The sequence below is a fragment of the Carcharodon carcharias genome, chromosome 4 (genome assembly GCF_017639515.1).
Source record: "Carcharodon carcharias isolate sCarCar2 chromosome 4, sCarCar2.pri, whole genome shotgun sequence".
NCBI classification, from domain to species: domain Eukaryota; kingdom Metazoa; phylum Chordata; class Chondrichthyes; order Lamniformes; family Lamnidae; genus Carcharodon; species Carcharodon carcharias.
Window position 1 is genome coordinate 190,187,639 of NC_054470.1, and position 288,358 is coordinate 190,475,996.

The window sequence follows — 288,358 nt, forward strand, 5'->3', positions numbered from 1 at the left end:
AAATGACTTCCTTAACCTGTTCAAATTTTTGAGATACTTTGCCTTCCCAGGGTAATCAGCACCCTTTCCCCCTGCAGTATAAATTGTGATAGGTTGAAAGTTGACATTCTTGCATTTGTCCTGATGAGTGCATGACAAGCAGGTTAGGCAATTTGTGTCTCATTTCAGCAATATTCAAGTTCTGTACTACCAAGTCTGTTACTTCTCCATGCCTTTTCAAATGTTACCATTTACTGTACATGTCCTCTCTTACAATCATCCTCTTGTATGTTCTTAAGAAATGCAAGCTTATAAAAGATATTTGGATTTTGAGAGAAAAAGGCAAGTCAGACATTCACCTTTCTGCCATACTACTGTATTCCATCTTTCAAAAAGAAAGACATGATTTTTTAATATTACTTAACAATATGTTAAAAAAGTAGCCAGTTTAGGCTTCAGTGTTAATACAATTATACACTCTATAACAGGTCGATAGTGTGAGCATTGTTCTTTTGAATTCATTCTGCAAGTATTCTTACACAAGCTGGCTACAAGTCAGAAATCAAACACAATATAGCGTAACCTTGTACACTTTAAACAGTGAATTTGTGAAGGAGTACTGGAGACAACTGGGTTTTCACTGCCCAGTTCTGTATGAGCATTCCCCCCTTCATTCAAACCATCTTGTTGAGGGAATGCTGGAGCAAAGAAGAGTAAAAATCGATGAAGTCCATTCCCTTGTCAGTAGTCGGACTGTATGTACAGTGCTGAATGCAAGACATGAATAAAAAGTCACGGCGGACTGATGCAAAGGAGGGAACAATCAGACTGACCTTCACCCAAGCAGAAGCTTGGGCAGAACACTAGGGAAGAAGAGTCAGAGACGGAAGGTTGTTTGAGTTCCACCCGAGCAGGTTATGACTACTGTTGAACAAGTCCCACTCACAGACTACAAACACACAAGCAAACAAAAAAAATAAATCAGGTAAGGAGAAAGTGATTAACAGCCGGCCAACTTGTTTTCCAAAAACCGCAAGGAAGTCCTAGGGGCCAAGGCGCCCTGCACCCATCCCAGTGCAGAACCACACACAGCAGTGGGGGAGACGGGATGGTGAGGGTAGGGGAAGGATGACGGGGAGAGAAAGGCAAGGCAGTTCCAGAACAGTCTGGTGAGCTCTCAGCACAGCAGAGTACTGTATATCCAAGTGAGAATATTCAGTGGAGTCACAAGTTGGTTCCTGTATGGAACGTTGCATCTGATCAGTGAGCAGCAAAGGTGGTTTTCTTCAGGCTGAAGTTAGACCAGTTGATGGAGAGTCTCTGTCTGTTTTGCCGGGCTGAATCTAAACAGAACCTGGGAAGGAAATAGAGAACTCAGTGAGTTAAAAAACAGAAAATTCTGGAAGCACTCAGTAGGTCTGGCAGCATCTGTGAAGAGAGAAATGGGAATTAACGTTTCAGTTCGTTACCTTTCATTGAAGAATGTAATGAGTGCAAGGCAAACCTAGAGACATCTGATGAACAACTGGTTAATTAAATAGAAGTCATTAGAACTGCTTGCTGTGAATCAACCATTTAAAAGCCTGTCCATGTGATCAGCCTCCACAGCTTTGCATCACGCTCTCCTCCTCTCCCCGGACTCTTAGCTGGGCTACCATCCACGAGCGACCATCACACTCTCCATTCCCTCACACGTGGGATAATGGTATCTTAGTGAGCCTTGACCCTGAGTGCTGACAGGCAATTCAAGAAGGGAAGAATGGAACCTCAGATCCAAGCTCAATCTTGACCCTGATCTGCAACTTTTCATGTGGAACCATGGAACTGTTATCAGGAGCGTGTCCATTACTCAATTTCCTGCTCGAAACCCAGGGATAATAATTAGTACTCACATTAAGTATGGGTTTGTTTTCTTTTAATGGAACCAACAGAAGTTGATAGCACAGGGGGCCTTTCCATTCACTACATTTTTGCCAACTCTTTGCAAGGGCAATCCAAAATTGATCCATGTTCTCACTTCATGGCTCAGTGTTCTCCTCCAGTTTATATGTTTAATCTATTCTTCCTTTGAAAGATGGAATGGTCTTTGCCTCAACTACTCCCTGTGGCAAAGCACTGAATGTTCTAGCATTCCACTATGTGAATTAACTGCTTTGAAACTCTAAGTCTCAATCGCAATTTGGGAACATATGAGCATAGGAGCAGAAGTAGGCCATTCAGCCCTTCGAGCCTGCTCTACTATTCAATAAGATCATGGTTGATCTGTTCATGTTTCGAATTCCGCATTCCCATCTAGCCCCAATAACCTTTGATTCCCTTGCCTAACAAGAATGTATCTACCCCTATCTATCCTTAAAAATATTCAATAGCCTCGCTTCCACCACCTTCTGAGGCAGAGAGTTCCAAAGTCGCACAATCCTCAGAAAAAAATTCTCTTCATCACTGTTTTAAAAGGGCAACCCATAATTTTAAAACAGTGCCCCTAATTCTGGGCTCACCCACAAGAGGAAACATCTTTCCCACGTCCAACTTGTCAATACCATTCAGGATCTTATATACTTCAATCAAGTCACCCCTCACTCTTCTGAACTCCAGTGGAAACAGTAAAACCCAGAACAAACTCAGATCGGGCAGCATTTGTGTAAAGATAAACAGAGTTAACGTTTTGAGCGAAATGTTATTTTTTTTGTTCATTCATTCATGGGACGTGGGCTTTAGTGGCTGGGCCATCATTTATTGCCATCCCTAGTTGCCCTTGAGAAGGCGATGGTGAGCTGCCTTCTTGAACCGCTGCAGACCATGTGGTGTGCGTACACCCAAGGTGAAGGAATGGCGATATATTTCCAAGTCAGGATGGTGAGTGACTTGGAGGGGAACTTCGAGGTGGTGGCATTCCCATCTATCTACTGCCCTTGTCCTTCTAGATGGTAGTGGTTGTGGGTTTGGAAGGTGTTGCCTAAGGAGCCTTGAACTCCTGCAGTGCATCTTGTAGATGGTACACACTGCTGCTACAGTGCGTCGGTGGTGGGGGGAGTGAATGTTTGTGGATATGGTGCCAATATAGTGGGCTGCTTTGTCCTATATCATGTCAAGCTTCTTGAGTGTTGTGGGAGCTGCACTCATCCAGGCAAGTAGGCACTATTCCATCACACTCGTGACTTGTGCCTTGTAGATGGTGTACAGGCTTTGGGGAGTCAGGAGGTAGGTTTCTGGTCAATGGTAACCCCCAGGATGTTGATAGTGGAGGATTCAGTGAAGGTAATGTCATTGAACATCAAGGGGCGATGACTGGATTCTCTCTTGTTGGAGATGATCATGGCCTGACATTTGTGTGGTGCAGATGTTACTTGCCACTTGTCCAGGTCTTGCTGCATTTGGGCACAGGCTGCTTCAGTATCTGAGGAGTCACAAATGGTGAACATTGTGCAACCATCAGCAAACAACCCCACTTCTGACTTTATTTTGGAAGGAAGGTCATTGATGAAGCAGCTGAAGATGGTTGGGCTGAGGGCACTACCCTGAGCTACTCCTGCAATGATGTCCTGGAGCTGAGCTGACTGACCTCCAACAACCATGGCCATCTTCCTTTGTGCTAGATATGACTCCAATCAGCAGAGAGTTTTCCCCTTGATTCCCACTGACTCCAATTTTGCTAGGGCTCCTTGATGCCACACTCAGTCACATGCAACCTTGATGTCAAGGGCAGTTATTTTCACTTCACCTCGGGTGCTCTTTTGTCCATGTTTGAACTAAGGCTGTAATGAGGTCAGGAGCTGAGTGGCCCTGGTGGAACCCAAACTGGGCGTCAGTGAGCAGGTTTTTGCTAAGCAAGTGCTGCTTGATAGCACTGTTGATGACCCCTTGCATTACTTTACTAATGATCGAGAGTAGACTGATGGGGCGGTAATTGGCCGGGTTGGATTTGTCCTGCTTTCCATGTACAGGACATACCCGGGTAATTTTCCACACAGCCAGGTAGATGCCAGTGTTGTAGCTGTACTGGAACAGCTTGGCTAGGAGTGCGGCAAGTTCTGGAGCACAAGTCTTCAGTACTATTGCTGGAATATTGTCAGGAACAATAGCCTTTGCAGCATCCAGTGCCTTCAGCCGTTTCTTGCCATCACATGGAGTGAATCGAATTGGCTGAAGACTGGCATCTGAGACGGAGACCTCCAGAGGAGGCCGAGATGGATCATTCACTCAGCACTTCTGGCTGAAGATTGTAGCAAATGCTTCAGCTTTATTTTCTGCATTGATGTGCTGGGCTCCTCCAACATTGAGAATGGGGATGTTTGTGGAGCCTCCTCCTCCAGTGAGTTGTTTAATTGTCCACCGCCATTCATGACTGGGTGTGGCAGGACTGCAGAGCTTAGATCTGATCCGTTGGCTGTGTGATCACTTAGTCCCGTCTATCACTTTCTGCTTATGCTGTTTGGCACACAAGTAGTTGTGTGTTATCACTTCACCAGGTTGACACCTCATTCTTAGGTATGCCTGGTGCTGCTCCTGGCATGCCCTCCTGCATGCCAGGGTTAATCCCCTGGTTTGATGTTAAGAGTCGAGTGGGGGATATGCCAAGCCATGAGGTTACAGATTGTGTTCGAGTACAATTCTACTGCTGCTGATAGCCCACAGCCATCATGGATTGCCAGTCTTGAGTTGCTAGATCTGTTCGAAATCTATCCCATTTAGCACGGTGGTAGTGCCACACGACACGATGGAGGGTATCTTCAATGTGAAGGCGGGACTTCATCTCCACAGCGACTGTGCAATGGTCACTCTTACCGATACTGTCATGGACAGATGCATCTGCGGCAGTAGGTTGGTTAGGATGATGTCAAATATGTTTTTCCCTCGTTGGTTCCCTCACCACCTTCCGCAGACCCAGTCTAGCAGCTGTGTCATTTAGGACTCAGCCAGCTCGGTCAGTAGTGGTGCTACCAAGCCATTCTTGGTGGTGGACATTGAGGACCCCGGGCCAGAGTTCATTTTGTGCCCTTGCCACCCTCAGTGCTTCCTCCAAGTGGTAATCAACATGGAGGAGCATTGATTCATCAGCTGAGGGAGGGTGGTATGTGGTAATCAGCAGGAAGTTTCCTTGTCCGTGTTTGACCTAATGCCATGAGACTTTATGTGGTCCAGAGTCGATGTTGAGGACTCCCAAGGCAACACCCTCCCAACTGTATACCACTGTGCTGCCACCTCTGTCAGATCTGTCCTGCCGGTGGGACAAGACATACCCAGGGATGGTGATGATGGTGTCTAGGACATTATCTGTAAGGTATGATTCCGTGAGGATGACTATGTCAAGTTGTTGCTTGACTAGTCTGTGAGACAGCTCTCCCAATTTTGGCACTAGCCCCCAGATGTTAGTAAGGAAGACTTTGCATGGTCGACAGGGCTGGGTTTACCATTGTTGCTTCCAGTGCCTAGGTTGATGCTGGGTGGTCCGTCCAGTTTCATTACTTTTTTGTGACTTTGTAGTAGTTTGTTATCACTGAGTGGCTTGCTAGGGCATTTAAGAGTCAACCACATTACTGTGGGTCTGGAGTCACATGTAGGCCAGATCAGCTAAGGACGACAGGTTTCCTTTCCTAAGGGACATTAGTGAACCAGGTGGGGTTTTACAACAATCGACAATGGTTTCATGGTCAACATTAGGCTTTTAATTCCAGATTTTTATTGAAATCAAATTCCACCATCTGCCATGGCAGGATTCGCAACCAAGACCATTACCCTGGGTCACTGGATCACTAATTCAGCGATAATACCACTACACCATCACCTCTACATGTACCTGCATTCTGCTTTTCTTTCCACAGATGCTGCTAGGCCTGCTGAATCTTTCCAGCATTTTCTGTTTTTATTTCAGATTTCCAGCATTTGCAGTATTTTGCTTTCATCCAGTGGAAACAAGCCCAGTCTGTCCAACCTTTCTTCGTAAGACAACCCACTCATTCCAGGTATCAATTTAATAAACCTCCTCTGAGCCGCCTCCAATGCACTTACATCCTTCCTTAAATAAGGAGACCAAACTTGCACACAATATTTGAGATATGGTAGCACCAATCCCTGTATAATATAACATCCTTATTTTTATGTTCAACTCCTCTCATAATAAAGGTAGCATTCCATTAGCCTTAATTGCTTGTTGCACCTGCATACTAACTTTTTGTGATTCATGCACCAGACACCTAGATCCCTCTGCACCTCTGAATTCTGCTGCCGCTACTTTCTTTTTTTATTCCTCCTGCTAAAGTGAACTTCACATTTTCCCACATCATACTCCATCTGCCAGATTTTTGCCCACTCACTCAACCTGCAACCTCCTTTTGTCCTCTTCACAACATACTTTCCTACCTTTCTTTGTGTCAACTGTAAATTTAGCTACCATGCCTTCACTCCCCTTATCTAAGTCATTGATATAAATTGTAAAAAAAAAAGTTCAGGCCCCAGCACAGACCCCTATGGGACTCCACTCGTCACATCATGCTAATCAAAAAAAGACCCATTAATGCATACTCTGTTTTCTGCCAACCAAACAATCTTCTATCCATGCTAATATGTTACCTCCTATATCATGGGCGGTTATTTTCCGCAATAACCTTTAGAACAAAGAACAAAGAAAAATACTGCACAGGAACAGGCCCTTTGGCCCTCCAAGCCTGCACCGATCACAAGCCTGCGCCGATCACATTGCCTGTCAAACTAAAACACTTTGCACTTCTAGGGTCCATATCCCTCTATTCCCATCCTATTCATGTATTTGTCAAGCTGCCTCTTAAACACCACTATTGTGTTTAACCTGCATCCATCACCTCCTCTGGCAGCGAATTCCAGACACTCACTACCCTCTGCATAAAAAACTTTCCCCGCACATCTCCTCTATAGTTTTCTCCTCTCACCTTAAATCTATGTCCCCTCGTAATTGACTCCCACCCTGCGAAAAAGCTTGACTATCTACTCTGTCCATGCCACTCATAATTTTGTAAACTTCTATCAAGTCACCCCTCAATCTCCGTTGCTCTAATGAGAACAATCCGAGTTTCTCCAACTTCTCCTCATAGCTAATAACCTCCAGACCAGGCAGCATCCTGGTAAACCTCCTCTGCACCCTCTCCAACGCCTCCATATCCTTCTAGTAATGCGGTGACCAGAATTGCACGCGATATTCCAAGTGTGGTCTAACCAAGGTTCTATACGGCTGCAGCATGACTTCCCAGCTTTTATACTCAATACCCCTGCCGATGAAGGCAAGCATGCCATTTGCCTTCTCCACCTGCGTTGCCACTTTCAGTGACCTGTGGACCTGTACACCCAGGTCCCTCTGCCCTTCAGTGCACTTAAGGGTTCTGCCATTTACTGTGGTACCTTATCAAATGCCTTCTGGAGATCCAAGTACAACATATCCATTGGCTCCCCTTTATCCACAGTGCATGTTACTCCCTCAAAGAACTCCAATAAATTGGTTAAATATAATTTTCCTTTCGCAAAACCATGCTGATTCTTCCTGATTACCTTGTGTTTCTCTAAGTGCCCAGCTATAACCTCCTTAATGATCAACTCTAACACCTTCCCCACGACAGATGTCAAGCTATCGTTTTCTGTCTCCCACCAATCTTGAATAGAGGGGTTATATTTGCTACTTTCCAGTCTGATCTGATAATCATTTGTCACAGAGTTGGCCACCAACTGCTTTTCCCTTTCAATTAATAAATGCCTTTCTGAATTTTAAACACGTCAATTAAGTTCTTCTCGAAGCCGTCTGCATCAGTGGAAATTGTCTCAAAATCTCAAATCTCTTCTAGTTTCTCATCCCTGAAATCGCCCATGAATCAACACGGTTTCCATCCTACTGCTTTCATGCCCTTTCTATAATGGTGTGCCCAGAACAGTGCTCTGTGGCCTACATATGTTCTTGTACAAACTTATTCTATTCTGTAACTGGGGAGTCAAATAAAATTGGATAGCACTTGCAGAGTTAACACAGGCATGACAGGCCAAATGGCATCCTCCATACTGTAAGATCTATTGATCTTACATGATTGTGAAGAGCTTTTCCCTCTAGCCCATTTCCTCTTCACCCAATTTGGATGCATCATGTCCTTGTTGACGTACAAGGTAATTGTCGAATGGGTCTCTCCCTAACCTCTGATTCATTTGGTTAATCTTTGGATTCAAATCAATCCATTTTTACAACAAAAATGTTCTAATTCACAATTAAACAAGGTGCCATTTGCTTATGCTTGTTCTTGCATTCAGTGACCTTAACAAGATGTGAGCCAGCAAGTGACCAGAGCTGTTTCTGCTTGAAATGAACAGAGCATTTACGACGCAACAACCAGCAACTTTAACACTGAAGCTGATGCAATTTTATTAATTTATGGAATGTAGATGCTGCTGCAGGGTCAGCATTTATTACCCATCCCATATTGCCCTGGAGAAGGTGGCAATGAGCTGTTTCCTTGAACTGCTCCAGTCCATGTGGTGAAGGTACACCCAGGGTGTTGTTTGTTAGGGAGTTGAACCCCGTGATGATAAGTTGGTTATTGACGGCCTAACAATCATTACTTTTAGGCTGCTGTTAGTGTCTGCCCATTTATAACCTGAACGTTTTAAGTGAAGGGGACGATACATCAATCCCCTAAATAATAAAGTGGCAGATTATCAGTTTAGAAACCACAGGGTCCACTTTCCAATTGAATCAGTTATTTAAATAGCTTGACACCAGTGTTAAAATAACACAGGCTGCAAAATTTAGGCTCATACCTAGATTTAGCACATTGTTGAAACACTAACAGATTTAGTGCACAGGTCTTTGCAGAATCATAGAATAGTTACAGCATGGGAGCAGGCCATTCGGCCTATTATCTGTGTTGGCTCTCTACAAGAGCAACTTAATTAGTCTCACTCCCCTGTCTTTTCCCTGTAGCCCTCCAAATTTTCTTCTTCAAGTGTTCATCTAGTTCAGTTTTGAAAGCCCAAATTGAACATGCCTCCACCACACTCTCAGGCAGCACATTTCAGGTCCCAACACTCACTGCATAGAAGAATTTTTCCTCACATTGCTATTGGTTCTTTTGCCAATCACCTTAAATCTGTGGTGTCCTCTGGCTTTCAATCCTTCTGCAAATGGGAACTGTTTCTCTTTGTCTGCTCTGCCCAGGTCCCTCATGATTTTGAAACCAATCTGCGTTTTTGGGATTAATTGGTAAATGACTGCTTGACACAGTCTTGCAATTCAAACTATTCAATGTGCGTCCTTCATTTGTTAAACCCCATTTGAAACAGAGTTGACAGACTTTGATTCAGGCTTTATCCTTTATCTGTTTTGAGTTAGCTCTTAGAAACAATGGCAGTAGAGATATTACCTTTTAGAACAGAGATGAGGAGAAAATTCTTTAGCCAGAGAGTGGTGAATCTATGGAATTCATTGCCACAGAAAACTGTGGAGGCCAGGTCATTGAGTGTATTTAAGACCGAGCTAGATAGGTTCTTGATTGGTAAGGGGACCAAAGATTACGGGGAGAAGGCAGGAGAATGGGGTTGAGAAACTTATCAGCCATGATTGAGTGGCGGAGCAGACTTGATGGGTCGAATGACCTAATTTCTGCTCCTATGTCTTATTACAATTAGCCATTGTCATTCTAGAGTCAGACAATCAGTGTAGTAGAGGAGGCAGTCATGCGGTTGTTTTATTAAAAAGCTTCCTGTTCCTCCTTATGTAGTGATCTGTGCAGGTTGGCATGCAAGCCTGTGAATGCTGGAAGATGATGCCATGTTCAAATAGCCCATGAAAAGTCTTAGACAAGGCTGGCAAATATGAGGTTACAGTCATGTGCATAGCAATATCACCACTGTTAAATAAGACCACCAAAATTCACATTACCTCTTGAAATATTCCACTTCACGCTCGGTCTCATCCATCTCCACACTGTCCAAATCGATGTCTTTAGGTAGGAACACATCATCTATTTTTTAAAAAAAGTATAAATTGCTCATGAACTGATTCATTCCGATGGAAATTCTAGATTTCTTTCAGGAAGTATGTTTTGGGTTACAGTATGTGAATAATTTGAGACACCGTATGTGACATAAGGTGAGGAACAGGTGACTTTGGGCTTAGGGTTACCAAATCTCTCCACCGCAGGAGCTTTTCCTCGCTTTGCATTCCTAGATCTGTTGCAAACTAATTGGGAGAGATCGAATGCTATTATTAATTAACTACTCCAATATCGCTGTACCATGCAATAACCAGGCTGGTTAGATCAACCTTGATCTTTTTTCATTTAGCAATGTTGCTCCATTTACAAGCAAATATAGCTTATATAAACCGCAGCACATTATTGGCTTATAAATATTACATTGTATTGACTGGACAGGTAGGACCATCTTTTTCTGAGCTCAGTTTCTTCAGCTTGTGGTAGAGTAGCCTATTGTAGAAAACATCATTTCTGTCTAGAATAGTTTCATAAAGAGACTTAACAACTGTATTTAAATCAGTGATCAATCACCAAGGTAATGCCTCAATATAATCCTTTACGGAAAAGTATGCCTATACCCAACAAAAGGCTCTGAGCTATTACTCTTGTTTTTTTATTCATTCATGGATGCGAGCACTGCTGGCAAGGCCAACATTTACTGCCCATCGCTAATTGCCCTTGAGAAGGTGGTGGAGCCACCTTTTTGAATTGCTGCAGTCCATCTGGTGCAGGTACAACCAGAGTGTCGTTAGGGAGGGAGTTCCAGGATTTTGACCCAGCGACAGTGAGAGAAGAGCAATATAGTTTCAATATAGGATGGTGTGTGAATTAGGGGTTATGGGGTGCAGACAGTAAAGTGGAGCTCAGGCTGCAACTAGATCAGCCATGACCTTATTGAATGGTGGACCAGGTTTGAAGGGCCGAATGGCCTACTCCTGCTCCTAAGTAAGTCCCGCGTCCTATGTGGATTGAAAAGGAATGTGCAGGTGGTGGCATTCCCACTTGTCTACTGCCCTTGTTTTTCGAGGTGGGAGAGGACTAGGGTTTGAAAGGTGCTGTCCAAGGAGCCTTGATGAGTTGCAGCAGTGCATTTTGTAGATGCTACATACTGCTACCACTGTGTTTGTTTGTGGAGAGGGTGAATGTTTAGTGTGGGATGTCCATTAAGCAGGCTGCTGTGTCTTGGAAGGTGCTGAGCTTCTTGAGTGCTGTTGCGAATGAAAACGAACAGGGTGAAACCTGGAAGCATTTTTTCACACAAGAGGGCAGCAGAAACGAGGAAATTACTCCCAGAAGGCAGAGAATGCTGGACCAATTGAACTTAAGAACATAAGAAATAGGAGTAGGCAAACGCCCCCTAGAGTTTCCTCCGCTCTTCAATAAGATCCTCGGTGATCCAATCTTGACCTCAACTCCACTTTTCTGTCTGTTCTCCATAACCCTCGACTCCCCCACGGTTCAACAATCTGTCTATTTCCGTCTTGGAATACATTCAATGACTTAGCCTCCACAGCTCTCTGGATAGAGGATTCCAAAGATTCACAATCCTCAGAATAAACTTCTCATTATCTCCCTCTGAAATGGGCATCGCCTTTTCGAAAAACTTATCCCCTAGTTCTAGATGAAAGCAAAATTCTGCAGACGCTGGAAATCTGAAATAAAAACAGAAAATGCTAAAAAAAAAAACTCAGGTCTGGCAGCATCTAAGAGAGAAACAGATGCACAGAATCCACGCTCCACAGATGCTGCCAGATGCTGAGTTTTCCAGCATTTTCTGTTTTTATTTTATCCTTTAGTTCCCTCACGAGTTTTCAGGATTGAGATGAATAGGTTTTTGTTAGATGAGGGTGCCAATGGAGTTAAGATGCAGATCAGTCATGGTCTGAACTAAGATGGAGCACAGGCTCATGGGACAGAATTGTTGACTGCTGTTCCTTTGATCCTAGACCAATATTCATGCACACCACAATCATTCATTATAACCACTGGGACACTAAAAACCACTGCCAGCATATCGCTGTAAAACTCCTTTCTCAAACTGGGTAACTAACTTGGGCTTCCAGGATGGATCATCTTCCAAACCCGTGGTCACTACCAACTAGAAGGACAAGGGCAACAGATACATGGGAACACCACCAACTGCAAGTTTCCCTATAAGTCACACACCATTCTGATTTGGAACTATACTGCTGTTCCTTCAGGATGAAATTACTGCAGTTTATTGGAACAAGGGCACTAAAACTCAGTAACTTTCCCACTATGCCATATAATCGTACTCTGAATAACTCCACAATGGCCTTAATAATCTCAATAATGATTACCAAGTGTGCGCAAACACATTCCTCATGAAGATACAGCCAAACCTTGACTTGCGTACCTGACATCTGCACTTCTCAGACTGTGGAGTCCTGGAACTCCCTCCCTAACAGCACTGTGGGTACCTACACCATGCAGACTGCAGCGGTTCAAGGTGGCGGCTCACCACCACCTTCTCAAGGGAAATTCCAGGGAGAGCAATAAAAATGCTGGCCTTCCCAGTAAAGATTACATCCCATGAAAGAAAAAGGATGAATCCACTCAGCTGCAATGCAACAACTGCCCAACTCTTCCCCGAGGCTCAATGAGCAGCAATTACTTGGGTTTGGAAGCAGAGGGTGGCGGGTGCCTGCCCAGACATACCCAATGGGTAGTCTGTATCACTGAAGAGGAAGGTGTCAAAAGGAAAGGAATAAACTATTAACTTCCAAGCAGCTTCTTCAATATCAGGACTACATAGCAAAACAGAGATGGCTAAGATCAACAATTTAAGAATACTGCTGAGTTCCAATGAATACCTACTAATAGTTGAAGAATTAATTATGTAAATTCGTGAATCAGAAATCATACTGTCAGGTAGACCGAGAGGCATTGAGATCAGAGTGATGAAGCAACACTAAAAAAAAATGGAGATATTTTCCATCTAGAGACCGTTGTAAAGGAGACAAAAGTGCCAAAAGAAAATTAAGATTAATTATAAGGGGTTAATTTTAAAACCACAGAACAAGTACTCAAATAAACAGATGAGGGTAAAAGATAAAGGCTTTTGTCAAAGATAAAGACCAGCTCAGCCACACAAACTAGGAAAGACCCAAGCTAGATCTCCAAATTGGTCTGTGTTTCTGGATTAGGCATGGATTATTTAGCCAGTAGTCTTGCTTCTGGACATTAAACATCAACCCTTGAGAAGTGCAGATGTCAGCAATGTAAGTTAAGGTTTGGCTATGTCTTTATGATGAGTGGAAGAGTGAAGGAAGTGTTTGCACACACTTGGTGATCATTATTGGGGCAGAATATTAAGGCCATTGTGGAGTTATTTAGAGTATGATTAGATGTCAGTGGGAAAGCTAATGAGTTTCAGTGCCTTTGTTCTAATAAATTTTAAAATGATAAAAGGCTCTGCAGTAATTTCATCTAGTTAGTCTCAGAGCTCCCTCTCCTGGTGGAAACTTACTGCAGATTGACAATCTACACAGTTCCAAAAATTGTTCATTATTATATGCAGGTTAAGGGCTCAAGTCTTTGGGAGCCTCATGCAAGAGTAAGGGGTACCACAGGAGCATGAAAGGGAGCAGGGGCGCAAAAAGCAGGAGGGAATGTAAAAACATAGGAGCAAAAGACAGAGTGTGAGGTAGTGAGCGAGAGAGAGAGAGCAAAAGAGACAATTTTGACACCCCACCAGGATAACAGTGGGATTTTGTTAAAATTTGTTTTTGAGGTTTTGCAATGCTGGCAGGGCGTTTTCCTACCTATCCCAGATGTCTCAAGATGACATTGATGGGTCACCTTCTTGGCCTGTTGCACTCCTATGAATTTTGTATCTAATTTCCAACTACCAGACTTTAGAATTGAGAGCCAACCTCGTGGTGTTAACTAAGCTGCTTCCCTGCCCCAATACTAGAACCAAAGTTTAGAACCAGGTTTAGTAAATTCAAACTTGACACGCTTGCTAGGTTTTGGTCTGTCAACCACTGGGTTCCAGTACCAAAGCCACTGTTATTGCATTTGAATCAGAGATATTAGGACTGGAAAATCCATCATTACCCAGCACTAACACATTTTGGGCACAAAGTGAGAAAAATATTTTTATTCAGGAATTTCCCTTTTGGCCAATGTTTTTATACGTCGCTTTGCCAGGAGAATTACATAGCTGCATGCATGCATATGTGAGAGTAAGAAGTTTTTAGTCAGGATAAACGTGGTACAGTCTTTTCCTGCCTGTCAATTTTCGTACGCTTTGTAAAAGTCCCTCAGCTGCAGGTGAGTTTGAAAGTGATCAAAAGACATCAACCTGCATTTCAGCAGACATTTTTGAGTACTTTCAGACAGGCAGGTTGAATGGCATTGCCAACTACTGATTCAATGTATCTACAATGTGTTGAACAAAAATAATTCTTTTAGCTGCCCCGGGGAAAGTCAATGAATGGGGACCACTTGTGTGACTGAGTAACGTTAGTGGCATGACCAATGTGGTCCAAGTGCTCCTTATCATTATATGAAAAATAGCATAGGAACATAGGGCTTAGGAGCAGGTGTAGGCCATTCGGCCCTACTCCACCATTCGATAAGATCATGGCTGATTGTGGCTTCAACTCCACCCTCCTGCCCATCTCCCATAATCCTTGACTCTGTCTGTTAAAAATCTATCTAACTCTGCCTTGAATAAATTCAACGACCCAGCCTCCACTGCTTTCTGGGGAAGAGAATTCCACAGACTAACAGCCCTCTGAAAGAAAAAATTTCTACTCAGTCTCAGAAAGGAGGCCTCTTATTCTTAAAATGAGACCCCTAGTTCTTGTCTCTCCCATAAGTGGAAACATCCTCTCAGTGTCCACTCTGTCAAGTACCCTTAGGGTCTTATATGTTACAATAATATCACCTCTCATTCTTCTGAACTCCAACGGGTATAGGCCCAACCTGTCCAATCTTTCTTAATAAAATAACCCCTGCATCCCAGGAACGAGTCAAGCAACCCTTCTCTGAACTACTTCTAATGGAATTATATCCTTTTTGAAATAGAAACTGGACACAGTACTCCAGATGTGGTCTCACCAAGGCCCTGCACAGCTGCAGTAAAGCTTCCCTACTTTTATATTCCACTCCCCTTGCAATAAATGCCAACATTCCATTTGCCTTCCTAATCACTTGCTGTACCTGCATGCTAGCTTTTTGTGATTCATGTACCAGGTCACCAGATCCCTCTGTGCTACTGAGTTCTGCAATCTCTCTCCATTTAAACAGTATACTGTTTTTCTGTTCTGCCTACAAAGTTCATATTTTCTCTATGTGCCAAATTTTTGCCCACTCACTTAACCTCATTTTGCAGACTCTCTACCTCCCCTTCACAACTTACTTTCCTATCTATCTTGGTATCATCGACAAATATAGCTATCATACATTTGGTCCCTTCATCCAAGTCATTGATACAGATTGTGTCATGCCAAGAAGGCATGAAGAAAAAAATCTAAAGAAAACTGTTTCTCTTCCATATTCTCTGGTTTAAATTATTTTTTAAAAATATGGACTATTGCTGATAAAATGGCTGCAGCTAGTCACATGCAGGTGGTTCTGGAAGATTCTATGCCATTCCAATGTGACTCGTATTATGTGAACATTCCAGCCAAGCCAACACAAAGGGCCAGTAGACGAGACGTCCGCAACTGACAAAGGCAGGGCTATTTGTGACTCATCTCCAACACTGTGCTAATGGTTCTACAGTTACCTGCCCAAGGTACAATGGGTTTTAACAAGTCTCCTTAAAGTACATCATTAGCTGAATGCATTGACCCTAATCCACCCTGTCATGTGACTGAGGCTTGAACTGTTTGAATTGCTTTTATTAGACGGCCTTTGAATTCTGTCTTCAGTCGCTGTTTAATCTCAGAAGAGAAACAGAACTCCAGGTTAGCAGCCTGCCATCTTCCATCAACCAACCAACAGCAGAACCAGAGCTCTGTTCAGGTTTAAATTGCCTGGCCCTCATCTACACTGTTTCTATGAGAACTTCTGTGCCAGTGCCGACTACAAGACTAATTCATCTCTATGTGGTTTGTCCATCGTGGAAGTCATCACTACTGGAAAAGTTGATCACCTAGTATCAGCTTCAACCTAATCTTTCTGAAGGAATACACCACTGGACTTTAGATTCTGGATTCTAGACTAACATGAAACAATAATTCTTATTTTGTCTGTGGTCCTTGCGCTGTAACTCTTTCTTTCCCTTATCCTCTTTTATTGTGTGAAAGTACTGGGGTTATGTAGCAACACACCTTCCCCGTGTTTTGACAGTGTGTAAAATAAACTAACCCTCTTATTTTATTCTCTCTCAAGTTGGCTGTTGGCTTATTAATAGAGGATTGAATCACTCCAAAACTGAGGGGTTGGGAAAATACGCCACCATTTATAAAAGGGGAAATAAAAAAAAATCAAACCATCTTTCTCTTTATGGACAGGTGGTGAGGGAAGAAATCAAGGTTGTTTGAAATTAAACCCCCTCCTGTCCATAACAATTGTAAATAGTTGAGGCCCCAGCACTGATCGCTGTGGCACTCCACTAGTTAGGGCTTGTCAACCCAAAAAAGCCCCATTTATCCCTGCTTCCTGTTAGCTAACTGATCCTTTATCCATGCTAATACTTTACCACTTACACCATATGTTCTTATCCCATGTAGTAATCTTTGACGTTGCATCTTACAAAAGCCTTTTGAAACTTACCAATAGAGTTGTTCAACTTGTCGCCTTTCTTCTTTTTGTTTTTCTTGGTCTTTCCTTTGGGCTGGGGCGATTCTGCAGTGTTTTTGTTAACTTGTTGCTGATCATTAGAAGGGGCAGATTCGCACACTACCGGCACTTTGTCTTCCTTCACATGGTTGAGCTTCTTCCCGTTGCCATTAACTCCCTTCTTCTCTTCCTTTCTCTGCTCCGTCACCATTTGGCATTCGGACAGCTTTGGTTTGGGTGCCCCCAATTCTGCCTGACACTTGGCTGAACTTTTCTGGTGCACCTCGCAGGGTCTGAAACCCTCAGCTGGCTTCAAAGGCCGTTCAGTACTCTGTTTAACCACCTGTGATTTTAACTTCTGCTTGCTGTTTACTTCATTGTGGACCAGTGTGGGATCTGGGCTGATGTTGGCCTCTGGTTGCTTGGCCTTTGCCTCCCGCTGAGATGGAGCCTGGGGCAGTCTGGGGTCTTTCCCGTTAGCTGGTACTGGCTGTGTCGTACTAGGTTCTGGCATCGCTCTCTGCTCCTCTTTGTTGTTTGCTTGCGTGGGTGGAGAGTTGGTAGGTTTTGCTACAGTGTCTGGTTGCTGGGATTTGCTGTTATCATTTACTAGATCCACAGCAGTTTCCTTTAGCCGTGCATTTTGTAGAAAGCACTCGCTTTTTTGGGACTCTTTCGTTCTCTCTTTTTTCTTTTTCTTGGCAGATCTGATTTGCTGCAGCTCTTGAAGCCGTTGCAGCTCCTGTTTTAGCCGCTCTTCCTCCTCCCGCCGCCTCTGTTCCTCCAGAAGTTGCAACTGTTCTCTCTCACGGGCTTCAGCCTCAAGTCGAGCCTTCTCTTCCTGCTGGAGGAAAACAGCAGTAAGTTTATTGAGCTAAAGCTTTTGTCGCTATTATAAAAGGTGTGCTACTCACCTAGTTGTAGTCCTTAAGGTCTTCAAATACGTTTCCCACCCAGCTAACAGAGGTGAAGAATTGGGGTCTAATTCTCAAGTTAAGTCTATAGAAAATGACTTACTGAGGCAAGCACGCTCAGAGACCTGATAAGTTAACTCTGTTTCTCTCTCCCCAGATGTTGCCTGGCCTGGTCAGTATTTCCAGCATTTTTTGCTTTTTATCACAGAAACCAGCAATGCCACAAACTTTGTTTTCCATTTGATGTTTGCTTTGCTAACTGTTCTCTAGTATGCCCTGCCAGCTTCAAAGGTCTAAGCACATGAACCCCCAGATCACCTTTTAGAATTGTGCCATTTAGTTTATATGCCCTCTCCCTATTTCTTCTGTTAAATGATGAACCCAATGTCCCTAAAAATTTCTGTTTCTAGAATTCAAAATCCATTTGGAGTTCTCAACCTCCTTGCTACATAAACCACTTCTCAAAACCCACAGGCCTAAAAACAAAAATGTTTAAATCTGACGCACAGTGGCAGCAGGGTGTACCATCCACAAGATGCAATGCAGGAACTCATCAAGGCACCACAGACAGCACCTTCCAAACCCATGACCACTAACATCATGAAGGACAAGGGCAGCAGATACATGGGGAACACCACCACCTGGAAATTCCCCTCCAAACCACTCACCACCCTGACTTGGAAATATATTCACTGTCGCTGGTTCAAAATTGTGGAGCTCCCTCCCCAACAGCACTGTGGATGTATCTGCACCATATGGACAGTGGTGGTCCAAGATGGCAGCTCACCACCACCTTCTCAAGGACAATTCGGAATGGGCAATAAATGCTGCCCTAGCCAGTGATGCCCACATCTCATGAATGAACAAAAAAAAAAGATTCAACCTATTGTGCCGGCTTACAAGAATAATCCAAAATTAGAATCACTGCCCCCACACTCTTCTGAAAGCCCTGTATCTGTAGGGATATGCTAGGCCATGGGATTATTGATAGTGGCTGAATACAAGTCTGCTGTTGTTGATGGCCTCTATTTGGAGCTGTGGGCCCAGTTTTGAGCTGCTGGATCGGTTCTGAATCTTTCCTATTTAGCAAGGTGGTAGTGCCATGCAACTTGATGCAGGGTATTCTCAATGTGAACATGGGACTTCATCTCCACAAGAATGTATGGTGGTCACTCCTACCTATATTATCATAGATAGATGCGTCTGCAATGAGTAGATTGGTGAGGATCAGGTCTAGTAGATTTTCCCCTTGTTGATTCCCTCCACCTGCCGCAGGGCCAGTCTGACAGATATGTCCTTCAGAATTCAGCCGGCACAGTCAGTTGTGATGCTACCAAGCCACATTTGGTGATAGACACTGAAGTCCCCAACCCAGAATACAATCTGTGCCCTTGCCACCCTCAGGGCTTCCTATTTATTTAGGAATGAACAGCATCTACATAAAAGAAGCTGGATTAACACATGTTAAGAAGGGAGTTTGAGGATTATGAAGATATTAACATCTTACTTTCATGGCTGAATCTGGAAAAATAATTTACTGCACCCAAAAGAGGTGATATCAAGGTGGCGTGGGAAGGAGGTTTTTGATATTTGGCCTGAGGATGGAATAATATTGAAGAGTTGAATGGTCAATTCTTTCTCTAGATTCTGAAGTATCTGTATCATAATGGGGACAAGCACAATAGCCCGTATTCCAAATCTGATTCATATGACAATTAATATTTATCTAAACAAACAAGTGAAACGTGACCATTTATTGCTGTGTATCTGAACACCAAAAGCAACCATGTTACCCATCTGCATCATAACCTTCAAATTAATTCAGTACAGTGTAAACTGACTGTACAGGAGGGGTTCTCTCCAACCTGTAGTGTGGAGAAATCTCTTACCTTTCGCTGCTTGTGCCGTGCTCGTTTAGCTGCCCTCGAACTGCTGACTGGTTTAGATTCTGTGCTATTTATAAACTGTAATAGGTCTTCTACTTTTCTATGATCTACTATCTGCTCTTTCTCGAGGATCTGGTCTGCTTTCTTTGGCTGCTCTTCTTTTCGTTTTGTGAGCCGTAAACGTAGCTTCTCCCGCATTTCTGCATAGTTTCTACTCGTTGGTGCAGCAGGTGGCTGAAAGACATGGGCAATAACAGTCAATTGCAGGCCACCTTTGTTATTGGCTCAAATTAACAGAAGTAAACAAAGTTAATCCAGCAAGTTTAAACCACTTTGCAGTTGAAAATCACAGCATTAAAACAATCTGGCAATAAAACTTTATTGCTTTTGCAGCTGCTAGCAAAACGAACCATATTATCAATACTGCTGTGTCAAAGATCGCACCTGTCAATGCAACAAACAGCAGATGCACAACTCTTAACAAAAACAGAATTACCTGGAAAAACTCAGCAGGTCTGGCAGCATTGGTGGAGAAGAACAAAATTGACGTTTCGAGTACTCATGACCCTTCAACAGAACCATAGACTATGTCATGCAAATTACTACCAGCCACCTGTTCGTACATATTGTGTTCGAACTTATGAACAAAGCATGGCTTAAAAAACTGTGCAGTTAAAAGGAGGTAGAAAAATGGCTTTTGGAAGCAGGATGTAAATTTGTTGCCTGGTTTTATTCTCTCCCAATTTAGCCGAACTCATTTGGGGTGATGTTAAAGATGTTGCATTGGCATTGGAGCTGCCTGCTCCCTCACCAACCTCCTCCAACCCTTCAGCAAAGTTAGGAAAGTTCAAAACTCCCACTCGACCTCTATCTGGTAATCTCTCTAGTGTGCATACATGTGGTTGCAATGAACACAACAGCTCATGCTCAATTACAATGGCTTTGACAGTTGAATCACTGCTGGTAAAGGCCACAAATGAGTAATGGCCTCTTGGTGAGGCACCACAGGAGTGCCTGTGGAACTAACCCCAGCAAGTAGTCACCACCACCTTCAGGGGAAAGTGACGAGTTGGGAAAAAAATTAAAAATAAAATAAAACCCTGCATCACAAGGACATTTTATACAATAACTGTTTTCCTCAAAACAACTAAAGTACAGGAAGTATTCAGCTGTAAACTAACCCATGGCCAACTTGTCCTAACCTCTGCTTCCATTAACTTTACAAATATCTAAATACTGATGAGAATCTGGAGCATTGAGATTAAATACACACAACCGCACTTTTCATCAAGCAAAAGTTCCATTCTTTTGTTGGTTTGTGGAAATCGGACAAGTGATACAGTCTGTAATGTTTTACTGCCTCAAGTGAAACCGTGAAGGCTTTCAGCCTGCAATGTCAATTTTCTTTGTTGCACTCTTTTTGTTAAAGAAACAGAAAATTCCAAGGGCAGGATCACCACACTGGCTCTCAGCTGTGAAGGAACAAAATTCCTCCCAGTCGTTGCAATGAAGCCAGCACAGAAACCGCACTGTATCGTTTGCATGCCTTTTAAAACCGCTTCACCTTTGGTGGACCTCTGACAACTTAGTTGATTAAGAGAGTGAGTAGTTGAGCAATCTGGAGCAGGAAGTCTCCGAGCTCAATTTCTGCTAAGTGCCAAGTTAGCTGACTGCAAAAGGGATGATGGCATGAGTCCTAAATTGACCTCTGTGCCTTAGGGAGCAGAAAACTGGTCACTTCTGATCTGCCGTCTACACAATGCGCCTGTGAGAGACAATCTGTGAACTACCAGCTGATATCACGGTTCCTTGGGGCCTCCAGAATGTTGTCAAATTCTACAGTTCTTAACAGTACCCATGTAAAAAAAAAAGTAACGTACACATAGACAAAATGAGGACTAAGTACACTGTGCATATTCTTAGTCCTCAAAAGAATGAGTTACGTTTCCTTCACAAAAACAATTACCTGGAAAAACTCAGCAGGTCTGGCAGCATCGGTGAAGAAGAAAAGAGTTGACGTTTCGAGTCTTCAACGTCAACTCTTTTCTTCTCCACTGATGCTGCCAGACCTGCTGAGTTTTCCAGGTAATTCTGTTTTTGTTTTGGATTTCCAGCATTAACAGTTTTTTGTTTTTTACATTTCCTTCATATTGATTCCACCCAAAAATAAGACATATTAATCAGAGCTTAATTGCTACATTATAATTCTTTAATTTGATATAATTAGCCAATCCCAAATACTTGTGAAAAAACTTGCATTTTTAAACACAACATAAATTATGGATTAAATAAACTGTGTTACAAATATCCAAATACTAATTAGAAAGATTCCAGAGAAGAGAGAGAGATTGAACACACACAACTGCACATTTTCACCATCACAAGCTAACACAAACAACACCACGAATTAATACACATGCACCATGGGATTTTTAACGTTAATGGATAGAACCTCCATATGATCCCAAATATTGCACCTGCAGCAGGGAAGCATTTTGACAGTTGTGCCTAGTCCCAGAATGGACGTGAACTCACAAACCTCTGACACTGAGTTGGAAGGGCATTTGTATTCAGCATTGTTTCTTCTTCTGGTTTTCAGGTTCAGCTGCCAGACGTAGCCAGCATGATCCTCAACAACCCAAACTACTTTGACCATTCCCTTGCTCAAGTGAGGCTCCGAGATCAATCTGCAATTGTCACTTTGTTCCATCCAATGAAGTGGATAGAGATACAGAGCTCAGAACAAATTGATGTAGGATTTACAGCACAGGTCTACACAAACCTTCCCCACCTTATATTAAGAATGTTTAAATAAAACTGATAATATACTATATGCACAATATTAATATTAGCAACTCTCACCAAAATTTAGAATAGGGAAGTCATCTGATCACACTAAGAAATAAAGTTATGCTTGCTACTGTTGGTGTAAACGCAGACCTTTTTTTTTAAAGGGGGAAGGGGAGGAGTGGGGGGTGGCGTCACTCATTGGCTTCCTGAATAACGAGCACTACTCCAATATAAAGACTGAGTAGGCTTTTCTCCAGAAAAGTGAGATGACATAACAAATCTTTAAAAGTTGTCTCCACTGGCAGGGAAGTCCAAAACTAGCGGCCACAAATATAATACAGTCACTATTAAATCCAATGAGAAATCATAGGAAACTTTATTCAGGATAGTTAGAATACAGAACTTGCTACCACGCAAAATAGTTGAGGGGAATAGCACAGATGTAATTTAGAGGAAGCTAGATATGTACATGAGGGTGATAGAAATGGAAGGGTATATTGATAGAGGTAGATGAGGTAAAACGGAAGGTGGTTTATTTGGAGCATGAATACCAAAAAGACCTAACGGGCTGAATGGCCTGTTTCTGTGCTGTAAATACTATGTAATTCCATGGACAAGGAGATGGATAGGGAAATGTTCCAAGCCTCTGGAAATTCTGCAGACACAGTTCATGTTTGATATATCTCTCAGGGTTCTTCAAAATCACTAGCAGACAATGTCAGGCCTTAAGTAACATGCCAGACTTGGTTTAGATGTATATATTCTAGGCACAGTGCTTGGAGTATGATGAGGTAAATTTCTGTCTTCACTGCCCAGGTGGCAATCTGGAGGACTGTCACATAGGAGCAGGAATAAGCCAAAGGAGCTTATGAGCTGTTCCACAATTCCATAAGATCATGGCTGATCTGATTGTGGTCTCAAGTGTACTTTCCTGACTGCACCCCCATAACCCTTGACTGTGTCTATCAAAAGTCTATCTAATTCAGCCTTCAATATATTCAATAACTCAGTCTCCACTGTTTTCTGGGAAGAGAATTCCACAGCCTACTGACCCTCAGAGAAATAATTTCTCCTCACCTCCATCTTAAAAGAGCGACCTCTTGTCCTGAAACTGTGTCCTCTCGTTCTCGTCTCTCCCACAAGAGGAAATATCTTCCCGGTATCCACCCTGTCAAGCCCTCTCAGGATCTTATATGTTTCAGTACAATCACCTCTCATGGATTCAGGTCCAACATGCCCAACGTTTCTTCATAAGATAAGCCCTTCATCCCAGGAATGAATCGAGTGAAGCTTCTCTGAACTGCTTCTAATGCAATTATATTCTTTTTCAAATAAGGAGACCAAACTTGGACACAGTACTCCAGATGTGGTCTCACCAAGGCCCTGCACAGCTGCAGCAAAACTTCCTTACTTTTATATTCCATTCCCCTTACAATAAATGCCAACATTCCATTTGCCGCCTTAATCACTTGCTGTACCTGCACACTAACTTTTTGTGATTCATGCACCAGGATACCCAGTTCCTCTTCTACCATGAGTTCTGCAATCTCTCTATTTAAACAGTATACTGCTTTCCTTTTCTTTCTTCGAGGCAAGGCACTTTCCCACATTATGTTCCACCTGCCAAATTTTTGCCCACTCACTTAGCCTATCAATAACCCTTTGTAGACTCTTCAGCTCCTCTTGACAACTTACTTTCCTACCTACTTTGGTGTGATTAACAAATTTAGCTACCATACATTCAGTCCCTTCATCCAATTCATTGATATAGACTGTAAACAGTTGAGGCCCCAGCACGGATCCCTTTGGCATTCCACTCGTTACAGCTTGCGAACCCAAAAAAGACCCACTTATCCCTATTCTCTGCTTCCTGTTAGCTACCAATCCTTTATTCACACTCGTATATTACCACAAACACCATGAGCTCTTATCTTGTGCAGTAATGTTTGAAGTGGTACCTCATCAATTGCCTTCTGGAAATCCAAGTCCACCACTTCTACAGGTTCCCCCTTTGTCCATCTTACTTGTTACTTCCTCAAAGAACTTATACACGATTTCTCTTTCACAAAATCTTGTCGACTCTTCATGATGCCATAACGATTTTTTAAGTAATCTCCTATAAGCTCCTTAATAATGGATTCTGGTGATTTCTCTATGACAGATGTTAGGCAAACTGGCCTACTGTTTCCTGCTTTCTGTCTCCCTCCTTTCTAGTTGCTATTTTCCAATCCGCTGGGACTCCGCCAGAATCTAGGGAATTTTGGAAGATTATAACCAATACCTCTACTTTGTCTGCAGACACTTTTTTTTTGAGACCCAAGGTCCTGGGGCTTGTCAGCCTTTAGTTACTTTTTCCCTGGTGATGGTGATTGTTCTAAATTCCTTCCTCCCTTTCTCCTCTTGATTTTCAAGTATCTTTGGGAAGTTTTCTAAGTCCTTTATAGTGAAGACAGGCACAAAATACCTGGTCAACGCTTCTGCCATGTCGTTTTCCATTATTAATTCCCCAGTCTCCTGCTCGAGAGGACCCACGCTCACTTTCGTTATTCTTTCCCTTTTTAAATTCTTGTAAAAGCTTACTGTTTTATATTCTAGCTAGTTTTTTCTCAATCTAATTCTTCCTCTTCATTTTTTTACGTCATTCTTTGCTGGTTCTTAAAATCTGTCTAATTGTCTGACCTGCCACAAATCTTTGCCCAGAATTGTACAGTCTTTCTTTCAATTTGATCCAATCCTTTACTACTTTATTTAGACATGGATGATGCATCCTTCTCAAAGAGCCTTTCTTTTTCACTGTGATAAGTCTTTGTTGAGAGTTATTAAATATCTCCTTAAAAGTCTACTACTGGATTTCTACTGTCCTAACTTTTAATCTAGATTCCCAGTTCACTTTAGCTGGCTCTTATTTCATACCCTTTTTACCTTTATTCAACTTAAAAGCACTAGTCTTAGACCCACACTTCTCATCTTCAAACTGAATGTGAAAATCTATCACGTTATGATCACTGTCATCTAGAGGCTCTTTACTGCAAAGTTATTGATTAATCTTGTCTCATTACACATTACTAGGTCTAGAATAGTCTGCTCCTTGCACATTACTCCAATGTACGGCTCTAAGAAATTGTCCCGAATACGCTCCATGAACTTTTCCAGGCTACCTTCGCCAATTTGATTTGCTGAATCTACATGTAGATTAAAGTCATCCATGATTATTGCAGCACCTTTCGTACACACCCTATTTATTTCTTCCCGTATACTCTATCGTACAGTTAGGGGGCATATAAACCAATCCCGCAAGTGAACTCTCATCTTTCCTACTTATCATCTCTACCCAAATGGATTATATGTCTACTCATTAGAGCTAAGGTCATCTCTCACTACTGTACAGTCAACCTTAATTAACAGAGCTACCCCATTGCATTTTCCTAGCTTTCTATCTTCCAAAATGTCAAACACCCTTTAATACTCAGCTCCCAGCCTTGGTCACCTTGCAACACTGGCACAGGTGGAGATCTGAAGCAACTCAGTTAAGAACGCAACACCTTTCTGGACCGGAATCTGAAAGACTGGGTTTCCTGCCTGTTGCTGAATTCGATGAAATAAAAAAAATTGACCAATGAAGAGGCGATTTGTTCTGCCAGGTTACGACCGAGGCAGTGATGTGGAAGATTTAACGCGAATTCACAGAACGTGCAGCACAGAAAGAAGTCATTTGACACGACTGGGCCATTCATGTGCCTAAGCTCCAGAAGCCTCCTTTCACCCCTCTACATGTCACCCTATCTGCATATCCTTCTATGCCTTTCTTCCTCGTGCTTATCTAGTTTCCCCTTAAAGACATTAATGCTATCATTCAACAATTCCTTGTAGAATCAAATTCCACATTCTAACGCACTCTGAGTAAAGAAATTTCTTCCGAATTTATCAGATTAATGGCTTTCTTATATTTATGGTTCCTGGTATTGGACTCCCCAACAAGTGAAAACATTTTCTCTACTCTTACATCTGAGTTAGTCATTGACTGCTTCAGCACTGCAGTTCACTCTTAAGTGATATGAGACAGTGCACCTTTAATTCTCAAGGGGCAATAGCAATCCTGTGGGATAATTCGCATTGTGGGGCAATGTACAGCATCATGATGCTACTGGTCCTCTGAAAGGTTGAGGCGCAGGTATGCATGTATGTGGAATATAATCGGAAGCAAAAGCAGTTGCTCTAGTTGAAGTGCTAGACCGCGACCACCACCCCACCCTGACCCCTGCAATAGCAAGAATCACTCACCCCACCGTGCCCGAAGAATTCACAGTAGCAGCAGTCACAATACTTTCCTTCCTTCTGATTGGTTGACGTTGAGGTACTAGAACTATGTTCTGAACAGCTGTCTTCGTCTTGACTCTCTTCACCATCAAACTGCTGATGGTCATACACATTGCTACTCTCACACGGGTGTCCCTCGCAGTCTGGGTCACTACAAAAGCATCAAACAAGCAGTTACTCCAGAGTTAAACTTGATGCACGAGAATAGGAAGGGAAAGGAATACAAAAGTATGGATTCATCCCTAAGGAGTTCTCATTCCTACTTATCAAGAGACACTATTTTCCTGAGGAGCTTGCTTCCGAAGGTTCAATTACTGATTCCTATTCCATGAATTACAATTTCTCATCAATCATAGCTCTCTCTCACTTGCTCCAACCTTTAGCTTTCTCGATTCTATTGTTTGCTGTTCAATGATACCTTTTGCTGCCCTGTAAAGCAATTGGGAGACTTTTCTCTGTACGTAGATGTTGTAGTTAACTCCAGTCCGACTGCATTTATATAGCAACTTAGGTGTCTCAGAAATTTCTTTGTGCACAAGGAATTATGTAGGCAAATGTGGTAACTAATTAAAGCACAGCACAATCTCACAGAGCCATAATTGATGGTGGTGCTTGGTAAGAGAGGAACATTGGCTAGGGTATCAGGAGAACTTGATTCAAATGAAGTCAGAGGATTGTTCACCATTCACCTGAACCAACTGAACAGGCAGAAGCGACCTCAAGTTCACATCTCAGCCGAAGGACAGTGTCGCCAACAATACAGTACTTCTCGGTAGTGCACGGCAGCACCAGTCTATAATATTTACTCAGATGGCTGACTTACCAATATTGGGCATCAGGGCTTAAATGATGACCAAATTTTCTAGGTAAGCTAGTGGAATAGAATCAGGACCAGTTCTACTTCCAGCCTGTGTTTATCAGTGGCTACAACACAGAATGGTCAACATTGGGAAACATTTTCACACCATTGTGACTCAGCTGCAGTCATTCCAAAATATTCACCATGAAATATATATAAATCTTGGATTCATTTTGTTCCAGACTTGCTTCACATGACATATTAAACAGAAACACTTGCCTGAAACCATAAATAATCTGAACAGTCGCAGACACTGGTCATGTACTCACCTGCAGACACTGGCTGAAGCACTCACTGAACCTTCTGTAGTAGCTGCAGGGGGTGCAGTTGAAGTTGGACAGAGCCCAGAATGGGGATCAACAAAACCTGGGGCGGTTGAAGCTGTCTTTGGAAAAGGCGAAGTCACAAGGTTAGGCATGTGAGGTGCAGAGGCAGGGGACAGCGGCGTGGGTGTGAGAGATGGAAGAGATGTTAAACCTGTGGGGCTGTTCCTAGGTGCAACTGGTGTTGGATGTCTGTGGTCTTCTTTACCTAAATTGTGGAATACTTCACCTGTGCCAAAAGCAAAACGCATAAGGAAGTCAACGGATGGGTCACCACCATCGGAAATGTAAACACCAGTGTATTACAGCTTTGAGTCAACATATTTCTTCAATTATGGAAACACTTAAAAAATAGAAAACATTACAAAATAACTGAACAAATTTTATGTCAGTAAAACTAAAGCTTCGCATTAGCTTTCCATATTAAGTTTGCAATTTTTCTAAGTGACACCAAGCCTGCATCGCAACTTTTTAGACTATCTGCTATATGCATCAGGCAATGGTCACTCGGTTTAAAATGTTAGACGGATTTAATAGAATAGATACCGATAAACAATTCCCTATTGTTAAGAGTGAGAACAAGAGGACCTAAGTCCCCATCTTAAGTTGCCTCATTCAACTTCATTTCACTTTAGTGTCACATGTATCATAGGGCCGGTATACACACTTGGCATTGGGACTTTCACTTCAGCGCCATTTTGCACTAGGGTCAATGGAGTGGCCTTATCCGCTCCAAGATTGTTCCGCTCACCGCTTCACTGTCCGGCCCTCTCCAGCTCGTCACTTCCCTGCCAGACCCCCTCCCGCTCACCGCTTCCCTGCCTGATCCCCTCCCGCTCGCCACAGGAAAACTGAGTTGAGTTGCAATTAGCCATGTTCAAACTGAATGGCAGAGCAAGCCCAAAGGGCAGAATGGCTTACTCCTGTTTCTAATGTGATTCAGCTCTACTTTCCACAATAGGATATTTCTCGCCAAGGCTTTGCCAGGCCAAACGCAATGCATAGACCAGTGTTCAATATTTGATTTGAGTCTCCTGCCTACTAGCTGAAGAAGGGAACGTACCGTGGCAGCCACCGAAAAATTTACCATCCAAAAAATTTACTCCCAGCTTCAGGTACGCGACAATGGGAAACTATAAAGATGACGAGGGACTTGGGGAAGTTGGAGACAAAGGAACAAATTAAAAGTTGTTGACTTTGTCCTCGCACCAGATTCCCCCTTGCAACACATATTGTAATGGATAAATTTTAAAAACTTTTGCTGTTGAAATTGCCCCATAATCCTTACTAGCTCGGTTGTTATTACATTTTTCTCGGCACTAATGCATCTTTTGTCTATTGTTCAACACGACCACCACTTTGCTCAATTGACAACAAATCACTGACCAAATGTAACCAATTCTCAGGCCCCGTGAATAAGAATTGAATCAAATGAATATGCAAGTGCTTGTGGTTTAGTTTCTTGTAGGTGGCAACTGTTGATTATCTAATAAAGCTTGCTTTTTTTTCTTAAAAGGTTTGCGCTACTAACTTTTAAAGGCTATATCAGTTTGAAGTGCAGAAAAAGTGTTCATTTTTCTTTATCAATGTCTACAGTAGTCAAGTCTATAGGTGGCAAAGGTACATTCAAGGAACATGTGAGGAGTAGGCCATTCGGCCACTCGAGCCTGTTCCATCATTTAACTAAATCATGGCTGATCTACCTCAATGCCATTTTCCCCACACTATCTCCATAACCCTTGATGTCTTTACTAACTAGAAATCTATCGATCTCTGACTTGAACATGCTCAAAACTGAGCCTCCAGAGCCTTCTGAGGTAGAGAATTCCAAAGATTCGCCACCCTCTAAGTGAAGAAATTCCTCATCTCAGTCCTAAATGGCTTAGCCCTTATTCTGAGGGTTTTAATGACAGTGGGCGCAAGGGTCAAACAGAATCCAAATGTTGTGACGCACAGGCAAAATACTGCAAATGCTGGAAATCTGAAATAAGAACAGAACATGCTGCAAATACTCAGCAGGTCTGGCAGCATCTTTAGAGAGAGAGAAACAGCGTTCATATTTCATATCTGTGACTCTTCATCAGGTATTGTGAATGGTTAAACCAGAGTAGATCGATGGCAAGGGAGTGGAGTTGGTGGCAGATGCCAAAATTATGATTTCAGTAAAATCCTGGCGACAGCACGGATTTGCTGAATGGAACTGAAACAATGTTCACAGATTCTATTTCCATTCAGCAACTGTGAACTTAACAGGAAATACAATTTATATTGAGCTGCAGTACTAAACCAAATTTGATGCACCCTGACTGTAACAATGATAAATTAGTGAGAAAGCGTCTCCCAAGATACTGCAGCTTAATAATTAGGATGCCACTGAGTTGAAGCTTAATTTTTACAATGCATGCAGCCTGTGATGTCAGGTGTCAAGCTGTCTTCTCTCAAACATACAACAAATTTTGTTCCACTCACAGGGAAGCAGCCAGCCAGATCAACCTTCCCCACAAATGGAAAAAAATATTCATAAAAAGGCTGCGCACTCACATTGAGCGCTAGCTGTAACCCTTGCCAAGCAAGCCTCATATTGGTTACTCCAGAGTGCACATTACAAAGGCCAAACACCATGTCACTCAACAACAACAAAAAAAAGTCTTTAGCAATGCCTGGATGTTCCAAAACATTTTACTTCTGGGGTATAGCCACTCAAACAACATAGGAAACGTGGTAGCCAGATTACGCATAGCAAGCTCCCACAAACAACAACTAAAATAATAGCTAGACCTTTTTCTTAAATAGAAGGGATACTGGTTGACGGAGAAATACTGGTTAGAACGTCGCGGAGATATGCCCTGCTCTTTGGTATGGGCCGTTTTACACCCTCCCGAGAGGGCAGGCAGGCCCTTGGTTTAATGCAAGAACTAAAAGACAGCATTTCTGATAGCACAACAGTTAGTGGTGCACTCACTAGGTCATCTTTGATTGCGTTCAAGTCTCTGGAGTGGGGCTTGAACCCAAAACGTTCTGATACAGAGCCACAGCTGACAACCTGGTGGTGTAATGGTTAAGTCACTGGGCTAATAATCCAGAGGCCCAGGCTATCTTCTGGGGGCATGGGTTCAAATCCCATCAAGGCAGCCCGTGGAATTTTAATTCAATTAATAAAATCTGGAATTGAAAGCTAGTCTCAGTAATGGCGATCATGAAACTATAATTGAATGTGGTAAAAACCCAATGGTTCACTAATGTCCTTTAGTGAAGAAAATCTGCCATCCTTATCTGATTTGGCCTACACATGACTCCAGGCCCACAGCAATGTTGTTGACTCTCAACTGCCCTCTGAAAGGGTTCAAGGGCGATCAGGGATGGGCAACAAATGCTGGTCTTGCCAGGGACACCCACATCCTATGAAAGAATACATTTAAAAAATGCTGCACATGATACAAAGGGTAAATAGTGTGCCTTTCAACATATCTAATTGTCTAGTCTTGACAAGGCTGCATTATTGTAGCTCACTTTACAGGCCCTTTGCAGTGAATCAATTCATTCAGCTTCTGAGTAACTAAGCTATACTACAGTCAAAGGAGGGCAGCACTGGACTTAACTATAGAGGCTCCAGTTGTCAAAATTAATATGATGAGTAACCATTTGGGAAAGGCACTGGTGGTTTGCCGAGCACTTCTGGAAATGGAACCCTAGCAAGTGATCAACACTTCAAGAAAGGAGGGAACTAGGAACAAATAAAAGGGAAAATAAAAGGCAATCTATACTAGACAAGATAAAAAATCATTAAAAATTAAATCTTGGATCCAGTATGGGCGTAATGGGACAAATGGCCTCCTTCTGTGCTGTAATGACTGATTATTTAACTCTAAAAACATTGGAACATACACTGGATAAAGAAAACCTGTATAACTTCAACATGTCGAACGATCTAACTCCACCTGAAGTTAAACTACAGAAAGTGGGCTGGCTTTACCTAGTGATGTAGGCCTTTTGGATGAAACCTTAAACTGATTGGAGCTAGATTGCACAGTAGTGGCTGTTGATGAGACAGAGGAGGTGGCTGAGGAGGTTGCCATGATGACTTTGTTTGTTTCCACCGAGGGAGGGGGGTTGTAGAGACATTTTTTCCTAGATGCGGGCTTTTTCTCCTTTGTATCCGTGACAGTGGTGTCTGTGCTGGTTGTGGGAGGAAGTGCTTCAGGCCTAATCTCTGGGAGTGGTGACCCCAACATATCACCTGTGAAACAATGACAAATATAGATGGTAAACATTGCAAACCCTCTCCGCACATGCTTTGGTCATATTAATATTACTTTGCAGTTTTTTAAAAAGATATCTATTCATTTTATTTTTCTCTAGTGATGGGACAGACACCTAACAGGCTGATAAAGGTGTAGGCTGGAATCCAGGACAATTGCTTTTCCCACATAATATTCATTTTCTGGAAAAATGAATATTTATATATGGGTACAGTGGAGTCTTTTGAGAATGATTCGACAAGTTCCCTGGGAGCAATGGTAATAGGTTGTACGAGAGTGTTAAATGGGTTAATTAAATTTGCCTGATGAGGTATCACAGTTAACCATGGTCTTGTGCAGCTTGCCTGGTTGACTTGTAGAATTGGTGAAGAAGTTATCAACGTTTCCTCCCAGCCACACACTGCTGTTTTTATTGTTGATTCTCCCATCTCCACTGAGGGCAGTGCATGAGGCCACACCACCTTTGGTGGCTAGAATCACCACTGATGAGATGAACCCTCTTTTCATAATCTGTCACTATTTGTGGTGAATACAAGCAGAAGGAAAGTTGACCAAATTCCATACAGCAAGGGTTCTGGAAAACATACACTCATCACCCCTTTTGTCTAAACCCATCTTGTAGATTTTGCTGTCGGGTAAAGAAACATTTCACTTCAGGCATTTAGTCAGCAGCAAGTGCTCCCAGATCAGGAATAGCAGAGCTAGATACAGAGTAAGCCTTCCCAGGTCAGGAATAACAAAGTTAGATGCAGATTACATCTCGGCCTCAGACAAGCACCCAACTGCTGCAAGACTGCCACCAGCTTCCATTTCCCATACCAGTCGTCTTGGGTCCCCCCCTCTCTCTCTTACTAAGGTTGTTATTTTAGTGCTAAAGTTTTGTGCTGTAGGCAAATGCCTATAGGAGTTAGACAGAGACTTCATAAACTCAGCACGCATATGATCCTTATAGTTCGGGGACTTTCACCCATCAGCCAGGGCTGGATTTAAATACAGGGCCAAGAGAATAAAGGACAGTGTCTGACGCACTGCCCCCATCCAGTTGCCTATAATATTTAAAAAGGAAAAAGATATATTAAATTTCTAGTGTGAAGGTATCAGACACAGTGTACAGAAATTTCAAAATATGTGCATTATATTCAAAATTACACTAATAATCAGTCAAGCAGCAGCAATTCACAGGACCGTGCTGAAGGGTTTCTTTTTAAGTGCACTGAAATGCAAAGAGCTGCTCCTTACCAGATAATGTTTCAGGTAGGAAAGCAGCAGGGTTCCATGGCTTGTCCCCGTTTATTAATTCTGATCCCCAGAGACTTGCCAATTTGTGGGACGTAAGGAGCGGGTTATTCCAGTCAGTACTACCAAAACAACTTGGATAGATGTGGTCCTGGAGGGAAGCATTGAACACCTGATGTTTGCTTGTATGATTGGGAGGCGGGGTTGATGGAAGAGCCTGCAAAGCAAAGCAAAATTACAGTTATAATTATTCACTCCACAAATAATTATCATGTGAATGGCACACCGCTCTCTAACTTGCATGTTGAAGCTTCTTGCAAGTTGGATGTCAGGATTTGAACAGTTAACCGTCTAGTTATTGGGCTGAAAAATTAGTGATGGCTACAAGACTTCATTCTCACCAGTTTCAGAAGATATCAAAAGGTGTTACAATTTATTCTGGGCTTCATAGCGGAGAGGCAAGACTGGTATAAATGATAATGGTTCTGATCAAACACATTCTGTAGTATTTTTTCTAAAGAGAAAACACATACCTTATAAAGAGAGAAAAAATGTTCATACAACGTCTTGTCGTAACTTTCAGCTGCACACAGTTGGTGGTACTCTCCATTCAAGTCACATGGTTCCTCCTTCAAGTTCCACTCCAGGGCTTGAGCACAAAAATCAAAGTTGGCACTCCAGTGTAGTACTGAGCGAGTGCTGCACTATCAGAGATGCTGTCTTTCAGACGAGACGTTATATCGGGGCCCCATGTGCCTGCTTGGGTAGATGTAAAAGATCCCATGGCACTCTTTTGAAGAGGATAAGAGGAGTTATTCCTAGTGTGCTGACCAATATTTGTCCTTCAATCAACATCACAAACATGGATTTTTTGGTCAACCTCACTGCACTTGGAGGTTTACGACATTTCTGAAAACAATGTGTAGCCACAATTGGAATGTAAGAAATGTGGCAGCCAGCTGTGCGCAAACTGGCTGCCACATTTCTTACATTGCAACAGTGGTTACATTTTCTTTTCTATCATAAATGCCGTAAGCCTCAGCAAGTGTAGTGAACTTCTCTGAAGTGCAGTCAGTTATGAAAGCAAGTGAAAAAGTCACTTTATGCACATCAAGAGAGCAACGAGATGACTGAACAGTTAATCTGATTTGCATGTTGAGGGAAGGTTGCTGGCCAGGACACTTGTGGAACACTTTGCTCTTTAAATGACGCAGAGGGCTCTTTAATATTCACTGGAACAGGCATGAGGGTCTGAGCTGCTGCAAGCATCTGCATCTTTGACAATGCAGCACTTGTTCAAAACTGCACTGGAGTATCAACCTCAACTTACAAATTTTTACTATTTCTTGGCTGTCGCTGGCAGGAGCACATCTAATTGCCATTCCTAGTTACCCCAAGAAGGTGTCTGTGGGCCTTCTCCTGCAACCGCTGTGCTTCTCCCAATATTGTTCCTACCATATTAGGTCATTCAGCCCCTTCAGTTTATTCTGCCATTCAATGAGATCATGGCTAATCCGTATCTGAACGACATCTACCCAATGTGGCTCCATATCCTTTTATAAATTGGCAAGTAAAAACCTATTGATATAAGATTTAAAATCATTAGCTGTTATAATCTTCCAAAATTCCTTAGATTCTGGAAGGGCCTCAATGGATTGGAGAATATCTAATGTAATGCCCTTATTCAAGAAAGGCAGGAGAAAAAGGAAATTAAAGGCCAATTAGCCTAACATCAGTCATAGGGAAATTGCTAGAATCCATTATAAAGGAGATTATAGCAGAATACGTAGAAATTTATAATTTGATCAGGCAGAGTCAACATGGATTTGTGAAAGGGAAATCGTGTTTAACTAATTTATTTGAGTTTTTTGAGGAAGTAACAAGTAAGGAGGATAAAGGGAGACCTGTAGATGTGGTGTACTTGGATTTCCAGAAGCTATTTGATAAAGTGTCACATCAAAGGTTACTACACAAGATAAGATTACATGGTGTAAGGGTAACATATTATCAAGGATAAAGGACCGGTTAGCTGACAGCAGGAATAATGGGTCTTTTTCAGGTTGGCAAGCTGCAGCAAGTAGAGTGCCACAGGAATCAGTGCCGAGCCCTCAATTATTTCTAATCTATATCAGTGACTTGGATGAAGGGACCAAACGTATGGTAGCTAAATTTGCTGATGACACCAAGATAGGTAGGAAAGTATAAAAACAAAAAACTGCGGATGCTGGAAATCCAAAACAAAAACAGAATTACCTGGAAAAACTCAGCAGGTCTGGCAGCATCAAGCACCAGTTCTGTGGAAGGGTCATGAGGACTCGAAACGTCAACTCTTTTCTTCTCCGCCGATGCTGCCAGACCTGCTGAGTTTTTCCAGCTAATTCTGTTTTTGTTTAGGTAGGAAAGTAAGCTGTCAAGAGGAGGGAGAGTCAGCAAAGGGATATAGACAGGTTAAGTGAGTGGGCAAACATTTGCCGCATTATGTGGGAAAACGTAAACTTGTCCACTTTGGCAGGAAGAATAGAATAGCTGTATACTATTTAAACGGAAAGACCTTGCTGAACTTGGTGGTACAGAAGGATCTGGGTGTCCAGGTACATGAATCACAAAAAGTTAACATATGGGTACGGCAGACGGAATGTTGACATTTATTGCAAGGGGAATGGAATATAAGATTCGGGAAGTTTTATTGCAGCTGTACAGGGCCTTGGTGAGACCACAAATGGAATACTGTGTACTGTTTTGGTCTCCTTATTTGAAAAAAAATATAATTGTTTTGGAAGTAGTTCAGAGAAGGTTCACTTGACTCATTCCTAGGATAAAGGGCCTATCTTATGAAGAAAGGTTGAACAGGTTGGGCTGGAGTTTAGAAGAATGAGAGTTGATCTCAGTGAAACATAAAACATCCTGAGGGGACCTGGTAGGGTAATACTGGAGGATGTTCCTACTTGTGGGAGAGACTGGAGCTAGGGGGTACAATTTAAGAATAAGAGGTCAACCATTTTAAGAGGGAGAGGAGAATTTTTTTCTCTCAGCAGGTTGTTGATATGTGGAATTCTCTTCCTCAGAATGCAGTGGAGGCTGGGTCATTGAATATATTTAAGGTAGAGTTGGACAGATTTTCGGTAGACAAGGGAGTCAAGGGTTACAGGAGGCAGACGGCAAAGTGGAGTTGAGACTACAACCAGATCAGTCATGATCTTATTGAATGGCAGAGCAAGCTCAAAGGGTTGAATGCCTTATTTCAGCTCTGAAGTCCTACATTCTTGGGCTACCTTTTTGTGGGAGTGTTCTACACTTGTACCAACATTTGCGAAAAAGTGTTTCCTAACTTCTCTCCTGAGTGCTCTAGCTCTGATTTTAAGGTTGCGGCCCCTTATCCTGAACTCCCACCATCAGCAGGAAAAGTTTCTACATCTACCCAATGAATTTATTTGAAAATCCTAAAACTTCAAACAAATCACCCTTTAGCTTTCTAAATTCCAAGATATACAAGCCTAGTTTAAATACTCTCCTCATAATCCAACCCTTGGAGCCCTGCTGCCATGATTCCATGATTATCACCCAATAGGAATTCACATTTTATACAGATAAATATCTAACATTCGGATAATTGTTCCCTCAGTCTAATAAACAATCAACAAACTCAGTTTAAGATGAATTTTTTTCAAGAGAGAGAGGATGACAAAGAACTAAGAGCAACAGTAAAAGTAAATGTGCACAGTCCATTAATAGACTTCTCTTGAAAACAAGTCCATCGGGACAGCCAGTAGTCAGCCACATATTTAATAGGGAATTTCAGCTGCTTGTCAAAACATTGTTAGCAATAGCGTCGCCACTTCCTAGGTATTAAGCGGAAAGTGAGAATCCTAAATATGATACACATCAAATATGTAAGCTGTTGTGTGCACAAATTTCAAATACTTTTCAAGATAAAGTCTTTCAGGAAGGTGCTTATGCATAAGCTAAGTAAACATGGAAAGGAAACGCTGTCCTTTCCAAGCAGGGAAAGCCTTACCTTGTTGTGCGTGAACGGTGGAGTTGTTGCGTAAAGGGTTGGATGGAGGAGTGGCCGAGGCAGGTGAGGGATGGTGTGCAGTGGTAAATGTCCATGGATGTGGGGATAGAGGTGAAGAGCGGGATGGGAAGGCTTCTCTGTGGGTAAAAACTGGTGGCCGCTGGGGAGACGCCCGGCCGCAAGTGCAGATGTGTTCAGGCCAGAGCCTTCTTGCTTGCAGACATGGCATTCACAAACATTCTGAACCTGGTCAGCCTTTGGAAAAAGAATAAACATCTTTAGCAGTTTTATCTGATATCAAATGCTCTTCTAAGATATGCATTGGATTAGAGTGGCTCCACAATTGAAAGAACACCATGCCCGAAGCGGGTGAGGCAGCCAACAGCACATGGAGTGATCATGAACTGCCTGGTTACAATAGTGCAGCATCAGGCCATACAAAACAGCCTAGTAGCTCTGCCATACACCCGAGGTGCAGCAGGGTTTTACTTGCACAAGTATGGCATACTGCATCCAGCCAATACTTGCAAGGCAAGTGATTCAACATAGGATCCACAATCTCATGGTAAATCCTGCAACTCTCTGTACCTACTGTACGAGGTGCAATCTGGTGCCAGAGGGCCAGAATTTTGCACAACAAGGTACAGAGGAAAGGAAATACTGATCTCCGAGTGGACGTCAGAAACAACACGATGTATTTATCTTTTTAATTTTTTTCTCTCCCAGACTTTTACACTGGTTGATATAATTATTTTCCTTAAAATGGCACAATGACTCCACTGACATTATTGTAGAAATTTGCAGCATCAAGATGTTTAACTAGTGGTAGTCGTTGAAGGGTTCTTTATCACGGAGGGCACCTTCCCAGGGTCAGGGAATGCCATTGGGTCGGAATGGCCTCATGCTACTGACAGTGAACATGAATACTACTTTGAAGGACAGAATCTATACTGTTGCTAACTTCCGCTATTTCATGATGTGATGTTTACCCATGAACAAAAAACAATATCTTTGCAATTCATTCCATTGTCATTAAATTATTTGGGGAGACTGCTTCAAAATTGATACAACTGCACAACTTTATCCCTAGTTCCCAATTTAACAGCCTCCAAATGATCCAATGCTCATAAGAAATAAATGCCCACTTTCTTAGTTTTAACTACATAAATGCTTTCTGAAGTAATTATTCTGAGAAAAGGATCAAGAATTTATCATAGCACCTACTGCTTGTACTTTTATAGTATCTTTAGCATAATGAAGCATCACAGGATGAAAATTTTAAAATCACAAATGTCAGATCAGGAGCTAGTATAGGTTAGCATGTGCAGGGATGATGGACGAACGGGCTTTGTGCAAGTTAGGATATGGTCGGCAAAGTTTAGATGAACAAGAGTTTGTGAAATGGCGAGGTCAGCCATGGAACAGTTACGCCTAGATAAAGGCATGGATGAGGCAGTGAACAGCCTGACTAGCTATAGCTAGCATGTAGGTGGAAAATGATGAGTGCAATGATGGGAATTATACTTGGGGCTAGGACAGGAGGTCGGGGGGTGTGGGGTGGCATTGGGAATGGAAGATAGTGAGGGGTTTGAAAGACGATAGCATTAATTAAAATTGACCAATTTGAGTCAAAAATGCTCACCAGCTTTTTGGAACAGCTAATATTTGAAGATTAATGATGACTATATGGGATGAGAACAAATGATTCAATTGACTGATTCAGACACTCTCTCTTAACCATAAATCCTTCTTTTACTTAGAATGACAGAATTTAATAGCACTTGGATCTTTTGCAGCTATGAGGGATCGCTTCGCTCAAAGAGCTTCCATTTCTTCCTGCTCCTCTGCTGTTTTTCTATATCTTTCTAAATTTTTTGGTTTCAAATATTTATCCTCCCCTCTTTTAAAAGCTATTATGAAAACTGCTTCTATTAATGTTTCTGACAAGGAATTCCATATCCCCAAAACACTGCGCAGCAATGAAAAATAATCTCCGAACCATCTTCTGGGTTTTTTTTGGTAGTGATTTGAAGTTTGTGTCTCTCTTAATACTAATTTATCAACCAAAATCATTTTCCCCACACTTACCTTATTAAACCCTTCATATGAAATCCTCCATCAGATCTCCTCTTAATATTAGCATAAAAGCAAAACACTGCAGATGCTGGAAATCTGAAATAAACACAAAGTGCTGGAAAAACTCAGCAGGTCTGGCAGCAATTGTGGAGAGAGAAACAGAGTTAAGGCTGAGTCCAATATGGCTCTTCTTCAAAAAGTCATATTCGACTCGAAACATTAACTCTGTTTCTCTCTCCATAGGCGCTACCAGACTCGCTGAGTTTTTCTAGCACTCTCTGTTTTTACTCCTCCTAATATTTGCTGTTTTCATGAAACAGCCCCAATTTGCCAAGTAGTTCCAAATAACTATCAGGCTCTTCATGCCTGATATCACTGTCATGATTCTCTTCTGCATCTTCTCCCTTGGCTTGACATTCTTCTTAAAAGGTGTGCAAAATCGAGCACAATTTTAACTGCAGTTTAACCAATCATTTGTGTATGTTTCCATTAACTTGGCTACTCAATATCCCTCATTAAAAATGGCTACAATTCAGCATGCTTTTTGTTTCTCAAGAAACAGCTTTATCAACTTACCTACCTCTCAATACTTTATTTATAAATCTAAGCCCAATGACCTCCCTCCTCTTACAATAAGGACAATTGAGATAAATATAATTTATAATTATCCAAATCAAGAACGCACAGTTGCTACCACACTGAAGTGGTCAGTTGCAAAAGTAATGGGCTCGGTTGACTAAGCTATTGTATGAAAAGCTAAAGTGAGAGGTAAAAATCTGCTGCGTGGCTAAAAAAGCACCTCTTCAAAATTCTGTTTGCAGGTCATTAAACCTATTAACTGTCTCATCAAGTTAAGCACAATTTTCCTTGACTCCTAACTCTCATCTTGCTTGCTCCTCAGAGTTTTGTTCAGTCCTACAAAGAATCTAATTTCCAGTTAGCCATAGAAAATTACAGAACAGAAGGAAGCCATTCAGCTTGCTGTATCTATGCCCATCCTCCAACCATATACCTTCATCTTCCATCTGCTTCAAAAGACTCATTTGCTTTTCCCTTAAAAGATGCTCCAATCTCCCCCACAACATGTGGCAACCACCCCTTGCTTCCACAGCCATCTATATACAGGGCCACTAACCCAAATCTCTCTCCTTAATTTCTCAGTGACAATTTTAAATTGATGACATTGTCACTGACACATTGCCCACAGGAAATAGTCTTTCCCTGCTTACTCCATCATCTTACGTAATTGCATAAAAACACAAGAAACAGGAGCCTACTCCACCATTGATCAAGATCACTGTTGATCATCCAGCTCAACTCCACTTCCCTGTCCCATCCTCATATCACTTAATTCTCTGTGTCTAAAAAGCTATTGCTCTGTCGTAAATATATTTAACAGCTAGGTGTCCACAGCTCTGAGTTGGAGAATTCCAAAATCCACATCTAACTGTCATCATAACTAGTTTCTTAACCCTTGCAGTGACCAAAGATGAGTCGCTACCTTAACACCAAGATGACTGACTTTATTTCCACAAACTTTTATCATTTTTTATTTCACATTTCAAACTATATATTTTTTCCTCTTTTTGTTAATGCAATGAATACCTGCTGACTGGGATATGATGGCGGTGGACTGTCCCTCCTCACTTCCTCCTTTCTAGCTGCTCTCTTCCCAGGCATTTCCTCCGTATGAGATGCAGGGGGTTCACTGCTGCTCTCTCCATCATCACCATCTTCATCATCAACTTCTGAAGAGCTACTACTGGTGCTGCTTACCTGGGGAGACTAGAGCACAAATTCAAAAAAGGGGGCATTAAGGAACAAGCAAGTTAACTTGTCTTTATACAGCATCTTTCATGACCTCAGGATGTCCCAAAGCATTCCATAATCACTGAAGTAGTTTTGCTGTAATCTAGGAAACATGGCAGCCAACTTACGCACAGTGAACTCTCACAAACAATAATGAGATAAACAGATGGATAATTAGCTCCAAGTGGTTCAATCCCAACTCCAGTGATGCAGAAGAAAAACCAGAAATTGTACCAGAGCCTGGGCATGCCAGGCCCTGACCCCAAGACAGAGCCAACGTGGCAGTGGGAAAAAGACACATGCTGTTTGGAGTAAAATCTCCAATTGTCCCTGACTTCAAAGCCTATGCAACACTGAGCAGGGCTTAATGAGGCATGTCAGCTTGAGGGACAAAGGAGCTAAATTAGGTACACTCCTGGAACCAAGCACTAGAATTAACAATCATCTTTCCTCATCCAAATATGAAGTGAAAAGAAATGAGTGAAGAGTAACATAACACAAGGAAAATGAGCAAAAACAAGAAAAATCTCTGATTCATTGGTTGTCGCCAATGGTTTTATTGCATTTTTAAAAACATAGTTTAGATGAAAACTGGAGGAAACAGAAAGAGGGATCATAAAAACAGTAGGTAACAAATGGCCGGTTCCAAACCAAAAAGTCTTGATGAGCACAGAACAAGGCCTGTGCAGTTACAGGCTTTCACTTATTCAATGCATAGAGGGCTACACAAAATCAATTACTTGTATAGGAAAAATAAATGTGAAGGGAAAAGCTCCATAAAAATTGAAGCCAAGTAGCCTGACCACAACAATGGAGGCAGAAACACGAAGGTCACTCAAATTCTCCTGGTGGAACATTTAATGTAACACAGGGACAGGCTGCATTTCACAATCCCAACTTTTATTTCTTTATGTTCACATACCTCATCCTTTAATGCCATGTTTTCACCCCCACCATTGAGTTCTCCATGGATACCATTCATGTTGGCTACAACTTCTGCATCATCATAGCTGTTGAGTGGGTATATGTCAGCAAATTTAGCTGATAAAGGGGTGACATCTTCATCATCGCTGCCACTGAGAAGAAAAATAAAACAACCATGTGATGTGGTTAGGCAGAAAGGTGTTTAATAAGATCCCATGGTACTAAGAACATAAGAAATAGGAACAGGAGTAGGCCATTCAGCCCTTTGAGCCTGCTCCACCATTAAGATCATGGCTGATCTCGTGTCTCAATTTCCACATTCCCATCTAACCCCAATAACCTTTGATTCCCTTGCCTAACAAGAATCTATCTACCTCTGCCTTAAAAATATTCAATGACCCCGCCTCCACCATCTTCTGAGGCAGAGTGTTCCAAAGTCACGTAATCCTCAGAAAAATTTCTCCTCATCTCTGTCCTAAAAGGGCGGCCCCTAATTTTAATACAGTGTCCCCTAGTTCTGGACTCACCCACAAGAGGAAACATCCTTTCGACATTTACCTTGTCAAGGCCATTGAGGATCTTGTATACTTCAATCAAATCACACCTCACTCTTCTAAATTCCAGTGGAAACAAGCCCAGTCTGTCCAACCTAGCCTCATAAGACAACTCACTCATTCCAGATATCAATCTAGTAAACCTCCTCTGAGCCGCCTCCAACACATTTACACCCATCCTTAAATAATGAGACCATAACTACACTGAGGATTCAAGGTGCGGTCTCACCAATGCCTTGTATAACTGAAGCATAACTTCCTTACTTTTATGTTCAATCCCTCTCGTAATAAAGGATAACATTCCATCAGCCTTCTTAATTACTGCCTGAGCCTGCATACTAACTTTTTGTGACTCATGTACTAGAACACCTTGATCCCTCTGCACCTCAGAATTATGCAGCCGTTCTCCATTTAAGTAATACTCTGCTTTTTTGTTCTTCCTGCCAAAGTGAACAACTTCACATTTTCCCACATTAAACTTAATTTGCCAGATTGCCCACTCACTCAACCTAGCTATATCCATCTACATCCTCATGTCCTCATCACAACATACTTTCCTACCAATCTTTGTGTCATCTGCAAATTTTGCCACCGTGTCTTCACTCCCCTCATCTAAGTCATTAATGTAAATCGTAAAAAGTTGAGGCCCCAGTACAGACCCCTTTGGGACTCCACTCGTCACATCCTGCCAATCAGAAGACGACCCATTTATGCATACTCTCTGCTTTCTGCCAACCAGCCAATCTTCTATCCATGCTAATTCGTTACCCCCTATGCTATGTGCTTTTATTTTCCGTAATAATCTTTGATGTGGCGCCTTAACAAATGCCTTCTGGAAATCCAAGTACAGTACGTCTACAGGCTCCCCTTTATCCACTGCAAGTTACTCCTTCAAAGAACTGCAATAAATTGGTTAAACATGATTTTCCTTTCACAAAACCATGCTGACTCTTTCTGATTGCCTTGAGCACTTCTAAGTGCTCAGCTATAACCTCCTTAATGATCGATTCTAACAACTTCCCCACAACAGACATCAAGCTAACTGGCCTATAGTTTCCTATTTTCCAACACCCTTCCTTCTAGAGAAAGAATAGTAAATGAGTTTTCCCCAGTGTCCTGTCCAATATTTAAACCTTCCAGTAATATCTTTAGAACAGATCATCTTATCATTCATCTCAGTGCTCTTGGAATATGACTAGTAATGCAAATTGGTTGCAGCATTTCCTACATTGCAGCAATGTCGACACTTCATATGTGCTCGATTAAACAATGGCATGGACTAGTTGGGCCGACTGCCTGTTTTGGGCCGTATATCCTATGAAGCACGTAAGAATGCTGTGATGGTGCTACATAAATTCAACTTCTTTCTAGCTGAACAGGCAGATAGGGCAATGGTTTAACAGCTCATATGCAGGAACAGTATTTCAGGTAGTGCAGCACTCCCTCAGTCAGGCACTGGGGTCCAATCAACTTGAGCTCAGGTCCTGTGTATGCCTCAAAGCCACACCCTTTGGACCCAGAGATGATAATCCAATAGTAAGTGAGTTAAGCAGCACAAGGATACACAAGAAGGTTTCTGAAACAAAAACAGAAAATGCTGGAAAATGCCTAGCAGCATATGTTGAGAAAGAAACAGAGTTAAAGCTTTGAGTCCTATGACCCTTCTTCAGACCTGAAGAGGAGTGGAAATGTGACAAAATTTATTCTGTCTAAGGGGCTGGGGCAAGTGGAGCTGGATAGAAGGGCAGCGATAGGTGGGGGCAAAGGAGGGATTGACAAAGATGTCTTGAACTAAAAGACAAAAGGAGTGTTAAAAGTAGTAGCTAGTGCTAAAAAAGGTGCTGATACTGGCATAAAGGTGAATAAGCAGAATGTGATAATAGCAGAACAAGGGCAGCATGTGTGAAAGAACAACACGGAACAAGTAGCAGATGGCCCTGAAGGGGATGGGGTGGGTGGAGGGGGCAGTGGTGGGGGGGAAAAAAGGATGGAGAATGGGATAGAAGGAGGGGGTTAAAAAAAAGGGATAAAACAATGGAAAAATTAATAAAAATAAATGGATAAAAAACAAAAATGAATGTAGAAAAAAGGGGATTAAAAAAAGGGAGTGAGGGTGGAGGAGAGTATTAATGGTCTGAAGTTGTTGAACTCAATGTTAAGTCCAGGAGGCTGTAAAGTGCCTAATTGGAAGGTGAGGGGTTGTTCCTCCAGTTTGCGTTGAGCTTCACTGGAACATTGCAGCAGGCCAAGGACGGACATGTGGGCATGAGAGCAGGGTGGTGTGTTGAAATGGCAAGCGACAGGAAGGTCTGGGTCATGTTTGCGGACAGACCGGAGGTGTTCTGCAAAGCGGACACCCAGTCTGCATTCGGCCTGCCTGATGTAGAGGAGACCGCACTGGGAGCAGTGGATGCAATAGACCAAATAAAAGGAGGTGCAAGTGAAGCACTGCAGTGTTTGGGCCCTTGGATGATGAGGAGGGAGGAGGTAAAAGGGTAGGTGTTGCACCTTCTACAATTGCATGGGAAGGTACCATGGAAAGGGGATGAGGTGTTCAGGTGATGGAGGAATGGGCCAGGGTGTCCCGGAGGGAACGGGTGAAGGGTATATGTGTTTGGTGGTGGCATCATGCTGGAGTTGGCAGAAATGGTGGAGGATGATCCTTTGAATGCAGAGGCTGGTGGGGTGAAAAGTGAGGACAAGGAGGACCCTATCATGGCTCTCGGAGGGAGGGGAAGGTGTGAGGGCAGAAGCACAGGAGATGGTTGGATGTGCCTGAGGGCCCTGTCAACCAACAACAGCGGTGGGGGTGACCTCTGTTAAGGAAGAAGGAAGACATGTCAGAGAAACTGTTTTTGAAGGTAGCATCATCAGAACAGATGCGACAGTGGCAAAGGAACTGAGAGAATGGGATGGAGTCCTTACAGGAAGCGGGGTGTGATGAGCTGTAATCGAGGTAGCTGCGGGAGTTGGTGGGCTTGTAATGAATATTGGAGGACAGTCTATCACCAAAAATGGAGAGAGGTCAAAGATGAGATGGGGAGGGAAGGGAAGTGTCAGTGATGGACCATGCGAAGGTGATAGAGGAGCAGAAATTGAAATCAAAATTGATAAATTTTTCCAGGTCCAGACGAGAGCATGAAGCAACTCCTAAACTGTCATCGATGTACCAAAAAAAGAGTTGGGGGAGCAAGCCTGAGTATGACTGGAACAAGGATGTTCCACATACCCCACAAAGAGACAGGTATAACTGGGGCCCATGCGGGTACCCATAGCCACACCTTTTATTTGGAGGACGTGAGACAAGCTTAAGGAGAAATCGTTCAGTGAGAGAATAAGTTCAGCCAGACAGAGGAGAGTGGTGGTGGATGGTGATTGGGCCTCTGTTCAAGGAAGAAGCAGATAGCCCTCAAACCATCCTGGTGCTGTTGGAGGTATTGGGGGATTAGACGTCCATGGTGAAGAGGCGGTTAGGGCCAGGAAACTGGAAATTGTTGATACGACATGGGGCATCAGAGGAATCACGGATGTAGGTGGGAAGAGACTGGACAAGGGGAGGAAGAACGGAGTCAAGATAGGAAGAAATGAGTTCCGCGGGACCGAAACAGGCTGACACGATCGGTCTGCCGAGACAGTCCTGTTTGTGGATTTTGGAAAGGAGGTAGAGGCAGGCTGTCTGAGGTTGGGTGACTATGAAGTTGCAAGCTGTGGAGGGAAGATCTCCAGGGGAGATGAGGTTAAGTGACAATCCTGGAAACAATAGCTTGATGTTCAGTGGTGGGGTCATGCTCGGGGTGAAGTGTCTGAGAGTCTCAGCCTCTACGAAGTAGAAGTCAGTGCGCCAGACACCACAGCACCACCCTTGTAGGCAGGTTTGATAACAGAGCTGGACCTAAGAGAACGTAGTGTAGCAAGCTCAGAAGGGGACAGGTTATAGTGGGTGAGAAGGGCAGAGAAATTGAGATGGCCAATGTCATGCCAACAGTTCTCAATGAAAAGATTGAAAGCAGGTAAGAGGCCAGAGGCAGGGGTCTAGGCGAAGGGAGGAGACTGGAGGCAGGTGAAAGGATCCGTGGAACTGGCGGGGGGAAGGACTCCTGCCTAAAGAAGTGAGCACAAAGACGAAAGCAGCAGAAGAAGAGTTCAGCATTGTGCTGAGCCTGAAATTCATTGAGGTGAGGGTATGAAACTGAGTCTTTTGCTGAGTACAGAATGTTCATCATCAGAGAGGGAAAGGTCAGAGGGTATGGTGAATACACGGCAAGGGCTAGGATTAGAAGACGGGATTGGAAGGGGTGGAGGGTCCTGGATGGGCGTTAGTATCAATAAGTTGTTGGAGCTTGCATTCCTTAGCACCTGAAAGAAAGAGTAAAGATTTCTTGTTATGGTGTCGGATGAGGCAAAGAATAAAATGAAACTGGGGACAAGGACAGCTTTGAGATAGGATGAGTTGGTGCTGCTGGAGAGAGAGGTCGAGTGTGTTAATATGGCAGTGCATGGCACTGAGTGTAGATCTCAGGATGCGGTGAGAACAGCAGTCCAAGGAACATTGTATATTCCGGAGATGCCTGCAATTCTGGGCGGATTCGAAACATATGGGGTTGGACTTCAGTTGGAATCCACGTGGGGGGAAGTCGGAGATGGAGACAGTCCCTGAGGAAGGAAATATGGTTGTGAAGGTGAGTTTTGGTAAACTCTTTGTCAAATACCAGGAGAGAAATGGAAAGCAATGAAGGTGGACAGGGCAAAAGAGGCAAACAGAAATCCTGTCAGAGAGAAAAGCAGTTCTTCTTCAAAGGCGGCATTCCTGGAAGAGGCAGCGAATTAAAAAGCAAAATACTGCAGATGCTGCAAATCTGAAACAAAAACAGAAAATTCTGAAAACACTCAGCAGGTCTAGCAGCATCTGTGGAGAGAGAAACAGAGTTAACGTTTTGAGTCCGTATGACTCTTCTTCTTATGACCCTTCTTCAAAAAGTTTTCTACCTGGTGTTTGTCTGACTCAGTTTTGATATTTAATGACTGGGTCAGATAATATGTTTATACAGCAAAGGGTCTGTTAAGAATATTGTCTCCCCCGCTCTGTCCACCCTCCAAACAGTTGAAACAACATATTAAAAACATCACAAATAATGCTGAGAAGTCAGGCACTTACAAGGTGGGGGCTGAGTTGCTATCAGCCAGAATAAGCCGTGGGTGTTGCTGAATGGTGATTGGTGAACTCGAGCCAGATCCTGAGCTTGCAGATGACATGCTAGGCGGGCGTATCTCCGAGAGGTAGTCTGGAGCAGATTCTACTTGCAATGGTAATGTGTTAATAGAAAGGTCGTCAGGAATAGGTGAATCCATGATGCCACATGTGAGTATATGAGAGAGGCTACAGTCATCACAGGTACACCTGCAAAAAGGTGAAAGCAAAGCTGAAGCACCTGAATGAGCCCTTTGTGTAATGAACAATATCACAGGGGATTGGGTGGTGGCGAGAGTTAAGAGTGCTCTCTTTTTACATCTGGTATCTGGGCATGTACTTGGCTCCAATTTGTGGAATGAATGGCTCCTTTCTCTCTCCAGGATTGAAGAGAGGCATGCCAAATTCATTTTATTTAAAAATCACTCCCATCTGGGGAGGCAAGAAATTTATTCTGGTCAGGTGAGGACATCAGCACTGGGGAATGAAAACTATTTCTCCAAGGGCTCCCATAAAGGCTCAGTTACCTAAAATAGCGAGCTGCATAAACAATGAAAGCCGGAAGCTCATTCCAAGGGAAATCGATGGGATTGGACGCAATGCTGGTTTTACACCATTTACCAAATTTTACTCTCCACTGAAGTCAGCTGGATTAGCAGTATTCTACCTGATCTTATGGGTTTCCCACTTAGCGAGTTAGGTTAAAATTACCATCTTAATTTCTGCTAAATTAAATGACCTTGCTAGCAGGGGGCACTACAATTGAGCTCAGTATTCTAAGCTGGAGAATTGGATACATTCTGATTGCTATCCAGCAACACTGATGAAGGTATGTAGTTGCTTGGGTGTCAAGTTGAGGAGCAGATCAATCTGGGTTATTGTGCCCTTCAAGGTTGAAAGGTCTGTTAGCACTCACCATCAAAGTTCACAAGTGAAGAATGGCACTTGAGCAAGATACCAGGCATCAACTGTACCCAGCAAGGAGCCAACACCACCAGGAAGGGAAAGCACTGACATGATAAGGGATAAAATTTAGAAGCTAGAGGACTGAAAACAGATCCACAAATACTTGACTGAATAAACAGACCGATACTATAAATAGCAAGTGCATGAGATACAAATAATGCAGCACAGAATGAGGGATTATATACGGTAACACAGGGGAACGTCACCTGAACAAGACATTTGTACCTGATGTGTGAGAAAATTCCTGGGTTAAACTTCCCTATCTCCATTGTGGGAACCATAATGGATACATGATATGGACTGCAGCAGTCCAGGGCGGCGACTCACCACCAGCTTATCAGAAATTAGGGATAGTCACTAAGTGCTGGCTTAGCCAGCAACGCCCACATCCCATGAAAGAAATTTTTAAAAATGGGGAGAAGACAAAAGAAAAAAATTAGCCCTCTTAAGTTAATTTAATATCTAACACATTGAAATACATTGAAATCCTTGACGATGGCCCATTTCAGGTGCATGTTCTCGGGACACTTACCTGCGTCTATAGTTACAGTTGGGACAATCAGGCATACTCAATCGCGATGACAGCATATGCCTCATTGTGTCTGTGAAATTATTCTCCCCGGTTAGTGCTTTCTTGCTGTTTGTAAGCTGAGAAAGAAAATGGTGAATCTTAGTACATAGAATCTGAACATAAATAAAATATCATAAAACCAGGAAATGTCAGGAAAAAGGAGGGCTATTACTACATTAATATTTTCACGAAGGAGGAGGTAAGGAATTATCCTCTTTTATCTCCAAGATCTTGGTCGCAAATCCAGCACAAGAGATGGAATGAAAATTCTCTCTCTGCTGGTACTGTGGAGGCCAATATGAAGTCATATTGAAGTCTTAATCCTAAACTGGTAAGTTAAAACTGACCAAACTTCAGACAGTGATCAATAATGGCATAAGGCTGGAAAAAAAAATGGGAAAAAAATGCCTCGCTGGGAGGCCAAAGGCTGTTCTTTGGACTTAGGAATATGGCTGAAGGATACTACTGTTTGCAGTGGAGTGGAGGTAATGGCAAATACCTGGCCTGGGAGTGGTGTTGGCTATGGGTGCCTGAAATGGAAAGCATTCCAGTCCCAACTCACCTTTGAGAGCACAAAAACGTAAGAACTTGGAAGTACCGTCATTATGTCCTCAAGATGGCTACAAGCACTTTACATCCAGTTCATCTAACTGCCTTTTGAATAACCAGTGATTTTCTCCATTATTTTCACTACAAACATTTAGTGCTCTATGAATGAAGTTTTCTAAACTTACTTTTCCCTAATTTCTATCTGACCTCTGATTTTACTTTAGAAATACAGGAATTCAGCCCATCAAATCTGTGCCCTGATTATCCATCCTTGGTCACTGAAGCTTCTCTTTATTTACTCTATCTAACCCCTCTTTGCATGTTTTGAATTAATGCCTGGCTTTACCCTACCTACTTACGCTGCTGGCCTTTTCCAAGGGTGGAATTTTATGTTCCGTGGGCATGGGCGCGCCCAACCCAAACAGATGTAAAATCACGCTCACACAAGATGACATCAGGCGAGCGCCCCTACATCATCATGCACTTGCGCGATACTTCGCTCGGCGGGTGCACACCGCAGTCGGAAGAGCGCCCACTGACAATTAAGCAGGCAATTAAGCCCATTAACAGCACAATTACAAGCGATTTTTTGTGACCAGTCCAACCTTATGATTGGCGGTCAGGCCAGGTGGCCTTTATTTGACATTTTTGATGAAACCTCATCCAAGGGCGGGATGAAATCTCTGTTAGGATAGAAAATAAAAAGAAATATCTGGGGATAGCATTTTTATGAGTTACGCTTTCAGGTGCTTGATTGTGCTGCAAGGACAATTTTTGCAGCATTTTTGTGCTTTCTTTTATTATTTGGAGGTCTGCAGCTCCCTGAGGCAGCTGTCTACCTTCAGGGAGCTCATTGGAAGCACTCACCAGCACCAGTGGTGATATCAGTGCCCGCTGTTTTCTGTTCCCACCCCAGCAGCGCCGAGCTTTTCAGCGTGTTAACACTGGCTGGCTGTTAATTGACCAGCCAGCGTGAAATCATGGCTGAGGGCCAATTGTGGACGCGGGGCCATTTCCCAACTGCTCCCGGGCCTGCCAATCATGTGGGCCCGACGAGCACAAAATTCAGGCCTGTCACTGTTAAAGCCCATGTTTGAACACTTAGTAAACATGGAGCGCCTCTAAACTTTCTCATTGCTCATCTTCTGGGATCAGTTTTGTTCCTTCCCATTTCCTTCCTACCTGCAAGTAGATCATGTTTTGTGGTCAGCTGACCATCACAAAGGATATTGTTCTAAATGATCAATGCATTAAACAGTGAAGCATGAACCTGATAGAATAGTGTAAGCCTAACATAACCAAGGTAGCCATGTCTAGCTGAAGGAAATTTTCCAACAACTTTTTTTTTTACTGTTGGCCGTGGTTCAATGGGTAGAATTCTAGTGTTTGTCAGCAAGTCATGGCTCAAGTCCAGACACTGAGGAACAAGATCTAGGGTGACATTCCAGTGCAGAACTGAGGGACTGCTGCACTGTCAGAGGTGCCAGCGTTCAGCTGAAACATTAAACCAAGGCACTGCCCATCCCCTCAGGCGAATGCAAATATCCAATGACATGGTTTTTATCAGTAGTGGTTATCCCCAGGTCCTGGCTAACATAGGTCTGTCAACCAACACCACTAAAACAGATGATCTGGTAACAATTATACTGCTGTTTATGGGAATTCGCTGTGTGCAAACTGGCTGTTGCATTTCCAACTGTTATTACATTTCAAAACTGTTTTGGTGTATCCTGATGTCATAAAAGGTGCATTATAAATGCAGGTTCACAATGCCTGTAATCTTTTAACATGTGTTGTCTAATTCTTTTCACTCAGAGTTGCTGATTTATCTGTTAACTCAATTTTTATTCTGAAAGGTACATGATGTTTTAATCAAGTCACTTAATTTGAATCACTGGCTAATCTGAATTTTTCTAGCATAATCTATTATCCCAAATACCCTTCCTCTCACTTCATATTACATCCTTTTTAAATATGAATGAATTGCTTTGTTCTCCATTATCTCACTTTTTCTCTAAACTGAGGAGGGAGCACCAAGCTTCTTCTGCTGCCTTCATCTTTGTGCTCACTTCTTTGGGCAGGAGTCTCCCCCCTTTCCATGGATCCTTTCACCTGCCTCCAGTCTTCTCCCTCCACCTAGACCCTTCCCTCTGGTCTCTTGTCTGCTCTCAATCTTTTCATTGAGAACTGTCGGCATGACATCGGCCATCTCAATTTCTCTGCCCTTCTCACCCACTATAACCTGTCTCCTTCTGAGCTTGCTGCACTCTGTTCTCCTAGGTCCAACCATCAAGCAGCTGCAGGTTATGATTGAGCCATCTCTGATGGTGAACTAATGATTGGGGCAGACTGATTGAGGAACTGATATACCCATGTTGGACTGAAAGGCCTCCTCTTATGCTGTAACATTTCCTGACTTTACATCAGGGACCTCTGCACTTAATACATTTTCCATAATACGAACATACAAATTCCGCTCGGCCTCTCAAGCCTGCTACGCTATTCAATAAGTTCACGGCTGATCGAATTTTAACCTCATATTTGTGCTTACCTCCAATAATCTTTCACCCCCTTGCTTATCAAGAATCTATTTCCCTCTGCCTTAAGGATATTCAAAGACTCTGCCTCAACCACCTTTTGGGGGAGAATTCCAAAATCTCTCAACCGTGAGAAAATATATTTCCTTTTCTCTGTCCTAAATGGGCAACCCCTTATTTTGAAAATTCTACAACAAGAGGAAATATTCTTTTCACATTCACCCTGTCAAGACCCCTAAGGATCTTATGTTTCAATCAAGAGGCTTCTTACTCTTCCAAACTCCAGCAGATACAAGCCTAACCTATCCAACCTTTCCTCATAAGATAACCCGCCCATCCCAGGTATTAGTCTAGTAAACCTTCTCTGAATTGCTTCTAATGCATTTATATCTTTCTTTGAATAAGGAGACCAATACTGTACACAGTACTCCACATGTAGTCTCGCCAATACCCCGTATAACTGAAGGATAATCTCCCTACTTTTGTATTCAATTCCCTTGCAATAAACGATAACCTTCTATTAGCTTTGCTAATTACTTGCTGCACCTGCATACTAACCTTTTGCGATTCATGCACTAGGAGACCCAGATCCCTCTGCATCTCAGAGCTCTGAAATCTCTCATTGTTTAGATAATATACCTCTTTTTTTATTCACCCTGCCAAAATGGACAACATTACATTTTCCTACATTATACTCCATTTGCCAGATCTTTGCCCACTCATCTAACCTATGAGGGGAGGTGGTGGCGTAGTGGTATTTTCAGTGGGCTAGTATCCAGAAACCCAGGGTAATGCTGGGGGGCCGGGGTTCGAACGCCACCATGGCAGATGGTGGAACTTGAATTCAGTAAACAAGTCCGGAATTAAAAGTCAAATGATGTCGATTATTGTCCTTTAGGGAAGGAAACCTGTCATTCTAACCTGTCTGGCCTATTTGTGATTCCAGATCCACAGCAATGCGGTTGACTCAAACACCCTCTCAAATGGCCTAGCAAGCCACTTAGTTTCTCAAGGGAAATTAGGAACAGGCAACAAATGCTGGCCTAGCCAGTGTGCCCCCATCCCATGAATGAATAAATAAAAACTATCAATAACCTTTTGTAGCCTCCTTATGTCCTCTTCACAACTTACTTTTATACCTTTGTGTCATTGGGAGATTTAGCAACCATACCATTGGTTCCTTCATCATTTATACAAATTGCAAAAAGTTGAGACCCCAGCACTGATATCTATAGCACACCACTTGTCAAATCATGCCAGCCAGAAAATGAGTCATTTATGCCTACTGTTTGTTAGCTAGTCAATATTCTATCCATGCCAATATGTTACACCCCACACGAGTTTTTATTTTCTGCAATAACCTTTGATGAGGCACCTTATCAAATGCCTTCTGAAAATCTAAGTACAGCATATCCACCGGTTCCCCTTTATCCATAGCACCTGTTACTTCTTCAAAGAACTCCAATGAATTGTTTAAACATGATTTCTCTTCCACAAAGCCATGTTGTCTCTGCCTGATTACTTTGAATTTATCTAAGTGCCCTGTTATAACGTGTTTAATAAATAGCTTTTGACATCTTCCCAATAAGCTAACTGGCCTAGTTTCCTGCTTTCTGTCTCCTTCCCTTTTTGAATAAAGGAATTACCTTAGCTATTTTTCAATCTAATGGAACCTTCCCCGGATCAAGTGAATTTTGGAAAATTAAGACCAATGCATCAACTATCTCACTAGCCATTTCTTTTAAGGCCCTAGGATGAAATCTTTCAGGACCTGGGAACTTGTCAACCTGCAGTTCCAACAATTTGCTAAGTACCACTTCCTTGGTGACTGTAATTTTCTTGAGTTCCTCCCTCCCTTCCAATTTCTGATTTACAGCTATTTCTAGGATGTTACTTGTACCCTCTATAGTGAAGACTGATGCAAAATGCCTATTCAATTCATCTACCATCTTCTTATTTTCCATTATTAATTCCCCAGACTCATTTTCTATATGACCAACAATCACTTTGGTAATTCTTTCTTAAATATCTACAGAAATGCTTCCTGTCTGCCTTTATATTTCTAGTTAGTTTTCTCTCACACTCTAACTTTTCCCTCCTTATTAGTCTTTGTCATTCTTTGCTGTTTTTTATATTCTGCCCAATCTTCTGACCTGCCACCCATCTTGACATAATTATATGCTTTTTCCTTTTTCAAGGTAACCACAGATGATGGATCCTCCCCTTGGAATGTTTCTTCCTTGTTGGAATGCATCTATTCTGTGTTTTCTGAAATATCTCCTTAAGTGTCTGCCATTGGATCTCAATTGACCCATCCTTTAACCTATATTGCCAGTTCACTTTCGCTACCTCTGTTTTCATGCCCTCGTAATTGCCCTTATTTAAGTTTAAAATATTAATGTTAGACTCTTAGTCTTCACTCCCTCAAGCTGAATGTAAAATTCACTCATATTATGAGCATTGCTACCTAAGGGCACCTTCACTAAGAGGTCATTAATTAATTCTATCTCATTACACAATACCAGGCCCAGTGCAGCCTGCTTCCTGGTTGGCTCCAGAATGTGCTGATCCAAGAAATTATCCCTAAAGCATTCTATCAATTCGGCATCTATGTTACCTTTTCCCATCTGGTTGTTCCAGTTTATATGTAGACTAAAATCCCTCAGGACAATCACTGTACTTTTCTGACAAGCACTCTAGTTCTTCTTTGATACCCAGTTCTACTGTGTAATTACTGTTAGGGGGCCTGTACACCACTCCCACAAGCAACTTCTTGCTTTTATCATTCCTCATCTCTACCCAAACCACTTTAATATCTTCATTTCCTACACTGGGGCCATCCCTCTCTTTTGTGTTAATTTTGTCTTTAATTAAGAGAGCCACCCCTCCCCCTTTTCCTAACTTCCTAAAAGGTACATACCCTTCCATGTTCCCGTCCCAATCTATCCCATCCTGTAGCCATGTCTCTGTAATGGGTTTTAGATTGTGCTTATTTATCTCTATTTGCACTATTAATTCATTTGTTTTGTTTTGAATGCTATGTGCATTCAGATACAGGGCCTTAAGCTTTGGTCTATTATTATTTATGTGACCTCCAGCCTTATCTATTGGTTTACTCTTCGACTTGTACTCTCTGTCCCTTCCTGTTATGGTCTGTTTATCATTTCCCAAATTTATATCTTCCTGCCTTACCTTGTCTCTACTCTTTAATTTACACCTTCCCACATTTGATCCCTTGCCCCCATGATTTAGTTTAAAACCCTTCCTACTTCCCTAGTTACGCGATTCACAACAGCGTTCCAGCATGGTTCAGATGCAGACCGTTCCAACAGTGCAGCCCCCACTTTCCCCAATGCTGGTGCCAGAGCCCTGCCAACCGGAACCCACTTCTCCCATACTAGTCTTCATCTCTCTAATTTTATTTGCCCTATGCTAATTTGCATGTGGCTCGGTTACAATCCGGAGATGATTACCTTTGAGGCTCTGCTTCTTAATTTGGGACCTAGCTCATACTGATTATACAGAACCTCTTTCCTTGTCCTACCTATGTCACTGGTATGTACATGGGCCACAACGACTGGATCCTCCCCCTTCCCACTGCAAGTTCCTCCCTAGCCCTGAACAGATGTCCCAAACCCTCTGATGTAGCAGCACTCCTTCACTGGTTCACTAAAGAGGCAGACTCAGCTATAGGTGCTCAAGTCCTGGTGTGGAGCTTGAATCCACAATCTCCTTACTATGAGGTGACCAAGCCAAGCTAACAGTCAATTTTTTATTCTAAGCACTTTGATATGCATCACCCTTATTTAAATTCGCTCTCTAAAGGATTTACAATGAGTTTTCTTGTTGGAGCTTCTAGTACTTTAATGGTTATCACATTGAATAATTCTTAAGCTGAAATCAGTGGATCCATTTCACTATTAACTGAGCATGGCTGTGAATTTAATATTCACAGGGAAGCGCTTCTTCTGTCCACCTCTGATGCATCCTCCCTGAATGAAGAAATGAACTGAACTGACATTAACTCCTGGGAGACCATTGCCTTGGACTAAACCAGATGGTGGCAGGTCTGTGGGAAGGATCCCAGCATTTTGAGACCCAACATTGACAAAATGAAGAGAAAAAGCGAAATCGGCAAAAAGAACATGCCATGACCCGAACTGATAATACATGATTAGACATCCCACATGACAACAAGTGTCTTACATAAAGTCTGCAGATCCCAAATCAGCCTCATCAGCCATCTTCGGGTCCATGGAAGACAACCACCCTCACTAGCGAGGGCTAGCAAATAAATAATAGTGATTCATAGGAACAGGAGTAGGCTATTCAGTTCCTTAAACTTGTTCCATCAATGGAGGAGATCATGCTTGACCTTTATCTTAACTCCATTTACCCACCGCGATTGCATAACCCTCAAAACCTTTGTTTAACAAGAATCTATTAATCTCATTTTTTAAATATTCAAACTTCTTTAGGGTGAGTTCCAGGTTTCCACTATCCTTTGTGTGACGAAGTGCTTCATGACATCACTCCTAAATGGTCAAGCTCTAATTTTGAGGTTATGTCCCCTTTGTTCTGGGCTCTTTAACCAAGTCAAGAAGTTCATTTCACATTATTTGCACACACGATAGCAGAGATTGCCATTTTACCTGCTCTTCTAACAACCGACGCTGTTTGAAGAACTCCCAGTCCTCCTTCAGCATGCGTTGCTTAGTCTTCATTGCCATCTAACAAGGACGGAAAATGCTATTCAAAATGGATCCAATAATTGCAGCACAGCTCTGTTCACTGATTTTTTTTTTTAAAGTTAAAAAGTGTTGGTATACCAACCTTGAGGTGATGTCTTGGCTCAGCAGAGGTTTTGTCGCCACTGAGTTAGAAAAACGTGGGCTCAAAACCCACCCCAGAGACTTGAGCACATAGTCCAGATTGATAAATCAGAGGTGCATTCTTTTGAACTGCTATCTTTTGAATGAGGCTTTAGACCAAGGATGAAAAGATCCCATGGCACTATTCAAGGAACAGCAGGGAACTTACCCTCAGCTAACCCTTTAAAGGCAGATCGCCTGGTCACTTATCTTCTACAATATGTGGGACTTTGCTGTGCACTGCTTAACTGGCACATTTGCTTATATTATAACAGCGACACTTCACAAGTATTTAATTCGTTGTGAAGTGCTCTGGTGTGGCCCCAGATGAAGGGTATACAATAATATAAGTTGTTGAACTTTCTCTGCTTTAAAGTTTTTAAGAAAGAACTTTTTAAGTTCTTTCTCTGCTTTAAAAGAATCTTATAAATGTCACTATAATGTCACCTCCAGTTGTAAGCCTTTTGGAAATGATGAAAATGGAAATGACTTTTGGACCATTGCACTATTATCCTTCACAAAGGGTACTGAAAGCAATTTTAACACAATAGGTGTCAAATACTGTACTGAAGTAAATCAGAATAAAATGAGGGCCTTTAATTAATTGTGTTTTATGGGAATTATTTTTAAGAGTTAACAGTGGGAGTTATGGAAATAACAACTGGTCTTAAAAAAGAAAAATGCTCAAAAACTGTGTCGAAATGAAAAATAAAATAGCTTCAATTTTTAAAAAAATCTTGGGATGTGGGTGTCACTGGAAAGTCTAGCAGTCTATTGCCCAATACTAGTCACCCTTAGTCTGAAGCAACTGCATGGCTTGCCAAGCGACTTGTTACTTGAAGAAGTCATACGGACTTGAAACGTTAACTCTGATTTTCTCTCCACAGATGCTGAGTTTTTCCAGCATTTTCTGTTTTTGTTTCAGATTTCCAGCATCAGCAGTATTTTGCTTTTAGACTTGTTACGAATGTTGGGCTTTACAAAACAGTTATGCTTTTAAATGTCTCCTTCAATTTATGTGAACACAATGTTCTGGAAGGCTGGCAGAAGGGAGGGGTGGGGTGGTATGGCGAGAGATGGTGATCATACTAAATTTCTGCCTGAATGCAAGTCCATTTGATCTGGGTTGTCTTGGAGCAAGAAATCCAAACTGAAACCTACTGAAAATCAGTTGACAGTTTTCACACCTTGACACTAAGAGGGACAGTTCCTTTTTGGAGACAGAGACACAGGCAGGGAGAAACAAACTGTTGTGCGGAAAAGCTCCAGTTTTTGCTGTGAAGAGCAGGGTGAACTGTTTTTGTGTGAACTAAACAGAATGCTTGTAAAAATTGGTTTTCTGCTTGAAAGATAGGGGACAGGACTGACTAGGCTTGTGGAGATTTAAGGAACAAGTCGCCAAGGTGGGCCCTGCTAGTGAAAGTTGGTGCCTGAATACTCCGGCTGAGCGGAGCAATTTTCGAAGGACATCTGAAGGTTCCACCTGGTGGGACAGAGAGAAGTGAGCTTGCTGGAAGCTGGGAGTACCTTAGGAACTTAATCTTATATTGCTACCCACCTGCTAGAAGCGCAGCGCACAGAAAAATAAGTTGAAATTGAGTTAATTAGTTAATGCATAAATATTAGTTTGGCTTATGAGTTGTCTGTTAGGTAAGGTTTGATCTATGCTGATTTTAGTTGGCTTATTACAGTAAATGTCTGAAAACATGAAATCTTGTCCTTCAGTGATTCCTGTCGGTCAAGAGGAAATTCATCTCTTTTTTAAGAAGTTATTGTTTTCTACGAGGACTGTAACAAATTTCAGAGGGTGGTTCAGAGTTAATCACATTGAATGGGACTGGAAAAAGGTATGGAACAGGTGGAGTAAGGATGACAGGCTTACATCCATAAAATAGTACTAGTGAATCAGTTTTTTTTTTAATGATAATCAGAGTCATGGACTTCAAGCTCCCTAGTCGTTTTTGCCGATGCCAGCTTTTTATTTTCACTTTTTTTTTTGCAATAATTTCCAATTCTCAAACCTGAATAAATCATATGATGGCTGCCCTTGCCACCACTGCTTCCTAACCATCCAATTCTTCCAGGGAGGAAGTGTGAGAAGAGGTGTTGAGAAAGAGAGAGATGGACAGTCAGAAGGATATTGGCTGGCAAGGAGATTTAATGGGTGTCATTCTGTGTTGGCTGGTCAGACAAGACGACATTGGGTTTAGTTAGATGGTACAAAGAGACTGGAGATGGCAAAGTAGGGCAGAGGGCTATTCTTTACAAAAAAAGCATAAAAATAAAATTGGAGCAAAGAGGGTTTCCAAGTGAATGAAAGAATCACAAAATGATGGTCACCAATCTTAAGTAGCTAAAGATGGTGACAGCATTGGATACATGGTTTCAGAATTTGAAGCGCCTTCCAAAATCAGAGAGGGAATGGTATATGGAGGTTAATTGTAACCTGTTGTCAGAATGTTCAAGGCCAGAACCTTGGTCCACAACTACAGAAGTTAAACCGTCAGCAAAAGAAAATTAATCAGATACCACTGTGTGGAGTTTTAAAGATTGGATATAGCAACAACTTGCATTTAGAGTGTCTTAAATGCAGTAAAACATCCAAAGGTGTTTCACAGGAACATAATCACACAAAAATTGACACTACATTGGCTTCTGGTCAAGCAACGTCTTGATTTTAAATTCTTGAACTTGCTTACAAAGCCCTCCAGGGTCTCACCCCCTCCCTTCCTATCTCTGAAATCTCTTCCAGCTCCTCAATCCTCCGAGATATCGGCGCTCCTCCAATTCTGGCCTATTATGCATCCCTGATTTTAATTGTTCCACCAATGGTGGCCTTGCCTTCAGTTCTCTGGGTCCTAGACTCTGGAATACCCTCCGAACACCTCTTGCTTTCCTCCCTTTAGGAGGTTCCTTAAAATTCACCTCTTTGACCAAGCTTTTGGACATCTGACCAAATATCTCCTTATGCAGGTCAGAGTCATTCTTTGTTTTAAAATGCTCTTCTGTTGTCCCTTGGACATTTTATTATTTTAAAGGTCCAATTTAAGTTATCTGCTAACATTCCAGTCTTTACAATAGCAGATGTTACTTCCTAATTGGTTTAGTTAGTTGAGGCATGAAGTGACAATACTGTACAGATCCCTGGTCTGAGCTGGGACCTTTGGGGGGTGGTGGGGGTGCGCAGTGGTGATGTGGGGGTTAATAAATTGACCCAGAAGCTCTGGAAATTACTAGATTTTAAAAGAAAATTCTAAATAGATGTGAAGAACCTCTGATGCATCCTAATTCTTGAAATTATATTAATTCTTTTTTATTGGATGGCTAATTTTGAGAAGGCAGTGCGACAGTGTGCTCCCTCACTTGCACTTCCTCCCAGCACCATTTTCCCATCTAGACTGGAATAGAGCTTAGTGCAGTTCAAAAAGTTAAAGGATTTTGGGCCGTTTGCATCACAAACCCTAGCTGATGGCAAACGGGCTGTACATTTGTTGCTGCCTGCAGTGTTACTTTGTGCTTTGAAATGGCTCATTTAAAAATGAAGTCATAAGAAACAGCTGTGGCAGCTGCAACAAAAAATTGGACAAGCCAACTCAGTCAATCCTCACTGTGAAGGTAGTAAGGTCCTTGGTTTGATAGTCAAACTAGTCAGTCAGCACTTTTTCAAATACTTTCTGGAAAACAAATTGCAGTCTAAAACTTCCATCAATAAATCATCTTAACATACATGACGATGTGTACGTATTTTTAGGACAGAAACGTTTTGGCAATATTGAAGATGTAAACTTGAAGTTGCAAAGTGATTTTAATAAAAGAATGCCTCACCTGTTCATCCACGTAGTCATCTATTCGCTTTTGACACTCCAGCCACTCTGCAGCAACTCTACTCATCTCCTGGTCCATCTGTAGGTACCGCTGTAGTAACGTACTATACATATCCTCACTGTATGAGTCATGGGATGCCGTACCCAACCTTAAAAAAAATCAATCAGTATTAATGCAAATATTTAAGATAAACAAATGAGAATATAGGCTGTGTGGCCCATTGTTCCACCACATGGTGCAATCAAATGCACTGCCTTCCCCAACTACTGGTAATTTTAATTACCGTGTGGGAGGATAAAAATAACAGAGGGAAAACCTTGAGTAACCAATTTCAGGAAAATTACTGCATTATACAGCAGTTAGAGGAAAGCATTCACTCGAACTGAAAAAAATTTAAAATTAAAAGAAATTGCTGGGCAACAAGGAAAGAGAAGGCGAATTGGACAGCTCTTTCAAGGAGCAGGTATAGGCTTGATGGGCTCAATGAGCACTCTATGGCTCTATGAAGGGTGAGAATGAGGTAACCAGTTATAAACAGGCAATGCTTTTGTTCACAAGTATGATGCAAGCTAAAAGCGAAGAACTAATGGCTGAATTCTGTTTGCAGGGTTACACCAAACGACAGGTCACCATCTCTCTTATATTTCTGTAAGTGACAAGGAGGATGCAATCATCTAATCAATGATTAAGGTACAGAAATAAATTCCTTAAATTGTGCTTTTATTATTCAGAAAAGTCTTCAACTCAAAGGTGCAATCTTTTAGCAAAATACCCAGCGCTTCTACATCATGAACCAGGGAGAGGGGTGAAATGTCAGTGCACTAACTTTGTTCTGATAGTGTAAACCTTTGATAACACCATTCAATATAAAATCCCCAATACGCTGGTAATTCCGACTCCTAGGGGGTGGCTAATTTTGCAGTTTTACAGAAAGTACAGTTCACCAGATTTTGTTGGAATCTGATTCTTGACTGAGATTATAATGAGTATTTATGACTAGAATACATGCATTCATGGGCTCCTGAGCCACACCAGGTGATGCTTATCATAGTTGACCACTGTGGAACATAGCGTCTTACTACCACATGTATTTACAATTGTAAGGGCTAATAGAGGCACTAACATATCCAAATGCTCAAATTATGCCCATCGTTTAAGCATTTGTTTTTCATTTCAGCTCTCAACCATCCCTTCCTCTTTTCACAGTATCACAGAATCACATCGCAGAAGTGGCCCTTCGGCCCATCGAGTCTGCACCAACATGTGAGAAACACCTGACCTATCTAATCCCATTTACCAGCACTTGGCCCATAGCCTTGAATGTTATGACGTGCCAAGTGCTCATCCAGGTACTTTTGAAGGCTGTAGCCCCTTGCTGGGGTGCAGCTTTATTGTTAATTCGACTTCATCGCCATTTGTCTATCTAGCATCTCAGCTATTGTTCAAATGTTGGCAAGCTATTTGACCACAGGGGGCATAACATTAATCCTATTTTCACTTATTGTTAACATGTGATCAGATTTCCAATGCACATCACTGAGTAGAGGTTAGCAGAAGGAACCCATCTCCCTAATCCATCAAACCAGCTGCAAAACTCCTGCCCTATGAGGCTGAGATCAGAATACAGGGTTAATTAGTAGAGTTTTACAGCAGGAAAGACACCCTTTGGTCTATCATCTTCAAACTCTGGTTTTAAGTAAATCCTTCATAGAGCCAAACGGTTTGTGAATGACAAATCTCCACACACTCAATTTTCTGGCAGATGAAAACCAAGAACATAACACAAGTTGAAGAAAGCAGGTCACTCATGATGCTTCTTGCCGGTCAATTTATAAATGTATGTCAATAATTCTTGCAAGAAGCGTGGCCAGTGTCTTAGGTAGTGTCTGAAAAGCATCAGCATGAAGCGGAAAAAAATTCTAGTACAGTCTCTAGTGTGGAGGGTTGCACGCTATGGATATGAGAGTTGACTCTGAAGATAATGAGAGGACGATAACAGCTTTTGAAATGTGGGTATGGCAGAGGATGCTCATAATCAGCTGGATGGACAGAAGGAAAAATGAGTGGGTTAGATGAAGAGTAGAAATTCAGGAATCAAAGGGGTTGCTAAGTACAGTTAGAGAAAGATAGCCAAGCACAGGCATTGGAAACAAAGACCTGAAAGCTTAGATCTGGCAATGCCTGAAGGAGATATTGAAGGTAAAAATGGAAGAGAGAGAAGAAAAATTAGATAGGTGCATAATATTGAGACATGGATGAGGGAGGTTTGCTGGCCCCACTAAGGCTATGGTGACAATGAACCAACATCAATAATTAATTCATTCATCAAAACTCCAAAGCTAATTCATGTAATATTTCCATGGGCAAAAATGAGTGTTGGCATTCAATCATTCTGCACCATAGTATGGTCTGGCTCATGCATTGTTCATGACCTAAGTTCTGTAGATTTACACTTGACTGGCCTTCCAAAATCTAAGGATGCCCCAAAACCTTTTACAGCCAATGAAGTACTTTCTCAAGTTGACTTCTGTTGTAAAGTAGGAATCATGGCATCCAAATTACATATCGCAAGTTCTCACAATCAGCAATGTGATAATGACCAGATGACCTGTTTTTAAGTTACTGGTTCAGGGATAAGTGTTGGCTACGAGACCAGGGAGAACTCTTGCTCTTCAAAATAAGGCCACGAGATCCTTCACGTCCACCTGAGGGGGCAGGCACCTTATCTGAAAAACGATAGTGCAGCGCTTCCTCAGTACTGCTCTGAATTTGTGCGCATGCATGTGTATTCTAGCTTGATAAGCAGTATTCTATTAACATTGACATGGAGTAAGTGGAGTGTAAAGTTAACCTGGTTGGCTCTATAGCATCTTTCACTGGTTGCTTTTGTAGTGATAATGGTCATTCCTGTTTCCCCTGGAACCACCCTCTGCAGAAGTGTACAATGCAGGACAAATAGTGTGTCAGAGAAACCAATCAGGTACCGACCACAATCAATAACAGGCCAATAACCATAGCACAAAAAGGCACGGCTTACATTCAAAATTCCAAGTAACGCAGAAAAATAAAACTTGCACCAACATTGACTCTAATACAGAACTGTACTTGGAGAAAAGACATTCATTGGAGCATTGTGGTTAAAAATTTGGAAAAACTCATGCTGAGGTTTTTTTTGGTTGGGAGCAACAGTCACAGAACAATAAATTATATTGATGATGCTTTTGTCCAACCCCAAAAATTAACTGCAGAATTTTTTTTTGCAATTTTGAAATCTAAGAATTCTTTTTGGATCAGGAAATGCCCACTGGACCTTAATAAACTGTAAAACAAAAACAGAATTACCTGGAAAAACTCAGCAGGTCTGGCAGCATCGGCAGAGAAGAAAAGAGTTGACGTTTCGAGTCCTCATGACCCTTCGACAGAACTGTCACTTTTTAAATACAACAAATTCCCACTCATCTTCTCAATCCTCATCTCTCCAGAAATCTAGCCAATCATTTCTTAAACCTGCTTATATTATTTCAATGGTCTGCACTGGTTCAACAGTCGAGATGAATTAAATCTAGAGCTAGAAAAGGCCATTTGACTTACCTCGCTTCAAGAATCCAAGCACATTTATTTCACAATTGTTTTCCTCCCTACTTGCCCCACCAAACCACCTGCTGGGTCTCTACACCAAATTCCTTCTCCCATCTCCCTTTAAACAAATACTAGCAGAGAGATCCATATCTCGGCAGTCAGTACCTCTTTGGGACATTATCACTCTTCGTGTTTACTGGAATTTGAATCCTACATCACTGCTCTTTAAACTGTGGCACTGGATAGGATAATGGGTTGGCATTTGCGACCCAGATAGTAATCTGGCCAAGCATGATGGAACAACATAAAAGAAATGCATTTCCACAGCAACTTTCATAACCTTAACATGACCTAAAGTGCTTTACAGCCAATGAACGAAGTTTATTTGAAGTATAGTCACTATTGTGATGGAGGTAATGAGAGAACCAATTTGCACACAAGGGCTCACAAACACCAATGCAATAATGACCAGAGAATCTTTTCTTCTAAACTTACTGGTTGAGAATAAATATTGGTTGGGATACAGGAAGTACTATCCTGCTCCTCTTCTAAAGAGTGCCATAGGATCTTTTACATCCACCTGAGGGGGCAGACAAGCTCTCAGCTTCAGAAAAATTTATAACACTAAAGTCCATGTTGCCTCTTTGAAAGGACTTCTTGTTCACAATTCTGTAAGTTCCTCATCCTCAAACACTTGCTCAACTCCCTTTTAAAATCTTAGAGTTAGCTTTGCCAACTTTTTCAGGCAGAGGGTTCCAGATCCCACCTACTCTGAGTGGAAAATTTTGTACGAATCTCCCTCTAGATCCTTTACTGATGACTTGCAATCTGACCTCTAGTTATTGACCACCGAGCCAGAGGAAGTAATTATTCTATATCAAAGCCTTGCAGCACCTTGAAAAGGTCATTTAGGTTACCCCTTAACTGTCTCAGTTTCAAGGAGAACCTCTCCTTAAAACTGAAGTCCTTCATCCTTGGTAACATCATCTGCATCCTAAGGCCTTTACAACTTTCCTCAAATGTGATGCCTATAATTATTCACAATACTCCATCTGAGGTCCAACCAGTGAATTATAAGTTTAGCATGATCCATTGGCTTTTATATTCTATTCCTCCACTTACACATCCAAGTAATCTACATACATTTTTAACCACCTTTACCAACTTGCCCTGCCATCTTGAAGGATTTGTATATTGACACCATCACTGCTAATCTACACTTTTCAAAATTCTGTCATTCATAATATACTGCCTTTCCACATTAGTCCTCCCAAAGTGCATCACTTCACATAACTTTCACTTATATCTATCTTTAATGTAATGCAAAACAAAAAAATTGATATTAAGTTCTGAAAGCCTGCCCACAATCTATTAGGGACAGATATCTCAGAGGATTATTGAACTGGATAAGATTACAGAGATAATGAGGGGCAAGGCCATGCAGTGATTTGAAAACATGGATGAGAATTTTTAAAACCAAGGCATTGTTTAACTGGGAACCAATGTAGGTCAGTGAGGGCAGGGGTGATGGATGAACAGAACTTTGAGAGAGTGTTAGGCTGCAGGCAGCAGAGTTTTGAACGACCACAAGATTATGAAGGGTAGAATATGGTGGGGCTGGCTAGGAGTGTGTTGGAATAGTCAAGTCTACAAACTCATCTCAGCATAAAATATGACACCAAGATTGTGAACAGTCTTGTTCACCCTCAAGAGGGATGTCGTTGGTGTCTAGGGAACGCAGTTAGTAGGGGGAACTGAAGACAAAGGCTTCAGTTTTCCCAATAGTTAGTTGGAGGGAATTTCTACTCACCCAGTCCAGAATGTTGGACAAGCAGCCTGACAAGTGAGAGGTCGAGAGAGATTGTGCTGAGATAGAATTGAGTGTAGGCAATGTACATGTGGAAACTGATGTGTTGTCAGATGATGTGGCTGAGGGAAAGCATGTAGATGAGGTGGCGGCGGCCAAGGGTATATCCTTGGGGGACACCAGAAGTAATGATGCAGGAGTCAGAAGAGAAGCCATTTCAAGTGATTTTGTGACTATGCTCGTAAAGATAAAAACGGAACCAGGTGAGGGCAGTCCCACCCAATTGGCCCATAATGAAGCACTGGTGGAGGATGGTGTGGTCAACTGGCTACAGGCAGGTCAAAAAGGAAAGAGGTGATAGTTGGTCTTTGTTACATTTATATGAGATGTCTTTGTGATTTTGGTAAGTGCCTTTTTGGCACTATGGCAGGAAAAAGCAAACATGATGATTAGAGGGATTAAAACATGGCGTTCTGGGAAAGATGGGCGAGGATTTGATAGGTAACAGTCATTGAACTCTAGAATGCATCCCATCTCGACCAGATGATTTACCAACTTTCAGTACTGCTAATCTTGCACCTGCATGTTTAACATTTAACTTGAAAGAAGGTAGCTCTAGCAGTGCAGCAGTCCCTCAGTACTGCACTGAAGTGCAGCCTAGGTTATGTGCTCAAATCCCAGAAATATGTTCTGTTGGCCATCGGGGTGTGATGTTTAAGGAGGGGAGCTACAACTCAATTTAGAGTGGATGCTGGTCAACTGAAATAAGGTAGGGCAGAGATAAAAAAATAGCAAAGATAAGAAGTCACTTGTGGGAGTAGTTTATTGGTCCCCTAACAATAACAACCTTGTAGGGTGGGGTATACTGGGAGAAATAATGGCGGCTTGTGAGAAAGGTAAGGCAATTATCATGGGCGATTTTAATTTACATTTAGATTGGACCAATCAGATTGGCAAAGGTAGCTTGGAAGGTAAGTTCATAGAGTATTTTGGGACAATTTCTTAGAACGACACAATCTAGAGCCAACCAGAGAGCAGGCTATTCCAGACCTGGTAAAGTGCAATGACACGGGATTAATTAATGACCTCATAGTCAAGGAGCACCATAATATGATTGTATTTCACATTCAGTTTGAGGGCAGGAAGAGTAGGTCTAAGACTAGTGTTTAAATTTAAATAAAGGCAATTACAAGGTTATGAAGACAGAGCTGGCTAAAGCGAACTGGGAAATTAGGTTGAGGGTAGGTCAATAGAGATGCAGTGGCAGGCAAGTGAGATATTTCATAACACTCAACAAAGATACATTCCAGTGAGAAAAAAAGACTCTAGGGGAAGAACATATCATTTATTGCTGACTAAGGAAATTAAAGATAGTGTTAAATTGAAAGAAGCATACAATTCCGTGAAGATTAATGGCAAGTAGATTGGCCAGAATAAAAAAAACAGCAAAGAGTGGCAAAAAATGAGAGAGAAATTAGAATGAGAGAGAAAGCCAGCTAGAAACATGAAACCAATAGTAAGTTTCAACAGGTATTTAAAAAGGAAAGAAATAAAGTGAACATGGATCCTCGAGTGTGTGTCTGGGGAATTAATGGGAAATAAGGAAATGGTGGATGCAATGAACGGTTATCATGTCCGACATGGGTTAAAATCCCACCACGAAAGCTGGTGGAAATTAAATTCAATTAATAAAAGCTTGAACTGAAAGTGACCACGACAACCATTATCAATTGTTGTAAAAACCCATCTGGTTCATTAAATCCCTTCAGGGATGTAAATTTGCTGTCCTTACCCAGTCTGGCCTACATGTGACTCCAGACCCACAGCAATGTGGTTGACTTTTAACTGCCCTCTGAAATTGCCTAGCAAGCCACTCAGTTCAAGTGCAATCATGGATGGGCAACAGTCAGATGCCATGAAAAAAATAAAGAATAAAAAGGAGAAAGAAAAGACAGAAAGCAGGAAACTAGAGGCTAGTTAACCTAACATTTATCATAGGGAAAATCCCTATGGAGGTGGTTATAGCAGGGCACTTAGAAAATCTTTATGCAATCAGACAGAGTCAACATGGTTTTGTGAAAGGGATATTGTCTTTAACTTATTAGAGTTCTTTGAGTAAGCAACATGGATAATCTGCAGATGTGTTGTACTTGGATTTCCAAAAGGCATTTGATAAGGTGTCATATCAAAGGTTACTATGCAAATAAGAGTTCATGGTGTTGGGGGGTGACATACCAGCATGGATAGAGGATTGGTTACTAACAGGAAGAAGAGTAGAGATAAAATAGGTCATTTTCAGGTTGCCAAGATATAACCAATGGAGTGCCTTGGAACAACGAAGGTTGAGAGGGGACCTAATAGTGGTGTATTAGATTATGAGGAGCATAGATAGGTTGGATAGGAAGGCACTTTTTCCATTAGTAGAGGGGTCAATAACCAGGGAGCATAGATTTAAGAAAAGAGGTAGAAGGCTAAGAAGGGAGTTGAGGAAAAAATTTTTCACCCAGGAGCTGGTGGGAGTCTGGCACTCACTGTCTGAAAGGGTGATTGAGTCAGAAACTCTCAGAACATTTAAAAAGTATTTAGATATTCACTTGCAAGGCCATGGGCCAAACGCTGGAAAATGGGATTAGCATGGTCAGATCTTTTTGACCGGTGCGGACACGATGGGCCGAATAGCCTCCATATGTGCTGTAGACATCTATGAGTCCATGAGTCTTATCGAATGGCGGAGCAGGCTCAAGCGGCCGAATGGCCTACTCCTGCTCTTAATTCATATACAACTGCACAAAACTCCCATAACGTAGCACAATAATTACTCCATACATAACCAGCTTGTTCTAAGAGGCCACAAGCATGGCTAGTATCAAAGCAGCAGACAAAATCCTCAAGAGGTTAGTTAACCAGATGCTTTACATTCCATACAATCCAATAATGGCTAGCAAGGAGACTGGATGCCAAAAAAAGCACTTCTCACTTCAGCAATGTTGCAGAACACAAATCTCGAAGTTATATGATTCCCTTACAGTTTTTGTCTAACAAAGCATAAAACCCAAAGCACTCTAGTTATAGAGGAGCTTACCGGAGCTGTGCTACTAGTGATGGTAAGCTACTCTGCAGAAGTGGCTCAGAGAACACCAAGTTTTCAAAAAGGTGTTTGTTATGAAGTTCCCACGTCACCTGGAATTTCTTCAAATGTTCACTTTCCTGTAAGAGAAATCAAGGAAGACATTTATTGCCTGCACAATTGGAACAGGTTTTCAGCATGCGACAGATGTGATGGTGCAGAGAATTAGACAACATCTTACTGAAGCCAGGTTCAAATCCAGCTCTATTGAAAATCCACGGGCTGGAAGGGTTCGACAGATTCAATTCCAGTTTGCATTAAAAAAAAAAAATGCCCCGAATTCTCTACAGCTAAGAACGGAAGGCCAGGTGGCGGTGTTGCCTGCCCAGTGCCAGGGTTCAGGACATCTGCTCTGGGCTGGAGAGGAACTTGCAGTGGGAGGGGGAAGATCCAGTGGCTGTGGTCCACGTAGGTACCAGTGACATAGGTAGAAGTAGGAAAAAAGCTCTGCATAGGAGTATGAGCAGCTAGGGGCCAAATTAAAAAGTAGAACCTCAAAGCAATAATCTCTGGATTATTACCTGAGTCATGAGCAAACTGGCATAGGGTAAATCATATTAGACAGTTAAATGCCTGACTCAAAGATTGGTATGGGAGAAATGGGTTTTGCTTCACGGGGCACTATTGGGGAAAGTGGGAACTGTACTGTTGGGACAGGCTTCACCTGAACTGTGCTGGAACAAGTGTCCTGGTGAGTCATATAACTAGAGTGGTAGTGAGGGCTTCACACTAAATAGTTGGGGCAAGGGATCAAGATTGGAGAGATGTGATAAATTAAAGAGAGAAGGCAAGGCAAGAGAAGCAAAGTAGGAATAAGGGAAATGATCAGCATCAGGAAGGGGCAGAGTATGCAAACCTTACCAGCAGGTAAGGCTAGAGGTTACAAAAATAATAAAAAGACAGAACTAAAGGTTCTCTATCTGAATGCACTTAGCATCCCTTCACTGTCGCTGTGTCAAAATCCAGGAATACCCCCCCCGCCCCGTAACAGCAGAGTGGGTGCACCTGCACCACATGGACTGCAGTGGTTCAAGGTGGCAGCTCACCACCACCTTCTCAAGGGTAATTAGGTATGGGCAATAGATGCCGGCCTAGCCAGCAATGCCCACGTCCTGTGAAAGAATTTTTAAACAATTCATAACAAAACAGATGAATTGAAAACACAAATAGAAATAAAAATGTATAATCTGATAGCCATTACAAAGACTGGGACCTAAATATTCAAGGGTACATGATAGTTAGAAAGACAGGAAGCTAGGGAAAGGTGCAGGAGTAGCTCTGATAATTAAGGATGACATTGGTACAATAGAGAAAGATGACCTTAATTCTGGAGATCTAAACGTGGAATCAGTTTGGGTAAAGATGAGAAATAGTCAAGCTAAGAATTCACTTGTGGGAATGGTTTATATGCCCCCTAATAGTAGCCACACTAGAGAACGGGGTATACAGGAAGAAATAATGGGAGCTCATATCAAAGGTACCTTGCACCTAGCTAGGAGACACCAAGCAATGTGTTCATATTACTAATAAAATTGGTGGAATGAAAGATTTATTGTTAGAAGTTAAAATTAAAAACCTAGTAATACAATGGAAAATTTACATTCAAAAGGAAAGTTAGATATAAACCAAGAGGAGTCTGCGTGTGAGAGTCAGAGGCATTTAACATCTAACCATCCTCTAAGCCTACAACTGTCTGCAAAGGAACCAAATTGAAAGGAACCTAATTTTGAATTTGTACGGTCAAATGTACTTTGCCTGGTGTCTGTTTAAAGTCTATGGGTTATTGTTGCCTTGGTGAAGATTTACTTGGGAGTGGTTAATTTTGGGATTTGTTTAAAAGTTATTATGATAGTAATTTGTAGACATGTGTATGTGTTTAATTTCTTGCTAAATTAATAAATGGTTAATTTAGCTTTATGTAAAAAGCCTCTTGAGGATTGGTGGTCTTATTACTGAATTCAGAGCTGCATCTCAACCATACTAAATGAAAAAAGAGGTTATGGCAGTTGTTCAAATTAACCTCTGGGATTTAAACAACTCAGCTTTTAATAACTGCTGTGTCATAACAATAATCATGAGTGATTTTAATCTACAAATAGATTGGACAATTTAGATTGGCAAAGGTAGCCTGGATGATGAGTTCATAGAGCATTTTTGGTACAGTTGCTTAGAGCAGCATGTTTTAGCACCAACCAGAGAGAAGGCTATATTAGATCTGGTAATGTGCAAAGAACGGCAATTGTGAGAGCATGAAGACAGAGCTGGCTAAAGTGAACTGGGAAATCAGGTTAAGGCTTAGATCAGTAGAGATGCAGTGGCAGGCATTGGAGTATAATGTGGGAAAATGTGAAGCTGTTCAGCTTGGCAGGAAGAATAAAAAAGCAGGGTATTACTTAAACGGAGAATGACTGTAGAATTCCTATGTGCAAAGGGATCGAGGTGTTCTTGTGCATGAGTCACAAAACATTAGGATGCAGGTACATCAAGTAATTAAGACTAATGGAATGCTATCCTTTATTCCAAGAGGAGTTGAACATAAAAGTAAGGACATTATGCTTCAGTTATATAGGCATTGGTGAGGCCACATCTCGAGTACTGCGTGCAGTTTTGGTTTCCTTATTTAAGGATGTAAATGCGTTGGAGGCGGTTCAGGGGAGGTTTACTAGAGCAGGTTGTCATATGCGGAAGGGTTGGGCAGGCTGGGCTTGGTTCCACTGGAGTTTAGAGGAATGAAAGGTGACTTGATTGAAGATCCTGAACGGCCTTGGCAAGGTAGATGCCGAAAGGATGTTTCCTCTTGTGGGTGAGTCCAGAACTAGGGCCACTGTTTTAAGGGTCGCCCTTTTAGGAGAGATGAGGAGAATTTTTTTCTCTCAGAGGGGTTATGTGGCTTTGGAACTCTCTGCCTCAGGTGGTGGTGGAGGCAGGGTCATTGAAAATATTTAAGACAGAGGTAGATAGATTATTGTTAAACAAGGGAATCAAAGGTTATCGGGGATGGATGGGAATGTGGAATGTGAAATGCAAATAGATCAGCCATGATCCTATTGAATGGTGGAGCAGGCTCGAGGGGCAGAATAGCCGACTTCTGCTCCTATTTTGTATGTTAGTATGTATATTTAAAGCGATTTGTCAGAATACTCAGAAAAGATACTTTCCTGTGAGAATGAAAGACTTTAAGGAACTGCATAGCATCCGTAGCTAACTAAAGAAATTAAAGATAATATCAAATTGAAAGAAAAAGCGTATAATTCTGCAAAGATGAGTGGCAGGTCAGAAGACTGGACAGAATATAAAGAACAGCAAAGAATGGCTAAAAGATTAATAAGGAAGGAGAAAATAGAGTACGAGAGAAAGATAGCTAGCAATATAAAAACAGAGTTTCTATCGGTATTTAAAAAGGAAGTAGAATGAGCACTAGTCCTTTAGAGAGTGAGAATGGGGACATTATAATGGAAAATAAGGAAGGACATTATAATGGAAAATAAGGGAATGGCAGATGAATTGAACAGATTTGTCTTCACTGTAGAGGATACAAATAACACCTCAGAAATAACTATGAATCAGCAGGTGACAGGGAGGGAGGAATTTAAAGCAATTATAATCTCCAGAGAGAGGGTACTAAGAAAATTATTGGAACTAAAAGCTGACAAGCCCCCAGGTCCTGATGGATTTCTTACTAGTATCTTAAAAGATGTAGCTGCTGAGATAGTAAACACACTGGTTTTAATTTTCCAAAATTCCCTCGATTCTGGAAAGGTTCCAGCAGATTGGAAAATAGCAAAGGTGGCTCCTCTATTCTGGAAAGGAGGGAAACAGAAAGCAGGAAACTACAGGCCAGTTAGCTTACCAACTGTCATAGGGAAATTGCTGGAATCCATTGTGAATGAGGTAAATGGAATGTTGTCATTCATTGCAAGGGGAATGGAATATAAGATCCTGAGGGGACTTGACAGGGTGGATGCCAAAAGAATGCTTCCCCTTGTAGGGGAGACTAGAACTAAGGGACAGAGTTTAGAAATAAGGGATCTCCAACTTAAGACAGAGAGCAGAAGAAATTTTTTCTCTCATAGGGTCATGAATTATTGGAACTCTCTTCCCCAGAGAGCGATGGGGGCCGGGTCAATGAATGTTTTTAAGGGAGAGGTAGATAGATTCTTGACTAACAAGTGTCAAAGGATATGAGAGGTACGTGGAATGTGGATTTGAGGCCACAATCAGATCAGCCATAATTTTATTGAATGGCAGAGCATGCTTGAGGGGCCGAATGGCCTACCCCTGCTCCTAATTCATATGTTTGTTCGCATGTTTACTTGGGAAGGCAAATGAGAAAGTTGCAAGTACGAGGTCCTAGATTTTGAAAACTGGGGCACAAACCAAAAAGCAACAAGATACTGCTGAACCTGCACCAATCATCAACTGAGTTGTGGTTAAAATATTTTGCGTGCCCGACTTTAGGAAGGATATTAAGGCCGCAGAAGAGATTCACTTAGATGATACCAAGGATAAGTTTTAATTTCAAGTAAAGACAAGAACAACTGGAACCTCTTTCACTGGAATAGAAAAGCTTACAAATATGAGATGTTCAGAATTATAAAGGGTTTTAATCAAGTAGATGGAGATAAATCATTCCTACTTTTCAAGAAGTTAACTAAAGGGATCAGTGAATTCTTTTGAGCAGAGTGTTGTTAGGACATAGAATGTCTTACCCGAAACATAGGTGGAATCAGAATGCATAACAGTTTTAAAAGGAGCAGTTTTAAAAATATCTGAAAAAGAAAAAATGGGGAAAGGGCAGGGAAAATGAGAGTAAAGAGATAAGCTTAGATCTCTGGTCAGCATGATTGCTGGGCACATGGCTGTTGCGGCAAAATTTTATCCTCGACCTGACAATACTGCCCATTTCTTCTGGGGTAGGGGGTTGTCGGGTGATCAAGGGGAGGGTTTGGTGGGGTTGATTGGTAGTTGGGGGAAGCCAGTTGTGGAGTTACCCAGCTGTTGAGCCAGGTATTAAACTGCCTAACATTTCCTGGGTAAGTATCCAGCTAAGTATCATGTATCTAGCCTAAACCTCCGCCCTAAGCTCAGGGTCGGAGACATTCACAGGGTCCTGGGCAGCAGGAAATCAACCCATCGGAAGTTTAAACTTCCCCAGCAATTCCCACGTATGTCTATGCATCAGGATTTGCCTTTCCCGACAAACCTCCCATCTCCAATGATCCAGAGGCAGGAAGATTTGGACCAGAGTTCTTTTCAGAGAGCTGATGCAAGTGTATGGTCTCCTCCTATGTTGAAAAATCCTATGATTATGTGAAGAAGCCCCATTTCACACCTGGATGACCACAAACCACTTAAATATTTGGGTCGAATTCTGCATTTTTGACTTAGTATGAAAGAGGACACACAATATTTTAGCATTAAACACTTTTTAGGGATAAATGTTGTCTTTGAGCTGGGTTTTGGGGTGAGGAGGGAGGCGAGTTTAGTCACGATGTTCTGGCCAGCACAAGTCTGGCCTGCAGGCTTGATGGACCGAATGGTCCTTTCCTGCTGGTCAGTGTTTGTACATGTCACATGGAGAACACAGCTTTACACTTGCATGCAGCATTATGGTAATTACTTATTTTTGAAACTTACCAGTGTAATGAGGAAGGTGCTGATTGTGCGAGCAGCTTGACAGAGGGCGCTATATTCCTCCAATAGGAGCGAGATGAACTGATGGGCCTGTGGCGGGCCCTGGGCCACAGTTGTGACTTTGGATCCCAGTGACAGATGTCGGAGCAAGCGTACCTTCATTTCAAGAACATATTCCCTGGCCTGCTGCTCTAAGCGTTGGTATAACTGGTAGGGGTCTCGTTCACATAACCTATGGCCAAGGAAAAAAGAGCACATTAATCATCTATTACAAATCTTGATTGTTCACATGAAAAAAAAACTAAATTAGAAACATAGAAAATAGGAGGAGGAGGTCATTTGTCCCTTCATGCCTGCTCTGTTATCCAATATAATCATGGCTCATCCTCTATCTCAATGCCATACTCCCTCCCCATACCCCTTGAAGCCTTTAGAGACCAGAAATCTATCAATTTCCTTCTTAAATATATTTAGAGACTTGGCCTCCACAGCCTTCTGTGGTAGAGAATTCCACAGCTTCACCACCCTCTGAGTGAAGAGGTTTCTCCTCATCTCAGTACTAAATGGGAGACTTATAAAGAAGGCCAATGCACATGGGATACAGGGTCATTTGATAAGGTGGATTCAAAATTGGCTTAGATGTAGGAGACAGAGGGTGATGACAGAAGGATGCTTTAGTGACTGGAAGCCAGTGTCCAATGGTGTACCACAGGAATCTGTGCTCGGTCCCCTACTATTTGTCATTTATATAAACGACATGGATGACTATGTGGGGGGTAGGATTAGTAAGTTTGCGGATGACACAAAGATTGGCTGGGTGGTTAACAATAAGGTTGAGTGTCTTGGGCTACAGGAAGATATAGACGGGATGGTCAAATGGGCAGATAAGTGACAGATGGAACTTAACCCTGAAAAGTGTAAGGTGTTACACTTTGGAAGGAGTAATTTGATAAGGAAGTATTCAATGAACGGCATGACACTAGGAAGTTCTGAGGAACAAAGGGACCTTGGCGTGTGTGTCTGTAGATCTCTGAAGGCAGAGGGGCATGTTAGTGGGGTGGTGAAAAAGGCATATGGGACACTTGCCTTTATCAATTGAGGCATAACTTACAAAAGTAGGGAGGTCATGTTGGAGTTGTATAGAACTTTGGTGAGGCCACAGCTGGAGAACTGTGTGCAGTTCTGGTCGCCACATTATAGGAAGGATGTGATTGCACTGGAGGGGATGCGGAGTAGATTCACCAGGATGTTGCCTGGGATTAAACATTTAAGTTAAGAGAGGTTGGATAGATTTGGGTTGTTTTCGTTGGAGCAGAGAAGACTGAGGGGTGACCTGATCGAGCTGTACAAGATTATGAGGGGCATGGACAGGGTGGATGAGAAGCAGCTGTTCCCCTTAGTTGAAGGGTCAGCCACAAGGGGACATAAGTTCAAGGTGAGGGGCAGAAGGTTTAGGGGGGATGTGAGGAAAATCTTTTTTTTTACCAGAGGGTGATGACGGTCTGGACTGCACTGCCTGGGAGGGTGGTGGAGGCAGGCTGCTTCACATCCTCTTAAAAAGTACCTGGATGAGCACTTGGCATGCCATAACATTCATGGCTATGGGCCAAGTGCTGGTAAAAGAGATTAGGTAAGTAGGTCAGGTGTTTCTCACGTGTCGGTGCAGACTTGATGGGCCGGAGGGCCTCTTCCTGCACTGTGGGATTCTGCTAAATGGCCTACCCATATCCTGAGACAGTGACCCCTTGCTGTACAAAAAATGCACCAAGTACACCCAACATCAAGAATCAAGTGCTGGGGTCAGGGAGAACAGTGTTAGCCTCGAGACATATTGCAAATTAATTCATTATACACATGTGGGACTAAGTTTTATTTCATCAGAGACTGCTAATGCAAGATGCCTTTTGTGGCATGCGTAATTTTATTTTCTATTGTATTTTGTATCATTTATCGAGGTTGACAGAGCTGTGTGATAAATAAATAGGGATTAATAGAATTAATTGTGCAAATGGAGAGCAGCAGGAACAGACATCCAACATCATGCCCATGCCAGGAAGGGACACACCCACAGAAGAAACAGTGGTCTTACGATTAAACAAGTATTGCCACAAGATTCTCTGTTTATTGACTTGTGACCAGTGTATCTAGGTTGATAACCAAATGAGCATTACGTAAAGTAGAAACCTTGCAGTAGTAGAAAAATAAGTTTTTGCCTTTTCTGCTCTTTGGATTCTTTTCTCTAAATCTTTACAGGCAACTGGTCTATGCTTGGTTCACATTCGTGAAAAAACGCCCTTTCATAACATTTAGAAACATTGAGCAGCATTTTGAGATGTACACAGGTAAAGTTGGGGGAGTGCACCCAAATTGCAAAAGTCTTGATTTGCCCTTAATGTAGAATAGTGTCAATGGAGTTAAATTCCACAACTCCTCCTCAGATTGGAAAACCAGTCAGGGAGGAACTGGAATTTCTTTATCTTTTCATGGGATATGGGTATTGCTGGCAAGGTCAGCATTTCTTACCCCTCCCCAATTGGTCTTGACAAGTTGGTGGTGAGTCACCCTCCAGAACTGCTGCAGTCCACCTGGCACCCACAGTGCTATAAGGAAGTGAGTTTGGAAGGATGTCAAGGCTGAAGAAAAAATCACTGAGATGACACTGAGGATAAGATTTAATTATGAGGAGGGAAAAGAGCAACTGGAGTTTAAGAGGATGATGAGCATGCCACTGTTGCTCTGGGGCACAAGCCATTCTTGGACAAAGCTGCACAGCCTAATAGCAGGTTGATTTGCAAACTGTAATATAGCAAGATATTTCCTGGGAGCTACATGAGCTGTGCCCTTTCATTCAACATTGGGCCAACTTTCCATGACTTCTCTAATTTTAAATGAATTTATGGGGAGGCAGTGGTATTGTCATTGGGCTAGTGATCTAGACACCCAGGGTAACGCTCTGGGGACCTAGGTTCTAACCCCACCACGGCAGAAGGCGGAATTTGAATTTAAAAAAAATCTGTAATTAAAAGTCTAATAACATTGTCAATTGTTGTAAAAACCCATCTGGTTCACTCATGTCCTTTCGGGGAGGAAATCTGCTGCCCTTACCTGGTCTGGCCTATTTGTAACTCCAGACCCATAGCAATGTGGTTGACTCTTAAATGGCTGAGCAAGCCACTAACGAGCTGCTACAAAGTCACAAAAAAGGAATGAAACCAGACGAACCACTCAACATCGATCAAGACACGGGAAATGGCAACAGCAAAGTCAGCCCAGTCGATCCTGCAAAATCCTCCTTACTGACATCTCTGGTTAGTGCCAAAATTGGGAGAGCTGGCTCAGCAACAGCCTGGCATAGTCATCCTCAAGGAATCATACCTTACAGATAATCTCCCAGACACCACCATCACCATCCCTGGGTATGTCCTGTCCCATCAGCAGGACAGGCACAGCAGAGATGGCGGCACAGTGGTATACAGTCAGGAGGGAGTTGCCCTGGGAGTCCTCAACATTGAGTCCAGACCCCATGAAGTCTCATGGCATCAGGTCAAACATCGGCAAGGAAGCCTCCTGCTGATTACCACATACTGCCCTCTCTCAGCTGATAATCAGTGCTCCACCATGTTGAACAATGCTTAGAGGAAGCACTGAGGATAGCAAGGCGAAGAATGTACTCTGGGTGGGAGACTTCAATGTCCATCACCAACAGTGGCTCGGTAGCATCACTACTGACCGAGCTGGCCGAGTCCTAAAGGACACAGCTGGTAGACTGGGTCTGTGGCAGGTGGTGAGAGAAACAACAAGAGGGAAAAACATACTTGACCTCATCCTCACCAGCCTGCCTGCCGCAGATGCATCTGTCCACAACAGTATTGGTAGGAGTGACCATCGCACAGTCGTGGAGATGAAGTCCCGGCTTCACATTGAGGATACCCTCCATCGTATAGTGTGCATGACCACCGTGCTAAATGGGATAGAGTTCGAACATATCTAGCAATTCAAGACTGGGCATCCAAGAGACGCTGTGAGCCATCAGCAGCAGCAGAATTGTACTCGAACACAATTTGTAACCCCACGGCCTGGCACATCCCACACTCTACCATTACCATCAACCATCAAGCCAGGGGATCAAGCCTAGTTCAATGAAGAGTGCAGGAGGGCATGCCAGGAGCAGCACTAGGCATACCTAAAAATGAGGTGCAACCTGACGAAGCTATAACACAGAACCATCTGGGTGCCAAACAGCATAAGCAGCAAGTGATAGACGGTGCTAAGCAATCCCACAACCAACAGATCAGATGTAAGCTCTGCAAGTCCTGTCACATCCAGTCGTAAATGGTGGTGGACAATTTAAAAACTCAATGGAGGAGGCTGCTCCACAAATGTCACCATCCTTAATGATTGAGGGGCCCAGCACATCAGTGCAAAAGATAAGACTGAAACATTTGCTACAATCTTCAGCCAGAAGTGCCGAGTGCATGATCCATCTCGGCCTTCTCTGGAGGTCCCCAGCATCACAGATGCCAGTCTTCAGTCAATTCGATTCACTCCACGTGATATCAAGAAATGGGTGTAGACACTGGATACTGCAAATTCTGTGGGCCCTGACAATATTCCGGCAATAGTACTGAAGACTTGCACTTCTGAACTTGCCGCACCTCTAGCCAAGCTGTTCTACAGCAGCTACAACACTGGCATCCACCTGGCTATGTGGAAAATTGCCTAGGTACGTCCTGTGCACAAAAAGCAGGAAAAATCCAACCTGAACAATTACCGCCCCATCAGTCCACTTTCAATCATCAGTAAAGTAATGGAAGGGGCCATCAACAGTGCCAGCAAGCAGCACTTGCTTAGCAATAACCTGCTCACAGACGCCCAGTTTGGGCTCCGCCAAGGGCACTCAGCTCCAGACCTCATTACAGCCTTGGTTCAAATATGGACAGAAGAGCTGAACTCCCGAGGTGAGGTGAGAGAGTGACTGCCCTTGACATCAAGGCAGCATTTGACAGAGTGTGGCATCAAGGAGCCCTAGCAAAACTGGAGTCAATGGGAATCAGGGGGAAAATTCTCTGCTGGTTGGAGACATACCTAGCACAAAGTAAGATGATTGTGGTTGTTTGAGGTCAGTCATCTCAGCTCCAGGACATCACTGCATAAGTTCCTCAGGGTAGTGTCCTTGGTCCAACCATCTTCAGCTGCTTCATCAATGACCTTCCTTCCATCATAAGGTCAGAAGTGGGGATGTTCGCTGATGATTGCACAATTATGTTCAGCACCATTCGCAACTCCTCAGATACCAAAGCAGTCTATGTCCAAATGCAGCAAGACCTGGATAATATCTAGGCTTGGGCTGACAAGTGGCAAGTAACAGTCGCACCACACAAGTGTCAGGCAATAACCATCTCCAACAAGAGAGAATCTAGCCATCGCCCCTTGATGTTCAAGGGCATTACCATCACTGAATCCCCCAATATCAACATCTTGGAGGCTACCATTGACCAGAAACTGAACTGGACTAGCAATATAAATACTGTGGCTATAAGGGAAGGTCAGAGGCTAGGAATAGCAATGAGTAACCCACCTTATGACTCCTCAAAGCCAGTCCACCATCTACATGGCACATGTCGGGAGTGTGATGGAATACTCTCCACTTGCCTGGATGAATGCAGCTCCTACAACACTGAAGAACTTGTACCGTCCAGGACAAAGCAGCCCGCTCGATTGGCACCACATCCACAAGCATTCACTCCTTCCACCACCAACACACAGCAGCAGCAGTGTGTATCATCTACAAGATGCACTGCAGGAACTCACCAAGGCTCCTTCGACAGCACCTTCCAAACCTATGACCACTACCATCTAGAAGGACAAGGTCAGCAGATAGATGGGAACATCATCAGCTTGGAGTTCCTCTCCAAGTCACTCACATCCTGGCTTGGAAATATATCACCGTTCCTTCACTGTTGCTGGGTCAAAATCATGGAACTCCTTTCGTAACAGCACTGTGGGTGCACCCACACCACATGGACTGCAGCGATTCAAGGCGGCAGCTCACCACCACTTTCTCAAGGGCAACTAGGGATGGGCAATAAATGCTGGTCCAGCCAGCGAAACCCAGATCCCATGAACAAATTTTTTTAAAAGTGCTTCCATTGTTACTTGCCCTAACACCTCACCCCTCATTGCCTCAATGATTCACCTCCTGTGCCACATGTAAACATCTTCAATCTCTTGTTATGTGAAACTAAGTGAGAGGCAACATATTTTGGTCAGAAGAATAAGGAGACACAATACAGGCTACATGATTTAATTTTAAAAGTGGTGGCAAGAACAGACACACCTAGGGGTGTTTATACACAAATCTTTGAAGTTGGCAGAACAGTTTCACAAGTATAGAGGCTTCTGGGCTTCATAAATACAGGCAGAGAGTACAAAAGCCAGGAAAGTTAGGCTAAACCTAGTTAGGCTAAACCTATCTAAGTCACTAGTTCATCCCAGCTGGAGTGTTTTACTAAGGACATGAAGGTTTTGGAGAAGGGATAGGAGAGATTTAATAAAATGGTTCTAGAAATGAGGGATTATGATTGGATGGACTGGAGAAACTACGGCTATTCTCCTTAGAGCAGAAAAGGCGAAGGGGATATTTGATAGAAAAGAACCTGGGGAAGCATAAGGAAAAAAGATTTTATGGGTAAGAGGGGTTAGAATTTGGAATGCATTGCCTGATAGGGTAGTTGAAACAGATTAAATAGCAGCTTTGAAAAGGGAATTGGATAATTACTTTCAGGAGAACAAGCTGCAAGGATGTGCAGAAAGACCCAGTGATTGGGACTAAATGGATTGCAATTCCAAAGAGCCAGCACAAACTCAATGGGCCAAATAGCTTCCTTCAGTGCTGTACTGTACTGTCGGTTAGCTCAGTTGGCTGGCTGGCTGGTTTGTGATGCAGTGACATCAATAGTGCAGGTTCAATTCCCATTCCAGCTAAGGTCACCAATGAAGGCTCCGCCTTCTCAACCTCACCGCCCTGGCTGAGGTGTGGTGACCCTCACGTTAAACTCACCACCAGTTGTCTCTCTCTCTCTCTGATGAGGGGGCAGGCTATGGTCCTCTGGGACTACGGCAACTTATATTCATTCATTCATTTGTAGCGTGTGCTGTACGGCAGATGCATGGGAATACCACCACCTGGAAGTTCCCCTCCAAGCCACACACCATCCTGACTTGGAAATATATCGCTGTTCCTTCACTGTCACTGGGTCAAGATCTTGGAACTCCCTTCCTAACAGCACTGTGGGTGTATTTACGCCACATGGACTGCAACGGTTCAAGAAGGCAGCTCACCACCGCCTTCTCAGAAGCAATTAAGGATAGGTAATAAATGCTGGCCTAGCAGAGATGCCCATTAACTGTAAAAGAAAAAAACTATTCTATGTCCCCCATTTGAGATGATTTTCTTCTCTGAGGGTTGTTAGTCTATGGAATTCTCTTCTACAGAGAGCAGTAGAAGCTAGGTCATTGAATATATTCAGGGCTGAGTTAGATCGATTTTTGATTGACAAAGGAGTCAAGGGTTACGGGGGCAGAGAAGGTGGATTTGAGGCCACAAGATCAGCCATGATCTTATCAAATGGCAGAGCAGGCTCAAAGGGATGAATGGCCTACCCTCGCTCCTAATTCTTTTGTTCTTATGTTTTGTGTTCTCTAATTGGCTCATGTTAATGACTTTCAGCAATTTAACTACTTCCGGTTTTCCGCTTGGCAAAGAAATCTATAGGTGTGCGTTTGCATTTGCCTTGTTCCTTTTAAAGTGCAGTGCATAGTTAATTTCTTGCGGTTCTGTCCAAGGTTCCACACCCGAGATGTTAAATCATCTATTCTCTGCTGTGGTTACTGACTTGCTGAGTATTTCACAGCAATTCTTAATTTTTGTTTCAAAGTTAGAGATGTTCAAAATTGAGGGGTTTTGATTGATTAAATAGGGAGAAACTGTTTAGTAATCAGGCAACACAGATATTAAAAGTCAGCTGCGAGATAAGGAGATATTTTTCTATGCAGCGAGTTATGATGATTTGTTAGGTACTACCCGAAGTGGTGATGGAAGCAGATTCAATCATAGCTTCTGAAAGGGAATAGAATATGCACTGAAAGGAAAAAATATAAAGGTTATAGATAATGGGCAGGAATTGTCTGCCTAATTAGCAGCTCGTTCAAAGAGCAGGTGCATTGTGCTGAATGGCCTCCTTCTGTGCTGTACATTAAGATTTCAGTATTAGCGATAATTTGCTTTGCCTTTCCTGACAGGTTTCACACGACTGGTTCAGTACATTTTATTCTTGAAATGACCTTTCAAGAATGCAACGCATAAACTTATTAAGACATTATATAATTTTCCCTTGTGCACAAGTACAGTTAAATTCTTTTGCTCTTCCAGCTCAGAACTTTTTTTGTCAAGAACACATCTGCAGGAGCAAAAGAACGCAATTCTTTCACTTGTATCCCATGTCCAACCTAGAATAATAATAGGACTCAAGTTTTTACTCGTTACCCTCCTGGTTCAGCTGAGTTATACAGAGCATGCAGGGCCCTGTGCTTATCACAGGTGCAGCAGTAATAGACAGTGCTATCATTGGCCTGAGCATCTATGCATTAGCTGGAGGCAAGGGGTGGGGGGAGCAGAAGGAAGAATTTGAGAGGAGAAGAAATAGCTCTCCCTTTGCCACTACACCAAGCTGAGTGAGGGCCAATGAGGCACATTTCTACAAAACAGGAAGCATTTATATAGTGTATTTCATGTATTAAAACAACACCTAAAGGCGCTTCACAGGAGCATTATAGAACAAAATTTGACATCAATCCACATATGATGATATTAGGGCACATAACTAAAAGCTTCATCAAAGGGGTACGTTTTAAGGGTCATCTTAAAAGAGAAGTGGAGAAATTTAGGGAAGGGATTCCTGAATTGAGGGCCTTGGAGCTGAAGGCATGGTTGCTAACAGCATTGGGATGCACAACAGGAGCACAGATATTGGAGGGTTCTATCCCCTTTTCACGTACATATGAAATAATCTCACCATAAACATGCCTGTGGTGTGAACTCAAATCACATATCCATAGATAAATAAATGTATACATATATCTCATTGATGTTGGCGGGATTTTGCTGTATGTAAACTAGATCCCGTGTCTCCTTACAACTCGATGGTGAGCACACTTCAAAATACTTCAATGGCTGAGAGCACTTTGGAACAAGGCGAGAGCACGAAATGTGCTATTGAACAACTTATATTTAAATAGCACCTTTAACGTAATGGAATGTCCCAAGGTGTGTCACAGGAGCATTATAAAACAAAGACAGGCACCAACCTACATAGGGCATGTTAGGTCAGATGATCAAAAGCTTGGTCAAGGTGGTAGAGGGAAGGAATTTCGGAGCTTGAGGCCGAGGCAACTGAAAGCACGGCCAACAATAAATCGTGCAGCGATCATAATTGGGAACACACAAGAGGTCAGAATTAGAGCAGCACAGATATCTTGGAGGATTGTGGAGCCGGAGACTAGAGTGTTAGGAAAGGCAAACCCATGGAGGGATTTCAAAACATGGATAATAAAATCAAGACGTTGCTTGACTTGGAGCCCATGTAGGTCAGTGAGCACAAGGATGATAGGGGAATCGGACTTGCTGCAAGTTAAAACACAGATTTAAATTCTTCCTGTAATTTTTCCTCAGAGCTAAGCCTTCAAGTCTGACAATTTGCTATTTTCACTTTAATTTTAATCATTTTTCAAAAAGTATTCTGTATGGTTGCTTAGGAATTACAAATTTTGAATTGGATCAAGCCACCAGCTCCGAGAAAATGAAAAGGAAACATATCCTGCTCTGCTCACTAAAGAGGTCCCTTCCAACTACTGCAAGACATCACATTCGAGTCTATGGCACAACACATTTGGTTTAATTTAACCTGCAGAGAATGATCGACATGCAGTTGGGTTTCTGAAGACAGCAGCACTGCACTAAAGACAGAGGCCTGTCTGGGCTGAAGTGATGCAGCCATTTCACAACACTAACTTTTTTGAGGAGTGTGGGGAAGAAGGGAAACAACTAAATGGTTACAGAATGACTGTTACTGGAGGTATACATATTCAGGCCAGGATTGTGCTCAGCTGTGCCCCAAAAGTCTAATTGCGTCTAACCTCAAGTCAAGGGCATGAAAAATTTGCAGGGCTATAGGGAAAAAGTGGGGGAATGGCAGTAATTGGCCATCTCTTTCCAAGAGTTGGCATAAGTACAATGGGCCAAATGACCTCCTTTTGCCCTGTATGATTCCAGGATATTTTCAGTTAATTTTCCGTTATTTTAAATCAACTTGCAGAGTAACTATTGACAGAGAATTTTCATTGAATGCTACAGGTCAACTGCATGTTGAAGGCTGCTGACTCATTAAGTACTTGAAAACTGGAGAATGCAACATGCATCACTTCACATATAAAGAACAGAAAGCAGATATAGTCAAAACTCCAGTGACTTTGCTTACATTCCCTGTGGCAAAGTTCAGTTTAAACATAGAGATTTCCACAAGCATATTTAATAAATTATAAATCATTTACCTGTCTACCAGTTCTTTCATTCCCTCTTTATCTGGCACCAGCGATTGGTCCTGGTCATCAGCCAACGGTGTCCCAGCTTGTCGATAAATACATCGAACCATGTAACGTACCTCTGACCAATAATGCTGAAGCTGTTGAGATTCTCGCTCGTTCTCTGCCGATATTTCTCTGCAAAGAATTTAAGTCATTCAATAACTATTAATTCAATCCTTGAAGAAAAGCTGCCGAATTTCAAATAGCCATTTTCTTGAAATGAACCAACTGGTTCCTGCTTACAAAACGATGCTTACCTGTGGGTTAAACTTCCTGTGTGTGATGTCTCTTTAAGGCAGTTTTAGGCAAGCTCTAGAAAGCAAGTACTAGAGCACACATCAGCTGCCTCAGGGTTTCAATAGGTCCTCCTTACTCAACCAGCTCCCATTTTCAGCTCCTCTGAGCTCTGCTGCACGTATGGACTGAGGCTTCTTGGCTTTCGAAGGGCTGCTGCCCAGGTTGGGAGAATGATATCAAGACAACAAAAGTTTCATTCTTTTTAATTCATTCACGGGATTTGGGCTTCGCTGGCTGGGCCAGCATTTATTGCCCATCCCTAGATGCCCTTGAGGTGGTGGTGGTGGTGGTGGTGATGGTGAGCTGCCTTCTTGAAACACTACAGTCCATGAGGTGTAGGTACACCCACAGTGCTCTTAGGAAAGAAGTCCCAGGATTTTGGCCCAGCAACAGTGAAGGAACGAAGATATATTTCCAGGTGAGGATGGTGAGTGATTTGGAGGGGAACTTCCAGGTGGTGGTGTTCTCATTTATCTGCTGCCGTTGTCCTTCCAGGGGTAGTGGTTATGGGCTTGGAAAGTGCTGTCATAGGAACTTTGGTGAATTCCTGCAGTGCATCTTGTAGATGGTACACACTGCTGCTACTGTGTGTCGGTGGTGGAGGGAGTGAATGTTTGTGGATGTGGTGCCAATCAAGCGGGCTGCTTTGTCCTGGACGGTGTCAAGTTTCTTGTGTTGTAGGAGCTGCACTCATCCAGGGAAGTGGGGAGTATTCCATCACACTACTGACTTGTGCCCTGTAGATGATGGACAGACTTTGAGGAGTCAGGAGGTGAGTTACCTGTCACACTATTCCTAGCCTCTGACCTGCTCTTGTAGCCACAGTATTTATATGGCTAGTCCATTTCAGATCCTGGTCAATGGTAACACCCAGGATGTTGATAGTGGGGGAATAGTGGGGGATGGTAATGCGATAGTTGGATTCTTTCTTGTTGGAGATGGTCATTGCCTGGCACTTGTGAGGCGCAAATGTTACTTGCCATTTGTCAGCTTAAGCCTGAATATTGTCCAGGTATTGCTGCATTTGGACATGGACTATTTCAGTATTTGAGTCACCGTGAATGGTGAACAGTGTGCAATCATCAGTGAACATCCCCACTTCTGACCTTATGATGGAAGGAAGGTCATTGATGAAACAGCTGAAGATGGTTGGGCCAAGGACATTACCCTGAGGAACTCCTGGAGCTGAAAGGACGGACCTCCAACAACCACAATCATCTTCCTTTGTGCTAGGTATGTCTCTAAACAGTGGAGTTTTTTCCCCCCGATTCCCATTGACTCCAGTTTTGCTAGGGCTCCTTGATGCCACACTCTGTCAAATGCTGCCTTGATGTCAAGGGCAGTCACTCTCACCTCAGGAGTTCAGCATTTGTCCACGTTTGAACCAAGGCTGTACTGAGGTGACGGGCAGTGGTTCTGGCAGAACCCAAAATGGGTGTCAGTGAGGATATCGCTAAGCAAATGCCGCTTGATATCACAGTTGATGACCCCTTCCATTACTTTACTGCTGATCGAGAGTAGATTGATGGGGCAGTAATTGGCCAGGTTGGATTTGTCCTGCTTTTTGTGTACAGGACATACCTGGGCAATTTTCCACATAGTAGGGTAGATGCCAGTGTTGTAGCTGCCCTGGAACAGCTTGGCTAAGAGCATGGCAAGTTCTGGAGTACAAGTCTTCAGTACTATTGCCGGAATATTGTCAGGGCCGATAGCCTTTGCAGTATCCAGGGCCTTCAGCCGTTTCTTGATATCATGTGCAGTGAATCGAATTGACTGAAGGCTGGCATCTGGGATGCTGGTGACCTCTAGAGGAGGCCGAAATGGATCATCCATTTGGCAATCCTGGCTGAAGATTGTTGCAAATGCTTCAGCCTTATCTTTTGCACTGATGTACTGGTCTCCCCCTTCAATGAGGATGGGGTTATTTGTGGAGCTGCCTCCTCCAGTGAGTTTTTTAATTGTCTATCACCATTCATGACTGGATGTGGCAGGACTGTAGAGGTTAGACCTGATCCATTGGTTGTGGGATCACTTAGCCCTGACTATCACTTGCTGCTTATGCTGTTGGCACACAAGTAGTCCAGTGTTATTGCTTCACCAGGTTGACACCTCATTTTTAGGTATGCCTGGTGCTGCTTCTGGCATGCCCTCCTGCACTCTTCATTGAACCAGGGTTAATCCCATGGCTTGACGGTAATGGTAGAATGAGGGATATGTCAAACAGCATAAGCAAGTGATAGACAGGGTTAAGCGATCCCACAACCAATGGATCAGGTCTTAGCTCTATTGAAGGGTCATGAGGACTCGAAACGTCAACTCTTTTCTTCTCCGCCGATGCTGCCAGACCTGCTGAGTTTTTCCAGGTAATTCTGTTTTTGTTTTAGCTCTGCAGTCCTGCCACATCCAATCATGAATGGTAGTAGACAATTAAAAAACTCACTGAAGGAGGCGGCTCCACGAATAACCCCATCCTCAATGAAGGGGGAGACCAGTACATCAGTGCAAAAGATAAGGCTGAAGCATTTGCAACAATCTTCAGCCAGGATTGCCAAGTGGATGATCGATCTCAGCCTCCTCTAGAGGTCCCCAGCATCACAGATGCCAGCCTGCAGTCAATTCGATTCACTCCACGTGATATCAAGAAACGGCTGAAGGCACTGGATACTGCAAAGGCTATGGGCCCGGACAATATTCCGGCAATAGTACTGAAGACTTGTCCTCCAGAACTTGCCGTGCCCTTAGCCAAGCTGTTCCAGGGCAGCTACAAAACTAGCATCTACCCTATGTGGAAAATTGCCCAGGTATGTCCTGTACACAAAAAGCAGGACAAATCCAACCTGGCCAATTATTGCCTCATCAATCTACTCTTGGTCATCAGTAGAGTATTGGAAGGGGTCATCAACAGTGCTATCAAGCGGCATTTGCTTAGCGATAACCTCACTGACACCCAGTTTGTGTTCCGCCAGGGCCACTCCCCCTGACCTCATTACAGCCTCAAACATGGACAAATGCTGAACTCCTGAGGTGAGAGTGACTGCCCTTGACATCAAGCCAACATTTGACAGAGTATGGCATCAAGGGATTACCGATTGTGTTTGAGTACAATTCTGCTACTGCTACTGATGGCCCACAGCGCCTTATGGGTGCCCAGTCAGGAGTTGCTAGATATGTTCGAAATCTACCCCATTTAGCATGGTCATAGTGCCACACAAGGTGGAGGGTGCCCTCAACGTGAAGGCTGCTCTTTGTCTCCACAATGATTGTGTGGTGGTCACTCCAATCTAAACTATCATGGACAGATGCATCTGCGGCAGATTGGCTGATGAGAATGTTTTTCCATCTTGTTGGCTCCCTCGCCACCTGCCGCAGACCCAGTCTAGCAGCTACGCCATTTAGGACTCGGCCAGCTCTGTCAGTGGTGGGGCTGCCGTGCCACTCTTGGTAATGGACATTGAAGTCCCCCACCCAGAGTACATTCTGGACCCCCGCCACCCTCAGTGCTTCCTCCAAGTGTTTTTCAACATGGAGGAGCACTAATTCATCAGCTGAGAGAGGGCGGTATGTGGTCATCAGGAGGATTCCTTCCCTATGTTTGACCTGATGCCATGAGGCTTCATGGGGTCCAGAGTCGATGTAGAGGACTCCCAGGGAAACTCCCTCCTGACTGTATACCACTGTGCCGCCATCTCTGCTGTGCCTGTCCTGCTGATGGGACAGGACATACCCAGGGCTGGTGATGGTGGTGTCTGGGTTATTGTCTCTAAGGTATGATTCCATGAGGATGACTATGTCAGGCTGTTGCTTGACTAATCTGTGAGACAGCTCTACCAATTTTGGCACTAGCCCCCAAATGTTAGTAAGGAGGACTTTGCAAGGCTGACAGGGCTGAGATTGCCATTATCGTTGCCAGTGCCTAGGTCGATGCCAAGTGGTCCGTCCGGTTTCATGCCTTTTTTGTGACTTTGTCGCAGTTTGTTACGGCTGAGTGGCTTGCTCGGCCATGCCAGAGGGCGTTTAAGAGTAAACCACTTTGCTGAGGGTCTGGAGGCCAGGCCAGGTAAGGGTGACATATCTCCTCTAAAGGACATTAGTGAAGCAGATGGGTTTTTACAAAAGTCAACAATGGTTCCATAGTCATCGTTAGACTTTTAATTCCAGATTTATATTGAATTCAAATTCCACCATCTGCCACGGCCGGATTCGAGCCTGGGTCCCCTGGGTCTCTGGATTACTAGTCCAGCAACAATACTACAATGCCATCGTCTCCCCCTAATTACTTGCTGAGTTCAAACTCCTCCGCACAGCAATCCCACCACAAACCAGCATCCACCAAAGATGCTGAATCCTTGAGAAAGTGTGCCTATCTAATCTAGTGCATGCATATTCAGGGGTACCAAACAACTCGGATGATTTTCACATGCAATGTACATGTCTGGTAGCGCTGCAAAGCCTCAAGCCCAACCCAGACATACAATAAACTGACAGCTATATACTTCAGCTCTGCTACAACAGACCAAGTTAGAATCCCGTATCCTGGCTTGAGCACTTGAGGTGGGATAGCACAGCCATGCAACGAGTACACAATTTTCACTACAACTCTCAATGGGATGAGAGGCTTTATAGTTAAGAGGAGAATCCAAACAAATTATAAATCTTATAAATTTCATAAGGTTAAGAGGAAATCTAAGACTTTGAAGTAAACCATATAGGGTAGAACAGTTTGCTTGATTGGCACCCTTACCACTTGCTTCAATATCCACCATGCTCCATCATCAGTGGTTTGTGGTTGCAACCTGCAGGATGCATTGCAGCATATCCCTCTTCAATAATCTCTACCTCAGAGGACAAGGGTAGCAATGGTGTGGGAACACAATGACTGTCAAGTTGGTCTTTCAACAATGGACTATGCTGATATATTTATGTTCTTGCATTTGTTGCTGGGTTACTATTCTGGAATTTACCATCCTACACTATCGTGGGCATCCCTCAAGGATGGTAGCATAGTTACCGTCTCAGAGGTAACCTCAGGAGGGCCAATAAGTCTGAACTATTAACTATGGTACAAGAATGTTTTTTGGAACATGATATGGCTCACTGGCAGAAACTTGCATCTAGATCTGGTTTAGGCTCTGTCAATTAATCAGCAAATCCTTCATCATATATAAGAGTATTAGAAATCTGGAGGCAAGTGACCAATATGATTAAATCATAGGTATTATGGCCACTAACACTAGTGAGGGCCAAGGCAGAAATATAATATTCCACGCAAATTTCAAATGAAATTAGGTCCGAATAAAACAATATTCAACATTGAAAGATAGGTTGGTTCAGGAAAAATTGGGAACCTTTAAAACTTTAATTATAAATTATGCAAGATGGCAATAAAGAAAAATAAGCTAGCTCAACAAGCAGCAGAGAGAGGGGAATCAAAATAGAAATAAGAAAACAATGTGTACAATGTAGGCAAGGAAAATGAAGGATTATAGAAAACATAACAGGTTAAAAATGGTAATAGAGTTGCTAACGGGATACTGGAGAGCAACACAGAAAAAGATAATACACTTTATAGATATAATTATATAAAGGATTGGTTGTGGGACGAATTTAACCTCAAAGATAAAAGTAGCAGAGAAGCTGAAAATGAACAGCAAATTATCCCATGTTTATTTTGTAGAAATATTCAATAGAATGAAAAATACTGATTTATTGCTCAAGTACCATGGTGCATTGAACATCAGAGAGGATTTTTAATTTAGTGTGGAGAAGGTATTCAACAAATGGACAGATGACTAACACATTCTCTGAGAGGTAAAGCCTATAGTTTAGGATATCAAATGAGAACATGATATGTGCATCTCTGACTGAAATCACAAAACAGACATTGACTATTGCTGTGGCTCTGCATTTAGTATTTAATTAAAAGTGACAATAAATGAAATTTACCCGAGGTCCAATACAACACTAGATTGGAAAAGAAATAGTATTTGTTTCAAGATTTTAGGCCAAATTGCTATAATGGAACACAAAAAAGAAAGCTGGATGGCTTCTTCAAACTTGGTGACATATGCCAATAAAAAAAAAGAAAATGCTTGAAGTACTCAGCAGGTTAGGCGGCATCTGTGGATGCATTAACACCGTTAATGTTTCAGTACTGATGGAAGGTCACAGGCCTGTGATGTTAACTCTTTTTCTTCCCCTCCATAGATGTTGCGTAACCTGAATATTTTCTGCTTTGATTTCAGAATTCCAGCATCTGAAGTACTCTACTTTTTGAGCAGTGAACTATGCCACCTTTATTTAGAAGCGTTATCAGATCGACAGGCCTTTCTGAAGCATTTCTCCTCTCCCGCCGCACCCCTCCCCCACAACCTCAACGAGTTTTCTCCTTTCCTTGTGTTCTGAAGCCTGCTTGCAAGGATATTATTCCTCACATGCTGCTGTGTTCCAGTGTCTTGCTCAGGTGGATATCTTACACATGAGATTATTTGATGACTGTCAGGGTGTGAAAGTTTTTGTCCAGAATTATGAAGAACACTTACCTGCGTTCATTGCATGCTTCACAGTTGCAAGCTATTTCTGAAGGTGCAGGGGTGTTTACATCTGTAGTGGGTACAGACGGTGTTCCGACAGCCAGTCTTCCACCTATTGATTCCTGGGGTGCCCCATTATTCGCCATTGGCATATGCAGTAAGAAGTCCTGGTTCTTTAGTCATGCAGCACAGAGAAACAGAAATAAAATTGAATCAGTTATGCTCAACAATTGAAAAAACGCCTCACAGTTGCAGCTATATACAACAGTAATCCACAAACCCAGCCAAACCTAGCTCAGTATTCGCAATAGTTCTAGGTTTAAACTTAATTTCCAGGATTTAAATCACCATCTAGGCCAAAACTCCAGTGCAGGGCTGATGGAGCACTGCATTGTTGCAGGCTCTATCCTTTGGATGAGGTATGAAATCATTGCTGCCAGCAGTTCTGGTGGTTCAGGTGTACATTAAAGGATGCACGGTAAAATAAGAATAAATGGGGCATTTTCGGGTTAACAGGTGATAAATAAAGTGCTTGGGCATCAGCTATTTACAATCCATAAAAATTACCTAGACGAAGGGGGCAAGTGCAATATATCCAAATTCACTGATGGTACAAAGCTAGGTGAAAAAGTAAGCAGAGGAGGATACAAATAAATTGCAAAAGGCTAAGTGAGTAGACATGAAGGTGAGATCTTATGTGAGGAAATGTGAAATTACCTATTTTGCTAGGAAGAATTGAAAAGCAAACTTGAAAAGTTGAGAGATGAGTAAATGTTGGTGTAGAGGGATTTGGGCATCTAAGTACACAAATCATAGAGTTAATGAAAGGTACAGTAAACAATTAGAACGTTAAATGGAAAGCTATCCTTTAATTGCAAGGGGGTTGGAGTTTAATAGCAATAAAATCTTGCTGTAATTATATATTGCGCTGTGGGACCACACCTGGAGTACTGTGTACAGTTCGGTCTCCTTACCGAAGGAAGGATACACTTGCTCTATAGGTGGTGCAAAGAAAGTTCACTGGACTGAACCCTGATGTGAGGATTATTCTACAAGGAGAGAATGGAGTTGAATGGGACTATATTTCCTGGAATTTAGAAGGGTGAGAGGTGATCTCATTGTAGCATATAAAATTCTAAAAGGCTTGAAAGTTACACCTGGCAGCAAAGTCCAGAACCAGGGGTCATAATCTGAGATTAAGGGGTCAGCAATTTAGGACTAAGATCACAAGAAATTTCTTCACTCATTAGGTTGAAAACATTTGTGAATATCCCAGGGAGCCATGGATGCTCACCTGCTGAGTATATTCAAGACTGAGATAAATAGATTTTTGGGCACAGAGATAAGAAAGATATGGGGATAGGGCAGGGAAGTGGAGTTGAAGGTAGATCAGCATGATTTAACTGAATGGCTGATCAAGGGGCAAAAGGCCGACGCCTGCTTCTATTGCCTAAGTTCTTAAAAGTTTGAGTCAGTGCAAAAATTGAGTTATTCAAAACATAACAGGGGCTTAGGGTGACCCCCAGACTGAAACAGCCCAATACTGGGACCAGGAAGCAAACCAAGTTGGGAGGAGCTGTGGCAAAGTGGAGGCGGGGGGGGGTGGTTGAAAGTGGGAGATGGAGGCGCTTATAGGATGGGGTGGATTTAAATGAATACCACATTGATCATACAAGTTATCATGGGCACACATCAGCATGCAAAACGCCATGTGATCCTATTAACTGGCAAACAGGATCAGATCATACCTTCAAAAACTGATTCAGCATTGGTTTCAGCTGCTGTAGCAAGCAAATCCTAGACATCAACAAAATCGGAAACAGACAGGTTCTTCATATAAATATATAAGCAGAGTTCATGTAGTTAACAAAAATAAAAGGCAAAAATTCACCAGTGGTAAAGGCAGTGCCACTTCAGTCAGATTGCAGCAAAATACTCACGAGTTGTTGGAAAATGTTCCATATTCTGGCATGAAACATCGAAAGAGGGAATGCTATATAACCAAAAATTCTATGTGCCTTACAACTTCCTTGGCTATTAAAAGCGCAGTGGAAGAGGCACACTGCAAGGTACATTAATGGGCAGGTCTCAGGATAGGACTGGACTGCTTTAATGGGAACCCTGAGCATTGTTTTGTCGGATTTGCCATGTTTGACTAAATCTTTCACTATTACAAAATTACTGAAACAGACAAGATGCCAAACCTGAACAGACAGTTGTTCACAACCTGCTTTCACTCATAACAAAATGCACCATGGGAAAACAGATGGGAGAGAGTCTCAATAGGGCATCCTCCCCTCATCTGTGATGGCAACACACAGTGTGTCATAAAAGATTAGAAATCAGACCACAAATTATGAAAGTGATTTCTGCATCAATTTCTTCAGTTAATAGAATTGCTTACATCTGCAAGTTGTGTCTGCAACCTAAGTAAAAGGAAAAACTGCTAATCTAGAGCACTTTCCATGACCTCAGGACGTCCTAAAGCACTTTATAGCCAAATAGATACTTTTTTTGAAGTGTAATCACAGTTGTAATAGGGGAAACATGGCAGCCAGTTTGCACACAGAAAGCTCCCACACACAATGAGATAAATGAACAGACCATCTGTTTTAGTCATGTTGGTTAGGTGACAAATATTGGCCAGGGCACCAGGAAAAACTTGCCTATTCCATTTTTCAGTGTGTTAAGGGATCTTTTATGTCCAGCTGAGAGGGGAGACAGGGCCTCAGTTTAACACTAAGATAAAAGCAAAATACTGTGGATGCTGGAAATTAAACAAAAACAAAAATTGCCGGAAAAACTCAGCAGGTCTGACAGCGTCTGTGGAGAGAAAGACAGAGTTAACGTTTCGAGTCCATATGACTCTTTTTGCCTCGGTTTAACATCTCATTGAAAAGACAAAACGTAAGATAAACTGAAGTAACCTTTTCAACACATTTTTTTATACTTGAACAACTTAGTGGTTCCATCAAAAGTAGAGCATCCAGAATAGTGTAGAAATCACTGCCTACAATTATTTCACACCCATGCTCTCATAAACATCAAAACATCTGCAGCAGGAAGGGTAGTGGAATAGGCTGTGAAATGTAGCTGCACAAAAGTTTTAGTGAAAGCAAGGCAATAAAAGAAAATGAATTCTACAGTCAGTCAGGATCATTTGTAGAAACTGATGTGGAACAGCCAAATCCATCGGTGCAGCCTCCTCCTCCAGTTAATTATTTAATTATCCAACGCATGGCTGGATGTGGCATATGATCTGCTGAATCGCTTAGCTCTGTCTATTGCATGCTGCTTCTGCTGTTTGGCATACAAGTAGTCCTGTGTTGGAGCTTCATCAGGTTGACTCCTCATTTTTAGGTATGCCTGGTGCTGCTCATGGCATGCCCTCCTGCACTGTTCAGTGAACCAGGGCTGATCTCCTGCTTGGTGGTAATGGTAGATTGAAGGATGTGCCAGGCCATGAGGTCTCAGATTGTGGTTGAATACAATCCTGCTGCTGCTGAAGGCCCATAGACACCTCATGTACACCCAGTTTTAAGCTGTTAGATCAGTTCCAAATCTATTCCTTTTAGCATGGTGGTAGTGCCACAAAACTTGTTGGAGGGTGTGCTCAATGTGAAGTGAAATGGTAAGTGACAAGTAACATTCATGCCACACAAGACCCAGGCAACGACTATCTTGAACAGTAAAGATTTTAACCATCTTGCCTCGATTTTCCACCCCATTGCCATCGCTAAATTCTTCATCAATATCCTGTGGGCTATCGCAAACCACAAATTTAACTGGACCAGTCATACAAATATTGTGGCTATAAGAGCAGGTCAGAGGATGGCAATTCTGTGGTGAGTAACTCACTTTCTAACTCCCCAAAGCCATCCACCATCTACAAGGCACAAGTCAGGAGTGTGATGGAATGCTCTCCAGTTGCCTGGATGAGTGCAGCTTCAACAACACTCAAGAAGCTCAAAACCATCCAGGACAAAGCAGCCCACTTCATTTATCACCTTAAATATTCAATCCCTCCACCACCAGCACATTGTGGCATTAGTGTGTATCATATACAAAATGCACTGGAGGAAACAGCAAAACATAATTTAAGAGTACCTTCCAAACCTATGGCCTCTACCACCTGGAAGGGCAAGGGCAGCAGATGCATAGGAAAAGCACCATCTGCAAGGTCCCCTCCAAGCCACACACTATCATAACTTTGGAAATATATCACCGTTTCTTCATTGTTAGAGAGTCAAAATCCTAGAGCTCCCTTCCTAACAGCTCTGTGGCTACACTTACACCAAATGCACTGCAGCGGTTCAAGGCAGTGCTTCAGCACCACCTTCTCAAGGGCAATTAGGGATGGGCAACAAATGCTGGCCTTGTCAGCGACGCTCACATTCCATGAAAGAATTAAAATATAAATGTTATGGCACGGTTGTTTTGTCACACAGAAGATGCAATTTAGTCATAGTTAGATGCTTTGACTGGTCCTCCATTAAATTGGAACATAAGTTGAAGGAAGTTCACCGTGCAAAATCTGGTCATACTATCCCTGACCTTAATAGAGGTCGATGGGTTACTGAAAGAAAAAACGTTCCCTCACCTTGAGTAAGCAAAAAACCTTTTTTTAAAAATGTAAGTTATTTTCAAAGACCACATAAATACAGCAAAATCAGCAGAAATAACAAAATAAAGATGGATTTAACGGGTTATAAACTGTTATGACGTGGCAGATGTGCGCCAGGCAGATCGAAGGGATCCGTGAGGTAAACTCGATCCCGCTATCACAGTGGTTTTGCAACTCGTATTTATTTCGAGATGCATGCCCTGAATTCAGTAGTAATAAGTCCACCAAGACTTGAGGTGTTTTTTTAAAAAAACTAAATTAAATATTTACAAACATAGGTCTACAAATTACTACTACTATAACTCCTAAAACCCCCAATTAATCTGGCTTCCAGTTACACCCCCATTAAGGCAAAGTAAAAAAAAAACAGATTTTAAACAGATCCAGGCAGGTCAACACAATACCCTGATGAGCAGAATTCAAAGTGGCTTTTCCCAGCTTCGGTTTCTGTAGATAGTAGGCTTAATGTACAAATACTGGAAGCTTCTCACACTTCTGTTAGATCTTGCAATGCCTTCCCTGACATATAGCCTCATTCTCCTTTATACATGTTTCTCCCTTTTAATGTAAATTCCATTGTTCCCATACACATTTAGAACTTTACCTTTCTCATAATATAAAAGTTTTCAATGTGCTAATATTGTCAGTAACCCTTGGGAAAAATTAACATATTGCTTGGCCTAGCTTCTCTGGCTAGATGTAAACATCCTACCGTCTCTTTGAAATTGAAACTGCCCTGATTTATCTAAAAAATGGAAATTCCCCATCCCTTACATTCTAAGACTTCAGCCATGTTTATGTATTTAGCATTTCAAACCTGGCTTCTTTTGATGAATCAAAGCCTCCAGGTCAGCTGTCTCCAATTCAATTAAATCCACCCCCCCCACACACACACAAACTATCCAAACCCCACTATTATCTTACTTGTACAAAAAATCACAATAATATTATGAGTATTATGCTTTTGTTACATAAACATGTATGATTAAAAATCTATTTAATAAAACCCATTTCATTCCACCAACAGGCAGAACAGCAGCCTTAATATTTAGAGCAATTTATTGTGATGGAAAATCTATCCTAACAACCTAGCTCATCTAGAAGTGAAGCACAAGGGTACTGTCCCTTAAAATGCAAACAGAAAGTCTTTACCAAGAAGCTTAGCCAACCAATTTGCACTACTCAAGGAAACAACCCAACGGACCTAATGTAACATGAGGGACACCTGCAGCAAAGTGAGACTTAAACCTGATGTCCAACACTAACATTCATTCCAAAACTCCTGCCAAGAGAAAGATCAGGAGTAAAAATTATTCATTAGAAATGAATAATATCACATTGGAATGTTAATGCTTCATGGTAACAATCAAGGACTGAAACAAGTAACAGGATCTAAACTTAAGATAACTAGAGGCAGAATCTCCAAACAGCCAAGAAAAATTATACACACAGCACTGCAGACATCAGCAAGGCAGGAACTAGCATAATCCCAGAGCTGTCAACTTCAAGAATTCTGTAGCCTCTCAGCTGTGCAGTGGAGGTGTCACACACTTGAAAGGGTTTGTAGTCTCTCAAGTATACAACTAAAGAATCTTTCAACATTTATTTTCACCTTTATTTTTCAGCCTAAAACACATCAGTAAATATATCAGCATCAAATTCGTATGCCCAAGAACGGTACCTTGCATATGAGATTACTTGCTGATTACTGTGTTTCAAGCTCTCCTGCCCACTTCACATAGGATATACAGCACAGAAAAGATTACTGGAGCCAACCAGTCCAGGCCCGTGTTTATGCTCCATTCGAGCCTCCTCCCATCTTTTCTCATCTAACTCTATCACCGTAGCCATCTACACCCTTCTCCCTCATGTGCTTGTCTAGTTTCCCCTTAAATGCATCTATAATATTCACTTCAGCCACTCTCTGTGGTACTGAGTTCCACATTCTCACCACTCTTTGGGTAAAGAAGTTTCCCATTCTTATAGTATTTTTTCCATGTTCCTTTGCCTGCTCTCCCCACCCCTCTTGAATGTGCTAACCGGACTGTAGTTCCACGAGCTTGCTGGTATCTTACTCAAGTGGCTAATTGTTCACGAGTGGGCTCAGACAGCAAGCCTTAGCAGGTCTTCACAAATTCAAGTGCAGAAAGGGGTGCCATTCGGCCAACTTCACTTTTGCATTCATAGCGACCTACAGTCCCAACATTCAATCACTGGGAAAGGAACAGAATCACAGCCTGAACATGACCATGAATTCCAGTCATAAATATACAGGTTATTTCCATTAATACGGATTTCATTTTATAATAGATTGTAGAACTCAATGATAATATACAATTTGATAAAGGTTTAAATATGAACTATCATGGAAAGTTTATATGGCCCAAAGTTAAATCTTCACATAAATTTTAAGGGAATCTGTCCTACTGAGGAACACACAATATCATGCAAGGGAAACAAAATTCTCTTCCAGACATTTTTCTTAGCAGGTACTTCAGGAATCCAATCTATAATTTTGCATATACCTTGATCATTCCAGCACTTCGCAACGGGCACTATTACCTTGGGATCTGTGCATTGCATTGGTGCAATTAATCATACAGCCCATAGATTTTCTGTTCACAAGGACATTTATAAGCCAAATTCTTTACAGCCGGTGCTGATTATAGTACATAATGCCCATCTGTTGTAGAAAGAAGTGGCAATTTTGCTGTGCTGTGAAGTGTGCTTGAAAGCAAATCCAACTACCAAACAATAGATTTGATTCTGAGCCTCGCAGGAGCCGGACCAGGTGGTGCAGCAAGTTAATAGATTTTCTTTCCAACCTTAGAATAATAGTTCAGACACAGCATAGACTAATTGGATAAAAGCTTCTTCCTTTTCCCAACTGCAAGGGTCCTTGCCTCAAGCAAGCTCAAGCAGTATCAATGCACTTCTTGGTTTGCAATAAACTGGTAATCTCACTTGTGAGATACCCAAAAGGTGGCTGGTAAGAAGTGGAAAGATTCCCATTGCATCAGTGGGGGTTGCTCATCTGAGTCTGGAATTAACAAATCTTGTTGGAACAGAACACATGAAGCCTTACTCGACATTTGGTCTGCGAGTGATGAAGTTGTTGAGTTGAGCATAAAGAAGTTTCAATGCTTTAAAATACTTGAAGAATCATCACAAATTACGTCTGAAACCTTATCGCTGTAACTAGGTCAGTTTGCTTAATACTCAAGGTAAAAGCCAGTTACATAACATCAGGAAAAAAAAATCAAAAAACTACTATTGGGAAAATGTTGGGAGTCTATTATAAAGGATGTAATAGCAGAGCATTTAGAAATACATAATATAATCAAGCAGAGTCAGCATGGCTTCATGAAAGGCAAATCATGCTTGACAAATTTATTAGAATTCTTTGAGGAGGTAACAAGCAGGATAGATAAAGGGGAACCAGTAGATGTAATATATTTGCATTTCCAAAAGCTCGATAAGGTACCACTACTTAATAAGAACCCATGGTATTGGGGGGTAATATATTAGCATGGATAGAGGATTGGCTAACTAATAGAAGTTAGAGAGTTGGAATAAGGGGGGCATTTTCGGGGTGGCAACCTGTAACTAGTGGAGTGTCACAGGAATCAGTGTTGGGGCCTCAATTATTTACAATATATATTAATGACTTAAATAAGGGAAGTGAATGCGCTATCACCAAGTTTGCTGGTGACCCAAAAATAGGTGGGAAACAAGTGGTGAGGATGACAAGGTGTCTACAGAAGGATATAGGCAAGTTAAGTGAGTGGGTAAAAACTTGGCAGATGGAATATAATGTGGGAAAATGTGAGCTTATGCACTTTGGCAGGAAGGATGGGAGAGCTGAATATTATCCAAATGGAGAAAGACTGCAGAAAGCTGCAGCACAGAGGGATTTGGGTGTCCTTGTGCATGAATCCCAAAAAGCTAACATACAAGTTCAACAGGTAATGGGGAAAGCAAATGGAATGTTGGCCTTTATTTCAAAGGGAATGGAGTATAAAAATAGGGAAGCCTTGCTAAAACTATACAAGGCACTAGTTCGACCACACCTAGAATACTGTGAACAATTTTGGTCCCCTTATCTGAGGAAAGGTATACGGGCAATGCAGGCAGCCCAGAGAAGGTTTACTAGGTTGACCCCGGGTATGGAGGGATTTTTTTTATGAGGAGAGGTTAAATTGGGTTGGGCCTGTACTCATTGGGGTTTAGAAGAATGAGAGGAGGTCATATTGAAACATATAAGATTCTTAGAGGGCTTGCCAGGGTAGAAGCTGAGGGGTTGTTTCCCCTTGTGGGAGAGTCTAGGACCAGAGGGCATAATCTCATAGTTAATGGATGCTCATTTAAAACAGAGAAAAGGAGGAATTTCTTCTCTCAGAGGGTAGTAAATCTGTGGAATTCTTTACCACAGAGAGCTGTAGAGGCTGGGTCATTAAGTATATTCAAAGTTGAGATCAATAGATTTTTTTAATCAGTAAGGGAATCAAGAGTTATGGGGACAAGGCAGAAAAACGGAGTTGAGGGTTATCAGATCAGCCATGATCTCATTGAATGGCGGAGCAGACTCAATGGGCAGAATGGCCTACTTCAGCTCCTGCATCTCATGTCTTACCCAACTGCAGATGAGTCAATCATAACTTTCCAAGGCTCTCTAGATTCAGGAATTCTGTCTTTGGATTGGTATTTGCAAATATCAACTTTTTAAAAATTCATTCATGGGATGTGGGCTTCGCTGGTTAGGGCAGCATTTATTGCCTAACCCTATTTGCCCTTGGGAAGGTGGTGGTGAGCTGCCTTCTTGAACTGCTGCAGTCCATGTGGTGTAGGTACACCCACAGTGTTGTTCAGAAGAGAGTGCCAGGATTTTGACAGTGAAGGAATGGCAATATATTTCCAAGTCAGGATGGCGAGTGGCTTGGAGGGGAACTTGAAGGTGGTGATGTTCCCATGTGTCTGCTACCCTTGTCCTTCTAAGTGGCAGCTGTTGCGGGTTTGGAAGTTGCTGTCTAAGGGGACTTAGTGAGTTCCTGCAGTGCATCTTGTAGGTGGTGCACACTGCTGCCACAGTGCATCAGTGGTGGAGGGAGTGAATGTTTGTAGATGGGATGCCAATCAAGCGGGCTGCTTTGTCCTGGATGGTGTCAAGCTCCTCGAGTGTTGTTGGAGCTGCACTCATCCAGGCAAGTAGAGAGCATTCCATCACACTCCTGATTTGTGCCTTGTAGATGGTGAACAGGCTTTGCGGAGTCAGAAGGTGAGTTACTCGTCACAGGATTTGTTTAAAAAAAGAGGCAGAAACCAGGGAACGACAGACCCGTCAGTTTAACATAAGTTATGAGGAATCTACTGGAATCCATCAAAGGGGACAAAGTGACTGGGCACTTGGACAAGTATGAGCCAATCAAATAGAGTTAGCATGGGTTTGGGTAGGGTATGTATGTCATGGCTGACTAATCGCATCATTTTTTTTTTAAGGGTCATCCACCTTGGATCCAAGGAAAGCAAATTGGAATATTTTCTTCCTGTCTGAGACTGGGAATTCTAGAGCAGCAAAAGAATTTGGGTGTTCCGTATACACAAATCATGCACAGGTACAAAAATAAAAGGCTAATTGTTGGCCTTCATTTCAAGGGGGCTGGAATACACTGGGGTAAAGCACTGCTTCAGCTGCACAAAGCCTTAAGTCAGACCCAATTCTGGATTAATGTATTCAGTTTTTGGTACTGCACCTCATGAAAAATATACTGGCCTCAGAATGGGTACAGCACTAATTCACCTGAATAATGAGAGGGCTTAAAGAGTTACCATCTGAGAGTCTAGTCTGTATTCCTTGTGTTTTGAAGGTTGAAGAGTAATCGAAACTAGGTGTTTAAAATGCTAGAGGCTTGATAGAGTAGATAAGGCAAATCTGTTTCTACAGGTGACAGGATCCAGAACAAGGGGACACAAACTTAAAATCAGAGCTAGGCCTTTTAGGAACAAAATTAAAAAAGCATCTTCTCACACAAAGGGTAGTGGAAATCTGGGAGCCTCTCCCCAAAAAGCTGAGGATTTTGAGTCAATCCAAATTTTCAGGACTGGCATGGATAGAATTTTGTTCGGCAAAGCTTCAAGCAACATACAACAAAGATGGGCATGTAGAGTTGAAGTATATACCATATCCTAATTGCCACAAGAATCTTGAGGAGGCTAATGGCTTACCCATACTTCCATGTGGCCCACTGAATTCATTTCAATGTTTTAGGTTTGTAAAATCTTGATGACTTAATTTCTGGAGGCATTTACTTCAGCAGTGACTCCAACGTCATTAGCTGTTTATTGTTCTGAAATATTTAAATGTACACTGGAAACATATATGTCTGAGATCACTAATATAAGTAACAAGCTGGTTAATGCATTTGGATTAAATTCCTTAAATTACTATTTTAACAATTAGTATTCATTAATATCACACTGCACAGTTACAAAGCAGAGAGAAAAACAAATTTTCTCACTTTATACACTTAACTATGGCTTCATTAAGTTTGTCTAACATTTTACTTCAAGCTCAGCGTGTGAAACTTAGTGGGGAGGAGATGGCAATTTGGTGGAGTTGGGCCATGGGGCAGGGTGGTTAAAAATAAAGGGGAAAACTGGAAACAAACAAGTTCCAAAGCACATACATTCAGAATTTTGTTTTTTTTTAAATCCAAGTGCCAGGCTGATCTTATGGAAGACAGAATATTAAAATTGTCCCTACTCACCACCAGAGATTGCTCTAGAGAAACTTGCCGATCATCTTTTTCAACTGTTCGCCTGCAATCTGGACACACCCAGAGTGGAAGGTGCAACATGCTGTTCGTTTTTGGAGATGTAGAAAGTGCCATTTTGTTTGGGTTTGTAATCCCACTCTCTGAGAGTGAAGAGTCTTTGCGTTCGCTTCGACACAGAAGACATCGTTCTCCTGTTGAGTATGGTGCTCTCTGACCCAGACCAAAAGTGAAAGGTGTCTAAATAGAACAAAACAGGGGGTGAATTCACCATCTGGAGGCACAACAAAAATAATCATTTCTTTAAATATCTACATTTTCATACATCATCTGTTTCATTATTCCCCAAATGATGGAATAAATCATTTTCAATTTTATTTGAGGTTCCAGGATTTTCTGATACTCTGAGATGGCGTTTTGCAATTTTGTCCACTTTTCTGAGAGAAACATAATTCAGTCAATGGTATTATACCTCACATTTAACTCTCAGATCTAGAATGTAGGCATAGCATAATCTAAAGACTGATGGTAATATATATTGCAGCTTGCTTGGACCCTTGTGCAGAATTCTTAAGGCTTGCATAGCTCTGCAACAGATTAGCTAATTGTTCTTAGAGCCATACAACACAACCAGTTTATCTGATTTTAGTCAGCAGGATTTTCAAGATTGCTGCCAAAACCTCATTTTCCCCTCTTCTGTCCCTCATGAAGTGACGCAGCGAGCTTTCCAAATATCCAAACCCAACAAGTATCCTGCTGAATATTAACACAGAATCCAGAGCTCCACTTGCTGGAACTGTCTGGAACATGGCTTTAACGATGCACCTTCTGACAGTGAGATCGTAATGCTGTCATTAAGACAGAGGCTCACTTTGAGAAATACAAATCACCTTCTCCCCAAAAGGGTACTAGAGTTACTTGATGGGGACAGTACAAATGAATTAATGAGACAACTGAATGGAAGAACAGATTGAAAGTTTATAGTGAGAAGGTAGCTTAGGTGGGATTGCCTTTTCAAAATAAGTCAGCAGTGGGCGACTGGTCTTCTCATGTCTCGCTTTAATCTAGATACTCCCACTCCAGTGGCATGGAGGAAGTGCTTGGCATTGCATGGCAGAGATTGGGAACTTGTTCAATGGAAAAAAGAGAAAGATCCACATGAAACCAATGCAAAGTGGCTCCAATATACTATGCCATGGCACGTACATGGGGAACTATCAAATAATTAAGAAAATCAATCCTTCCACATGTAAATTGACTTCTGTTCTAAAACAGCCTTCACACAAAAACTGAAAGGAACACTCGGGACTACTGTAAATATGTAGGTCAACTGGAGCACAGCTTGAACGAAGTAACTATTGTCTTGGAACTGCTTCATCAATACTAAACTGGATCAAAGCAATCAAGTTCTTCCAAGGAGTTTCGTGGCAGGCGGCGTTAAAAGAAGCCATTCGTCTATCAGACAAAATGGCTCCAGGCCTCCAGCTGCCAAAATAAATGTAAGCAAGGTGGCCACCTCAAATCTATAACAATTTTCATTCGCAAATCTAAATGTTTCAAATGGGTCAGACTGCTGAACACGCTGGAGCATTGTTTAGGGTCACATCTACTAATAACATGCAAAATGAATGAAGGCCATGAAGGATCAAATAGGGAAAGATTATTTCTACTGCTCAATGAATTGCTAACATGAGGCATAATCTCAAGATCTGTACTAGAAAGTTTGAACGGGGATGTCAGAAGGAACACATCTTCAGATATAGGCTTACCAGGTCAAGTGGCATTCAAAGTTAAATCAATTGTGGGACAAGAAGCAAGTGATTCGAATGCTGCATGAACAATGGAGAGGTCCTGCATTCATGCCCCACCAATGAGAAGTTGTGATAAACTGGTAACTTTGGGGCTAAAATCAGATTGATAAACATGAAAGCTTCCAGACAATAAAACTCCAACATCATCACTATTGTCCTTCAAGGAGGGCAGCCTTCCACCCTCACCTGGTCTGGCTTATACGAACCTTATACTAGTGCCCAGGCTGTATCTCTGTTGTCTGATATTGGACAAATATTTTTTAGTAACATAGAAAAACAAATACAAGTTCCTGTTGCTGATGAATAATGAGGTTCAAACAACATGAGCTTATATTTATATAGCATCTTTAATGTAATAAAACATCCCAAGGTGCTTCACTGGAGCATTAAAAAGAAAACTCTGGCACCCTGTTACCTGGGCTTGGTCAAAAAAGTGGATTTTAAAGAATATCTTAAAAGAGAGATAGACCTAGAGGGAGGGTTTAGTCGGGAATTCCAGAGCTTCAGGTCCATGCAGCTGAAGGCATAGCCACCAATGATAGAGGTAAAATTGGGGATGCTCAAGAGGCCAGAATTAGAGGAACACAGGTATCTTGGAGAATTGTGGGGCTGGAGGAGATTTCAGAGAGAGGTAGGAGTTAATGCCATGAGGGACTTGAAAACAGGGATAAGAATTTTAAAATCAAGGCAATGCAATTAAACATGCAATGAAATGTAGAAAATGAAAAAGAAATTATGACAACTCTGGTTTGAGATGAAAGCACTGTTAAGTGGGCAAGCTTGTGTCTATACAAAGAGCAGCCATGGCTGCAGAATTCAGAGTGAGATTTTAAATAGAGTAAAAACAAGGGGAAAAAACCTGTGGCCCTACATGGTGGAATGTTTTTAGTGAGTCTGTGACCTTGGGTGGCCTTTGCCTGTTGTAATACAGTATACCAGTATTCATTTTCATTCTGAAACACTGAGGGAACAAAAAGTAAAAGGAAGAAATGTGTTTTTTTTTAAATGGGTGCTCATATTATGTCAAAAACTGTTAAAATTTTATCATATAAATAATTCAAGTCATGACAGAAGTATTGTTTAGATTTTCAGGCTTCCCAAGTAAATGTAGGCAAGGAAAATTCTTGTGGGAGTATCAAGGAAACTAAGTGCATATTTTGAGTTTCTGAATGGCATAATGAATAGCTTGTATGTTCTGATAGTGCACTGTGTTTTGGTAGTTGTGTCTGAAAACCTCAAAGTCATGGCTCAGCCTCCTCTTCTAAGCATCCAACAGAGTGAGGAATTCAATAAAGCCCAATAACGAGATGAAATTTTTATACTGTGTCCATTTCAACTGTTAAAGAACACCCTGCAGTGAAACTGTAGGTTTTCCCCTTACAACTTGAATGATGTCTGGAAAAATCATTTTAAGGTGTACAGCACCAGAGGCGCAGATAGACATCTAAGGTGATAAACTGACAGCAAACCGATGGAGCATAGTGTACATTATACAAGTACACATACTCAATTTCCCATGCACAGTGTATCATTAGAGACTGAGAAAGGGAAAAACGAAGGCAGAATGCACCACTTCGTGGACAGCATGAACAAACAACATATGAGCTTTAACAACTGTAGAAAATTACTAATTGTAAATTTCAAATTTGTTTTTCTACAAAATTTACTTTGGAATAATAAATTTCAGTGGCATTAAAATGCAGTTGTTTCAAGCTGAAAGAGTTTGCAAAATATGATTATCTGGAACAAAATAGATACCGTGGCTACAGACGTTTGCCTGGGATGAAAGCTATCCAGGTCTGTGCTGTTGTATTGTTCAGTTGGACTTTCTTCGACAATGTGCAGTCTTGCAAGCATAAACCAAATTGTCTGTGTGTGGGCCTCTCCTGAGGAACTTAAGTGCAGCCTTGGCAAACAGTGTAGCTGAGCTAACTGAGTACAGACTTGAGGTTTGGTGAGAAGGGGAGTTTTAATTGTTAATTTTATCCTTAAATTTTGCTGTAAAATATAATCTGGTCTGTAATTAGCAGTAACTGGAAAATACTGTAAGCAGGCTAAGTTCTTTCTTTCTTACGGTTTAGACAGGATAAACTTACTCTTAGCTGTAGGAGCCGAGTAGTTAATTAGATAACTGATTGAATCTGGTTACGGTAGCCAAGTTCAGTTTACTATAAATTCAGGGTTCTTTAGTGCAACTTTAATAAACAGAGTGCAGCTGAGCTAACTGAGTGAAGGCTTGGAGTTTGGTGAGAGGGGGAGTTGAGAAAGGACATGTTTGCTTTCTTTTTCTATCTTTCTCACTCCATAGGAACTTGGTGCTTGCCCTAATACAGGGAAAGGAGCTAGCTGTTTGGTGAGTATCTGGTAAATGGGCAAGTTCTATTCTATCCTTAAGGTTTAAAATAGTACACAAATCGGTGGTAAAGCTAATAAAAATATAATAAAAACAATATAAGTGATTAATATAACTAAGTAGTTATTTAAAACACATTAAGGATGGCAAGAGAGGCGATGTGTCATGGCTGAAGCTTGTGGGAGCTCCAGGGTAACATTTGTGATCCAGGGCAAAAACATCTGCACGAAGCGTTTGCGGCTTGAGGAACTTCGGCTCAGAGTCAGAGCTGGAGACTGAGCTGCAGACTCTGCGACACATCAGGGAGGGGGAAAGTTACCTGGATGCTTTATACCAGAAGGCAGTCACACCACTTAGGATATGGTCTTTTGATTTGGTCAGTGTACAGGAACAGGAGGGTGTGACTGAGTAAGGAAGTTAAGGGGGCCCAGAGGGCAAGAGTGCAGGAGTGTGAGCCTCTGCATCATCCAATAAGTTTGAGGGGTGCAAAATAGAATGCAGAGATAGTAGGGGGCAGTATAGTGAGGGGGGTTGACACTGTTTTCTGTAGCAAAGAGAGAGTGTCCAGGAGGCTGTGTTGCCTGCTCTGTTTGGGACATCTGCTCAGGGCTAGAGAGGAACTTGCAGTGCAAGCGGGGAGGATCCAGTGGTCTTGGTCCATGTAGGTACCAACGACATAGGGAGGATGAGGAAGGAGGCTCTGCATAGTCAGTATAAAGAGCTAGGCACCAAATTAAGAAGCAGAACCTCAAAAGGTAATAATTTCTGGATTACTACCTAAGCCATGTGCAAATTGGCATAGGACAAATAAGATTAGAGAAATGAATGCATGGCTCAAAGACTGGTGTGGGAGAAGTGGTTTCCAGTTTGTGGAGAACTGGCACCAGTATTGGGGAATGTGGGATCTGTACTGCTTGAACGGTCTACACCTGAACTGTGCTGGGGCTAGTGTCCTCACGAGCCACATAACTAGGGAAGTAGAGAGGGTTTAAACCCAATAGTGGGGGCAAAGAATTAAATTTGGGAAGATGCAGTAAATCAAAGAGTAGAGACAAGGCAAGAGAGAAAGGTATTAATATGGGAAAAGATAAACAGACCATGAGAGGAAGGGACAAAGAGTACAATTCTAAGAATTAATCCGCAGATAAGAATAGACGCTACAAAAATAATAAAAGGACAAAACTAAAGGCTCTGTATCTAAACACAAGTAGCATTCAAAACAAAACAGATAAACTGATAGCGCAAATAGAAATGAATAAGTACAATCTGATACAAAAACAGAATTACCTGGAAAAACTCAGCAGGTCTGGCAGCATCGACGGAAAAGAAAAGAGTTGACGTTTCGAGTCCTCATGACCCTTCAACAGAACAGTTCTGCTGAAGGGTCATGGGGACTCGAAATGTCAACTCTTTTCTTCTCCGCCGATGCTGCCAGACCTGCTGAGTTTTTCCAGGTAATTCTGTTTTCCTTTTGGATTTCCAGCATCTGCAGTTTTTTGTTTTTATCTCTAAGTACAATCTGATAGCCATTATAGAGGCTAGGGTGACATAGATTGGGACCTGACGTTTAGAACGGACAGGAAGTTAGGAAAATGTGGAGGGATGGCTCTTTTAATTAATGATGGTATTAGCACATTTGAGAGGATGACCTAATTTCAGGAAACCAGGATGTAGAAGTGGTTTGGGCTGAGATGAGGAATGATAAAGGCAAGAAGTCACTTGTAAGAGTGGTGTATAGATCCCCTAATTGTAACTATGCGGTAGGACAGAGTATAAAAGAGATAATGGGAGCTTGTCTGAAAGGTACAGCAATCATCACTGGGGATTTTAATCTACATCTTGACTGGTAAAAAATCAGATGGGCAAAGGTAACGTAGATGAGTTCATCGAAAATTTTCAGGATAGTCTCTTGGAACAGCACATTCTGGAGCCAACCTGAGAGCAGGATATACTAGACCTGGTATTGAGCAACAAGATAGGATTAATTGATAACCTTCTAGTGAAAGCACCCCTAGGAGGCAGCAATCATAATATGATTGAATTTTACATTCATTTTGAGGGAGAAACGAATGCATCCAAGACTAGTATTTGAAACTTAAATAAGGGCAGTTGTGAGGACATGAAAGCGGAACTCCCTAAAGTAAAGTAAAACAAAGTGAAGGGATAGGTCAATAGAGATTCAGTGGCAGACATTTAAAGGGGTATTTCAAAATACACAGAACATATACATTCCAATGAGGAAGAAAAATTCTAAGGGGAGGGCCCACCATCCGTGGTTAACTAAAAAAGTTAAAAGACAGTATCAAACTTAAAGAAAAAGCAGATAATTACCCAATGATGAGTGGCAGGTCAGAAAATTGGAGGGGATATAAAGAACAGCAAAGAATGACAAGAAGATTAATGAGGAGGGAAAAATTAAATTACGAGAGAAAGCTAGTTGGTAATATAAAGATGGATAGTAAGAGTTTCTATAGATAGTTAAATAAGAAGAGGGTCATCAAAGTGAGCATTGGTCCTTTAGAGTACACGCCTGGGGAATTAATAATGTAAAGTAGGGAGATGGCGGATGAATTAATCATGTATTTTGCTTCAGTCTTCACTATAGAGGACACAAGTAAAATGCCGGAAATAGCTGTAAATCAGGAAATGGAAGGGAGGGAGGAATTCTGGAAAATCACCTGGAAAATGTTATTGAGCAGGTTGTTGGGGCTGCAGGCTGACAAATCTCCAGGTCTGGATTGACTTTACCACCCAATATAAATTGTAAAAAGTTGAGACCCCAATACTGCTTCCTGTGGCACACCGCTTGTCACATCCTGCCAACCAGAAAAAAACTCACTCATGCCACCTCTGCTTTCTGTTAGCTAGCCACTCTTCTATCCATGCTAATTTGCTACCCCCTTGAAAGAAGAGGCTAGTGAGATAGTTGATGCATTGGTTTTAATTTTCCAAAATTCCCTAGATTTGGGGAAGGTTCCAATAGGTTGGAAAATAGCAAATGTAACTCCTTTATTCAAAAAGGGAGGGAGACAGAACACAGGAAAGAAACTACATGCCAGTTAGGCTAACATCTGTCATAGGGAAAATGTTAGAAGCTATTATTAAAGATGTTCGAAAAATTCAACGTAATCAGGTAGAGTCAACATGGTTTTGTGAAAGGGAAATCATGTTTAACCAATTCATTGGAGTTCTTTGAAAGAGTCACATGTTGTGGATAAAGGGGAACCAGTGGATATATTGTATATAAATTCCCACAAGGCATTTGATAAGATGCCATATCAAAGGTTACTGCAGAAAATAGAAGCTCATGGTGTAGGGGGTAGCATATTAGCATGGATAGAAGAGTGGCAAGCTAACAGAAAGCAGAGGTGGCATGAGTGGGTTTTATTCCGGTTGGCTGGATGTGATGAGCGGTGTGCCACAGGGAGCAGTATTGGGGTCTCAACTTTTTATGATTTATATAAAATGACTTGGATGAAGGGACCAAAGGTATAGCTGCTAAATTTGCTGATGACAGACAGATAGATAGGAAAGTAAATTGTAAAGAGGACGTAAGGAGGCTACTAAGTGACATAGAAAGGTTAAGTGAGTGGGCAAAGATCTGGCAAACGTGAAATTGTTCATTTTGGCAGGAGGAATAAAAAAGCTTATTATCTGAATGGTGAAAGATTGCAGAGGGATCTGGGTGTCCTAGTGCATGAATCATAGAAGGTTAATATGCAGGCAATTAGGAAGGCTAATAGAATGTTATCATTTATTGTGAGGGGATTGATTACCAAAGTATGAAGGTTATGTTTCAGTTGTACTGGGCACTGGTGAGACCACATCTAGAGTACGGTGCAACAGCACTAGTCTCCTCATTTAAGGAAAGGCTTAAAGGCATTAGCAGTTCAGAGAAGGTTTCCTAGGCTAATACCAGGAATGGGGGGGCTTGTCCTATGAGGAAAGGTTGGACGGGTAAGGCTTGTACTACTGGAATTTAGAAAAGTAAGAGGTGACTTGATTGTAACCTTTAAGATCCTGAGAGACCTTGACAGAACAGATGTAGATTAGGATGTTTAAAAATAAGGGGTAGCTCATTTAAGACAGGTGAGAAGAAATTTCTTCTCTCAGAGGGTAGAGTCTCTTTGGAACTCTCCCTCTCAAAAGGTGCTGAAAAGAGATTTGGAATATTTTTAAGGTAGAACTAGACAGATTCTTTATTAACAATGGGGTGAAATGTGGGGGTAGGCAGGAATGTGGGGTTGAGGTTACAATTAGATCGACCATGATCTTATTGAATGGTGAAGCAGGCTCGAGCGGTCAAGTAGCCTACTCCTGCTTCTGGTTGGTATGTTCGTATAGAAAAACATGTTAGGTATAAGGTCAGACAATAGATTTAGCTCTCCAGTCTCTCGACATTTTTAAAATTCATTTACTGGATGTGGATGTTACTGGCTCCACCAGTATTTATTGCCCATCCCTAACTGCCCTTGAGGTGGGTGGTGGTGAGCTGCCTTCTTGAACCGTTGTAGTCCCTGTGATGTAGGTACACCCACAGTGCTTATAGGGAGGGAGTTCCAGGATTTTGACCCAGTGACAGTCAAGGAATGGCAATATATTTCCAAGTCAGGAAGGTGGGTGGCTTGGAGGGGAACTTCCAGATGGTGGTGTTCCGATATATCTGCTGACCTTATCCTTCTAGGTGGTAGTGGTCGTGGGTTTGGAAGGTGCTGTCTAAGGAGTCTTGGTGAGTTTCTGCAGTGCATCATGTAGATGGTACACACTGCTGCTACTGTGCATCTTGTGGAAGGGGTGCCAATTAAGTGGGCTTTGCCACCACCGAACAGTGGCAGCAGTGTGTACCACTTACAAGTGTCATGAAACTATCATATTTTTCATACCATTATTGTGGGGCATTGTAAAGCTAGCTTGTATGTGTATGTGTGGCCATGTGAGATCTGAAAGGTACACCTTGTGAAACAGACTTGGGGAAAAGCCTCCAGGCACTTTACAGAAGTCTGCTGTTCCAGTAACCAAAGTTGTGCAAAAAGCCTTTGGAATTTCATTGACAAGTGGGTGCTTGTGGCAACCTTACAGGGTTGTCTCCCAAGTTTAAAATCTATTTTGGACTGTTGCTTTAAAGTGGGTGTTTAGTTGGGGGTCAAGTTGATTAACTGTAATCTTGTGTATGTGTTGAATTTTTTTTTGTTAATAAACATTTTAATTTAATTTTTAAAATCTCAAAAGGTGTGAGTGGACGCATTACTTCTGAATTCAGTACACAAACCTTCTCGTAATAAATACAAATTGCAAACCCGTTGTGATGGCGTGGCTAAGTTTCCCTTCTGGATTTGGTCAGCCTGGCAAATAGCACCTCCCGTATCATAACAAAATTGGGGGCTTTCTGCGGGATTTTTGAAATTCTTTGATTGGCATGGAGGTGGTGAATCTTGAGGCTATGAGTGCAAGAAGAACATTGAACTCAGGAGTTAGTTTGAGGGATTTCGAAGTGGTTAGACTGCAAATATGGCTTTAACTATTGCCAAGACTTTTCTGGGAGTAGAAGGGACAGATAGTAAGTCCCAAGCTAAAGACAGACCCCAAAATCGAGGTGAGTGGAAGAGGGTAACGTCCAAAAAAGACTTTCTAGTCAAAGGTAGGATGGGAACCTGGAAAAGATCCTGTTAATGAAGTTAAAAGTGAGGGGCGGAGAGAAAGGCTTCAAGCTTCAGATTTGAAGAGACAAAGATGCAGAAAGCAGATTCAAAGCGAAAACAGCTTGCAAGAGGCAAGAAGGTCTAAAGAGACAACTGAAGATCTGTAACTCTTTGCTATGGGCATGTGGAGCAGTGGTATTGTTGACAGCTGAGTCAGTGAAAGAGAGCGCGTGGAAGGCAGCTTGAATGCACATGACGACACAGGGAAGAGGAATATCGGAGGCAGAGTTCGAAACCCTGGAGGTGAACCCTTGGGGAAGGCGTCTGAGGCAGAATTGGTTTGGGAGAATATCCCAAGATGAGCTCTTGGAGATTGGAAACCCTCATGTGAAAGACAGAGTTCAGTGAGACAGGTTGGCTTATGGTGTGACAAGCATCTGGGGGGAGTTGAGGAGATAGCATCTGCTTGAGGCAGCATCTGTCACTTAGTTTCATAGTGTGGCTTGTCCGACCACAGAGTGCCTATTGGTACATGGACTGTGCACTTACTGTGGACATTAGATTATATAACTTACATACAATGTTATCCTTACAAATCTGTGTATATCTGTAAAGGTATAGTTATGGGTGAAGTATTGTAATATAGTTCATCTTTTCTTGTTTAATAAATGTTTTATTCTTTTGTCAGAAGTTCATCAGCTAACTCCTGTGACTCTGTTCAGTAGCTACTCTCTGCATATACCTAAACAAGCAAATAAAAGTTAGGATCTGGGATCAGGCTTGTCCAGGGGTAACCTCAGCTAGGATCATAATGTCTTAGAAAAGTAATTCTTTTGGAAGAATTTAAAAATTCAATTCCTTCAGTAGTTAGAACTCATGTGGAAGAACAGAGGATTAAAACGGTAGGGCAAGCAGCAGAGATAGACAATCCAAATGATATGGGGTAGTGTTATTTGTTGTGCAGACAGAGTATTACAGGAAAGAGTGCTAACAAGTGGAATTCATGGAGATGCTAAACATAGTCAATTCTGGAAGGTAAATTTAAAAAGTAAGTTGTAAACAGGTGAGGCGATCATTGGAGTAGTGGAAAAATTGCCCATTGCAGGTCAATTTATCTAAAGTAATGATATAGCTGGGTCAGAGATGTTGGTGATGCCTACTGTAGTCAAGCGGCCTGTGGTGGTGCAATCAACAGAGATGTTGCAAGAACAATATCCTGGATTTTTCCAGATTGTGTGGTAATGAGGTCACAAGTTCACAGGTTGAAACAGGAAGAGGAGAAATCTAAAAGGCAAAGAAAAGACACTGATATTCAGTTAGCTGGATCTGTCTTTAAAAAGATTATGAAAGAAGAGATGGTTGAAGAGAATGAGATGGAAGTGTTTGGTTCAGTTAAATTAGTAGAGTTAAAGCAGAAGGATTCATAAATAAGTTATATCAGCGAGCTTATTCGGAAGTAGAGGCAGAATGTATTCCAGAATGTTAATGCCTTAAAGGTAATGTGTTAATGAGGAAGTAGAGGCCATCTCATGTCCCAGAGGAGAAATGGACGTTAGTACATCAGAAAGTTATACCGTCTGGATACAGAAATGAAATATTGAGAGTAGCTCGTGAAATTCCAATTTTTGCTGCAATTTTTGTCCAAATTCCAATTTTTGTTACCAGTGTTAGGTGAACCATTAAAGGCAAGGTTTAGTGGGCCTTACAGGATTGAAAAGAAACTGAGTGAAGTAAATTGTTTAATAAATACTCCAGATAGAAGAAAGAAGCAGAGGGTGTGTCACTTAAATACCAACGCACAGTAGCAGCAGTGTGTACCATCTACAAGATGCACTGCAGGAATTCACCAAGATTCCTCGGACAGCACCTTCCAAACCCATGACCACTGCCATCTAGAAGGATAAGGGCAGCGGATGGATGACAACACAGCCACCTGGAAGTTCCCCTCCAAGTCACTCACTATCCTGACTTAGAAATATATCACCGTTCCCTCACTGTCACTGGGTCAAAATCCTGGAACTCCTTTCCTAACTGCACTGTGGGTGTACCTACACAGCATGGGCTGCAACAGTTCAGGGAGGAAGCTCACCACCACCTTCTCAAGGGCAACTAGGAGTGGACAATAAAATGCTGGCCCAGCCAGCGAAGCCCACATCCCATGAATGAATTTTAAAAAAACTTTGACAGGAAAGATAACCAAATGGAATAATAAGTTGTGGTAGATAAGGAGACATATAGGAATTAGGAAAACTAAGGCGAAAATACAAAAACAGTTTTTTTTGGTCTGGACTGCATAAAGATATACACAAATTATGTTGATCATGTCACACTTCAGGGATAGGAAAACCTCAAGCAGAGATTAAACCGGCACCTTAAATTCCAATTCAAGCATATGAGGAACCAGAGTCCTGACTGATTGTGTAGGGCCCCTCTCCAAAACTAAAAGTGGAAATCAGTGCTTGCTCATGGATGTTGCTACAAGGTTTCCGGGAGCGATATCTTTATGGAATAATACAGCAAAGAGAATTGAAGACAAGTTAACCAAATTATTTTTTTTAAACAAGATATGCATTACCGAAAGGAATAGTCGGATCAGGGTTCGAATTTCATGTCACAGCTGTTTAAGGAAATAATGAACAGCCTCATGATAAAACAGTAAGTCATCAGCTTATCATCCTGAATCACCAGGTGCTTTAGAGAGACGGCATCATAAGACCATAAGACATAGGAGCAGAAATTAGGCCATTTGGCCCATCGAGTCTGCTCTGCCATTCAATCATGGCTAATAAGTTTCTCAACCCCATTCTCCCGCATTCTCCCCGTAACCTTTGATCCCCTTACCAATCAAGAACCTATCTATCTCCGTCTTAAGTACACTCAATGACCTGGCCTCCACAGCCTTATGTGGCAATAAATTCCATGGATTCACCACTTTCTGGCTCAAGAAGTTTCTCCTCATCTCTGTTCTAAAAGGTCTTCCCTTTACTCTGACGCTGTGCCCTCGGGTCCTAGTCTCTCCTACTAATGGAAACATCTTCCCCACGTCCACTCTATCCAGGCCTTTCAGTATTCTGTAAGTTTCAATCAGATCTCCCCTTATCCTTCTAAACTCCATCGAGTGTTGACCCAGAGTCCTCAAACGTTCCTCATATGTTATTAAGCCTTTCATTCCTGGGATCGTTATCGTGAACCTCCTCTGGACCCTCTCCAGGGCCAGAACATCCTTCCTGAGATACGGGGCCCAAAATTGCTCACAATATTCTAAATGTGGTTTGACCAGAGCCTTTTCAAGACTCAGCAGCTTTTACATTCTAGTCCTCTCAAAATAAATGCCAACACTGCATTTGCCTTCCTAACTACCGACTCAACTTGCAAGTTAACCTTAAGAGAATCCTGGACTAGGACTCCCAAGTCCCTTTGCACTCCAGATTTCTGAATTCTCTCCCTATTTAGAAAATAGTCTATGCCTCTATTCTTCCTACCAAAGTGCATGACCTCACACTTCCCCACATTGTATTCCATCTGTCACTTCTTTGCCCATTCTCCTGAACTGTCCAAAACCTTCTGCAACCTCCCTGCCTCCTCAATACTACCTGTCCCTCCACCTATCTTTGTATCATCTGCAAACTTAGCCAGGATGCCCTCAGTTCCTTCATCTAGACCATTAATGTATAAAGTGAAAAGTTGTGGTCCCAACACTGACCATTGCGGTACTGCACGAGTCACCAGCCGCCATCCTGAGAAGGACCCCCTTATCCCCACTCTCTGCCTCCTGCCAGACAGCCAATCTTCTATCCATGCTAGCACCCTGCCTCTGACACCATGGGCTCTTATCTTACTGAGCAGCCTCCTGTGCGGCACCTTGTCAAAGGCCTTCTGGAAGTCCAAGTAGATAACATCCATTGGCTCTCCTTTGTCTAACCAACTCGTTACCTCCTCAAAGAATTCTAACAGATTTGTCAGGCATGACCTCCCCTTGATGAAACCATGCTGACTTTGCCTGATTTTACCATGCACTTCCAAGTATTCTGAAATCTCATCCTTAATAATGGACTCTAAAATCTTACCAACGACCAAGGTCAGGCTAATCGGCCTGTAATTTCCCATCTTTTGCCTCATTCCCTTCTCAAGCAGGGGGGTTACAATAGCAATTTTCCAGTCCTCTGGGACCTTCCCTGACACCAGTGATTCCTGAAAGATCACCACTAATGCCTCCACTTTCTCTTCAGCTATCTCCTTCAGAACTCTGGGGTGTAATCCATCTGGCCCAGGTCATTTATTCACCTTCAGACCTTTCAGTATTCCTAGCACCTTCTCCTTGGTAATGGCCACCATACTCACCTCTGCCCCCTGACTCTCTTGAAATTTGGGGATGGTACTCGTGTCTTCCACCGTGAAGACTGACGCAAAGTACCTATTCAGTTCCTCCGCCATTTCTTTGTTCCCCACTACTACTTCTCCAATGTCATTTTCCAGTGGCCCAATGTCCACTTTTGCCTCTCTCTTACCCTTTATATATCTAAAAAAACTCTTGCAATCTTATTTTATATTACTGGCTAGTTTACCCTCATATTTAATCTTCTCCCTCCTTATTTCTTTTTTAGTTGTCCTCTGTTGGTCTTTGTAGGCTTCCCAATCCCTTGGTTTCCCACTGCTCTTCGTCGCAATGTATGCTTTCTCTTTAGCTTTTATGCTGCCCCTGACTTCCCTTGTCAGCCATGGTTGCCTCGTCCTCCCTTTAGTATGCTTCTTCTTTCTAAGGATCAATTTTTGCTGTGTCTCCCAAATTACTCCCAGAAACTCCTGCCATTGCTGTTCCACTGTCTTTCCTGCTAGGCTCATCACCCAGTCAATTCTGGCCAGCTCCTCCCTCACGCCTCTGTAGTTTCCTTTATTCAACTGTAATACCGTTACATCTGATTCCAGCTTTTTCCTTTCAAATTGCAGGGTAAATTCTATCATATTATGGTCACTTCCTCCTAAGGATTCTTTCACCTTAAGCTCCCTTATCACATCTGCCTCATTACACATCACTAAATCTAGAATTGCCTGTACCCTAGTGGGCTCCACCACAAGCTGCTCCAAAAAGCCATCTCGTAGACATTCCACAAATTCCTTTTCTTGGGGTCCACTACCAACCTGATTTTCCCAGTCTACCTGCAAATTGAAATCCCCCCATGATCACTGTAACCTTGCCTCTCTTACGCGCCTTTTCCATCTCCTGGTGTATCTTGTGCCCCACATCCTGACTACTGTTCGGAGGCCTGTACATAACTCCCATTATGGTTTTTTTACCTTTGCGGTTCCTCAACTCTACCCACACAGATTCTACATTATCTGACCCTATGTCGTTTCTTGCTATTAATTTAATTTCATTTCTTACGAACAAAGCAACCCCACCCCCTCTGCCAACCTGCCTATCTTTTCGATAGGATGTATATCCTTAGATATTTAGCTCCCAGTCCTGATCCCTTTGCAACCATATCTCCGTGATGCCCACCACATCATACCTGCCGATTTCAATGTGCGCCACAAGCTCATTTACCTTATTTTGTATACGGCATGCATTCAGATACAACACCTTCAGTCCTGTATTTCCCCTCCCCTTTCCCATTGTCGTCCCTTTATCTGATGTGCTGGAAGTTAGATTCCTAGCCATTTCCAAACACTGTGTCCTATTTTGTGTTCTGGAGACTTTAATAGCCTCTCCTGGGCTCTCCTTTCTTTTCAGTTTTTTCATAATTTTACATGAAGTTGAATCCCCCCCCACCCACACATGCTAACCTGCTGCTCTGTTTCCCATTAGTCATACTTCTTGGAGTTTTACCCTTCCCTTCCCCCCACTTTCTAGTTTAAAGTCCCGTTGACCACCCTATTTACCCTTTTCGCTAGAACACTGGTCCCAGATTGGTTCAGGTGGAGACCGTCCCAACGGTACAGATCCCTCCTGTTTTTGCATCAAACTTTAAAAACCATGATGAGGGCTTATAGTCAAGACTATCCACAGGACTGGGATCGGGGGATTCAATTCTCGTTATTTGCTATTAGGGATGTTCCGAATGAATCAACAGGATTTAGTCCTTTTGAATTAGTCTATGGTCATGAAGTAAGGGGACTACTTAAGTTGATTCAGAAGAAGTTAGTGGGTCAGAATTCAGAAACTACTCTCCTGGATTATGTGATAAACTTCAGAGCAAGATTGAACAGAGCATGTGGCTTAGCTAAGGAACAAGTGATGAAGGCAAAGACAGATAAGACAGCCAAAGCTCATGCTTTTGTTGCTGGGGAAAAGGTGTTAGTTTTGTTACCAGTGTTAGGTGAACCATTAAAGGAAAGGTTTAGTGGGCCTTACAGGATTAAAAAGAAACTGAGTGAAGTAAATTATTTAATAAATACTCCAGATAGAAGCAGAGGGTGTGTCATGTAAATATGCTTAAAAAGTACTTTGACAGGGAAGATAACCAAAAGGAGATATTTGTGGTAGAAATGAAGGATTCTAAAATTGACTTTCCTCTAATCAAACTGGACTATGAGGGGGTACTTAAAAATTTAAATGTAATATTGAGTTACCTTCCAGACAAGTGTCAAAGTGATTTGGAAAAGCTATTGTAACCACACAAGGCAATTTGTGGGAATAAGCTGGGGAAGACAAATTTAGCTACACATGATGCATGTGTGGGTGATTCAGTTTCAAAAAGGCAACATCCTTATAGATTAAATCCAGTAAAATTATCTGAAGTACAGAAAGAAATCAAATTCATGCTTCAGAATGACTTCATAGTGCCTAGTTCCGGTAATTGGAGTTCACCTACTGTGATGGTGCCGAAGCCAGATGGAACACAAAGACTATGTGTGGATCACCGAAAAGCAAACAGTGATTAAAGTGGATTCATATCTTATTCCAGAATTGGATGATTGTATTGAGAAAGTGAGAATGGCAAACTGAAGCACTACTAAATAAGATTGTCTAGTCAAGGTAGCAGAAGCATACGAACATACATACAAACACGTGAATTAGAAGCAGGAGTAGGCCATTTGGCACCTCACGCCTGCTCTACCATTCAATAAGATCATGGCTGACCTGACTGTGGCCTCAACTCCACATTCCCGCCTACTCTTCAGTATCCCTTGATTCCTTTGTTAGTCAAGAATCTATCTACCTCTGCCTTAAAAATACTCCATGACCCTGCCTCCACTACTGTCTGGGGAAGAGAGTTCCAAAGTTTCACGAGCCTCAGAAAATAATTCTCCTCATCCCCATCTTAAAGGGGAGACCCCTTATTTTTAAACTGTGTCCCCTAGTTCTCGTCTCTCCCGCAACGGAAAACATCCTTTCAGCATCCACCCTGTCAATCCCCTCAGGATCTTGTATTTCAATAAGATCGCCTCTCATTCTTCTAAACTCAGTGGATACAGGCCCAGCCTGTCCAACCTTTAACACCCACCCCCCCAACCCCCAATCCCAGGTATCAGTCAAGTCAATCTCCTCTGAGCTGCTTCTGATGTAATTCTGTCCTTTCTTAAATTAGGAGACCAAAACTGTATATAGTAGTCCAGATAAAAGCAAAATACTGCGGATGCTGGAAGTCTGAAACAAAGACAGAAAACGCTAGAAAAACTCAGCAGGTCTAGCAGCATCTGTGCAGAGAGAAACAGAGTTAATGTTTCAAGTCCGTATGATCCTTCGTCAGAGCTTCTTCATAATACTCCAGATGTGGTCTCACCAACACCCTTTATAACTATAGCAAAACTTCCCTACTTGTATCTTCCATTCCCCTGGCAAAAAACAACATCCATTTGCCTTCCTAATCACTTGATGCAGCTGCATACTAACTTTTTGTGATTAATGTACCAGGACACACAGGTCCCTCTGTAACTCAGCTCTGCAATCTCTCTCCAATTAAATAATATATTACTTTTCTATTCTTCCTAACAAAGTGGACAAGTTCACATTTTCCAAAATTAAACTCCATCTGCCAAACTTTAGCCCACTCACTGAACCTATCTACATCCCTTTGCAGGCTCCTTATGACCTCTTAACTTACTTTCCCACCTATCTTTGTGTAATCAGCAAATTTAGCAATCTGATCCTGTCATCCATGTCATTGATATAAACTGTAAATAATTGAGGCCCTAGCACTGATCCCTATGGCACTCCATTTGTCACAACTTGCCAGCCCAAAAATGACCCATTTATGCCTACTCTCTGCCTCCTGTTATTTAACCATTCCTCTATCCATGCAATATGTTACTCCATACACCAGGATTTCTTATTTTGCTTAGTAACCTTTGATATGGCACCTTGTCAAATGCCTTCTAGATATCTAGGCACAGGACATCCACAGGTCCCCCTTTATCCATGTTTCTTGTTACTTCCTCAAAGAACTCCAATAAATTAATCAAACATGATTTCCCTTTCACAAAACCATGTTAACTCTGCCTGATTGCACTGAGATTGTCTAAGTCCCCCGCCATAACCTCCTTAATAGATTCCAGCTTTTCTCCTATGACAGATTTAAGCTAACTGGCCTGTAGTTTCTTGCTTTCTGTCTCCCTCCTTTCTTGAACAGAGGAGTCACCTTTACTATTTTCCAATCTCTTGGGACCTTTCCAGAATAGAGGAAATTTTGGAAAATTAAAACCAGTGTACTCATTACTTCAGCAGCCACTTCTTTTAAGACCTTAGGGTAAAGTCAGTCAAGGGGTGGGGGCTTGTCAGCTTTTAGTTCTAATAATTTTCACAGTACCCTTTCCCTGGTGATTGGAGTTGTCCCTCCCTTTCACCTCCTGATTCACATTTATTTCTGGGATGTTATTTGAATCCTCTACAGTGAAGACAGACAAACAAAATATCTGTTCTGTTCATCTGCCATTTCCTTATTTTCCATTATTAATTGTCCATTCTCATTCTCTAGAGGACCAACACTAGCTTTAGTTACTCTTTTCTTTTTTAAATACCTATATAAACTCTTACTGTTTTTATATTTCTAGCTAGCTTTCTCTTGTACTCTAATTTCTCCTTCCTTATGAATAATTTTTTAGTTTTTTTTTGCTGTTTTCTATATTCTGTCCAATTTTCTGATCTGCAACTCATCCTTGTGGTACTATACACTTTCTCTTTCAATTTGATACTATCTTTAACTTCCTTAGTTAGCCACAGATGGTGTCCTTCCCTTACAGTCTTTCTTTCTCACTGGAATGTGTTTTTTCTGAGTACTCTGAATTATCTCCTTAAACGTCTGCCACTGCATCTCTACTGACCTATCGTTTAACCTAATTTCCCAGCTCACTTCAGCCAGTTGTGTCCATGTCCTCATAATTGCTGTTATTTAAGTTCAAAACACTCGTTTTACATCTGTGCCTCCTTCCCTCAAACTAAACATGAAATTCATATGATCACTGCTATCTAGAGATGCCTTCACTATGAGGTCATTAATCAATCCCATTTCATTGCACATTACCAGATCTAGTATCGCCTGCTCTCTGGTTGGCTCTCGAATGTGCTGCTCTAAGAAAGTGTCCCAAAAACATTATGAACTTATCATCCAGGCTACCTTTGCCAATCTGATTTGTTCAATCTATATGTATTATTTCTTCCTGTATACCCAGTCCTGCCGTGTGGTTCCTTTTAGGGGGCCTATAAACCACTCCCACAAGTGACTCTTACCTTGATTATTTCTCATCTCTATCCAAACTGATTCTACATCTTGATGTCCAGAACTAAAGTCAGCTCTCTCTCTATTGTACCAATGTCATCCTTAATTAGCAGAGCTTCCCCTCCACCATTTCTAGCTTCCTGTCTTTCCTAAATGTTATGTGCCCTTAAGTATTCAGGTCCTAGTCTATGTCATCTTGCAACCATGTCTCTGTAATAGCCATCAGGTCACAAGTATTTATTTCTATTTGCGGTGTCAATTCATCTGATTTGTTACGAATGCTACATGCATTCAGATACAGAGGCTTTAGTCCTGTCTTTTCACTATTTATAACCTCCAGCCTTATGTGGTGTACTCACTAGGTTTGTACACCCTGTCCCATCCTGCCACACTCTAATCATCATTTCCCTTATTCCTAACTTGCTCTCTTGCCTTGTCTTCTCTATTTAATTTATCACATCTTCCCAAACTTGATTCCTTGCCCCCAATATGTAGTTTAAAACCTTCTCTACTGCCCTAGTTATATGACTTACCAGAAGCACTTGCTCCAGCCAGTTCAGGTGAAGACTATGCTGACAGCACAGCTCACTCTTTTCCCAGTGCTGGTGCCAGTACCCATTTCTCCCATTCCAATCCCTGAGCCACGCATTTAACTATCTAATCTTCATTACCCTATGTCCATTTGCTCGTGGGTCAGGTAGTAATTTAGAGGTTATTGCTTTGAGGTTCTGCTTTTTAATTTAGCCCCTAGCTGCTTGTACTCCCTCAGCAGAACCTCTTTCCTAGTTATACAAATGTCATTGGTACCTACGTGGACCACAACCTATCCTATTACAAGTTCCTCTCCAGCCCAGAGAAGACGTCCTGATCCCTCGCACCGGGCAGGCAAAACAGCTGGCTCGACTGTCGCTCTTGACTGCAGAGAGCTCCATCTAGCCTGCTGACTGTGCCGTCCCCTACTGCCGCTACATTCTTATTCCAGATGAGAAGTATCTGCAACCTGGAATGAACACAGTGAAATACATTTCTAATGGACCATGGCAAGCCGGAAATACAGTAAACTCATGAGCAATCTTAAAGGAAGCTTGAAGCAAGGTTGAAAGTGTGTACAAATTTGGACCCAATCTGATGATACTCAAGTTATTTAGGAAGGAGGCAAACAATCTTCTCTGTTCTTCTTGGCGAGAGCAGGCAGGAAAACAAACAAAACATGATCCTGAAACAGGTGTAGATACCAAAATCCCCAAGAATAAAAACAAAATGTGACTGACCGTGAAATGTAAAATAAGTCCTCATGGCAAGTTATAGGATCACAAAATAGCTATTGGTAACTTGAATGAGGGTCTTAACTTATAGGGTACAAAATAATACCAGGTTACAACAACTGCTTGCACGTCCCAGCCATAGGGCTTGAAGGAGGATCACCCTGAAGGCTTCACTGCACAATCCATTTAGAGCTACAATTAGCATAAAATTATTTCCTTGTAGCATAACTGAGCACAAAATGCAGCTCAACTTCCCAACTGCAAGATATGATACTTGTCACATCAATTGTAATTTACAGACTTCCAAAATATTACGGTGAAAGGGATAACATAAATGATTGACGTAACTCAAATTACCATGAACAAAAGAATGGCACTGCCTCCCTCTTGAACTTAAATTATCAGCAAATCTTGTGGCTAATCAAGAGCACTGTTTGTACAACTGATGTCAATTCCAATGATTTTTATCTGAAATAGTATGATGCCAATGATCCATGCTGACCTGATTTGCCCTGTTTAATTGATGTCTATTATAATGTGGATGAGCAGCCAAGGACAGCTCTTCAGCAACTTTATAAAACCCTACAAAATCCTTCCAGATGGAGTCTTGTTTCTCCCGCAACATCGCCCCCCCCCCACCCCATCCCCCATATATACAAGTCAATCAGAGCAATAAATTGGCCATGATCTGTAAGTAAGCAAACTACACATTAACAGCTGGTGACTAAGGTAAAGAGCTTGAAATCTGGACGAAGCAATGTGTACCATCTGATCATGCACATGGAAAACAAGCTGATTCCAGGTACTGCCAGGTTGCTGTCACAGTGTTTACACCCCCTGAGTGAGTTTAGTGAAGACATGCCCAGACAGAACAATATAACCCATTAACCACTCAGTACAATTAAAGCACTGATTTTGGAGCAACTTTTTTTTGTCTACTTCATCCAACCATCTATTTGGCAAACTACATTTGCGATAAGTCGTCTATAATGTAGCGTATAGTTCTGGGCTTTGGCAACACTTATGGACTGGTGAAGTAATGTTATTAATATGCAGAATCTGACAGAAACAAGAAAAGTGAGCCAAAGCTGGACATGGAATACAAGAGCCTGGAAACTTTTTGGATCCTGTTTTTTGGATTGTTTACAAGATAATTTTGTTATCTATGAAAATATCCTCCAGGGAGATGGAGAAGAAATCACTAAGAAGTCACTCAATTTCTTTCACAAATTAACATTTGGGAAACTGTATCTGAGGCATGACATGTGGCTCGTGCAGAATGCTTGGGACAACAGGGTGACTTTTGACATATTGCTCCCAAAGCTCTCAGCCACTGAGGCTTTCTTTCCTCATGTATAGGTGCATTGTAGGCTGATTGATTGCTATGATTAATCAACAACCCTATTATCATTGTTTCACCTGACTACCAGGATGGTAGAAGACAAAGAAAAAAACAAAAAAACTGCGGATGCTGGAAATCCAAAACAAAAACAGAATTACCTGGAAAAACTCAGCAGGTCTGGCAGCATCGGCGGAGAAGAAAAGAGTTGACGTTTCGAGTCCTCATGACCCTTCGACAGAACTTGAGTTCGAGTCCAGGAAAGAGCTGAAATATAAGCTGGTTTAAGGTGTGTGTGTGGGGGGCGGAGAGATAGAGAGACAGAGAGGTGGAGGGGGTTGGTGTGGTTGTAGCGACAAACAAGCAGTGATAGAAGCAGATCATCAAAAGATGTCAACAACAATAGTACAATAGAACACATAGGTGTTAAAGTTAAAGTTGGTGATATTATCTAAACGAATGTGCTAATTAAGAATGGATGGTAGGGCACTCAAGGTATAGCTCTAGTGGGTTTTTTTTTTTATTTTATATAATGGAAATAGGTGGGAAAAGGATGCCAGACCTGCTGAGTTTTTCCAGGTAATTCTGTTTTTGTTTTGGATTTCCAGCATCCGCAGTTTTTTTGTTTTTTTCTCTGTGTTTAATTGACTGCCACTGCTCTTCAAGAAATGCCTACCTCCTTGAAGAAGTTCTGTTCCTCTCTGCGACAAGATTTCCGGATTTCTCTGTTGCCTTGTTCACCTTCATTGCTTTCCATTTCTCTCCTAGTGTTTGACAAGGTGTTTACTAAAACCCGCTTTCACAGCCATATCTCCTTTCTCAGTGACTGTCTCCGTCTCCGACTTACCCCACATGGATTTCAACTGAAATTCCACCCCTCATGTTTCGAACCCACCCAGGATTACAGGTATCTCCGGGACATAAAACGTTTCTCGGACTGCTGTTCCCGTCACATTCTGAAATCCACTCTCAGTGCCATGCGCCGCCATATGAACACACTCGACCTCTCCCTCCAGCAGCACCGCCGTACCCTTTTTCAAAGCTGCGCGTGCCCCCAGTTTCATTTTATCCTTCGGCTCATCCGACGCCTCAACAAGAAACTTTTTCTCTTTCTCTCAAGTGCTAAGGAACGCAAGCTCCAACAACTCATCGACACCAACACCCATCTAGGACCCTCCACCCCTGCCTGTCCCTCCGTCCCCACCCCATCTTCCAATCCCAGCCCCAGCCGTGTATTCACTATACCCCCTGACCTTCCCCTCTCCGATGCTGAACGTTCAGTGCTCAGCAAAGGACTTAGTTTCATACCCTTACGCCCTCACCTCAATGAATTTCGGGCTCGGCATGATACTGAACTCTTCTTCCGCCGTCTTCGTCTCCGGGCTCACTTCTTTGGGCAGGAGTCCTCTCCCAGTTCAACGGATCCTTTTACCCATCTTCAATATTCTCCCTCCACCTGGACCCCTCCCTCTGGATTCTTACCTTCTCTCGATCTTTTCATTGAGAACTGTCGGCGCGACATTAGTCGTCTCAATTTCTCTGCTCCTCTCACCCATTCTAACCTGTCTCTCTCTGAACTTACTGCACTCCATTCTCTCAGGTCCAACCCTGACATTGTCATCAAACCCGCTGACAAGGGTGGTGCTGTTGTTGTCTGGCGCACTGACCTCTACCACGCGGAGGCTGAGCGTCAACTCGCAGACACTTCCTCCTACCTCTCCCTGGACCATGACCCCACCACTGAACATCAAGCCACTGTTTCCAGGACTGTCACTGACCTCATCTCCTCTGGGGATCTCCCTCCCACAGCTTCCAACCTGATAGTTGCCCAACCTCGGACGGCCCGCTTCTATCTCCTACCCAAAATCCACAAACAGAACTGCCCCGGTAGACCGATCGTCTCAGCTTGCTCCTGCCCCACAGAACTCATTTCTCGTTATCTTGACTCCCTTCTCTCTCCCCTTGTCCAGTCCCTTCCCACCTACATCCGTGATTCCTCTGACACCTTACGTCACATCAACAATTTCCAGTTCCCTGGCCCCTACCGCTTCCTCTTCACCATGGACGTCCAATCCCTCTACACCTCCATCCCCCACCAGGATGGTCTGAGGGCCCTTAGCTTCTTCCTCGAACAGAGGCCCGAACAATCCCCATCCACCACTACTCTCCTCCGTCTGGCTGAACTTGTTCTCACGCTGAACAATTTCTCCTTCAACTCCTCTCACTTTCTCCAAATAAAAGGTGTGGCTATGGGTACCCGCATGGGCCCCAGCTATGCCTGTCTCTTTATGGGGTATGTGGAACATTCCTTGTTGCAGTCCTACTCCGGCCCCCTTCCACAACTCTTTCTCCGGTACATCGATGATTACTTTGGTGCTGCTTCATGCTCTCGTCAGGACTTGGAAAAATTTATTAATTTTGCTTCCAATCTCCACCCCTCCATCATTTTCACGTGGTCCATCTCTGACACTTCCCTTCCCTTCCTTGACCTCTCTGTCTCAATCTCTGGTGATAGACTGTCCACCAATATCCATTACAAACCCACCGACACCCACAGCTATCTCGACTACAGCTCCTCACACCCCACTTCCTGTAAGGACTCCATCCCATTCTCTCAGTTCCTTCGCCTCCGTCGCATCTGTTCCGATGATGCTACATTCAAAAACAGTTCCTCTGACATGTCCTCCTTCTTCCTTAACCGAGGTTTTCCACCCACGGTCGTTGACAGGGCCCTCAACCGTGTCCGGCCCATCTCCCGCGCATCCGCCCTCACGCCTTCTCCTCCCTCCCAGAAACATGATAGGGTCCCCCTTGTCCTCACTTATCACCCCACCAGCCTCCGCATTCAAAGGATCATCCTCCGCCATTTCCGCCAACTCCAGCATGATGCCACTACCAAACACATCTTCCCTTCACCCGCCTTATCGGCATTCCGTAGGGATCGCTCCTTCCGGGACACCCTGGTCCACTCCTCCATCACCCCCTACTCCTCAACCCCCTCCTATGGCACAACCCCTTGCCCACGCAAAAGATGCAACACCTGCCCCTTCACTTCCTCTCTCCTCACCGTCCAAGGACCCAAACACTCCTTTCAAGTGAAGCAGCATTTCACTTGCATTTCCCCCAACTTAGTCTACTGCATTCGTTGCTCCCAATGTGGTCTCCTCTACATTGGAGAGACCAAACGTAAACTGGGCGACCGCTTTGCAGAACACCTGCGGTCTGTCCGCAAGAATGACCCAAACCTCCCTGTCGCTTGCCATTTTAACACTCCACCCTGCTCTCTTGCCCACATGTCTGTCCTTGGCTTGCTGCATTGTTCCAGTGAAGCCCAACGCAAACTGGAGGAACAACACCTCATCTTCCGACTAGGGACTTTACAGCCTTCCGGACTGAATATTGAATTCAACAACTTTAGGTCGTGAGTCCCCTCCCCCATCCCCACCCCCTTTCTGTTTCCCCCCTTTTTTTTTCCCAATAAATTATAAAGATTTTCCTTTTCCCACCTATTTCCATTATATAAAATAAAAAAAAACCCACTAGAGCTATACCTTGAGTGCCCTACCATCCATTCTTAATTAGCACATTCGTTTAGATAATATCACCAACTTTAACTTTAACACCTATGTGTTCTATTGTACTATTGTTGTTGACATCTTTTGATGATCTGCTTCTATCACTGCTTGTTTGTCGCTACAACCACACCAACCCCCTCCACCTCTCTGTCTCTCTTTCTCTCCGCCCCCCACACACACACCTTAAACCAGCTTATATTTCAGCTCTTTCCTGGACTCGAACTCAAGTTCTGTCGAAGGGTCATGAGGACTCGAAACGTCAACTCTTTTCTTCTCCGCCGATGCTGCCAGACCTGCTGAGTTTTTCCAGGTAATTCTGTTTTTGTTTTGGTAGAAGACAAACTTGATGGACCGTGGCTTTCTTTGTCTGAAAATTCCTTTATGTTCCCATGAACGTTCATCAAATCTCAAGTGACAGCTTTTGGCTGAAGCTGCAAAGGTTATAGTCTGTTTGGGAGTGACGGCTTTTCCTGTGCATGAAGATTGTGAAGATTTCATTTTTAAATTAAGGAAGTTCAGAGAAGGGCCAAGGTCTGTTGTGTGACAATTACATTAAAGATAGTGGGTAAAGGACGATACATGGTAAATCAGTCATGAATAGGCATCTCCAATCTTGGGTTTTAATGGTTCAAGACCCGGTACTGGCAGAGGAGATTGTTGGTTGTATGGCTATATTAGTCCCAGCAGACTGTACACCGCTGGCCACATGACAACTCCGTCATCTTTTGGAAATCAAATTCTTGCACAGTAGTGCAGTGGCCATGATATTGGGAAAGCAATCCAAAATTCATGAGTTCAAATCCCATTCATGTTTTCCAGCCATGTACTGTGGGTGACTTAACGCATACTGCTCAGTTGTACAAATAATTTCAATGTTTTAAAAGCTACGTCTCAGAACCATGAAGGGTGGACAATAAATGTGGTCCTGCTACCCTTATCCTCAGAATTCAAAATAACAAGAATCCTCAGAATCCCATCTTATCCATTAACTGTTGCATAATTTATAAAAGCAAAAGATGAAATACACAGCTGGTCCTACCTGAGGGACCTCTGTGAACTCTGATCCCACAGACCCATCTGACAGCTGTGTGCCATTTATGGAAACCTAAAAAAAAAACAAAATTTTGATACACATGAATATAATAAAACATTAGAAAGCTAACCAGAAATCGAAAAGGAGAATACATGGATGCCAGCAAACTCAAATAAAAACAGAAAATGCTGTAACCACTCAGGAGGTTATAGTAGCATTTTTGGAGAGAGAAACAGAGTTAACGTTTCAGGTCTGTGACCTCTCATCAGATGGGCGTTAACTGTGTCTGAGTTGGCGCTCATCTGGTGAAAGGTCACAGACCTGAAATGTTAACACTGTTTCTCTCTCCACAGATGCTACCTTAACGTGCTGAGTATTTCCAGCATTTTCTGTTTTATTTCCAGAAAGTTAACCATGTTAATCACTAGCGGTCTACATGCCAATGAGTAAACTTGCTGTCGGCTGATTTTATCAGAACTAATTCTTTGAAGATTCTCAAACTAACTCCACTGCTCCACTCTCCTCCTCATAGTCCTGCATCTTCCTCTGCTTCAAACATGGATCCAAATTCTAGATGATTAGGCATCTCCAATCTTGGGTTTTAATGGTTCAAGACCCAGTACTGGCAGAGGAGATTGTTGGTATATATAATCCCAGTAGACTGTACACAGCTGGCCACATGACAACTCCATCATCTTTTGGAAATCAAATTCTTGCACAGTAGTGCAGTGGCCATGATATCGGGAAAGCAATCCAAAATTCATGAGTTCAAATCCCATTCATATTTTCCAGCCATGTACTGTGGGTGACTTAACGCATACTGCTCAGTTGGACAAATAATCTCAATGAAGACATCAAATTCTGGATGATCTGCCTCATCCATTTCCTGTGGAAAGTAATCTCTGCTAACCTCTCTCACTATGACCATTTTTAATTGATTGTGCCTAGTCACCAAATCCATAACCAGAAGAAATAGCCTTGCCCGATTCACTGCCAAATTCCTTCAGAACTGTGAAAAACCAGTAATAAATCTCCTTATAGCCTCTTTGCTCAGTAGAAATAGTCCTCTAGAAGAAAAAAAGTCTCTCCTCATTCTTATAGTTTGTCACCGGCATCATCCTTACTGATTAACAGTAACCCAATATCAGTCCATCTGCCTTAAGCTTGGACATTGGCCAAGAACATCCTCCATGCCGTGCCTCCCCCATTCCTCCAGCACCACCACTCCAACAGAAACGCAGTGGAAACAACTGAAACTTAGGTCCTGTCTATCTGATGTAAAAGATGGCAGTGCACTTTTCAACCAAACACCAGGACATTCTTGCAGGTGTTCTGGTCAATATTCCATTCAGCCTTAATTTTCTGGCTATACAATTGCAAGCTGTTATTATTTAAAAATATCTGAAGCACCCTCATGGTTTTCAAATTGGAGGCTTTGAGCTCAGTGCTCCAAGCTGCATTCAACAAGAGGATGTGCAGGTGAAAGGACTGACGTAAGTGCACTACCTCGTCCACTGGTATTCACTTTTGTCATTGGGATTTCAGAAAATACAATGGTCATGGTAGATATTCAGAGTGACAATCAGCGAGCAATACAACTACAGATTTTATCCCTTCAAACCTTAGCCTGTCCCTGAAAGAAGTACCTCCAGGTGCATTAACACTGCTGTCAACTACTGGTTCCAGATCGCTTGGTGCTTGTGCCAATAGCAAGATGTGCGATATTACGCATATCACAGAATATACTGCCACAACACCACATTTTAATTCTTCTCATATCATTATGCTAAGCAAGCCAAGTGACAATGCTGGTACTTGGCACAGTGCCCTCTATTTTAAGTAATTAAGAATCGTCCACTGAAGCATACATGCATTTTAAACTTACACTACAGACACAATGTATTAAGCATTAAGGGCTATTTGCAATGCAAATGACAAGTAGGAGCAGTTTGATTGTGAAACGCATGCCAGAAGGGGCATGGGGATGAACTGGATAATCTCAATTAAAATTTCCATTTGGGAACCTTTTACTGCAGGTTCAGTAATCAGGATGCCCTGGGCTTATTAAAGCTAAGCAAATAATGACACAGCTTTAATAAAAACAGAAAATGGTGGAAAAGCTCTGCAGGTCTGATAGATCTGTGGAGAGCGAAACAGAGTTTACATTTCGAGTCTGTATGACCCTTCTTCAGAGTTAAATAACAGCTTTTATTGGAGAGAGAGAGAGAGAGAGAGAGAGAGAGAGAGAGGAGGTGGTGTGTTTTTGGAAGCAGCTTATCCAATTCCCTACTAACCTAGTGTCAGCAGCCTTCGTATAATTATGACAAGGCTTGTGTCTTTTGTGCGGAATCACCATCACATCAATTCCCAATTTTTCTTAAGGTGCACCAGCAGTGACACACGGTTAAGTCCTTATGTTAAGTCATCTTAGAGAGACAGCACACATGTGGCAAGCTCTTCTGTGACCTATGCACGTTTTTTTTTAAATCTGTTACAGTATTCTACTATTTGAAAAATAATTAAGTCTCTGGTTGGGATGGATTACCGCCTACTCTCAGCAATTGACAATGCAAATCAAACAGCTAATTTCAGGCTCCAAGCACTTGTCTTTTCTTTGGAGCGTTCATGAATTTTCTTATGCCAATTCAATGCTTTGTCCTTTGCGGAAATACCAAAACAAATCATTTCCAAAACTGTACTCCACTCCTAGACAAAAGGTTATTTGAGGTTTCTGAACAGAGCTAGTTGAACTGTTTTGCCCACTTCCATTGAAGCTTTCTGAAGTTTCACCATGTTACTTTCAGTTTCTGGTTACGAGCATTGTAACAATGACAATACACCAGTCAATCCAGTTTCACATATAAGGAACAACTAAAGGACTTCCTTTCATTTCTATCAATGTGCAATTGAATAGGCCGACAGAAAGAGTCTAAATCTGATGTTGTAGCTATAACAGAGATCTGGCTCAAAAAAGGGCAGGACTGCGTATTATATATTCCTGGTTACAAGCTATTCAGGAAAGACAGGAAAAGAAGAAAAGGGGAGCGATGGCAGTATTGAACAAGGAGAACGCTGCACTGAAGAGAGGATGTCCCAAAGGGGTTAAGGACGGAACCTATTTGGTTAGAACTAAGGAACAAGAAAAGGTGCAATTACATTGTTCAGTTTAGTCTATAGGTCACCAATTAATGGGAAAGATGCAGAGGAATAAAGTGCAAGGAAATTACTGAGAGGTGCAAGAATTATGGAGTAGTGATAATAGGACACCTTTAATTATTCAAATATAGACTGGGATACTAGTAGTGTAAGGGCAGAGAAGGCAAGAGTTCTTACAATGTGCTCGGGAAAATTTTCTACAGCAGTATGTTTCAAGTCCAACGAGAATGGAGGCACTGCTAGAATAGGTTCTTGGGAATGAGGTGGGCCAAGTGGATCAAGTGTCAGCAGAATACTTAGGGGACATTGATCATTGTAACATAAGGTTTAGGTGGGTTTTGGAAAAGGACAAAAAGTACAAAGTAAGAATAATGAACTGGACGAAAGCCAACTTCGAAGGGGTAAAAATAAAGTGCTGGAAAAACTCAGCCACTCTGGCAGCATCTGTGGCAAGGGAAACAGAGTTAACGTTTCAAGTCCAATGTGGCTCTTCTTCAGAGCTAAAGAGATGCAGCAATGTGATGGGTTTTATGCTGTTGAAAAAGGGAGGGGAGCAGGTGGAGAACAAGTGAACAAAATATACAAACAGGGGCAGGAGTAGGCCAATCAGCCCCTCGAACCTGCTCCACCGTTCATAAGGTCATGGCTGATCTGATTGTGACCTCAACTCCAAATTCCCACCTACCCCCGATATCCTTTGGCTCCCTTATTAGCGAAGAACCTATCTACCTCTGCCTTAAAAATGACCCTGCCTCCACTGTTTTCTGGGGAGGAGAGTTCCAATGGCTCTCAACACTCAGAAAAAAAAAATTCTCATTTCTATCTTAAATGGGGGGGGTGCCCTTATTTTTTAAACTGTCTCTCTTAATTCTAGTCTCTCCCACAAGGGGAGACATCATTTCAGCATTCATGGAAAGTTGTGTCTGTGGACTGAGCGAAGATGTTCCGCAAAGCAATAGCCCAGTCTGTGCTTGGTCTCCCCAATGTAGAAGGCACAGCATGTGAGCAGTGAATACAGTAGACTAAATTGAAAAAAGTACAAGTAAACCGCTGCTTCACCTAAAGGAATGGTTGGGGCCTTGGACAGTGAGGAGGTAAAGGGGCTTCCAAAAGACATCTGATAAAGTGCCCCACAACAGACTTGTGAGCAAAGTTAGAGCTTATGGAATAAAAGAGACAGCAGCAACATGGATACAAAATTGTCTGAGTGACAAGACACTAGTAGTGGTTAATGGATGTTTTTCAGACTACAGGAAGGTTTGACGTGGAGTTTCCGAGGGGTCCGTTTTCGAACCCCTGATATTCCTGATATATAGTAATCACCAAGGCCTTGATGTACAGGACATAATTTCAAAAACTGATGATACAAAACTTGGAAGTAATCTGAACAGTGAAGAGGTTAGTACAAAATTTTAAATGGATAGACTGGCTGGTGGAATGGGTGGACAAGTGGCAGATGAAATTTAATGCAGAGAAGTGTGAAGTAATTTGTTTTGGTCGGAAGAACTGGAGAGAATATAAAATAAAGGGTACATTTCTAAAGGGAGTGCAGCATGAGGGGGACCTGGGTGTATATGCACATAAGTAATTGAAGGTGGCAGGAAAGGTTGAGACAGTGGTAACTAAAGCATACAGTAAAGTGTGGTGGAGACGGATTCAAATCAAGGCATTCAAGCGGGAACTGTATTATCTGAAAAGGACGAATGTGCAGGGCGACGACAAGAAGGCAAGGAAGTGGCAGCACAAACCCAACAGTCCAAATGACTGCCTCCTGTTCTGTAACCATCTGAGATTCAATAAAATATACCATTTGTGTTGTGAAGGAAAAGAAAAAAAATCATTCGGGGTAATATACTGGTATAGATGGAGAATTGGTTAATAGGCAGAAAACAGTAGGAATAAACAGGTCATTCTCAGCATGACAGGCTGTTACTCATAAAGTACCGCAAGGATCAGTGCTGGGGCCACAGCCTTATTGTGAGGAGGATGCAAGGAGGCTTCAAGGGGACTGAAACAGGCTAAGTGAATGGACAAGAACATGGCAGATGGAATATAATGTGAATAAGTACGAAGTTCCCCACTTTGGTAGAAAAACAGAAAGCCAGATTATTTCTTAACTGGTGAGATGTTGGGAAGTGCAAGTGTCCAAAGGAACCTGGGTGTCCTTGTTCATAAGACACCAAATACTAGCATGCAGCCGTAGCAAGCAATTAGGGAGGCAAATGGTATGTTAGCCTTCATTGCAAAGGAATTTTGAGTACAGGAGTAAAGATGTCTGCCTGCAATTGATACAGCCTTGGTGAGACCGCACCTGGAGTATTGTGTACAGTTGTATTCTCCTTACTTAAGCAAGGATATATTGCCATAGAGGAAGTACGAAGGAGGTTCACCAGACTAATCCCTGGGATGGCAAGATTGTCTTATGAGGAGAGATTGAGGAGACTGGACCTGTGTTCTCTAAAGTTTTGAAGAATGAGAGGTGAGCTCATTGGAACTTACAAGATTTTTACAGGGTGCGACAGGGTAGATGCAAATAGGATGTTTCCCTTGGCTGGTGAGTCTAGGACCAGGCGACACCGTCTCAAAATAAGGGGCAGGCCATTAGGACTGAGATGAAGAGGAATTTTTTCACTCAGAGGATGATGAAGCTTTGGAATTCTCTACCCCAGAGGGCTGTGGAAGCTCAGGTAAAGAGATCTACAACACAGATAAAAGCCCTTTGGCCCATCGAATCTGTGCCGGTCAAACAAGTACCGAACCAGTCTAATCCCATTTTCCAGCACGAGGCCCATAGCCTTGTATGCCATGGCATTGCAAGTGCACATCCAAATACTCCTTAAACGTTATGAGCGTTTCTGCCTCCACCACCCTTTCAGGCAGTGAGTTCCAGATTCCTACCACCCTCTGGGTGAAAAAATTCTTCCTCACATCCCCTCTAAACCTTCTGCCCCTTACCTTAAATCTATGTCCACTGGTTATTGATCCCTCCATCAAGGGGAAAAATTCCTTTCTGTCTACCCTATCTATGCCCCTCAATTTTATACACCTCATTCATGTCCCCCCTCAATCTCCTTTGCTCCAGGGAAAATAACCCCAGTGTATCCAATCCCTCCTCATAACTAAAACTCTCCAGCCCAGGCAACATCTTGGTAAATCTCCTCTGCACTCTCTCTAGCGCAATCACATCCTTCCTATAATGCAGATTCCAGAACTGCACGCAATACTGTAGCTGTGGCCTAATCAGTATTTTATACAGTTCCAACATAACCTCGCTGCTCTTGTATTCTATGCCTCAGCTAATAAAGGCAAGTATCCCATCTGCCTTCTTCACCACCTTATCTACCTGTCCTGCTATCTTAAGGGTCCGGTGGACATGCACACCAAGGTCCCTCTGATCCTCGGTACTTCCCAGGGTCTTACCATTCGTCGTGTATTCCTGTGCCTTGTTTGTTCTGCAGTCATTGAGTGTGTCCATGACAGAAATCAATATATTTCTGAATACTAATGACATCAAGGGATATGGGGCTAATGAGAAAAATGGTGCTGATTACGTGATCAGTCATGATCAAACTGAATGGTGGAGCAGGCTCGACAGGCCGAATGGCCTGCTCCTGCTCCTATGTTACTAAAACTTATGCAAACCTGCTGGGGGCACCTACTGGAGTGGTCCACATCAGTCTATCACAGTACTAAAATAAATTACTTATGCAGAAATAAACCAAGTTACAATATAGAAACATGCCATTTGGCCACAAGCTCATCCTCCAAGCAAGGAATATGCTTGGAATGTCATTGGAACATAGGGTGTAGCAGGAGCAGGCCATGCAGCCTTTTGAGCTTGCTCTGTCATTCAGTAAGATCATGGCTGATCTGGTTGTGGTCTCACCTCCACTTTCCTGCCTACCCCACACCCCACCATAACCCTTGACTTCCTTGCCTATCAAAAATCTGTCTAACTCTGCCTTGAATAAATCACGCATATAGTAGTCTGGATAGACGGGTGATGTTTAGACGGGTGATGGAACAGTCTGAGAATGCTTCTGCATTACTGAGTTATGTACCTTGTCAACCACCTCCTTAGTATGTATTATCATAGGAAAACTTTCATGCAACACCATTCCCCAGCCTGAAAATACAAAACAAGGTAGGTTTATTTGACTTTTAAACGTCTACCAGCATTACTTTATAGTGCGCTGCACAACTCTGGGACTCCACTCACACAGTCTCTCTAGATGTGGGGTGTTTGTTGAGTTGGAATTGTGGCCTTTCTTGCTTTCTCTCACAGAAAGCAAGGAACAAATACTGGGCAATGTGGGCACCCCAGCTTCCATTCACCAAGTGAAAGGTCCCTATTTAAATACGAGTTAAAGAAATGAACCAGTACGAGAGGATATATTTAACGTAAAGGAAGAATGTGACAAAATACAAGTCATGAAAAAAACTTGCAGAGTGGGCATGTACAAATGGAGTTTGTTTACAAAAACAGTCAATAACTGACTGGGGAAAAAAGTGCTTCAGAGCCAAAGAAATGAAAGATGCTATTTAAATGAAAAATTATTTTATTTATGACCAGAAGACCCATCAAGCAGTGAGTGACTTGCTTTGAAGCCAGTTTATTTTTAAGAGACCATATTTAAATATCAGGACCGTCACAAATGTAAGAGGAAATCTCAAGATTTCAAAATAGTATGAAAGGGTTTATACTAGACATGAACATTATATCATGATTCCAAATTGTGGGACTGCCGACTGTACCGCAGCAATTCAACATAAACTATAGGGGTTTTCGCTGTTTGAAACGAATCATGATAAAATGAAAACAGGAAGCTGCTGTTCAACATGCAAAAAATAAATACTTCGTATCAGGGACCAGGACAATCCTTTGTATACGTATATAAAACATTTCTTATCAAAGCCAATTTACTCAGCTCCTCTCCTGTGACTAAGTAGTCATTACTCATGCAGGAGACCAGACAGTATAAGCATACTGTTCAAAGACTCAAAACAAATCAACAGAACCCAATCCTGCCCTAAATTGACACCTGCATTTTCCCCAACAGGGATCAGTGGGTAATAATCAGGAGCGAGAACTCTGATTTTACCCTATTCTAGCCTAAGGATTCTCAAGACTTGTGGCGCCATTAGAAATTGAGGTCAATTAACTCAACAGATTGATGGTCTAAGCTGGAAGCTTCATATTCTTTATGACTTGGCACCACAGTAGATTGGCTCACTGAACCTATCATACAACTCTGAGCTAAATAATGTTAAGAAAATACACTATTCATTTCTGCTCAATTTCCACCCTTACGTTGCTGCACAAAAGCTCTCTAAATACAAAGTTTCCCTTCACTTTCTCTCAGATTACAGATGAGGGGGGGGGAAAAAAATCACAGTAACCTCATTCGACTTGGCTACAGAGGTCAGGAAGGCCGCAGCGCGATCCCGTGGTCTATGCTACATTTTCTGACCTCAGACAGCCTTCAAGCTTCTGGATTGCATTGTAGGCCACCTCTCTTTGGAAAGCACAGCAGCCAACCGGCCCACGTAGAGGCAAGCACCGAAATTTAGTTCGGTAGGTTTCAATGTCGACCTTGCAATTTTCAACATGCCAAGTGGAAGACCAGAAGATCCCCCAAGCACCAATGACAGTATGAAGTGCCAGTTCTGCAGACATCGATGCCAATGCCATGTCGAACTCTTCACGAGAGGAGGCACAAGAAGCAAAACCATTTACAGCTTGGTCTTACTTGAACAACAATGCTGATTTCAGCCACAGCAAAGCACGTGCTGTTAACAAGTTGAATCCATGCCTTAAAGTCAGGAAAGGGAACAAACTCTGTGCTCAGTGCTAACAGATCTTCCATGGCAATGGTCATGGGGACTTGGAGGACATGCTGTGTTATAACAAGGGTATACGCTGGACGAGGCAATGGACATCGTATTATCAAGGCCACCAACTTATAGCAACAAAACATGAATTGGGTTTTTATTCCACAGCATTTTGGAACTGAAAATGGTACTTTAGATGATTTTTCATGAAAACAGTAAACATGCAGCCTTGATTATTATTACCACACCTATTTCACTTTGACACAAAGAACAACAGCACACCCTGCCCAGTCGACCCTATAAAGTCCTCCTTAATAACATCTGGGTGCGTGGGTCAAAATTGGGAGAGCTGTCCCACAGGCTAGTCAAGCAACAGCCTAACATAAGTCATACTCAATAAGCCATATCCTCCTGCCAATGTCCCAGACTCATCCATCACCGTCCCTGGGTATGCTCTGAACTATCAGTAGTACAGATCCACCAGTGGTGGTGCAACAGTGGGATACATTATGGAGGGAGATGCCCTGGGAGTACTCAAAATGATTCTGGCCCCACGACATCTCGGCACCAGGCCAAACATGGGCAAGGAAAGCTCCTGATTATCACCTATAACCTTCCCTCAGCTGATTAATCAGTGCTCCTCAATTTTGAACACCACTTGGAAGCATGGAGGGCAGCAAGGGAACAGAACATACTCTGGGTGGACAACTTCAATGTCCATCACCAAGAATGGCTCAGTAGCACCCCCACTGAGCGAGCTGGCCAAGTCCTGAAAGATACTTCTGCCAGACTGGGCCTGCAGCAGTTAGTGAGAGAATCAACAAAAGGGAAAAACCTAAAACAAAAATAAAAATACCTGTAAAAACTCAGCAGGTCTGACAGCATCTGAGGAGAGGAATACAGTTAATGTTTCGAGTCCTTCAACAGAACTAAGTAAAAATAGAAGAGAGGTGAAAAACCTACTTGACCTCACTCTCACCAATCCACCTGTGGCAGATGTATTTGTCTACGGTAGTGTTGGTAGGAGCAAACACTGCACAGTCCCTGTAGAGATGAAGTCCATCTTCATACTGAGGATATTGTCAATCATGTTGTGTGGCACAATCACTGTGCTAAATGAGATAGATTCAGGACAGATCCAGCAGCTCAAAACTAGATATCCATGAGGCTCTGTAGGCCATCAGCAGAATTGTATAAAACCACAATCTGTAACTTCATGGTCCAGCATATAGCTCATTTCACTGTGATCACCAAGCCCAGCGATCAGCCCTGGTTCAACAAAGAGTGCAGGAGGGCATGCCAAAAGCAGCACCAGGCAAATCTCAAAATGAGGTGTCGACATAGTGAAGCTACAGCACAGGAGGCATGGAGTAGAAAAATGGAGTAGAATGAGCTAAGCAATCTCACAGCCAACGGATCAGAGTAATGCTCTGCAGTCCTGCCACATCAAGTTGCGAATAGTGGTGGACAATTAAACAACTAGCCGGAGGCAGCGGCTCCACAAATAATCCCATCCTCAACAATGCTGGGGAATCCAGCATTTCAATCCAGCCAATAACCGACCCATCAGTCTGTTCCCGGTCAACAAAGTATGGGCTCATAAGTGGCAAAAAATATTGGCATCATGCAAGCAGCAGGCAATGACAATTTCCAGTGAGAGAGAATTTAACCTTCTGCCCTTGACATTCAACAGCATGACTATCCAACTATCAACATTCCGAGGGCCACCACTGGCTGGAAACTGAACTGAGGTTACAAAAGCAGGTCAAAGGCTGGGAATTCTGCACCGAGTAACTCACCCTCTGTACTCCCCAAAGCCAGTCCACCATCTACAAGGCACGTCAAGAGTGAGATGGAATACTCTCCATTTTCCTGGATGAGTGCAGCTCCAACGACACAAAAAACTTGATACGATCCAAGACAAAATAGACTGCTTGATCAGCACCCCATCCACCGCCTTAAATGTTTACTGTTACATCACTGGTGCACAGTGACAGCAGAATGTACGATATACAAGATGCACTGTAGTAACTTGCCAAGGCGCCTTTGACAGTATCTTCCAAACTTGAGAACCTTTGCCACCTAGGAGAACAAGGGCAGCAAACCCATGGGAATACCACCACCTGCAAGCTCTCCTTGAAGCCACATGCCATCCTGACTTGGAACTATATCGCTATTCCTTCACTTTGGGTCAAAATCCTGGAACTTACTAACAGCACTTAACAGTTCAAGGTGTCCTTCTCAAGGGCAATTAGTGATATGCAACAAATGCTGCCCTTGCTAGCAACACTCACATCCATGAAAGATAAAATGTTAATAAATTTATGAATATAATGTTCATTTCCAAACTTAACTCTTGGATGTAGTGGAAGATGGCAAGAAGCCATCTGGCTAAGAGCAGGCATAAAAGTTAAACTAGATAGGAAGGGGTTAGGTGATACACAGGATTTGCTTGCAGTGAAGGCTCTTTCATTTCAAGTCCTAGGTGGAAGGTGCTGGGAGGTGTGAGACAGTGCTGGGTTTAATCATAAGCATATCGATGAAGTCAGGATGATAGAAATAAAGACTTTGGGTTTGGGGAGCTGCAAGCAGGCATAAGTCTCATAATAAAAGCAGAAAATGCTGGAAAAACTCAGCAGGTCTGGCAGCATCTGTGGAGAGAGAAACAAGAGTTAATGTTTCAAGTCCACATAAATCTTCTTCAAAGCTAAAGTAGAAGAAATGTGATGGATATTAAACTGTTTAAGAGAGGGTGGAGCAAATTAGAAGGTCAGGGATAGGTGGGAGCTCAGGAGAGATTGACAAAGACGTCATGGACACAAGACAAAGGGAGTGTTAATGGTAGTGTTAAAAGTTAAAGATGATGCTGCTGGTGGCATAAAGTTAAGAAAGCAGAATGTGTTAATAGCAGAACAAGGGTCAGTCTTGTGAAAGCACAACATAGAAACAAGTGACAGTGGTGGGTGGGGGGGTGGTGAGAAAGGATTAAAAAGAGGATTTTAAAAAAGTATTTAAGAACAGGACTGTCCTGGTAGGCCCATTGTGTCAGTCTGTTCCTGCCCCATGGAATTCATTTCTTCCTATCTTGACTCCATTCTCTCTCCCCTGCCCCTTGTCCAGTCTCTTCCCAGCTACATGCACAATTCCTCTGATGCCCTACGTTATTATAACAATTTCCAGTTTCCTGACCCTAACCATCTCCTCTTCACGATGGATGTCCAGTCACTCTACACGTCCAACCCCCCACCAGAACGGTCTGAGGGCTCTCTGCTTCTTCCTTGAACAGAGGCCCGAACAATCCCCATCCATCACCGCTCTCCTCCGCCTGACTAAAGTTGTTTGCTCACTGTATAATTTCTCCTTTTACTTGTCTCACTGCCTCCAAATAAAAGGTGTAGCTTTGGGTACCCGCTTGGGCCCCAGTTTTTTCCATCTTTTTGTGGGGTATGTAAAACATTCCTTGTTCCAGTCATACAAATTAGGAGTAGGTCACTCGGCCCCTCCAGCCTGCTCCGCCATTTAATAAGATCATGGCTGATCTGAATGTAACCTCAGCTCCACATTCCTGCCTACTCCCGACAACCTTTCACCCTCTTGTAAATCAAGGATCTATCCACTCTGCCTTAAACACATTCAAAGGCTCTGCTTCCACAGACTTTTGAGGAAGAGAGTTCCAAATACTCTCAACCCTCTTGAAAGAAAAAATTTCGCCTCATCTGTCTTAAATGAGTAACCCCGTATTTTTAAACAGTGACCCCTAGTTCTAGATTATCCCGCAAGAGGAAACATCTTCTGCACATCCACCCTGTCAGGGCCCTCAGGATCTTAAAGGTTTCAATTAAGTCACATTTTTCTCTTTAAATTCCACTGGATACAAGCCTAGTCTGTCCAGCCTTTCCTCATAAGACAACCTGCCCATTCCCCCCGTTCCTGGTAATAAACTTTCTCTGAACTGCTTCTAGCGCACTTAGATCATTCTTTAAATCAGGAAACCAGTACTGTATACAATACTCCAGATGTGGTCTCACCAATACCCTGTACAACTGCAGCACAACCTCCATACTTTTGTAGTCAATTCCCCTCACAATAAATGCTAGCATTCTATTAGCTTTCCTAATTACCTGTTGTACCTGCATACTAACCTTTTGTGACTCATGCACTCGGACACCCAGATCCCTCTGAATCTTGGAGCTCTGCAATCTCTCACCATTTAGATAATAAGCTTCTTTTTTATTCTCCCTGCCCCTTTGCACAACTCTTTCCTCGGTACATTGATGACTGTATTGGTGCCACTTCACGTTCTCATCTGAACCTGGAAAACACTATCGATTTTGCTTCCAATTTCTAACCCCTCTCTCACCTTCACATGGTCCATCTCTGACACTTCCCTTCCCTTCCTCTCTGTCTCCATTTTTGTCTACCAATATTCATTACAAACCTCCCACAGCTATCTCGACTACAGTTCCTCATTCCCTGCTTCCTGTGAGAATGCCACCCCATTCTCCCAGTTCCTCCACCTGATCCGTTCTGATGATGCTACCTTCCAAAAAGGTGCTTCTGACATCTTCATTAACTGAGAGTGCCCCCTACTGTGGTTGACAGGCCCCTCAAACGTGTCCGACCCATATCCCACACCTCTGCCCTCCCCCTTTCCCATCTCTCCCAGAACCATGATAGGGTCCCCCTAAGTCCTCATTTTTCACCCCGCATTCAAAGGATCATCCTCTGCCATTTCCGCCAACTCCAGCATGATGCCACCACCAAGCACATCTTCCTCTCACCCCCGTTAGCATTACGTAAGGGCCATTCTCTCATTGGCACCCTGGTTCACTCCTCCATCACCCCAAACTCCTCAACCCCTTCCCACACAATCACAAAAGGTGCAACATCTGCCCCTTTACCTTCCTCCCTCCTCATCATCCCAAGGCCCCAAACACTCCTTTCAGGTGAGGCAGCGTTTCACTTGCGCCTCCTTCAATTTGGTCCACTGTAATCACTGTTCCCAATGTGGTCTCTTCTACAATGGAGAGACTAAACACAGACTGGGTGACCACTTTGCGGAACACCTTTGCTCAGTCCACAAGCATGACCCAGACCACCTTCCTGTAGCTTGCCATTTCAACACACCATCCTGCTCTCATGCCCATGTCAGTCCTTGTTCTAGTGTAGCCCAACACAAACTGAAGGAACAGCACCTCATCTTCTGATTCGCACATAACAGCCTTCTGAACATAACATTGAGTTCAGCAACTTAAGACATGAACACACTCCTCCAATTTTTTAATCCAATTCCTTTATTTTTACTTTCATTTGTTTATATATAACTTTTTTCATTTTTTTTTAAATCCTTTTTTTCCCAGCTCGCCCCGCCCCCACAGCAGGGCCATCTGTCATTTGCTTCTATGTTGTGCTTTCACAGAGCGCTGACCCTTGTTCTGCTATCTTACCTTTATGCCATTATCAACACTTTCTTTAGTCATTAACACTCCCTTTGTCTTGTGTCCATGACATCTTTGTCAATCTCTCCTGAGCTCCCACCTATCCCTGACCTTCTACTTTGCTTCACCCCCTCTTAAGCAGTATAATATCCATCACATTTCTACTTCTCTTTAGCTCTGAAGAGTCATACGGATTCAAAACATTAACTCTTTCTCTCTCCATAGATGCTGCCAGACCTGTTGAGCTTTTCAAGCATTTTCTGTTTAATTCCTGATTTCCAGCATCTGCAGTATTTTGCTTTTATCATAGTAAGTCTTGTCCTCAGTAACCCAGAGTGTTATTTCAAATCTCATCATGGCTGTTTTACGAATTGAAGTTTTTAAAAACATATCTGGAAACTAAGATAGTATCAGTGAAAGTGACCATGAAGCTGGTGAACTAAATTTCAACTTCTTCACTAATGTCTTTAGAGAAGGAAACCTGAGCTTTCAACCTCATTCACTCTGTCACGAAAGGCCACCTATTTCCACCTCCAACACCGCCTGACTTAAACACTGTTTTTGCTCATCTGCTGCTGAAACCCTCATTCACGCCTTCTTTACCTCTCAACAAGTCCAATGCACTCCTGGATGGTCCCACATTTTTACCCTCCATATATGTGAGTACATCAAAAACTCTGCTGCCCGTGTCCTGTTTCCCTATCACCTGTGTCTGCTGACTTACGTTGGTTTCCGGTAAAGCAACATCTTGATTTTAAAGTTCTCATCCATTTACAAATCTCTCCATGGTCTCGCCCCTCCCTTTCTCTAATCTTCTCCGGCTCTATAACCCTGAGCTATCTGCACTCCCCGACTTCTGGCAACTTGAGCATCCTCGATTTTAACTGCTCCATTAGTGTTGTACCTTCAGCTCCCCAGGCCCTAAGCTCTAGAATACCCTTTCTGAACCTCTCCACCTCTATCTCATTTTCTTCCTTCAAGAGGGCCCTTAAAAGCTCTTTGACCAAGCTTTTGGTCATATGACCTCATACCCACTTAGGTGGTTCAGTGCCATGTTTTGATTTATAATGCTCCTGTGAAGTGCCTTGGGATGTTTCATTACATTGAAGAGGCTATATAAATTTAAGTTGCTGTCCTTTTTACCATCGCGTCTCTGTCTGGACTACACGTCACTTCAGTCTCATTTCAACCTGGGACTCAAATATCTGAACAAGCTACTCAGTTACATCAAACCACTACAACGAACCACATGGTCAGCAACAGTTCACGAAAAAGACCTTCTCAGCAAAACTAGTGATGAACAATAAAGGCCAACTTCACCAGCAAAGCCAACATCCCATGAATGAATTTTAGAAAGTGGCAGGAAAGCATGAACATGGAGGGCAGGTGAAATCAAAGTCAATAATAAATAAAGATGAGACTATAGGAAAGGAATTCTTGTCCTTGGGGCAAGAAGTGGTCAGAGGTCAGTAAGATTGGTAAGAAGAAATGTACATTCAGGATTAAGTAGCAAAAGCTGGTCAGTGAGCATAAGGACATAGGTGCTCAAGCCAGGGGCAGCAGAGAGGGGAAAACTATGAAAAGCAAGACGACAAAGGCAATCAGTCTGCAGTAGACAACAGGAACTTTGAGTTTTCCATCTGGTTTCTAATTTGGAGAATGCCCTGCAGTTTAAGAATCACAGACAGTGCTTTAGCTTGCATTCCAATAAGCTGCATCATCTATAAAATGGTAACTGGGGGAGATAGTGCCATTGTGGTATTGTCACTGGACTGCTATTCCAGAGGCCCAGGGTAATGCTCTGGGGGCCGGGGTTCGAATCCCATCATGGCAGATGGTGAAATTTGAATTCAATAAAAAATCAGGAATTGAAAGTCTAATGATGACCATGAAATCATTGTTGATTCACCTGGTTCACTAATGCCCTTTAGGAAATATACATGTGACTCCAGAACCACAGCAATGTGGTTGACTCTTAAAACACCCTCTGAACAAGAGCAGTTAGGGATGGGCAATAAATGCTGGCCTAGCCAGTGATGCCTACATCCCATGAACGGATAAAAATAAGTTCAGGCTCATGGTAAGTTGGTGCTTAAATAAACACATTCTACCACACATCTATAAGATATTTCAGAGCACTAGACTGTTAAAGTGCTCTGCCCGACGAGGGGGAATCTCATGCCTGATTGCCATCTGCTAAGTTGGTGTTGGGGACATTGACAGGTCAGAGACCTCATGGACCGCCTTCAGGTCATGCTCATCAGCAGCTTCCTGAAATACTGCAGTCTTGTTCTCCCACCACAGATTCTTGATCTCACATCTCATACCATTAAGCAGCATGTGTTTGCTTAATGGTATCTAGCTCTTCTTGTATGGGGGAAGACGGTGTAGTGGTTAAGTCACTGGACTAGTAACCCAGATGCTCAGGTTGCTCATTCTACCACGGCAGCTGGTGGGCTTTAAATTCTCAGGAACAATAAATGCAGCAGCCATTTTGTGCCAGCAATATCCCAGGACTTGCAATGAGAGGAATTAGCAACTGTTCTGATATTGCTGGTGCCATTTGAAGAAGGGAGAATGACCAAGATATAGAAGTCAATGCACTTTTCATTGAATAACAATGGCATGGCATCTTACAGAATGAATCTAGACAGACAGGTACTTAAATAGTTGAGCTTTGACTGCACCATGGATTATCTTGAATACTGATAATGTGACAAAGCGCAGATGAATCCCAGCATCTTAATTTCAAAACAAATGTGCTGTAATTTATTTTAACAGTGGATGCGTAAGGAAACAATTTCTACTGTAGTTACTCTTTAAAAGACAAACATTTCTGGGGTAATGTTACAATGAGAATCAGCTCAGAAAAGTTGACCATGAACAAATTAATGTTGAATCATATCAATTCAAGATTAATTCATTCCCACAGCTATTTCTTTTACAAATCCACAGAAAAGTATGCAGTTTGAGAAGTCAAAACCATAGCAACACTATGCGACAATTTAGAATGAGCTAATTAACAGAGGTTCGGAATTCATACACCTTGACAAGCAAATGAACATTTTTAATTCAATTTACGTCATCTCTCCCACCTCGTCTTGAAAGCTTTACACATAGTATTCATACTGCAATATAGCACTGTATTTATGTAAGCGAAGACCAAGTGTCAGCTACTGACAAAGATTACAGAAAGAATTCAGAGTACTTGCCAATACCCACAGCTAAAGGCTGAGGGCACTATTTCACAGTCTGAAAGCTGCTATAACCAGCACAACCATTTCATTGGTGCAGGCTTAAAAACTGAAGTCAGTAAGGGTTTTGTTACACCCTCAAGTCTATTTTCAACAAACTGCAATCAACCTCACTCATACTTTATCACTGAGCAATAATTTACCTTACCACCTGTAGATGTCACAGCCTATAGCTGGGGGTGGGTGGGGTGTCCAAACGACACCTTTCTGGGTAAGCTCAACCTCTGAACTCACTCAATCTGAAGACCAAACCACTCAGTCCTGGTTATTATTATTTCTTATTCATTAATTGGTTGTAATTTTGTAGGCCACATAATTTGAAAAGGGCTGCCTATCAACACTGGTCTCTCATTATTACTTGTAAGTGGCGATTATTCAACAACACAAAATATATTTAAAAACAAAAAAACTGCAGATGCTGGAAATCCAAAACAAAAACAGAATTACCTAGAAAAACATCAGCAGGTCTGGCAGCATCGGCGGAGAAGAAAAGAGTTGACGTTTCGAGTCCTCATGACCCTTCGACAGAACTTTTATATTTCCTTAGTCTCTAGCACTGTACCACATGCATAATCCCAATCATGCGATATCATAGAGCCAGCTGGTTGAGTTTGAAAACAAGTAGAATAAACTAGGCCCCAAGTAAATGTGTGATCACCGGGTATGGTAAATCAGTCAGTGTCAGGTGAAGTACGTCACTGCTCAACTTGATGTCATCTACATGTCATTACAGGTACTGTACATACAACCAGAAGTCCAGGTGTTCAAACATAGCTGCAGTTATAAAAGCAACCTTACACACTGGGTCAAGATCCTGAAACTCCCTCCCTAACAGCACTGTGGTTGTACGTACACCACATGGACTGCAGCGGTTTAAGGAGGCAGCTCACCAACAACTTCTCAAGTGCAACTAAGGATGGACAACAAATGCTGGCCCAGCCAACGATGCCCACATCCAGTGAATGAGTAAAAAAGTGTCTCCACAGAAAGAGACATCTGGAATTAATAGACAGCAAAGTCAAAGTCATTTATGGCACAGAGACCATTCAGCCCCATATGTTCATGCTGGCTCTCTGCCGAGCAAACCAGTCGCATTCCCCGTTCTAACACTGTAATCCTGTAAGTTTATTTCCTTCAAATTCCCATCCAATTTCCTTTTGAAATCATTGATTGTCTCTGCTTCTACCACATCTTTGGGCAGTGAGTTCCAGATCATTACCAGATCACTACATAAAAAGGCTCTTCCTCACATCCTCCTGCATCTCTTGCCCAAAACCTTAAATCTGTGTCCCATAATCCTTGCATCATCAGCTGATGGGAAGTTTTCCCTGGTATACCTTATCCAAACCTGTCACAAACTTATACACCACATCAAATTTCCCCTTCATCTCCTTTGCTCCAAGGAGAATAGCCCCAGCTTCTTCCATCTAACCTTGTCGCTAAATTTCCCTATCCATGGAACCAGTCTGGGGAATCTTCTCTGCAACCTCTCAAGGACTTTCATCCTTCCTAAAGTCTGACAACAGAACCAGACAATTTTAATTGTGGCCCAACCAGAAATTTATGAAGGTTCAGCATCACTTCCCCTTCTTTTATACTCAACACCTGTTTATGAAGCCCAAGATCTCAGCTGTTTTGCTAACCATTCTCTCAATGTGTCTTGCCACCTTCAAAGATCTACTCACATGCACATCCAGGTTCCTCTGTCCCCTGCACATTGTTTAGAAATGTGCTATTAAGTGTATATTGCCTCTCTTCATCTCTTTTGCCAAATTGCATCACCTCACACTTTTCTCAAATTCCATCTGCCATTTGTCTACCCATTCTGCTAGCCTATGTCCTGTTGCAGTGAATTTCTATTATCCACATTGTTTGTCACTCCAAGTCTGGTATCATCAGCAATTAAACATTTTTGAGCAGGTTTTAAAAGTCATGGAGAAAAGTTGCAAGATGGAGGAGAGATTTAAGGAGGCAGCAGGGAAGAGGTTGCTTTCACCAATGTAGGAGTTAAGAGAAGGGATGGATATACGAACAAGACATAGGATTGGTGAAGGATACAGAGGGATGTTGGGAATGGCTCTGAAATTGACACCTGGTGAGAGCATTTTGAACTCAACGTGTTAGACCTTTGTAACTGTAAATGGAATAGCAGCCCCTAGTTTTGTTCCCTCAAGTCCCAGAGCAGAGGGACTTGAGCATTATCTGTTGTCCAGCTGCTTTTGCCATAGATCACCAGATCTGACTGCAGCACATGCATGACAGAGCCTCACTCTCCTCTGCTGAGGGTTCCAAAACTGTCCACTATTCCAAGTATATTCTGCAGCTTGAAGATAATTCCCAATTTCTTCTCTCCATGACCATTCATTTTCTTAAAACCACTCTCCTCTGCCCTTCCACACTCACTAGCAACATGAGGAACTCTTAGATTACTTCCTCAGAAAGATTAAGCCCATCTCCCGCTGTGGGAGAAGAGAAGAAAGGAGAAAAGGCAGGGCAGGAAGCACACGCAAAGACAGAAGAGCAAAGAATAACAAAATTAAGAATTTTTGATGTTTAAATAACTATTTCATAAATGGAGCAGGCAAGTGCTCCCTACTATATGTATAGTATTTTGCTGCCTTTCATAGATTGGTTATTCTACTTCAATATATTCCGTGGCCAAGGCAAAAGCTTAATGCAAAGTTTGGACCAAACCACATTGTCCAGTACTTTGTCCTGTTCTGGGTGCCGCACTTTTGGAAGGATTGAAGGCATTAGAGAGGGTGCAGAAAGGATTCACAAAAATGATTCTAGGGATGAGGAACTTCAATTACGAAGACAGATTGGACAAGTTAGGTCTGTTTTCCTTAAAAGGGGGTTGACAGAAGATTTGATAAAGTATTCAAAACCATGAGGGGTCTGGACAGAGTAGATAGGGAAAGGTTGTTCTGACTTGTGAAAGGATCGAGAACGAAAGGGCACAGATTTAGGGTAATTTGCAAATGAAGCAGAAGTGATACGTGAAGAGATTAAGGCTTGGAATGCACTGCCTGAGAGTGTGGTGGAGGCAGATTCAATTGAGGCATTCAAAAGGGAATCAGATTGTTATCTGAAAAGAAAGAATGTGCAGGGTTCCGGGGAGAAGGCAGGGGAAATGGTACTATTTGAGTTGCTTATTCGGAGAGCCAATGCAAACATGATGGGTTAAGTGGCCTCCTTCTGCGCCATGTGATTTTGTCCAAACTCATCAGGTAACTGACTGTTGTCCATTTGAAAGTAAGCATAGTGATGTTACAGTTCAAGTAAAGGACTATTTGTCCCAGTTACATCAGAAACCAGGAAACAGACATTTGCCACTCAAAGGTCAGGAGTTCCCAAAACAGATGCTTATTATAAAATCAATCTTTTCACATTCGGATTGGTTCCATGCTCTACTGTTACGGCACAGGAAATCTGATATCCAGATTTACGGTCCCATTTGTAGGAAAGGAGTATCATTCACAGATGCATGACTTTCACAATGCAGTTTGTGAAATGGTGCTCTTGAGGGAAGGAGTGAGCCTTGGAAGACAAGTGTAGCTGTTATACAGTTGGAAAAACTCCTCAGAGATATCTGTACCACTTACCCACCTACGCAACAGGACATTCCACACTGAGCTAAAAGCTCCAATCCAACCGTTTAACATTTATTTTGATTGCATCCTCCTGCCATGTCACTGGCATCATTGCTGTTGGACGTTGTTCAAAAGTGTCTTGAACAGGCTGTCCTGCCAACTTTCCCTCAATGTGGATAGGTGCTGAACCTCCACTTAATGCCTCGTTCAGGCATTCTAAGGCCCAGCATTTAAACTATTCCAAGCCGATTATGTTAAGCCATAAATAAATTATTCAAGACAGACATTTATGGCATCAATTAAGCACTGGCTGAAAACTGCTTTCAAAATACTGTAGAATATAAAACGAAACAGTGAGGGTGAACTATCTTTTGCTTAACTACTCTACAAATTTATTCAATCAAGTGTAAGCTTTCAGAGAATTCTGATTTGACTTTTGATTCTTATTAAATGAAAGCATCAATTTGCTTTCTAGCTCTGGACACCTGTGATTGCTCTCCCTCCCCATTAGGCTGCTCTATCAATATTCTCCTACATCCTGGAACAAAGGGCACTACTCCAACCCATCCTGAATGTTGCTCAGTATGCCTATGTGCACTTGGGACTGACAGCGCTGAAGCATCATTCAATGTTGGTCCAGAGCCATGCCTGTTTCCTATGCCACTGCTTTGAGATGCCCTTGATCAATGACATCAACAGAGCAACAAGGAGGAGTAAGAATTAGTGATAATTATATATTTTCCTGGGAGTTTCTTCTATTTAAAAGCAGGAATTAATTTCAACAAATACTGCCTCCTTTGATTTTGCTTTGCTCTTTACGGATGATATTTCAACACACTATAGACTTTTATTCTTTACTTGTTCAAGACATACGTAGATGGCTGCTGTTTACTGGTCTCCAAACATTTAGCAATGCTACAAGCCAGACATGATGACAAAGGACTAAGTTCAGGTCACTCTGACCCAAACATAAGCCATAGCACAACTCAAAAGGCTGCTTCATTCAGTTCAAATGCATGTTAGCCAACTGCTCTGAATTTGCAAATATCCTAGTGACATTGGTAGATTATCAGGTGCAGTTTCTTTAGTCCAACTCCTATGATGAGCCAGACAACTCTAAAGGACGAGTGACTTCAGTTTTCTGATCTTTCAAGTAACCCAATGTTACTTCCCCAAAAGCAACATACTGTGGGAAAAAACAAAATGCTGGATATACTCAGCATGTCTGACAACATCTGAGGAGAAGGAAACAAGAGTTAATCTTTCGTCAGGACAAATATACCTAACCTACTGCAAATATGCTTTATTAACCACTTTCAAAACTTGCCATGCCACTATCAGCAATTTGTGCACATACACCCCCCAGATCTACTGTTCCTGCATCCCTTTGAGAATTGTCTCCTTCATACTGCCTTTCCTCATTCTTCCTACCAAAATTCAGGCGAGATGGTGGCGTATTGGTAAGGTCGCTGGTCTGGTAATCCAGGCTAATGCCCTGAAGTGGGTTATGGGTTGAAGTTTCACCACAGCAGCTGGTGCAATTTAAATTCAAATAATTAACAAATTCAATTAAATAATAAAAAGTCTGGAATTGAAAGCTGGTCTCAGTGATGTTGCCGTCAAATCGTCAGTTGTCAACAGGAAAAAAAAACCCTATCTGGTTAAATCATGTCCATTTGGGAATGAAACCTATCGTTCTTACCCAGTCTAGCCTACATATGACTCCAGACCCACACAATGTGGTTAACTCTTAACTACTCTTAAGGGCAATTAGGGATGGGCAACAATTGCTGACCTTGGAGGTGATGTCCACATTCATGAAAGAATAAATTTAAAAATCTATCAGTTCACACTTCTTGGCGTTAAATTTCAGCTGCCACATCTCCACCCATTCCAAATTCAAAGCAGAAAACGCTAAAGCACTCCTGTTGATCACGCTGAAAGGGTACTTCTCTTATATGACAATGGGCAGGAGTCAGCAACCTTAATAACAAGAGGAACCATTTCTTAAATTTAGTCAAAGACAGGGTCTCTTATGAGCTGTTACTTAAATGCCTGAAATGAAAAACAAGACAGACATATTTCAAAACATTTTAAACATCTTTACAGAATTGTTAATGAGACTTTCTCACAAGTATAATGTTAATAAATGTTTAAAAAAGTAAAACAAACCATTTAATGACCAACAAAATGGGTTTGATTGATCAAGGTCAGGAGCTGTTTGAGTTCTCAAGGCTGCAGACTCCTGGACTAAGGTGAACCATATTGCAAGGCAGGAGAAAAGGCATCAGTATGAACCGTACCCTGGCACTAATCTAGGGTTGCTAAATCTCGTAGATTGTCCTGGAGTATCTTGGTTTAGAAAATTGATCTCTTGGGTACTACTGCCAGCAACCCAAGAAAAGTGGTTGCAGTGCCATCTGGGACAAGCACTGCTGGCGCACAAGCTAAAAACCCTTACTGTTTGTAGCAACATACCTGGAACCTGCTAGGATCACTTACTTCACACATCAACCCACACCCCCGCCTCCAAATGAGTTTTTCTCTGCTAGTCAGCATGATCACCATCACAAGAAATATTTTTTATCTTCTGCATTGCTCTCATTGAATGGAGGTGTCCCCTACGCAGGCTGACCTGTGCAGCAGAATTCACCTTATCTTTATTTGGAGTTCAGTGCTCAGGTGTAGCTGAGACTTGTGGCTTCAAGAGGGGAGAGGTGGGGGAGTGTCCTGGTTGACAGCAATACTTATTCCTGAACATTTTTGCAACCTCAGTGATTTTCAAGATCCTGTTCTTACTCCAATATGTTTTGCTTTCCTAAACTTCAAGACACTAAGGTTTTGTGGCTCACTCTCACTCCACATTCCAGAAGTCACACGATGAAGTACATCCAACCAGAACTGATAACCCAGTGAAAATGTGTCACTTTAAATAAATGAAGCTATTACTAATATCAGCAAACAGTGCAATTTAGATGCTGAAGCAGAATTCAGAATTCCTGCTCACTGGCGGATCAAGACTCAGCTTTTCTTTAATTTTTGAGGGAGATAGGCCTACGAGGTGAGGGGAAAGGAAAAAATGTGAAGGCACTTTGGCTCATTTACTTCCACCTTCCTAAGAGGAAAATTGGAAGTTAAAAAAACGGCTAGGCGCAATAAATCCAGCAATTAGCCTTCAAGTCATTCCTGCAGCAGTTAAAAGCAGCTTATGCAACTACCTCAAGTAGAACTTTCCATAGCTTTCAGGTTCCACAGCATTGGTTCAAAAAGTTTCTCTTAATTGGATAAGGGAGGGTGATAACTGCAACACATAGGGTGGATTTCACATTAAGGGTCAAATTCACCAGATTCAATATCTCTATTCACTTAGTGAATCAGCTTCAATGTTACTTTGCAATGCCATTGTAGTCACTAGATTTTGAGGGACACTAATAATCCACAGCAAACTATGGCCTTGTGCCAAGACATTTCAGTGCTGTATAACTGCACCTCATGTGAATCTCTTAATGCGTTGCCATAAATTACTCACACGTTTAGTGAAAGACCTTTAAGTGCTGGTAATTTACGCTGATGCTGTAACACTCAAACCATTGACAAAAATGCATAGAGGAAATCCAATTGTGGTGCTGAACGTTTTAAAATCTGTGGAAATAGTACCAAGATTTCCCACACCCAGCAATGCTGTAAAAATACTTTCCCAAATTTTAATGAAAGGTTCAGAGCAGGACTATTTGTACAGCTCTGTAACAGTGTTCAAGGTTCAGGCCTTTCAGCACTTTCATCATCAATTAGCGCAAAGTTCCTCAATTCAGCTCAGAATGTACTTCAAAGTCAAACCACAGATCAGGTTTGCCAACTTAAGCAGTCGCGCAACAAGTCATTTATCACCTGCTCAGTTTATGTAGTGTACCCCTGTCATCCTTGGATCCCAGGTTCACCTTTAAACTCTTTTTTTTTTAAAAAAGAGGCCAATTTAAAAGGTGGGAAATAAATGCCATTATTTTTAATTATCTACAGAACTGTCAGCACAAACTGTTCTGATAAACTTTCACTGACATGAAATGTTACCTCTGTATCTCTCTCCACAGATGCTACCTGACCTGCAACTTCTTTTTTCAGATTATCTGTATCGCAATGCTTTGCTTTTGACAACAGAAACAATTTGATTTCAATAATGTAATCTATGTATTCTCTAATAGCGTTCCATATACAAAATAGCTGATTAATTGACAAGTTATTGATTATTTTTGTTTAAATTGAGAAACTTAGGTAAATGACAGCACTGGAGGTTGAGGGGAGCACAAGGGAAGAGGGGTTGGGTCAAGTAGCAATTAGATGATACCAAGTATTAGTTTTTAAGGACCCGTTGAGAGTAGGAGGAAGGGTGCACAGTCATATAAGGCAAAGTCCTGGCACAGAACAAATTATACTATCTAGATTTCAAATAGTCATTTGGTAGTACAGAAGTTGAGCGCTGCTGAAAAGAGACATTTAAGCTTTTCGCCTTACTCATCAGGACACTCGTAAGAGTCTTGATTTCAACACTATAAGTAAGTAGGTTGCAAGGTGATGTGTCTGCAAATCAATCGATGGTTAAGAATGGAATGTTTAGAGGTCGCTGGTTCTAAAATAGAGTGTAAGATGTAGAAAAGATGAAAGCTAGCAGTAACAGGCAGGCAGCAAGACTTTTCATTAGTTTCTCATGTTATGCCTAACAGCTTTCGCTGCTATTTAGCCTCAGCCAGGTTGGCAGTAGCTACCCTGAATGGAGATGGTGACATAACAGCAATAGACTCCTGTACCTCTTCATTAGCCAATGCCCCCTGCTGAAAAACTGCAGGATCAGGCTAGGCTGGAATGCATTTCATGGTCAAATAGCTCGTGACTCTGACTGCCTGGGTTCACAACACGAACAACAGCCATTTGGGTAAAGTGTCACGTTGCTGCTGACACACCGTGCCATGGGTTGCCATCGAAGGAAAATGGAAGGGGAGAACAATGAGAAAATACTTTTTTAAAAAATATTGAGGGAGATTTGATGATTCTGTGAAGTATTTCTGAAATCAGTATCCATTGACATATCATTTCTGTAACTTGATTTCAGGAAAAGGCATGTGTCAAATCACTTAAAAGATAGTCACAATATAGCGACATGCTTATAAATGTGGGTGTTAAATAAAAGGTCTGCCTCTGAAGAGGCAGTACAATATTGGAGATGCAATAGTTTATTTGTGTCTTTGTTCAGACACCTGAAATCACAGACTGTGCTTCACGCTTAATTGTTGAGACATGAAGCATTTGTCACAGAAAACAGTGTAATTAGTGCATTACTTTGAACGGTTAAGTCATAATATTTCCAAAAACTGCCCCATTTATTTTCCAATGGGTGAGGTAAAGAATAAAAGACACTCAAATTTGAAGAGCTGAAAGAAGATTTCACCTGTTTTTATTTCAAGTAATCTAAACAGATTTTTAGTCAAGATAATTGTGATATTACTTATATATTCATATTTCCATCCACCTATTCTCCCACATCTTGCTGTTTCTGTGAATTCTAATTTGGCCAAAATGGCTCATGTCATTTCAAGACATGCTTTCAATAGTCTTCCTCCACTGCCATCACCTCTCCACAGAAAATTAGACAAATACAGGATGCCAAGTTTTAATTCTGCCTTTTACCAAGCAGGCTGCCTAGGAAATGGAAGGTCCACCTCCAATATAATAATTTAAGTGACAAGATTGCTGCAACTTAAATCCACCACCTGGATGTAAAATGAGTGTTAAATGACATTACTGCTGATGTCACAGGCTCCTCTGGGAACAGCTTCAGCCAGTCTTCCCAGCCCAACCAAAATACAGCATTGCACACAACGAAACCATCTGGCACTAAAAGCACTGCCACTTAGAAAGATTCAGTTAATTTTATCTTTACAATACAGCAAATGAAGCTTATTGTGAACAAATTAGCAGGCCCAGGATATCACTTGTTAGTCCGGGTCGACAGTGCGCAGTTTTGACATGCAGCATGGCCTTGTTCCCAGCCAGAGAATGGTGCACAGCAAGGGAGCTAGGCAGCACATTAGCAGGGGAAGGAAGGAGTGGGGGCAGAGTCTAGGAACAGAGAACAGCTGGAGAAGAAAGAAAGCGAAGGGATCTGGGACAAAATAGAAGGCGGCGGCTAGGAATGAGCACACACTTAGGTGATGGGGCTGAGGAAACTGCACCCACAATAAAAGGTGGGGAGGGGGTATCAGAGAGGAGAGCAACATTTTGAAGATCAAACCTTCAGAGAAGATGGAATTTACCCATTTAAATTTGTTGGGAAGGCAGGTGTTCTGAAATCACACTGGCAATCAAAAAACTGTGACGATTTCTTTTGTTTGTTCAGACAGAAAATTGGGATGAGTCTGATAAGCACCAGAATTTGTTTACAATTGGCAGAAATTAGCCAGCCATAGGACAAAACTTAACAGGGTGGCTGAAGCCAACAGCAGCAGTGACCAGGGGTCAACCATAGAAATTTTAGCACTGATACACTAGGCATTCTCTTTACCTATACAAGCCATCAGGTCGATGGAATGAAACCAGTTCGATCTACAGCTCAAAACAGAACAGTCTTGAATTTCATGGCAATTGCTGGAGCCTTGATTCCAATTATATCTATTCATAAATACATATTTTAAACATAAGCCAATGCATTTTGTGGCTTTATGGGTCAAAGTAAGTAGTTACTATACTGGGCTGAGCCAGCAACGCAGAGATGGCTAATTTTGAAAAAAAAAAACTGATAATTTGTGGCTGGCACCAGAAAATGATCATAGTGTAAAAAACCCATCTAGTTTACTGATCTAGTTCCCTTTAGAGAAGGGAATGTACCAGCCCTATACTGGTCCACAGATGACTCCAGTCCCAAATTACGTAATTGGTAAGGTTTCAGGGTTAATTCGGGCTTCACATCTAGCCCATTAATACAGGCCTGTGACACAACTTTCACAGACCAACCCACACAGATCTGCTCCACAGACAATGGTCATGAAAGATATTGAGTTGAACGTATTTTCAAAAACGGGGAAAATTTACTGTTGTGGAATCTGCCTTGGATGGTAATCCAGAGAAACTCACCACAATACCAGACCATTTCTACCTCAATCACTTCTGCAATGCCAAGGGGCTAAAATTCACTAGTCAGGTACAACAAAAAGAAAAAAAATACATATATTATGGGGATATTGTGGAATACTTTATGTCAATTGTTGACAATGTGGTAAACAAGGTTATCTAATTCAAAGATCTCTAATCTTTAACCAAATACATCTTCTAAAATTGAGTCTCTAAAGTTCCTTCCAGATGGACATCAAAACACAAACTTCAGTGATGGGTTTCATGAGTGCACTAGTCATCTCTCAATTCTGTCAAAAGGTGAAGAGTAAAAATGATTTAATAAATTAAACTTCATTAGCAGCGCAATTCATTAATTTTACACTTGCTTTTTTGATTACCAAAAATACGTGCATTGCTTTCAGGGCGTCATCAACTGAACTCAGATGGAATTTGCATAAACAAGTTGTATCCCTGCATCAAAAGGGTAAATGGAAATCTATCTAAAACAATATGCAATGCATATGAACTAATAGTTAGGATAGCTTCCTATGGCATTAAACTATGTCTCCCTTCCAATTTTCAATCCTAGCATGATTGATCCAACTGTCGGACAAGTAATTTGGTGAACAAAATTTCTGCTTGCCACATGATTTGGTGCTCCTAGTACACAAAGTTGTGCATTAAAAGTGTGAACAACTTCAAATCAGGTGTCACACCAAATCTGAAACAGCCAGAGCCCGAAAGGTAGTTGTTGGATGTGCAGTTATAAAGACAGCAGGAAAGCATTCTATTCCTCATTAATCAGAGAGGGTGATCAACATCTAATTGTAAAAGAAAGGTTTTAAAGGAATGAGATGTGGAGGAAAGGAATTCCAGAGCATGGATCCTGGACAACTAGAATCCAGGCATGTCCCAGGTTTGATCCCTACTTTGTGCTGAGTTAGCATATTTCAGGCCGAACACAGGCGTGCTTTAGTTGGCCTCTGCATCTCTGGGTTTGATAAGACCATAAGATCATAAGACATAGGAGCAGAAATTAGGCCATTCGGCCCATCGAGTCTGCTCCACCATTCAATCATGGCTGATAGGTTTCTCAACTCCATTCTCCCGCCTTCTCCCTGTAACCTTTGATCCCCTTACCAATCAAGAACCTATCTATCTCCGTCTTAAATATACTCAATTACCTGGCCTCCACAGCCTTCTGTGGCAATGAATTCCATAGATTCACCACTCTCTGGCTAAAGAAGTTTCTCCTCATCTCTGTTCTAAAAGGTCTTCCCATTACTCTGACGCTGTGCCCTCGGATCCTAATCTCCCCTACTAATGGAAACATCTTCCCCACGTCCACTCTCTCCAGGCCTTTCAGTATTCTGTAAGTTTCAATCAGATCCCCCCTCATCCTTCTAAACTCCATCGAGTAAAGACCCAGTGTCCTCAAACGTTCCTCATATGTTAAGCCTTTCATTCCTGGGATCATTCTTGTGAACCTCCTCGGGGCCCTCTTCAGGGCCAGAACATCCTTCCTGAGATACGGGGCCCAAAGTTGCTCACAATATTCTAAATGTGGTCTGACCAGAGCCTTATAAAGCCTCAGCAGCACATCCCTGCTTTTATATTCTGGTCCTCTCGAAATAAATGCCAACATTGCATTTGCTTTCCTAACTACCGACTCAACCTGCAAGTTAATCTTAAGAGAATCCTGGACTAGGATTCCCAAGTCCCTTTGCATTCCAGATTTCTGAATTCTCTCCCCATTTAGAAAATAGTCTATGCCTCTATTCTTCCAACCAAAGTGCATGACCTCACACTTCCCCACATTGTATTCCATCTCCCACTTCTTTGTCTATTCTCCTAACCTGTCCCCAAATTCTTCTGCAGCCTCCCTGCCTCCTCAATACTACCTGTCCCTCCACCTATCTTTGTATCATTTGCAAACTTAACCAGAATGCCCTCAGTTCCTTCATCGAGATCATTAATGTATATAGTGAAAAGTTGTGGTCCCAACACTGACCCCTGAGGAACTCCACTAGTCACCGGCGGCCATCCTAAGAAGGACCCCCTTATCCTCACTCTCTGCCTCCTGCCAGACAGCCAATCTTCTATCCATGCTCGTATCTTGCCTCTAACCCCATGGGCTCTTATCTTACTGAGCAGCCTCCTGTGCGGCACCTTGTCAAAGGCCTTCTGGAAGTCCAAGTAGATAACATCCATTAGCTCTCCTTTGTCTAACCTACTTGTTACCTCCTAAGGTAGAGAAATAAAAAAAAGACTGGATTCTTTGCTGGAAGGGAGAGGCGAGCAGATGGTGAATGGGAACAGGAGTGGGCTCAGCTTTGATATTGCCCAAATGATTGAATATCCTGCCGACACTGAACGCACATCCTTGCACATTGAAAAAAATTCATGTTCGGTGGAGGTGGTGCAGTGATCAATTTCACCAACTTACATCAACAGGGAGTCAACACCTTCGAGAGGGGAGAAATTAGCAGAAAAAAGAGAAAGGGGAAAAAAAGCAAGTGTGAGACTCAGCCATCTGTTCTATTCTTCAGCACAGGAAGGTGTTAGGAATACATACGTCTGGGAACATATAAAGCAGGATCACAAAAAAAAATTCAGCAGGGATAAGAGTCAATTAAATCCCCTTTATTTCTGCAGATTTCAATTTCCCTTGCTCTTTGCAAAACAGAATTTTATTTAAAAGCAAAGATGATTCAAGTAAAGCTATGGTTTAACAAGTTTAAAGAATACTGTAGCACTTATTCTTTAGATTCTAATTCTGGCCTAAATTCCTAGAAAGCCTGCTTTATAAAGAATAGTGCCTTTATTAAAAATTATTTGAATATACATGTGTTCCCTGCCCACCCAGCTCCATTCTCCTCCCCTCTTGGAAGTGCAGTATGGTACTGTATCTTACTCCACCCCCATTCCCCTCTCCTCTTGAAAGTGCAGTATGGTACTGTATCTTACTCCACTCTCGGAAATAGCAACACAAGTCGAATCAAGCTAGCCCCTGCGCCTATCAGCCTAAGTGGCTTTATATTTGCTGTTCTTTATAAATCTTCCAAACTATCAGGTAGAAAAATCTACAGCAGCCAAGTTAAAAACTGTACAGAGAGAATATTTGCGTTTTATAATGCGATGCAGGCACCACAAAGGGTTAGCAGCATAGAGAGCAGTGCTTCTATTTCAGAAATTTCACACAAATGGGAAAGTGGCCTCAATCAGGGCTGGCACTGGACACACCATATCTTTCTGAGCACTGCATGATTCAAAATGGCAGCTCTTATGATACAGCAGCATTGTTACTCAATGGAGGTCAATTTACAAACCATGTGCAAACTTACTATTCGACAGATAGTAAAATAAGATTCCAATATCTTCAATCCCAAACTTGCCTGATTGGTAAGGTTTGATTTTGAGTTGCAAGTTTCTTAGGCAAAATTCTCACAAATAGTATGGTTCACTAGATAAACAGCACTGACTGGTCTAGTACTGACCTACACAGATGAGGAATGCCCAACATTCAGTCCCTAATCTACAAAGTGTAAACGCTGAGCTGGGTAACAGTGATGTAATAAATGGCCACACACCCTACACTAACAGGGGCATGGGAAAAATCAAGTGTTTCTGCTCTGAACAATCTATGTGGTTCCTGTTGCAGCTAACACATCTGTTGGGTCATTGAAGAACAGGGACCTGAATGAGGACTGGGAGCATGGCTCAGACTTGTGCAGCTGTCCCCTGGATGAGTCATAAAAGCAAAATACCGCAGATGCTGGAGATCTGAAATGAAAACAAAGTGCTGGAAAAGCTCAGCAGGTCTGGCAGCACCTGTGGAGAGAGAAACAGAGACTCTCAAAACATTAACTGCTTCTCTCTCCACAATTGGCTCCAGGCCTGCTGAATTTTTTTCCAGCACTTTCTGTTTTCATCCCTGGATGACTCGGCAAGTTTGGAGGGGAAAGAGGGCAACATTTTATTTCTCCTCAGTTGCTGCCACTCAAATACACTCATTTCCTCAGAAGCAACAGTGTAGTTCCAATCCTATGAGCAGTTTCTGTTTTAAATAAACTGAGCTTGCATCCTAAAAATCGCCCAATAAGATGATCAAGTTCTGCATTAGCAAGGCAATTTCACATTTTATTTCTGGTTTCACATCCTAAAAGATAACTGCGCTAACTGTGTGAAAACACAAGATCAAAATCATATACTCGCCAGCAGCAACCATGTGCAAAATTAGTTTTGAAACAGCAAAGATTTCCAACGGTGTCTATTTCACACTGACTATTACAAATATTCATTCAAAAATATAATCATCACACCTGGAACTGGTCTTCAGTTGTATTTTACATACCTTTAAACAGTAACAATTGCATCATTAAATAAACTTCAAATTAAATATCTAAGATCTACAGTATGTGGAGACAAGAGCAGGCTGAAGTTAGAACATCACTTACACTGAAAATGCCAGGTATAGCTCTGATCAGATCATCTCACCTCAGTTATCAAGTTAGGCTTAAAGAGTTGGGACTCAACTAGATGGAGAAGTGTAGACAAATAGATTTTCTGATTGAGGTTTGAAAGACAATGAAGGGAACTGATTACTTTCCAATTAAATAGGTTGGGGAGAACCAGGGTTCCAAATTAAAATTGTATAAGGCCACACTAGTTAAGATGACAGGTGGTGGTTCTTTTCCTGGGACTTAATGGATCTCCAGATCAGACTGCCATCTCATGCTATGGACATTTACACACTGAATTCCTTTAAGTGAGAGCTAAATCCGTTTTTGGATGGAGCAGACATCTCCTCGTACAAAATATAAGTACTTCAGGGACAGAAGGATCTCCTGGACTAGTTTAGATTGCCTCGATGGGCGATGAGAATTACCCAGATTTTTCTTTCCCCCAAACTGACCTAGGTTTTAATCTGGATTTTCAGATCTCCCAGGAAATCACCTGGTCTTGGATGGGGTGGGGAGTAATTGCATTGGAATGCACCTGTCCATCATTGTTTCTCCATAACCCACAATTTTTATACATGCACACTTCATTTTAAATCATCCATCTCAACTTAATTGATATTTAAGCAGTGTAATAATGATTTATTCATGCTCATGTGGACAATTTTAAATTAGAGACTGTAAGGCTCTGGCACTAGACAAACACTGCACAACATTTAACCTATTTTTGACTATGGTAATCTTAGGTTACAAACTAATACAGTCTTATCTTAGCTTGTTGGCATGGTTCCATATCTTCAAAAGTGAACATTCTTCTTCATTTCTTAAATTACAAGTGAGATAAACATTTGATCTCAAGGAAAAGGATTTAGGAAAAAAAACACACATTCTTGGGTAAGTGTCCATAATAAGCCCACCCCTTGTGTTATACAACTCAACATACATAGCCAAAGCAAGGCTTTGTTTTTCATAACACCAGTCACTATCAAAATGTCTTGTCAGTACAGAAACATCAAACTTACTCTCAGGATTCAGAGGAAACTCCAAATCTTCTCAAAATATTTCCACAGGTGAGGCTATAAGGACAGCTCAAAAGTGCCCCATAATCATGATTGCCTGAAGCAGCTCATGTTAGTACTCTGAATATTCACTGAAATTAAGAGCCAAGAAAACAGTTGTGATTCAGAGATTCCATGTGTGCAAGCATAGTTTGCTTTACAAGGTTACAATAAATGGGTTATAAAGCTGGTGGAGGAAGGTCCATGCAAATTAGGTGTACCCACATTGCTGGATGGGCCAGGAGGGCTGCCATGGCCTGATGAAAGATGGCCAGCAATATTTCAGTGCTTATGCTTCAGCGCTGAGGCACCCCCCCATCCTGGGGTAAATGAGAAGCCACCTCCTAAGCTAATTCAGCAGCAGTTGTGTTACTTCTTTTAGCTGCTGACTTCAGGCTGCCATTGGCAGCAGTGATGTAATATAAAACGGAGTAAAGTGCAATATTAACCAACCACCGAAAGCTGTTGGACCAGTTATTACATGACATAAAACTTCAAATTCTGAACTTATATAACAGGTTTTTCAGCTCAGACAGCAGCAATATACTCAGAACTAGGTCAGCATCAGCGAAGAGATCGGAAAAGTTAATCTTTCAGGTCCTGAATGTACTTCAAAACACATTGGGTCTCCACCTGAAATATGAACTTTGTCTGGTCTCTTCTCAGGCTGTTCAACGTGCATTGCATTTCCAGAAATCTTTGTTTTTGTTTCCGATTTTGCAGTATTTCCCTTAATTTCCAGGCCAGAGGATTATGAATTTGAGCCTGACACCAGAACTTGAGCCAAGTTGGCAATATTCAGTGGCTGTCTTTCTTGTCCGAAAATGAACATAAGGAGCAAACAATTCAGCCCCCCAAGCCTGTTCCACCAGTCAGTTAGATCATGGCTGATCTGTATCTTAGTCCCATTTACTTGCAGTAAACGACAGGAGGGATGTTATGCTTAAAAATGAGTTAAACAGGCGAAAGGAGCTTCCTTATCTGTGTCAATCTTCCAAGTCTAATTATCGCATCATTTCACTCTTTTATGTTTTAACGCCATCACAAAACAGAATTAAGTACATAAAATAGAACAAGCTCAGTGCCTCAAACCCTTTCTGAAATATATAAAGTTGATATACATTTCAAATAATAAAAAAGTTAAGAGGCATCAATTCTCAGGATGGTGGGTATGTTGAAACAGTTCGTAGCATTCGTACCTTGTCATGCACCATTTATTCTCTAGGCCTTGCAGACAGTTTTGGATTTTATTATTTTCTTATTCCATGTAAGCCAAGTAAATCACAATGCATCAGATGACATCAGTAAGTCATTCAACACAATTAGAGAAAAAAAAAATGGCTCACTCAGAACAAACCATGAACATCACTTCTCTGCGACTAGGGCCATGGAATCCTGTCTGTCATTTTCTACATTACTGCAACCATGGACATGGTACACCACAACAGCCTCTTCCAACACCTCTCAACTGCTATAATAAAAGCAAAATACTGCGGGTGCTAGAAATCTGAATCAAAAACAGAAAATGCTGGAAAAACTCAGCATATCTAACAGCATCTGTGGAGAGAAAAACAGAGTTAACGTTTTGAGTCCATATGACTCTTCTTCAGAGCCTCCTCTCAACTGCTGTCCAGCTTAGTGGGACTAATCGTTTTTGACTTCAACCGCAGCCAGGACATCGCCACAATTAACATCTCTTCTCTCTCTTGAAATCTCACCTTCAGAGTTTCTCAAGAACAAAACCTTGGGCCCCACCTCTGACTCATGTGTGCTGCACCTTGGAATATCATCCAAAAACATAGTTAATATTTCAGCACCATCAGTTGATGAAATAACACAGACTTGAAATGTTAACTCTACTCCAATTACACAAACCTTATCAGATCTTCTGAGTATTTCTACCATTTTCTATCTTTATTTTAGATTTTCAATATCCACAGTATTTTGCTTTTGTATCCAAAGACAGTCATGAATACTGACACCACCTAGCTCTTCCTCTATACCTCTCCTGCTGTTTCTAGGTTGTCAGACTCCTCCACCAAAATTCAATTTTGGATGAGCCACAATTTCCTCTAGTTAAACGTTGACAAGACCAAAGCAATTGTTACTGGCACCACCTACCACAAACTCCATAACCTAGCCATCGATTTTATAGCTGGCCTCAGCCACTGGCTCAGGCTTAACTGGGCTGTTTGCAATCTCAGTGTATTATTGGACCCCAAAGTTGAGTTACCATTCCTCCATACCCCCTCCTTTACAAGACTACCTGCTTCCAACTCCATTTTGTCACCAATGACCACCCGAGCCTTGCCCCACCTGCTGCCAAAACAACTCATTTGTGACTTTGCCACTTCCAGCATCAACCAGTCCAATCGTGACCTAGCTCCCCCTACCATCCTACAACCTCTAAACTCCAACTGAGCCAAAAATCTACAGCCCATTCCTTATTCCACACCAAGTCTGGTTCAGAGTTCAGGCCTTGCTGACCAACACTGAATCCCAGTTCCACATCACTGCAGTTTTACCATGCCTTTATGAAGTGCCTTTTAACTTTTTTTGCATGAAAGGCTATAAATGCAAAAGTGTCTGTTTGAATGGTGCTGCACAGCTGGCTGCCACTAGAGGTCCTCTGGAATTACACAAAACACCACAGCACAACTTGTGGAATAGCACAATGCAATCTACAGTAATTTACCCAGGTCAAGCAGACTTTATACACTCCAATAGTTTGCACAAGCTAAGCTGGCTAGCCAATCAGCTTTCCGAACAATTACAATACAAAAATGGCTGTTCCTTCAATATGACTCTGATCTCCCCTCCCCAACTAAATAAGCAGCCTGATGTTAGAAACACAATGGGCAAGATCTTAGAACAGTACAATTCCAATTGACTATCAGTTTCCAAGTGTAAATTCCTTGCTTTACTCTAAATTTATGTATTTTTCATCCACAAATTATCCAAAGAGTTAAGCAGAAGCATGTTAAAATCTAATTTTTGGCAGAAATTTCTTTATATTGCTTTGAATGTACACGTTTGTTTCTCAGAGCGATCCAACAACTTGATTTGCAAATATAAAAACAAAAAAACTGCGGATGCTGGAAATCCAAAACAAAAACAGAATTACCTGGAAAAACTCAGCAGGTCTGGCAGCATCGGCGGAGAAGAAAAGAGTTGACGTTTCGATTCCTCATGACCCTTCGACAGAACTTGCGTTCGAGTCCAAGAAAGAGTTGAAATATAAGCTGGTTTAAGGTGTGTGTGTGGGGGGCGGAGAGATAGAGAGACAAAGAGGAGGAGGGGGGGGTGGGGGTGTGTGGTTGTAGGGACAAACAAGCAGTGATAGAAGCAGATCATCAAAAGATGTCAACGACAATAGTACAATAGAACACATAGGTGTTAAAATTAAAGTTGGTGATATTATCTAAACGAATGTGCTAATTAAGAATGGATGGTAGGGCACTCAAGGTATAGCTCTAGTGGGGTTTTTTGATATATATAATGGAAATAGGTGGGAAAAGGAAAATCTTTATAATTTATTGGAAAAAAAAGGGAAGGGGGAAACAGAAAGGGGGTGGGGATGGGGGAGGGAGCTTACGACCTAAAGTTGTTGAATTCAATATTCAGTCCAGAAGGCTGTAAAGTCCCGTCGGAAGACGAGGTGTTGTTCCTCCAGTTTGCGTTGGGCTTCACTGGAACAATGCAGCAAGCCAAGGACAGACATGTGGGCAAGAGAGCAGGGTGGAGTGTTGAAATGGCAAGCGACAGGGAGGTTTGGGTCATTCTTGCAGACAGACCGCAGGTGTTCTGCAAAGCGGTCGCCAGTTTACGTTTGGTCTCTCCAATGTAGAGGAGACCACATTGGGAGCAACGGATGCAGTAGACTAAGTTGGGGGAAATGCAAGTGAAATGCTGCTTCACTTGAAAGGAGTGTTTGGGTCCTTGGACGGTGAGGAGAGAGGAAGTGAAGGGGCAGGTGTTGCATTTTTTGCTTGGGCATGGGGTGGTGCCATAGGAGGGGGTTGAGGAGTAGGGGGTGATGGAGGAGTGGACCAGGGTGTCCCGGAGGGAGCGATCCCTACGGAATGCCGATAAGGGGGGTGAAGGGAAGATGTGTTTGGTGGTGGCATCATGCTGGAGTTGGCGGAAATGGCGGAGGATGATCCTTTGAATGCGGAGGCTGGTGGGGTGATAAGTGAGGACAAGGGGGACCCTATCATGTTTCTGGGAGGGAGGAGAAGGCGTGAGGGCGGATGCGCGGGAGATGGGCCGGACACGGTTGAGGGCCCTGTCAACGACCGTGGGTGGAAAACCTCGGTTAAGGAAGAAGGAGGACATGTCAGAGGAACTGTTTTTGAATGTAGCATCATCGGAACAGATGCGACGGAGGCGAAGGAATTGAGAGAATGGGATGGAGTCCTTACAGGAAGCAGGGTGTGAGGAGCTGTAGTCGAGATAGCTGTGGGAGTCGGTGGGTTTGTAATGGATATTGGTGGACAGTCTATCACCAGAGATTGAGACAGAGAGGTCAAGGAAGGGAAGGGAAGTGTCAGAGATGGACCACGTGAAAATGATGGAGGGGTGGAGATTGGAAGCAAAATTAATAAATTTTTCCAAGTCCTGACGAGAGCATGAAGCGGCACCGAAGTAATCATCGATGTACCGGAGAAAGAGTTGTGGAAGGGGGCCCTTCTCTGGTGATAGACTGTCCACCAATATCCATTACAAACCCACCGACTCCCACAGCTATCTCGACTACAGCTCCTCACACCCTGCTTCCTGTAAGGATTCCATCCCATTCTCTCAATTCCTTCGCCTCCGTCGCATCTGTTCCGATGATGCTACATTCAAAAACAGTTCCTCTGACATGTCCTCCTTCTTCCTTAACCGAGGTTTTCCACCCACGGTCGTTGATAGGGCCCTCAACCGTGTCCGGCCCATCTCCCGCGCATCCGCCCTCACGCCTTCTCCTCCCTCCCAGAAACATGATAGGGTCCCCCTTGTCCTCACTTATCACCCCACCAGCCTCCGCATTCAAAGGATCATCCTCCGCCATTTCCGCCAACTCCAGCATGATGCCACCACCAAACACATCTTCCCTTCACCCCCCTTATCGGTATTCCGTAGGGATCGCTCCCTCCGGGACACCCTGGTCCACTCCTCCATCACCCCCTACTCCTCAACCCCCTCCTATGGCACCACCCCATGCCCACGCAAAAAATGCAACACCTGCCCCTTCACTTCCTCTCTCCTCACCGTCCAAGGACCCAAACACTCCTTTCAAGTGAAGCAGCATTTCACTTGCATTTCCCCCAACTTAGTCTACTGCATCCGTTGCTCCCAATGTGGTCTCCTCTACATTGGAGAGACCAAACGTAAACTGGGTGACCGCTTTGCAGAACACCTGCGGTCTGTCCGCAAGAATGACCCAAACCTCCCTGTCGCTTGCCATTTCAACACTCCACCCTGCTCTCTTGCCCACATGTCTGTCCTTGGCTTGCTGCATTGTTCCAGTGAAGCCCAACGCAAACTGGAGGAACAACACCTCATCTTCCGACTAGGGACTTTACAGCCTTCTGGACTGAATATTGAATTCAACAACTTTAGGTCGTAAGCTCCCTCCCCCATCCCCACCCCCTTTCTGTTTCCCCCTTCCCTTTTTTTTTCTAATAAATTATAAAGATTTTCCTTTTCCCACCTATTTCCATTATATATAAAAAAAACCCACTAGAGCTATACCTTGAGTGCCCTACTATCCATTCTTAATTAGCACATTCGTTTAGATATCACCAACTTTAATTTTAACACCTATGTGTTCTATTGTACTATTGTCGTTGACATCTTTTGATGATCTGCTTCTATCACTGCTTGTTTGTCCCTACAACCACACACCCCCAACCCCCTCCACCTCTTTGTCTCTCTATCTCTCCGCCCCCCACACACACACCTTAAACCAGCTTATATTTCAACTCTTTCTTGGACTCGAACGCAAGTTCTGTCGAAGGGTCATGAGGACTCGAAACGTCAACTCTTTTCTTCTCCGCCGATGGTGCCAGACCTGCTGAGTTTTTCCAGGTAATTCTGTTTTAACTTGATTTGCAAGTTGGGTATCCATGCCAAAGTCAGTCACTTTTACGAACACCATATATAACACAAGGGCTGAACATGAGATTTTAGCCTTTCAGTTTAATCTGCTCAGAGTTGAGCTTATAAACAAAATGTTATAAAAGCCATCACCGAATGAAAAAAATTCTAGTAATAAACAGTTTTTAAAAATTATTACAATTATTTTGTTTAAATGAATATTTAATGGACTGTGTATTTTAAAGCAAGCTATTACAAAAGATAACAAAAATGCACTGCAGAGTACAGGAACGTTTCAAAGGGATCATAATAGTCATTGAAACAAATTGTTATAGTAGATATTCTTGACAGCATTGTGGAGCTGTCTGAAACAACTTTCAAATGAAATGTTGGCCCCCCAGCTGGCTTTTGGTTCCCACATGCTTAGTCCTTTGCTATCTCCATTTGCTTCCAGGACTAGTGAGGGGGTAAAACTATACTTCTCTGGATGCAGATGGAGGCAGAAGGAAGAGAAAAGCATCCACAAGAGGTCTCTCTGTATCTTGAGCGCGAACACTGGATAATCCCAGCCAAAAAAATCAGTTCCTGGAATAGAGCAATTGAAACAGTATCTTAATTTTAAAAAACGGATAAAGAAACAGTGAGGAAGAAATGATAGAAATGGAACGTTACATTTATGCAAGTAAATTCTATGATCGCAATCCTTTCTCTTATATTTACTGTTTCAGACAGATGCTTATCAGATGGATTTGCGAAGCAGTTGATCAGTAAAACACCAACAGCCAGTACACAACCCCCTTCAATGCTGCCATCCCTGCTGATACACTACACATTCTTGACACATCATGTTGCAAAAGCATCCTCTGCCTGTCAGTGTCCAGTCCTTAGCAGCAGTGTGTGAAATGGGAAATGGCCTCACTCTCCTTTTCAGTTTTTCCTCATCTGCTAGTGGTCTCTCTGCTGCTCACACAATTGTTTCCATTGTTCGTTACAAAAAATAATTTCCAACCAGTAATCACCTTCTCCATATCCATTCACCTCATACTGTGAACATCAATAGTTCGCACACATTAGAAGGCATGCAACTTATTCTCAACTTTACGAGCCCCTATCTACCATAATACTGAGCTCTGCTACTCTCACATTTACAGAAAGTGACAGATGTGAAGGCCCAGAGGATGACATCAATGACTATTTGAATTGATGAGCCTGGTTAAGTGTTAATTAGATCTCAGATCTCTCTCCCTCACTCCACTGAATTGGAATAGAAAGCGGTCCCAAACAAGCATCCTGTGAGCAGTGGTATTAGCAACAAAATCATTCAGTAACTTGAGCAAACAATTTGTTGCAGGGAGTCTGCAAACTAGCCGATAAGCCACAAGGTGAGGAATTCTCACCATTGTGAGCCATATAGCCATTAATAAATAACTAATGGAATGACGTTCTTTCAGCTCAGTTACCTCTACTCAGTTCCTTCTCAGAACACATCTCAAACCTTAATTATTAGTTTATGACAGCTGACGTTTAATAAGGACCCTTCCCCCTTCACAGCTACAAATTAGTGGTTTATCCTGTAGTTTCCACTATTCAGGAATATGACAAAGGGTAAATTATTCTTTATTTGCGGGATGTGGGCACTGCTGTCAATGCCATCATTTATTTCCCATCACTGGTTACCTTTGAGGTGGTGGCGCTGGTGAGCCATCTTCTTGAACCACTGCAGTCCATGTAGTGTTAGTACATTCACAGTGCTGTTAGGAAGGGAGTTCAAGGATACTGGCCCAGCAACAGTGAAGGAATGGTGATATAGTTCCAAGTCAGGATCGTGACTGGCTTGGAGGGGAACTTGCAGCGATGGTGTTTGCATGAGTCTGCTGATTTATCCTTTATTGTCTCTCTTTTAAAAGAGGGGTTTGGGTTTCTTAACTTTCCTGTCCTGCTTGTACCTACTCCTGCCATTGTATGTCACGCTAGTCTGTCTTGCGCCATCCTCACACATCCACTGTTTGCAACCATTCTGTGACAGTGATCTAAATAAGCCTAGGTCAATTCCTCTTTCTGCTCCCCTCCATTTTGCCCTCTAGAAGAGATCTCTATAGCTATTCAGCTTCGATCAAATGCTGAAATACTGACATTTTCTTTCCTTTATATTAATGATCCCAGGTGTTAATACTAGATAAGTCAGATCCCAGAGTGAAACCTGGCTTGATACTTTTATATTTTCTTTCAGAAACCATGGAGGTAAGTTACTGAACAAATTCACATGAACGTGATGATGAAGTTTTAACACAAAGAATAAAACATTTATTAAACAAGAAAAGTTAACTATGTCACACCAGATAAAAAGGTTGGAAAGATCTCAATACAAACACAAGAAAATAGTTCAAACATTCACTATCCCTTCACCCCAGCGATCTCTATATAGACACATTCAATTTCAGAAAGATAAAACAATTTACCATACCTATTTTTTACTCTAATATTCAGAGTAAGTTTGCAGCACATATGGACCAACTGGCGAACTGTGGACAGACAAACCACAATCCAAAGTAAATGACAGATGCAACCAAAGCAGATTCTATGGATTTCTCAACAGCCCAGACACTTGACACACCATAAGCCAACCGGTGTCAGTGAAACTCTTTTTCATAAGAGGGTTTCCATACTTGAAGAACTTGCCTTAGAATTCTCTCCAGAAGTCACTCCCACTCGGACAACTTCAATAAGAATATCCACCTCCAGGATTTTATCTCACCTTCTAAAGACTCCTTTCCTCTGGGTCTCCATATTTACTCAAACTTCATCTCCCAAGCACGCTTTCAGATCTCTGGCCATGCCAAGCAGAACACCACTGCACAAAAAGGGTACCCTTGTTCTTATGGCCCACAGCACAGAGTTACCAACCTTTGGCTGCCTTTGGATCTTCAGGACTTCTCTCGAGCCCACTTTGCTTTAAATCTGCATTTCACAGCTCTCTCTAATTCAGAGACTACTGCTCTGCTCCTTTTTCGTAACTTTACTTAACAGGATCAGTTTCTGATCTCTGTCCTTGTCCCCTATCTGGCCTCCAAGCTCTCAATCTCCGACTGCCGATTAAGTATTGGAGTTTGTCATAATGTCACTTCTGCAAGTTCATTTTTCCTGTTGCAATATCAAGCACATCTTAGGCTTAAAATTCCATATACATACTATATTTTAAGCATTATGGTTTATAAATGGAATTTTAAGTATACGTCTGAGCATCCACATGAACAAAGGCCTCTATTTTCTTCCTCAGGTCTTTCTCTATTGTCCAGGTTTCTGAGGCATACAGGGAAATGGGTAGAATGTAGCATCTTGAGTTTTTTTCCCTTGTTTCAAATTCAAGTTTTGTTAACACATTCCTCGTCTTCACAAAATTACTTCTATCTCTATCCTTCTGATTTTGGCAGCTACCACCCTCTTTTATCATTTGTCCTAAGTAGAAAAACTTAGCTACTTGTTGCAGTCTGACGCCATCCACTTCAAACTTCTCTCATGCTTCTCCTAATGTATTCCTTCTGACTACTATTGCTTTTGTCTTTTTGGTGTTCAAACTCGATCCATATTCTAACTTGCTAGATTTTATTTGATCTATATTTTGTGATCTTCTGATTCTGCAAGTATCGCTATGCCGACAGCATGCTGCATGTTTCTGTTCTTGCCTCCAATTTTTACCCCTGGAAGTACATTAGTTCTGAATATTTGTGTACAAATTAATGTCTGAATTGAATAATTCATAACTTTGCCCATACCTACTTTTGACCATTTCTCTAGCCTCTAGTCTAACAGCCCAAAAGTTGCTTATCTGAAGCAGTAAGGAAGACTTATACTTTAAAAAGGTACAGAAAAGGGCACAAGCAGGCTTCTCCCAAGTGAAAATGCAAACAGAAATGCACAATCTTTCAACTTATCCAGTTCCAGCATCAGCAGAGTCCCACTCAATCTTGCAAGCCGACACCAAATTTTCCTTTGCCAGCACCAGGGTGAAAGGGAATGTTTGAAATAATTGACAACAGGAGAATATTTCTTTTATTTTATTCTCAGGATGTGGCACACAACATTTATTGCATATCCTAGCTAGAGGGCATGTAGAGTGAACCAGAGTGTAACACACGAGTCGCAAGTAGGCTAGACATGATAGGAGGTTCCCTGCCCTGAGGACAGTCATGAACCAGTTGGGCTTTACAGCAATCTGGCAGCTTTCATGACTTCTCCCACATCCCCACCACGGAGCTAGGCCAACAATTACTACATCTCTTGCCCAAATCCTTAAATCTGTGTCCCATGGATCTTTTATCAAGCTAATGGGAACATTTTTTCCTTGTCTACCTTATCCAAACCTGTCAATATTACACACCTCATCAAATCTCCCCATAATCTCCTTTGCTCAAAGGTGAACAATCCCAGCTTCTCCTCTTAACTTTGTAGTTAAAATCCCTCATCCCTGGAACTATTCTGGGGTTTGTGCTCTGCAGCCTCTCAAGAACCCCCACATCCTTCTTAAAGTGCAATGACCAGAACTGGATGCAATACACCAGTTGTAGCCTTAACAGAGCTTTATAAAGGTTCAGCATAATTTCCCTGTTTTTGTAGTCCATGCATCTATTTATGAAACCTATGATACTATATGTTTTGCTAACCACTCTCTCAGTATGTCTTGTCACCTGCAAAGGTCAATGCATGTGCACCTCTACATGCCCCTCTGACCCCCACACACTCTTTAGAACTGTGCCATCAAGTCTAAAATGCCTATCCCTTCTGCCAACATACATAATCTCTCACACCTCTATATTGAATTCATTCTGCCACTTGTCTGCCCACACAGCTAGCCTATGTCCTTTTGCAGTTACATAACATAAGAACTAGGAGCAGGAGTAGACAATTCAGCCCCTCGAGCCTGCCCCGCTAATTAATAAAGCATGAGTATCTTAGGCTTTATTAATAGGGGCATTGAGTACAAGAGTAAGAAGGTTATGTTGAATTTATATACGACACCAGTTTTGGAGTTGTGTCCAGCTCTGGGTGCCATGCTCGAAGAAGGATGTAAAGACATTGGAGTACAGAGGAGATTCACAAGAATGATTACAGGGATAAAGACCTGTAACTTTGAGGATAGATTGGAGAGGTGGGCACTGTTTTCCTTGGAGAAAAAAACAGCTGAAAGGAAACTTGATAGAGGTGCTCAGGATCCAAAGGGGTATAGACTAGGTAAATAGTGAGAAATTGTTCCCACTCAAGAGAGCTTCAAGGACTAGAGGGCGCAGATTCAAAATAATTGTCAAAAAAAAAGTGATGTGAGGAAAATTTTTTTCAGCCAGAGGGTGATTGGAGTCTGGAATGAACTTCTTGAAGGGGAAGCAGGTTCAATCAAGTATTCAAAAGAGAATTGGAGTGCTATCTGAAAACATACGAATATATGAACCAGGAGCACGAGTAGGCCACTCAGCCCTTCCAGCCTGCTCCAACATTCAAAAAGATCATGGCCGATCTGACTGTAACCTCCAGCCTACCTCCCGGTAACCTTTCACCCCCTTGTTATCAAGGGTCAATCTACATCTGCCTTGAAAACATTCATAGACTCTGCTTCTACTGTCTTTTGAGGAAGGGAGCTCCAAAGGCTCTCAACCCACAAGAGAGAAAATTTCTTCTCATTTCTGTCTTAAATGGGCGACCCCTTATTTTTAAACATTGACCCCTGGTTCTAGATTCTCCCACAAGAGGAAACATTCTCTCCACATCCATCCTATCCAGACCCCTCAGGACCTTAAAAGGTTTTAATTAAGTCACCTCTTACTCTTCTAAATTACAGCAGATACAAGCCTAATCTGTCCAGCCTTTCCTCACAGGACAACCCATCCATTCCTGGTATGAGTCAATAAATCTTCTCTGACTGCTTCTAATGCATTCACATCTTTCTTTAAATAAGGAGACCAGTACTGTGCACAATACTCAAGATATGGACTCACCAATGCATTGTACAACAGAAGCATAACCTCCCTACATTTTTTAATCAATTCTCCTCACAATAAATGACAACATTCCATTAGCTTTCCTAATTAGTTGCTGTACCTGCATACTAGACTTTTGTGATTCATGCACTAGGACACCCAGATCCATCTGAACCTCAGAGCTCTGAAATTTCTCACCATTTAGATAATGTGCTTCCTTTCCATTCTTCCTGCCAAAATGGACAATTTCCCATTTGCCAGATCTTTGCCCACTCACTTAACCTATGTCACTTCATAACCTCATGTCCTCTTCACAGCTTACTTTCCTACCTTTGTATCATCAGCAAATTTAGCAACCATACCTTCGATCCCTTCATCCAAGTCATTTATATAAATAGAAAAAATTGAGGACCCAGCACTTGTCACGTCCTACCAACCAGAAAAAGACCCACTTATGACTACCCTCTGTTTCCTGTTAGCTAGCCCATCTCCTATCCATGCCAATATTTTACCCCCTACAACATGAGTTTTTAATTTCCACAATAACCTTTCATGTGGCACCTTATCAAATGCCTTCTAGAAATTTATGTACAGTACATCCAACAGTTCCCCTTTATCCACAGCACACATGAATCCTTCAAAGAGCTCCAATAAATTGGTTAAACATGATTTCCCTTTCACAAAACCAAGTTGATTCTGCCTGATCGCCCTGAATTTTTCTAGTTGCCCTGCCATAACATCTTTAATAATAGCTTCTAACATTTTCCCTTTGACATGTTAGGCCAACTGGCCTGTAGTTTTCTGCTTTCTGTCTCCCTCCCTTTTTGAATAAAGGAGTTATATTTGCCAATTTCCAATCTAATGGAACCATCTCCAAATCTAGAGAATTTTGGAAAATTAAAACCAATGCGTCAACTACCTCACTAGTCACTTCTTTTAAGACCCTAGGATGAAATCCATTGGGACCTGGGGATTTTGTCAGCCCACAGCTCCAACGGTTTGCTAAGTACCACTTCTCTGGTGATTTTAATTTTCCGAGTTCCTCCTTCCCTTCCATTTCCTGAATTACAGCTATTTCTGGGATCTTACTTGTGAGAAAAAAAAAGAATGTGCAAGGTTACAGGGATAAGGCAGGAGAGTACGGCTAAGTAGAATGCTCTTTCAGAGAGCCAGTGCAGACTCAGTGGGCTGAATGGCCTTCTTCTGCGCTGTGGTCGTGGCACTGACTGTTGGGGAATACCACTGGCTATCAACCTCCAATGAAAAGCAACCATTTACCATGACTCACAAAACATAATTAAACATAAGCACAGCCAACCTTTCCAGCATCTCTTGCCTCAATTTTTACCCCATCCATTACCTCTACAGATATTTGTCAGCTTCTTCTTCCTTAATAAACACCAATATGAAGTTTTCCAGCCTTACCCTACGCCTCTAAGCATGCATCACCTTTGTCCCTAATAGGACCCACTCCTCCTCTTACTACCCACTTTTTATTTGATGGAAGATGATTTTTAGTTTCCCTTTCATGTAGACTGCCATTTTATTCTCAGGTTCTCTCCTTGCCAGTCTTTTTTTCTTCTCCTAACACAAAAGCATCCAAAAATAGTCTGCAGAAAAGTAACTGGAAGAGCTCCAAACATATAGACAAATTTTAACTTTAGACGCGGTAATGCACATTGGCATGAAAAACATGTATGTAAATAAGGGTTTCTATTAATGAAGACTGATGCCAAACAGTATCCAGTCAAACTTCGATGATCATTTCAGGGGGCTGAACTGTAAAGCTGAAGCAAGCTATTTTAATGTTCAAAGCTAAATCTGTTGCACCCTGTATAATTCTGGATACCCTACCCCCAAAAACAGACTGATGGCATTGGGTGGGGGGGGTGGGGAAACTAACCACCAGGTTAATTCCAGAGATAGCCAACAGATTAGCCTTCATGTATTCGATGATGCAGTCAGCACTCTGTCAGAGTGCTGGTCAAAGTAATAGGTCAAAGAAACAGGTGAGGACTAGCTTTGGAAGTTATATTAGCCCTTTGCAACAACTAATTTATTTTACACACACATCTACCTCATAGAACTTTTAAAGCAGCTTAGTGAGGTGCTATTTTATTTACCTCACAAATCATTACTTGAGATGTTTTTAACCTGACTCTTTTTTCAGGTCTCAGGATACTGACCTCTGTCCATTATGCTCTCCCATTTACATTTTCCGGGTGCCTGCTGGCCTCCGATACGAAATACAAAGACCCAATCTGCATTTGCATTAAAGGGCTGCAAACACATGGGACTGGCTACATGCTGCTCGCTTGCTACAACAGGAGGCGATTAGTCAGAGGACAGATTCACAGACCCACGTTTTCATTCACGCTGACTCTATACAAGGCAGATCATTTATAATTAAGTGCAGCTGACGGTGAGGGAATGGTTGGGGGGAGGGATGGAGAAAGAGATGGAGTGCCTGCGATCTCCTACACAAAATTGCTTCCAAAGGCCTTAAGCTCAAACTGAATCCAAGGCGCAGGATAAAGGCTCTTCAAACAAAAAATGTACCAGAATATAGTCGTCATGCTCACTTACCTCTGCTCATGTCCATCAGTCTGTTCTTGTATGGATTAAAAGTGCTAATAGTTTCCTGACAGCACGAGGAAGGGGCATTTCTATTCTCCATTGTGTCTCACATCAATCAGTCCCTCCTTTCTTAAAACCAAGTCAGAAAATGGAAATTTACATCTTGTTCTTCATACCCAGATCATCAGGTTCTGATAAAACAGCTGCATTCGTTTCTTCAAGTCTTACCCACATTTTTGATTTTGGAAGAGGCGGGGTCAGATTTTGGAATCCCACATTTGAGCCTCAGGTTCTTGGTCACGACTTCTGGTGATGGAGAGGGTGAGTCACTATGTCAAAGGTGCTTTGTGATGGGCAGCACAAATATAAAAATAAAGCCACTACCCACCATCATTACAATTACAACAGTGCTATGGTGAAATGCCCAGTCTGGTGACTTGAACTCTACTCACTGGCTCTCTCAAGGCTATGCAAACACCAACAGAATGGTCAAATAAACTACATGTGAAATAAAATTTTGAAAATGAATTATGTGCACCCAAACCACATACCTTCAGAAAGAAAACAACAATGCTTGGAACAATAAGTTGGGAACCTTTGAGCCATACAGAAGCCAATTACTCCCATATTAACTGCACTAAATTCCTCACTACACATTTTACTAACAAAAGATATTACAATACAGTTAAGACTTGCAAATCATCCAGAGTTTTCATGAAGTGGATGCAAAGCTTACATTATGTTGTCAGCTACTTTAATTATTTCTTCAGGCAACTAACACTGCTGGTGAAGATCACGGAAAGACCTGCAGTTAAAACCGTCCCATCTGGTGATAACTGAACTTCAATATAAACGAAGAGAGATGAGGGCTGGGAGAGGGAACAGGGGTGCTGGGAGAGGGAAAAGAGACAAATGGAGGGAGGGAGACAGAAAGAGGGAAGGAAATAGAGATAAATATAAAAGGAAGTAGAGAAAACAAAGAAAGGCTAAGAGTCAAGAGTCAGTCAGAACACTATTGCAATACCTGTAACATTTAAATCAATATACCTCTTAGGGAAAAAGTGGCATTTATCAGGTAATATTGAAGGCTTACAGAAGTGAAATGACTGGGAAATCTGCTAAAGCTGACTTGTGGAACTGACAGCGTTCGCAGCATTGAGCACCTGGCAGCCTGAATAGGCCTGTGCAACCTAATGAATGCTTTTGATGACACAGCTTTGATACGGGGCTTTTCAAATATGCATGTGCAGTTTCTCTAATCTGCCTGCTATGGGAATCTAACAAGTAAATCTACCATGGGTTTTCTGCTTTGCAGCAACTAAAATTTACAGTACAGAAAATGCAACAGCAAGCAGATGCAAAAGTGGTGGAAAAAAAACAAATTTGAAAAAGCAATCCGGCGACACAAATTCAGTGTAAATGCTACACTACACTATCACAGGAAAAAAATGAGCACAAATCTCATGGGATTATTCACAGAGCCTGCAATGCAGTGTCATTGGCTTAAATCCTAAATGGTGGTCACCTGCCTCCTTCACTAACTATATTGCACAAAACACTTATAGAACATGGATCAGGAAATGAAATCCCCACGGGGATCCCACGTCATTCGATATCGAGGGGCCTGGGACCTATCGGGCCATATGCTGCAAACGGTTTTAAGAATTCTAAACTTGTGCGCATTTTTATTTTTGCTTGCAGCATTTGTAGTTTGCCACGTACCAATTTAAAAATATTTTTATGGTGATAACTGTTTCCTTTTCAATAGCATGCAGGGTGTTTTGCAAGTTAGAATAAGGACGCCCAGGTGGAGATCTCTATTCGCACGAGATTCCTCCGAGCATTTTGAGATTTTCAGGGCACTCCTATGATTGTCTCTATTTATGAGAGATAGTCAATATGAGGGAAGGTGGGGGCTCTGCCCCACAATGGGGCACATGCACGGTGAACACTGTTTGCTTCTCCTTAGCCCTGAACTGTCCTGTACAGCAACAAAGTCAAATAGAAGCAACACAGGATGTCTACTGGCATCAGTGTTTTTCATGCAGCACATCCACTTTGATCCATCTTGGCGGTTACCACAATGATACGTGCTATCCCAACATAAGGCAAGCTGTCCACTTTAAAATTGGGCCTTGGAGGGTTCACAATCTTCTAAATCCAAGTCAGAAATAAAAGCAAAGAGGTGATTCCTATAATGGCTTGAAGCTGTTATTTGTATTTCTAACAGGTGTATGAAAGCAGTGTTACTGTGTCGCAAATAAAGGCAAAAAGGTACACATCGCAATGGCATTATACTTTACTCGTGTTTTTAACCTCAAACTAGCGCCAAAAGGATTTAATGAACTCACATTTCACTCAATAAAAAAGCAAGTTTCCAATTCCTTCTTCTTGAATATTCAATATATTTGACAAGACGACACCAGGCAAATTTGACTTAAAAACTTCAAAAGGAATAGCCTACAGCCATCATAGGAAACAGGTGTTCACTAGTGTGTTGCAAGACAAAAATCAGTGAGCAATTCAGATGTTAAAACCGGTGAGTCATGCTACCATGCTTTAAGCATAAATAGAGTTAAATCTTGCAACAAACTCCAAATTACGACTCCACCAATAATCAACACTGCACAAGTTCAACCAACCCTGCTTTCTAACAAAGGCAAGAAATATAACTCAGCCTTTGCATAAACATTTTTCCCCAATATTTTAATACAGATGTTAACAGTTCAATTTTAAAATGTGCTCACAGATCTGTTGAAATGCAAATTTTAGAAAACATCAAGAGCAATTCCAAAAGAACAAGCTTCAGTTTAAGCCTGCTAATCTAGAAATAGATCAGCCAGGAAACCCTACTGCATGCAGGCAAAGTTGAGTATACATTAATTGTTTTTGCAACGTGGTTTCACTGCCCAACAGCAAGGCAGCCAGCCCAATTAAAAAACTACCAGAAATGAAGAAAAACTTTCTTCAGAATAAACAAGACAAACTCCTCAGCAGCTAAGGCCTCGCTATCATAATAGCATGCATATTCTTTATTTCATTGCAGACATTGACAGGTTATTACAATGAATTAACAGTTCTGTTAAAATACAAACTGACCATTAATGCTCCCCAACACAAAAACAAAAATACCTGGAAAAACTCAGCAGGTCTGGCAGCATCTGCGGAGAGGAACACAGTTAACGTTTCGAGTCCGAATGACCCTTCAACAGAACGATGCTGCCAGACCTGCTGAGTTTTTCCAGACTTTTTTGTTTTTGTTTTGGATTTCCAGCATCCGCAGTTTTTTGCTTTTACATTAATGCTCCCCTATCTGTTAAGAAAGTACAACCAGGTAAATTAGCCTCCCTCAATTAATATATGTGCTAATTCCAAAGTCGCTAGTGATGCTGAAATGCGAATCAAAAGGAATAACACCATAACCACCTGTACATTACTGGCAGCATTCATATGGTTAAGCAGCCAGTTACAATGAAACATTCCAACTTCCAACCCAAGATACGCTTTCAAGCATTCAGATAGTCTATGCTTTGTCTGCAAGTCTCCACATTTTGCCAGTTTTCACATACCATAATTTATATAGAATTACAGAAAGCATACACCATTAAAATATTGTACATGCCAATATCTATGCTCCGCACAAGCTTCCACCCCTCTACATTTGACCTTCCATTCTTTTTCTCCACGGTGTTTATCTAGCTTTTCAAAAGTTGCTCTTATTTTCAAGTTAACAGTATTTAAACCTTCCATCCCCCACAGCAACCTCAACCCAAAGAAAAAAAATGCATTTATATTGCACTTTTCACAACCACAATATGCTAAAGCCCTTTACAGCCAATGAAGTACTTCTGAAGTGTAGTCACTGCTGTAATGTAGGATAGGAGGCAGCCAATTTGATATTTGTGGGAGTTCGCTGTACACAATGTGATAATGACCCAGATTATGTTTTTTGTGATATTGATGGAGAAATAAAAATTGGTCAGGGCACCGAGGATAACTCCCCTGCTCTTCTTCAAGATAGTGCCATGGGATCTTATACATCCACCTGAGCAAGCAGATGGGGCCTCAGTTTAATATCTCATCCAAAAAACAGTGCTTCCTACAGTGAGGCACTCCTTCAGCCTGGACTTCGAACCTCAAACCTTGTGACTCAAAGGCAAGAGTGCTACCAACTGAGCCACAGCTGATCCTTGATTCTTGAAAAGCAACATGTAACCCTAATTTAAAATTATGCCTCATAAATCCTAGAATCCCTGAAATACTGTCTACCTTCAAACAAACTTGGCAATATAAACTCAGTGTGAGAGAACGAGACACACAGAATACTGCTCAATTTCGGTAAAGCTCCTCCTTCAGGTCACCACCTCCTCACATTGGTATTTTAATAAATTAACAGAACATTGACTAATTCACATTAAATTGAATGCAAGCTTCTATGGTGCACTGGCAAAACCAGAGAAAGCGAAAGGTGGTTATGAGTGGAGCTGCATCAACATATTGAGTATTCACTAGTGGCGTGCCACACATGACTGTTGGGGCCATTGCAATTTGAAGTTACAAACATCCTGGAGCCAAGCACAGAGTCACAGTCAAGTGTGCAGATGATACTGAATGGGGGAGGGGGAAAGAGGTTGGATCCTCAAGCAATAAGGAACAGGCAAAGGCTAAATGGGGGGTGGGGCAGATCAGTCTAGACCCTGCTACCAAACTACACTGAGGAAGTGGAACTTGTGTTTAAAACCCACAGGCCATATGCAGAGAATGTTTGACATCAAATTTAAATGGCAATTGTAAATATAACCTGTAACTGAAAGTGCAGTGGGACACCATAGCAGCCATATACTGGACTGTAATGAACTGAACTGTATTGCACTTTACATAACAATTCAAATGTGATGCTGCATAAAGTACTTTTACTTATTTCAAAACATATATTTTCATTAAATTAAACAGTGTTACAAGTATGTAGTTAAGTTTGTTATGAGGCATTTAAGAGTCAACCACATTGCAATATCAAATTGAGTTATAGTAAACAAATGCATACATCACATTATTTACACATTTAAAAGAACATGCATTTATATAGCATTTTTCATGATCTCAAAGCATCCCAAGCCCTCCAAGCTCATTCATTGTTTTTTAAGCATAATCATTCCTGAAATGTAGGAAATGCAGCAGCCAATTTGCACATAGCAGGGTTGCACAACCACAAATGAGATAAATGACCAGCTTGCTTGTTTATGATGGATAAATTTTGTCTAGGTTATTGGACAAGCACTGCTGCTCTTCAAATAATGCCGTGGGATCTTTCCCATCTATCCAAGAGGGTAGACAGGATTTCAGTTTAACATCTCATCTGAAAAATAGCAGCTTCAATACTGCACACTTTTTTTAAATCATTTATGGTAGGACAGGAACAGCAACCTGGCTAGCCAACAGTTGCATGAGTACCCAAATCCCATCAACCCAAAAAACATTTAACTTAGGCTGAGGAAGTCAAGTGGCTCCTTAAAACAGTCGTTTGGTAATACAACTACCATGCTACAACATAAAGGCAAAGTCTTGCAAACAAAGCCACAGACCATCTGAACATCTGGAAACGTATCTCGGAGTGGAGAATGAAGTGTTTCACTATTACTGGCTGCAACCACTTCCCAAAATGTGGTTCTTGTATATTGGTGTCAGCTACAAAGCAAGCTTTCCACATTCACCAAGTTCAGGTTGTCATCACTGCCAGCCACTCTGTGCCTTCACAAGTCTGGCAGCTTTATATTGGTATTGCTACCAACTGGGCAAGACCCATAGATAAAAACAAAAAACTGCGGATGCTGGAAATCCAAAACAAAAACAGAAATACCTGGAAAAACTCAGCAGGTCTGGCAGCATCGGCGGAGAAGAGCAAAGTTGACGTTTTGAGTCCTCATGACCCTTCAACAGAGATAGATAGGTTCTTGATTGGTTACGGGGAGAAGGCGGGAGAATGGGGTTGAGAAACTTATCAGCCATGATTGAATGGCGGAGCAGACTCAAAGGGCCAAATGGCCTAATTTCTGCTCCTATGTCTTATGGTCTATGGAGGGGGGGAGGTGGGGGTCATTTCAACTCGCTTTGAAGTCAGTTCAATCTTTAACATCTCTTAAAGCTTGTAGTTGGTGCTAAACTGAAATCATCCTACCCCAACTTGCAGTGTTAAAGCACCAAGAATGGAGAGGAGAAGCTAATTGCCAAGTTTCATTTACCTAGCCAAGCGGCAATGTGAGCTGCAAACAGTTCATGTCACATCTGCAAATTAGAAATGCACACAGTAGTAGTCAAAAGTGGTCAAGGTTCAATGATAATAGTTCAGAAAATAGCAAAAACACTTGTAAACTTCACAGCCTTTTTCTACCAATACAATTCACATTGTCAAACAGTCCACAGGACAGTTGCGTTCCTGCCATGATAGCTAATGATTTCAAGGAATTCAGCTAGTGGACAACTAAGAATGTACATACAAACCCACCGCAAACGCTGAACATCACAAGGATAAATTGGGTAAGTGTGAGCCTTTTAAGATATGGCAGTTTCCTTTACAGGTGCCCAACTCTCATTTTAAAATATTCAGTAGCTAGGCAATAGGAGACTGACAACTACGATTCTATGATGCTGATGCTGGCACTAAAATCAGATAGTGCATGGATGGAATGTGCTCTCGAGTGACAACTCAACAAGCTTCACAATTTAATCTTGTATGCTGATGATTGTACACTAGTCACCGGTTCAGAGCTGGACACGCAACGTAGCATGGACCTGCTCTCCAAAGTATGTGACAACTTCAGCCTTACAATCAGCACGAAGAAAACTGAAGTAATATACCAGCCTGCACCAGGAAAGCCCTATCTCAGCTCAAAGTTTCAGCCAATGACCAGAGCCTGTCAGTGGTGGACATGTCAGCAGCACAGTCTCTCAAGCTGTCTATACCGAATACAAGATACATGCAAGGATTGCCAAAACAATTCAATAGACTTTGAACATCAACCTGGGAACAAAGATGAGTAAGTCTGTGGACAAAACTGAAAACCTATAGAACAACTGTCTTGCCCACTCTCCCCTACATATGCAAGACTTAGCATGTGTACCAGTGTCCTGCCAAGAAACTCAATCATTTTCACTTGAACTGCCCTTGGAAGCTTCTGAAGATCAGGTGACAGGACAAAATACCAGACACTGAGGAGCTACCCAAGCTGCATGCCAAGCATCCACACCATACTGAGACAATGACATACAAGTTGGGCTGATTATGTAGCCTGACACTCGCTTACCAAAGTGAACCATCTATGCAGAGCTCGTGCCTGGGATGCGCTCTCATGGTGGTCAAAGTAAATGCTACAAACACACTGAAGGATTCACTTAAGAATTTTGATAGTGACTGAGTCCTAGAGAAGCTCGCACAGGATCGCTGCACCTGGCAGAACCAAAAAACAGTGCAGCCTTCTTTGAAAGCAAGCACCTATCAGAGGCAGAGAGAAAATGCCAGAAGAGGAAATCCCGAGCCAGCAACTCATCCAAACCTTAATTGTCTGCAGTATTCTGAACTATTTGCAGCAGAACATTCCAGACGCAGATCAGCCTTAGCAGTCACCTACATACCCACTGGAATCCTACCTAACATCCTTGGTGATGAACATGACCATCTTCGTCTCAAAGGACAAAGAAAGGAGGGGCTAAGCGATCCAGTGAATTTCAGCATAAATCCAGCAAACCCCCATCCAGTGCCAGCGACTTTGTAACAGAAGGTGGAACTTAGAGTGAGTAACATCATGGAGGATAGACATGGGATGAAGGTGGAATGTCAGAGTCAAAGGAAATGTCAAGGATAAGACGACACAGTGAACCACAGTTACACAGGGTGTTGTTTGGCACTCCAAGATAGTCTCGGTGCTGAAGGCAGGGAAGCAGTCGGGTAGGAGGGCCTTTATTAGAAGAGAAATTAGAGCATGGTTACAAGGCACCAATCCATCCCCAGATTTATTGGATAATATTGGATAGAATGAAGAGGTTGAAAGTGAGTTGGTACCCACAGTACTTGAAGAGTCAGGTTAATGATGCTGCAGTAGCAAGAATGAATTTGAGGAAACTAAGTTAAATGCGTGTAGGGGAAGGAAGAGATACAGAGTAAGGATGGGAGGGGCAAAATTGTAGAAATGTAATTACCTAATTTAGTGGAGGGACCGATTCAAATTTCATTTGCGAAAATCAATTAAAACAATATCCTTTGCACCACAAATTTTCTGGTGTGCAGCTCCCAAATGGTACTCATTCCAAGTGCATGCACACAGATGGACTAGTCTCAAGTTCAAACAATGGGCTGCGCAAAGTTAAATTTGGACAGCTGTTGGGGTGACCACAGCACAACACACAGCTGCCCAATGGGAAAAATGTCACCCTGAGGATGCAGTCAAAAATCCTGGAAGGCATTGTTGCCTTATAACTACAATCGTTTTTATGTTGATAGACGGCAAAATCCAAAACAAAAACACCTGGAAAAACTCAGCAGGTCTGACAGCATCTGCGGAGAGGAATACAAGTGACATTTTGATTCCGTATGACTCTTCATCAGAACTACAGTCTGGTCCTAAAATGTAGCAACGTGAAGCCCTGTTAGAAGGCCTCCTCACACCACCTGTGCTTCATACCATATAGAATATAACAGTGAGCAGTCAATGCCGGTTTAGAAATTGGATGATCTGGATACATTGTAAACTCAAGGGGTTTTGTAAATTCAAAGTCATTTACAGGTAAATGCTTTTCTGGAAAGAAGATGCTCTCTTTTGCATTTTGCATGCAGGTTTCCCTTACCAATCACAACCAGGCAACTTAAGTGATTCTGCTTTCGGCAACTATCAATAAGCGCAACATAAGCAAGTGGCAAGTAGCATTTTAAAAGGTACCAAATTTAAATGTTAAATTTACAGGCCTCATCTCAAAGCATTGAGTAGCAGAAAAGAGAATTTGGTGCACTAATTGGCTGAACTGCAAGTAATTAAAAATGGTAATTCTGCTTACAGTCAATTAGAATTTTAGTTGTTGCTTTGAAAAAGATATTTAGTCTTTTATAGTGTGCCCTGAGTGTGTGACACCAACTGTCAAAGTGAATTGGACTTTAGGGTGTCCAAGAGTAGGAAGTGTCTATTCATTATTTTACACTGCTGTTGGGATACCAGGGTCGCAACACTTGATCAGAGACACATGAAACTCACCTGCATGCCTCCAAACCAAATCAAAGTGCCAATCTGCATCCGCAATCTGTTCTCAGAACCCATTAAAATAACAAGCCACATGCCAGAGTTCACTTCCTTTATATTATGATTAGCTGTCCGTGGCACCTAGCACCAAACTCATAGCAGAGTGAAAGTGACTTATAACAGCACTGTTCAGACTCCAGCGGAGTGCCATTACATCAATTACAAACTAACACCGGAAAGGGGTCAAAAAGCTAAAATGTGGTACAATGCCTTACAAATGGGGATTTAGGTAGAGCTAAATCACTTCTCCTTGCGGCCAGTATATCTGTATGAGGACTACAAATGAGACCGCCAACTGCTGCAGCGAAGGCAGACTGTACTGAAACATTCAAGAAAGAAATGGACACTTTCTTAATTCAACAGTGATTCAGACAAGAGGCAGTTAATTTCTGCTCAGTATGGGTCCTGAATCTGAACCAACACAACAGCACAGCAGAAAGAAATGTCCTTTTGTCATCAGCTTAATCAGCAATAGGAACCCAGCATATTAGATAGCAAACCTACTCAAAACTTATTTAGAAGCTCTTATGTTTGAATACATCAATAGCGTTTTACTATAAATATTAAAGAATTATAGCTGTAAATACAAGTAAATGAATTCTATTTACAAGAAACTAAATAGTCAATGAAGTTATAAAATGAATACCTGAATCAAAGACTGCAATCTTCAAAGTAAAACTTACTGAAATTCACCAAACTAGACTCCACATTAACTAATGTGTATGCTTCTCTTTAAGGTTTCTGACAGTTCTGTGTTAGGTGTTACTGGGATTTTGTCAGTGTTCTGTCTGTTTCTCTCATTCAATCTCTATTTTTCATTGCACTGAATTCAACTAAACTTCAATTTTAAAGACAATTCTAAGTGCTAAGAAATTGTAAGCAGAGACGGTGAGGTTGGAGAAATTGGGTCTGTTTTCCTTGGAGAAGGTTAAGGGGAGATTTTATAGAAGTACTCAAAGTCATAATGGGTCTGGAAAATTGTTCCTATTGTTGGAAAGATTGAGAGTAAGAGGGCATTGATTTAAGGTAATTCGCAAAAGAAGCAAAGGCGAAATGAGGAAAAACTTCTACATGTGAGTGGTTAGGATCTGAAATACACTGCCTGAGACTGTGGTGGAGGAGCTTCAATCGAGGCATTAAAGAGGAAATTAGATTATCTGAAAAGGAAGACTGTGTAGAGTTATGGGGAGATGGCAGGAGGGTGGCACTAGGTGAACTGCTTCTTCAGAGAGTCTGCACAGGCACAACAGAACGAATGTTTTCCTTCTGTGCTGTAACCATTCTGTGATGATTATGAGGAGAAATTTCTTCACCCAGAGAGTGGTGAGCCTATAGAATTCACTAACACAGAAAGTAGTTGAGGCCAAAACATACATAAGGAGTTAGATATCGCTCTTGGAGCGAAAGGGATCAAAGGATATGCGGAGAAAGCAGGAGCAGACTATTGAGTTGGATGATCAGCCATGATCATGATGAATGGTGGAACAGGCTTGAAGGGTCGAATGGCCTACTCCTGCTCCTAGTTTCTATGTGAACAGAGATGGTGTTATTGTGGACACTCATCAATCTATAGTTTTGTTCATAACAGGAAGACTTATTTCTACTGCAAAAGAATAATTTCCCCCTTAACTGTGAACTCTATTTCAGGTGAACAATTATTTGCCAATTCAGTCACAAAATGATGAACTATATCCAAGCTGAAGTACTACTTAGCAGTCAAGCACGCTGGCCTCTGTTTCTCAAACAGAAATTAGCCATTCAGCAAGTTCAAATCAATCAGAAAGAGACCACCCCCTTAAGCATTAGCTAGCCTCAGAAACACTGAAAAGGGCTTGGAAAACTAGCTGGGAGGGAAAACAGACTTAGTGAAGTATTTAGAGACAAGTACGGGAGGCAAATTGAACTTTGACAAGTAAATATTTAATCAGAATGACAGAAAACCAGTTTCAACATCTTCCTCATGTAGAATACCATCGTTGTTTTATGTGTCAGGCTTGAGGGGCAAAGCCAGCATTTATAGCCCAAACCTAACTGCCCTCGAGAAGGTAATGGTGAGCCAGCTTCTTGAGCCACTGTGGTCCATGTGACATAGCTACACCCTAAGTGCTTGAGGGAAGAAATTCCAGGATCTTGACCAGCAACAGTGAAGAAATGACGATATAGATCCAATAAAGATGGCATGTGACTTGAAGAGGAACTTGCAGGTGGTAGTGTTCCCATGCATCTGCTGCCCTTGTCCTTCTAGGTGGTAGAGGATTGGAAGTGGGGTTTGAAAGATGCTGTCGAAGGAGCCTTGGTGAGTTAGGATCTGAAATGCACTGCCCAAGACTGTAGTGGAGGAGCCTCAATCAAGGCATTAAAGAGGAAATTGGAGCTGCAGTCATCTTGTAGATGGTACACACTGATGTCACTGTGGGTCAGTGGTGAGGGAGTGAATGTTTAAGGTGGTGAATAGGGTGCCAATCAAGCATGCCTTGTCCTGGATGGTGTTGAGCTTCTTTAGTGTTTTTGGAGCTGCATTCATCCAGAGAAGTGGAGAGTATCCTATCACACTCCTGACTTGTGCCTTGATGGTGGTGGACAGGCTTTGGGGAGTCAGGAGGTGGGTACTTGGCCATAGGAGTTCCCAACATTTGACCTGCTTTTGTAGCCACAGTATTTATATGGCTGGTCCAGTTGAGTTTCTAGTCAATGGTAACTCCTACGGTGTTGATAGTGGGGGATTCAGCGATGGTAATGCCGTTGAATGTCGAGGAGCGACGGCTGGGTTCTCGTTTGTTGGAGATGGTCACTGACTGACACTTGCGTAACACAAATGTTACTTGCCACTTTTCAGCCCAAGTTTCAATGTTGCTGCAAACGGACAAAGACTGCTTCAGTATCTGAGGAGTCGTGAATGGTGCTGAGCTTGTGCAATCATCAGCGAACATCCTCACTTCTGACCTTATGAAGAAGGAAAAATCATTGATGAAGCAGCTGAAATGTTTGGACCAAGGACACTATCCTGAGGAACTCCTATCGTGACGTCCTGGAACTGAGGTGATGAGGGAATATGACAGGTGACAACAAACATGACAGAAATTAGGAAGGGAGTCACAGGGTGATAGAAGCAAATACGAGCAAGAAAACACTGCTCAAGATCGAGCAATATGCTCAGGTTCTGCACCAGCAAACATAATCTGATGTGGCCTTCAGGGCAGACACAGAATATCCAAGATTCATAGCTTCAGTTTTATGTACATTACGTGAAAAGTAATTTCAACTTGTATCAGATTTAATTTCGGAAAAGCAACTGAAGAGTTAAACGACACCCTGAAGCCAACACAGAAAGATAAACCATAAGACTTAGAAGCAGAAGTAGGCCATTTGGCCCATCGAGTCTGTTCCATCATTTAACGAGATCATGGCTGATCTGATAATCAACACTTTCCTGGCTTTTCCCATAACCCTGGATTCCCTTACTGATTAAAAATCTGTCTACCTCCGCCATGAATGTACTTCATGACCCAGCCTCTACAGACTCTGCTGCAAGGATTCCACAGATTCACAACCCTCAGGGAAGAAATTCCTCATTTGTCTTAAAAGGGTGACCCCCTTACACTGAGATTATGCCCTCCGGCCCTAGATTCTCCCAGAACGGGAAACAACCTCTCAGCATCGACCTTGTCAAGCCCCCTAAGAATCTTATATGTTTCAATAAAGTCGCCTCTCATGCTTCTAAACTCCAATGAGTACAGGCCCAACCTGCTCAACCTCTCCTCATAAGAAAATCCCTCCATACCCAGTGAACCTTCTCTGGACTGCCTCTAATGCCTGTATATCTTTCCTTAGATAAGGGGACCAAAACTGTTCACAGTATTCTAGGTGTGCTCTAACTAGTGCCTTGTATAGTTTTAGTAAGGGGCTTCCCTATTTTTAAACTCCATTCCCTTTGAAATAAAGGCCAACATTCCATTTGCTTTCCCTATTACCCGCTGAATTTGTATGTTAGCTTTTTAGGATTCATGCACAAGGACTGCCAAATCCATCTGTGTTGTAGCTTTCTGCAGTCTTTCTCCATTTAATTAATATTTAGCTCCTCTATTCTTGTTGCCAAAGTACATAACCTCTCATTTTCACACATTATATTCCATCTGCCAAGTTTTTACCTACTCACTTAACCTGTCCATAATCCCTCTATAGACTCTGCGTCATCCTCACTGCTTGCCTTCCCACCTATTTCTGTGCCATCCGCAAACCCAACGATAGTACATTCACTTCCCTCATCCAAGTCATTAATATATATTCTAAATAGTTGTGGCCCCAGCACTGATCCCTGTGGCAATCCACTTGTTACAGGTTGCCATCCTGAAAATGCCCCCCTTATCCCATCTATCTGTCTTCTATTAGTTAGCCAATCTTCTATCCATACTAATATACTACCCCCACCACCATGGGCTCTTATCTTATTAAGTAGCCTTATGTGTGATACCTTATCAAACGCCTTTTGGGAATCCAAATATGTTACATCTACTGGTTCCCCTTTATCTATCCTGCTTGTTACCACCTCAAAGAATTCTAATAAATTTGTCAAGCATGATTTCCCCTTCATGAAGCCATGCTGACTCTGCTTGATTGCATTACGCATTTCTAAATGCTCTGCTATTATATTATTTATAATAGACTCTAACATTTTCTCAATGAAAACTGAGTGGCATCTACACACAGACGATAGAGCCAAGGGTGCACCATCAGCAATGGCTCAAAGAATAGCACTTTCGCCTCCCAGTCAGAATGCAGTGGCTTCAAGTCCTACTCCTATGATGAGCTCAAATTTGAGCTAATAAGCCAGCTTAGTACTGGAAGAGGGCTGCACTGTCAGAGGTGCTAAAACTCAGATGAAATGTTAAACAAAGTCTGCCTTCTCAGGTGGACATAAAAGCTCCCATAGCACTATTCTGAAGAGCAGGGGTGTTCTCTCTGAGGTTCTGGCCAACATTCATCCTTCAATCAACATCACTAGAACAGATCAGCTGATCATTAACACATCGCTGTTTGTGGGAGCTTGCTGCGTGCAACTTGGTTGCTCTGTACGTGGCATTGGTGAGATTACAGTTAGGAGTGTTGTGCACAGTTTTGAGATTTAAGAAAGGATATAAATGCATTAGCAGTTCAAAGATGGTTCACTCAACTGATAACTGGGATTTGGGTGAGGGGGGGGAAAGAGAGGTTACCTTATGAGAAAAGGTTGCATTGGTTGGGCCTGTAACCATTAGGGTTTAGAAGATTGAGAGGTGATCTTATCGAAACATAAAATCCTGAGAGAGCTTGAAAGGGTGGATGCTGAAAGGATGTTTCTCTTTGTGGAAGAGACTAGAACTAGGGATACAGTTTAAAAATAAGGGGTCTTCCACTTAAGACGGAGAGGAGAAGAAATTTTTTTCTCCGAGGGTTACAAATCGTTGGAATTCTCTTCCCCAGAGAGCAGTGGAGGCAGAATCAATTAATATTTTTAAGGCAGAGGTAGATAGATTCTTAACCAACAAGGGAGTCAAGGTTATCAGGGGTAGGCGGAATGTGGAGTTGAGGCCACAATCAGATCAGCCGTACGTGATCTTATTGAATGGCAGAGCTGGCTCATCAGGCCGAATGACCTACTCCTCCTAATCGTATGTTTGTATGGCTTCCTAAACACTTCAAAAGCATATAACTAGCTGAGATGTGATTTGGGATGTCCTGGGGCTGTGAAAGGTGCTATATAAATGCAAGCCTCCCTCTTATTCTAACTGTACAGCAACAGGAAAAGCCATTGGAAAAATATGTTGAATTGGGTCAGGTTAAAAGGACCAGGAAAGTCAAGTGCCACAAAGTTGAATAGCTGAGAAGAGACGCTGGATAAGGACCATCTGAAGCGTCAAAGAAGAAATACAGTAAAATATGGTCAGAGGATTTCAACTAGAGCAAATCTGACGAGCAAACAGAATTCAAGTGACAGGCTCTCCAACAGGGATTGTGCAGTTATGAAGCAATAACACATTGTAAGACAGGCGAAGAGGGAAAGATTTGAAACAGCATGTTATACTACCCCACCTGCTCTAACATCATCTTTTGAAAAGTTGCTCAGGACAGCAGTTCAAAAAGGCAGCTCACCACCATCTTCTCAAGGGCAATTAGGGATGGGTAATAAATTCTGGCCTAACCATCGACACCACATCCCATGAACGAATAAGAAAAAAGTTGTTTTCAAAGCTGCGTGAGTACAAAGATAGATTGTTAATTTTCACAATTAAAGAGCTAAGGAAGGGAACTTGGGTCAAGAGCTCAAAAGAAAAAATGTAGACCTGATTTGACCAGGGCATGTTGCTGGTCAAACAGGTTGCTGCAGTCCATCTTAAATAATCTCAAACCTCTGGGGTTGTTAACATTGAAACCATCTTTATGCAGTGTAAGCTCAAGAGCTTATGGAGCTGGAGGCAATATATTGGCTAACTAACACGATACAAAGTTGGGACGAGTTTTTCACTTTCAGGTTGGCAAGCTGTAATTAGTAAGTGCCACAGGGATCAGTACTGGGACCTCAACTATTTATGATCTAAATTAGCGACTTGGAAGAAGGCATCACCTGTAATTGTAGCCAAATTTGCTAGCTATACTAAGATAGCAAGTTGTCAGGGGGACATAACGATCTGCAAAGGAAGTAGATGGGTTAAGTGAGGGAAATTGGGCAGATGGATTGTAATGTGGGAAAATATGAGCTTATCCATTTTGGTAGGAATTGAAAAGCAAAATATTATTTAAACTGAGACACTACAGAATGTTGCAGTACAGAGACATTTGGATGTGAATCACATAAATCACAATGCCTTCAACAAGTTTGCATGCAGGTCTAGCAAACAATTAGGAAGGCAAATGAGATATTGGAAGTGGAAAATAACAGAATGGAAGATTGGTTACAACAATATAGAGAATTTGGTGAGATCGCACCCAGAAAATAGTGTCTTATTTAAGGAGAGATATACTTGCATCAAAGGTAGCTCAGAGAAGGTTCACTAGGCTGATCCCTGGGATGAAGTGGTTGTATTAGGAGGAAAGGTTGAGCAGATATAGCTTCTGCTCACTGCTCATTGGAGTTGAGAAAAATGAGAGGTATTGAAAGATGTAAGAACCTGAAGGGACGTGACAGGGTGGATGCGTGCCTCCACCCTGTCATGTCCCCTCAGTCTCTTATTTCCAGAAGGCATTCGATAAGGTGACACATAGAAGGTTACTGCACACTATAGGAGCTCACAGTATTGGGGGTAATGTATTAGCATGGACTGAGGATTGGTTAACATACACAAGACAGAGAGTCGGGATTAATGGGTCTTTTTCAGGTTGGAAAGACATAACTAGTGGAGTACCACAAGGAACAGGCCGAGGGCCTCAAGTATTTACTATCTATATTAATGACTTGGAGGAGGGGGAAGAATGTAAGGTATCCAAATTTGCTGACGATACAGAAATAGCTGGGAGGGCATGTTGTGGTGAGGGCAGAAGAATGAGAGGCAACCTCATTGAAACATGTAATATTCTTAGGGGGCTTGACAGGGTAGATGCTGAGATGTCATTTCCCCTTGTGGGAGAGTCTAGGATCAGAGGACATAATCTCAGAGTAAGGGGTCGCCCATTTAAAGCAGAGGTGAGGAGGAATTTCTTTTCTCAGAGGGTAGTCAAATCTGTGGAATTCTTTACCGCAGACAGCTGTAGAGGCTGGGCCATTAAGTATATTCAAGGTGGAGACGGACAGATTTTTAATCAGTAAGGGAATCAAGGGTTCCAGGGGAAAAGCAGGAAAGTGAAGTTGAGGATTGTCAGATCAGCCATGGTCTTACTGAATGGCAAAGCAGACTCGATGGGCAAAATGACCTACTTCTGCTCCTATGTCTTATGGTCTTATGGACATAAGGAATATGCAAAGGGATATAGACAGGTTGAGTGAGTGGGCAAAAACTTGGCAGATGGAGTTTGATGCAGGAAAGTGTGAAGTCATGAACTTTGTAGGGAAAATCAAAAGGCAGACTATTATTTCAACGGAGAGACTCCAAAAAAGTGCAGCACAGAGGGATCTGGGTGTTCTTGTGCATGAAACACAAAATGTTAGCATGCAGGTGCAGCAAGTAATTAAGAAGGCAAATGGAATTTTTATCTGTATTGTTAGAGGATTGGAGTTTAAAAATAACTGTTATAACTGTTCAGGGTGTTGGTGACTGTGTAAGGTTTTGGTCCCCACATTTAAGAAAGGATATACTGTCATTGGAGGCAGTTCAAAAGAGACTCACTAGGCTGATTCCTGGGATGAAGGGGTTGACTTATCAGGAACGGCTAAACAGATTAGGCCTTTATTCATTAGAGTTTAGAAGATTGAGGTGTGATCTAATTGAAACATACAAGATTCTGAGGAGGTTTGACAGGGTAGATGTTGAGAAGATGTTGAGAAGGTGTTTCCACTAGCAGGGGAATCTCGAACTAAGGGATATAGTTACAGAATTAGGGGGCACGCATTTAAAACTGAGATGCGAAGGAATTTCTTCTCTCAGTGGAGGGCAGTGAACGTCTGGAATTCTCTACCCCAGAGAGTTGTGGAGGCTAGATCACTGAAAGCATTTAAAGAGGAGGTAGATAGATTTTTGAATTATCAGAGAGTTGAGGGCTATGACGGGCTGGCACGAATAAAGGAGTTGAGGCCTGGGGCAGATCAGCCATGATCTTATTAAATGGTGGGGCAGGCTTGAGGAGCCGAGTGGCCTACTCTTGCTCCTATTTCTTGCTCCTATTTCTTATGTTCTTATGATGCTGAGCATCCCCTCGTGGGGCAAACTAGACTAGGGGGGCACAGTTTCAGAGTAAGGGTCTTCTACCAATGACAGAGATGAGGAGTAATTTCTTCTCTCACGGGTTCACTAGTCTTTGGAATTCTCTTCCCCAGAGAGCAGTGGAGGGGTCACTGAATATATTCAAGCTCGAGTTAGACAGATTTATGATCTACAAGGGAATCAAGGATTATAGGAGGCAGACAGGAAAGTGGAGTTGAAGCCACGATCAGATCAGCTATGATCTTGCTGAATGACGAAGCAGGCTTCAGGGGCCAAATGGCCAACACCTGTTTCTATTTTTTATGTTATGCTCCCAATTCCAGTCACTGTTGATGCCCAAAATGCCATCAGTTGAAAGCTGAACAAGGGAGATCAATCTTAAAATGTGATCAGGCATGGCTCGATATCCAATATAAAGCTCAATCACCTTACTCCAACCCCTCTGTTTGGTAAGCAGGTAGTTATTACTGGATTGATTTATGAAAAAGAGATGAGCTTGCTGAGTTCAGATGTCTTTGCCTATTAAATATGTCTTCTTAGACAAGTCCATCTGATTTCAAATACAGTAAAAATTGAGTTTTTTTCGAAAGTAACAATGATAAAGATCCATCTTGTGCATAGGTGTCTGCTGGCCAAGCTAAGGAGAGAAGAGTTTCAGGAGAGGACCAACAAATGTTTAAAAATAAAACGGACACCTCAAGTTTTCAAAGCTGTGGGCCAACAAAAATGTGAAACCAACTTCCTTTCTGCAACACTGCTAATTCAAGTATATTTTTATTTCAAAAAGAAACACAAATTAAATGACTTCCAATTAAGAGTGGACTGTGTTCATAACCTACAACAATAACAAAAAAGCACTCAGGAATGAAAATTGTATCACTCAAATTTGCAAGTCTTGCTCCTGCATTTTTCTACCTCCCAACCCCATACATGCTCTCCCCCCTCCCCACACAATCCCCACCTCCAATGAGCTTGAGAGCTCAAGGTGAAGAAAACAAAAACTCTCCACTTCAGGAAGCTACTGTCAGCACAAAGCATTAGTTTCAACTTGGTTAGATAAAGAAAATCTCCTTCTAGAATCAGAGTGCAGAAACAGACCATTTGGTGCAATGTGCCCATGCCAGCTATTTGAAAGAGCTATCCAATTAGTCCCATTCCCCCTGGTCTTTCCTCATAGCCCTGCAAATGGTTTCCTTTTCCAATGGATAACAGATTCCCCTTTGAAAGTTACCACTGAACTACTTCTATCACTATTACAGACAGTGCATTTTAGTTGATATCTTGCTGCGCAAAAAAATTCTCATCTCCCCTCTGACTTGACACTGTCCCAAATAAGTGCCTCAGCCTCAAACTCAGAAAAGCGGTCTTTAGTGTACCAGGGCAACAGGTTTCCATTTTTTACGCCTGCCACCTGGGAATTCGGATAGAGATTGCCAAATTAGCATTTGGACTTGGGTCTATGGTATAAAAACTATCAGGGATTAGATGAGACTGCCAAAATGTACAAGCCTTCAGCAGAGACCTCCAACCCATCTGCATGCAGTGTGCAAATTTCAGTAGCTCAGCCTGATGTGTTAAATACCCTCAATTCAATTGGCAATACATGAGCTCCTGTCCAAAGTTGAGGATGGAAGAAACAGACCATGCAAATTATTGCTGAATCTGGTACTTAAGCAACATTAATTACTTAACTACTTCACACTTAGAATTCAGCAATGCCTTTGACAACAATTCTAAAGATCTTCTGCATTCTGTCATCAGATTGGGCAATGTAGGCCTGGTGTTCTGACAGATAACCTATCAGTTGCAGTATATTATCATCACCAGGCAAACAGGTGGCGATTTTTAATTCTTGTAGAAAGCCACTGAATGATGTATACAATTTTTGTTTAAGTTCCCCTTTCTCTACTTTTCTTCCCAATTTAGTCTTCATCCAAAATGCACACCACCAAGCTTGTTTGAGGCATTATGGCAATGTAGCTCTCTTTCTAGGTCCCATCAGGAGCAGTCTTCAGGTGAGCTACTAAGAGCAACATATTTTGAAAGCAGAGAAATGGATTATTTCAAACATATTTCTTAATAATGATTAAAATGGATTTTTAGACTTCCTTTGAGCTTATCATTGTACATTGTCTCTTAGCATTGTACACTTTGATTTGCAGAATCAAATTCTTGATTTGCAAGAATAGGAATAAGAATAGGAACCTGGAACAATAAATATAAATTTTGTGAAGCCAAGCTACAAATGACAGTATTAGTTGGGTAGAACTTTGCACCTGGCTTCACCCATTTGTACCCGAAATAGTTATGCTCACAGATGGCATGATGTGTCAGATTCTTAAAACGTGGTGTGTGTGTGAGAGAGAGAGGGAGAGGGCGCGTGAGAGGAGAGGGAGAGGGCGCGTGAGAGGAGAGAGAGAGGGCGCGTGAGAGGAGAGAGAGAGGGCGCGTGAGAGGAGAGAGAGAGGGCGCGTGAGAGGAGAGAGAGAGGGCGCGTGAGAGGAGAGAGAGAGGGCGCGTGAGAGGAGAGAGAGAGGGCGCGTGAGAGGAGAGAGAGAGGGCGCGTGAGAGGAGAGAGAGAGGGCGCGTGAGAGGAGAGAGAGAGGGCGCGTGAGAGGAGAGAGAGAGGGCGCGTGAGAGGAGAGAGAGAGGGCGCGTGAGAGGAGAGAGAGAGGGCGCGTGAGAGGAGAGAGAGAGGGCGCGTGAGAGGAGAGAGAGAGGGCGCGTGAGAGGAGAGAGAGAGGGCGCGTGAGAGGAGAGAGAGAGGGCGCGTGAGAGGAGAGAGAGAGGGCGCGTGAGAGGAGAGAGAGAGGGCGCGTGAGAGGAGAGAGAGGGCGCGTGAGAGGAGAGAGAGAGGGCGCGTGAGAGGAGAGAGAGAAGGCGCGTGAGAGGAGAGAGAGAAGGCGCTTGAGAGGAGAGAGAGAGGGCGCGTGAGAGGAGAGAGAGGGCGCGTGAGAGGAGAGAGAGGGCGCGTGAGAGGAGAGAGAGAGGGCGCGTGAGAGGAGAGAGAGAGGGCGCGTGAGAGGAGAGAGAGAGGGCGCGTGAGAGGAGAGAGAGAGGGCGCGTGAGAGGAGAGAGAGAGGGCGCGTGAGAGGAGAGAGAGAGGGCGCGTGAGAGGAGAGAGAGAGGGCGCGTGAGAGGAGAGAGAGAGGGCGCGTGAGAGGAGAGAGAGAGGGCGCGTGAGAGGAGAGAGAGAGGGCGCGTGAGAGGAGAGAGAGAGGGCGCGTGAGAGGAGAGAGAGAGGGCGCGTGAGAGGAGAGAGAGAGGGCGCGTGAGAGGAGAGAGAGAGGGCGCGTGAGAGGAGAGAGAGAGGGCGCGTGAGAGGAGAGAGAGAGGGCGCGTGAGAGGAGAGAGAGAGGGCGCGTGAGAGGAGAGAGAGAGGGCGCGTGAGAGGAGAGAGAGAGGGCGCGTGAGAGGAGAGAGAGAGGGCGCGTGAGAGGAGAGAGAGAGGGCGCGTGAGAGGAGAGAGAGAGGGCGCGTGAGAGGAGAGAGAGAGAGGGCGCGTGAGAGGAGAGAGAGAGGGCGCGTGAGAGGAGAGAGAGAGGGCGCGTGAGAGGAGAGAGAGAGGGCGCGTGAGAGGAGAGAGAGAGGGCGCGTGAGAGGAGAGAGAGAGGGCGCGTGAGAGGAGAGAGAGAGGGCGCGTGAGAGGAGAGAGAGAGGGCGCGTGAGAGGAGAGAGAGAGGGCGCGTGAGAGGAGAGAGAGAGGGCGCGTGAGAGGAGAGAGAGAGGGCGCGTGAGAGGAGAGAGAGAGGGCGCGTGAGAGGAGAGAGAGAGGGCGCGTGAGAGGAGAGAGAGAGGGCGCGTGAGAGGAGAGAGAGAGGGCGCGTGAGAGGAGAGAGAGAGGGCGCGTGAGAGGAGAGAGAGAGGGCGCGTGAGAGGAGAGAGAGAGGGCGCGTGAGAGGAGAGAGAGAGGGCGCGTGAGAGGAGAGAGAGAGGGCGCGTGAGAGGAGAGAGAGAGGGCGCGTGAGAGGAGAGAGAGAGGGCGCGTGAGAGGAGAGAGAGAGGGCGCGTGAGAGGAGAGAGAGAGGGCGCGTGAGAGGAGAGAGAGAGGGCGCGTGAGAGGAGAGAGAGAGGGCGCGTGAGAGGAGAGAGAGAGGGCGCGTGAGAGGAGAGAGAGAGGGCGCGTGAGAGGAGAGAGAGAGGGCGCGTGAGAGGAGAGAGAGAGGGCGCGTGAGAGGAGAGAGAGAGGGCGCGTGAGAGGAGAGAGAGAGGGCGCGTGAGAGGAGAGAGAGAGGGCGCGTGAGAGGAGAGAGAGAGGGCGCGTGAGAGGAGAGAGAGAGGGCGCGTGAGAGGAGAGAGAGAGGGCGCGTGAGAGGAGAGAGAGAGGGCGCGTGAGAGGAGAGAGAGAGGGCGCGTGAGAGGAGAGAGAGAGGGCGCGTGAGAGGAGAGAGAGAGGGCGCGTGAGAGGAGAGAGAGAGGGCGCGTGAGAGGAGAGAGAGAGGGCGCGTGAGAGGAGAGAGAGAGGGCGCGTGAGAGGAGAGAGAGAGGGCGCGTGAGAGGAGAGAGAGAGGGCGCGTGAGAGGAGAGAGAGAGGGCGCGTGAGAGGAGAGAGAGAGGGCGCGTGAGAGGAGAGAGAGAGGGCGCGTGAGAGGAGAGAGAGAGGGCGCCTGAGAGGAGAGAGAGAGGGCGCCTGAGAGGAGAGAGAGAGGGCGCGTGAGAGGAGAGAGAGAGGGCGCGTGAGAGGAGAGAGAGAGGGCGCGTGAGAGGAGAGAGAGAGGGCGCGTGAGAGGAGAGAGAGAGGGCGCGTGAGAGGAGAGAGAGAGGGCGCGTGAGAGGAGAGAGAGAGGGCGCGTGAGAGGAGAGAGAGAGGGCGCGTGAGAGGAGAGAGAGAGGGCGCGTGAGAGGAGAGAGAGAGGGCGCGTGAGAGGAGAGAGAGAGGGCGCGTGAGAGGAGAGAGAGAGGGCGCGTGAGAGGAGAGAGAGAGGGCGCGTGAGAGGAGAGAGAGAGGGCGCGTGAGAGGAGAGAGAGAGGGCGCGTGAGAGGAGAGAGAGAGGGCGCGTGAGAGGAGAGAGAGGGCGCATGAGAGGAGAGAGAGAGGGCGCGTGAGAGGAGAGAGAGAGGGCGCGTGAGAGGAGAGAGAGAGGGCGCGTGAGAGGAGAGAGAGAGGGCGCGTGAGAGGAGAGAGAGAGGGCGCGTGAGAGGAGAGAGAGAGGGCGCGTGAGAGGAGAGAGAGAGGGCGCGTGAGAGGAGAGAGAGAGGGCGCGTGAGAGGAGAGAGAGGGCGCGTGAGAGGAGAGAGAGAGGGCGCGTGAGAGGAGAGAGAGAGGGCGCGTGAGAGGAGAGAGAGAGGGCGCGTGAGAGGAGAGAGAGAGGGCGCGTGAGAGGAGAGAGAGAGGGCGCGTGAGAGGAGAGAGAGAGGGCGCGTGAGAGGAGAGAGAGAGGGCGCGTGAGAGGAGAGAGAGAGGGCGCGTGAGAGGAGAGAGAGAGGGCGCGTGAGAGGAGAGAGAGAGGGCGCGTGAGAGGAGAGAGAGAGGGCGCGTGAGAGGAGAGAGAGAGGGCGCGTGAGAGGAGAGAGAGAGGGCGCGTGAGAGGAGAGAGAGAGGGCGCGTGAGAGGAGAGAGAGAGGGCGCGTGAGAGGAGAGAGAGAGGGCGCGTGAGAGGAGAGAGAGAGGGCGCGTGAGAGGAGAGAGAGAGGGCGCGTGAGAGGAGAGAGAGAGGGCGCGTGAGAGGAGAGAGAGAGGGCGCGTGAGAGGAGAGAGAGAGGGCGCGTGAGAGGAGGGAGAGAGGGCGCGTGAGAGGAGAGAGAGAGGGCGCGTGAGAGGAGAGAGAGAGGGCGCGTGAGAGGAGAGAGAGAGGGCGCGTGAGAGGAGAGAGAGAGGGCGCGTGAGAGGAGAGAGAGAGGGCGCGTGAGAGGAGAGAGAGGGGGTGCGGGTGCGCAAGTGAGAGAGCAAACACAAGAGAGTGCGAGAGCGAGAGAAAGCGCGAGAGTGACAGAATGAGAGAGTGTGAGAGAGAGTGAGAGAGAGTGAGAGAGAGTGAGAGAGAGTGAGAGAGAGTGAGAGAGAGTGAGAGAGTGTGAGAGAGTGTGAGAGAGTGTGAGAGAGTGTGAGAGAGTGTGAGTGAGGAGGGAGTGAGTGAGGAGGGAGTGAGTGAGGAGGGAGTGAGTGAGGAGGGAGTGAGTGAGGAGGGAGTGAGTGAGGAGGGAGTGAGTGAGGAGGGATTGACACACTTCTTCAGCCATTGCATAGTAACACTGCCTCACTGAGGGGACAGTGGCAGTCACTATGTCTGTCCAGAAGATCAGACTCATGCAGACACAGATCAGCACCTTTTCTGCTGGTTACGTTAGAGTGCATCAATATGGGTTGAATTAAGTGAGCAGGTAAATACTAGGTTCAATTTAAGACAGTACATCTCTCACAAAAACTTGGCCAGTCTTCACCCTGTTCTCTCTATGGAAACACCACCACCATGAAGTCACACACCATCCTGATTTGGAAGTGTATGGCCATTCGTTCATTGTTGCTGGGTCAAAATCCTAGAACTATGAGCACACTTCCATCACACAAGCCACAGCAGTTCAAAAAGGCAGCTCACCACCTGCTAAAGGTCAATTAGGAATGGACAATAAACGTTGGCCTTGCCAGCCATGCTCACATCCTGTGAATGAATAGATTTTAAAATGTTATTTTTAGTTGCCAGCATTAACCTCTATAGCAGGTCATGAAGCAAGTGGGTCTACATAATGACCGGAAATCTTACAGGTACTCAAATCTCAGTGTCTTAGTCTGAACTTTCAGTGTTGAACAAAGGCGAAATTGCCATCTTGTTTGGATTTTCTCTGTAGCCTCTTGCTCTTAAGAGCGCAGAATTCAAGACAGTTAAGAGTACAGAATGGTCCAATTCAACATACTTCATCCCATCAAAAATCTGGGAAACAATGCTAGGATGTCATCAAAACGAAGTTTTTTAAAAAAACAGTACAAGTACATCACATTGAAGCTTATGCTTTAATGTTGTACAAGGCAATTTCATCAATAAATACTGATATCAGGTTTGTAATTAGATGTGAGCAAACACAAAATGCAAATGAAGTAAAGCATTGCTAATTTAAAGGTAAATGAACTAACATTTTAAGAGATATTAAAATAAGAGCACTAAACAAGAAATGTATGAATTCTCAGAAATCGCAGAAGAGACCATTCATACAAACATGGAGCAGTAGGCCATTCAGCCCCTCAAGCTTACCAAGAATCTATCCGCCTCTGCCTTAAAAATATTTTTTTTAAAGACAGAAGCATAACCTCCCTATTTGTGTATTCAATTCTCCTCGCAATAAATAACATTCTACTAGCTTTCCCAATGACTTGGTGAACCTGCATACTAGCCTTTTGTGATTCCTGCACTAGGAGACCCAGATTCCTCTGCACCTCACAGCGCTGCAATCTCTCACCATTTGGATAATATGCTTCTCTTTTGTTCTTCCTGCCAAAATGCACAATTACACATTTTCCCACATATTTCATTTGTCAGATCTTTGCCCACTCACTTCACCTATCTATATCTTTTTGTGAAGAGGACATAAGGAAGCTACAACTTACTTTCCTACCTATCTTTGTATCATCAGCAAATTTGGCAACCATCCCATTCATCCCTTTATCCAAGTCATTTATATAAATCGTAAACAGTTGAGGTCCCAGCACTGATCCCTGTGGCACACTACACGTTACATCTTGCCAACCTAAAAAAGACCCATTTATGCCTACTCTCTGCTTCTTGTTAGCCAGCCAATCTTCTATCCATGCCAATATGTTATCCCCTATATCATGAGTTTTTATTTTCCTCAACAACGTTTGATGTGGCACTTTATCAAACGTCTGCTGGAAATCTAAGTACAGTACATCTATCCCCTTTACCCACAGCACATGTTACTTCCTCAAAGAACTCCAACAAGTTGGTTAAACACGATTTCCCTTTCACATAACCATGTTGACTCTGCCTGATGACCTTGAGCTTATCCAAGTGCCCTGCTGTAGCTTCTTTAATAATAGCTTCTAACATTTTCTCTATGACAGATGTTAAGCTAACTAGTCTGTAGTTTCTCACTTTCTACCTCCCTCCCTTTTTGAATAATGGAGTTACATTTGCTATCTTCTAATAGGATCTTCTCCAAATCTAAGGAGTTTTGGAAAATTGAAGCCAATGCATCAACTATCTCACCAGGCACCTCTTTTAAAACCCAAGGAAGAAGTCCACCAGGACCTGGGCTCTTGTCAGCCCGCAGCTCCAACAATTTACTCAGTACCACTTCTCTGGTGAAAGAAATTTTCCTAACATCCTCCTTCGCTTCCATTTCCTGGTTTATAGCTGCTTCTGAGATGTCACTTGTATCCTCTACAGTGAAAACTGATGCAGAATACCTGTTCAATTCACCTGCCATCTCCTTGTTTTCCATCATCAATTCTTCAGACTCACTTTCTATAGGACCAATGCTCACTTTATTAACTCGTTTCTTGTTTAAATATTTATTAAAGACTCTTACTATCTGTTTTTATATTCCTGGATAGCTTTCTCTCATACTCTAATTTTTTCCCTCCTTATTAGTCTTTTAGTCATTCGTTGCTGTTCCTTATACTCTGTCCAATCTTCTGACCTGCCACCTGTCTTTGCTCACTTGTTGATACTGGACCTTTAACTGGAGATGTCTGCTCTAATCCAATTTCACTGCCCTTTCCCATATCCTTATTGAATCGTTTTCCAAGTATGTATTCAATTCCATTTTAAATCATACAGTCACTGTCTCAGATGCTACTTGTGCTCAAATATCTTATGTTCCAATAACATGCACAAAAACATTCTTCTCAATTCCTGTTTCATTCTTCTAGTAATAAGCCTGACATCATACCTGCTTGCACTTATTCATCCCGACAGGGAAAATAGTCTTTTATCCTTTAATTTTTACTATTTCACCACTGACCACCTGGGGCTACTTTTAAGCAAATAGGAATTGTCTAGTCAACAGTAGTGTATTATTGTAAGATAGTGAAAACTCTCAAATAAGCAAAAATTTGAAATAGTACACAGTGCCTAATAATATTGTTGCAATCAATTTGTGGTTAGGATTTCAGTAAAGCAGGTGGGTTCCTTTTATAGCTGTGCACTCTCATTTTTCCATATTCAGCGCTCAGGTGATCCGGTGCACATAGGCACAAACCCAGGAAAATTCCCCATTGTGCCTTCTCAAACCGTAGAAAACATGCATTTGTACAATTTTAGACTGGATTTCCTAAAATATGTGAAAGATGTGAAGGCATTGGAGACAGTGCAGAAAGATTTCACAAGAATGGTTCCAGTCATGAGGAACTTAAGCTATGAGGGATAAATTGGAGAAATTGGGACGGTTTCCCTTGAAGAGAAGGCTGAGAGGATATTTGAAAGAGGTATTCAAAATCATGAGGAGTCTGGACAAAGTAGATTGGGAGAAACTGTTCCTACTCATGAAAGGATGAAGAACGATAGGGCACAGATTTAAGGTAATTGGCAAAAGAAGCAAAAGCGACATGAGAAAAAACTTCTTCACACAGCAAGTAGTTAAGGTCCGGAATTCACTTCCTGAGAATGTGACGGAGGCAGGTTCAATGAAGGCATCCAAAAGGGAATTAGGCTGTTATCTGAAAAGGAAGAGTGTGCAGTGTTACAAGAAGAAGGTCAGAAAGCAGCACAAGGTGAATTGTTCATTTGGAACCAGTGCAGACAGGACGGACTGAATGGCCTTCTGCATTGTAACAGTTCTGTGATTCTGTGATGTGTCATGTATGTAAACATTGGAATGACATGCTGATGCTGACATCGATGCTCAATCGCTGAGGTTTGGAATTAAGAGCTTTACAGAAATAATATGAAAAATATTGGCTTCCATGCAAAGATTCTCCAATATCGTAATAACACCAATACTCTGAATAAGCGCAGTGACATCACTGACTGGCATGTGGGCTCATGTCCGTATTTTGGTGGCTTTAGTGTCATTTTTATTGTAGGCATGGCCAGGAGGAATTTAAGATCCTAAGCAACATTTTCATTGTTCACCTCATTAGTCAATGTCACTTCTACCTGTTCTACCTCCTTGGTAAATACCGAAATGAAATGATTATTTAATATTTCACCATCCTTGTTACAGCCTTAATTTTCCCTTTAACACCTGTGCTATTTTTTTTAATCAAGCAATCTGCCATCAAAGTGAGCTGCCCAAGCTAGTGTGTTGATAACTTTTGAGTGAAGATGGATTTTGTTTTCCTTGATCCTACAGTGTAGTGCAATAGGCAGATCTGCCATTCAGCTGATTGTAGGCACAACCACAATGTGGTGTGGTGTACTTAAGAAGCAAAGTAGCTCTTACTTTGTCACTGCACCACCTCCTGGCTGAAATCAAATGCAGTACCACACATTGCAAGTCAACTAGAGCTGGGGTTGTTCATCATGAAGCACAGAAGTTGAGGAGAACTGATAAGATGTCCAAGAGTTTTGATAGAGTAAATAGGGAAAAACTGTTTCCATTGGCAGAAGGGTTAGTAACCAAAGGACACAGGTTTAAAACAATCGGCATAAGAACCAGAGACAACATGAGGAAACATCTTTGATGCAGCCAGTTATGCTGGTCTGGAGTATGTTCCCCAGAAAAGGGTAATGGAAGATGATTCACTGGATAAATACCTAAAATGGAAAACATCTGCAGGGCTATGGGGAAGGCATTAAGTGGATAGCTCTTTCAAAGAGCCAGCACAACCAAAACGGTTCCTTTCAGTGCTGTATGATTCTATGAAGTCACGTACCACTGGATTGTCAAGCTCTCCATTTACTCCTAGTCTGCAGCCCAAAGTTTACGGGTGATGCATCATGGGCCTAAAGATTTGAACCCCATGCTAAAATACTTCTACTTTTGACTGGTCTTCTGCATCCCAATACATTAGATGTTCATCATTAGCCTACTTGCAGGAAAATGAAATACATATCAAATCCTTTTATCGAGACTGGCTGCAGCATTTTGTCATCCCAGCGCATTATTCAAAACAGAGAAAATACTATAAAATATTAAAGCTGCCAACCTGCTCAATTAGAACAAAGCATCAAGTCTCCTTATTGTCCCTACCCTTCCCAGAACTCTGATTTCCATTAGCAAACAGTCTAACAAAATATTCTGCTGCAAAAGGCCCAAACACTAAAATAATTAAGTATGCAGGAAAAGGTACATGGCAACATTCAGATCTTGGCAGTGTTTTGCTCAGTATTAATTTAAGGACCATCACCAAAACTGGATGGATATCAATACCTGGGCAAATGCAATAGTTTGTTTTAGGAAATTGGGAAAAGTCACCACACAACACCTTTACAATAATGAAACATCCTTAAGTGAGTGTCCACGGCACAGAAATAGGCCATTTGGCCAAGTAATCCATGCTGCCCACAATCTTCCTCCGATTCTACTATTTCTAACCTTATCAACACGCCATGATTCAGAACCACAGAAATGTTACAGCGCAGGAGGTGGCCATTCAACCCATCGTGTCAGTACTGGCTCCCCAAATGAACAATTCACATAGTGCCATTGCCCTGCCTTCTCCCCATAACCCTGCAGATTGTTTCTTTTCAAATAATCATCTAATTCCCTTTTGAATGCTTCAGTTGAACCTGCCTCTACCACACACTCAGGCAGTGTATTCCAGGCCCTAACCACTCCCTATGAGAAAAAGTTTTTTTCCCCATATCACTTTTGCATCTTTTGACAATCACATTAAGTCTGTGCCCTTGGTCTCAATCCTTCAGGAGTGGGAACAGTATCTCCCCAGCTACTTTGTCCAGACCACTCACAATTTTGAATACCTCTATCAAATCTCCTCTCAGCCTTTTCTCCAAGGAAAAGAGTTCCATCTTCTTCAATCTTACTTCATACCCCCCTCATATATTTCTTTAGCTTCCCCTTTAAACTTTAAAGTATCTAGGCTATCACCTCAACTACTCTTTGTGAAACAGAGTTCCACATTCTAACCTGTCTCTGGGTAAAGAAGTTTCTCTGTGTTGATTTTATTAGCAACTATCTACTTTTATGTTTGCTAGTTTTAGACTTCCCCACAAACAGAAACATCTCTGGATTACTCTACCAACCCTTTCATAGCCTTCAACAGCTTGATCAGGTCATCCTCAGCCTTCTTTTTAGAAAATGCTTCACATTGGGGAAAATGAAGAAATTACATAGGAATAAGGTAAAGAGTTAAGGGATCAGAACAGAAAATGCTGGCAATACTCAGGTGAAACAGCATCTGTGCAAAGAGAAAAAGTTAACATTTCAGGTCAATTGCCTTTCATGATAGGACAAAAAGTCATCAACCTGAAATGTTAATTCTGCTTCTCTCTCTCCACAGATACTGCCTGACCTGAATGTTTCCACCATTGTTTTTATTTCAGATTTCCAACACCTGCAGTATTTTGCTTTTATAAAGACTTCGCCAAAGATATGCCTAAAGAAGTAGTTTCAGATAGGCTATTGAAGGTGGGAAGAGATACAAGAATTTAGGAAGAGAATTTCAGAGTGCAAGATGACTGAAGGTTCTGTCACCGATGAAGAACAGGGAAGGAGGGATGCACGTCTACCCAAACTCCACAAAACAGAGTGCCAGTTGAAAAGAGGCTGTAGAAGTTTGGCTGGCATATGGGGCATCTAAACGTGGATAAAGATTTTGAAGCCTATAAGCTGGGGTATTGGTAACCAGCGCAGGTCAGCACTGACAAATAACAAGGAACAAGGTTTAGTACAGGATGTGATATGTTGGTGTGACAATAGTTTTTAATCCAGAGGACAAAGCTTCCATTAGCCCAAACTCTGGCACCTGCTTTAGCTTTTTGAGAATCAAAATCTTGTTCTAATGATGTGGGCAATGCTGCATGTATTTCTGGTGCTCTGTTACAGTGAACTGTTTACAACTGACTGGCTTCCACATTATATAAAATTGGCGTCACATGTAGAACCCAAGTACAAGGTATTCCCTTCCTTGCTGGATTTTTTATAACAATACTATGTTTTTCTGGTGCCAGGCCAGAAATTAGCAGATGCACTGCATTCAATTCACAACTTGTCACCGAGATTGCTAGTTCAGTACCTTTTACCGCTACACTACCTTAACCCTAATGCAACTCGAATTCTAAGCGACTAGTCAGTGAATGTACTGCAATTGACTGTAAATCAGAAAGGTGTGGGAAGGGAAGCAAATGTAAAGCAATTATCTCCTCAGTCTTTCTTGCTTTGTGCCTAAGATTAATATTAAATAGAAAATACAAGCATAAAAAATATGAATAAAAGATAACAGACAAAACATTGCTGACAGTCACAAGATAGTTTTCTATACCTGCTTCCTGCAGTGTTATTTCAAAACCTTACCTACTTTTTTGTAACCACTCAGCAAGTTCACCCCTGGCCCCTCCCAGTCTTCTCATCTGACTCTACAAAGTCCAGGAATTCATCATTGCTACCTAACTCTATATTCATCCATCTCACCAACCCCTGCTCCAATCCTTTCACCTTGCTCATAATAGCTTGCAATTATATAGTGCCTTTAACACTAAAAAATTCCAAGGTACTTCACAGGAGTATTATCAAATAAACTTTCACACCAAGGTACATAAGGAAACATTAGGGCAGGTGGCCAAATGCTTTTAGCAAAGCACTCAAGCTGTCTAATGCCAAAATCTCCAAGGATTACACTCTCACTGCAATTGATGTATGTTATCCCTCTTTGTCTTCCCTCTACAATATCCAATATAGTTAGCCATTTCATTGGCCTCCAATGCCTTTTCTTCATTGTGTACCACATAGCAACTACCCTCACTTGGTTCCACTCCTATATATACCAATGTAGCAAATTTTTTTCATTCACGGGATGTGGGCTTCACTGGCTGGGCCAGCATTTATTGCCCATCCCTAGTTGCCCTTGAGGTGGTGGTGGTGAGCTGCCTTCTTGAACCACTGCAGTCCATCTGGTGTAGGTACACCCACAGTGCTGGTAGGAAGGGAGTTTCAGGATTTTGCCTCAGCGACAGTGAAGGAACAGCGATATGTTTCCAAGTCAGAATGGTGAGTGACTTACCATCAGGAGGGGAACTTCCAGGAGGTGGTGTTCCCATCTATCTGCTGCTCTTATCATTCTAGATGGCAGTGGGTGAGGGTTTGGAAGGTGCTGTCCAAGGAGCCTTGGTAAATTCCTGCAGCGCATCTTGTAGATGGTACACACTGCTGCTACTGTGCGTCAGTAGTGGAGGGAGTGAATGTGTGTGGATGCGGTGCCAATCAAGCAGGCTTTGTCCTAGATGGTGTCAAGCTCCTTGAGTGTTGTGGGAGCTGCAGTCATCCGGGCAAGTGGAGAGTATTCCATCACACTCCTGAGTTGTGCTTTGTAGATGGTGAACAAGCTTTGGGGAGTCAAGAGGTGAGTTACTTGTCGCAGGATTCTCAGCCTCTGACCTGCTCTTGTGGCCATAGTATTTATAAGGTAGTCCAGTTCAGTTTCTAGTCAATGGTATGCATCTCTAGTAATGGTTTCACTTTCCAAACCTGCACAATAACTCTCAAAAGTTACACTCTTGGCTTTCAGTTTCCTCATTATATATGCTTCAAACAATATTGCTGACCTATGTAGCTGGTAGCTCAGTTTCCAGTTGTATGTGGGCCACTTCCAGCTTTACCACTCCACCATCTCTCTCTACGGATGTTAAGTCTTAAATGAAGTAGAACTTCCTCCAATTGAGCAGCTGGAAGAACCAAGGTCATTTTCCTCATTTCCCTCTATCCATCGGATAGACAGGATGGTACAAAACCTGTTGTATTCAACCAAACTGAACTTCAAATCCACATATTACTGAGGTGGCCATGCAAGGTTGGGAAGTGCAGCCATAGTTCGATACAGATTGGCTACACTGGGATAAGTGGGAGTGGAACGAGATCTACTTCCACCTTCACAACCAATGCTCATCTCCACACTTAATTCACCAACAGTACTTCTGCATTAGCAACACTGGCTACCTCCAGGCTATTCATCAATGCCCCCCTCACTGTCTTGTCATGTCGCACCTGACAAACTTAAACTTTCCCAATACTCCTAACACACAGATTTTTTTCTTGTACTATATCCTATTTGCTGATTCTCTCTGTTCTAGAGGCTTCCGTTAGCTTCGTGCCCATCAAAATGTCAAATTAAAAATTCACATCTGCACCACCTTCCAGCCCAAAAGCATCCATAGATCTTTTGACATTTACTAACATTATTAATGGCAGAGATATCAGCTACCTTTTCTCTACGCTAGACAATTTACTCTCCAAATCTCTCCAGCTTGCTATCTCCCTACCCATATTTAAATGCTTTTTCTAAACTTCACTTTCAGTCATCTGTCCTAATTGTTCTATTACTGTATTACTCGGCAACCATTCCTCCTCCATAAAGCACTTTGAGGTATTTTACTATGTTCGAGGCACCATATCCAGCTCAGAGATGAGGAATAACTCAAATATAATTCTACTCCAAACGTTAACAGCTCTTTGATATAATCAGAATATCCCAACAAGAATTAATAGATATAACTTCCAATTTTCATTTGTGCTTGCACCCAACTAAGATAGCACTGAATGAGAGGTAAAATATTATCTTTTCACTCTAAACCTCTCTACCTCTTTCCTCCATGTCACTCCTCAAAACCTCTGACCAAGCTTTTGGCCACCTGCCTCAACACTTCTGTGACTTGGTGTCAAACTCAATGTCTGATTACGCTCCTGTGAAGTGCCCTGGGGTATTCTAGTACATTAAAGATGCCGTATAAATGCAAGCTGTGATATTTTAATTCAGTATAACCAAGCACTTTCACATATTCAGATACCACACCTATATCTTTCTTTTCACAAAAGGGGGTAACCCCTTTGCATAGGCAAACCAATCTAACACCAGATACAGAAAACAATCTTTTATAGCTCACTGCCTTCTCATGAACTTCCCATACACCTGTTACTTCAAACAATAGCTTATAATCATAACTATGGGCAAAGATATATTATCCAATATTCCATTTACACCGCAGCTACAAATTCACAACTATCATTAATTCAGCTCTAGCCTCTAGAGGTGTGGTAGCCTTGTGGTTATGGCAATAGGCTAGAAACTTAAAGCTCCCAACTTCAATGAAGAGTAGAGGGCATGCCAGTAGCAGCATCAGTTATACCTAAAAATGAGGTATCAACCTGGTGGAGCTACAACACAGGACTACTTGCGTGCCAAACAGCATAACCAGCAAGCGATAGAGCTAAGCAATTCCACAATGGATCAGATCTCAGCTCTGCAATTCTGCCACATCCAGTGGTGGATAATTAAACAACTCACTGGAGGAGGAGGTGGCTCCACAAATATCCACCTCAATGTGGCGGGAGCCAAGCACATCAGTGCAAAAGATAAAGCTGAAGCATTTACTATAATCTTAAGCCATAAGTGCCAAGTGGATGATTCATCTTGGCCTCCTCCGGAGGTCCCCAGCATCACTGATGCCAGTCTTCAGCCAGTTCAATTCACTTCATGTGATATCTAGAAATGGCTGATGGCACTAGACACCGCAAAGACTATGGGCCCTGACAATAGTCCGGCAATAGTACTGAAGACTTGTGCTCCAGCACTTGCCGTGCCCCTAGACAAGCTGTTCCAGTACAGCTACAACATTGGCATCTGCCCAGCAATGTGGCAAATTGCCCAGGTATGTCCTGTACACAAAACGCAGGACAAATTCAACCCAGCCAATTACTAACCCATCAGTCTACTCTCTATAAAGTGATGAAAGGGATCGACAGTGCTATCAAGCGGCACTTGCTTAGCAATAACCTAATCACTGACACTCAGTTCCACCAGGGTCACTCAGCTCCTGACCTCAGTACAGCTTTCAAACATGGTCATAAGAGCTTAACTCCCAAGGTGAGGTGACAGTGATTGACCTTGACATCAAAGCAGCATTTGACAGTGTGGCGTCAAGAACCCTTAACAAAACTGGAGTCAATGGGAATCGGGGGGAAACTCTCCACTGGTTGGAGTCATACCGAGCACAAGGGAAGATGGTTGCGATTGTTATAGGTCAATCATCTCAGTTCCTCAGAGTAGTGCCCCAGGCTCAACCACTTTCAGCTGCTTCATCAATGGCCTTCCTCCCATCATAAGGTCAGAAATGGAGATGCTCACTGATGATTGCACAATGTTCAACACCATTCACTCAGATGCTCAAGCAATCCATAACCAAATGCAACAAGAGCTGGACAACATCCAGGCTTGGACTGACATGAGGCAAGTAATATTCGCACCACACAAGTGCCAGGCAATGACAATCTCGAACAAGAGAGAATCTAATCATTACCCCATGACATTCAATGGCATTACTACGGTTGAACTCCCCCCACCCCCCCAATACCAATGTCCTGGAGGTTACCATTGACCAAAAACTGAACTGGAGTGTCATATAAATACTGTAGCTACAAGATCAGGTCAGTGGCTAGGAATCCTGCAGCAGGTAACTCATTTCCTGGCACCCTACAGCCTGCCCACCATCTACAAGGCACAATTCAGGAGTGTGATGGAATACTTTCCACTTGCCTGGATAAGCGCAAATCCAACAGCAGTCAAGAAGTTTGACACCATCCAGGGCAAAGCAGCCCGCTTGGTTGGGACCCCAACCACAAACATTCACTCCCTCCACCACCAACATACAGTGGCAGCAATATGTAGCATCTACAAGTTATACTGCAGCAACTCACCAAGGATCCTTAGATAGCACCTTCCAAGCCCACGACCATTAGGATTTAGAAGGACAAGGGCAGCTGACAGATGGGAACACCACAACCTTCAGGTTCCCTTCCAATCACCATCCTGACTTGGAAATATATCTGCATTCCTTCACTATAGCGGTGTCAAAATCTTGGAACTCCCTCCCTAACAACATCATGGGTGTACCTACACCACATGGTCTACAGTGGTTCAAGAAGGCAGCTCACGCCACCTTCTCAAGGGCAATTAGGGATGGCCTAGCCAGTGATGCCCACATCCTATGAATGAAGAAAGAAAATTTTCAAATTTCACCATTACACCAGATATAAAAAACGCCCATAAGAGCTGTTTGATTTATTTTGCCATGTTAAAAATAACAACTAAGCCTGTCAACCAAATATGTGACTATGTGGCTGACTCTTAATGCACTCAAGGTATCTCAAGATGGACAATGCATACCGGCTGCAAGTGTTATCACATCCCTGAAGAAAATGACGAACTAGCTATAGAAGGATTACAGGTCAAGGAAATGAATGTGACACCCTGTTCTGACACTGAGATCCTGTAGGCTAGTACAGAGCTCTGAATTATATCTAATTCATATTTAACAAGGGTGCTTGCTATACAATCAAGGAACAGAGAAACAGGAGTGGGTCATTTAGCCCCTTAAACCTGTTCCACTATTCAATTAGATCAAGTTGATCTATATCTTAACTTCATTTTCTCACCTTAACTCCAAATCTCAATGCCCTTACCTACCAGTCTTGAAAGCTCCAATTCTCCCAGTATCCACAGCATTTTTGGGACAATAACTCCAAATTTTCATGACACTTTTTGAAAAAAAATGCTCCCCACATTCACTCCAAAATAGTCAGGCTCCACTTTAAGATTGTCACTTCATTTTTGATTCCATACCAGAGAAAACCCTTCTCTGCATCAATGCTATTGAATCCTTTTAACATTTTACACATCTTCATCAGATCACCCCTCAATCATCTATACTCAAAAGAATACAAGCCAAGTTTATACAACCTATCCTGAAAATGAAACCCTCTAAGCCTGGTATCATTTTGATGAATCTGTGCTATGCCCCTCCAAAGACTGATATATAATTTCAGAGGTATGATACCCAGGAAGCCAGATGTAGGGAGCATGAAAGGTCAAAACATACACTGACAAACACAGAATCCCTCAATGAGTCAAAACAAGCATCCTAACATCAGAAATCGCAGACTGACAATGAATAAACTGGGAACTTTTCTCAGCAGCAAAGAATGCATGAGGATAAATTCAACAATTAAGCCCTACAGCCTACTTCACTAAATGTTCCCCTTCCTTTTCCAAAGATGTCAATGTTTGCAAGTGTACAGTTCTAGAGGTGCTCCCCAGTGCTTCATCCTAGTGGCCAGACTTCACAGCTGAGCCAAGGCAGCAAGTGTCATCTGGCTATTGTATGGTGAGGACATCAGCACTCATTCTGGTCTCACTCAACATCCACTTGCCAACAAGGGTCGCCAGGGAGTGAAGAGGAATAAGAACACCTGCCAATTCCCCCTAACCCATCACAAACCAAATTGTAGAATCTCAAATGTTGCCCAGCTGAGATCAGCTTACTTGGGCTAGGAAATAAACCCGGGGCCTTCCAACTATATTACTGGCTTGCCAAGAACCATCAGATATTCTGCAGCTGAATGAAGAAATAATGTTCACGACTTCAGCAAAAAGACAAGTTCTGGCCTGGAAATGTTCTTTGTGCTGTGCAAGCACAGAGAAGATTTTCTGCGCTGGGATGTAAATCATCAGAATCTATCCAATTTCAGGGCTAACAACTGAATGGTAGAATTTAAGCACACACCCATTTAAATGAAGTGATTTTTTTAAAAACTAATATACATTAAGGCCAAATTTCAAAGTTAAACAAGTGAAAATGCAAAACTGCAATACAAGACAAAAGATTTGGATCACAGGAGATTGAAATTAGAGGTATCCAATTTAAATATGAACATCTACAGCAACATTTTGTGCTCAGTTTGACAGTAAGGTTTGAAAGTTGATATGGTACAAATGATATGCATTGCATTGGAGGACAGCACCAGAGTGACTGAAGAAATAAGGACCACTATGAAGATTCTCCATTATCAGGGCAAACATTTACCTCATGCAGTGCAATTTTCTGAGTGCTGCAATTTTGTTCTTAAAGTCACAGAGGCTAAATTCTGCTTTTCTCATCAAATAAATCACAAGATGGTGTTCCCCAGCATAAATTGCAGACTATTTTCAACAAATCCAACTTCTACTGCAAATGTTTAGTCCTGATGCCTATTTGTGAAAATACAAGTTTGAGTAAACAGAAACATTGAAATTGCAATTCTACAGCACCTGCAATGTAGGAAATGCAGCAGCCAATTTGCACACAGCAAGTCCCAAAAACAGCAATAATGAGCACATTATTCATTTTTTTGATACTGATTAAGGGATAAATATTGGTCAGGACACCATTTATGTCTGATCATTTAATCTCAAAACGTAGTTTGAATTTTTATGCTCTACTACATCCAATCTCAAATCTATGTTGAAAGCCAGGAAGCCTGCAGTGCCACACAGTGGTGGGATCGAGCTCTGCTGACTTCCTGATCTCGGTCCTGCAACCGCAGGGAAATGATGAATGGGGGCAAGCATTTTCCAAAGGTGGAGAGAGGAAATAGCCATGATCACCTCATTCATACCCTCATTGTCCCCACCAGCCAGCCCTTGCAGAAATTTGAGCTCAGCCAAAATTCTTTTCCTAAAACTGTATCAAGCTGGCAAATCAAAGTTGGCTATCATTCCGCAGATAGTTATAATATCCAACGCTTTGTCAATAGTGACAATGCTTCCCTCTCTCCTACCTTCATTAAAACTATTAATGTTTTACTTCACTCTTACTATTAACAGAAGAATGTGCAGTTATGAAAATATACAAACACACACAGACATTAGCAATGTTCCACTGAATGTGCTTTCTAGCTTTAGTCTGTTTCCTGTTGTTTGAAGGGAACTCCCCAAAGCTTGTAGCTGAGCCATGTAAACCTAAAGGCCTCAGTTTACTATGTAGTCTATGTTGATCAACTGAGATTACACATCTCTACTGTAGAGTGGGAAAACCAGCCATTGTAAAGTGATATAAAAATTAAATTTATCTGAACAATATATTCTATACATGAAATGCCTCAAGCAATGCTTTGTGTAAAAGTGTAAATAAAGGCATTTATTTGCAGCTTACAAAAATGTCCCTCAGAACAGAAGATAGAGGTCATAATATCTGCAAGCTCTTAGTTGATCTTCCCATAGACAAAGCCAGCGTTTTGATCAGACCTAAATGGCAAATAGCATTTTCACTGTATCAACTTTTACTAAATATCAATTACTTTGTAGAATTAAGGTGGCATACAAACAATGTGACAATGTCTGCCATGATAAAACAGAACATCCTGTCATTCAATGAGCAGCACCAATTTATTAATAGACACAAAAAAGTCTTGCATCTATTGTACAATCACACTTCAAACAAAGCACCTGCAATGCTCTTGGGCCTCATCTTGTTTCAACCTTTCATGAATATTAAATCTGAACCAACAACTTACAACTGAACAACAGGAAACTACCAAGTCAGAAAAGTGGATGCAAAACCTAAGCAAAATTGCAGTCCGCAAACAGTCCAAAGAAAACTGATAAACTCCTACTAATTACTTCTTGAAAATCCATTTTGCATCATCACTTAGCAAAGAAACAGCACTGGAAATAAGATTAGCAACCCAATAAAGGTAAAACAAAAATTACACAATTTACAAGAAACCTATGCTTGGGCTCATGGGGCCCAATCTTTCATCAACACAAAGAAATTCAGGACGTGACAGAAATGAACTCCTAGAACGCATTTATTCATATCAATTTCCAGATTAGTTTGCTAAATGATAAATGGCAAGGCTGGACAGTCACAACACCTGCCAGAGCCTGTCAGTTTTGTCAGTTGCACCCTCTCCTCTGTCCAGTGGTGGATCAGTACCGACAATACAGCCTGCTATTGGGATCTAGAGGGTAAATATCAGCTTGATTTTTCTATACAAGGACAAAATGACGTAAAACATGAACTTTTTCAGGGGTTAACTACTGAGTAGAAGAACAGTGTAAATGTATATACCAATGATCATTTAAATAGTCGTTTCGTAGTACAGAACTTGAGCATTGCTGAAAAAAGAGGTGTGTCTAAGCTTTTCGTCTTGCTCATCAGAACACTTCACAAGAATACCAATAAGGGGAAAACACCAATTTATACTGTATGTGAAGAGAGTGCTGATTGGTTACTATTAGACTTAAGGTAAGGGGCAGGAGGTTTAGAGGGGATGTGAGGAAGAATTTTTTCACCCAGAGGGAGGTGGGAATCTTGAACCCACTGCCTGAAAGGATGGTAGAGGCAGAAACCCTCATAACATTTAAGAAGTATTTGGATGTGCACTTGCAATGCCATGGCATACAAGGCTATGGGCTTAGTGCTGGAAAATGGGATTAGAATAGTTAGGTACTTGTTTGACTGGTGCAGACTCGATGAGCCAAAGAGCCTTTTTCTGTGCTGTAGATCTCTGTGACTCTATGGTTAGTAAGTGGTGTTGCCATGGAGAATGCGCCAGTGATGGTGACTAACAGTTAAATGCCAAACGTGGTTTGAAATTTAAACAAAACAGATTGACCCTGATTGGTCAAGGCATTGCCCAAGGAATGAGTTAGCAAATGGCTGTCATGTATTTTATATAACTCTGGTACATGAGGGGAACAAATTCATCTTCTCAAAGTGAAAGTGTATACCCCTCATTGCCCCCACCTCTCCCATGAAATAATAACCTACTTGCTCACAAATTGCATTCCTGGGGAGTTCTCCTCAATATCCTGGCCAAAATGTAACTCTTTCAAGTACAAACATGTTTCTATCTGTTCCTATTCAGATGAAGTTACATTGTTTCATAGTTTGCCATTGTGAGATTTGAACTCTGGATCTTGGGGTTACAAGCCCAGTACCATAACCACTTGGCTATTTAGGCCAAGCCCTGGCCAAAATGTATCCCTCAACCAATATCATTAAAGCTAATTATCTGGCCATTATCACATTACCATAATTGCCTAACAAGTTTCCAAATTACAACAATGATATCGTTGGCCAGGTCAATATCTATGGTCCATCCCTAACTGCCCGGAGGTAGTGGTGGGCCGACTTCTTTGTAGCAGATTGAAACGACTGAGGGGCCTGTTAGACTACTTCAAGCAGCAGTTAAAAATCATCATCACAGAAACATACTCAAAGGGATCAAAAGGGTTAAACTTTGAAGACAGGTTGCATATCTTTAAGGAAGCATTTCAACACAGTTTGATAGATTTTTGTTATTAAAGGTTACAGAATCAAGCAGATAAATGGAGTTAAGAAACATATCAGCCATCATCTGACAGTGATAGATTTTTGTTATTAAAGGTTACAGAATCAAGCGGATAAATGGAGTTAAGAAACATATCTGATGATCACAGAACAGGCTTTTTTCTTTATTCTTTTATGGGATGTGGCCATTACTGGCAAGGCCAACATTTGTTGCCCATCCTTAATTGTCTTTGAACTGAGTGGCTTGCTAGGCCATTTCAGAGGGCAGTTAAGAGTCAACCACATTGCAGAGTGTCTGGAGTCACCTGTAGGCTAGACCAGGTAAGAATGGCAGATTTCCTTCCATAAAGGACATTAGTAAACCAGATGGTTTTTCTAGGGGCTGAAGGCCAACCTTGTTCTGTCGGGCCTAGAAGGAAGCCATTCGGCCACTTATGCTTGGTCTTTGAAATCAGTCCCACTCACTTGCTTTTTCCCTTAAACCCTAAAAATTGTTTCTTTCAAATGTATATTCAGTTCCCTAAGTCAAGCACATTGGTACTGGACTGGAATCACATACTAGCTTTTCCTAAAGGACATTAATAAAATTGGGTCTCAGGCTCAAGCATGATGAATATCTCTCCCCATTCCTATAAAGGTGAATAGTCTGACTCATTGCCTTTAGCTCAGACACTCAGGTGAAGGTATTAGGGGGCTGCCAGTACCTGTGAAACCGCACCCAAGTGCAATCAGCCTCTAACTGGAGAGGGAGCAAAAGAAGGGAAAATTGGGTTGATTGGCTGGGTTGATATCTGATCTCTTGTAATAAATAACATCTTTGTTAATCACTCCCAACCTTTAATAATTTTACAATTAGAGTTGAGAACTTCATGCCAAATATGAAAATAGCAATGCTCTGTTTAACCAACACCAGTGGCAGCAAGAATGTGACTAATCTGAATGACCAGTAATTGTGTTCCTAACCATACTGGAGACTGCTCTATGGACGGTTTTGGAGAACTGTTACTGAAGCTGTGTTTTGAATGTATGATTCCTGCAATCCAGTACTTCTGCAATCTTAATATTAAATTCAATTATTTCAAAAAAGTCATTCTCAAATAGCTGCTCCCACTCCTCCCAAAAAGCAAACAATTAAGCTGTTAAGTATTTACTCTGTATTTCAGTAAAGAGTTAAGTGTTTCAAGCTCCTTATTATATTTTGAACTTTTGAAGTGGGACAATTTCTGGTGTGTAATTTGGCCGGGTTGACACCAAGGTGAAGTACAACTAATCACTGTGGTAGCAATGACATTAATTTAAAATTATGAATTTATAGGAGCACAGAATAAAAACTTGCAGCTACATACAAGAGGCATAATACCACAATATTCAGTCTGACGCAAGTGTAATTTTGCACACCCTATTGATACTAATATGTAAATGAGGCAAGTAACAGGGGAAAAAAAACTTCCCTAGCCCTGTGCTAGTGACCAACTGCAGCATAGTTGTCTTAAGGTGAGATGGTGGCATAGTGACAATGTCACCAGACTATCAATCCAGAGGGCGAGATTAATGCTCTGCAGACATGGGTTCAAATCCCACAATGGCAGCTGGTGCAATTTAAATTCAGTTAATAAAAGTCTGGAATATAAAGCTATTGGTGACCATGAAACTATCATGGATTGTTGCAAAAACCCTCCTGGTTCATTAATGTCCTTTAGGGAAGGAAATATGCCAACCTTACCTGGTCTGGCCTACATGTGACTCCAGGCCCAGCAATATGATTGACTCTTGACCTAGCAAGCCACTCAGTTCAAGGGCAATTAGGGACGGGGCAACAAATGTTGGCTTTACCAGCAATGCCCACATCCCATGAAAGGATAAAAAAAAATGTGCAAAAGATTGGACAGGTTGGGGCTATACTGATTGGAGTTTAGAAGAATGAGAGGTGATCTTATTAAAACATAAGATTCTGAAGGAGCCTGACAGGATGTTTCCTGGGAGAATCTAGAACTAGGGGGGCACAGTTTCAAAATAAGGAGTCTCCGATTTAAGCCAGAAATGAGGAATTTCTTCTCTCAGGGGTTCACGAGTCCTTGGAATTCTCTTCTGTAGACAGCAGTGGAGGCTGGGTCATTGAATATATTCAAGGCTGAATTAAGATAGGTTTTTGATTTACAAGGGAGTCAAAGGTTATGGGATATTAGGTGGAGGGCAGGAAAGTGGATTTAAAGCGAAAATCAGATCAGCCATGATCTTATTGAATGGGGGTACAGGTTTGATGCTCCTATTTCTTACGAAACATTATGTTCATGCAACTGGTTATCTTTCAATCAGAACCAGGCATTTTCACTGCCCTCAAGACACTTTATGCAAAACTGCATACATGCAAATACTGAAATTATTGAAAGTTTGCAATGTATCAAATCAACTCTCCGTTAAGAATCTCTGTGGCCCATGGCTTCATAATTTCTTTTAGGAATCAGCTTTTAACTGTCTCAAACTCAGCAAAACTGGATGACTGACTGTAACAGAGTTTTACAACTTACATTACACTACCACCCCCCGCAACAAAAATAACTTGAAGAGTTCACAGGCATCTCTACTTTTACTGATTCCAGTGACGTCAGTCCTGCAATGTTAGTTTCTCACAACTCTGTGCCAGGAAGAAGCTGCATAAAAGAAAAAATTGTAAACAAAAATATGCAATGCTGTGTAAAAGACAGATTTGAAAAATCAGACAACTCCTGAACCAGAGTCAGCTTCTTGCTTTTGTCAGCTCTTTATGAGATAGTCTGACATTGCTGGTGTGTTTAAATATTCAGTCCTCCAAAATTCTGAGGCCATTAGAGAACAACATTTTAAAAATTAACACTTGCAAGTAGGTTGGCTGATAGTTAATTAATGTGCTGCAGCACAGATTAATGCACTTTAAACCAGCTCTCAGAGTGCATTCCTAATCCCATTGGCAGCATGGCTTGGGAGGCACTAAGTAGATACATTTCTGCTGAAAATTGGGCTTAACGATAAGCGATAACCAGCAGCCTCTTGCTTAACAACATTATAGCTAGTGTCAAGAGCAATAGCTGCTGATGACCACATTGGAAGACAGAGGTGAAAAACAGACATGGGAAGGGAAAAAAGGACATACATTCCATCCCCTCAATTGTGAAAGGGGCCAATACTTCAAGTGATACATGTGCAGTTTTGCAGATGTTGAATTTCCCACTGATATGCCATCACAATTTTGCCACAAAAGTAAAAAGGGGAAAAACTGAACCTCATCCAGCTCCCAACATCCAGCTACTAAGGATCATTGGCAGAGGACAGTGCTTAATGCAAGGTAGACATAAACTTGCTTTTCCATTGTAGGTTTGCAACAAGTGACAGCATGCCAGCTGAGCAAATAACCTCTGGTCACAAGCTATGATGCTAATCCAAGCCTGAAGATTCGGACACTGCACTGCTCCCACTCACGGGCAAGATACAACAAAAGCACAACCAACAGGAAATTTCCCACTTCTAGAGCCTGAAGCCTTCATTCGAATTATTTCGTCTTTCTCCATTTCGTTGATAATTCTATGATCAGTTCCTCTGAAGGTTCCACTCAGGTTCCCAATAAGTTGCAAATACATCTTACACAAACCAACCTGTGTTCACTACATTGAAATCAAGATTCACTGTCGAGCATGCCCTAACTAACCTTCCAAAGAGCTCAAAACTACTTCCTTCAGCCTGTCCACTTCAGATCTCAAACAGTGTGCGCAATTTTGGTCTCCTTATTTAAGGGAGGATGTACATGCATTGGAGACAGTTCAGAGGAGGTTTGCTAGATTGACACCTGGAATGAGCAGCTTGTATTACAAGGAAAGGTTAGACAGACTGGGCTTGCTTCCATTGGAGTCTAGAAGAGTGAGGGGTGGCTCAACTGCAGTATATAAGATCCTGAACAGTATTGACAAGGTGGACGTGGGAAAGGATGTTTCCTCTTGTGGGCGAGTCCAGATTAAAATTAGGCGTCGCCCTTTTAGGACAGAGATGAGGAGAGTTTTTTTTTCTCAGAAGGTTGTGAGACTTTGGAACTCTCTGCCTCAGAAGGCAGCTGAGGCAGGGTCATTGAATATTCTTAAGGCAGAGGTGATAGATTCTTGTTAGGCAAGGAAATCATAAGGCTATCGGGGGTAGATGGGAATGTGGAATTCGAAATGCAAACAGATCAGCAATGATCTTAGTGAACGGCAGAGCAGGCTCAAGGGGTCGAATGGCCTACTTATGCTCCTATTTCATATGTTCAAATGTAAAAAATCTTCAGGATTTTAAACTAGTCTTGGCCTCATCCAACCACCCACCTCTTCCCTTTGGCTTTTCAATCTGGGTATGTCCTGAAATATATGCTTCAACTGCTAAAAAAATCTTCAAATGAAAGATGTTATGCCAGAAATAATGAGTTATGACATTTCAGCTTGGGCAATTTTTTCTTCATAAACTACAGAATATTTGATGTTTGATTAATTCAATGAAATTTACTGTAGTGCTTCACAAAGTGCAACCTGATGGCTTAAGAGAGTTGATCCAATGAGTAGCTGAGTCAGGCACATCAGGTTCAATCCTGAGTTAACTGCTCATAGCAAAAATGCCATTTGAATCACCCCAAGGCCTACACACGAGCGATCCCCACTTGGACCTAATGTTGGACGTACTCTATACTTAACTAAGAGTCTTAGAACAGGGATGTTCAACCTAAGGCCTGAAGATCATATATAGGGCCTACAGTCTGCCAATCAACCCTTGCAAGACAGGCAACTCAGTCCTACTGGCTAAGATTTTTTTGTTTTCTGAGCTGTGCTGTTTGCATTTTGTGGTCCTGGATTTTTTGCAAACAGCTGCTCTTAGCACTGTCGCCTCATTAGAAGGACAAATCAAAATTAGAGGCCAAAGTCTGTTGGTATTGGCAAAACCAAATTAACAGAAAGATGGAAATGAATCTGACAACTTGCCTCTCAAGCTCCAGGTTATGCACTTATACATCCCATGAATACAAAAGCTTGGGAACAATTTTCATATGGAAAATGCCTAAAATGGAGTTTTAGCCAAGGATTCAGACGGCAGCTATAGTTTTACAGAAGGCGACATCTCCCTACTCCGAAATCCAACTCGATTAGCTAACAGCCTTTTAATTTTACAAAGGTTCCAGGATAAACCTAAAGGAAGTATTTCAACATCTGTTCTGAGTACTTTCTTTTCTGTTGCAGCACACTCAGTTGTAACACTTCAAACTACCAATGTTCCAAACATGTGATTATCTATTCTTGTTTATGACTCATTGCGTAGGGTCTTCCAGTTGAAGGTAGATTTAATGTCACAGTTACCACTGCGTCCATCAAATAATTTTTACCAAATCTTTCATTGGCCTATAAACACTGCGTGGTGCTGAGTGACTAAGTTTTGTAGTTATCACAGTTATTTGGGGAACAGTGCAGCAGCAGAACAGGACATAGCATCAGCAGTTTTGCACAGGTATTGAAAGCCAAGTAGGCATTCACCTGCAAACTTACCTACTGCCAGTGACGTTAGTTAATGGCACAGAGTGTAAAAATGGAATAAATGAGCGTCACGCTAAACTGTTTCAATTTAGCACTTTTAACCAGAGTATATAAAAACATTGTAAACGAGGTAAGAATCAAACAACACAATGAGATAATTTGACCCAACTTGCTTTTTCCAAGGGCTATCCAATTAGGCCCAATCCCCTTCTATTTCCTGCAAAATTTTCCCCCTCAAGTTTTAATTCAATTCCCTTTTGAAAAAAATTACTATTGAATCAGTTCCTACAATTGCTGCAGGCGGACATTTCAGATCATAATGTGCTGCATAAATATTTTTTCCTTGCATCACCTCTGGTTCTTTTGCTAATTACCTTAAATCCCTGTCCTCTGCTTACCAACCCTTCTGTCAGTGGAACAGTTTCTCCTTTATTCTATCAAAACCCTTCATGATTATGAACACGTTCTCGAATCACTCCACATAACTGAAGTCCCAGAACCCTCGTACCATTCTACTAAATCTCTTCTGCACCCTAAGGCCTTAGCGTGTTTCCTAAACTATGGTGACCAACATTAGACAAAATACTCCATGTGGCCTAACCAGTGTTTTATAAAGGTTTGATATAACTAGTTCGCTTTTATGCTCTATGCCTCTATTTATAAAGCCAAGGATTCCTCCTCATGCCTTTTTGATTGCCTTCTCAATTTGTCCTTTCAAAGAGTACATGCACCCTAGATTCTCTTTGCTCCTGCACCCCCTTTAAAATAGTACCATTTTACTTAATTACCTCTCTTCATTCTATTTTAGCAGTCTAACTATACCCTACTGAAAGTGTTATTATTCTCTTCACTGCTTATTACATGCCCAAGTTTCTTGTCATCTGCAAACTTTGATATTATGCCAAGTACCCAAGTCCAGGTTATTAATATACACCAAAAGGAGCAGTGGCCCCAATACTGGGGGACATTACTGCTCACTTCCTACCAGTCTGAAAAGCAGCCTATTCCACTACACACTGCTTTGTACCATTTACCAAATTTGTATTCATGCAGCCGCTTCCCCTTTAATCCCATGGGCTTCAATTTTACTATTACAGCACTTTGTCAAAAACTTTTGAAAGTCCACATGCACATTAGCTCCAACACCCTGATCGGCCCATTCTGTCAATTCATAAATAACTCATTACATTCAGACCACTGCTAAATCCCTGCAATCTACATGCACACATTATATATTGTTTTACTGTGTCAGGATGAAGTAGAATGTTGATAAAAATGTATCAGACACCAAATATAGTACAGACATAGATTCAGTTGTTTTACTTTGCTAAACCTCATCCTGCAGTGATCCATTCAAAAGTTGTCATTAGGAATAGCATAACCATTGCAACAAAAAATTTGAGCTTTCATGATGGGTAAATACACTTGTGTGTGATATTGAGTGGTACAGAATAGAAAGGTCCAAGTCCAGCCCCAGTGAGTGATATGATCAAATGCACAGATGTAACCTTAAATACAAGTTAGATGCAGGCTAAAGCTCTCTTGCCACAGCCACAACATCAACAAAGCTTTCCAAACCATATAACTATATATAGCTAGCCATCTTTGCGGACACAGAGTGGCATCAGATTCATGGGAGTTTTGTATCATGGGAATGGGAAATAAAGATCTGTATTTCTGTGGTGCATTCCACTACTTCAAAGGTCTCAAAGCATTTTACAGCCAAAGAACTCCTGCAGTCATGTAGGAAATATGGCAGCCAATTTGCACACAGCAAGGGGAAACAAACAGCAATGAGATTATCTAGTTATCTGCTTTAATTTATTTTTAATTCTTTCATAAGGTGTGGGCATTGCTGGCAAGGCCAGCACTTGTTGCCCATCCCTAAATCAGTAAAAAGGTAGCTGTGAGCCATCTTCTTGAATCTCTGCAGTCCAACTGTGCAAGTACACTCGGTGCTGTTAGAAAGGGAGTTACAGGATTTTGACCCAGTGACAGTGAAGGAGCGAAGGTAGTTCCAATCAGGATGATGTTTGCCTTGGAGGGGAACTTGCAGGCTGTGCTATCCCAATGCGTCTGCTGTCCTTGTCCTTCTGAGTAGTACAGATTGTAAATTTGTAAGTTGCTGTCGAAGAAACCTTGGTGAGTTACATCTTGAATATGGTACACAGCGCCTCCACTGTATGACCATGGTGGAGGGAGTGAATGTTAAGTTGGTGGATGGGACGTCAATCAAGCAGACTACCCTGAGGAATTCCTGCAGTGATGTCCTCGGACTGAGATGATTGGCCTCCAAAAACCACAACCCTGCCGATTCCTACTGACTTCAATTTTGTTAGCACTCCTTGATACCACACACAGTCAAGTGGCGCCTTAATGTCAAAGGCAGCCATCTCACCTCACCTCAAGTTCAACTCTTTTGTCCATGTTGGACCATTGTTATAATGAGGTCAGAAGCTGATTAGCCCTGGCAGAATCCAAACAAGGTATGAACAGGTTATTGCTGAGTAAGTGCCACTCAATAGCACCGTCGATGACATCTTTGATCACTTTATTGATGATGGAGAGGAGGCTGATGGGATGGTAACTGGCTGAATTTGATTTGTCCTGCTTTGTGCATGGAACGTACTTGGGCAATTTCCCAAGTTGCCAGCTAGACACCAGTGTTGTAACTGTACTGAAACAACTTGGTTAGGGGTGCGAGTAGTTCTAAAGCACAAGTTTTCAGTACCATTGCCAGGATGCTGTCAAGCCTTTGCAGTGATCTTGCTGGAGGTATAAATATTGACCAGGATAACTCCCCTTATCTTCTTTAAAATAATACCTTGGGATCTTCTACAGCCACCTGGAGGAGGAAAATATCAGTTTACTATCTCAGCCAAAAGACTTCACTTCAGCTGGTGCAGTGCTCCTTCAGTACTTCACAGAAATATCAGCTTACATTTCTGTTCTCATGTCTCTGGAGTGGGACTTTAACCAACAACCATTTAACTCAAAGTTAAGAATGCTATCTACTGAATCACAGCTAACACGGTCCTCATTAGGTTGAGACTTCAGATATTTATTTAATTTAGGATCCTTATAGCCAGAGATGAAAGCATGGCCAATCAGTTGAGGCCACTTTCAAATCCAGGTCTATGAAATACAGTACGCTAATCCCACCTGCACTAATATCCCTGCTTCCCAATAATTTAAATAAAATAGGTAATTTTCCATCATCTCACTCCAGCTCATCTTGCCAGCAAACAACAATACTTCTCTCAAGTCAAAGTGCCCAGAACAACAACTGAGCAGTGTGAGGAGGGCCAAACCTATTACTTCCCAGTCTCTTTACATACATACGAATACGTGAATTAGGAGGAGCAGGTGACTCGGCCCCTCGAGCCTACTCCACTATTCAATAAGAACATGGCTGATCTGATTGTGGCCTCAATTCCACTTTCCTGCCTAGCCCTGATAAATTTTTGACAAACGAGGGAGTCAGAGGTTATCTAACTTAGCCTTAAAAATATTCAATGCCCCAACCTCCACCACTCTCTGGCGAAGAGAATTCCACAGACTAATGACCCTTAGAAAAAAATTTCTCCTCATCTCTGTCTTAAAAGGGAGGCCCTTTATTAATAAACTGTGCCTCCTAGTTCTAGTCTCTGCCACAGGTGAAAAAACCCTTTCAGCATCCTCCCTGTCAAATCCCCTCAGCATCTCAATAAGATCACCCCTCAATCTTCTAAACTCCAATGGATACAGGCTCAACCAGTCCAACCTTTCCTCATAAGATAACCCCTCCTTCCCAGGAATCAGTCAAGTAAACCTTCTCTGAATTGCTTCTAAAGCAATTGTGTCCTTTCTTAAATAAGGAAACCAAAACTACGCACAGTACTCTAGATGTGATCTCACCAATGCCCTGGACAACTGAAGTAAAACTTCCCTACTTTTATATTTCATTCCCCTTGCAATAGACAACAACATTCCACGTGTCTTCCTAATCACTTGCTGTACCTGCGTACTAACCTATTGTGATTCATGTACCAGGACAACCAGATTGTCTGCATCATAGATTTATTTCTTTCTTTCTCCTTCCTCTGGGTCAATCCATCAGTAAAACTTGCCCCTCAGACTGTCAGATAGCTACAAGTCAGAACCATTACAACAGAGGCGGACATTTGGTCCATGCTCTCTGTACAGCAATCCAGTCCGCCCCATTTCTCTACTCTATCCCTATAGCGCTGCAAATTTATTTCCCTCAAGTGTCTCTCCAATTTTGTTTTGACATCATTGATCATCTGTTTCACCACCTTATAGGCAGTGAATTCCAGGTTATTACCACTCAGTATAAAAAAGCTTCCTCCTCGCATCCCCCTTTCATTTCTTGCCCAAAACCTTAAATCTGTGTCTTGTTGGTGGTAGGGGGTTTGCCTTGAGAAAAAGGTGAAGATCCACCTTTTTACAGGCTGTGGTTGTAGCAGCAATTGAGCTTTAGAGAACAGACAATTAATCCACACATACCAACAGAAAAAAAACCCCAAACATTGAAAGGGGCCTTCCAGCTATCAAAACTCAGTCCAAGCTCCACGGCCGTCAGTGCTGCCTCGGAGTGCTCAAACCCAAAATTTCATCCTGCGACCCCACTGGGGTCCACAGTTTGGTCTACTTTATCCAAACCTGTCATAATCTCTATCAAACTCAAATTTCATAGCTATTTCAAACCCACTGTCACACTGCCCATAAATACAAATGGAGCCACAAAATTACTTGTCAATTCAGTTCATTCAAAAGTCAATTCACACAGTAATGTTTTGTGTTCCAGTATTTCTGAATACAGTGTTCTTCAAACTGCAATGCAGTCCCACATTCCTGTAATGCTTCAGAGGCTTGGACAGCCTATAGCAGACAGCTCAAAGCACTGGCGAAGTATCACTAGCGGTGCCTTCGCAAAATCCTCCAAATCTGATGGCAAGAAAGGCGGTCCAACCACAGCCTCCCCTCCTAAGCCAACTTGCCCACCATTGAGACACTGATTACTCAAAACTAGCTCCGCTGGGCAGAACATGTTGTTCGTTTGCCAGGCACCAGACTCTTGAAGCAACTACTCTATTCAGAACTTAGTTGCAGCAGAAAACTCCCAGGACAGCTGAAACGCTTTAGGGATGTCCTCAAAACATCCCCGTTGATTTATGGGAGCCCCTGGCTTGTGACCGACCAAAATGGAGAAGGTTCATTTGGGAAGGCACAGAGTACACCGAAAGAATACGTCTGGAACATGCAGAGGTAAAGTCAAGGCATCGGAGAGAGAGCACATAAACCATCAATCAACTCTTCCATTTGACCCTTAAAGCACTACCTGTCCTTCATGTGACAGAGCCTGTAGATCTTGCATCAGACTTATCAGCCATCGCAGAAGCCACTGAATTGGAGTGCAAGCAAGTCATCCTTGCTCTCGCGGAACAGCCAAAGAAGACTGCAGTCTCGGATTGCAGTTCAGAAAAACATGGCTGATTTGGAGAGGCATGGGGTGGAAATGTATTGTTTAACAACACTTCATTTAAGAAAATGAATACAGAGGAATGGTAAGTACTTGATTCCCAGGCTAAAAATTAGATTAAATTAGTCCAGGCAAGGGTAGTATTTAAGTCTTCAATGGAACCAATCATTCATGACCCAACTTTACTTCAAATTCAAAACGCTTGCAAGACCAATACTAATAATTCTAGTCATGATTCTCAGACCATCTCATGAAGGAAGCACCTAATTTTTCAATTTAGCATCTCAGGAGGCCGTTGAATGGATAGTCAAACTCAGCATCCCATTATAAGCTTTTTTCATCATATGCAAGTAGTAGTGGTACCAAACTCCACATTAGTTCCTTGGTATGAAAGTGTGTTGCAGGTCGATTTCTATTCAGTTCAATAAAAGTAGGACAAATCCGACCCGGTCAACTGCCACCCCATCAGTCTACTCTTGATCATTAGCACTTACTTAGAGGTAACCTGCACACTGAGGCTCGGTTTGAGTTCCCTCAGGGCCACTCGGTTCCTGACGTCATTGCAGCCTTGGTCCAAATATGGACAAAGGAGCCGAGCTAAAGAGATGAGGTGATAATGACTGCCCTTGACATCAAGGCCACAGTTAACCGAGTGTAAGATCAAGGAACCCTAGTAAAGGTGGAGTCAGTGGGAATCCACTGGATGGTGTTACTAGCACAAAGGGGGAGATGGTTGTAGTTGTTGGAGGTCAATCATCTCAATCCCAGGACATCACTGTAGGAGCTCTTCAGGTAGTGTCCTAGGCCCAGTCATCTTCAGCTGTTTCATCAACGTCCATGTCCAAATGCAGCAATACCTGGACAATATCCAGGCTTGGGCTGACAAGTGGCGAGTAACAATTGCCACACAAGTGCCAGGCAATGAACATCTCCAACAAGGCAAAATCTAACCATCTTCCCATGACATTCAACAGCATTACCATCACTGAATCCCCCACTATCAACATCCTGGGGGACTTATCATTGACCAGAATCTGAACTGGACTAGCCATATAAATACTGAGGCTGCAAGAGCAGGTCAGAGGCTAGAAATCGTGCAGCGAGTAACTCACCTCCTGACTCCCCAAAGCCTGTCCACAAGTCAGGAGCATGATGGAATACTCTCCACTTGCCTGGATGAACGCAGCTTCAACAACACTCAAGAGGCTTGACACTGACCAGGGCAAAGCAACACGCTTGATTGGCAGCCTACCCACCACCTTAAACATTTACTCCCTCCACCTCCAACGCACAGTGGCAGCAATGTTTACCATGTACAAGGCTCCTTCAACAGCACTATCCAAGCCTGCGACCTCTGTCACCTAGAAGGGAAAGGGCAGAAGACACATGGGAACACCACCACCTGCAAGCTCCCCTCGAAGCCACACATCATCCTGACTTAGAACTATTTCACTGTTCCTTCAATGTCGCTGGGTAAAATTCCTGGAACACCCTCCCTAACAGTTCTGTGGATGCTCCTACACCACATGGGATGCAGCAGTTCAAGAAGGCTGCTCACAACAACCTTATCAAGGACAATTCGGGATGGGCAACAAATGCTAGCCTTGCAAGAGACATCCACACCCCATGAAGGAATCAATTTTAAAAATTGCTGCCTCTACCACAGCTCCATAAGCAGGGAACATGACACAACTTTCCACGAGCAAGGACAATCGCTGCTCTTAACGGACATTCCTCTCAAGGTGTTATGCCATGAAGCAGCTAAAGCACCCCAAAATAGCAAACAGGCCTCAAGAGCTCACATATGTACAGCAGTTTTAACATAGTAAAACATCCCCAGAAAGTCAACAAATTTTTCACCAAGCCACATTACAAAAGGTGACCCATAGCTCAGAGTAAGTTTATAGAAGTTTTTTTTTAAAAAGGAGTGTGTTTTGGGAGCGGAATCCCAAAGGTTAGGGTGTAGATTGCTTCACCATTGTCATCCGTGCCTCAAGCTATGAAAATTCGGGATACTCGAGACCAAAATCGGAGAATTGCAGAGGGCTATAAAGCTGGAGGAGGTTACAGAGATCGAGAGCGCGAGGCCATGAAGGGATTTGAAAATAAGGATGAAAGTTTTAAAACTGAGGCATTGTCAGACTGAAGTCGATGAAGATCACTGAGCACAGGAGTGATAGTTGAAGCAGACCTGGTGCAAGTCAGGACACATGCAGCAGAGCTTTCAATGAGCTCAAGCGTACAAGGTGAAACCAGCCAGGAGAGCATTGGAATAACCAAGCCTAGAAGAAACAATAGCTTGGATGAGAGTTTCAGCAAATGAACTGAGCTTCCTGTCAAAGGATTAACACTGACAGCAGTCAGAGTGAGATCAGAGCTTAGACCACACGCACAGTCTCAGCTGAGTAAGGCTACATGGTCTAGCACAGCCACAGCAGAAGGAATTAGACGGGAAAATCAAGGACAAGTATATTTTATTAAAAGCAGTTGAGAAATGCAAGAGACAGTACAGTTTGAATTTTGATTTTAAAAATTTGAGACCATGAATGAATGGAATGCAATGATTTCTCCCTTCCAGTTTCTCCATTTTGTTCAATCCTACAACCTAAAACACAACTTTCCTTTATGCACCTGTAAGAGAGACAATGTTAACATTGAAACTACTGGGCTACCATTAAAATCCTCACTGATGTCCTTTTGGAAAGGCAACTTGCCCCTTTTCCTTGGTCTGATCTATATTTGTTTTCAGGCCACAGCAACGTGGTAGACTCTTTCCTGCCCTCTGTTACTGCCCAACAAGACACACAATTGCACGCTCGCACTTAGGGAGTTCCTTCACCACACAAGCTAGTTCATGATGGCAGCGCACCACCAACTTCACAAGGGCGATTAGGGATGTTAATGCAATGCCCATATCCCTGGAGAAGGAACTACTAGCATTGGAGGCATTTCAGAGAAGATTCAGCAGGCTGATCCCTGGGACGAAGGGGCTGTCATATGAGGAGATGTTGAACGGGTTGGGCCTGTATCCATTGGAGTTTAAAAGAATGAGAGGTGATCTTATTGAAACATAAGATTCTGAGGGGGCTTGACAGGGCTAGATGCTTAGAGGGTGTGTCCTCTCGTGGAGAAATCTGGAACTAGAGGACAAAGTTTTAAAATAAGGAGGCCCGCATTTAGGATGAAGATGAGATGGAATGTCATCTCTCAGGAAGTCACCAATCTTTGGAATTCTCTTCCCCAGGAAGCAGTAGGTGCTGGGTCATTGAATATATTCAAGGCTGTGTTAAACAGATCTTTGAACAGCAAGGGAGTCAAGCAGCAAGTGAAGGTAAGGCCACAATCAGATCAGCTGTGATCTTATTGACTGGCAGAGCAGGTTTGAGGGGCCAAATGATCTACCCCTGTTCTTATTTTTATTCTTTCATAGGACGTGAGCATTGCTGGCTAGGCCAGCATTTAATGCACGGCCTTAATTGCCCTCGAGAAGGTGGTGGTGAGTCACCTCCTTGAACCGTTGCAGTCCATCTGGTATGTTCTTATATAGAATGAATAAATGAAAAATACATGGCAGCTCTAAAAGTGCAAGCAGGGTATAGGGAAGGAGCAATAAAGTTGGCTGTGCTTCAGGATTCAGGTTGCACATTTCTCACTAATCAAATCCCCAACTTAGCTATTCAGAACATTTGTTAACCTACAAATGTAACTGAAGTCCAATATTAAGTTAATGTTACAGGGCTTGCATATGGAATCTGTTGCAGGGCACAATGATTTTTCATTTCTATCCTGTGAAATGGAAGCGATTTTCATATAAACATGCAAATTAAGAGGAGAAGGCCTTTCAGCCTCTCGGGGCCGCTCCACCATTTGATAAGATCATGGTTGATCTAACTGTGGCCTCTACTTTTCCATCTACCCCCCAATTCAAACACACAAATTACAAAGGAACATAGGACTTAGGGACAAGAATAGGCCATGAGAATTCACTCTCATTACTGTCCCACACATTGGCCAATTTTACTTTCCCCAAAATATTACCCTCCAGTTAAGCTGAAACAAAGAATTTCACAAAATAACATCAACTCAATATCTTCTGAAGTACCCAGCAGTAGAATGTGCCATAAGCTCAGATGTGAATATTGTCCCTAATCAGAATCAATGACTAAATCTAAACCACAATATATAATTATTTCTTTCATATTTAATTAAGGGCCAATTCCAGGTAACAAAAATGCATGCATTAAATGAGTTCAGTTCATTTCTATAAGAAATACCACATTATTGTTCTCCAAGAAACAAGAGCAGTGCCATTTCACAATTGCATGCCCTGGCAGTGAGATTTGCAGAACTGCATCAAAGTGAACAGAAATGCCAGTGCAGGTCAGTTGACCCACGGTACCAGTTCCAATGTCGACTCATCACTGTAGTCTTCAATTCTAATCCTGTTTCTCTGTACTTCCCCTTTGATATGCTTCAAATATTTATCTCTCTCAGTCTTCAATGTAAGCGAATCAGCTTCATTAACCAATTGTGATGCTATATCCCAATAATTCTTAGCATGGACACATTTCTCCTGATTGGAAAGTCTAGAACTAGTGGTCATAGGCTTAGGGTAAGGGGTTGGAAAGAATGGCTTGCATTTATCTCGTGCCTTTCACCACAGGTCGTCCCAAAGAACTTAACAGCCAATTGGGTACTTTAGAAATGTGGAAACTGTTTTAAAAAGGAATGATTTCTTCACTCTGAGGCTGGCAAATCTTTGGAGTTCTCTACTGCAGAGGGCTGAGGATGCTCATTGAGTATTTTCAATACTGAGATCAATAGGGTTTTGGGCACTCAGGGAATCAATGGATCTAGGGATAGTGCAGGAAAGTGATGTTGAGGTAGATCATCAGCCATGAACTTAGTGAACAGCAGCACAGGGTTGATGGGCCATATGGCCTACTCCTGAATAGGAAGCAGAGTAGGGATAAACAGGGCATTTTCAGTTTGACAAGCTGTAACCTGTGGAGTGCCACAAGGATCAGTGCTGGGGCTCAGCTATATACAATCTATATTAATGGCTTAATGACTTTTACAATATTACTCTATCAAAGTTTGCTGACAATACAAAGCTAGGTGGGAATGCAAGCTGTGAGGAGGACACGAAGAGGCGGCAAAAGGATATAAATTTGTGAGTGGGTAACAAGGTAGAAAATAGAATATAATGTGGGGAAGTGGAAGGTGATTCATTTTCATCTTAACAATTTTTTTTTAAAAGTGTGAAACTTGTAATTATTTTTTTTAACAAAAACAGAAAAAGCTGGAAAAACTCAGCAGGTCTGTGGAAAGACAATTAACATTTCGAGTCCGTATGACTTTTTTTTATTTGTTCAAGCTAGGCCAACATCCCTAACTGCCCTTGTTCAGAGGGCATTTTTTGTGAGTCAACCACATTGCTGTGGATCTGGAGTCACAAGTAGACCAGACCAGGTAAGGACGGCAGATTTCCTTCCGTAAAGGAACTTAGTAAACTAGGTGGGTTTTTACAACAATTGGCAATGGTTTCATGGTCATCATCAGACTTTTATTGAGTTCAAATTCCACCATCTGCCATGGTGGGATTCGAACACAAGTCTCCAGAGTATTACCCTCGGTCTCTGGATCACCAGTCCAGTAACAATACCACCATGCCACCACCTTCGTTGAGGAGGATGGAGGAAATTAGGTGTACTCCTACAAGGAACAGGAAATTAGCATGCAAGTACAGCAAACAATCTTGAAGGCAAATGGCTTTTATTGCAGGAAGGTTGGAATACAAGCATAAAGAAGTCTGGCTGCAAATGTGGGAACATACTTGAAATACTCTGAGCAGCTTCCGCTTCCATGTTTAAAGAACAACATACTTATATTGATCCTCAGGATGAGAGAGGCTGAGTAAATTAGGTCTATATTCTCTGGAGTCAAGAAGAATGAGAGGTGATCTCATTGAAACATACAAAATGGTGAAGGGGTAGACACAGAGGTTGTTTCCCCAGGCTGGGAATATAGAACATGGAGGCACAGTCTCAGGATAAGAGGGCAATCATTTAGGACTCAAGATGAGAAGAAATTTCTTCACTCAAAGGGTTGTGAATCTTTCGAATTCTCCACCCCACAGTATTGTGGATGCTCCATCATGGAATATATTTAAGGATGAGATGGACAGATTTTTGGTTATTCAGGGAATCAATGAATACAGGAAACTGATGGGAAAGTGGACTTGAAGCCGAAGGTCTGCCATGATCATATTAAGGAGTATAGTCTGATCCTGCTCCTCTTACGTTCTTGTGTTCTCCTGCTCCTAATGCTTATTTTATGTTCTTATTTCTTCTAACCTTCCCTTTGTTTCCATACTATATTTGGGGTTTTATGCCATTTTGCAACTGAAACACCAGTAAAAACTAACTTTCATTCTTTTCTCAAACCCCCCTCATAATTTAACGCTTCTCCCCACCACTTCCACAATTTCCTCAGCTTCAGTGAATTCAATCCTAAATTTTCTAGTGTTATTCTAGCGAATCTAAATTGCACATTTGCCATGGCCCCTATACAGAAGTACCCAAAACTTCGCATGGTACTGCAATGGTACTGGAATTAAGTTATTTCAAATGATGTACACAGCATTTTATGGTAAATGGACTGGATTCTTCTGTTGAACTAACTTTGTTAGTGTGATTGGAAATTTGAAGTGTGGCAAGAATTGAAATATTCAATTCAAACAGAGGGCAAAAGCTGTTGTTGTTGAATTGCCTTTCCCAGCAAACTAATTATATTGTTCAGAAAACTCTACAGAATCCATCAGTAATGATAGAACTACCAATTCAAAATATCTAAGTGCTTCTGTTGACATTGATGCTCAAATCAGTGTTGTAAAATTGCAGGTACTCGCATCCAAAAGTCATCTTTCACAACATAACAGGATAAGTCATTCGGCCCCTCGAGCCTGCTCCTCCCATGAAGTCGATTATGGCTGACTCTACCAATTAAAGTTTCAAATGCACACATTAAAGTGCTGAGCATCAGAGTCATCGAAAAATTAATGAGGCACACACTTAGATTGACAGTGGACATTCTTGAAAATGATACTTGCTGACAATAATCTTTAAAATCAGCTTTAGAGTTTTGAATGAATTATTCTGAAGATTCTTTTCTAATTTTGAAAGATTCCTGGATTCAGAATATAAATCTTAAAATAACCAGTCAACAAAAGTAATTTCAATTACCCACACTGTGCACAATCAACATGAAATGGTTATTACATATAACCAGTCACAAGAAGGAACACATCCTACACAACAGAATTTCTGGTAACATATAGGAGTACAGTAATTGATTTGATCCCTGATCAAAATTGTCAATCTTTCAATCAATGAAAAGCAAATGGAAAGTTATCTTTCATGGTTTATGTTGCCCCCACTCAACATGTTAAAATCTCTGATTTTATTGTACACCTGCAAAGAACTCACCCAGCTTGCAGAAGGAACACAAGTCTTTAAAACGATAGCATTTGTTGCTTTACATCACACACTAGTTTCTAATCATCCATGTGCTCAAATCACATCTGGTACAGCACTGATATACTTATACACAATATGCAGAGATATTTAATTACCCAAATTTCTCAAAATTAAATGTCTCAATGACCAAGATTAGGAAATTCATAACAACAGGTTTAAATAGAATTAACAAAGGAAGTTAATGACAAAAGATAGGTTTTCAAAGCTCATCTAACTTTTCAGAAATTATTAGGGTCCAAAGAGTGAAATTAAACCAAATTCTGTTTTGGTTGTTTTATAACCTGTCCTATTGTGACTTAAGCTGCAGTACATTTATATGTCTGAACTACCATATGTAAATTTGTGATACTTAAACTGAAGCTCGAGACTTCTCCATCTCAAAGGACACCTGCTTCCACCTCCATATCACCTGTCTCTGCTCAGCCCATCTGCTGCTGAAACCCTTGATTGTCTTTGCTACTATCAGACTTGACTAGCCCAATGCTCTCCAGACCAACCTTGCAACTTCCATGTTACATCAACTTGAGCTGATCCAAAATCCTGCAGCCCATATCCTAGCTCCAAGCTCTATTCACCCATTACCCCTGCGCTTGCTGACCTACATTGATTCCCAGCTTAGATTTTAAATTATGCTTCTGTTCAAATCCCAAGACAGCATTCCATCACCACACCACCTCCTATCCCACCACCCCAAGCTCTGAAATTCCCTCTGCTTCTTTCTTCTCCTTAAAGATCCTCACCAAAACATACCTTTGACCAAGCTTTTAACCACCCTTCCAAATACCATCCCCAACCCCCACCAGACTCAATGTGAACTTTGTCTATTAGAGTCCATTTTCCTGTGCTATAGGCGCTAAATAAATGCAAATTGTTGCTCCAAAAAGCACCCGATTTTGCTTGCAACTGATGTAGGGCACAAAGTTTCAAGAGCTGAATAATTTATTTTTTTTAAACACCAACCGTCTCTCTTTACTTCTAAGATCACAGCACACTGGATTGCTTATTTCAAACCAGAAAATCAAACAACAGCTTTCCTCAAGATCAAAATTGTACACCAGAAGTCAACTTTGCGTATGAAACCTGAGTTCCCATAAGAAAGGGTTACCTTCTGCCAAGGTCTCTGGTCAAGTTCAAAGTAAACACATGAATTTGTTTTACTGCCAGACAGTGAACACTTGAATCAGTTTGTAAATTTGATTGACAAAGACGTTTTTACAACCCATTCCATTGGTGAGGGTCTATTGCCAGTTGTCCTAGTATAATATTTCTTTGCAAAAATCTTACTTAAATTTTATATTCTGCAATCAGAAACGCCAAATCTGACAATTATTTTTCATCCAAACAGCAATGAAACGTCATAAGAATTCCTGAGAGAGTATACCGCAGTTATGTTAAATATTCTTCTAAAATGTAATTCCCTATCCAGTACTGCACACACTACCATTAACAGAGAAAAATAAACACACCTGAAATACAGATAAGATAATAGAAAGTGCATAAATCCAGATATGCCACCCTCCTGGCATGTAAAAATATGCAGGTAAACTTCAAAAATAATGAAGGTGCACAAATTAAAGCCAGATGAAATTCATGAGATGATCAGACGCACCTCTTTAAAAACTTGGGAGTGGAAAATTCATTTAACATACTCCATGTAAATATAGGACAGGCTACTTTTTGTGTGCGAGAAAAGAAAGGGGAAAAATATGTTAAAGATACACTCAAGCTTGGATTACATAGAGGTAATGCGACTCTTTGGGAGTAGGTATGGGGGTGGGGGGGGGGGAGAGAGGGTGGGCGTGGAGTTGATTATTTTAAATGGTAGAGGGGCTTTTTTAGATTGGGAGCTGCAGGGTTTAAGAGTTGCAGGTAGCAAGGGCCTAAGGACCAAGGCTGAATTTACAACGCCCTTTACATGTCCCTCTCTGACACACCGGCTAATTTTTGTTGTGTGTGTGTGTGTGTGTGTGTGTGTGTCTGTGTTATTTTTCTCCCTCTGGGCCTTACACACACACACACATATATATATATATATATATATACACACTCACACATACACACACACATATATATATATATATATGTATATAAATATATGTAATGTAAGAGGCTGCATGCCTCCCTGGTTTACCTCCCCGTGTAAGGTGCCGTTGGTCCCGCCGCCGCCTCCTCCGCCGCCGCTGCTGCTCCCATTGCTGGACGAGGGCGTCAGGGTTTTTTGTTGACGGCTCACTGTCTTGCCACCGCCCCGCTTATTTTTCCTCCTCTTCGCCCGTTTGGCGTCGGCCGGGCTCATTGCGACTGTGGGCCGGGGGGAGGGATGATGATGATGATGATGATGATGGCTCGATCTGGCCCAGGGAAGGAGCAGGCTGTCCGGGGGAGCTGGGGGAAGGGAGGGCCGGTGTGGGGTTGGGGGGGGGGGGGGGGCGGATGGTGGTTAGAGGAGGGGGAGAGAGAGAGAATCGTCTCCTCTCCTTTTTGGCTCTTCTTTCCTCCCCACCCTCTCTCTCTCTCTCTCTCTCTGTTTTTTACGCTCCCTCTCCTCCCCGATTATATTGTTCGGAGGGGTTTTATTTTGTTTGTTTATTTTTTTTCTTTCTTTCTCTTCCTTCCTTTCTTTCTCTCTCTCTCTCTCTCTCTCTCTCCCTCCCTCCCCCCAAACCCCCGCCGATGGAAGCAGGGACAAGCTGTGAGAGCCGCGCTCTTTGCTCCGGGTTCGGGCTCCGCTCCCAGCGCCTCTGACAGGATCCGAACCGATTCCAATATGGCGGCGAGTGCAGGGCCCTATCCCGGCAGCCACCGCGCCGGCTCACCGCGCCTGCGCCGCCCGCCGCCGCACTGCATCCTGGTCATTGTAGTTCCTCACTCCCCACCAGCACCATCACCCCCCCCCCCCCCACCCCACCCTCAGCCTTCCAGTCCCTTCCTCTTTTTGGGTCTTTTAGTCTTTTTCTTCTTAAACCTTTCAAATTTTCCCCCTTTAGGTCCCTTAGTCTTTACTTCTTCTTAAACCTGTCCATCCTTTCTCCCTTTGTGTATCCCTTCCTTCTTAAACCTTTCAATTTTCCCCCTCGAGGTCCCTTGGTCCTTCCTTCTTCTGAAGCATTTCAATCTTTTCCCCATCCAGGTCTCTTAATCTTTCCTTCTTAAGCCTTTCAACCTTAAATTTTCCCTCTTTAGGCCTCTTAGTTTTCATAACCTTTTCAATCTCCCCTTCTCTTACATTTTTCTTCCCTTAACCCTCTGAATATTTGCTTTTCCTCTTCTCCCTCAGCCTCTTAATGTCTCCATCCCCAGGTAGGCCTCTTCTTTTCTTGCTTCTAGGTCTCAGTTCTTTCTTTTCGCCCCTGAATCTCTTGGTCTCTTTCCCACCCCTGATTCTTTTCTCACTCTAGCTCTCACTTTGCCCCAAATTCCTTCTTTTCTCCCCAGCCCTCTTATACGTTATATATTTCTTTCTTCAATTTTATTCTTTGAATTATGAAAGCTATTTTGATGAAGTAAATAAGAATTTTTTTTCCCAACTGACAGTAGAGTTGGTAACTAGAGGATATAAATTTAAGGTGTTTGGCAAAAAGAACAGAGTGGAGATGAGGACATTTTTTTACACAGAGTTGTGATCTGGAATGTGCTTCCTGAAAGAGTGGAAGAAGCAGATTCATTAATAACTTTTTAAAGGGAATTGAATAAATACTTGAAGTGGAATAAGGTTGCAACATTATGAGGAAAGATCAGGAGGTTGGGACTAATTAGATAGCTCTTTACAAAGCATGTGTTGTCTGTGCTGTGCCTATTTTTTCATAAACCCCACCCTACCCATCAATTCTGGTCATTGTAGTCCTTTGTTTGCCTTACTTTCCCCCTTTTCCTGACATAAATCTCCTGTTTTTTTCTCTCTCTTTACTTTTCCTTATTCCCCACCCTATCCTGGAGGCATTGACTATCATTCTGCTTGCCCAGCAGGCTCATATTCGTGTGTGAGACCCCAAACTGATGAGCATCGGGGTGATGTTTGGTCCAAGAGGGGAAGATAAGCCAAAGGGATGGTATCAGTCCTGTACACGCGCCCAACTAGAGAGTAATCAGGAGCGGAAATCCTGGTTGATTTTATCCCTTTCTGGTCCAGGGAGCTTGAGGCAATTGGACCTCCCCCCCCTCCTCCCCTCGCCCACCTGCAATTCTAAAGCAAATAACTCAGGTTAAGAGTATTGTTTTTATATACATATACAAATAAACATTTTCTGCCATCTTTCTCTTATTTCCACCTTTTCCTATTTCCATTACCAGCCCCCCCCCGCCACTTCCTCCAGTGCTTTTATGTCTTTGGCAGGTGCAATGGGAATAGTGAACTACATTCCCACAGTGCCATGGGGCCAACAATCCATAAGAAGACAGTGACTGTGATCGTGCATACAGAGCGCAATGGGAGTTGTAGTTTTGAGTGTTATTATGGGTATTGCATTGCTTGTATTGCACTTACATACATGTAGTGTAGCATTCTAGCCTATATTTTAATTACATTTTCACCTACGATCATGTAAGGCAGACAGGTAAAATGCAATGTGATGGTGAAATTCAGATGCTGTTTTCTGATTGAAATCTGTATTTTAGATTGGCAAGGGTGCAATTTGTAAATTACAGCAAATTTTTACATAAGCAACAAATTCACTGTCAAGTAAGAACAAGACAAAACCTCTAAGACAGGAAAGGGCTCAGTGAAGATTACCTCCCAAGAACTCCAAATCACGACCCTCAGCACAGAAAGTAAACAATTTCAACAAAATGTTCAAAAAACTCTAAAACCAAAATGACTTAACCAAAACATAAGCTTTGAATTTGTCGCATCAGAAATTATATACAGTGCCGTCATCACAAGACATCCTTTATTTTTCATTAACCAGATCCTTTTTTTCTCCAGTCTCCAAAGAGATGGAAAGTTCTTTATCTGGTTTATGAGGTAAAATTTATGACAGTTGTGAAACTCGTGCTGTTGAATGACCCCGAGGTCAAATTATGAGCTCACCAAATAGACTTCCAGATGATAAAACCAGCATACGATCAGGGTAAGTATTGTACATGGTAAAGCTGTAGATAAAAACAAAAAACTGTGGATGCTGGAAATCCAAAACAAAAACAGAAACAGAAATACTTGGAAAAACTCAGCAGGTCTGGCAGCATCGGCGGAGAAGAGCACAGTTGACGTTTCGAGTCCTCATGACCCTTCAACAGAACGAAGTAAAAATAGGAAAGGGCTGAAATATAAGCTGGTTTAAGCGGGGGTGGGGGGGGGGGGGGGACAAGCAGCAAGTGATAGGTGGAGTTAACCAAAAGCTGTCACAGACAAAAGAACAAAGAGGTGTTGAAGGTGGTGATATTATCTAAAGTAATGTGCTAATTAAGAGTAGAAGACAGGACAGATAGGGTACAAATAGCTCTAGTGGGGATGGGGAACACTAAAAGGTAGAAATAAACAATGGGTATTGAGGGAAGTGCAATACATTTAAAAATAATGGAAATAGGTGGGAAAAGAAAAATCCATATAAATTATTGGAAAAAACAGAAAGGAGGGAGAAGGAACTGGAAGAGGGTGGGGATGGAAGAGACAGTTCAAGATCTAAAATTGTTGAACTCAATATTCAGTCCAGAAGGCTGTAAAGTGCCTAGTCAGAAGATGAGGTGCTGTTCCTCCAGTTTGCATCGAGCTTCACTGGAACAATGTAGCAAGCCAAGGGCAGACATGTGGACAAGAGAGCAGGGTGGAGTGTTGAAATGGCAAGCGACAGGGAGGTCTGGGTCATGCTTGCGGACAGACCAAAGGTGTTCTGCAAAGCGGTCACCCAGTCTGCGTTTGGTCTCTCCAATGTAGAGGAAACCGCATTGGGAGCAATGAATGCAGTAGTCTAAGTTGAGGGAAGTGCAAGTGAAATGTTGCTTCACTTGAAAGGAGTGTTTGGGCCCTTGGACGGTGAGGAGAGAGGAAGCCCTCACGTCTTCTCCTCCCTCCCAGAAACATGATAGGGTCCCCCTTGTCTTCACTTATCACCCCACCAGTCTCCGCATTCAAAGGATCATCCTCCACCATTTCCACCAACTCCAGCATGATGCCACCACCAAACATATCTTCCCTTCACCCCACCTGGCGGCATTCCGTAGGGATCGTTCCCTCCGTGACACCCTGGTCCCTCCTCCATCACCCCCTACTCCTCAACCCCCTCCCACGGCACCTCCCCATGCAAATGTAGAAGATGCAATACCTGCCCCTTCACTTCCTCTCTCCTCACCATCCAAGGGCCCAAACACTCCTTTCAAGTGAAGCAGCATTTCATTTTCACTTCCCTCAACTTAGTCTACTGCATTTGTTACTTCCAATGCGGTTTCCTCTACATTGGAGAGACCAAACGCAGACTGGGTGACCGCTTTGCAGAACACCTTCGGTCTGTCCACAAGCATGACCCAGACCTCCCTGTCGCTTGCCATTTCAACACTCCACCCTGCTCTCTTGCCCACATGTCTGTCCTTGGCTTGCTGCATTGTTCCAGTGAAGCTCAACGCAAACTGGAGGAACAGCACCTCAACTTTCGGCTAGGCACTCTACAGCCTTCTAGACTGAATATTGAGTTCAACAATTTTAGATCTTGAACTCTCTCCTCCATCCCCACCCCCTTCCTGTTTCTAACCCCTCCTTTTTGCTTTTTCCAATAATTTATATAGATTTTTCTTTTCCCACCTATTTCCATTATTTTTAAATGTAAATTTTTGAACCCATTGTTTATTTCTACCTTTTAGTATTTCCCCCAGCCCCACTAGAGCTATCTGTACCTTATCTATCCTGTCTTTTACTCTTAATTAGCACATTCCTGTAGATAATATCACCACCTTCAACACCTCTTTGTTCTTTTGTCTGTGACAGCTTTTGGTTATCTCCACCTATCACTGGCTGCTTGTCCCAACAACCCCCCCCCCCCCCCCACCCCACCCCTTAAACCAGCTTATATTCCACCCCTTTCCTATTCCACCCCTGGCTTGGAGGAAATGGTAGAGTGGGGTATATGCCAGTCCATCAAGTTACAGATTGTGTTCAAGTACAATTCTGCTGCTGCTGATGGCCCACATTGCAACATAGATGCCCAAACTTCAGTTGCTAGATCTGTTCAAATTCTATCCCACTTAATACGGTAGTCGCACACTACATGATGGAAGGTATCCTCAATGCAAAGGCGGGACTTCATCTCCACGACGACTGTGCGGTAGTCACTCCTACCAATACTGTCATGGACAGATGCATCTGCGGCGGGCACGTTGGTGAGGATGAGGTCAAGTATGTTTTTCCCTCTTGTTGGTTCCCTCACCACCTGCCACAGACCCAGTCTAGAGCTATATCCTTTAGGACTCAGCCAGCTTGGTCAGTAGTGGCACTACCGAGCCACTGTTGATGATGGACATTGGAGTTCCCCACCCAGAGTACATTCTGTGTCCTTGCCACCTTCAGTGCTTCCTCCTCGTGGTGTTCAGCATGGAGGAGCACTGATTCATCAGCTGCAGAAGGGCAGTATGTGGTAATCAGCAAGAAGTTTCCTTGCCCATGTTTGACCTGATGCCATAAGACTCCATGGGGTTCGGAGTCGATGTTGAGGACTCCCAGGGCAACTCCCTCCTGACTGTATACCACTGTGCCGCCATCTCTGCTGGGTCTGTCCTGCCAGTAGGACAAAACATACCCAGCGATGGTGAGCATGGTGCCTGGGACATTATCTGTAAGATATGGTTCCATAAGAATGATTATGTCAGGCTGTTGCTCAGGGTAGTGTCCCAGGCCCAACCATTTTCAACTGCTGCACCAATGACCTTCCTTCCATCATAAGGTTAGATGTGGGGATGTTTACTGGTTATTGCACAATGTTCAGCACCATTCACAACTCCTTAGATCTGAAGCCATCCATGTCCAAATGCAGCAAGACCTGGGCGATATCCTGACCTGGACTGACAAGTGGCAAGTAATAATCACACCACACAAGTGCCAAGCACTACCATCTCCAACAAGAGAGAGTCTAACCATCGCCCCTTGACATTCAATGGCATTACCATCGTTGAATCCCCCACGATCAACATACTGGGGGTTTCCATTGACCAGAAACTGAACTGGATTAGCCGTATAAATACTGTGGCTACAAGAGCAGATCAGAGGCTAGGAATCCTGCAGTGAGTAACTCACCTCCTGACTCCCCAAAGCCTGTCCACCATCTACAAGGCACAAGTCAGGAGTGTGATGGAATACTCTCCACTTGCCTGGATGAGTGCAGCTCCCACAACACTAAAGAAGCTTGACACCATCCAGGACAAAGCAGCTCACTTGATTGGCACCACATCCACAAATATTTACTCCCTCCACCACCAACACACAGTAGCAGCAGTGTGTACCATCTACAAGATGCACTGCGGGAACTCACCAAGCCTCCTTAGACAGTACCTTCCAAACCCACAACCACTGCCACCTAGAAGGGCAAGGGCAGCAGACACATGGGAATACCATCACTTGGAATTCCCCCTCTAACCAACTCACTATCCTAGCTTGGGAGTATATCGCCGTTCCTTCATTGTCGCTAGGTCAAAATCCTGGAACTCCATTCCTAACAGCACTGTGGATATACCTACACCACATGGACTGCAGTGGTTTAAGAAAGCAACTCAGCACCATCTTCTCAAGGCCAATTAGAGGTGGGTTATAAATGCTGGCACAGCCAGTGACACCCATATCCCATAAATGAATTTAAAAAGTCTGAAGTTTCTGCCTCTACTACTCCAGTAGAAAACAGTTCTAAGCAGCGATCATTCTTTGAATAAAACCTTTCACAGCCTCGGGATGTTCCAAAGCACTTCACAGTCAATAAAGTGCCTTTGAAGTGTAGCCCCTATTGCAATGTGGGAAACGTGACATTAAATTTGTGCACAACAAGCTCCCACAGATGACAATGAAATAAATGAACAGGTCACCTGCTTTCGGTGTTGGTTGAGGGATAAATTTGGCTGGGATATCTTTCCTAATCTTCTTTGAATAGTGCTGTGGATATTTTACATTTATCTGAGAGGGAAAGACAGGGCTCTGTTTAATATATTATCCGATGAGGGGATGTGATGGCAAAGTGGTATTGTCACTGGATTAGTATTTCAGAGACCGAGGGTAATGCTCTGGGAATAAAAAAGGGGCAAGCACATTATTAGGTGTTTATTATAGACTCCCAGATAGTCAGAAGGAAACTGAGGAGCAAATATGTGCGCAATTTGTGGTGGTGTGTAAAAAAAATAACAATAGGGTAATTATATTAGGTGATTTCAACTTTCCCAACATTAATTGGGATAGACATAGTGTTAAGGGTTTGGATGGAGTGGATTTCTTGAAATGTGTACAGGGGAACTTTTCAGGTCAATATGTAGAGGGTCCAACAAGGGACAGCGCAGTGCTGGACCTAATTCTGGGGAATGAAGCCGGACAGGTGGCTGAGGTGGTGGTGGGGGACCATTTTAGTGATAGTGACCACAACATGGTACAATTTAAGCTTGTTATGGACAAAGAAATAGACAAGTTGCAAAATAATGTTTTAGATTGGGGGAAGAGTGGATTTTAGTAAAATAAGGCAGGATCTGGCCAAGATAGACTGGGAACAGCTACTTGTGGCAAATCTACAGAGGAGCAGTGGGGACATTCAAAAAGAAAATGGGGAGGGTACAGGCTCATCATGTTCCCTCTAGGGTGATAGGAAGGAGTAACAAGCCCAGAGAGCCATGGATGACCAGAGATATTCAGGTTACGATGAGAAGGAAAAGAGAGGCTTTTAGTAGGTACAAGGGAAGCAAATCAGCAGAGGCATTAGTGGAGTACAGACAATGCAGAGTGGAGCTTAAGAAAGCAATTAGGAGAGCAAAGAAGGGGATATGAGAAAGCTCTGGCTGGTAAAAGTAGGGAAAATCCCAACATATTCTATAAGTATATCAATGGGAAGAGGATAACCAGATAACCAGGGAAAGAGTAGGGCCCATAAGGGACCAAGGGGGCAATCTATGGGTGGAGCCAGAGCACATCGCTAGAGTGTTGAATGAATACTTCACGTCAATCTTCACCCAAGAGAATGAGGATGAAGGTATCGAACTCGGAGAGAGAGATTGCGAAGTTCTTAAGCATATTGATATAGGGAGTGACAACGTATTGGAGGTGTTGGCAGGCTTAAGAGTGGACAAATCTCCAGGTCCGGATGATTTGTGTCCCAGACTGCTGAGGGAGGTAAGGGAGGAGATCGCAAGGGCTCTGACCCAAATTTTTAATTCCTCTCTGGCCACGGTGGAGGTGCCAGAGGACTGGAGAACAGCTAATGTGGTTCCGCTATTTAAGAAGGGTTGTAGAGATAAGCCAGGGAGCGACAGGCCAGTAAGTCTCATGTCAGTGGTAAGGAAACTATTGGAGAAAATTCTGAAGGAGAGTATCTATCTCCATTTGGAGAGGCAAGGTTTGATCAGGGATAGTCAGCATGGCTTTGTCAGAGGGAGGTCATGCCTAACAAATTTGATTGAATTTTTTGAGGAGGTGACCAGGTGTGTAGATGAGGGTAGTGCAGTTGATGTAGTTTATATGGATTTCAGCAAAGCCTTTGACAAGGTCCCACATGGGAGACTTATAAAGAAGGCAAATGCACATGGGATACAGGGTAATTTGATAAGGTGGATTCAAAATTGGCTTAGTTGTAGGAGGCAGAGGGTGATGACAGAAGGATGCTTTAGTGACTGGAAGCCAGTGTCCAGTGGCGTACCACAGGGATCTGTGCTGGGTCCCCTATTATTTGTCATTTATATAAACGACATAGATGACTATGTTGAGGGTAGGATTAGTAAGTTTGCGGATGACACAAAGATTGGCTGGGTGGTTAATAGTGGGGTTGAGTGTCTTGGGCTACAGGAAGATAAGTGACAGATGGAATTTAACCCTGAAAAGTGTGAGGTGATACATTTTGGAAGGAATAATTTGACAAGGAAGTATTCAATGAATGGCATGGCACTAGGAAGTTCTGAGGAACAAAGGGACCTTGGTGTGTGTCTCTATCGATCTCTGAAGGCGGAGGGGCATGTTAGTGGGGTGGTGAAAAGGGCATATGGGACATTTGCCTTTTTCAATCAAGGCATAGATTATAAAAGTAGGGAGGTCTTGCTGGAGTTGTATAGAACCTTGGTGAGGCCACAGCTGGAGTACTGTGTGCAGTTCTGGTCACCACATTATAGGAAGGATGTGATTGCACTGGAGGGGTTGCAGAGGAGATTCACCAGGATGTTGCCTGGGATGAAACATTTAAGTTATGAAGAGAGGTTGGATAGACTTGGGTTGTTTTTGTTGGAGCAGAGAAGACTGAGGGGTGACCCGATGGAGGTGTACAAGACTACGAGGGGCATGGACAGGGTGGATAGGGAGCAGCTGTTCCCCTTAGTTGAAGGGTCAGTCACAATGGGGCATAAGTTCAAGATGAGGGGCAGGAGGTTTAGTGGGGATGTGAGGAAAAACTTTTTTACCCAGAGGGTGGTGATGGTCTGGAATGCACTGCCTGGGAGGGTGGTGGAAGCGGGTTGCCTCACATCCTTTAAAAAGTACCTGGATGAGCACTTGGCACATAATAACATTCAAGGCTATGGGCCAAGTGCTGGTAAATGGGATTAGGTAGGTAGGTCAAGTGTTTCTCATGTGTCGGTGCAGACTCGATGGGCCGAAGGGCCTCTTCTGCACTGTGATTCTGTGTGACCCAGGTTTGAATCCCACCACGGCAGATGGTTGAATCAAACAAAAATCTTGAGTTAAGAGTCTGATGATCACCATGAAACCATTGCTGATTGTTGTAAAAACCCATCTGATTCATTGATCCCCTTTCGGGAAGGAAATCTGCTGTCCTTACCTGGTCTGTCTTGTATGCCCTCTGAATAAGGGCAATTAGGGATTGTCAATAAATGTTGGCCAGCGATGCTCATAATCCCATAAAAAAAACACTTTCAACAGTCCTACACAGGAATTATCAACCTGGACTTTGTGCCATAGTCTCAAGTGGGATTTCTTTTCCCTGTATTATTTTATTGGATGTGGCTGGCAAGGCTGCATTTGTTGCCCCCTCCCTAATTGCCCTAGATCAGAAGGCAGTTAATAGTCAACCACATTGATGTGTGTCTGGAATCACATGTACCTTTGGGAGGGTAAGGGCATTAGTGAACCAGGTGAGTTTGAATAACAATCAATGATAGTATAGTTGCCATGGTCAGACAAGGATTCAATTCCAGATTTATTAATTTAATTCAAATTTCAGCAGCTACCGTGGGGGGATTTGAACTCATGCCCCCAGAGCATTAGCCTCGTTCTCTGGATTACTCATTCAGTAATATTACCACTATGCCACCATCTCCCCACAATTGAACCCACAGTTTCCTCATTTAGAGGCGAGTGTTACATTTTCCAGCACTAGGCCCACAGCCTTGTATGCCACGGCATCGCAGATGCACAACCAAATATGTCCTAAATGTTATGAGGGTTTCTGCCTCTACCAGCCTTTCAGGCAGTGAGTTCCAGATTCCCACCGCCCTCTGGGTGAAAAAATTCTTCCTCACATCCCCTCTAAACCTCCTGCCCCTTACAGTAAATCTATGTCCCCTAGTTATTGATCCCTCCACCAAGGGGAATAGTTCCTTCCTATCTACCCTATCTACTAACCTCATAATTTTAGACACCTCAATCATGTCCCCCCTCAATTTCTTCTGCTCCAGGCAAAATAACCCCAGTTTATTCAATCTTTCTTCATAACTAAAACTCTCCAGCCCAGGCAACATCCTGGTAAATCTCCTCTGCACTCTCTCTAGTGCAATCACATCCTTCCTATAATGCAGATTCCAGAACTGCACGCAATATTCTAGCTGTGGCCTAACCAGCATTTTATACAGATCCAGAATAACCTCCCTGCTCTTACTTTCTATGCCTCAGCTAATAAAGGAAAGTATCCCATATGCCTTCTTAACCACCTTATCTACCCGTACCGCTACCTTAAGGGACCAGTAGACATGCACACCAAGGCTCCTCTGATCCTCGGTACTTCCCAGGATTCTACCAGTCATTGTGTATTCCCGTGCCTTGTTTGTCCTGCCCAAGTGCATCACCTTATCAGTATTAAATTCCATTTGCCACTGATCAGCCCATCTGACCAGCCCGTCTATATCCTCCTGTAATCTAAGGCTATCCTCCTCACTATTTACCACCTCATCAATTTTCATGTCATCCGCGAACTTACTGATCAACTCTCCTACATTCAAGTCTAAATCATTTCTAGATACCACAAACAGCAAGGGACCCAACACTGATCCCTATGGAACTGCACTGGACACAGGCATCAAGTCACAAAAAACCCCTCAACCATCACCCATTGCCACTCAGCCAATTCTGGACCCAATTTGCCAAGTTGCCTTGGATCCCAAGGGCTCTTACCTTCATTATCGGTCTCCCTTGAGGGACTTTATCAATAGCCTTGCTGAAGTCCAAGTAGACTTTGGCAAATGCATTGCCCACATCTACACACCTGGTCACCTCTTCAAAAAATTCAGTCAAATTGGTCAGACATGACCTCCCCTTAACAAAACCATGCTGACTGTCCTTGATTAATCCCTGCCTCTCCAAGTGTAGATTAATTCTGTACCTCAGAATTGCTTCCAATAGTTTTCCCACCACTGACATTAGACTGACTGCCCTGTAGTTCCCTTGTTTATCCCTTCCTCCCTTCTTGAATAACAATACCACATTGGCTGTCCTCCAGTCCTCTAGCACCTCTCCTGCGGCCAGAGAGGTTTTGAAAATTATTGCCAGCACCCCTGCTATCTCCTCCCTTGCCTCACTCAACAGCCTGGGACACATTTCATCCGGGTCTGGAGATTTATCTACTTTTAAGCCTGCCAGACCACTTAGAACCTCCTCCCTTTCTATGCTAATTTCTTTAACTATATCACAGTCCTTCTGCTTGATTTCTATACCCACATTGTCCCTCTCACTTGTGAACACTGACACCGGCTCCCCACACAAATTAGCACTATGGTCCTTAATGGGCCCTACTCTTTCCCTAGTTACCCTCTTACTCTTAATGTACTTGTAAAATAACTTTGGATTTTCCTTTATTTTACCTGCCAATGTTTTTTTATGTCCCCTTTTTGCTCTCCTAATTTCCTTTCTAAGTTCCCCCCTACACATTCTATACTCCTGCAGGGCTTCCACTGCTTTGAGCCCTTGGTATTTGCCATAAGCCTCCCTTTTTCTCTTTATCCAATCCTGTATATCCCTCGACATCCAGGGTTCCCTGGATTTGTTGGTCCCACCCTTTATCTTTACTGGGATATGTTGGCCCTGTACTCTCCCTATTTCCGTCCTGAATGAGTCCCACTCCTCTGATGCAAATTTACCTAAAAGTAGCTGCTCCCAGTCTACTCTGGCCAAATCATAGCTGATCTTATTAAAATTGGCCTTCCCCCAATTTAGAACTCTGATTTCTGGCCCATCCTTGTCCTTTTCCATAACAACCTTGAATCTAACAGATTTATGATCACTATCTGCAAAATGTTCCCCCACTGATACCTCTACCACTTGCCTGGCTTCATTCCCTAAAATTAAGTCCTGGACCGGCCCTCTCTTCGAGAACCTTCTACGTACTGGCTTAAGAAACTCTCCTGGATGCATTTTAAGAATTTTGCTCCCTCTAAACCTATCACACTATGACTAACCCAGTTAATGTTGGGGAAGTTGAAATCCCCCACTTTTACTACCCTATTATTTTACACTTCTCTGAAATTTGGCTACATATCTGCTCTTCTATTTCTCTCTGACTGTTTGGGGGCCTATAGTACACTCCCAGCAATGTGTTTGCTCCTTTTTTATTTTTAAGTTCTACCCATATGGCTACATTTGAGGAGCCTTCTAAAATGTCATCCCTCCTTACTGCTGTAATTGATTCCTTGATCAATATTGCGATACCGCTCCTCTTTTACCTCCTTCCCTATCTCGCCTGAAGACCATATCCTGGAATATTGAGCTGCCAATCCTGCCCCTCTCTCGACCATGTCTCTGTGACAGCAATGACTTCTGACAAGGCAACGCAGTACAGAATGACCAAGTACTCTGTACAATTTAGCATGATGCCTTATTTCTTGTAGTCAACCGAATTAGAAATATCATGGACAATTCTGTGTCATGAGGTGGCTTGATTGCCTGAAAGGGTGGAGTGAAATTTTACAATCTCAACAGCACAGAAAAAGCCCATTTGGCACATTGTGCCTTTGTTTGCTCTTTAAAAATCTATCCAATTAATTCCACTCCCCAGCTCTTTTCCATCGCCCTGATATATTTGCCTCTTCAAGTACTTATCCAATTGTCTTTCAGAATTTACTATTGAATCTGCTTCCATCACCATTTCAGGCATTGTATTCCAGATATGTGTCAATTTTCCAGGGTTAATATCTGAAATTGGCCTGTACTTTTTTCACCATCTCCCTTGATTACATGGAATCAGGGGAAGGATGGGTCAATTTAGGTGATGCAATCTGATTAGGGACTGGCTTGATGGAGCAGCTGGTATTTTTCACAAGTTAATATTGTCATTGTTTATCGCTGCCTTGCCTCAGACTAGGAAATGATATTCCACAAGGATTGGCGCTGGGGCCGACAGTTGTTCACCATTTACGTTTACACCATTTACCATTTTGGGGGTTGACAGTGGTCTAGTGGTAACATCATTAGTCTAGCAAACCAGCCCAGTCCTGACTAATGCTCTAGGGCCATGGGTTCACATCCCACCATGGCAGCTAGTGGAATTTAAATTCAATTAATGAAATCTGGAAGAGCTTGGCTAGGGGTGCACTCTAGCTAAGCTGTCCCACTGCAGCTAAAACACTGGCATCAACCCGGCTATGTGGAAAATTGCCCAGGTATGTCCTGTACACAAAAAGCAGGACAAATCCAACCCAGCCAATTACTGCCCCATCAGTCTACTCTCGATCAACAATAAAGTAATGGCAGGGGTCATCAACAGTGCTATCGAGCAGCATTTGCTTAGCAATAACCTGCTCACTGACACCCAGTTTGGCTTCTGCCATAGCCACTCAGCTCCTGACCTCATTACAGCCTTGGTCCAAACATGGACAAAAGAGCTGAATTCCTGAGATGAGGTGAGAGTGACTGCCCTTGACATCAAGGCAGCATTTGACCGAGTGTGGCACCAAGGAATCCTAGAAAAACTGCAGTCAATGGGAATCGGGGAAAAACTCTCTGGTGGTTGGAGTCATACCTAGCACAAAGGAAGATGGCTGTGGTTGTTGGAGGTCAGTCATCTCAGCTCCAGGACATCACTGCAGAAGTTCCTCAGGGTAGTGTCCTTGGCCCAACCATCTTCAGCTGCTTCATCAATGACCTCTCTTCCATCGTAAGGTCAGAAGTGGGGATGTTCACTGATGATTGTACCATGTTCAGCACCACTCGCAATTCCTCAGATACCGAAACAGTCCATGTCCAAATGTAGCAAGACCTGGACAATATCCAGGCTTGGGCTGACAAGTGGCAAGTAACATTCGCGCCACACAAGTGTCAGGCAATGACCATCTCCAACAAGAGAGAATCAAACCATTGCCCTTTGATGTCCAATGGTATTACCATCACTGAATCCCCCACTATCAATATCCTGGAGGTTACCATTGACCAGAAACTGAACTGGACTAGCCATATAAATACTGTGGCTGCAAGAGCAGGTCAGAGGCTAGGAATCCTGCAATGAGTAACTCACCTCCTGACCCCCAAAACCTGTCCGCCATCTACAAGGCACAAGCCAGGAGTCTGATGGAATACTCCCCACTTGCCTGGATGAGCGCAGCTTCCACAACACTGAAGAAGCTTGGCACCATCCAGGACAAAGCAGCCCTCTTGATTGGCACCACATCCACAAACATTCACTCCCTCCACCACCAACTCACAGTAGCAGCAGTGTGTACCATTTACAAGTTGCACTGAAGGACTTCACCAAGGCTGCTTTAGTACCTTCCAAACACACAACCACTACTATCTAGAAGGACAAGGGCAGCAGATAGATGGGAACACCACCACCTGGAAGTTCCCGTCCAAGTCACTCACCATCCTGACATGGAAATGTATCACCGTTCCTTCACTGTTGCTGGGTCAAAATCCTGGAACTCCCTTCCTAACAGCACTGTGGGTGTACCTACACCACATGGACTGCAGCGGTTCAAGAAGGCAGCTCACCACCACCTTCTCAAGGGAACTAGGGATGGACAACAAATGCTGGCCATTGCAGCAACACCCACATCCCATGAAAATTAAATAAATAAATGATTTGGAATCACAAGTACAATTTCAAATTTTGCAGAGAACACCAAATTGCGGGGCTGAAATTAATACTGAGGACTGTGAGAACAAACTGGAAAACATTACTGAGCTTGCAGAATGCACATATAATTGGCAAATTAATTTCAATATATGTAAACATGAGGTGGTGCATTTTGGTGGGAAGAATAAGGAGGCCACATGGTCCTTGGAAATAGATATTTCAATGGAGTGGAGGGGCAGAGGGATCTAGGGGTACAAAAATTCATTTCTTCCACCACTGATGCACAGTGGCAGCAATGTGCACTATATTACAAGATGTACTGCAGCAACTCACCAAGGCTCATTCGATAGCACGTTCCAAACTTGTGACGTCTACCACCTAGAAGGACAAGGACAACAGATGCATAGAAACAACACCACCTGCAAGTTCCCCTCCAAGCCACACACCATCCTTACTTGGGACTATATTGCTGCTCCTTTGTCGTTGGGTCAAAATCCTAGAGTACCCTTCAACACTGTGTGTGTTCCCACAACACATGGACTTTTTAAATCTTTCACAGGATGAGGGCATCGTTGGCCAGGCCAGCATTTATTGCCCATCCCTATTTGCCCTTGAGGAGATGGTGGCAAGCTGCATTCTTGACCACTGTAGTCCATGTGGCGTAGATAACTGCGCTGTTAGGGAAGGAGTTCCAGGATTTTGACCCAGAAACAGTGAAGGAACGGTGGCATAGTTCCAACTTAGGATGCTATGTGACTTGGAGGGGGAGTTGCAGGTGGTGTTGTTCCTATGCATCTGCTGATCTTGTCCTTCTAGGTGGCAGACTTTGTGCGTTTGGAAGATGCTGTTGAAGATGCGTTGGCTACTGCTACTTTGCGTCAGTGGTGGAGGATGTGAATGTTGAAGGTGATAGGTGGGTTTCCAATCAAGCGGGCTGCTTTGTCCTGGATGGTGCCAAGCTTCTTCAGTGTTGTTGGAGCTGCACTCATCCAGGCAAGTGGGGAATATTCCATCGCACTCCTAACTTGTGCCTTGTAGATGGTGGACAAGCTTTGGGGAGTCAGGAGGTGAGTTGATCCCCTAAGAATTCCCAGCCTCTGACCTGCTCTTGTAGCCACAGTATTTATATGGCTAGTCCAGTTCAGTTTCTGGTCAATGGTAACCCCCAGGATGTTGAAAGTGATGGATTCAGTGATGGTAATGCCATTGAATGGTGGAAATGATTGGATTCTCTCTTGTTGGAGATGGTCATTGCCTGACACTGGTGTGGCACAAACTTTACTTGCCATTTGTAAACCCAAACCTGAATGTTGTCCAGGTCCTCGTGCACATGGACACAGACTACTTCAGTAGCTGAGGAGTCGTGAATGGCTGAACATTGTGCAGTCATCAGTGAACATCCCCATTTCTAACCTTATGATGGAAGGAAGGTCATTGATGAAGCAGCTGATTGGGCCAAGGACACTACCCTGAGGAACTCCTGCAGTGATGTCCTGGGGCTGAGAAGATTGACCTCCAACAACCACAACCATCATCCTTTGTGCTGGTTATGACTCCAACCAGCGGAGAGTTTCCCCTTTGATTCCCATTGACTTCAGTTTTGCTGGGGCTCCTTGGTGCCACACTCAGTCAAATGTGGCTTTGATGTCACGAGTAGTCGCTCTCATCTCACCTCTCAAGTTCAGCTCTTATGTCCATGTTTGGATCAGGGCTGTAAAGAGGTCAGGAGCTGAGTAGCACTTGCGGAACCCAAACTGGTATAACTGAGCAGGTTATTGCTGAGTAAATGCTACTATCGACGACACCTTAAATCACTTTGCTGATGATCGTGAGTAGACTGGAATATTGTCAGGGCCCATAGCCTTTGCAGTGTCCAGTGCCTTCAGCTGTTTCTGATATCATGTAGAGTGAATCGAATTGGCTGAAGACCAGCACCTGTGATGCTGGGGACCTCCGGAGGAGGCAAAGATGGATCATCTACTCGACACTTCTGAAGATTGTTGCAAATGCTGCAACCTTGTCTTTTGCACTGATGTGCTGGGCTCCCCCATCAGTGAGGATGAGGGTATTTGTGGAGCCTCCTCCTCCAGTTACTTGCTTAATTGCCCATTCATGACTGAATGTGGCAGAGCTTAGACGTGATTCATTGGTTGTGGGATTGCTTAGCCCTCTCTATCAGATGCTGCTTCTGCTGTTTGGCATGCAAGTAGTCCTGTGTTGCTGCTTAACCAAGTTGACACCTCATTTTTAGGTATGCCTGGTGCTGTTCCTGGCATGTCCTCCTGCACTCTTCATTGAACTAGGGTTGATCCCCTGGTTTGACGGTAATGGTAGAGTGGGGGATTAACCGGGCCCTGAGATTGTGGTTGAGTACAGTTCTGCTGCTGCTGATGGCCCACAGCATCTCACGGATGCCCAATCTTGGATTGCTAGATCTGTTTGAAATCTATCCCATTTAGCACGTTGGTAGTGCCACACAACACAATGGGAGTATCCCACGCGTGAAGACGGCACTTTCTCTCCGCAAGGACTGTGCGGTGGTCACTCCTACCAGTACTGTCATGTCCAGATGCATCAGCGGCAGGCAGGTTAGTGAGGATGAGGTCAAATATGATTTTCCCTCTTGATTTCCTCACCACCTGCCACAGACCCAGTCTAGCAGCTATGTCCTTTAGGACTCGGCCAGCTCAGTCAGTAGTGGTGCTACTGAGCCACTCTTGGTGACGACCATTGAAGACCCCCACCCAGAGTACATTCTGTGCCCTTGCCACCCTCAGTGCTTCTTCCAAGTGGTGTTCAATATGGAGGAGCATTGACTCATCAGCTGAGGGAGGGCAGCACATGGTAATCAGCAGGAGGTTTCCTTGTCCATGTTTGGTCTGATGCCATGAGACTTCATGGGGTCCCGAGTCAATGTTGAGGACCTCCACGGTAACTCCCTCCTCACTGTATACCACTGCGCAGCCACCTCTATTGGGTCTGTCCTGCCGGTGGGACAGGGCATACCCAGGGATGGTGATTGTGGCGGCTGGGACATGATCTGTAAAGTATGATTCCGTGAGTATGACTATGTCAGGCTGTTGCTTGACTAGTTTGTGGGACAGCTCTCCCAATTTTGGTACAAACCACAGATGTTAGTAAGGAGGACTTTGCAAGGTTGATATGGCTGGATTTGCTGTTGTCGTTTCCAGTGTCTGTGTCAATGCTGAGTGATCTGTCCAGTTTCATTCCTGTTTAACAACATGTGGGTGTTCCTACAACACATGAACTTTTTAAAAAATTCTTTCATGGGATATGGGCATCGCTGGTTAGGCCAGTATTTATTGCTCATCTTTAATTGCCCTTGAGAAGGTTGTGCTGAGCTGCTGTCTTGAACCGCTGAGGCCATGTAGTGTAGGTACACCCACAGTGCCATTATGAAGGGAAATTCCAGGATTTTTACCCAGTGAAAGAATAGCAATAGATTTCCAAGTCAAGATGGCATGGCTTGGATGGGAACTTGCAGGTAGCTGTGCCTGTTGGCCTTGTTCTTCTGGATGGTAGAGGTTCCTGGTTTGGGAGGTGATGTCAAAGGAGATTTGTCAAGTTGCAGCAGTGCCTCTTGTAAATTGTGCACACTGCTGCCACTGTGCGTCGGTGGTGGAGGGAGCTAATATTTAAGTTGGTGAATGGGGTACTCATCAAGCCGGCTGCTTTGCCCTGGATGGTGTTGAGCTTCTTGTATATTGTTGGAGCTGCACTCATCCAGGCAAATGGAGAGTTTTCCATCACACTCTTGACATGTGCCTTTTAGATAGGGGACAGGCAATGAGGCTGCTGAATTCCCAGCCTCTGACCTGTTCTTGTAGCCACAGTATTTATATGGTTGGTCCAGTTCAGTTTCTGGTCAATAGTAACCCCCAGGATGTTGATATTGGGGGATTCAGAAATGGTAATGCCATTGAATGTTAAGGGGAGATAGTTAGATTCTTTCTTGCTGGAGATTGTCATTATCTGGCACTTGTGTGGAGCGGAACATTGGTTGCTATTTATCAGCCCAAACTTGAATGCTGCCCAGGACTTTCTTGCATGCAGGTATAGACTGTTTCAGTATCCAAGGAGTTGTGAATGGTACTGAACAGTGTGTAATCATCAGCAAACATCCCGACCTCTAACCTTATGTTGGAATAATAGTTGAGCTGCATATCCATGAAGATCTTCAGAACCTACCGAACATGTGACCTTTCTGGAACTCTGCTAATGGTTTGAACTTTGTAGGTTTTGACATAAAGGACAAATGGTGCAGCCTCTGGGCTGACATCAATATCGTTAACAAGGATCTGGTGACTGACCTGACAGTAGGTTCTCCAAGGTTTGACCTTGCTGGAAAACAGTGGTCTACGCTCACCAGAATCTGCACTCTCCATGCAAGGACATCACACCTCCTCCACAAATGGAATTTCAATGACAGCCCAGCATGTAACTGTGTTTAGCCAGATCAGACTGTTCAGTGCATTGTGAATGACAGAATCACAGAATTTTAACGGCGCAGTAGGAGGTCATTCAGCCCATCGTGTCTGCACTGACTCTCCAAATGAGCATTATGTGATTGAATGTGGCCTATGAAAATTTGCTCTCAGATTCAAAGCAATGCATCTAACAACACAGTGCTGTGACTTGGCTGTCAGACTTGGACTTGTAAAGCTGCAAGATGTCATTTGCAAGAAGATCATATATTGGAGGAAAGGTAATTGATCAAGCAGCTGAAGATAGTGGGCCCTAGACACTATCCTGAGGAATTCCTGCAGTGGTGTCCTGTGGCTGAGATGATTGACCTTCAACAACAACAACCTTCCCCTTTATGCTAGGTATGATGGCAACAAGTGAAGAGTTTTCCCCTGGATTCACATTGACTTCAATTTTGCTAAATAAGACTCCTTGATGTCACACTCAGTCAAATGTTGCCTTGATATCAAGGACAGCCACTCTCACGTCACCTCTAGAATTCAAATCTTTTGTCCATGTTTGGACCAAGGAAGTAATAATGTCAGGAGCTGAGTGGTCCTGTCTGGTACAGTGGGCCGGCTAATGGTATATCATCTTCAAGCTTGAGAAGATCTCCCAGATCCACAACCTAAGCCACCTTGAAGCATAATGGCAGAAACTGCAAGGAAAATCATCTATTCCAAGTCCCCATCCAAATCATACGCTACCCTGATTTGGACATGTAACAGTCGTTCTTTCGTCATTGCTGGGCTGAAATACTGGAACTTCCTACCTAACAGCACTGGGGGCACACGACACAGATTGCAGTGGTTCAAGAGGATTTTCCACCACCAAAGGCAATTAGGGCTGGGCCTTGTGTAACCATAAAAGATGTCAATTCAATAAGTGATAGGTTTGTTGGTAGTTCCCACTCATTTCTAGTTTGTAAGGAAAGCAAAGCTCTCTTCAGCTGGAAGCTCTCAGTGCCTTGGCTTGCCAACTCAATCTGATTGATGCTGGTGCAAGAAAGTTGACTGGAAACATTGTGGAAGAATGAAAATTTTCAAAGCACCACGAAGGGATTTTTATGCTCACCTGAGAAGACAGACAGGACTTTGGTTTAATATCTCATTTGAAAGACAGTTTTCCAACAAAGCAGCACTCCCTCCATACTGGATGGGAATATCAGCTGCAATTGTGTGCTCAAGTCTCTGGAATGGGACTTCTGACTCTGAGGCAGAATTAAGGCATGGCTGAATTTATTTCTCCTCTCTCTCCACCTCTTGAAAATGTTGACTCCTGTGCACATGAGTTCCACAGATTGTAGCGGCCTCTGGAACCTCATCCAAAATAACCATTATTTATGTTTGAACGGAGCTGAGTGAGAACATGTTCTCATCTAGCTTCCACACATGCTTTACAGAAAGGGTTGCAGATAACAATCAAGAGTAGGAACCTGGCTAGTTAGACCATTGTGAACCATTGAGCATTAAGGCCAATACAGGGTATGGTAGGTTGATTGTTACTGAATCCAGTGAGCAGGAACAATAATCGAGAGAAAGGGAGTTCAAATCCCACTATAACAATCTGAATTCAGTTTTAAGAATTTTTAAAAAGTAATTTGGTTCTGGTAAAAGTGACAGTAAGGTTGTTGGATTGTGTGAAAACCCCATCTGGTTCACTAATAGGATAACAAACACTGTCACTCTTACACAGTCTGGTCCAAATGTTCACGTCCAAAGCCAATGTGGTTGTCTCTTAATTGGCCTAGTAAGCCATTCAAAGCTGCTAGATGACCTACAAACAGGGCAATTAAAGGTGGGCAGTAAATACCAGCCATACCAGCGACTTTCCAAAAATGAGTACAAACCAAAAATTGTACCTCCTCTACTGCCAAGCACTGAATCAGCAAATTCAGCAGAAATGGGAGAGACTGAACCCTTTTAGCTTATAGCACACGTTGCCTTAACTTGCTGAGCAACAAAGGGGATCCAGCCAGGATGCAGTTCTGGCATGAGCTCCTAGAAACAAATATTATCCAACCTCCAGACTGAAATACAGAAGGACGGGTGGCAGCTTGACAGAAGAATAGGAAATTGTGTCTGGCTTGACTTTACAGGTATTAGGAAATAAAAATGTGTGTATTTGTTAACTTGGGTAAATAAAGAAATGTAGATTATATTGTTTCTTGCTGTGTACTACATTGATAAAACATGTCATCGAAGCAAGTGATTGCCTATTGAATAGAATATTCTATTTATTAATAGAGTAACACAATGTAATGTAGACCATTAGTGTAGAATAGTAAATCAACTTATCATATCCTCATCAATTTCTTATATATACTCCTCGCGGTCAGCATATTAATCATAGATAACATTCTGAGAATAGAAAGATGATATTTGTAGGAATTTGTGTTAATTTTGTTTTAAAGATAATGTCAGTAATTGGAAAGTAATAGGATCATTAAAAAAAAGAATAACTTGCAAATGTACATTTACATGGGGGAAATATTTAAAATTGTGGATGAATTTGATCTGCACTTTTAAAAGCTGGGCAGCCTTTCCCTGTCATCATTGTATTCCAGAGAGTTCAGCGGGCAGGATTGAATTGAACTATAATGAAGAACAGTAGGTGGCAGGAAATGAAGGAAATCTCCAGTAGATGGTTAAATAAAGGCAGCCAAAAAAGATCCTTTATGTAGGTTTGTTCCACCCAGAAACCAAAATCAATTAAATCTTTATTTTTCCAAATATCAATTTTGCTTGAGCTTATGAATCACATTTTGCACCAGTAATTTTTCAGACATGCAATGAATGGAATAGAGCAAAGAGTAATTTTTGCCAACACATTCTATAAATATCTTCTTTTAAGGATGAGATTCCATTTAAAGGTTCTCCCCCCCTCCCCACAGACTTGCCTGTATCTCCCTTACCCCCATCCATTCCAGGTGGGAGCAAGAACTGAGACAGCCCAAATAACTTCATTAGTAACCATTTCTTTTTATCTTGAATGAAAAGGAAGACTCATTCTTAAGAAAGGACTGATCAGGCACGTTAGTATATAAAGCAAGGTTTAATGCAAAATCTTATTGGTATGCGCATGATAAAGATGAGAAACACACAAGACACTCGTTTAAAATTAACGTTTGAAATAACAGGAATTTCTGTTGTTTTAGTTAAAGACCAAACACTGTAGGTGACCAATGTTTGTTGTGACAAAACCTAATGAGCAAATCGCTTCCAGCGAGGAAGGAACTTGTACTTATATAGTGCCTTCCAAAACTTCAGGACATCCCAAAGATCTTTATAACTCTGGAAGCATATTTGGGGTATGATCACTGTTGTAATGCGGAAATTGTGGCAGCCAATTTGCTCACCTCAAGGTCCCATAAATGGCAATTGAAAAGAATGACAAGATCAGATGCTGGCTGAGGGATAAATATTGGCCAGGATGCCACGGTGAACTCCTTGCTCTTTCTCAAAGTCGTGCCCATGCGATCTTTTACATTGACCCAAGAGGGTAGGCCGGGCCTCAATTTAATGTCTCATCCAAAGGGCAACAATTTACAACACTGCAGCACTGCCTCAGTACTGCACTGCGGGTATCAGGCTAGATTATGGGCTCAAGTTACTGGAGCGGGACTTGAATTCACAGTCTTCTGACTGAAGGGTGAGTGTATTAACCACTGTTATCAGGGAAGGCTCCTTTAGGGAGGGAGACCATCCCCAACCCTCCCCCCAACAACCAACCCTGACCTACAGTGTGACTTTGATAGCAGTTATTTCTGTTCTGTTTTAGAAAAGTCTAACAGACGATTGCCATCTCTATTTATTTCTGAAGAATATTATTTTAATTTCCTTTATTTCAGCTTAAACTTCTAAAGGGACAGGAAGTAATTCTCATTGTGCCCTGCAGCAGTTGTTAATCCTAATATACTGCATCAAAGATTTACATTTATATAGCACTTTTTCATAATGCCCCAAAGCACCTTATAGCCAATGAGATACTTTTGAAGTGTAGTCACTGTTGTAACGCAGGAAATGCGACAGACAATGTGTGCACAACAAACTGCCATAAACAATAATGATCAGATAATCTTCATCCAGTGGTGTTGATGAGGGATAAATATTGGTCAGGACACCACCCTACTATTCTCTGAAAAGACAGCACTCCCTCAGAGTCTCTGCCTGGGTTAGGTGTTCAAGTCTCTTGTCATGAACCCATGACCTCAGAGGCAAGAACGTTACTCACTGAGCCACAGCTGACATTTACCCAACTTGTAGCTAGTAGCTAAGTCATGTGGTCTGATCGCATGACAGGGATGTTTGCATTGGCGACAACCTATCAGACAACAAGCTTTGTCTTGTATCCTGTGAATATCTAGGAGTGCCAGAAATGCATTACAAGAGTCTACTGAGATGTTTAAACAGCTTTCACATCTTGAATGGCCTTGGCTTGTATAAAGAGCTATAAAGCCAGTCTTGCACTTCCCTTTTTAATATTGTGAAGATGGACTTTTTTGTTGGGAATACGATGATATTTTGTAAAGAAGGTTGTGTGTGTGTGAGTGTGTGTGTGTGTGTGTGTGTTCGTGTGTTTGTGTGTGTGTGTATGTGTGTGTGTCCATGATTAATTAAACTGGGGGAAGGTTAGTAAAGACTGCTTGTCTGTGGGAACTGAGAGATGAAAGATTAAGGTGCTAGATGCATGCACTTGTAATGAAAGGCTATGGTGGAGTTAAATCCAAGAGTTAATAGGTTGGGTTTTAAAATTTGCTTTAAGTGAGAGGTGGGGCCTTGACTTTAAGAGCTGTTAAATTTCAAAGGGTAGTTTAGAGGCGACAAGGGACTTTTACAACTTACAAAGGTTTCACAAGTAAACAAGGGAAGGTTATTATATTTTATTTGACCGCAAAGTGGAGGCAATAGGAAGACATGAAAGAGTTTTATATTTTGGGAAAGTTGAGTTCAAAGAGGTGCTAAGGACAATGGAGTCTAAGATGAAAGGGGAAAAGGATATTTAAGCCAAGATGTTTAGTTGAGTGGTGGTGACCATTTGAGGGAGATGTCCTGAGACCAGCTCTGAGTTGAGAAAAGTTGAGTTTGAAGCAGCTGTCCAGTTTCAAGTCAGAGAAGTCTTTGTTTTTAGAAAACAGTCCGTTTCTGATCATCAGAACTACCTGGAAAAACTCAGCAGGTCTGGCAGCATCGGCGGAGAAGAAAAGAGTTGACGTTTCGAGTCCTCATGACCCTTCGACAGAACTTGAGTTCGAGTCCAAGAAAGAGTTGAAATAATATTGAAATAATAATATTTCAACTCTTTCTTGGACTCGAACTCAAGTTCTGTCGAAGGGTCATGAGGACTTGAAACGTCAACTCTTTTCTTCTCCGCCGATGCTGCCAGACCTGCTGAGTTTTTCCAGGTAGTTCTGTTTTTGTTTTGGTTTTTCCAGCATCCACAGTTTTTTTGTTTTTATTTTTGTTTCTGATCATCCTTGGATTTCCACAGCAGAGTGGAAGAGAGTGAGAAGTCGTGTGGTATACTTTACTCAAGTTACAGCAGAGTTTGTCTTGGGTAATATGACTGGAATTTTATGGTTAAAAATCTATATGGGAGCTGCTGCCCAGTAGCGTACTTGTGTGTTCTGACCAAGTGGGTTTTTCTGGGGGGAACATTTTGTAAAACTGTTTTAATGGCGTAATTTTAATCTTGTGCGCTTAAGTTCATTTTTCTTCTTGTAAATAAATCTTTTAATTTTAAATTCCTAAAGGTGTTACAGGGATTCTATGCTTCTAGGATCAGTAGCTTTCCACTCATTTTCAAAATTACAAGAAAAAAGATTATGATCTGTCAGACAAATTTCCATCTGGGATTTGGCTTGCTCAGCGAATAACATTGGTTTGGAAATGCATAGAGGCCGACATTTTCATTGTCTATTGACTCCAAAGCTGCTGCTGTCTGCTTATGGGCAAAGCTACAATGGATCAAGATTTACTGGAACTAAATACTGATCAACACCTGCTAGACCTCGGCTCTGCTTTTATCCTGCTTCTCTCCCCCATCACCACCCCCCCATCACTATCCTATCACTCTCCCTTCTCTGCCCCATCACTCCTTCATCTTTATCCCATTACCCCTTTCTCTCCAAATCTCCATTCTATCGCTCCAAAATCACCCCCCTCCAACACACCCCCATCTCTCCCCATCACTCCCCCATCATTTTTCTTTCATTCATGGGATATGGGCATCACTGGCTAAGCCAGCCTTTATTGTCCATCCCTAATTGCCCTTGGCATTCTTGAATCGTTGTGGTGCAGGTACGCCCGCAGTGCTGTTCGGAGGGAGTTTCAGGACTTTGACCCAGCAACAGTGAAGGAATGATGATATATTTCCAAGGCAGGATGGTGTGTGGCTTGGAGGGGAACTTCCAGGTGGTTCCCATGTGTCTGCTGCCCTTGTCCTTCTAAATGGCAGTGGTTGTGGGTTTGGAAGATGCTCTCTAAGGAGTCCTGGCAAGTTACTGCAGTGCATCTTGTAGATGGTACACACTGCTGCCATTGTTCGTCGGTGATGGAGGGAGTGAATGTTTGTGGATGGGGTGCCAATCAAGCGGGCTGCTTTGTCCTGGATGGTGTCCAGCTTCTTGGGTGCTGTGGGAGCTGCACTCATCCAGGCAAGTGGGGAGTATTCCATCACACTCCTGACTTGTGTCTTGTAGATGGTGGACAGGTTTTGGGGGTCAGGAGGTGAGTTACTCATCGCAGGGTTCCTATCCTCTGACCTGTTCTTGTAGCCACAGTATTTATATGGTTAGTCCAGTTCAGTTTCTGGTCAATGGTAACCACCAGGATGTTGTTAGTGCGGGATTCAGCGATGGTAATGCCATTGAACATCAAGGGGCAATGGTTGGATTCTCTCTTGTTGGAGATGGTCATTGCCTGGCACTTGTGTGGTGTGAATGTTACTTGCTACTTTGTCAGCTCAAACCTGGATAATGTCCAGGTCTTGCACAAGGGCATGGACTACTACAGAATCTGAGGAGTTGTGAATGGAGCTGACTGAATAATCAGTGAACATTCCCACTTCTGACATTATGATGGAAGGAAGGTCATTGATGAAGCAGCTGAAGATGGTTGGGCCGAGGACACTACCCTGAGGACCTCCTGCAGTGATGTCCCAGAACTGAGATGATTGACCTCCAACAACCACATCCATCTTCCTTTGTGTTCAGTTTGACTCCAATCAGCGGTGAGTTTTCCTCTGATTCCCATTGACTCCAGTTTTGCTAGGGGTCCTTGGTGCCACACTCAGTCAAATGCTGCGTTGATGTTAGAGATAGTTATTCTGGAGTTCAGCTCTTTTGTCTATGTTTGAACCAAGGTTGACAAGAGGTCAGGAGCTGAGTGATCCTGGCGGAACCCAAACTGAGTTTCAGTGAACAAGTTATTGCTAAGCAAGTGCCGCTTGATAGCACTGTTGATGACACCTTCAATCAATTACTGATGATGGAGAGTAGATCAATGGGGCGATAATTGGCCGGGTTGGATTTGTCCTGCTTTTTGTGTACAAGGCACATTTGGGCAACTTTCCACATAGCCAGGTAGATGTCAGTGTTGTAGCTGTATTGGGACAGCTTGGCTACGGGTGCAGCAAGTAATGGAGCACAAGTCTTCAGTATTATTGCTGGAATATTGTCAGGGCCCATAGCCTTTGCAGTATCCAGTGCCTTCAGCCATTTCTTGATATCATGTGGAGTGAATCAAATTGGCTAAAGACTGGCATTTATGAAGCTAGGGACCTGTCTTCTCCATCTTTCACCACATCATCCCTCATCTCTCCCCCATCACTCTTCATCACTCCTCATCTCTCGCCCAGCTCTCCCCAAACTTTCTTCTATCATTCCTCCATCTATCCTCCATTAACTCCCCCATCTCTCACATCACTCTTCCATCATTCCCTATATCCCCCTCTTCTCTCCCTATCACTCCCCCACAATCCCCATCTCCTCCTTCTCTCCCCATCTCTTCCCCCATTCACTCCCCCCATCTTTCTCTCATCTCTCCCCCATCGCACCCCATCTTTCTGCCATCTGTCCCCCATCTTTCACATCACCCTGCCATCACTCATCCATCTCTCCCCCATGATTCCCCCATCACTCTCCATCTCACAGAATCACAGAGTTGTTACAGTGCTGAAGGAAGCCATTCAGCCCACATTATCTGCCTGCCTCCCTGAATGAGCAATTTATCTCGTGCCTTTCCCCAGCCTTCTCCCCCATAACCTTGCACATTCCTCATTTTCAGAAAGCAATCTCATTCCCTTTCAAATGCCCTGCCTAAACCTCGACATCTCTCCTCCATCACTCCCACATTTCTTCTCCATCTCTCCCCGTCTCTTTTCTATCACTCTCCATCTCTCCTCCAGCACTCCCTGACCTCTCTCCATCCACTCCCCATTTCTATGTCATCTCTCCTCAGCTCTCCCCACATATCTTCCACTTCTCTTTGCCCGCTGTCGACACCCTAATCCTCTCGTTATTTGTCTCATGCAATTCCCTTCTGGCATCCCTGGCTGCTCAAACAACAACACTATTGGCAGGGATGCTCTCAGCATTTCCCCCATAGCTTGTGGAAGATCACCAGATGTGCAGATAAATGGAGAATGATAGGGCGGGCTCATTTTAACCAAACCCTGCGCACTGAGAAACTGAAGAGATCGGGTTTGCAATTCACCTCACGCACCCTGCCCCAACATCAATGGAAAAGAAAATCGAGCGGGGTGTAAAACAGGCGGCCAATTCCATCCAATCAGTTTTCCGCTGGTGGGATTCAATAAGAATGGCCCCCAGAGGGGATTGATGTTCAGTCTCCCGCTGGTATTTCCGGTGACTGGGTCAGGAATCCCCAGCCAATCGCTTCCCAAAGCTTTTCCGCAGTTTCAAAACAGAACAAGCTGAACAGATGTTTGTGTTTTCTTATGCATTTCAAACAGGAGGTGGTGGGGAGGAGAAGGGGCCAGGGGGCTGAAGGGAAGTGAGTGGGGAATGGGTGCAGGTGGTGGTGATGTTATTTTTGGACATAAAGGAAAATTGCAATTGCACTTTTAAAAAAAAACTGGCGTAAAAACTTGGACAGGAAAAGTTGCCCTGGATTCTGAACCGAGTCACTCACCATCAGGTTTTCAGAGAAAGAAAAGTTCACCCTGGCTGGAAAACGACTGTAGGTTTCAGCTTGCTAAACTTGGCCTTTGATAATTAGTTCATAGGTGAAACATCACATCAAAGAGCCGTTAACTGGCAGAGCAAGGTGGAGCGATTTTTACACGAAAATAACTTGTTGAGAAATATTTAGAAAAGAATAACTTCAGTGTCTTAAGCGCAGGGTGGGGGAGTTCCATCAAATTCAGGAGGAAGGGTAATTTCACAGAATCACAGACTCCCAGAGTGCAGAAGAGGCCCTTCGTCCCATCGAGTCTGCACCGACACGTGAGAAACGCCTGACCTACCTACCTAATCCCATTTACCAGCACTTGGCCCATAGCCTTGAATGTTATGACGTGCCAAGTGCTCATCCAGGTGCTTTTTAAATTTGGCTCCTTTAACCCATTAGATGTCAGTTATGCTTGGGCACACATACTGAAAGGAACTGAAAGAATGAGCACTGAATTGGCCAATTGGTTTGCAGCAACCACTCAGGGGTCTTAAATCCCCTCTCACACCATCATACCACCCTCTCACACTGACTTGTATGGAGTGTGTGAAGAATGATGAAAACTTTAGCAGGGGTAATGGAGCTAACACCGTCCAGTGGCAGCCATTATTATTGGCACCTCGGCTGTGATGAAGCCATTTCCACATCACCCACCCATCCATTAACAACAGCCCACAAGGAGGATTTTAGCCCCAGACCCCAAAACTCCCCAGGTCAAGGGCTCACACAAACAGCAGAGAGATGAGAGTAAATGAGTTTACTTTTTAATCCATAACCTGCAGAATGCTAGATAAAAATGAGCAACTTCAATTTTGCAGATTAAATTACCCCGTGGATCTTTTCAAAAGACATGGACAAGTTGCCAAGCATATTGTAGCAGAGCAACAAGAGGTTTCAGCACAAGCTCTTTAAGGGGCAAAAAAAAATCCCTAGAATCATAGGAAACAGAAGGAATCCATTCAACCCATTGGGCCTTTGCTGATTAACTGACACTTTCAAGTATAATTTAGTGGTCTAACTTTCTGTCCTGGTAATTCTAATTGGCAGTTTCAGATATTTTCAAAGGCAAATCACTTCTAATACCAGCACTTCCTAGAGAGGCCAGGGTCACAATAGTCTCTTCATCGAGAATTGGTTGCTCAACAGAGGTTTTCCGTTTGGCAGGGCAGGCAGCCTGACTCATTTGAGTGCATGGGTCCTTTAAACTTTATGCATGGCTGCACATGTGTGGCAACGTAAATGAGCTGAATTGTGCTCAGTCTATGCTGCATCTCCTGGATTGCTGCACAGCCATGCAACTTAGAGGGAGCACTGGAGGGGAGAACACCCAGCTCTCCAAACTTACAATGGGATCTTTTATATCCACCAGACAGCACAGACAGGTGCTCAATTTGTTCTCAACCCAAGTGACGGCACCTCTGACAGTGCAGCACTCCCTCAATGATGCATTCGGGTATCATTTCTCTGTGGATCACCACTTTGACATGGTGAAGAGGCTTGTAGACTCTGAGGATCCCTTGAGCAATGCCGTCAGAAGTTCTTTGTTCCTGACAGGGCCACCCATGGTGGCAAGGTCAGGGGAAGCTGTCAGGCCAAGTGCGATCCAAAAAGTCCTCAAAGGCAGAACAGGTGAAGGAAGAGTGTGCATCTCACTGGCTGCAAAAGCAGAAGAAGACTGCAGCAGCAAGGTTGTCGGAGTCAACGTGGTTTTACAAATTACTGAAACCTGATCACCAACCAGTCAAGAAAGTGCGGACCCCAAGGTCCCCTCGTTAAACAGCGTCATACCAAGGTTTCCAAGAAGGTCCATTTGCCAAGTCTTGTGGTGACGGCGAATTGGTGATGGGGACAGGGCCGTGAGCCTGGGAGTCCCTAGTCAAGAATCTGCATACAGGTGACAGGTGTGTGAAGGTTGTTGGACACCTATGTTGGGACAGAGGTGCCTTTGCACAGCCGCACTTGTGACTGAGCAATCCTCTTCAGGATACCCTCTGCTCACGCAAGATGGGCAGGAGGATAGAAAAGATGCCATAAAAATAGACTTTCTCCTGGCTGGGGAACCACACACTGTGGGACCAACATTTTGTGATCAAAGAAAGAACATTTTACATTTTGCAGCTTGGAATGTTGGATAATCTCAAGGGTCACCGTCCGGCAAGAACTGCAATCACGTGAGCTATCAAGACTCCAAATTTACATTGTCACCCTCAGGGAGACCCACCTTCTTGGGGAGGGGCAGGTGAAGGAACAAACAGGGGGATACATCTTCTACTGGGAAGGAAAGGCTGATGAGCGACCCTCCTGTCCAAGGAATTGGTTTTGCCAACGGGAGTAGGATCTTGGATGCACTGCCAGAACTCCTCAAATGTGTAAATGAAAGACTCATGACACTTCACCTACATCTCAGCCGTTAGCAATATGCCACCAACATCAGCGCTTATGCCCAACTCTTGACTCCGATGAAGATGTTAAGCAAAGTTTCTATTCTGACCTTGATGAAGTCCTCTCTGCTGTCCCAGAAGATGATCCTCCTGGGGGACTTTAACGCCAGGGTTGGCCATGATTCCGATGATTGGAGCAGAACCATTAGGAATTACGGGGTGGGAAAAACCAATGCAAATGGCATCCTCCTGCTGAAAAAGTGTGCTCAGCATGGCCTCATGATCACAAACACCCTCTTCCACCAGAAGGACAAATATGAAACCACATGGAGGCATTCTAGATCAAAGTATTGACATCTCCTGGATTATTCCATTATTTGGGTCAAAGATCTAAGTGATGTCCATGTCGCTCAATCCATGTAGGGGACTGGTTGTAGTTGGACAGATCATAGACATGTTCAATTGGTGATGAACAATCACCTAGCACCCAGACATCATAAGACCCAAAAGTCCAAGGGGAAGAAGATCAATATCTCAGCCCTAAAGCAGCCTGACTGAAGAGAGGAATTCCAGGTGCAGCTCATGACCAATCTGGAAAATCTTCACACATCCAGGGGGATGAAATAGAGTCAGCTACACTAGACTCCTGTGCCCAGACCTTTAGGTTGGAGCATCATCATCACCAGGATTGGTTCGATGAAAACAATGCTGAAATATGTGATCTCTTGGAATAAAAATGAGCAGCCTTCACTGTCTGGCAGAACAACACACAATCACTTCAAGAAGGCAGCATTCCAACAGCTCAAACACCCAAAGACAAATCTGGAAGATAAAAGATGTGGTGAGAAGAGAAAGCCTAGGATACCCAACAATATATTGACCATCATGACATGTGAAGCTTTTTGAAGACACCAGGGCCATCTATAGATCAAGGTCAAATGGACAAAATCCTCTTCACCCACAGGATGGTGTTTCTCTTCTTAAGGATGACAGTGCCATCTGTCAAGGCTGGAATGAACATTTTCAACAACTCCTCAACTGTGAATCCACAGTGGCAGCTGAAACTCTCCAGGATATTCCCCAATGCCCTGTGGTAGAATCCATGGGGGAACCACAATTGATGGGAGAGCCACAAGAAGCAATCAAATGAATAAAAAGGAACAAAGTTGCTGCCCCGATGGTATTCCAGCTGAGGTCTTCAAAGCCGATGGGTTTTGCTCCCCATGGACTCATTCTATGGATTTGGGAGGAAAAAGAACTCACCTCAACCCCCACCCTGGCACACCCACCCCCCTGCCCCGCCTCGACTTCAGGGATGCAACCATTGTAATGATCTTCAGGAAGGGAGATAAATCATGCCACCGAAACTATCGAGGTATTTCCCCCTTACCCATAGCAGGGAAAATCCTGACACACATTCTCCTGAATCACCTACTTCCTGAGGCTGAAGGAATCTTCCCAGAAACACGATCTAGCTCTAGACCTTCCAGTGGAACCTCCGACATGGTTTTTGTTGACAGACGAATCGAAGAAAAATGTCAAGAATAACACCTGGAACTCTCTATTGCATTCATCAACGTGACCAAAGCATTGGACGCAGTAAATTGTGAGTTTCTGTGGATTGTGCTCCAAACATTTGAATGTCCAAGAAATTTCATCACAATCCTGCAACTGCTTCATAATGATATGACTGAAGATGGTCTGAGTGAGAGATCTGAAACAGGCACCTTCAAAATCTGGACAGGTATCAAGCAAGTCTGTGTGATCACCCCCTATTTGCAATCTACCTGACAGTGGCTATTCACCCCATCAAAGATCAACTGCCCTTTGGTCTGAGTATTAAATACCACTGAGATGGTAAGCTCTTTAACCTCAGTTGCCTCCATGCCAAAACTAAACTGACCACCATAGACATACATGATCTAGAGTTTGCGGATGGCTGCAGTGCTGTTTCCCACTCTATACTAGATTTGCAAGCTACTCGCTATCTCTTCAATTCTGCATATGAGAAACTCATCCTGTTTTTGAATGTTGCCAAAAGAAAACTCACACCTGGTCAGCCAAATATTTCCACCTCCCATATCTGTTGAAGGAATATGTCGAGCGCTTCCCGCACTTTGGCAGCCAGCTCTCAAGAGACCACCGTTGATGAGAAGATCCAACACCGGATCAGCTGTGCCGGCTCAGCCTTCTACAAGCTACAGCAACGAGTGTTTGACAATAAAGACTTATGCAAGCCAACAAAACTACTCATGTAGAGATCAGTTTTCGTTACCAACTCCAGTGGGACCTGGACTGTGTATCCAGCAACACATAAAAACGCGAGAGAAATTTCATCAGCATTGACTCTGCCGCGTTCTCCGCGTCCAATGGGAGGAGCATCGAACAAACACTAGTATCCTTCTTGAAGCCAGCTCCACAAGCACTCAAACAAAACTCCTGCAAGACGAACTGTGATGGACTGGACACTGTGTCTGGATGGCCGTAAAGCGTCTCCCATGCCAGGTCTTACTTACACAACTCTCACCTTGTCCATCAAGCTGCATCACGCTTTCAGTCCAAACATGTCAATGATGAGGCAGAGTTTCGGCAGAGAAGGAAAGAAAAGGAAGCAAATCCTGCGCTCTGGGACCCACTACCTTGTGGGGCATCCTGCCCCATGTGCCCAAAGATCTGCGGGTCGAGAATCGGCCTGTTCAGTCACATGGAGATCCATGGCAGAAAGTCAGGACCCTCAATAGGCGTAATCCTCGAATTGAGGGGCGTCAAGTATCTGGGATTATCAGCCTAAAGTACAAGCTCATGTCTCTGCAGCGGAACCTAAACACTTGACTTGTTGTCAAGTACTTGCTGCCGTAGTTTGTAGAAGGCTGAGCTGGTGCAGCTGATCCAGTGATGGATCTCCTCGTCTTGATTGTAAAGATCTGCCATGCAATTACAGACCAGTCGTTTTAACTCCGGTGGTCGGGAAACTTCTAGATAATTCTAAACAATTATTCGGGATAGAATCAGTAGTCACATGGAAAATTGTGGATTGATTTGTAAGAGTCAGCAAGGACTTATTAAAGAAAAATCGTGTCTAACTAACTTGCTGGAATTTTTAGACAAGGTAACAGAGATGATTGATGAGGGCAAGGCTGTTGATGTGGTGTATATGGACTTCCAAAAGGCGTTCAATAGAGTGCCACACAACAGACTTGTGAGGAAAGTTATAGGTCATGGAATAAAAAGGACAGTAGCTACGTGGATACAAAATTGGCTAAGGGATAGGAGACAGAGTAATGGTTAATGGCTATTTTTTGGACTGGAAGAAGGTTTGTAGTGGAGTTCCTTAGGGGTCAGTATTGGGACCCTTGCTTTTCATGATATGTAAATGATGTAGATCTTGGGACAATTTCAAAGTTTGCAGATGACACAAAACTTGGGGGAATTGTAAACTGTAAGGAGGTCAGTGTAGAGCTTCAAAAGGACATTGAAACATTGGTGGAGTGGGCAGATAGGTGGCAGATGAAGTTCAATGCAGAGAAGTGTGAGGTGATACATTTCAGTACAAAGAACAACAGACAGTGTAAAATAAAGGATACTATACTAAAGGGTGTGCAGGAGCAGAGTGGTGTGTATGTACGTGAGTTATTAAAGGTGGCAGGACAGGTACAGAGCGTTGTTACTAAATCATACAGTATTCTGGGCTTCATTAATAGGGGCATAGAGTACAAGAGCAGGGAGGTTATGATAAACTTATTTAATACACTGGTTAGACCTCAGTGGGAGTATTGTGTACAGTTCTGGGTGCCACACTATAGGAAGGATGTGAATGCATTGGAGAGAGTGCAGGGGAGGTTTACGAGAATGGTTCCAGGGGTGAGACACTTCAGTCAAGAGGAAAGATTGGAGAAGTTGGGACTGTTTTCCTTGGAGAGGAGAAGGCTAAGAGGAGACTTGATAGAAGAATTCAAAATCATGAGGGGTCTGGGTAGAGTAGAAAGGGAAAAGCTGTTCCCACTCATAAACAGAACCAGAGGGCACAGTTTTAAAGTGTTTTGCAAAAGAAGCAAATGCAAGGTGAGAAAAAGCTTTTCACACTGCAAGTAGTTAGGGTTTGGAACACACTGCCTGGAAGTGTGGCGGAGGCAGTCAAAAGGGCATTGGATGATTATTTAAATAGAAACAATGTGCAGGACTATGGGGAAAAGGCAGGAGGTTAGCATTAAGTTAAAATGCTCAGAGAGCTGGTGCCAAATGGCCTCCTCCTATACCATAGCAATTCTGTGATTCTGAACACACCACTCTCTGCCTCAGAAGCAATAGCATTGGCATTGAGTTAAAGCTGATAGTTTATCATGAAAAGAAACCAATAAACACTTAACTCAAAGATATATTTGGAACATTTATGTTTGCTTGGTGACCAGCCATGTTTGTTACAATTCCATGCTGGGCTTATTGGCTTGAATCAGATCAGCCATGATCTAACTGAATGCCGGAACAGGCCAGAGGGGCTGAATGGTCTCCTCCTGTTCCTATGAATTCTCCTTGAATCAGGCATGTAATTTGACCTTAATATAAAAGTAAAATACTGCAGATGCTGCAAATATGAAATAAAAGCAGAAAATGCTGGTAAATCTCAGCAGGTCTGACAGCATCTGTGGAGAGAGAAACAGGGTTAACATTTCGAGTCTGTTTGACTATTCTTACAAGCCTATTACAGGATGGTAACATAACTCACTCATCAATCATTGCAAATATTGTAGTTTTTGAACTTTTTGTGATGTTTTACAGGAAATGCAAAAAGGAATTGACACACAAATTCAATAAACTTGAGACTCTTTCAGTGAAGTTTGGAATACCATAATAGTTAAGACCTTCCAAATAGGCTGAGTTATAATGAGGTTGGCTGATTGGTGAGAACCCCTTCTTTTCTTTCACTTTCTCTGAAATGTTGACAGTTTGCTGGGATACTGGGTCCCCTGCTGACACCGAGCATCTTCAGTACGTTTCCCAAGTGTTCACCCCTTCATGGGGGACCTAATTGGAAGAGGAATCCTGTCTGAGCCTGGTTCAGATGTAGGCAGGCTTTGCTGAATCACAAACTTGAAGAGCGAGTTGCATTTAAGTAGCACCTTTCACATCCTCACACTTCCCAAAATCTTTCACAGCCAATGGTTTTATTTCTGAAGCGCAGTCACTGTTGTTTTGATGGCAAACAGCACAGCTCCTTAATGTGTGAAGGTGACAGGACAAATTGAGAAGGTTGTCGAGAAAACATACAGGATCCTAAACTTCATAAGACATAGGGCAGAGCTTTACGGTCCCCAAACGGGTTTGAAGGCAGGGGTGCAAGTAAAATTACTCAGGGGCCTCCCCGCCAGCCTCCATCTAGCCCCAGGCCTGTCCACAATGTAATGTGGGGCGGGTGGGGCTCAGAGCGACCTGCCCGCCCTCTCCCCAGTTGGGGCTCTTAAAGGCTGCTTCCCACCTGGTCTCAATTTTGAGGCTGGTAGGAGGAGCTCAGGGGCTGGGGTGGGGGGGGGGCGGGGGGGGAAGAAATGGGGGTGTGTGGGGGTGGGTGGGGGTGCAGAGGGGGGGTGGAAGCACGACAGGTCACCGTGCTTAGCCGTCAGATATGGAGTTGGGTTGGGGTTAGGGCTAGGGTTAGGCTTAGCATCTCTACTGCGATCATAACAAGGTTAAGAGGAGATTTAATAGAGGTGTTCAAAATCATGAGGGGTTTGGTTGGAGTAAGTAAAGAGGAACTGACTCAACTGGCAGGAGGATTAGTCATCATAGGACACAAAGTCAAGATTTAAGGTTTTGGGCAAGAGATGTAGGGGGAGTGTGAGGAAGAGCTTTTTTACACAGTGTGTGGTTACGACATGGAATTTGCTACCCTCGGCAGTGGTGGAAGCAGAGATCATCAATGACTTCAAATTAGATGAGGACTTCAAGGGAATAAACTTGCAGAGCGACAGGGGCTGGGCAGAGGAATGAGACTGACTGGATTGCTCCACGGAGAGCATGGATTCGATGGGCTGAATAACCATGCTCTGTGATGTAAATGCCTCCTTGACTCAGATAATTGGCGAGAAAACTGGGGTGGGGTGGGGAGATGAGGAGAATATTTTAAGTTGTTATGATTTGGAATACCACGCCTGAAAGGGTGGGGGGGTGGGGGGTGTGTGGGAACACATTAAAATTATTACCTACAAAGGGAATTGGATGAGTACTTGAAAAGGAAAAGAAAAGAGCTGAAGAGTGGGATTAATTGGACAGCTCTTTCAAAGAGTTGGCACATGCACAATGGGCCGAATAGCGTTCTCTGTGCTGTATCACTTTATGAGCCTAAGCCAGCAAACTGCTGAGGCCTATTGTGTTCCTGTCACACTATCCTTGCTGCGATCAGCGAACACTGCACACACTGGAGATTGAGCCCTCAGGGCGTTTACAGTGAATTGGCAGGAGCGTTGGCTGAGCCCCATTGTTGATGCAGGGCAGTGAGAGCTGTGCTCTCCATCCGAAAAAAAATACAAAGACTAATCCGATTCCCAGGTGCTGGCATCTTTCAGCTTCAAGAGTTCACAAGTTCATCCACAACTATCGCCCCCAAAACCAAAACTGAAAGTAAAAATCCAAAAACAACAACTTGCATTTGTATAGCACCATTAAAACGGTAAAACTTCCCAAGACTCTTTGCAGCAGCGTAATCAAACAAAATTTAACACCAAGGCACTTTAGGAGAAATTAGGACAGGAAATTACCAGATGTTAAGGAGCATCTTAAAGGAGAAAGTCAGAGAGACGTAGGGAGAGAGTTCAGAGGTTGGAGCCAAGGCAGCTGAAAGCATGGCTGCCAATGGTGGAGCAAAGAAAATCAGGGATCAGAACATAAAACAGGAATGGTCCAGTTGGCCCTTCAAACCTGCTCTGCCATTCAATTAGACCATGGCTGATCTTTTATCTCAAAACCCCACCTTCCTGTGCAACCCCATGTCTCTTAATTCCCTTCATACCCATAAATCTGATGATGTCTGTCTTGAATATACTCAAAGATTGAGCATCCACAGGGAATTCCAAAGATTCAGAACCCCTCTGAGTAAGGAAATCTCTCCTTATCTCAAATGGCTGATCCCCCTATTCAGAGACTGTGCCCCCATGTATTAGATTCTCCAGCCAGGGCAAATGTTTTCTCAACCTCTATCCTGCTAAGCCTTGTATGTATTTTATATATTTCAATTAGGTTATCTCTCATTCTTCCAAACTTCCCATAGGATTATCCCCTCATCCCGGAATCAGCCTAGTGAAACTTTTGTTGCACTAATAGCAATTATATCCTTCCTGAGGTAAGAAGACCAAAACTACATGCCAGGGGTGGAGTTTTACAGCCCCATTGCAGTGGGAAAGGGGCTGTAAGATTTGGCGAGCCATTCAAAAGTCCATTGACTTTGGCGGGACCATAAAATCCCACTGGCATAAAATTCCACTCCAGGTCTCCCCCAAGACCCTCTATAATTGTAGTAAGATTTCTTTACCCATATTCCAATTCTTTTGTAATAAAGGCTAACATGCCATTTGCTTTCCTCGTCGTTTTTTTTTGTGCCTGCATGTTGACATTTCAGTGAAATATGTACAAGGACTCCCAGGTCGCTCTGGATGCCAACATTTCTCAGTCTCTCAGCATTTAAAAAATATTTTCTATTTTTCCCACCAAATAGGATAATTTCACACTCCCCTATACTATACGCCATGTTTTTGCCCTTTCACTTAACTGGTACTATATCCTTTTGTAGCCACCTCACAGCTTTCCCACCTAACTTGGCATCATCGGCATGAATGCAGCTTCTTATGCCATAAAGACCTGCAGCAGGACTTCAACCTGGTGCTTCTAGCTCAGAGGGGGTGTGACCATTGCACCACAAGACCTCCTCCAAGTCATTGACACAGATTGTAAATAGCTGAGGCCCAAGCACTAATCCTCGTGGTATCCCATTAGTTATAGCCTGTCAACACAAAAATGGCCTTTTTATTCCTGCTCTCCATTTTTGGTCCATTAATTTTCAATTCATGTTATTATATTACCCTTCATCCCATGTACCTCAATTTTGTGCAACAAGTGCAAGAGGCCAGAATTAGAGGAGCATAGGAACCTTGGAGAGTTGTAGGATTGGAAGAAATTCCTGAGATGAAGAGGGAGGATTTGAAAATGAGGAAGAGAATTTTAAAACCGAGGCATTGCTGGACTGGGGGCCAATGTAGATCAGCGAGCACAGGGGTAACAGGTGAATGGGATTTGGTTGGAACTGTGATATAGGAGCAGAGTTTTGGAAGAGCTCAACTTTATGGAGGGTGCAAGGTGGGAGGTGGACCAGGAGGGTATTGAAATGGTTGAGTATAGAGGTAACGAAGGCAAGGATGAGGGTTTCAGCAGCAAGTTACCTGAGGCAGCGGCCTCTTCCAGGACACATCCAATGCACATCTGGGGCACTACGCTGCTGCTCAACTTTCTTTTAAGCTCACAACCGTAAGGGACAGTTTGCAGAATCGGCTTGGAGCAGACTCACTGAGAAGGAGAGATGTAAAGGCTGTGGACAGATTGAGGTAGAAAGGCCAAAGGCTGAATTTTACGTCCCACGGGTGGGCACATGCCCCAGCCCAATCAGGCGGAAAATAGTGTGAGATGCCGTCGGGCGAGCGTCCCTACACCATCCCGCGCTCGCACAATATTTCGGTTGGCGGGCGGGTGCAAAAGTCAGAAGCGCGCCCGTCGACAATTATGAGGACAAACGGTGCACCAGTAAAGGTGCAATTGACTCCAATTTTTCGTTGCCGTCCAACCTTACGGTTGGTGGGCAGGTGAATCGGCCAGGCGGCCTTTGTATTTTTCATCAACCCTCAGCCACGGGCAGGATGAGATTTCTGTGATGAAATTAATTAAAATATTAAAAAATTTCTGTGGACTGCACTTTCATCTGCTAAGTTTTCAGGTGATTGATTATGATGCACAGACACTTTTTTTCCCCCAGCTTTTGAAACTTTCATTTTTGCTTTTTCAGGTCTTCAGCTCCCTGAGACAGCTCTCTGCCTTCAGGGAGCTCTCTGCCAGTGCTGGCCTGCGCCCGCGTTGACATCATCGCCCGTACCCTCTCTTCCCTCCCTCACTCTGGCAGCACTGAGCTGTTCAGCGCACGTTTCAGGCTGGCTGACCGTTGATTGGCCAGCCAGCGTGACATCATAATCAGGGGCCGATCACGGCCGGCGGTCCGTTTCCCGGCTGGTCCCGGGCCAGCCGATTGCGCCCGCCTGTCGAGTTGGAAATTCAGGCCCAAGGCTGGAATATTGTCAACAACTTGATAACTGGAGGTATGCGGTACTCCCACTCTACCTTTTTGCCGTTTCCCCTGTGATTACAACTACATTTCTAAGTTCCAATGCTGTGCATGAAAAACACGTGCCATTCAGCGGAGGGGGAAGTTTTTTACGTTGTTGAAACTCACCGGCAGTTAACAACGCAGCAGGTACGGCAGGCTGTTCAAGAGCCTCTTGGTCAAACAGGGAGGCTCTGCAACATGGCCAAAACTTTCCTGCCCAAATCCACTGCCATTAACATAAGACTTGAGAGCCTCAAGAAGGCACAGGTGTTCTTCCAAACTCTATTTCACTTGTAAATATTTCACATTACGTTGGTTTCACTTGATTCACGTGTGCATCATTGTTACTTGTTCAGACTAACTTAGTCATAGGGCTGAATGTACTGGCACGCCTCATGACACATTAATGGTTACCGGGAATTAGGGACACTCCCGTTATTGTGGAAGAAGAAACGTTGTGTTTTTTCTGTTTACTCTTCATTGAATGTTCATGTTAATGTCCAGTGTTGTACTCGCCCCTCTGTGGGACATTTTTTGAACTTGAAGTCCTCCCTTCTATGCATTATAAAGGACATTTTCAGAGATCACTCTCAGCGGAGATAATGGGCAGCATTTTCATGTCGGCAAGCGGGTCCCGATGTGGAGTGACATGGGGCGCGCGTCCTGACATCGCCCTGCATCATTTACATTTTCAGTTCAGTGGGCACGCAGACGAGTCGCGCCCGGCATCCAGTCAACGGCCTATTAATGCCTTTAAAAAAGTGATTAAAATGATTAATGGACCTGCCCGTCCAACCTTAATATTGGCGAAGAGCCCCGGCGGCCTTCCAAAAAAGCATTGAACCTCATTCTCGGGTGGGATGAGGTTTCATGAGGGATTTAACATTTTCGGAAAATTTTTGACTAAAAGTCATGGACGTGTCCCAGCTCATGTGTCAGTGATTTCCATGAGGCAGCACTTAGCCTCAGAGAGATCTGTGTGCTCTTCTGCGTGCACGTATGAAAAAGCGCACAGACCTGCTCAGGGAATCCCTCACCCCACCCCACCACCGCCCGCACAGGGAGTGCACAGCGCTCATGCTGGGTGGGCCTTAATTGGTCCGCCCATGTAAAATGGTGGCACACCCCTGACTGGGGGCGCCGATCGGAAACCAGCCCGCTAGCATCCGTTCCCCCACAACCCCTCTGACGGGGGTGGGGGAGGGGGGATGCTGCCCCATATAAATGTTCTAGGTGAAGTTAAAGCTCTGTAAGGACTCTGCCAGCCAACACCCTGAGATGGACAGTACTATCACTGCCCTTTAGGCCCCTCATTTTCTTGCCTTGATGGACTGTTCCCACCAATGCCCCACCACACCCAGGATGCCAGACCTCTCCCTCTTCTACATATCCATGCCCCGACCCCACTTTTTGTCCTTCTCTGGATTCTTCTTTCATTCCTCATGCGCCTGACCCCACAGCACAACCCCCTCACCACAGGCTCACCCTTTCTGGTCCCAAGCTTCCATGCAAACTGCCATTCTCCCGTTGCCCTCCCTTGGGTTGTAGAGTTACAAAGAAACCCACTGACCTTAGACACAAAGGCACAAAGTCAACTGGTGCACACTACCTTTTAAACAATCATAAACCACGTGGCACAAGATTCTTGTGCGCTGCTGACTTTATCCCGAGGGCAGGGCTTTTTTAAAAACTGTTTTACATTAATTAGAATTAATGGAATGCAAATATATTACAAGTAGGAATCCACCACAGGCCAGCCTGAGGCTTGACACCTGCTGTACCTGCACACGAACATCTTGTGACTCATGCACTCGGACACCGAGATCCCTTTGAACCTCAGAGCTCTGCAATCTCTCACCATTTAGATAACAAGCTTCTTTTTTATTCTTCCTGCCAAAATGAACAATTTCACATTTGCCCATATTTTACTCCATTTACCAGATCTTTGCCCACTCACTTAACCCATCTATGTCACTCTGCAGCCTCCTTACATCCTCTTCACAATTTACTTTCCTACCTATCTCTGTGTCGTCAGCAAATTTAGCCATCATTCCTTCAGTCCCTTCATCCAAGTCATTTATATAAATTGTAAACAGTTGAGGTCCCAGCACTGATCCCTGTGGCACACCATTTGTCACATCTTGCCAGCCAGAAAAAGACCCATTTATGCCAACTCTCTGCTTCCTGTTAGCCAGTCAATCTTCTATCCATGCCAATATGTTATCTCCTACACCATGAACTTTTATTTTCTGCAATAACCTTTGATGTGGCACTTCATCAAAAGTCTTCTGGAAATCTAGGAACCATCAATCAGTTCCCCTTTGTCCACAGCACATGTGACTCCTTCAAAGAACTCGAATAAATTGGTTAAACACATTTTCCCTTTTACAAAACCATGTAGACTCTGCCTGATTGCCTTGAATTTTTCTAAGTTCCCTGCTATAAAGTCTTTAATAATAGCTTCTAACATTTTCCCTATGACAGATGTTAGGCTAACTGGCCTGTAGTTTCCTGCTTTCTGTCTCCCTCCCTTTTGAATAAAGGAGCTACATTTGCTATTTTCCAATCTAATGGAACCTTTCCTGAATCGAGGGAATTTTGGGAAATTAAAACCACTGCACTTCTACTACTAGCCACTAGTAGTACCACTACTACCACTAGCCACTTCTTTCTTAGGGTGAAGTTTATCCAGACCTGGGGATTTGTCAGCCCGCAGCACCTACAATTTGCTCAATACCACTTCCCTGGTGAATGTAATTTTCCCAAGTTCCTCCCTCCCTTCCATTTCCTGATTTATAGCTATTTCCGGGATGTAATTTGTGTCCTCTGTAGTGAAGACTGAAGCAAAATAATGATTAATTCATCTGTCATCTCCCTACTTTTCATTATCAATCCTCCAGATGCACACTCTACAGGATCAACACTCGCTTTGTTAACTTTGTTCTTGTTTAACTGTCTATAGAAACTCTTACTATCCATCTTTATATCACAACTATTTTTCTCTTGTACTCTCATTTTTCTCTCCTTATTAATCTTCTTGTCATTCTTTGCTGTTCTTTATATTCTTTTCAATCTTCTGAACTGCCGCCCATCTTTTCGTAATTATATGTTTTTTTAAAAGTCTGATACTGTCTCTAACTTTTTTGATTAACCACGGATGGTTGGCCCTCCCCTTGGAATTTTTCTTTCCAATTGGAATGTATCTATTCTGTGTATTTTGAAATATCCCTTTAAGTGTCTGCCACTGAACCTCTATTGACATATCCCTTAACCTCATTTGCCAGTTCACTTTAGCTAGCTCTGCTTTCATGCCCTCATAATTGCCCATATTTAAGTTTAAAATACTAGTCTTGAATGCACACGTTTCTCCTTCAAAATGTAAAATTCAATCATATCATGATTGCTGCTACCTCGAGGTGCCTTCACTAGGAGGTTATCAATTAATCCTATCTCATTGCTCAATACCAGGTCTAGTATAGCCTGCATTGTGGTTGACTCCAGAATGTATTGTTCTAAGAAACCATCCTGAAAATATCCTGTGAACTCTTCATCTACTCTACCTTTTCCCATCTGATTTTGACTTCACTAACCAGCTAGGATCCTATGAACACTGACTACTCTCTCAGATGGACGTAAAAGATCCCATTGCACTATTTTGAACAATCTGATTTTTCCAGTCCAAGGGCAGGATTTTACGTTTGTCATTCATTGGATGTGGGTGTTGCTGGCTAAGCCAGCATTTATTCCAACAGGAGTCCATTTCCACACAACAAGCCCCCACAAATAGCAATGACCGGATCATCTCTTTTTAGGTATTGGTTGAGGTATAATTATAGGCCAGATCACCTGGGAGAACTCCATTGCTTTTGTTCAAAATAGTGCAAAGGGATCTTTCACGTCCATCTGAATGACTACTCAGTGTTAATTGGATCTGAGCTGGTTGGTGAAGTCAAAACCAAGACCCAGAGATTTGCTTCACAAAGAGTTTATTGACTTTGTTCAGTCTCATAGATCATCTCACATGCCCAGTGTCCCAGCTGTTCCCCATTTATATGTTGACGTTTCGAGTCCTCATGACCCTTCGACAGAACTTGAGTTTGAGTCCAAGAAAGAGTTGAAATATAAGCTGGTTTAAGGTGTGTGTGTGGGGGGCGGAGAGATAGAGAGAGAGAGAGGTGGGGGTGTGGTTGTAGGGACAAACAAGCAGTGATAGAAGCAGATCATCAAAAGATGTCAACGACAATAGTACAATAGAACACATAGGTGTTAAAGTTAAAGTTGGTGATATTATCTAAACGAATGTGCTAATTAAGAATGGATGGTAGGGCACTCAAGGTATAGCTCTAGTGGGGTTTTTTTTTATATAATGGAAATAGGTGGGAAAAGGAAAATCTTTATAATTTATTGGAAAAAAAAGGAAGGGGGAAACAGAAAGGGGGTGGGGATGGGGGAGGGAGCTCACGACCTAAAGTTGTTGAATTCAATATTCAGTCCGGAAGGCTGTAAAGTCCCTAGTCGGAAGATGAGGTGTTGTTCCTCCAGTTTACGTTGGGCTTCACTGGAACAATGCAGCAAGCCAAGGACAGACATGTGGGCAAGAGAGCAGGGTGGAGTGTTAAAATGGCAAGCGACAGGGAGGTTTGGGTCATTCTTGCGGACAGACCGCAGGTGTTCTGCAAAGCGGTCGCCCAGTTTACGTTTGGTCTCTCCAATGTAGAGGAGACCACATTGGGAGCAACGAATGCAGTAGACTAAGTTGGGGGAAATGCAAGTGAAATGCTGCTTCACTTGAAAGGAGTGTTTGGGTCCTTGGACGGTGAGGAGAGAGGAAGTGAAGGGGCAGGTGTTGCATCTTTTGCGTGGGCATGGGGTGGTGCCATAGGAGGGGGTTGAGGAGTAGGGGGTGATGGAGGAGTGGACCAGGGTGTCCCGGAGGGAGCGATCCCTATGGAATGCCGATAAGGGGGGTGAAGGGAAGATGTGTTTGGTGGTGGCATCATGCTGGAGTTGGCGGAAATGGCGGAGGATGATCCTTTGAATGCGGAGGCTGGTGGGGTGATAAGTGAGGACAAGGGGGACCCTATCATGTTTCTGGGAGGGAGGAGAAGGCGTGAGGGCGGATGCGCGGGAGATGGGCCGGACACGGCTGAGGGCCCTGTCAACGACCGTGGGTGGAAAACCTCAGTTAAGGAAGAAGGAGGACGTGTCAGAGGAACTGTTTTTGAAGGTAGCATCATCGGAACAGATGCGACGGAGGCGAAGGAACTGAGAGAATGGGATGGAGTCCTTACAGGAAGCAGGGTGTGAGGAGCTGTAGTCGAGATAGCTGTGGGAGTCGGTGGGTTTGTAATGGATATTGGTGGACAGTCTATCACCAGAGATTGAGACAGAGACGTCAAGGAAGGGAAGGGAAGTGTCAGAGATGGACCACATGAAAATGATGGAGGAGTGGAGATTGGAAGCAAAATTAATAAATTTTTCCAAGTCCCGACGAGAGCATGAAGCGGCACCAAAGTAATCATCGATGTACCGGAGAAAGAGTTGTGGAAGGGGGCCAGAGTAGGACTGGAACAAGGAATGTTCCACATACCCCATAAAGAGACAGGCATAGCTGGGGCCCATGCGGGTACCCATAGCCACACCTTTTATTTGGAGGAAGTGAGAGGAGTTGAAGGAGAAATTGTTCAGCGTGAGAACAAGTTCAGCCAGATGGAGGAGAGTAGTGGTGGATGGGGATTGTTCGGGCCTCTGTTCGAGGAAGAAGCTAAGGGCCCTCAGACCATCCTGGTGGGGGATGGAGGTGTAGAGGGATTGGACGTCCATGGTGAAGAGGAAGCTGTTGGGGCCAGGGAACTGGAAATTGTTGATGTGACGTAAGGTGTCAGAGGAATCCCCCTTGTCCTCACTTATCACCCCACCAGCCTCCGCATTCAAAGGATCATCCTCCGCCATTTCCGCCAACTCCAGCATGATGCCACCACCAAACAAATCTTCCCTTCACCCCCCTTATCGGCATTCCGTAGGGATCGCTCCTTCCGGGACACCCTGGTCCACTCCTCCATCACCCCCTACTCCTCAACCCCCTCCTATGGCACCACCCCATGCCCACGCAAAAGATGCAACACCTGCCCCTTCACTTCCTCTCTCCTCACCGTCCAAGGACCCAAACACTCCTTTCAAGTGAAGCAGCATTTCACTTGCATTTCCCCCAACTTAGTCTACTGCATTCGTTGCTCCCAATGTGGTCTCCTCTACATTGGAGAGACCAAACGTAAACTGGGCGACCGCTTTGCAGAACACCTGCGGTCTGTCCGCAAGAATGACCCAAACCTCCCTGTC

The 288,358-nt window shown here is 42.8% G+C and overlaps 1 protein-coding gene across 1 annotated transcript; it reads right to left on the minus strand.

Annotated features, from left to right (window-relative positions):
• Window positions 1-342: 342 nt before the first annotated feature.
• Window positions 343-241,622, minus strand: fam193a (family with sequence similarity 193 member A). The gene is made up of 22 exons (XM_041186547.1): window positions 241,349-241,622; window positions 130,874-130,939; window positions 104,191-104,436; window positions 92,812-92,975; window positions 85,943-86,110; window positions 75,338-75,566; window positions 69,656-69,780; window positions 61,188-61,335; window positions 57,144-57,221; window positions 49,367-49,482; window positions 47,836-48,078; window positions 42,125-42,278; window positions 40,999-41,178; window positions 37,318-37,572; window positions 33,306-33,519; window positions 31,781-32,044; window positions 27,754-28,036; window positions 26,590-26,776; window positions 19,522-19,752; window positions 16,713-17,559; window positions 9,869-9,950; window positions 343-1,333 (listed from the first exon to the last, which is right to left on the minus strand). Exons 1-22 carry the CDS (start codon window positions 241,511-241,513, stop codon window positions 1,240-1,242), a joined length of 4,539 nt encoding a protein of 1,512 aa, XP_041042481.1. The 5' UTR covers window positions 241,514-241,622; the 3' UTR covers window positions 343-1,239.
• Window positions 241,623-288,358: the final 46,736 nt, after the last annotated feature.

Excerpts from the sequence above, each read along its gene's own strand:
- fam193a (XM_041186547.1), bottom strand. The coding sequence starts at position 241,513 with ATGAGCCCGGCCGACGCCAAACGGGCGAAGAGGAGGAAAAATAAGCGG. Across the intron at positions 69,781-75,337 it reads GCACCTTCCTCATTACACTG|GAAAGTGAACATTTGAAGAA; the intron begins GTAAGTTTCAAA and ends TTTCTCTTACAG. Across the intron at positions 42,279-47,835 it reads AGCAACTCAGCCCCCACCTT|TGGCAGCGATGATGAAGATG; the intron begins GTAAGTGCCTGA and ends TTTTCTTCTCAG.